This window comes from Pseudocercospora fijiensis (assembly GCF_000340215.1).
Source record: "Pseudocercospora fijiensis CIRAD86 unplaced genomic scaffold MYCFIscaffold_2, whole genome shotgun sequence".
NCBI classification, from domain to species: Eukaryota; Fungi; Ascomycota; class Dothideomycetes; order Mycosphaerellales; family Mycosphaerellaceae; genus Pseudocercospora; species Pseudocercospora fijiensis.
The window spans coordinates 5,932,725-6,202,503 of NW_006921533.1; the positions used below are offsets into that span (position 1 = coordinate 5,932,725).

The 269,779-nt window shown below is 47.6% G+C and overlaps 66 protein-coding genes across 66 annotated transcripts in view; 34 read left to right on the forward strand and 32 right to left on the reverse strand.

Moving 5' to 3' along the window:
- Positions 1-20,698: 20,698 nt before the first annotated feature.
- On the forward strand, positions 20,699-21,620 carry MYCFIDRAFT_132691 (uncharacterized protein; the record flags this gene model as incomplete). The annotated part of the gene is made up of 3 exons (XM_007925623.1): positions 20,699-21,043; positions 21,087-21,461; positions 21,525-21,620. 3 exons carry the CDS (start codon positions 20,699-20,701, stop codon positions 21,618-21,620), a joined length of 816 nt encoding a protein of 271 aa, XP_007923814.1.
- Positions 21,621-23,814: 2,194 nt separating this feature from the next.
- Positions 23,815-25,818, reverse strand: MYCFIDRAFT_116214 (uncharacterized protein; the record flags this gene model as incomplete). Its single annotated transcript, XM_007925624.1, has 3 exons — positions 23,815-24,096; positions 24,163-25,241; positions 25,662-25,818. Coding segments are annotated over 3 exons (1,518 nt in total), but the record flags the coding sequence as incomplete, so codon positions are not given.
- A 1,105-nt stretch (positions 25,819-26,923) lies between these two features.
- Positions 26,924-28,606, reverse strand: MYCFIDRAFT_97087 (uncharacterized protein; the record flags this gene model as incomplete). The annotated part of the gene is made up of 2 exons (XM_007925625.1): positions 26,924-27,434; positions 27,507-28,606. Coding segments are annotated over 2 exons (1,611 nt in total), but the record flags the coding sequence as incomplete, so codon positions are not given.
- Positions 28,607-29,033: 427 nt separating this feature from the next.
- On the reverse strand, positions 29,034-30,466 carry MYCFIDRAFT_172320 (uncharacterized protein; the record flags this gene model as incomplete). The annotated part of the gene is made up of 4 exons (XM_007925626.1): positions 29,034-29,135; positions 29,162-29,594; positions 29,632-29,672; positions 29,723-30,466. The coding sequence occupies 4 exons, from the start codon at positions 30,464-30,466 to the stop codon at positions 29,034-29,036; spliced, it is 1,320 nt and encodes a 439-aa protein (XP_007923817.1).
- Positions 30,467-30,926: 460 nt separating this feature from the next.
- MYCFIDRAFT_130604 (uncharacterized protein) lies at positions 30,927-31,704 on the reverse strand (the record flags this gene model as incomplete). The annotated part of the gene is made up of 2 exons (XM_007925627.1): positions 30,927-31,423; positions 31,542-31,704. The coding sequence occupies 2 exons, from the start codon at positions 31,702-31,704 to the stop codon at positions 30,927-30,929; spliced, it is 660 nt and encodes a 219-aa protein (XP_007923818.1).
- A 1,042-nt stretch (positions 31,705-32,746) lies between these two features.
- MYCFIDRAFT_194612 (uncharacterized protein) lies at positions 32,747-33,940 on the forward strand (the record flags this gene model as incomplete). Its single annotated transcript, XM_007925628.1, has 1 exon — positions 32,747-33,940. The coding sequence occupies one exon, from the start codon at positions 32,747-32,749 to the stop codon at positions 33,938-33,940; it is 1,194 nt and encodes a 397-aa protein (XP_007923819.1).
- Positions 33,941-35,022: 1,082 nt separating this feature from the next.
- On the forward strand, positions 35,023-37,994 carry MYCFIDRAFT_86649 (uncharacterized protein). The gene is made up of 3 exons (XM_007925629.1): positions 35,023-36,066; positions 36,181-36,222; positions 36,276-37,994. Exons 1-3 carry the CDS (start codon positions 35,153-35,155, stop codon positions 37,564-37,566), a joined length of 2,247 nt encoding a protein of 748 aa, XP_007923820.1. The 5' UTR covers positions 35,023-35,152; the 3' UTR covers positions 37,567-37,994.
- A 547-nt stretch (positions 37,995-38,541) lies between these two features.
- On the reverse strand, positions 38,542-39,860 carry MYCFIDRAFT_162202 (uncharacterized protein). The gene has a single exon (XM_007925630.1). The coding sequence runs from the start codon at positions 39,699-39,701 to the stop codon at positions 38,688-38,690; it is 1,014 nt and encodes a 337-aa protein (XP_007923821.1). The 5' UTR covers positions 39,702-39,860; the 3' UTR covers positions 38,542-38,687.
- A 242-nt stretch (positions 39,861-40,102) lies between these two features.
- Positions 40,103-41,319, forward strand: MYCFIDRAFT_210552 (uncharacterized protein). Its single transcript, XM_007925631.1, has one exon. It carries the CDS (start codon positions 40,122-40,124, stop codon positions 40,824-40,826), a length of 705 nt encoding a protein of 234 aa, XP_007923822.1. The 5' UTR covers positions 40,103-40,121; the 3' UTR covers positions 40,827-41,319.
- A 667-nt stretch (positions 41,320-41,986) lies between these two features.
- On the forward strand, positions 41,987-43,716 carry MYCFIDRAFT_49571 (uncharacterized protein). Its single transcript, XM_007924358.1, has 6 exons — positions 41,987-42,340; positions 42,402-42,434; positions 42,491-42,549; positions 42,605-42,785; positions 42,842-43,074; positions 43,132-43,716. Exons 1-6 carry the CDS (start codon positions 42,311-42,313, stop codon positions 43,190-43,192), a joined length of 597 nt encoding a protein of 198 aa, XP_007922549.1. The 5' UTR covers positions 41,987-42,310; the 3' UTR covers positions 43,193-43,716.
- Positions 43,717-43,899: 183 nt separating this feature from the next.
- Positions 43,900-44,683, forward strand: MYCFIDRAFT_56385 (uncharacterized protein). The gene is made up of 2 exons (XM_007924421.1): positions 43,900-44,055; positions 44,119-44,683. The coding sequence occupies exons 1-2, from the start codon at positions 43,966-43,968 to the stop codon at positions 44,500-44,502; spliced, it is 474 nt and encodes a 157-aa protein (XP_007922612.1). The 5' UTR covers positions 43,900-43,965; the 3' UTR covers positions 44,503-44,683.
- A 1,842-nt stretch (positions 44,684-46,525) lies between these two features.
- Positions 46,526-47,917, reverse strand: MYCFIDRAFT_29460 (uncharacterized protein; the record flags this gene model as incomplete). Its single annotated transcript, XM_007924145.1, has 1 exon — positions 46,526-47,917. A coding segment is annotated over one exon (1,392 nt), but the record flags the coding sequence as incomplete, so codon positions are not given.
- An 802-nt stretch (positions 47,918-48,719) lies between these two features.
- Positions 48,720-48,907, forward strand: MYCFIDRAFT_172328 (uncharacterized protein; the record flags this gene model as incomplete). The annotated part of the gene is made up of 2 exons (XM_007925632.1): positions 48,720-48,787; positions 48,814-48,907. 2 exons carry the CDS (start codon positions 48,720-48,722, stop codon positions 48,905-48,907), a joined length of 162 nt encoding a protein of 53 aa, XP_007923823.1.
- Positions 48,908-48,954: 47 nt separating this feature from the next.
- Positions 48,955-50,007, reverse strand: MYCFIDRAFT_206873 (uncharacterized protein; the record flags this gene model as incomplete). Its single annotated transcript, XM_007925633.1, has 3 exons — positions 49,115-50,007; positions 49,012-49,074; positions 48,955-48,984 (listed from the first exon to the last, which is right to left on the reverse strand). The coding sequence occupies exons 1-3, from the start codon at positions 49,883-49,885 to the stop codon at positions 48,955-48,957; spliced, it is 864 nt and encodes a 287-aa protein (XP_007923824.1). The 5' UTR covers positions 49,886-50,007.
- Positions 49,921-50,726, forward strand: MYCFIDRAFT_172330 (uncharacterized protein; the record flags this gene model as incomplete). Its single annotated transcript, XM_007925634.1, has 9 exons — positions 49,921-49,926; positions 49,961-50,012; positions 50,037-50,045; positions 50,095-50,170; positions 50,205-50,230; positions 50,293-50,371; positions 50,408-50,458; positions 50,506-50,589; positions 50,633-50,726. The coding sequence occupies 9 exons, from the start codon at positions 49,921-49,923 to the stop codon at positions 50,724-50,726; spliced, it is 477 nt and encodes a 158-aa protein (XP_007923825.1).
- Positions 50,250-52,692, forward strand: MYCFIDRAFT_71635 (uncharacterized protein). The gene is made up of 2 exons (XM_007924532.1): positions 50,250-50,771; positions 50,838-52,692. The coding sequence occupies exons 1-2, from the start codon at positions 50,753-50,755 to the stop codon at positions 52,544-52,546; spliced, it is 1,728 nt and encodes a 575-aa protein (XP_007922723.1). The 5' UTR covers positions 50,250-50,752; the 3' UTR covers positions 52,547-52,692.
- Positions 52,693-53,082: 390 nt separating this feature from the next.
- MYCFIDRAFT_210555 (uncharacterized protein) lies at positions 53,083-54,985 on the reverse strand. The gene has a single exon (XM_007925635.1). The coding sequence runs from the start codon at positions 54,881-54,883 to the stop codon at positions 53,156-53,158; it is 1,728 nt and encodes a 575-aa protein (XP_007923826.1). The 5' UTR covers positions 54,884-54,985; the 3' UTR covers positions 53,083-53,155.
- Positions 54,986-55,242: 257 nt separating this feature from the next.
- On the reverse strand, positions 55,243-56,268 carry MYCFIDRAFT_202574 (uncharacterized protein; the record flags this gene model as incomplete). The annotated part of the gene is made up of 1 exon (XM_007925636.1): positions 55,243-56,268. Exon 1 carries the CDS (start codon positions 56,200-56,202, stop codon positions 55,243-55,245), a length of 960 nt encoding a protein of 319 aa, XP_007923827.1. The 5' UTR covers positions 56,203-56,268.
- Positions 56,269-57,175: 907 nt separating this feature from the next.
- On the forward strand, positions 57,176-57,975 carry MYCFIDRAFT_131999 (uncharacterized protein; the record flags this gene model as incomplete). Its single annotated transcript, XM_007925637.1, has 2 exons — positions 57,176-57,651; positions 57,705-57,975. Coding segments are annotated over 2 exons (747 nt in total), but the record flags the coding sequence as incomplete, so codon positions are not given.
- Positions 57,976-59,431: 1,456 nt separating this feature from the next.
- MYCFIDRAFT_214314 (uncharacterized protein) lies at positions 59,432-61,101 on the reverse strand. Its single transcript, XM_007925638.1, has one exon. It carries the CDS (start codon positions 60,694-60,696, stop codon positions 59,560-59,562), a length of 1,137 nt encoding a protein of 378 aa, XP_007923829.1. The 5' UTR covers positions 60,697-61,101; the 3' UTR covers positions 59,432-59,559.
- Positions 61,102-61,310: 209 nt separating this feature from the next.
- MYCFIDRAFT_214315 (uncharacterized protein) lies at positions 61,311-63,304 on the forward strand. The gene has a single exon (XM_007925640.1). It carries the CDS (start codon positions 61,537-61,539, stop codon positions 62,626-62,628), a length of 1,092 nt encoding a protein of 363 aa, XP_007923831.1. The 5' UTR covers positions 61,311-61,536; the 3' UTR covers positions 62,629-63,304.
- On the forward strand, positions 62,423-65,322 carry MYCFIDRAFT_56374 (uncharacterized protein). Its single transcript, XM_007924420.1, has 3 exons — positions 62,423-63,308; positions 63,362-63,998; positions 64,055-65,322. Exons 1-3 carry the CDS (start codon positions 63,171-63,173, stop codon positions 65,149-65,151), a joined length of 1,872 nt encoding a protein of 623 aa, XP_007922611.1. The 5' UTR covers positions 62,423-63,170; the 3' UTR covers positions 65,152-65,322.
- On the reverse strand, positions 64,626-66,623 carry MYCFIDRAFT_206880 (uncharacterized protein; the record flags this gene model as incomplete). Its single annotated transcript, XM_007925641.1, has 12 exons — positions 64,626-65,161; positions 65,191-65,276; positions 65,303-65,513; positions 65,562-65,581; positions 65,624-65,648; positions 65,679-65,767; positions 65,797-65,837; positions 65,872-65,892; positions 65,937-65,948; positions 66,408-66,468; positions 66,498-66,524; positions 66,557-66,623. The coding sequence occupies 12 exons, from the start codon at positions 66,621-66,623 to the stop codon at positions 65,141-65,143; spliced, it is 681 nt and encodes a 226-aa protein (XP_007923832.1). The 3' UTR covers positions 64,626-65,140.
- A 323-nt stretch (positions 66,624-66,946) lies between these two features.
- Positions 66,947-67,741, forward strand: MYCFIDRAFT_210559 (uncharacterized protein). The gene has a single exon (XM_007925642.1). It carries the CDS (start codon positions 67,017-67,019, stop codon positions 67,590-67,592), a length of 576 nt encoding a protein of 191 aa, XP_007923833.1. The 5' UTR covers positions 66,947-67,016; the 3' UTR covers positions 67,593-67,741.
- Positions 67,742-68,681: 940 nt separating this feature from the next.
- Positions 68,682-69,956, forward strand: MYCFIDRAFT_206881 (uncharacterized protein; the record flags this gene model as incomplete). The annotated part of the gene is made up of 8 exons (XM_007925643.1): positions 68,682-68,694; positions 68,733-68,763; positions 68,802-68,823; positions 68,884-68,930; positions 68,958-68,998; positions 69,043-69,264; positions 69,288-69,363; positions 69,387-69,956. The coding sequence occupies 8 exons, from the start codon at positions 68,682-68,684 to the stop codon at positions 69,454-69,456; spliced, it is 522 nt and encodes a 173-aa protein (XP_007923834.1). The 3' UTR covers positions 69,457-69,956.
- Positions 69,232-69,956, reverse strand: MYCFIDRAFT_210560 (uncharacterized protein). The gene has a single exon (XM_007925644.1). It carries the CDS (start codon positions 69,829-69,831, stop codon positions 69,493-69,495), a length of 339 nt encoding a protein of 112 aa, XP_007923835.1. The 5' UTR covers positions 69,832-69,956; the 3' UTR covers positions 69,232-69,492.
- A 1,402-nt stretch (positions 69,957-71,358) lies between these two features.
- MYCFIDRAFT_29700 (uncharacterized protein) lies at positions 71,359-73,684 on the reverse strand (the record flags this gene model as incomplete). The annotated part of the gene is made up of 5 exons (XM_007924158.1): positions 71,359-71,682; positions 71,782-71,961; positions 72,016-72,872; positions 73,116-73,300; positions 73,353-73,684. Coding segments are annotated over 5 exons (1,878 nt in total), but the record flags the coding sequence as incomplete, so codon positions are not given.
- A 1,439-nt stretch (positions 73,685-75,123) lies between these two features.
- On the reverse strand, positions 75,124-76,638 carry MYCFIDRAFT_214319 (uncharacterized protein; the record flags this gene model as incomplete). The annotated part of the gene is made up of 1 exon (XM_007925645.1): positions 75,124-76,638. The coding sequence occupies exon 1, from the start codon at positions 76,570-76,572 to the stop codon at positions 75,124-75,126; it is 1,449 nt and encodes a 482-aa protein (XP_007923836.1). The 5' UTR covers positions 76,573-76,638.
- A 335-nt stretch (positions 76,639-76,973) lies between these two features.
- Positions 76,974-78,560, forward strand: MYCFIDRAFT_186763 (uncharacterized protein; the record flags this gene model as incomplete). Its single annotated transcript, XM_007925646.1, has 2 exons — positions 76,974-77,694; positions 77,797-78,560. The coding sequence occupies 2 exons, from the start codon at positions 76,974-76,976 to the stop codon at positions 78,558-78,560; spliced, it is 1,485 nt and encodes a 494-aa protein (XP_007923837.1).
- On the reverse strand, positions 78,094-79,540 carry MYCFIDRAFT_206884 (uncharacterized protein; the record flags this gene model as incomplete). The annotated part of the gene is made up of 9 exons (XM_007925648.1): positions 78,094-78,667; positions 78,701-78,829; positions 78,856-78,914; positions 78,944-79,009; positions 79,048-79,082; positions 79,106-79,116; positions 79,174-79,269; positions 79,294-79,491; positions 79,515-79,540. 9 exons carry the CDS (start codon positions 79,538-79,540, stop codon positions 78,658-78,660), a joined length of 630 nt encoding a protein of 209 aa, XP_007923839.1. The 3' UTR covers positions 78,094-78,657.
- Positions 79,541-79,605: 65 nt separating this feature from the next.
- Positions 79,606-85,038, forward strand: MYCFIDRAFT_172343 (uncharacterized protein; the record flags this gene model as incomplete). Its single annotated transcript, XM_007925649.1, has 7 exons — positions 79,606-79,627; positions 79,662-79,687; positions 79,711-79,794; positions 79,830-79,880; positions 79,922-80,042; positions 80,071-80,269; positions 80,361-85,038. The coding sequence occupies 7 exons, from the start codon at positions 79,606-79,608 to the stop codon at positions 85,036-85,038; spliced, it is 5,181 nt and encodes a 1,726-aa protein (XP_007923840.1).
- A 33-nt stretch (positions 85,039-85,071) lies between these two features.
- Positions 85,072-86,848, reverse strand: MYCFIDRAFT_130880 (uncharacterized protein; the record flags this gene model as incomplete). Its single annotated transcript, XM_007925651.1, has 3 exons — positions 85,072-85,294; positions 85,345-86,431; positions 86,530-86,848. The coding sequence occupies 3 exons, from the start codon at positions 86,846-86,848 to the stop codon at positions 85,072-85,074; spliced, it is 1,629 nt and encodes a 542-aa protein (XP_007923842.1).
- A 1,142-nt stretch (positions 86,849-87,990) lies between these two features.
- MYCFIDRAFT_16043 (uncharacterized protein) lies at positions 87,991-88,686 on the reverse strand (the record flags this gene model as incomplete). Its single annotated transcript, XM_007924123.1, has 1 exon — positions 87,991-88,686. A coding segment is annotated over one exon (696 nt), but the record flags the coding sequence as incomplete, so codon positions are not given.
- Positions 88,687-89,516: 830 nt separating this feature from the next.
- MYCFIDRAFT_70555 (uncharacterized protein) lies at positions 89,517-91,176 on the reverse strand. The gene is made up of 4 exons (XM_007924519.1): positions 91,067-91,176; positions 90,078-90,992; positions 89,852-90,014; positions 89,517-89,786 (listed from the first exon to the last, which is right to left on the reverse strand). Exons 1-4 carry the CDS (start codon positions 91,161-91,163, stop codon positions 89,690-89,692), a joined length of 1,272 nt encoding a protein of 423 aa, XP_007922710.1. The 5' UTR covers positions 91,164-91,176; the 3' UTR covers positions 89,517-89,689.
- A 441-nt stretch (positions 91,177-91,617) lies between these two features.
- MYCFIDRAFT_130687 (uncharacterized protein) lies at positions 91,618-93,787 on the reverse strand (the record flags this gene model as incomplete). Its single annotated transcript, XM_007925652.1, has 2 exons — positions 91,618-91,994; positions 92,041-93,787. Coding segments are annotated over 2 exons (2,124 nt in total), but the record flags the coding sequence as incomplete, so codon positions are not given.
- An 890-nt stretch (positions 93,788-94,677) lies between these two features.
- On the reverse strand, positions 94,678-95,922 carry MYCFIDRAFT_210562 (uncharacterized protein). The gene has a single exon (XM_007925653.1). The coding sequence runs from the start codon at positions 95,873-95,875 to the stop codon at positions 94,877-94,879; it is 999 nt and encodes a 332-aa protein (XP_007923844.1). The 5' UTR covers positions 95,876-95,922; the 3' UTR covers positions 94,678-94,876.
- A 266-nt stretch (positions 95,923-96,188) lies between these two features.
- On the forward strand, positions 96,189-97,206 carry MYCFIDRAFT_77530 (uncharacterized protein; the record flags this gene model as incomplete). Its single annotated transcript, XM_007924601.1, has 3 exons — positions 96,189-96,281; positions 96,332-96,568; positions 96,625-97,206. The coding sequence occupies 3 exons, from the start codon at positions 96,189-96,191 to the stop codon at positions 97,204-97,206; spliced, it is 912 nt and encodes a 303-aa protein (XP_007922792.1).
- A 159-nt stretch (positions 97,207-97,365) lies between these two features.
- Positions 97,366-98,442, forward strand: MYCFIDRAFT_172348 (uncharacterized protein; the record flags this gene model as incomplete). The annotated part of the gene is made up of 5 exons (XM_007925654.1): positions 97,366-97,378; positions 97,466-97,913; positions 97,952-97,972; positions 98,000-98,126; positions 98,161-98,442. The coding sequence occupies 5 exons, from the start codon at positions 97,366-97,368 to the stop codon at positions 98,440-98,442; spliced, it is 891 nt and encodes a 296-aa protein (XP_007923845.1).
- Positions 98,412-100,407, reverse strand: MYCFIDRAFT_151665 (uncharacterized protein). The gene has a single exon (XM_007925655.1). It carries the CDS (start codon positions 100,278-100,280, stop codon positions 98,469-98,471), a length of 1,812 nt encoding a protein of 603 aa, XP_007923846.1. The 5' UTR covers positions 100,281-100,407; the 3' UTR covers positions 98,412-98,468.
- Positions 100,408-100,597: 190 nt separating this feature from the next.
- Positions 100,598-103,714, reverse strand: MYCFIDRAFT_49545 (uncharacterized protein). Its single transcript, XM_007924357.1, has 3 exons — positions 103,491-103,714; positions 102,722-103,431; positions 100,598-102,667 (listed from the first exon to the last, which is right to left on the reverse strand). Exons 1-3 carry the CDS (start codon positions 103,516-103,518, stop codon positions 100,886-100,888), a joined length of 2,520 nt encoding a protein of 839 aa, XP_007922548.1. The 5' UTR covers positions 103,519-103,714; the 3' UTR covers positions 100,598-100,885.
- Positions 103,715-104,216: 502 nt separating this feature from the next.
- On the reverse strand, positions 104,217-114,008 carry MYCFIDRAFT_113885 (uncharacterized protein; the record flags this gene model as incomplete). Its single annotated transcript, XM_007925656.1, has 3 exons — positions 104,217-109,598; positions 109,656-110,048; positions 110,631-114,008. Coding segments are annotated over 3 exons (9,153 nt in total), but the record flags the coding sequence as incomplete, so codon positions are not given.
- Positions 114,009-114,361: 353 nt separating this feature from the next.
- Positions 114,362-116,344, forward strand: MYCFIDRAFT_77525 (uncharacterized protein; the record flags this gene model as incomplete). Its single annotated transcript, XM_007924600.1, has 1 exon — positions 114,362-116,344. One exon carries the CDS (start codon positions 114,362-114,364, stop codon positions 116,342-116,344), a length of 1,983 nt encoding a protein of 660 aa, XP_007922791.1.
- A 1,063-nt stretch (positions 116,345-117,407) lies between these two features.
- Positions 117,408-118,610, forward strand: MYCFIDRAFT_194639 (uncharacterized protein; the record flags this gene model as incomplete). The annotated part of the gene is made up of 1 exon (XM_007925657.1): positions 117,408-118,610. One exon carries the CDS (start codon positions 117,408-117,410, stop codon positions 118,608-118,610), a length of 1,203 nt encoding a protein of 400 aa, XP_007923848.1.
- Positions 118,611-119,392: 782 nt separating this feature from the next.
- Positions 119,393-120,028, forward strand: MYCFIDRAFT_77523 (uncharacterized protein; the record flags this gene model as incomplete). Its single annotated transcript, XM_007924599.1, has 1 exon — positions 119,393-120,028. The coding sequence occupies one exon, from the start codon at positions 119,393-119,395 to the stop codon at positions 120,026-120,028; it is 636 nt and encodes a 211-aa protein (XP_007922790.1).
- Positions 120,029-121,533: 1,505 nt separating this feature from the next.
- On the forward strand, positions 121,534-122,091 carry MYCFIDRAFT_77522 (uncharacterized protein; the record flags this gene model as incomplete). Its single annotated transcript, XM_007924598.1, has 2 exons — positions 121,534-121,870; positions 121,922-122,091. 2 exons carry the CDS (start codon positions 121,534-121,536, stop codon positions 122,089-122,091), a joined length of 507 nt encoding a protein of 168 aa, XP_007922789.1.
- A 724-nt stretch (positions 122,092-122,815) lies between these two features.
- On the reverse strand, positions 122,816-123,731 carry MYCFIDRAFT_120329 (uncharacterized protein; the record flags this gene model as incomplete). The annotated part of the gene is made up of 2 exons (XM_007925658.1): positions 122,816-123,106; positions 123,171-123,731. Coding segments are annotated over 2 exons (852 nt in total), but the record flags the coding sequence as incomplete, so codon positions are not given.
- Positions 123,732-126,126: 2,395 nt separating this feature from the next.
- Positions 126,127-127,648, reverse strand: MYCFIDRAFT_210564 (uncharacterized protein). Its single transcript, XM_007925660.1, has one exon. It carries the CDS (start codon positions 127,620-127,622, stop codon positions 127,101-127,103), a length of 522 nt encoding a protein of 173 aa, XP_007923851.1. The 5' UTR covers positions 127,623-127,648; the 3' UTR covers positions 126,127-127,100.
- Positions 126,127-127,648, forward strand: MYCFIDRAFT_206888 (uncharacterized protein). Its single transcript, XM_007925659.1, has 5 exons — positions 126,127-126,392; positions 126,427-126,559; positions 126,590-126,852; positions 126,881-126,989; positions 127,018-127,648. Exons 1-5 carry the CDS (start codon positions 126,363-126,365, stop codon positions 127,044-127,046), a joined length of 564 nt encoding a protein of 187 aa, XP_007923850.1. The 5' UTR covers positions 126,127-126,362; the 3' UTR covers positions 127,047-127,648.
- A 4,193-nt stretch (positions 127,649-131,841) lies between these two features.
- MYCFIDRAFT_86628 (uncharacterized protein) lies at positions 131,842-134,351 on the reverse strand. The gene is made up of 2 exons (XM_007925650.1): positions 133,858-134,351; positions 131,842-133,805 (listed from the first exon to the last, which is right to left on the reverse strand). Exons 1-2 carry the CDS (start codon positions 134,239-134,241, stop codon positions 132,276-132,278), a joined length of 1,914 nt encoding a protein of 637 aa, XP_007923841.1. The 5' UTR covers positions 134,242-134,351; the 3' UTR covers positions 131,842-132,275.
- Positions 134,352-134,770: 419 nt separating this feature from the next.
- Positions 134,771-136,311, forward strand: MYCFIDRAFT_98106 (uncharacterized protein; the record flags this gene model as incomplete). Its single annotated transcript, XM_007925661.1, has 2 exons — positions 134,771-134,947; positions 135,010-136,311. Coding segments are annotated over 2 exons (1,479 nt in total), but the record flags the coding sequence as incomplete, so codon positions are not given.
- Positions 136,312-137,008: 697 nt separating this feature from the next.
- On the forward strand, positions 137,009-138,943 carry MYCFIDRAFT_130445 (uncharacterized protein; the record flags this gene model as incomplete). Its single annotated transcript, XM_007925662.1, has 3 exons — positions 137,009-137,689; positions 137,753-138,766; positions 138,884-138,943. 3 exons carry the CDS (start codon positions 137,009-137,011, stop codon positions 138,941-138,943), a joined length of 1,755 nt encoding a protein of 584 aa, XP_007923853.1.
- An 88-nt stretch (positions 138,944-139,031) lies between these two features.
- MYCFIDRAFT_108962 (glycoside hydrolase family 13 protein) lies at positions 139,032-140,864 on the reverse strand (the record flags this gene model as incomplete). The annotated part of the gene is made up of 3 exons (XM_007925663.2): positions 139,032-139,410; positions 139,456-140,169; positions 140,284-140,864. Coding segments are annotated over 3 exons (1,674 nt in total), but the record flags the coding sequence as incomplete, so codon positions are not given.
- A 550-nt stretch (positions 140,865-141,414) lies between these two features.
- On the reverse strand, positions 141,415-143,095 carry MYCFIDRAFT_86626 (uncharacterized protein). Its single transcript, XM_007925647.1, has 4 exons — positions 142,785-143,095; positions 142,198-142,617; positions 141,824-142,140; positions 141,415-141,769 (listed from the first exon to the last, which is right to left on the reverse strand). The coding sequence occupies exons 1-4, from the start codon at positions 142,967-142,969 to the stop codon at positions 141,696-141,698; spliced, it is 996 nt and encodes a 331-aa protein (XP_007923838.1). The 5' UTR covers positions 142,970-143,095; the 3' UTR covers positions 141,415-141,695.
- A 57,765-nt stretch (positions 143,096-200,860) lies between these two features.
- MYCFIDRAFT_71626 (uncharacterized protein) lies at positions 200,861-203,109 on the forward strand. The gene is made up of 5 exons (XM_007924531.1): positions 200,861-201,236; positions 201,860-201,936; positions 201,993-202,094; positions 202,143-202,853; positions 202,904-203,109. Exons 1-5 carry the CDS (start codon positions 201,231-201,233, stop codon positions 203,016-203,018), a joined length of 1,011 nt encoding a protein of 336 aa, XP_007922722.1. The 5' UTR covers positions 200,861-201,230; the 3' UTR covers positions 203,019-203,109.
- A 327-nt stretch (positions 203,110-203,436) lies between these two features.
- MYCFIDRAFT_49534 (uncharacterized protein) lies at positions 203,437-206,273 on the forward strand. Its single transcript, XM_007924356.1, has 5 exons — positions 203,437-203,772; positions 203,827-205,175; positions 205,226-205,337; positions 205,387-205,513; positions 205,616-206,273. Exons 1-5 carry the CDS (start codon positions 203,624-203,626, stop codon positions 205,715-205,717), a joined length of 1,839 nt encoding a protein of 612 aa, XP_007922547.1. The 5' UTR covers positions 203,437-203,623; the 3' UTR covers positions 205,718-206,273.
- MYCFIDRAFT_206894 (uncharacterized protein) lies at positions 205,631-211,604 on the reverse strand (the record flags this gene model as incomplete). Its single annotated transcript, XM_007925664.1, has 20 exons — positions 205,631-205,839; positions 205,873-205,908; positions 205,941-206,022; positions 206,057-206,161; positions 206,191-206,305; positions 206,334-206,632; positions 206,664-206,744; positions 206,783-206,825; positions 206,875-206,916; positions 206,946-207,295; positions 207,324-207,329; positions 207,356-207,440; positions 207,495-207,517; positions 210,686-210,758; positions 210,796-210,924; positions 210,965-210,980; positions 211,008-211,165; positions 211,201-211,213; positions 211,240-211,539; positions 211,570-211,604. 20 exons carry the CDS (start codon positions 211,602-211,604, stop codon positions 205,800-205,802), a joined length of 2,031 nt encoding a protein of 676 aa, XP_007923855.1. The 3' UTR covers positions 205,631-205,799.
- A 58-nt stretch (positions 211,605-211,662) lies between these two features.
- Positions 211,663-214,848, forward strand: MYCFIDRAFT_210570 (uncharacterized protein). The gene is made up of 6 exons (XM_007925665.1): positions 211,663-211,998; positions 212,053-212,293; positions 212,346-212,450; positions 212,513-213,445; positions 213,499-213,937; positions 213,989-214,848. Exons 1-6 carry the CDS (start codon positions 211,667-211,669, stop codon positions 214,186-214,188), a joined length of 2,250 nt encoding a protein of 749 aa, XP_007923856.1. The 5' UTR covers positions 211,663-211,666; the 3' UTR covers positions 214,189-214,848.
- A 16-nt stretch (positions 214,849-214,864) lies between these two features.
- Positions 214,865-216,418, reverse strand: MYCFIDRAFT_56345 (uncharacterized protein). Its single transcript, XM_007924419.1, has 5 exons — positions 216,281-216,418; positions 216,110-216,207; positions 215,890-216,062; positions 215,274-215,828; positions 214,865-215,205 (listed from the first exon to the last, which is right to left on the reverse strand). Exons 1-5 carry the CDS (start codon positions 216,290-216,292, stop codon positions 215,087-215,089), a joined length of 957 nt encoding a protein of 318 aa, XP_007922610.1. The 5' UTR covers positions 216,293-216,418; the 3' UTR covers positions 214,865-215,086.
- Positions 216,419-216,702: 284 nt separating this feature from the next.
- MYCFIDRAFT_30484 (uncharacterized protein) lies at positions 216,703-217,713 on the forward strand (the record flags this gene model as incomplete). Its single annotated transcript, XM_007924191.1, has 1 exon — positions 216,703-217,713. One exon carries the CDS (start codon positions 216,703-216,705, stop codon positions 217,711-217,713), a length of 1,011 nt encoding a protein of 336 aa, XP_007922382.1.
- MYCFIDRAFT_210572 (uncharacterized protein) lies at positions 217,666-220,231 on the reverse strand. Its single transcript, XM_007925666.1, has 2 exons — positions 219,029-220,231; positions 217,666-218,973 (listed from the first exon to the last, which is right to left on the reverse strand). The coding sequence occupies exons 1-2, from the start codon at positions 220,006-220,008 to the stop codon at positions 218,772-218,774; spliced, it is 1,182 nt and encodes a 393-aa protein (XP_007923857.1). The 5' UTR covers positions 220,009-220,231; the 3' UTR covers positions 217,666-218,771.
- MYCFIDRAFT_206899 (uncharacterized protein) lies at positions 217,666-228,755 on the forward strand. The gene is made up of 4 exons (XM_007925667.1): positions 217,666-220,102; positions 220,134-220,209; positions 220,250-220,421; positions 228,741-228,755. Exon 1 carries the CDS (start codon positions 217,800-217,802, stop codon positions 218,247-218,249), a length of 450 nt encoding a protein of 149 aa, XP_007923858.1. The 5' UTR covers positions 217,666-217,799; the 3' UTR covers positions 218,250-220,102; positions 220,134-220,209; positions 220,250-220,421; positions 228,741-228,755.
- MYCFIDRAFT_172366 (uncharacterized protein) lies at positions 220,039-228,755 on the forward strand (the record flags this gene model as incomplete). The annotated part of the gene is made up of 4 exons (XM_007925668.1): positions 220,039-220,102; positions 220,134-220,209; positions 220,250-220,421; positions 228,741-228,755. The coding sequence occupies 4 exons, from the start codon at positions 220,039-220,041 to the stop codon at positions 228,753-228,755; spliced, it is 327 nt and encodes a 108-aa protein (XP_007923859.1).
- Positions 228,756-236,907: 8,152 nt separating this feature from the next.
- On the forward strand, positions 236,908-238,189 carry MYCFIDRAFT_86617 (uncharacterized protein). Its single transcript, XM_007925639.1, has 2 exons — positions 236,908-237,375; positions 237,441-238,189. Exons 1-2 carry the CDS (start codon positions 236,936-236,938, stop codon positions 237,901-237,903), a joined length of 903 nt encoding a protein of 300 aa, XP_007923830.1. The 5' UTR covers positions 236,908-236,935; the 3' UTR covers positions 237,904-238,189.
- Positions 238,190-238,605: 416 nt separating this feature from the next.
- On the reverse strand, positions 238,606-245,563 carry MYCFIDRAFT_49517 (glycosyltransferase family 2 protein; the record flags this gene model as incomplete). The annotated part of the gene is made up of 2 exons (XM_007924355.1): positions 238,606-245,220; positions 245,283-245,563. The coding sequence occupies 2 exons, from the start codon at positions 245,561-245,563 to the stop codon at positions 239,934-239,936; spliced, it is 5,568 nt and encodes a 1,855-aa protein (XP_007922546.1). The 3' UTR covers positions 238,606-239,933.
- On the forward strand, positions 238,645-239,561 carry MYCFIDRAFT_131935 (uncharacterized protein; the record flags this gene model as incomplete). Its single annotated transcript, XM_007925669.1, has 2 exons — positions 238,645-238,941; positions 239,040-239,561. The coding sequence occupies 2 exons, from the start codon at positions 238,645-238,647 to the stop codon at positions 239,559-239,561; spliced, it is 819 nt and encodes a 272-aa protein (XP_007923860.1).
- An 18,938-nt stretch (positions 245,564-264,501) lies between the features above and the next one.
- Positions 264,502-269,779, forward strand: part of MYCFIDRAFT_56332 (glycosyltransferase family 2 protein) — a 6,123-nt gene continuing 845 nt past the window's right edge. The window contains exons 1-3 of the mRNA XM_007924418.1: positions 264,502-265,108; positions 265,183-268,812; positions 268,873-269,779. The exon at positions 268,873-269,779 is cut by the window's right edge and continues 845 nt beyond it. Coding sequence (XP_007922609.1) covers positions 264,807-265,108; positions 265,183-268,812; positions 268,873-269,779 — 4,839 coding nt within the window. The 5' untranslated portion in view covers positions 264,502-264,806. The remainder of the gene's footprint in view (positions 265,109-265,182; positions 268,813-268,872) is intronic.

Below are 269,779 nucleotides of genomic sequence, written 5' to 3' on the forward strand. Positions count from 1 at the left end.
CTTAATGCAAAAGCACTACAGCGAGTTAGGGAGGTCCTTAATACTAGTATACTAAAGGATATACTACTAGTCTACTAGGTCTCCGATCCTAACTACCCTAAGGCCCCTTTAGTTAACGTCTACGCTATACGGAAGATCTATTCTAACTTAGATAGCAAGTGCTAGATGTGCGGCGGTTTTAAATATGTTTAATTAGACTACCCTATCTAGAAGGAGCTTCTTAAGAGGAAGCTCGTTATACAAGTAAATAGTCGGTTCTACTATACCGACACCGGCGACAAGATTGACTTCGAGTAGGATCGTAGAGCTCCGAAGCTGCCTCAACTTAGGAGTCTTCTAGAGAAGAAGTATAGTAGCAAGATCGAGTTTAAGGATACTAGGAATAGTACCCTCGCCGCTATTACTAAACGAGAAACTTAGAAGGTTAGGGCAAAACAGGTTAAGGAGCGGAGCAGTAATAGTACTACTAAGCCTATTAAAGTCAACTTTGTGTCTTAGGACCCGGACGCAGTTACTAATGTTTACGCGGTTACTAAGAATAGCGTAGATGTCTACGCTACTACAAGGTCCTAAACTTAGTCGTCCTAAACCTAGTCCTAGGGCAAGGGTAAGAGCCCGTAGAACCCTACCCGCCCTAGTACGGCAGCCCCTACTAGGATACTTAAGAAGCAGGCAGCTAACAAGGCTAAGAAACAGCGAGAATTAGTCGCTAAGACTAAAACACTCTAGATAGCTAAAGACCGTGCAACCCGAGCTAGTATAGCTACTCCGGAGGTCCTAGAGACTCCGGATATCGATATAGAGGATGCTACTACCGACCTTAGTAGTATCCTAGGCCTAGCTAACCCGCCGGCCTACAAACGGAAGTTAGCCGACCTAAAGAGCTTTCGCTTTAATAGGTATATAAAGAAGTATAGTGCCGAGCCTACTAACTCTTACGATACAAAGGCAAATGCTCTCTTCTAGGCTTTATAGTTCCTAGACCTTAAGTCTAACGTATCTATAGGGGAGCTTCTAGTATACGGTTTGCCTACTAACCTGTTCTAGAGCCGGATTCCTAACGATGCTACCTTTATAAAAGACCTTATAGCCCTCCGATATAAATAGGGGCGGGAGGACTATATCGACGTCTCTTCCCTATAGTTCCTTCCTAAATTTTTAGGGGCCTAGGAGTTAGCAGAAGGCGAATTAGTAACCTACGAGAGCTAGGAGACTATCGATAATGCTAACGAAGAGGGGATTAAGGAGATAGGCCGAGGGGATAATAATAATACCGACCCTGCTTCGGTTTTAGTTTCTATTAAGGCTATCCGATTTACTAGCTAACAAATCGGTCGAGTAGGACCTCCTCGGCCTAAGGAACTTTACTCTATCCCTAATAATATAGACCTTTCCGCAGTTACCCGTTCCTTTGCCGTCGTTCCCGCTATTTATATTTAAGTTACTATCGGAAGCTATAGTTAGCAGTTGCTAGCAATACTTGATAATAGTTTAGAGTTACTTATTATAAGTAAGCGCTAGGCTAAACAGCTCCGACTGCTAATAAACAGAGATATTTCCCTTAGTATATAGGGAGTAAATAGGGAGGTTGCGCTAGTAGGTGCCTGCTATAATGTTATAGTAGACGCTTTCGGCATATGCTTTTCCTTTACCTTCTAGATTGCCGCTAACCCGAATACGCTAATTATTCTAGGTCGACTATAGTCTCGTATAACCCGGGGGGTCTAGCGCAACTGCGACGATAGCTCCTAGGAAGGAACTATCGCTAACTAGAAGGGCAACCGAGTCGTGTTTACTAGTTATATCGGAAACACTAGCTACAAGTCCTACGAGGATATCCTTACTACTTCTAAGCGCTCTTCGGGAAACGCTATAGCGCGGTTATAAGACCGGCAATCTGCGCTATAAGTTAATATAGCTTAAATAGGTTATATCTAGAGGTGCGCCGCTCCGTACGATAAGGCTAGTTTCTAGGCTCTATACTAAGGAGACGAATGCTCGAAGCGATAGCGAGTATAACAGTGCAACGACTACCTAGTATACGAATCTCGGTAATAATGCTATCGTAGGCATCGCCGCCGGAAGCGGATCTACCCGAATCCGAACTAACTAATTAGAACGCCGAGCTAATGCTACCCCGGGGGTGTTATTAGGAATCTAACGTTTTCGCCGGAATTATAAATTAGGATTACTAGCTGTATACCTACCGACTAAAGGAGACTTCTAATAAAGTTTACGCGCTGTTCTATTGCGCTAATCTCCGGGCCTAACGTTAAAGAGAGAGAGCTCGGGTATTACGAGCGGTTAGTGTGTATACCCTATACAAGAGGGTAGCTAACAAGATTAAGCCCGTAAAAGGCAGCGTATATATAACCGATAGGTCTAATCCTAGCGGAAATCCTAACTAGCGACAAAAGTGCCTTAACCGCGAAGCGATGTTAACACCTAGGGATAGTCTATACGACTAGAGGTACATTACTAAAAAGTTCTCCGCTATTCCTAGGGGATCGAGGCTAACGCCGGAGAGACTAGCGAACATTAAACCTAGTATCGAGCTTTCGGATCTTAAACTAGATTTGCTATACGAGCTTCTATACAACCGCGAAGCCGTATTAGTATATAACTTTACGCATCTAGGCAGGATTAACCCGGAGGTTGCCCCTCTATAGAGGATCCGAACGATCGAGTATAAGCCTTAGGCTTACCTAGGGTTTAAGTTAAACCTAAGCCTAAGAGGTATAGTTAAGGACATAATACGGCAGCGTATAAAGGCTAGCACCTTAGAGCCTTCCTATGCCTCGTATCGCAATCTATACTTCCTAGTTTAGAAGAAGACAGCTCCTAGGGAGCTAAAGAAGTATCGGCTAATTAACGTTATATAAAAGTTTAACGTAGTTACGATTAGAGATGCTAATCTTCCTCCGGAGACTAATAGGTTCTTAGAAGCCTTTGCTAACTGTATAGTAGCCTCGCTAGTTAATATGTTCTCGGGCTACGACTAGATACCTCTCTACCCTAATAGCCGGGACCTTACTAGTTTCGAGACACCTCTTAGGCTATATAGACAAACTACCCTTCCCTAAGGGGCAACTAACTCCGTAGCCTAGTTCGTTCGCATTATAAACTAAGTCCTCGCGGCCTATATCTCCTATATAGCGATGCCTTTCCTTAACGACATCGGCATTAAGGGCCCTAAAACTAGGTACGATAATAAAGAAGTAGAGCCTAGTATCCGTAGGTTCTTTCTCGAACACATTTAGAACCTCGATAGTGTCCTCTACGACCTAGAGCGAGCTAACCTAACGGTATATAGAGAGAAGCTTCAGCTCCTATACAAACGAATAAACATTGTCGGGTTTGTAACTAATAAGAACGGCCGCTATCCTAACAATGTACGGGTCCTAAAGATTGTGTCCTAGCCCGACCCTACCTACTAGAAAGATGTCCGGATCTAGCTTAGAGTAGTCTCCTACTTCCGTATCTAGGTCGAAAACTTTGCGTTAGTATATAAGCCTCTATACGCCTTACTTAAGAAGGATATAGAGTTTGAATAGACCTCCGTTTACTAAGCCGCTAAGGACAAGGTTACTAAGGCACTTGTTAGCGCGCCTACGCTTACCTCTATTAACTACTCGGAAGGCGTAGGTCTACTAATTGTTACTATCGACTCGAGCGGGGAAGGCTACGGCGAGATACTAATATAGTGTAATCGTAAGGAGCCCTCCTTACGTTACCCTATCCGGTACGAGTCCGGTCTATAGAAACCTATCGAGGCCCGATACGATACTAGCAAGCGAGAGTGCCTTAGTGTCTATAAGGCTCTTAAGAAGTTCCGACCTTGGCTCTTTAGAGTGTTCTTTCGCCTAGAAGTCGACGCTTAGACGCTAGTCTATTAACTTAACCGTATAGCCTCCGACTTGCCTAACTCTACGATAGCTCGGTAGGTTGCCTAGATCTATTTGTTTGATTTCGACGTCTTCTATATTCCTAGCAAGAAGCACACTAGACCGGATAGCCTTTCTAGAAGGCCTACTATAGAGGAAGACATCGCCGAGATAATAGAAGAAGAGGATATCGACGCGGTTATTAACCGCACCTTCTTTACTATCTTCTGTATTAATGCTATACTAGTAATTACTAGGTCTACTGCCGACGACTAACCTAGTAACTAGCCTAACGACGACCCTACTGCTAACGGCGAGAACTAGGACGATACTAAGGCGGGCGAACTAGGCAGGGATAATATCCTTAATAGGGTCTACTCCGACGACTCCTATAATATCGCCTACTTCCTTACCTATACGAAGAGAGCTCCTAGTCTGTTAAGAAGTTAATACCGTCGTATTATTCGCTATTCTCGGAGGTTCCTTGTTAAAGATCGCATCCTTTAGCGATAGGCTATAATCAATACACCGCTCTAGCGTATTATTAACGATCTAGCAGCTCGATAAGAAATCCTTCGCTCCGTTTACGATAAGCTCGGCTACCGGGCGGCGGAGGGCACCTTCGATGTCCTTCGTCGACGCTACTAGTAGGACGGCGTATAGGCTAATGTCTCCCGCTACTATAAGAGCTGTCCTAAGTACAACTTTAGGAACAGCTACCGGCGTCTAGGAGAGCTACGTATCCCTGCTGCCTAGTTAGTTAGGGAGCGGTAGTATAGCGATAGGGTCTATCTTAGCCGTAATAATAGCCTATATGTTATTCGAGAGAGTCTTTCTCGATAGCCGGAGGCCTATTATTTCTACAAAGGTTGCGGTACTATTAATGCCCGTAATATAGCTACCTTCCTATTTAAGGATCTGTTTTACCGCTAGGGAACACCTTACGAGGTTATCTTAGACAACGCTACGAACAATATAGCTAAGGAGGTTTAAGCGCTACTTGTTTCGTACGGGGCTAAGAACGTTCGCATCTCCCCGTACTATCCCTAGTCGAATGCTATTATTGAGCGCGGCTATCGGTCGTTAATTAATGCCCTATCTAAGATAACTAATAGTAGCGACAGGTCCGTTCCTATCTCTACCCGCGTTCTAGCCCTTCTCTAGGTAGATCGAACTACTATTGTCGATACGACTAGACTTACGCTAGTAGAGCTTATAATTAGAAGGGACGCCGTTCTTCCGATTAAGTTGTCCTACCGTACGTATAGCGTTTACGACTAGGGGTCTGTTCGTACTAGAGTAGATCTCCTTGCCCTACGCGCTAAGGCTCTTAAGGATATAACTACTACTTCTTAGGAGGGACTTGCTCGATAACGTCGCCTTCGTAAGGAGGCTAAGCAGTATTTCGACGACTATAATACTGTTAACTAGGAGCCTCTAAAGGTTAGCGATATAGTCCTTCTATACCGGTCCGAACTAGAATACAGTTACTCCTATAAGCTAGCCTTTAAGTAGAAGGGTCCTTACAGAGTAAAGGAGGTACTTTACTCGGGTTCCGTATACCTTCTTTAGGAGCTAGATAGTGCTACCTTGAAGCACTCTTACCCTCGGGCTAATCTAAAGAAGATCGTTAAGTTACGCGAACCTACCTGCCCTCCGCCGACCGAGGAGGAAGTTAGTGCCTCTACGGACCCTCTACCGTCCTTAGATGCCTATCGGGAGGAGGATCCTGCCGCTATTATAGATCCTGTTCTGCCTAAGAACTATACCTATCCCTAGATTCGTCTTAGTAAGCTATTAGGAATAACTTAAGAATAAAGGGAGGGTTATATACGGATTAACTATATATAGAGCGTTTCCGATATTAATTCCGATTCTAATAGTAAACTAGACTTCTAGCTATCTAACTCTAACTCCGAGGAACCTAACTAGTCTAGCGATAAAGACCGCCTAGAATTATAGCTAGACGACCCCGAGACTAAATAATTGCTTGCTCTTCCTTGCCTCTGTCTGCCTCTACTACGTTACTTCCTTGCCCTTGTTAATCGTTCTCCGCGCTGTTAATATAGCGCCGCCCTGTACCTTTAGTCCTTACCTATTATCTGTTCCTACTAATGTTTATACTCTCGTTTGTTACTTTCGGTTTATCCTATTATTGTCTTTTGCTTTTGCCTTTACCTTCGATTAATGTTGCTATAACTTTATTCCTTCGCTCTTGTTTCCTTAGATAGAACTATACGAGGCGTGTTTTCCTAATAATACCCCGGGGGTAGCATTAGGAAGATAGCCGAACCTAACCCTCCGCCCTTCTAGGACTACTTCCCTCTAGTTTCCTAGTCTCTAGCAACCGCCCTTAAGTAATAACGACAACAAGATACTCTACTAGAGGATGTTCCTGCCCTAATTAGCACTAGCTACGTAGGATACTAAGAAAGGGAGGATCCCTCTCCCTTCCTAGCTCTTAGATAGATATAGCAACCTAGGCCTATAGCCTCTAAGAATAGGGACCTTAGGCCGCTAAGCTTAGTGTCTAGAAGAAAGAAGAACGTACGGGCTACGTTTATATGCCTGCTGCTATAAAAGGTGATGCTACATCTATAACGATAGTGCTATAGGCTAATACAAGCTGCGCCGGGCCTAGGCGATTTACTCCTAGTTACCGAGCATCTCTAGGGAAAAGCTAATGCTACCCCGGGGGTATTATTAGTCCCGCTAGCCTTACTACTATAGATTACTACTAGGTACTCGAACTAACTAGTTACATTTCGAGTGCGCGGGAATCTACGAAAGCTAGAGGTTAATAAAGGCGCGTAGTCGCTACTAGCAATTAGCTAGATCGATTATTAAACTTTAGCCGCCCTACTAATAAAAGAGTCTTGTATATAGCTTCACTTTTTAGGGTCTATATATAATCGTTATCTGTTTGCTTTACCGGAACATACGGACTACGCTACCTTCGCACTCTATTTAAGGCGAGCCTTCTAAGCTCTTTCTTCTACTCGAGCACTAACTAACTTACTACCGCCTACCCCCCCCCTCCTTCTATCTAAACCCTTTAATTATTATTAACAAGCTACGAACGTTTTTGCAAACTCGTTACTAACTCCTTTCCGCTCCGATCGACTAAGATGTCTTCTAGCGCCCCGAATCCGCTAGGCGCTAGCAGCAGTAGCAACCTACTAGCCCTAAACCTAGGCGTATTAGTCCCGATCGAAGCCCCCTCCGATAGCGCCTTAGCTACTATAACCAGCCTCGAGCACTGCTTCTAGATCGTTACCGCCCTTAAAGACCCTTAAGAGAAGATCTAGAACGCTCGCACCCTACTACGCGTTATTAATAGGAACATTAAGAAGGCTACTATCTTAGTTGCATACGGTATAAATAACTTGCGTTAGTCTATCGGTAAGCGTATCTTTAAGCGCGAGGTCCTTAACGATATAGATATCGAATAAGCCTTTCCTATCGTTTATAGCCTCGAGACGGCCGGCACCTAGATTCGTTTGCGCTTTAAGACCCTCGACTAGGCCTTCGAATATTAGGGAAGACTAAGCAGTCTTCCTAAGAGCCTTATTAACTTCGCCTACGGTAGATAAGAGCGTACAAAGTAGGTCTCTTCGTTCGTTAATAAGTACAAGGTCCGTCGTTAAGGCGCTAAGTACCTTTCCTATACTATAATCTATCGTATATCTACCGCTAGTAAGAAGGTAGGCAAGTAGTTACTTAACTTGTCCTTTACGCTTAACGACTTTACGACATCCTACTAGAAGCGGTACTACGATACAATTATCTAGATCGATCTTAATATATAGACAACTAAGGATCTACTAAAAGAGAAGGGCTATCGCATTAATAGTATAGGTTTTATTATTAAAGGTTAAGAGGCTCCTATCGTTAATGTCCTTAAACGTAAGGCTCTTTGCCTAGAAACAGAGGCCGATACGGCTACTAGTCTCGCGCTCGCTGCGGAGATGTAGGCTTAAGACCGTCGCTCGACCCGTAACCGTAAGGTCCCTTAGGAAGTTAAGGACGAGCGCGCTAAGGCCGAAGCAGCGCGTAAGAAGGTATTATATACTCGCTAGGCCCTCCGCAAGGCTACTAAGAAGTATAGCGCCCCTTCTAGGACTAACTATAGTACTAACTATAGTAACTCGGATGTTAATATACTAGATGCACTACTAGAAGATGTCTCCTCCGAAGGCTCCTTTAGCGAGCGTAGAGATAGAGGGCTCTCGCCGATCCTATTAACTAAGAATATCTATAGTTCTTATAAGGGCGACTCTATTGCGCACCTTATTACTAAGATCGATATAGTTCCTAAAGCTAATATAGGCAAGGCTCCTACCGCCCTATCTATCTATTAATAGCTCGACGACCTTAGCAAGCTAGGAGAAGAGCCGTTCTCTATATATGCTAACTATATTAAGAAGGCCGCTAAGGTCTATAGTCTCTATACTAGTACTAAGGCGAGTGTCTTCGTCGGTCGCCTATTAAAGATTAGTCGCGAGGTTCCTAATTAAGACGCCTTCGCTGCCCTTAAGGCTAATTAGGCCTATGCTAACTAGTTTCCTAGACGCCCTATTGCCGCCCCGACATCTCTAGGACTCTACGCGTTTAACCCTACTAGTACTATTACTCGCGCCCTTACGCTAACGGATCGCTAGAGCAAGTTCGTTACCGGCATCCTTAGCTAAGGCACTTCCTTCGACCGCTTTCGCTAGACTAGTAATACTATCTTCCCTTAAGTCTTTAGCTAGTTATAAGAGCCTCGTAGAGCATATCTTCCTTTCCTTATCGACCTAATATAAGAGGAGTTTGAAATATACCTTTAGTATATGCGTACGATGCCTAAGTCTAAGTAGGAAGGCCGCAATGCCCTTTAAACTTATAGTATAAGCAACCAAATCGTCCGCTAGTACCCTGCCCTATAGCTCTTAGCTGTCGCCCTTCGACCTAATTACGTATACGAGCTTATCTCTATCCCTAAGCCTACTAAGTTCTTTAAGGTTAGCGGTACTTATAAAAACTATCCTTCTAAGGAGTCTGCTCGTCTCGGATAAGATATAGTTAAGCTTGTAGCTAGCGAGGGTGCTAGTTACCTGCGTATTAAGGTCTGTCTTATGTCTAAGGATAAGACTAGCTGCTCTACTATTGTCGAAGGTATGTATTAGCCCGAGGTCTTTGCGAACTAGGTTAAGAAGCTTAAGGCTCGTAGCCTAGTCCCGCTAAGCAAGATCGGTAAGCTTACTAACAAGCACCTTACCGACGACGACCTCGACTATATGTTCGATAGTTAGCCTAATAGTAAGGGGCGTAAGGCGGAGTAGATCCTTAACCCTCTAAAGGAGTACGAAGTCTCTATTTAGATACTATACCTGCTATATAGTAATCTAAAGACTAAGAGCAACCGTATATCAATTAACCTAGGCTACTCTCGCGTTATCGACGGCACTAAGATTAAGGGTTACAATAACTTAACCGTCGCCGAGGTTGCTAAGGCGCACCGCAATCTAACCGCCCTTCTAGGTTCGAATACCTTCGTACCGTTCCCCTTCCCTACCGCTATCTTAGTCGAAAGCCTTAGTTGCATCTCCGACGCCCTAGTTAGTAGGATTCCTTAGTTAAGTTACGTTATTTAGAACGAAGTTGAACAGATCCTCTAGCTTAATAACGAGGGACTTAAGGAATATCTATACGATTAGGAGAATGCTACGAAGGAAAAGGCTGCTAACCTCCTCGTTAATTAAGCTTTCTACGAGGGATAGTACTTCGGTGCTAACAGCTTTAACGCATACGGAGGAGATTTCGAGAACCGACTAGTAGATAAGGTTATTACTAGTAAGGATTACGGCGCGTTAAAGCAACAGTAGGTCTGTATAGTATTACTTAGGAAGTTGTTTTTATATAATTATAGTATCTAGGATTAATACTACCCTAGGGGTGTTATTACGGAGTTCTAAAAATAGCCTTAGCTAAGAACGCTAAGGATGCATACATGTTTGTTTTAAGCGCGCAATGTAAAGCGTATCTAGTTAGACACGAAGAAAGGGAGGGATATTAGCTAGTAACCGGCCCTATACCTATAGGCCAGTTTTGAGCCTATATAAGAGGCCTCCTTCTGCATTGTAGATAGAGCATTAACCTCGTATAGCACATTGTTTATATTACACTTCTACAATGCCTATATTACAGGGCTCTAGTTATTAGCCTAAGCGACAGTCTCGTTATCCTATCTTGCTAAACATAGCTGCCTATATTGCTATAGGTTATATTACCCTCGGTAACCTATACTATTGCTATAAGTAGTAGTAGTAGTATTGGTTTCCGTCCTTTACTATATTAACATTATTACTATACTACTGCTGCTAAGTAACCTCTTGCTAAGTAAGCTCTTGCTAAGTAAGCTCTTACTAAGTAAGCTCTTACTAAGTAAGCTCTTGCTAAGTAACCTCTTGCTTAGTAACCTATATGTCCGTTATATCTACGTCCTACGACGCTATTGCTTCCTAAGTGCCTATCGCATCGTGCTGTTTTTGCTAATTGTTATATACTATAGCCTCTTACGTTGTTATACCCTCGTATGCTATTTCCTCCTAAGTATAACGATCCTCCTAACGAACAAAGACTTTAGTACTACGACGAAAGTATAAACTAACTCCTAGTGCTAAAGCTAAGCCATTTCCGAAGTCCTAATTAAGTTAATACTATAGGTGTCGGTCTAAGAAACGACGGGCTAGCTAAGCAATATTAAGGATATCGCCTAGCTAAAATAGGGCATATATACTACGCGAGACATAATCCTAGGGAGCGATCGGGTTTGCTTGCCGTAGCGCTTCTTGCTAATGCCGCAACTGTCGTATAAGACGTACTTGCTAACGGTTTGCCGCTACTCGCTAGAAGAAGTCGATATTTAAGAGATTAGTAGGCGGTAGCTGCGTTATAGTAGGACTATATACTAGATAGTCGGCGCCTATAGGCTGCTAGTCTTGCTAGTCTCGCCGATCGTCCTATTATTAAGACATATATAGAGGCGCGAACTAGGGGTAGCGCTACTTAAAGGCATTAACTAAGCCTTCTACTAATTGTGCATTAATAGTGCCTAGTTAGAGCGGCTAACGATAGTTATATAGTTCAGGCGGTATATGCGTAAAGTTCCGAGCAAGGCGATTTAGATCGAATAGTAACTATAGGTTCTACTAAAGGATTTGCTATATCTACTTAGTACGGGCAATAGCGCAAAGGTCCTTCTTTAGTAGATTACGCTTATAATCTCGTCGCTATCGATCTTGTTCCTCTTGCTAGCGACCGAGCTGCTCTTAGCGCTTCTTCTAAGCGTCTCTACGATTAGCAAGGTTATCTCGTAAGGGCTGCTAGGCCGGGTTAGGTGCTTCTAATAAGAGATTGTAATTAGGCGGCAAAATTCGCTAAGGCCGACGACGTAGATAGTTAGCATATCGAGTAATTACCGATTGCTATACCTTGCCTTGCTTAAAGCGCTTATAAAAGTCAAACATCTCCTTAAACATTAGGTTAGCGAGATTGCGTGCCCTAGAAACAGCAATATATAACAGGCTAGGTATAAAGTCCTTCTTCGAGATGTCTAATACAACCTTATTAAGCGTTATGCCCTAAGACTTGTGTACTATTATAGCGTAGGCGATAGTCGTAGGGAATTAAGTACGTATATATCGTGCATCCTGTCGCTAATTATATAACTACTTACGACGGATAGGAACGATAGGGACGACACCTAAGGGCAGCTCGTACTTATTCTCCGGATTATACTAGGCGTTAAGGGTAGGACTAGAGTACTTATCGAGTTATACGAGAAGCATAGTAGGAAGGCGTTAGAGAATCTTAGTATAATTATTGCTATTGTCCTCCTAGACGATATTACGTATAGTGCTAATACTGCTATTAACAACACCTCCCTCGACCTATAGATTCTAGGTTACTATAACGCGGGCCCTAAGATAGAGAGGCAGACGTAGATGTAAATTGCCGCTAGTCTCGTAAGAGGCCGATACTGCATATGCACTTCTATAGTGCTTAGTAGAGGCAATAACGATCGGGGTATTGTTGTCTCGTATAGCATCCTAGTTGTAGGTATTAACCTGCTTTTTGTAGTAATAGAGTCGTAATGCATCCTTAAACAAGCCTTGTTCGGTAGCTAGAAGGTTATACTTAAGTCGCCTAACTAACGTATCCTAATAATCGATAGTAATACTACCGGGGGCATTGCGGAGACTATTAATAGCCTTACGGAAGGCATGCGCTATAGCATTAGTACCTTGCTACCGCTAGATAACATTAAGCTAAATAGTCTAATCGAATATCTAATAGAGACTATATCTAGCGATATCCTCCGTTGTTCGTAGATCTTCTAACTTTGAAAACAAAGGTCGTCTACTAATAGGAAGGAGCTAATTGAAGTTACCGGCGATAATAATTAAGCGACCTCCGAATAGCATCTCGTCTCTATCTTTGTTAAGAATGCTAGCTTGTCGGAGGCGCTAATTAATCTAGAATAGGATTGTTAAATCTATTATCGACTTCTTATTAATAATAATATATACTACATTATTAACTACTAATCGGAACTAATCTAGTGCTTGTCCGTTAAGTAGAATATACTCCTTTATCGTTAATAGCAACCTAAAGAAGGAGTGTAGAGTGCGTCCCTTAATACTATTAGTAGCAGATCTAGTTAGGGCTAGGCGTACAATTGGAATTAGTACATTAATTACCTAAGCGCTATACTCGACCTGTTTAGTTTAATTGTACTAGTTAGTAATCCGCTCGACTTCGGATAACAGTGTGTTAATTACAAATGATTTTCTAATATCCGCTTTCCTATCGACGTTAAGCAAAAAGGGTCGGTAGCCTAGATTAGCAAGCGACTCGTTCTAGTAATCGACAACATAGTTAAACAATAGCTTCTAAGCTAGGGCTAGGCTAGCAATACGTTAAGGGAGGTCGGTAGGAACTCTAATACGCTAGGCTCTATCTATACTACGAAGGTTCTTCTAAAAGTCCTTAATATCTAAAGCTCGGAGGCTATATCGTCCGATATAAGAGGTCTAATCGTATTCGTAATCAATCTGTCGGTTCCTAAGATTATTCAAGTCTTTAATTTATTTACCTAGTCGACGCCCGGGTAAAGTAGCAGCGAGCAATGCCTTATTAGTACGCTCTACTTCTAGATCGTAGTATTTATCTTCGAAGAGGTTAGGCGTTAGTTCTAGTAGGCTAGCACCTATATAATTATCCGGATGCTCGTAGTTGTTCTTGCACTATTCGTACGCGCTAGACTATATAGTATACGTAGTAGGAGGACTGTCGGCATCTCTAGTATTATCGGCAAACACGTATCTATTTTCAAGAGAGGGATATATACTATTAAACGGATAATGCAAAGCGATCTTAGTACGGCACTAATCCTTATACGTACTATCTTTACTATTAGGAACAGCACTGTACTTTAGATACTAGCTAATTACCCGCGGCTTCGCTCTTAGGCGCTTCTTATATATACGGAATTCCTACTTAGTAAGAAACTCGAAGAGGGTTAGGTTAGGTCGACTAAGGAGGTCTAACTAAGCGAATTTAGCCTTAGGGATGCTATACCGCTCGATATACTTAAGCAATAGCGATTTCCCCTAAGTAACAACCTCCCTAACCTCCTTATTATATCGCTTCGGTCGAGATTGATCCTTAGGCTTACGACAATCAAACTTCTAGACCTAACGAGAGCCTTATGCTAGTAGAAGATTTAAAAGGAGGTATATCTCTTCTTAGGCGGAAATATTACGCTCTCCGATAAGTTTGTTAAGCATCTTAGCGAAGAATAAGACTATCGGTCGTACGCTAGCCGTATTAATCTTAGGGATAACCTTACGACCAATCTTAAGAAAGGACTTACTTCTCTTCTCTTACTTAGTGTAGTATTTCCTAAGGTAATTAACCGTAGTACCCTTGTTAGTATAGACAGCTATATTATTATTACTAAGCTAAGCAGCTTAGATAGTACGATTATAGCTATTTATGCGAGTGTCGTTCCGAGGGCTATCGTAGATCCAATACCGAGGATTAAGGTTCTTCGTTATAATACCCTACTCGTATAGGTCGCGAGGGAAATAGAAACGATAGGTAACTATACTAGTGTCCTTGTTCTTGCGCTAACAATACTCGTAACCGCAGGTATAACGCTACACTCGATTAACGTTAAGCATTAGCTAGTATTGGCTTCCGTTAACCTCGCTAGTCTTTATTTGCAGAATAGCGGGCTCTCTAGCTACTAGTCCGGTACGAGTAGGATTAGGGTTAAGCGTAGTAACGTACTTTAACTAGAACTAAGCAAGGGCCGATCGATCTGCTTTAGTAAAGGACTATAGAAGTAGTAATCCTTTACGATGCTTAAGCTATACTAGGCTATAGTTATAAGAGCTCCTACGAGCCTAAAACTTATACCGATTCTAGTAGTCTACGACACTAAACTTCTTCTATATTAGATCTATAATGAATTAATAACGGCGGTAGAAGTAATACGTAGCGATCGTAGGATTCTGTCTAAGGTTCGCGCGTATAGTCTTAATACGCTCGTATTCCGTACCGGTTAGAATAATCGGCATATGCTTTTGCTAATACTACTAGTATAGGTCGGCTATACTAAATATAAGGAAGAGGTGCGGACAACTAAGAGCCTTAATATAGTTCTCGAGCTTACCCGTCTTTGCAATCTAGTATACGCGTATACCTCGTAAAGTATTGCTATAACGGACAACGGTAGATAGCAATCGCTTAGCTTCATTATTATCGTTATTAATAGCATTCCGAAGGTTATTAAGTGTAATTTCCTCAAACTCTAGGTTCTGCTATATAATGTAATCGGCCTTCTTACGGGTCTGCTTCCTTATAAGCGTATTAAGTACTATATAGCGGAATCGAGAATAACTCGCAAAGCGGTATCGGACAGGTCTAGTTCTATTATCCTACTTAATTATATGCTTAATCTAATCGTCGTAAGAAAGCTCGTATAGGCGAGCCTCTATATAATCGCCTATGCCCTAAGGCATTAAGGTAGGAAAGGCGCGAGCGTAGAGCTTATAAGTATTGTTAAACTTATCGATCGGAACGGGATTAAAATCGGGCATTATAAGCTAGTATTGCTATAGAGGTACTTTAGAAGATGCATCTATCTATATAGTACTAAGATCGTTGTTTGCCGTATCTTCCCGTACTTGCCTCTACTACTCCTACTCCTCGAGGATACCCTTAATAGTATCTCTCGCTTCTTTAGGAATGTATACCTACGGAAGAGCGGCCTCGAACGGGTAGTCGGCTAAGCTGTCGAGCTCTTACTACGTACCTAGGCGACTATTAGGCTAAGTACCTATATAAGGGTTTGTATATATACTAGCATAATCTAGCTAGTCTTAGTTTAACTCGGTCTACGGGCTTAAAGCTTCCTTATTATACTCCTTAAGAGTATTAAGCCTATACAAAACTAACTCTCTATCTTCGCTATCCGGCAATTAAGATAAACGTTCTTCGCTTATAGCGACATTAGCGTACTTAGGGTTGTTAGCTACTAGATAATTAAGCTAAGCTTTAATAGCCTATCTTCGTACCTTGAAATCGGTTACGAATATACGGTTAGTAGTCTTATTACTATTCGCCGGACGTAGAACGACCGTTTCTAAGTGCTTAGGCATAAGAGGAAGTTCCTTCTATACCTTGCCTATATCGCGGAGGAAGTTAACTACGTTGTTCTTATATCGGTATTACGCGCCCTTAATTAAGCGGACCTCTACGTAGATATAAACATAGGCAATAAGTATCTCCTTAGTCGCTATTAAGGCAGGCAAAGGCTTACTATCGAGGGTTGTAGGCTAGGCGCTAGGGTCTATGCGATTAGTAGCCGATATAAGATTAGGTAAGCCCCTAGGCTTGTTTTAATCTCTCGAAATATAGTAGCGCTTGCAGTTGTTAAAGGTTGGCGAGTCTATATTCGTATCTAACTACATATTAAACTAGCGTTCCTTATACCCCTTCTATATATCCTTATTCTAGCAGTACTCGATAGTCTCGTTATTAAGTTTACTAAAAAACTCATTAACTAGCTCTAGATCGATCTTATTTAATATAGGCGTATATAGGTTCTCTCGGTTAAATATAAGCTCCGGATCCTAACTATTAATAAAATAGTCGTTATATTTCTTATATTAATCGGCCTAAGCGCGAGTGCCTTAACCTGCGCGGCGACGATGCTATAGCTACGATACATACTATAATATTCGATATGTTCGATAGTTGTACTTATATTCTATCTCTTTATCGTTCTCGTAGAAGAACGATACTCGCTCCGTCTTATGAATTCCTAGTTAACACTACTTTATCTGTGTCTCTCGTTCGAAATTAGTAGCGGCGCAGTATATACAAGTATATACGTGCGGTATAGTAACTCGAGCAATAGCGCGTAGAATATTACAAATTTCGCATTAAAACTATAGCCGCTTATCTAGCCGCTCGTCTGCATTAGGATTACTACCGCTAGCGCTAAATAACGTATCTAGTAGGTTAAAGTTACTGCCGAAATTGTCGCTTAAAGGTAGGTCTTATAATAGCTTCTATACGCGCTTAGTATTGCTAGTAAGGATATCGCTAATACTTAGTGTCTACGAAACGTTATTATCTCCGGCACGACGACGCTAACGATAAGAGCGCGAGATATCGTACTATATAGTACGTGCGGTAGCAGTACGTGCATCGTTACTACTATACTAACCGTATCGATAACGACTAGCGGTACCTATCGACGACTATAAAGACTACGACGGCTATAAAGACTACGAAGGCTATAAAGACTACGAAGGCTATAAAGACTACGAAGGCTATAAAGGCTATAAAGGCTACAAGGGTCGAGGAGGTAGCGGCATCGACGACTAGTATATACTAAGCGGATAGTTCTTCTATAGGTTACCGGTACGGCTAGCGGTAGATATAGAGCTAGGACCTACGCTAGGAATAAGCGACGATAATAACGGAGCTAGTATAGACTAGATTGCGATAGGTGTATTCGGAATAGAAGGAGTCGACGAAAGCCGACTACTACTAATATAGCTACCTCCTCGCTTTAAAGGCGTCTCGGTACTGCTAGTATTAGCTAACTTTCTCTTCTTACTAGAAGCAGAAACAGAAGAGCGGCACTTGTTATATATTGCTAGCTTCTTCTTGCCCTTAAGGAAGCAGCGCTACTTCTTTTATCGGCGGTAGTTAGTATACGTAGCCTTCTACCCGATGTAATCGTCGTCGGCCTTACTATTACTATTTTTACTAGGATTAGGGCGGTCGACTAGAACGTTCTTCTTCGGAGGTCCGCCGCTAGGAGGTCCGCCGCTAGGAGGTCTAGATCCTATCGCGGCAGATCGAGCGCGAGTTATTATTCGTATAGTATAGATCTAGTTAAGATTAGCGTAGGTGTCCGTAAGAGAAGAGATAAGCCGGTTATATGCCTGCTCGTCGCTAAGGTTAACGGTCTAAATCTAGCCCTTAAGGTTATTTAACTTGCTAATTAACTGCGACTCCGGCTTATTAAGTATAGAATTTATACTACGTCGGAGGTTCTGTCCGATAAACCTATTACAACTATATAGATTATATTAATCTTAGATAGTCTATCGAGCCTAGCCTCGAGTAGATAGCTTACGGTTGCGGTTAGAATAACTATAAAGCGTATAAGCGCGATTATCCGGCGAAGGCGCCTTAAGTAATATCTTTAACTATAACGATAAAGCTAAGAAAGGCGCGCTAGTATAGTCGGGTAGGGTCGAGTTTTAGCCGTATAGGAAGGCGGTGTTATAAAAGGCAAGGGAGGCGGCGTTACGAAAGGCGAGGAAGGCGGAGGGGCGTTACGGAAGGTAGAGTAGCGGCAAGGAAGGCGGAGTAGCGAAAGCAAAGAAGGAGTCGTCCGTTTGCTTCTAGAAGCTGTAGCTATATAAGTAGCGGCTTCTTATATATAAATGTACGGACTCTAGTAAACTACTATACGTATCCGCTTACTATATACCTAATCGTGTCTTTGCAAGCGCCGCCGCTTAGAGGCTAGGGGGATAGTCCTCGTAAGCTCCTCCTAAACCCCCCGAAGCCTTACCGCTTTAGTATCTATATTACTTCTACTAACGTTGCGTTCCGGATAGGCTAAGCGCTCGCTAAGGCTCGACTAAACCTGCCCTCTACTTTAGTACCCTCCTTCTTAACGTTAGCGTTCCGGACAAGTTTGAACACTCGCTAAGGCTCGGTATTAACTTGCCCTCTACTTTAGTACCCTCCTTCCTAACGTTAGCGTTCCGGACAAGTTTAAACACTCGCTAAGGCTCGGTATTCACTTGCCCTCTACTTTAGTACCCTCCTTCCTAACGTTAGCGTTCCGGACAAGTTTAAACACTCGCTAAGGCTCGGTATTAACTTGCCCTCTACTTTAGTATCCTCCTTCCTAACGTTAGCGTTCCGGACAAGTTTAAACACTCGCTAAGGCTCGGTGTTAACTTGCTCTCTACTTTAGTGCCCTTATTCGGCTTAGTAAGGGGTATATTAACCGCAAGTCGTTTATAGATTAGGGGTTGCCTAAGGCATCCGTCGTTATTATATTAATTACTTTTGCTAGCGTAGTTTTACTAGAAATACGCTTAATCGACTTAACTTAGTCGGCTTCGGAGGGGCGAGTTTAGGTAACATTTTAGTACGAACCTAGCAATATCAATGTCGATACTAACTTAATAGTAATAATATAGCTTCTAGATATAGAATTGAACCCTTAAGTAGTATAGTGTTTAAACCTTACCTACCTACCTGCCTACCTTCCCTTTCTAACTAAGCTATTACCCTAGGCAGTAGCAATAAGGGTATATAATAGCACTACAATTCACGACGTTTAACTAATAATAATCGACTAAAACGAAGCGACGCCTAGCTATAACTAGGTAAGGAGTTATAGTAATCCTTTGCGCCTAGTTATTAAGTTACGTAGGGAACCTAAGGGATTTAGGCTATTTAATAGTCTTTTCTAAGGCAGCTAGCAGCCTAATAAACTAGTAGAGGTAACTGCCTATTGTCTAACCCTAAAGAAATTAGTTCTCCGGGACAGGTTTTCTATAGCGGCGTTTCTTCGGAAGCGTATAAGGTCGAAGTCTAGTAGTTATATTTACTTACTCGATTTGTAACGTGTCTTAAAGGGTTAATAAGCTCGAGGTCTATATCGTATCCGTAAGAGTAACTCTAGGTATTGCCCGTCTATAGTTTTTTTGCCTCTAGTCTATCTGTTTTTTTTAGAGCCGTAGGTACGGTGTACGGTATATACTGTCCTTGTTCCTTCTGTCTTTTTTACTAGTGCAATACTAGCCTTAGATACGGCGCGGGGAATAGACCGTCTTTTAACTAGTTTAATACTAGTCTTAGATACGGTATATATTGTCCTTCTTCCTTTATATACATTTAGGTTTGTCTATTCTTTTGCTCTTACTCTTACTTTGAAGTCGCCCGCTACCTTTGCGTAGATATTATAGCGTAGAATGTAATATATAGGGTCGGCGAATTGTCGCATAGTCTCGTAGTCGTATAGTCGTATTGTCGGCGGGGGTTCTTATATAGTTACATAGTCGCGTTGTTCTTAGTAGTGTTATCGCATTAGTAGGACTAGCAAGCCTAAGGTTAGGTATACGTAATTTATGTTTTTTAATTTCTACTAATTAGAGCGCTAGATTTAGTTTATATAAGAGCGCCTTTCTTATAATTTAACCTTCGTAACGCGCACCTTCTATATATATATATAGGCTCTTTAAGCCTTCGTACCTGCTGATTCTAATTATTATTTCGCGCTCGCATTAGGCTAAAAACAGACACCTTCTATAACCTTCGTCGCAAGCTCCTTAAGTTACTCTAAGTGCCTGTTTTTTTAGCCTTCTACTTCGCTAGAAAAATAGAAGGGTAGTTAGGAAGGACCTTATTAAATCCCAATTCTAGTGCTAATTCTAGTGCTAATTCTAGCGCTATTTTACTACTAATTCTAGCGCTAGCTCTTATAGAAGTAGCTTAACTAGGTATACTCTCGTAGAATATTATATATACTACTACTATAGTGTAACTACGGAGATCTAAGGTATAGAGCTGCTATAACTATAAGCTGCTATCGGATACTTCTAGCCGGCCGTAGTCTACTACTACGAGCGAGTTCTATAGGCTACGAAGTAGGCGGCGATAGTCTAGATTTCGCATTATATTAGCTATATACTAACAAATAAGAGATTGCTGCTTCTATCCCGCGCGACGGTGTATAGTATAGTTATCGGAATTAGAGGCATTATATATACATTTGGGGTAGGAGGCACCGAGGAGAAGGACTCGGGAGACCACTCGGGCAAAAAGCAGGTCGAACAAAGACGCCCATCAAACTTTGATTAGAGAAACAGGTAGGCTGATCCTTGTCACCCACCCGGCGCTAGGGTCTAGCTCCAAAATTTCTGGGAAAGAGCGAACCGAGCTTGCTTTTGAAGATGTGCCATCCGATTCTGCAGGATGCAGCAGCTCTCGAAGCGGGGTGAGCTTTTGGTAGGAGCAGCAGCAGGAGTAGTAAGTGTGCAGCAAGCAAACGAAAATTCGAAAGAGCTGATCATGCTATTCTAGGGCAGTGCGTGATCCCCGTGCTTGTAGAAAGTAGCTCTCCGACCTCATCACATCACATCTGAATACCCACATCTACCTCACTCACTTTATAGTTCCAGCCCGAAGAACATCCTTGTCTACCACGGAACCGTCCCAAAATGGCACAAGCACCTCCACCAACCCATCCAGGCCGCCTCACCAACAAAGTTGCCATAATCACAGGCGGCGGCATGGGTTTGGGAGAAGGCATAGTCCGCAAATTCGTCCACGAAGGATGTCGCGTCGTGATCTTCGAACTCGACCCTTCTGCGGGCACAAAAGTCGCAGCCTCTCTCCCTCTAGATCGAATTCATTTATTCACAGGAAACGTCACGAATGAAACGCATTGGAAAGAAGCTTTTCAGTGTGCGATTGAAGCTTTTGGCAAACTCGATATTGTCGTTAACAATGCGGGGGTTGTTCATAATGCTCAGGCAAGTGAAATGGACAACAAGAATGGATGTGTGGGAGAGAGGACAGGGTGCTGATGTTGTTGTGAACATCTAGCCGAGTCCGAGCGTTCCAAGAAGTGAATACGACAGAATCATGGAAGTCAACGTTTCACCCTTATACCTCAGCTCAAAAGTCATCGGCCCATACTTCCAATCTCAAAAATCGGGATGTTTCGTCAACATCTCTTCCATATCCGCACCCCGACCACGTCCAAATCTAGTCTGGTATGCGGGGTCCAAAGGTGCCGTGACGGCTATAACGAAAGGGCTTGCGGCAGAGTTTGCGAAGGATGGGATCAGGTGTAATGCGATCTGTCCTGTTGCGGCTGATACGGGGATGATGGCGAGTGTGCTTGGTGGGGTGGATTCGCCTGAAGGGAGAGCTGTTGTTGTGAAGGGCATCCCGATGGGGAGGGTTGCGACGCCAGAGGTAAGTATATTGAATAGTGCATACCAAACGACACTTGCTAACCTCCGTAACTTTCGCTTTTAGGATGTTGCGAATGCGGCTTGTTTCTTGGCTAGTGATGAGGCGAGTTTCATTACTGGAGTGGATTTGCCGGTTGATGGTGGCAGGGCGTTGATGTAGGAGATCTTGGAGACGAGTTGCGGATGGAAATTGTGTTTTGAAAGGTACGCGTCTTTGCATCCACGAAGCCAGACAATGTTGCTGACCTAGCATAGGTCTGAGTCTACCAGCGGCAGCTTTTGTGTTACACAGCTTGAACTTGCAGTAGGGGGCTGGGCAGTAAAATGCCCGGCTCATCTTCGAACGTGTCTCCAGCCTTTCTTTGCAACACACAATCAGTCATCCCTGTGTCGCCGCTGTTGTTCTAGAGCCTTCATCTTGGCTGTGAGAGTCGCAGAAGAGTTCAACGATATCGCTTCATAGCTTCTTCAATCCGCAGCCGCCTTGACACATCTACCAGTCATTCAGCTGGCTATAAACGAGGAGCTTCAAAACAGTGCAGCCATAATTGAAGGCTTTGGACGACATTTTGCATACTGGCAGACAGCTGCCTTTTCCTCGCTATGAAAGTGCCTCAATGTTGCAGCTGGTTATCAGCATCTGGAATGGAAACGACAGTCGCAGCGTATGGTCGCTATCTTCTCTGCTGCCGTCGGAAGGGAATCGCATCAGTCCTGAATCCGACATGTCAGCAGCCTTGGGCCAACCTTGCCATGACCTAAAGGCCTCCCAGACGAGAATAATCGATACAAATCGATTGTACCAGAGCTCGCGGTGAGCAAGCCCTCGTCTACCTGCAGATATATGTGTTGAGCTTCTCTCAGATCGAATACTCCTACCGGTCACATAAGCTATACTGAATAGCACATCTCTGGACAAGCTACCCAGGGAGCACCTTGGTATCGCATACACACATCCGTCTTCACGGCACGATTCGATCACAGAGATTCCACATGTCGAGGCACAAAGCGGCGACTTCGAAAAAGCTACACCTGAGATTTGTAAATCTCGCCATTCATGCCGTTACCTACGCCACTGGCCACTCGGCTCTAAAGTCTTTGTTCCTCGCCAGGATTTTGGGAGGTATCACTGAAGCGAGCAGCTGCTGGTTGGGACGTGCAGTTACGCAGCTATCCTCGTGCGCCCAGCGGTGCGCCTATCTTCACCCTTGTCGAGCACAGTGACTTCATTCGCGAGCAGAAGATGTTCACGCTAGGCATGGCAACGTGTTTCGATCGATCGCCCCACCCCTTTAGTAGTATGCCTATGGTCTGTCCTCATCTGCTCATCGCTCGTCGTGGGATGTAGCTGACGTGAACAAGATTGCCGCTGAGAGAGACCCTGCCTTTGTTCGAAAATGTCGGATCTCATTCGACGGCCTACCCCAAAAGAGACTCGATTGGAAGACCTGAAGGTAGATCTCATCCACCTCCATCAAATCGTGCTCTACCTACTACAATTCCGGAAGTATTCGATCGACCAAGCAAACGATCAAGCACTAACTACAATAGATCGGGTGCAGAGCATCTGCTGGATTTGGCATGGAAGAACGGATGTAATTAAATTCACACTCTGAGGCAAACATTCTGCCGCGGCGCGCAGCAAATGGCAAACCGTCAAGACATCACATGGGCTCACACCTCGTCCCCAGACTGCTGAGAGCCGGAGACGATTGGGAGGCCTTGGTCGAGTTCGTTCGTTCGTAATTTCCATCAAGCAGGCGCAAACCTGCACGGCTGCCATATCGAGCGATTGCGCCAGCTCGGCAGGTCTTCAACTCCCTCGATGAATTGGATGTGTTGTGTGGAAGCCGGAAGATCAAGAATGCTTTCGCAAGCAGGTGCAGAGACCAGGATTTGGAAAGAATTCGGCTGTAGGCCCGTGGACGACAATTTAGAGCATTGACTTACGTTCCAGTATGGTTGGTTCATCAAGCAACCAACCAGCGGAAGCTTTGCAGCTCCAGGCTTGTGGCCACAGCAGGAGCTTCAATGACCTGCTGGAACCCCCGCCCCCCCCCCCCCCCCCACAAATTCTCGAGACGAAGAAGAGCAATGTTAGCAGAAGGTCGATACTTGGACTGGGAAAATCCTCACTTTTTCAACGTGCCCAATGGTCCTAGTACGATCTAGTGGCTTTGGCGAGCGATGCATTATATATATCCATAATCTTCCCCTCGACACTTTCCAATTTTTTAATTTTTTTTTTTTCAAAATTTCATCCGACCTTAACAACTCGTCGACAAATTTAGCTCCAGTACCTACACCATCCGATCCACATTGCACCATCTCTCTCATAGATCTCACCTCTGCTTCGTATCACAAAGCTCACACATAAACTCACAAAAATCTCCCTTCGTAGCCTCTTCGATGGCATCCTCCAAAGTGATTCTATACTTCTCATAATACTCCCTCTTCACCCTAGCCATGTGTGACTTATCCCAATGCACTCTGACCAACCGGGAAATCAAAAGCTCATATCTCAATTCATCGTCACGATTCTTCTCCGCGATGTCTCTGATCGCGTGTTGTAGAAGTAAAGAGTCTCGTGCTGGTTTGTTAATCACACCGTTTAGGATGTGTGCTATGACTTCGCCCTGCAAAGGGAAGAAATTGTCAGTAATGGACCAGGGAGATGAGTCGGTAGTGAGCGGATAACTTACCACTAGGTTATTACTTCGTTTCAATGCAACTCGCGCGAAATTCTCGTTAAAAGTTCGCTCGTAAGCTCGAAGCACTTCTTTCAGATGCGTGTCACTCCTCCGAATGATGATTTCGAGCATGGCACTCTCTCCGCCTTTCTCCGCCTTGACAGAGCGATACAGCGTGTCAACATCGCGATGAACGTACTCAGCAGGATACATATCCTGTTCCTCCTGCCGTCGCTCTTCCAACACCATTAGTACCGCAGTTCTAAATTTGTCCATTTTCAATTCCTTCTCCATGCACTTCTTCAGATCGTCCGAGTATCGTTTGTCTTTGAATTCGTCTTTGATCATGCGGATTTCTGCATTCGTTTTACCCATGAGTGCTTCAATCAGGAGTTCTCGTCGGCTTCCGTGGGACTGATAGAAGAAGTTGGCCCAGTAGCCTTCGCTCTCGTAGCGACCGAGCGCAGTCACATAGACAGCCTTGCCAAAGTTTCCGGAGAGCTTCATGTTGATGTGTTTGGACAGGTTCACGCCCTTCCCTTGGACCTTGACTTGCTTCTTGTATTCTTTCCGGACCTCCATGATCTGATCGTGAGACAGGCCGGGGAGAACATCACAAATGGCATCTCCGTCGGGCTTGTGATGCTTCAAGGCATCGGCAATGGCTTTTGCATCTTCTTCAGGGTCGTAGAGCTTGACACGCTTCTTATCCTTCTTCGCGAGGTCTAGCGCTAGTCTATCGTTGTTGTCGTACGTCCTCGATACCGCAGGAGACAAAGGTGGAAGATCCTGAAAGTCAAGGTCATCGTCAGGTCTGATAGCAAGTGGCATGGGGGAGATCGATTGGTATGTGCCATGGTAGGCCTCAAGCATAGGACTGGGAGGTGGCATGTTTCCACCAAGTGCGTGAATATCTGGTCGATTGCCACTGACTGAGAGTCGATCCATTCGTGGTCCCAGGCCAGGAGACCGAGGCGCCATGAGAGTAGTCGATGTGGATGTGTCAATGGCAGACAGTCTTTGCACTTTACCACCAGAGTCGTGGCGATCGAGTGGGATCCTATCCCGTGAGGCACGGCCTGGAGTGATGTCTACGACTTGTGCACCTCCGTTATATGGATCATGAGCGTCACGTTCAAACATGTTCATGGGCGCACCACTCAACGAGTCCGGCTTTGAATAAGGATCATGTGCATCTCGCCCATACATGTCCTTTTTGGAGTTACTCTGCGAATATGTCCTTGGGAGCTCACCACGATACTGGCCTGCTGGAGTGGCGGAATACTGGACCTGAGGCTGATACTGGCCATGAGGGGTGGATGAGTAGTTCACAGAAGATTGCTGGTTGGGGGACTGCGTTGGCCGGGCAGTGTAGGTCACCTTATCCGGGGCTGGAGCATATTGGTACTGTTGTGAATTCCTCTGGTCTTCTGTAGCACCAGGCGCGTACCGATAGGCAGCGTTGGAGGGATACGAAGAGCCACGGGAGGGTTCTCGACCTCCGCGTCCACGGCGTCCAGAGTCTCCAGACGAATCAGATCCATACGCCAATTCATTCTCATCGCTATGCGCCCTCGGTGGCGGTGCTGGTGGGGTCGGAGGCACATATGCTGCATTGGGATTGTAGCCAGGACGCTCATGGGGTGGAAGGTCCGCGTAAGCGCCCATGGTGAAGCCTTCATCGTCTGCCGGATATGGAACACTGGAAGCTGGAGGGGCATATTGGGAGCGTGCATTCGAAGTTGGGAAGTATGGATTCTGCGTCGAAGATGCGGTCCTCGCGTGGTAAGCTGGAGATGTAATTCCATTGCTGTATGAGCCCGGAGGACCGGAGGAAGAAGGGGCGGAAGGATAGGTGTAGGAGGTGCGCGGTGCTTCTGGGGCCTCTGGGGCCTCTGGGGCGCGTACATTATTATTGCTGCGAGACCTCGATCTTTCCCTCCCCGACGTCGATGAAGATCTTCCCCGGGCGGAACGATGGTCTGCCTTCAGAAACGACATCATTGCCGTCTACCCCGCGCTCGCTCGCTGTGAGGGGCAGCGACAACCAACACAAAACACAAGAGAGGCAGGACACGATCAGGCGCGCCACATGTATACGACGACGACGACGACGACTTCGAGGCGCTCAGCCGCAGCGGCAAGAAAACGGCAACGTGCAGTGTTGGGCGAAGAGGGTCCAATCAGAATTGTGGCGGGGCGCCTCGTCTATTTCTCCCCAGGTGCATACAGTGAAAGCAGAATACCGAGACATCTAATCCTCTTCACCGGAACATACTGTATGGTCAGGATAGTACGATCGTACGTGCCAAGGGGATAGCTTGGCAACTCATCACGCCATGCCACTGTATACATGACGGCGCTGTGCTCAAAGCCGTGAGATACATGGATCCCAAGATTGACCATCATTCCAACCACGAGCGCACCATCAGACCTGATAGCTAGAATCTGTCCTCTTCCAGCTCTCGCCCTTCAACATCTGAGCCAGTCGCGAAGACGGTGTCTTTGGTGGAGCCGTGCCACCGGCATCTCCTTCGTCAGAATGGCCACGGTCCGAAAGCTGTCGATTTGATCTCCTCGGCGTTGGCATCATCGATCCTCTGTGGGTTCGGCTTGCCGCTGGCGCTTTCGGCCTTTCTTCAGCATCCTGCTGTTCGCCTTCGCATTTTGCACCTGCCAGGTCTGCTTTCTTGCGAAAGAGTCGTCCGAGAAAGCTGAAAAGCTTCAAGAAGCTCATTGATATTGCCGTGCCTTTGCTTAGCCAGAAGTTCATGCCTCGATTTGTGTTGAGAGAGCCAATCAGGATAAAGAAAGGCACACAGATGGCAGCCATCACCACGCCAAAAAGCCAGTAGCTCTCCTGTGTTGGCATGTTGGTCATGCCAAAGACGCTCGTAACAAACTGCGATGGCAAGAAGAAGATCGACACCAATGTCAAAAGCTTGACATTGTGGCCTTGCTGCACCGTCGTCTCGGTCATCTCAACGGACTTGCGGCTCTCGTGGATGCTGGTGCCGACGTATAACTCCTCTCGCAGACCTCGAATCTCAGTGCGACGCTCTTCATTGCCCTGGATCAATGCTCGAAAGCTACGCATCTGAGCGTCGAATTTGTGTTTCAACGTAGCCAGTCGCTTCTTGTAGAATGCATTGCGAGCACTGTTTTCGTCATCTAAAGGCCAAAGCAATTTTGCCTTGCCATCAAATAGCTCTTCGGGAAAATCGTGCTCGAATGCGTCGATGATCGCCCGTATGCTTTCGTTCATGATTCCCAGCGTCTGATATCTGTGCACCACCAAAGTCAGCTGTCAGCAATCGCGCATTGAATTACATGTGAGAAATCCCAGCCTGACTTACGCCCAAAAATACCGTCTCACATATGTAAAATGCTGATCTTCAAACAGTAAATCGTCTCGTAGTTTTGCATCAAACATGAATGACGAAGGTGGAGTAACGAGCTTCGTGATGGCTCGATTAATGTCCTCGAATCTGCACTGAGCATCACGAAATTCGCCGAGCAGGGTGATCAGGAAGGCCTCTGGGCCATTGACATAGTGTTTGGTGGTGTCATGCACATCTGTCGATGACTTGAGATCGGGAAAGCACTGCAAATTGAGCAGATGCCACGATGAGAATGGATCATAAATGTTTCCGTAATCGTTCTGATTCTTGGCTCGGCGCGACGGATTTCGGACCTTGCGTACTGGATCGCTGGTCATTGCAAGAGCTATGACAGCATTGCATCTTGTGATCCGAATATGTCGAGGATTCTTGTCAATCTCTTTGTCCGACAACTGCCAATGCAAGGGGACACAATCTTCGCCGATGATGGTGAAATATTCAAATGCAAATATTTTGCTGCATTGTCGGCGAGAATCGAGCTCGAATGCGCGGTGAACATGCGATGAGGTCGAATCGGCTGTCACAAGTAGTTGAAAGATCTCGTCCATGTCGAACGTGTTGTTCAGAACATAGTGTAGGGCACCGAAGAGTATCGGAGTAAGCTCTCGCATGATCGTAATTCTCCCTACAGCTTTTCGTTGCCGCGAAGGAGGATTGATCTCTTTGATAGTGTTCCAGATCGCCATGGCTCGAGAGGTGTCATGTTCCGAGTAATCTACCGCAAGAGGTGCGCCATCAGAGGCCACATCCCAAACTTGGAAGCCGCTCAGGTGGCTACGGTCTTCGACAGGGCCGCTCTGAGTAGGTAAAAGCGAAGGTTGCTTTAGAAACTCTGCATCGTGAACAACGTCCCTTAAGATCTCTACGCCAAACTCGTTCCACGGATAGTCGATAAGATGCGACCTCAATCCTTCCATCTCATGCACTTCGCAACGAAGCTCCTGCTGCGCATAAAGTTTCTCGTCGGAAGCATTCTCATCGTCAGACTCTTCACCGGTGCCGCGTGACAAAATGCTGGGAGAGCCAGTCCAATTTCTGGGAGAGCCTCTGCCGATGCCAGTGTCATCTTGATTCGAGCGGGCTGGCGCAGCGCCAGAGTGCTGCGAATACGATACACGTCTAAATGAGTCTGAGGGAGATGCTATATTCTGTGAGAGTACGTCCTGAATCTGCTGCGCTATGTCATGGTAAGCTTCCTTTCGAGCTTCAAGGCGCCCTGAGCGATCCATAATTCAACATGAGAAGAGGAGACTCGAAGAGCGCAGGTACAATTATGAGGCACCGCATTATCTATGAAATCCAGTGACCATTGGAGTTCTTGCACACCATGATGAAGGCGGCGAATATTGAGTCGCAATACTTCTTGGGCGGCGTGCCGATCGTGCTCGCAGCTGCGCAATACATTCGTGGCTTTGGGCTGGCCGTTCCGAGCAGAGATGACCACGGCATACTTGGCATCAGACTAGATAAGTAGATGCTCATTCAGGCTTGTATCGATGTATGATTGCTGATGCTGATGCTGATGAAGTTGGTGTGGTGACATGAAGCGTGGAAGGAGAAGGTTTTCAGCACAGACCCGACCTGCTTACATCACCGTTCCAACCTTGGACGTGACTTTCACACACTATCTCCTCTCTCTCTCTTGTTCTGTCAGTGACAATGCTTCCGTATGCTTTGCGAAGATCGACAGCTCGTGGTGCCACAGCATTAGTTGCCCGAACTGCATCGACAACCACGAAGCCGCCTAGGCGTAAGAAGATTATTGACGAGACAACTATGGGTGGAGCACAGCATAAAGTCTCGCTATCTGGCCCATCATTAGGACATCTCATATCTGAGCTCAGCGCCACACGTCCTGGCATGGAAGCTATTCGAAATGGCAGAGCCATGTCCGAGGAACACCGCACCCAAGCCCGCACTGTGGTCAAGTACATCGTGGGCATTCCTGTGGTGCTCGGCACAGTCATTGTTGGATACAACTTCGCTTTGAAGCGGAAACGAGTGGAAAGATGATCGATCTCTCTGTCAAGGTTGTAAAACTGCCTTATCCGCATCCGGAATCTCTATGAAAGCGCCCGACCAAGCATCTGCACATTCTCTCCTCGGAGCTCTTCCAATCAACTTGAGCAGGTTGGGCATCCGATCTAGTCCAAGCTTGCCTTTCCGGGCACTCTCCATCGCTTGGCCGTCTTCTCCAAGACCTCCTTGATAAAAGCCTTACTACTTCTCACAGGAAGACTGGACTTCCACGAGGACGAGAAGGGACTGCTATTTTTCCGCTTCTCCCTCTCTTTTGGAGCCGCCATCCACAGCTCTAGCACCGAGTTCGCTTTCTCCACCTCAGTCGTCACTCGCGCCACAATCGCCGCCTGCATTTCAGGCGATAAGACTTCCTTCTCCCTAGCCGCTGGGAAGAGAGCATAAATGTCCTGATCAAGAACTCGGAACCACTGCGCCATAGCACAACGGCACTCCACCTTGTACGGACCAGCCTTTTCATTCTTCGACAACATTTTCGATGCTAGAGTGATTCCCTTCGGTCGCTTGCCTTGCTCACCGAGGACCTGGCTCTCGTCGGACTTCCGCTTGGCTTCTCTGAGGTGTTCCTCTCGAAATTCGTCGGTGATATCTGCAGCGGTGGGCTCTTGCGCGATCATACACAACAGGCTTGACATTCGAGCCAGAGCCATGCTGGTTGGAATGAGATCTGTAGGGCTAACTTCTTGTCTGAAGATCTTGCAGTTCATCTTGTCAGAGAGCTCCAGAGCAGCATCTTCAAGTTGATCCTGGGTTGATTTTGGTAATTGTTCGAAGAGGCTGAGGTCGGCGACTGATGTCTCAATCGTGGTGGCGCTGTCTGTGTCGATGACTGATACTGTAGGCTGAGCCTTGCTTTGATCGATAGAAGGAGCCATCATTGTCAGAGCGTTACCACGAGCGGTATGTCAGTTGCGAGCGAAAAGGTTGCGAGCGAAAAGGCAGGGCAGGCCAAGAGACGTGGCAGGAGTTCAAAAGTTGAAAATTGGCTCTTGGGTCAGGCTGAGCTTAGTCGCCTCAGCCTTCTGCCCAGCCATGGAAAGCTCATCATGAAACTTAGATTGGACCGAGTTGTCACGCAGCAACGGATGCAATGCAGAATAACGCCGCCCTGCACCTGGCTTGTGGATAGCAGCAACAATCATCACCTCTCACCAAATCCCATGCCCTGGCACGATCAAAGAACGGCCAGGTATCGCGTAACCCTATACTTCAAATCCTCCTTCCGTAAACTCTCCTGTTGGTGCTCGCTTCAGTGGCGCAGCGCTCGAAATTGAGGACTTTTTTCGACTGCAGATGAACAGGTCAGCCAGAGCGTCGTTGGTCTAAGCAGTATACTTACCTTTTCACCTCGCTAGTTCTTCTTTTCCCCTCACTCGGCCTCCTGCCGCTTCCCTCAGCTTGACTTGGTCTCCTCCCGCTACTCGGACCATCTACCTCCCTCCCTTTTCTCGAAGATGAACTCCCACTCCCCATCGTCTCTCTCTGTACAGGCTTAACCGGCACACCTGCCTCCGCATCTCGATTACTCCTCCACATGCCGCCATCCTCGAACCACTCCTCCTTCCAAATTTCGACCTTCTTCTTCACTTCTTCCAGGCACTCTTCTCCAGCTTTCCACGCTGCCTGACGGTGGGGTGACGAAACTGCGATCAGAATGCTTTCTTCTCCAATTTGCACAGGTCCAAGGCGGTGGGTGATAGCGATAGAGGTCAGGGAGTGCTTTTGGAGTAGAGTGCGAGCTATGTGAGATAAGGTCTTGAGGGCAAGAGGAGTGTAGGCACAGTAGGAAAGATGGGTTACGGGCTTTGCGTCGAACGAGTCGCGGGTAGTACCTGTTGGCGAAAGTGATTGTTCAGCTCAGCCTACCTTGGTCTATCCATGATGTCGCGTGAGGCACCTCTAGATATGTATTTCCGCCTCTCCTTGCACAACCAAAGAGGATCGACGTACCTGCAAACAAGACGACCGCTCCTGCCTTGGCACTCTTGACTCTAGCCATCTGCGCCGTTGCGTCGAGCGCATCATACGTCAAGCTCACATATGCATTTGGCTCGTCCTGTCTGCTCAGCTCGCGCGCAAAGGCAGTGGCCGACTCCCTCTCGAACAACGGCATCTCGGTCGCTTCGTCTTCGTCTGCAGTCTCGAGTGGCTTTGCGGCAGTGGAAGTGGAACTGCTGGGACCGACGGGTGACACATCTTGAGCGCCCATTCTGGTGTTCTCATTTGTGTTATTGCTGCGGTCTCTGGCAGGGCAGGCAAAGCGCTATTTTCATGCCTGCCAACGAAGCCGGGCTAAATAACCCTCGCAGGGACAGAGACAGCATCATCGCGGGGACATGGGCTTCGGGGATGCGTTGCGTTGCGTTGACTTTCTGGCTGGCTGTGCGCAGCGGATGTGGCTTGAGCGAATTAGAATACTGGGGCACTGGGCACTAGGCACTGGAGGAGCTGGAGCTTCCTCCTCAGCTGTCCGAGTCCCTTCTCCTTAGACCGCGGGGACACGCTCACACTCACGCTCACGCGCGCTTGTTCGCGTCTTGACTCCCATTCATCAACAACACCAACACGTGGTGAGTTGGGGACAAACGGCCACTGCCACCCGCGTCGCATGCACTGACAAACACAGATCTGAACGTCGACCTGCGCGCACTTCGCACATCGAGCTGCTGCTTACCTCCACCACACTCGACAAGGAGCTGCTGGCACGGGAGAGACGGACAGCGACAACGAGACATTGCATTGCTGAGGCGTATCATCAACCATTTGTAACTGCATGCGAATGCTGCATTGACATTGTGCTCGCGCTATACTGGCAAGGAGAAGGGAAGACTGTACTTATTCTACACCCCTGCTGTATCTTGGCTGTCTGCCTGCTGTACTTGGGAAGCAAAGTGTACGTATGTCTGTCATATCTGGGAGGGCGAGCGATGCAAATTTGGGCCGTTGGACCACAGACGCCATCTCTGTTGACGAACATGCTGATTCTGACTGTACCATACTCAGACCTGACCCCAGCGGACATCTTGTACATAACGCAAGAAAGCAGCCTACTTACCCAACCCCTACACTTGACCACAAGTTCTAGAGACCCATTCTGCCACAGCCATTGAGCTTCAGAGACATTTTCAGCAGCAATTCACGACACTGTAGTCACCATGTCGGGTGAAGACGATACCGAATTCGATATCGACATCTATGGCGACGAAGCGCAAGCTCAGGAGAACCGCAACCAGAACACGCAAGAGGATCATCCAGAAGACCGCATAGACTTTGGCGACGATGACTACGACAACGCACAGCACTCCTACGATGGCGCAGGCGATGACCAGCAATACCAAAACACGTCTCACACAGCTACACCTCAAGACCAACAGCCTCAAACAGGCACGAAGCGCAAAGCAGATGAATACGAGAATGACGATCACAACTCACATAAACATCAGCAGCCCCCTCAAAGTGCGCCCGCCGGTCCAGCCTCCCACTCGCGAACCTCATCCCAAGCTCCAAACTCCAGTCACGGCCCAGTCGAGCACAACGCGACGGCAGCCCTCAAACTTCACGAACTTCACTGGTGGACCAACGAAGAAGACCTGCGTCACTTTGCATCCCGCGCTGGCGTAGAAGATCAACTCAAAGACCTGGCCTTCGGGGAACACAAAATCAACGGAAAGTCTCGGGGCGAAGCATACCTCGAATTCTCCACACCAGCAGCCGCATCCACCACCAAGAAGATTGTCGAAGAACGCGAGCCTCCCAAAGAGGGCGAGACCGAAGGTCGAAGGAGGAATGTATTTCAAGTCTGGTTCTGTGCCGTGGGCAATCCGTTTAAGGGCAGAGACAGTGGAGCTGTTTCAAAGAAAGATGCCCAGGGAGCATACAATGCACCACCACAGCGAGGAGGCTTCAACCGCGGTGGCGGCTTTCAAGGGCGCGGAGGATTCCAGGGGAGAGGTGGTGGCTTCCAAGGCGGCCGAGGTGGCGGCTATCAGAACCAGAACCAGGGGGCGTGGAACATGAACAACGGCATGGGTGGTGGAATGGGGAATCCTATGATGGGCGGCATGGGAAGAGGTGGGTTTGCTGGTATGGGTGGCATGATGGGTAATATGGGTGGCATGATGGGTGGTATGGGAAACATGATGGGGAATATGATGGGAGGCGGTTTCAGAGGCAATATGATGGGCGGTGGTGGCTTTCAGGGCAGAGGCGGATTTCAAGGTGGGAGAGGGAATTTTGGGGGTGGAGGATTTCAGCAGGGCGGTGGCATGCAGCAACAGCAAGGATATGGTGGAGGAGGATATGGCCAAGGTGCTCAGGGTGGACCTGCTAAGAGGATGAGGAACGAGTAGGAGGCATCTTCAAGCAGACCGGCGAAAGTCAGGAGGAAGAGGAAGCGCATCAAACCTCGTCATGAGCAAGTCGACAGCAGTGAGAAGCTCTGCGACAGTCTGCGACGATTGAAGCTAGACGAAAATGCCATCGGCTGGGTGAAAGACCATGATCGCGCGGCGACACCCAATGGCTGTATGCATGCGGTCATGGGCGAGAATGCCGGGCTGCAGCACTTTGCGCAGTCGAACAGCTCTCCAAGTTCGTGATCCAGCTGGAGATCGGTCGCCGGCAAAGGAGCAGTTGGCATGAGGGAAATCATCGCAGCAATTGGAGAAATGCAGTCGAAAATGTACTTTACTCACCACCTGCAAAGATCATGTAGCATCTTCGAACCAGGAGCATTATCAAGACTGGAGCTCACGCATTCACTGACCTCCATTCTCGCGTAGTCCTAGGTCAAACAACGGGAGCTGGTTGAGCGAGAAGTTAGAATCACTGACGACCGAGACATTTGGGTCGTCATGGTGCAGCGCATCGTCGTCAGCATAGCATTGGCGTCGTACAGCGCAGCATCCGCTTTCAAGCATGTGTGAACAGTGTGAAGTCCGGTTGACTTTCAAGATGCCGAATGCCGGCAGCCGAAGCATGATCTTCTGTGGGCGCACGCACGTGAGACGACGGGAGGTGCAGAAGGATGCACATGCACTTGTTACAGTATTAGACTTCAATCTCCGCCCGCCGCGGCGCCGTGACCCTGACTAGCGTAGTGGTATGGTATTCCTGGTGAGGCAGTTCATCATCAGCCATCCCGGACGTCTCCTCATCAGAGCGATCTCAGACACCTCATTCGCTCGAAGCCTCCCGGCGCAGCAAGATCGAGCGCACAGAAAGTAAGATGGCGAAGTTCCATGTAAGGGCGCGCATTTTATTATTCTTCCCTTGAATCTGCCGCGAATGCGATGCTACGCCACGCCACGCTGCGACCAAACACCCGGGCTGTTCTTGTATTGCTGTTTCCTCGTATGACGCCGCAAGCGTAGTATAACAGAACAGTCCCTTACCCATCTGACCGCGCGGATCGCCCTGCGCGCACCCCTTTTGCCTGCTCAGTGCTCGCCGTCCCTTGCCAGTGAAAAGGACTGGACGATTGATTGTGGCCGGGGCGCTTACGGGCAGGTTGTGCAATGAGAACTGCTGGCTGCACGCCTAACCCTTGAAACGTTAGAACTATGGCGGCAGGGTTGACATCGGCAGACTACCTGCAGGACGGCGTTGACTGGGCAAAACCACATCGCGTACCACCTCCACCCCCTCAGACATCACCGCCGCGAGCTGCCGTTCCCTACCCCAACGCCAACACCACTGGCGGCTTCTTCGGGCGCGCCTTGGGAGCTGTCAGCCTCGAGAGCCTGAAGGGCGCGGGACGTTCACGCGCCTGCTCTGAAACGCATCCCGCTTCGCGAGCTGGTCCTGCCACGCGAGAGGAGGTCAACGGCGGCATCGCCACGAGACAAAGTGAAGACGGCAGACCCCCATCGTCGCAGAGAGCGCGGCGCGGGAGCTTCAGCTTTCTGCGGAGGACTCGAACCGACGAGCAGCACAACAGCTTGAAAGCCACCATCACCTCACCTGCACCGGCCGCATACTATACGGATGCCACGCCCTTGCCCTTGCCGTCATCCCCGCAACAGCGCAACTACCCATCCTTGATTGCACAGGCGACCGAGAGACAGAGCGAAGACAGGAAAGAGAGAGCGATGTTGCGCAAGAGCTCCCGCATCAAAAAGGAGGAGGCCGAAAGGGCCAAGGCTGCCGCTGCCGCTGCCGCTGCTGTTCCCAAAGAACCGCCGCAAATCAACCCATTGACCTCACTCAACCACATCGCATCCTTTGGCGTGGACGAGTCGAGGCCCGACAGCGTCGCCATCTTCAACCACGCCTACACAACCGCCGCAACCTCTGGCTCTCCGCCATCGCAACCTCGCTCGTTCGGCACCAACTTTTCCAGACCAGGCCACATGGCGCCCTCGTCCAACTTCGCCAACAGCTCCTCGCCAGCCTACACTTCTCGATATGGCCCTCCAGCCTCTTCGTCTCCGCCCGAGCACAAGTCGAGGCTCAATGGTGGCGGCGGTAGCGGAGAGTACGTAGCTTTACATGATCCCCACATCACTGCCCGCGCCGACAGCAGCATGACCAACCGCGGTCGCTTCTCGTATGCTTCCACTAGCACAACGAACGTTAACACCGTCAATAGTCCTCGTAGAGTGCGGAGGCGCAAGGACCCCACTCCGTTCAAGTGAGTATCATCGATTCATGCCGCCTTCTTTTCACACACTGATGTGTCGATAGCATTCTGGTCATCGGCGCCAAGAACAGCGGCAAGACCTCCTTCATCTCGTTTCTGAAGCATTCGCTGGCACTTCCCGCACACAAGCAGCCGTCAACTCACTCACCATCTTCCGAGGCGGCCGGCAATCACTCGCCTTTCGCTTCCACCTATCTTGAGACCGAGATCGAGTCTGAGCGCATTGGGGTCACTCTGTGGGATTCTGCTGGTCTCGAGAAGAATGTCGTCGATCTGCAGCTTCGGGAGATGACCGCGTTTGTGGAGTCCAAGTTCGAGGAGACTTTCGCTGAAGAGCAGAAGGTGATGCGCACACCTGGAGCGAAGGATACTCATATCCATTGCGTCTTCCTCATTCTGGATCCTGTCCGCCTCGACTCTACCATCGCCGAGTCGACAGCACAGCAGAGGAAGGGACTGCAGACTGGCTCCCTTGATGACGATCTCGATCTCCAGGTCATGCGGGCCCTCTGGGGCAAAACCACCGTCATTCCCATCATCTCGAAAGCCGACACTCTCACCGTGGGCCATATGTCATTCCTCAAGCGTCGCGTTTGGGAGTCCCTGAAAGGTGCCAGACTGGATCCGCTAGAAGCACTCGAGCTGGAAGAAGATCTTGAGGAGGAAGACGAAGAGGACATTGATGTTGACTCTGCCGAAGACTCCGACTCTTCCTTACCACTCCCGAAAAGTCGCAAGAGCCACAAGCGCCAATCGTCCCTTTCGGCGATCGCTGGCGTTCTCGACGATGATGAAACGCCCTACATCCCAATGTCGATCATTTCGCCTGATCCATACGATCTTCCACCATATTTGTCGAAAGCTCGAGCACAAGACCGCGTGGGTCGTCGATTCCCTTGGGGCTTCGCAGACCCGTACGATGCTAATCATTGCGACTTTGGCCGGCTTAAAGATTCCATATTCAGCGAGTGGCGTACTGATCTGAGGGAGCTCAGTCGTTCTCGCTGGTATGAGAATTGGCGCACTAGCCGTCTCAAGAACTTTCCAGGATCGAGACAGCGAGTGAAGGGTGGTGTGACGCCTGTCGCGGCTGTCCCTAAGGAGGGCAGAATTGCATCACAGACGTCGCAAAACTACTCGCATCCCCAGACTGCGAATATGGCAGTGCCGAGAAGTGTCAGTAATCTCAGCAGCTCTGCGGCCGGCGTCGGCATGTCGACTCCAACTCCTGCAGCCACCAACGGCGGTCGCAGAGTGGCGTCGGGCGCCAGCGAAGGCGGAAGTGTGAGAAATGCCACAATGACCAGTAACACTTCAAAACGCTTCCCATCCTAGGAGGTTTTGGACACCTTTCGTCGAGCATCGATTAGCTCAGCATCGGCTCACGCAACACCAGCGCAGCGCCGTGGAGTCACTCCACGAACTAGATGCATGTCAAGCTGAGCTAAAGAGAGAGAGAGAGAGCATCACTAGAAAAACCAGGAAGCAAGAAAGCAGGCTTATCTCGAGATTAATGAGGATCGAGACGAAAGCCAAGCAAGGAGAGGACGGTGCTGGAATGCGCATTGCACTTTGGCTGGAAGGATGCGACTACTGAAAAAACTGGATGGAGCTCTGTTTTTCTGTTTCTTGCTCTGTGAGCGTTGCATGATGAGTGCGGTTGTTTTGTTTTGTACCTTTTTTTTTGTTTGTTTGTATTTGTGTTGTAGATATACCCCCTTTTCGATCGATGTCTGAGAGAATGTGATAACTTTGCACCTTAGAGGGAGCTTTTTCAAGTTTCATGAATTCGGGTGTCGATCATGTTGGGAGACGGAGACAGAGAGGGCTAGGATTGACGTGAGAGGCGTCGGTTGACACTTACATGGACATTTGGTTTTTCATGTGGATGCTGACCATACAGTAGTGCCCAAAGCCTCCGCGCAGCCCGCCTCTTTGTCTATGATATTGGTAGTTAAGGAAGCTTTCCACTTCTCAGCATACCAGTATATAGTCATCTTGCACTTGACCTCGGAGAGAACTTCAACCGCTGACCAACACTGGAGTGTCCCTTTAACAATGCTTCGATGTTCTGTGATGCTTGAGAGGTGGAGGTGAGACCAGGAGATATTCATACCTATATCTAGCCTAGCCTCTCCTTCGATCGTTGGCTAGGGCTCTTTGTGTCTACATACCCGACGCCTTAGCTATCTCATCGTAAATTTCTCGACATATCTGCATCGCCGCTTCGTTCATGGTGATTGCCTTCAGACACCTGGCAGGGCTTGCTACCGAACCAGCTTCGATCCTCGCCAGGGCGCAAGGGGGTATGAGAAACTGCACGTTGATTGCCTTTGTACATCTATACATATCTTGTGCTTGTGCTGCACATCTCAATGCGCCTCGCTATGCATGATTGAAGCGCTACCTTTCGCAGCCCTATCCCGTGTACGCCGTACCGATTGCCTAGACTGTATCTACGCAATCTTCATGTCCCCGAACTTCTCTACATCTGCGCTCAGCAGCGTATTTCTCTTTGCTCTCTTCTTCAGCACGTTCTCGATGAATGCCTCTCCTGCCTTGTAACTGCTTCGCACCAGAGGCCCAGAAGCAACGTACAAGAAGCCTAGATCCAATGCTCTCTGCCGCCATAGTTCGAACGTGTCCGGCGTCACGTACTCATGCACCTTCATATGGCGCTTCGTGGGTCGCATGTATTGTCCAAAGGTCACCACATCCACTTCTGCTTCTCTGAGTGCTTTAAGCGTCCGCCAAAGCTGGTCTTCCGTCTCGCCGAGACCAAGCATGATCGAAGTCTTTGTGATCAGATTCGGCTTGGCTTCTTTCGCAGCCTTGAGCACTGCCAGCGATTGTCTGAATTTCGCCCTTCGATCTCGAACCATTGGTGTCAGCTCTTCTGTTGTCTCAACGTTGTGCGCGTAAACGTCAAGCCCGCTTTGCGCAACGAGCTTGACCATGTCCAGATCTCCCGCGTAATCCCCCGTCAATGCCTCCACAAGGATATGCGACGCCTTTTGCTTAATCTTAATGATGGTTTCTGCAAAGTGTCGCGCGCCCCCATCAGCAAGATCGTCTCGATCTACGGATGTAAGGACTACATATCCCAGACCCCACCTCTTCAATGCCTCCGCAGTATTCTCCGGCTCGTGAGGGTCGAGTGGCGGCGGTTTATTGCTTGTCTTCACTGAACAGAATCTACAGCCTCGCGTGCATGTATCGCCCATAAGCATGATTGTGGCAGTCGCAGCAGATTTGTTGCTTCCACCCCAGCAATCGCTAATGTTCGGACATCGTGCCTCTTCGCATACCGTGTGCAAGTTCAGTCCTCGCAGATCGTTCTTTATCCGCTTGTAGTTATCATTGGCCGGAATCGGGGTCTTCAACCATTCTGGAAGCCTGGTGTGTGTTCGTTTCCGGCCTGCAGGGCCAACCTCTACTGTGCGGAGTTCATACAGATCCTCCTTGGCCATAGGCTCTTCTGGCTTGCCGCCCACAAAGTCGCCAAATGAGGGACCGGCATTGAGGCGATCGGTGAATGATGTTGCTGTCCGAGGGGTAGTATCCGTGGTTTGAGGCGGCGGTGGTTCAGATACTGTTGTGGCAAAGGCTCGTTTCTGTGGTACGAGCAGCGATTGTTGTAGCAGACGGCGAGCTGGAGCGCGTATGGAAGCCATGGCGGTGTCGCTCCAGTAGAGAGGTGTGTGACAACGAGGTGTCGAGGGGTGTGGCGTGAATTGAAGGTGGGTGGCTATGCCGCCTTTGTGAGAGATTCTTAGTCAAGTCAATATGCAGGGTTGATCGCGAATCCCGATTTTCGGTCCGACGATCTTCTTTGGGCAATTCCTGTGAGCTTCTACATTTGCGTTCGACATGTATAGCTGACAGCGCGAATGTCGTCTTGGTGGGACAAGTACCTGGCGCCAGGTGACATTCGTCAATATCATCAACCATCTAGCAAGCATGCGCCGATAGAACAACCAGTCCATGCATCGCCAGACCCGTCGCAACGAAACACTCCCGTAAAGCGAGTCGACGCCGCAACCCGAGCACGAAGACAAAATGGATTATTATTAGGTGGAGTCGCGTTCACATGTCTATCAGCATTCGTCACGAGGAGAGCGCTGGCGAAGAAGCATCTTGCGGCATATCCCAAATTTGTCAAGGCAGTGCCAGGCCAGGGACAGAAGATGGATGTCCCAACGTTTGCACCGTCAAATACGCAGCCCAAGGCTGAAGGCGGTCTCGATGCAGCGGAGGCGCTGTTTCTTGCTACCTTGAACGTCGCATCAGTCTTCATGCTGGGAACTGGAGCGTTCATGAAGTACAACGACATTGCGGATGTGGAAGACATGAGAAATTGGGTCAGAGAGGGTGTCGGGTACGATGTGTACGCAGGCGACTCAGAAGCAGATAAAGAGATTGAAACTTGGATGGCTGATGTGTTGAGCCGTAAAGATGGTGTAGGAGATCTGAAGACCTCCATCGTTGAGAAGATGGCAGAGCTGGCAGAGCTTGGCAAGAAGAAGTCGGTCAGTCAGGAGCTTGCAGAGCTTGAGAAAAAGAAGAAAGCATTGGAGGCGCGCGAAAGGGCTTGATGATGCTCAACCAAGATCTTTTCGCTCTTCGATTTCGCTGGAAGGTCGGCGGTGGAAGGTTTATGGGAAACAGCGTCTTATGAGCGCCATGAATCCCTCGCACATCATCCTGTGGCCTCCCCAGATTTGTGGCGAAGTATACGAAATGCCTTCCATACCACCGACGCGACGTGTCCGTTGCGTTGGAGTCCTGGGAGCCAGGCTTGAGCAACTTCTCGCTGCTTTCAGCTCAAGGCGCATGAGGAGTGTCCTCTCTCTTCTGTGAATAGCAGCTCCGCTATGTGATAGAGGCACAGCTAGTGCATGGGTGATAGACGGCACAATTCTGGACCCACGCTGAGCCCAGGACCAACGAACAATGTTATTGTTCGAGGCAATGTGATCCATTCGCGATCAAGTCATGGAAAGGTCTCCTGGGAGTACAGAAATGGTGAGAGGTAACGATCAATTTGTAACAAATCTGTAGTATAACTGTGGCCACCATGCCCTGCACAAATTGCCATTTCTGTCATTCCTGGCATGCCATGCCACGTTTGGCAGGACCCACGTCGGCCTAATGGTCGAAGTCTGGAGAATACCTTCATGTTTTGGCAGATCTGGCGTGACGAGAGGCTGAACTACTAGACGCCGCGTCTAGCCATTCCCATTAATCTTTCCGGGAAGCTATCACAAAGACAGCTTCGAATCAGGATGTTGTGATGTGTTGGTTGGACGAGAAGTAGAGCAGGGAAAAGCCGAAGACGTCTCGGCCTCTCCACAACGAGTGCTGTGACGGCGCTGGTTGGTTTGGCATTGTGCATCAGCAGCCCCGTCCGTCAGTGCTCTCGCCTGAGAGGGTGGAGTATGGCAGAACTTCACCGCATACCGGAAACTGCGCTCGTCATTCCAGCCCTCACTCTTGCATTTTCTGCTCAGAGCACTGTACGACGGTGAAGGCCGATTGTTCGTGTTTGTGCTGCGAAGGCACCATTCACAACTCACAATCATTCAAATTCAAATCGTTCTCGAGAGTTCGGGAAGAACGGGCCGTGGCTCGCGCTCTCAACGAGTCCAATCGCTCGCAAGCCCGCCGGCGTCGTCCAGCACCAGAGCACCAGCACCCGCATCCGCACCAGAACCCTTGCGACACAAGCAACATCCGAGAAACCAACACCCAGCAACCTGGATATAAACAGAGCATCAGACGTTGCCCAAGCTTGGTAGAGCCTGGTTTGCTGCCGAGGCCAGTGACTGCGCACTAGCTGGACCACAACGAACAATCTCCGAGCATTTGCATCTGCGGAGCTTGACCCGCGCGAGCGAGCGATCGCCTGGCCCACGGGACGCTTGACGTTGGACATCAGGAGCTACGGAAGACAATCCACAGCACGCACGAAACGAGGCTGCTCCGCTGACGCTGATTGACACGCCTGCCGTGCGACGCGTGCTACAGAACTGCAAAGAAGGAGCGCGGATTCTGTGAAGGGAGCCGCGGTGTTGCATTCATGGCAGCTCCGGCGACGCAGTCATTGAAGGTGGGTTAGAACTATGGAAACATCGCGATTATGCAGGATACAACGCTGATGCCGGATACAGTGCGTGGTGACGGGCGACGGTGCAGTCGGAAAGGTACTATCTGGGCTCCACGATCACACAACAGGAGCTCTCCGGCTGACGTATGCCAGACATGTCTGCTGATATCCTACACTACGAATGCCTTCCCAGGCGAGTACATACCCACAGTGTATGCCGAACACGAAGCAGAAATTGAAGCGAACCTCATGCTAAAACATGCACAGTTTCGACAACTACTCAGCGAGCGTGATGGTCGATAACAAGCCGATAAGTCTAGGGCTTTGGGATACTGCAGGTCAAGAGGACTACGACCGACTGAGACCGCTCTCATACCCACAGACAGACGTATTTCTGATCTGCTTCTCCATCGTCAGCCCCTCATCATTTGACAACGTCAAGGCAAAGGTGCGCTCACCCTGGGACATGATTCACGACATGCTTGGCTGACGATCGATCTGCAGTGGTACCCTGAAATCGAGCACCACGCACCTGGGGTCCCAATCATCCTTGTAGGCACAAAACTCGACCTAAGAGACGACCCCGAAGTGCGAGAGCAGCTGCGACAAAGGAAGATGGCGCCGATTCAGTACGAGCAGGCTGTGCAGGTCGCCAAGGACATCAAGGCAGTGAAATACTTAGAATGCTCCGCATTGACGCAGAGGAATTTGAAGAGTGTATTTGATGAGGCAATTAAGTATGAAGCGATCAGACAAGCGCTATCAAGACACGTTGTGGCTAACATGTCGCGCAGAGCCGTCATCAGCCCAAAACCACCAGCAAAGATCAAGAGGTCGAAGTGCAGGATCTTATGAGCACCACCCGCGAATAGCAGCATTCTGCAGATCGACAAGCTATACACACACCTCCCCGATAAGCACTTCGACAGTCTCCCGCCTCCTTCTGAACTATCCTTGACACGAAACGCACGAAATCGAAGCCCACAACAATCACGACCAACGAGCAGCGAAGCACAGCTGATAGCAGTAAAGGTACTCCATAGAGCATGGCATGATCGCGAGATTCTTCTCGATCCTTGTGCCACCACCACAATACGGCGTTTTCTATAATGGGCAGGCGTTCAATTGTTCATGCAGGTTCTCTAGGCTCTTGTCTACCGTCTCTCTTTTCAGCAGGCTGAGCAGCATTGTTTTGATACCACTTGGAGCTTCGCTGGAGTTCTGCAGAGGGGTATAAATCTTTAAGATGCGAGATCATGCTCTGGAGATCTCTTGTTACGAGTCTGGGAGCCTGCAATGAGGAACGCTGACCGTCTTGCTAGGGTTGTCTACAAATGGTTGTTTGTAGATATGCGAATTTTGTTCCTGATCTAGTCGTGACATCACTGTGCCATCTCCCTTTCCCATTTTATCATGTCAGTCAGCGTAATGATTGTATGGGAGTAAACTTCGGCACCGCCTCATCAAACAGCCAATCAAAGTTCAGCTTACGGCCCACGAGCTCCGAGATGCCGACGCGAAAGAGCAGCTTCTAGTACACTCTTTGCTTCATTCTTCCTGCTAACGACACCACAAGTCATCAACCAGACTCCTGAACGAGACACAGACACAACAGAATCTACATCAAAATGCCTCGTCAATCCCGTGGTCCAGCCCCGGCACCAAAGCGTCCAGTCGCCGCTCCAGCGCGACCTGCTCCTCCGCAACAGCAGCGCCCAGTACGTTCTTCATAAGAAACATCTGACCAGAACGCAAGCATCATACTAACGCCCGAATTTCAGGCCTCAACATCCGCATACCCACCTCAACAACAAAATGCCGCACCACCACCAGCCGCGCAACCACAAGCCTCTGGCGGCTCAGGACTTTTCGGCCAAATGGCATCCACGGCAGCCGGTGTAGCAGTCGGCTCTTCCATCGGCCACGCAGTTGGCGGGTGGTTTAGCGGTGGAAGCTCAACACCAGCTGCTCCAGCCGATGCTACACCAGCTCAGCAGGAACAGTACGTGCAAGCTCAGGGTGCTGTGCAAAACGCCCCAAGAGTTTGCGCGACTGAGGTCGAGGGATTCAAGAGGTGTATGGATGATAACCAGGGCAACCTCACGATTTGCGGCTGGTATTTGGATCAGTTGAAGGCTTGTCAGGCCGCGAGCAGTCAGTACTAGAAAGAAGTGATGGGAGGGGAGATGATGGTGGCCACGCTGGTGGCGCTGTAAATATATCTGATCACCCCCTTTACGATGCATTGCATTGCGGCTTGATAAGAATAAAAAGATGCATGGGAGGCAAGGAAGATGCTATTAGATGAGATAGAATCGCTGTATGGAATCGGACGTCTCTCCTCTAGCCCTCCACAATGTTGGCATCTATCTGGTTGCCTTGCGCAGACGTTTTGCCCGTCATGTCCGGACCCGGAACCGAGTAGGCATCCTGATCCTGATGGTTCGCGTCACGACGCTTTGATTACCGCCAGCATTGGTGTTGACAGTACTGAAGTTGGAATTGAAGCCGTGAGCTGGGTCCATGGCTAAAGCAAGCAGAATCTCTCGTACAGAGCATTCGCCTTGCCTTGCCTTGCCACTAATATTCTCAATTTTGATTCCTCCAACACGTAGCCATCCAACACATATCGCTCGCATTCTGATTACTTCTTGTATTTTATGGTCTCGCTTGCTGAATTGTGCCATTGCCATTGATTTGTGTGCCGTCGGAGTTGACGATGAAGGATTGTCTGCTGTTGAACGGGGAGGAGGAGGACATGTTGTGTGTGTGTGTGTGTGTGTGTGTGTGTGTGTGTGTGTGTGTGTGTGTGTGTGTGTGTGTGTGTGTGTGTGTGGGAGAAAAGCTGGCGTACTCTGCGAATGAATAGGCTGGATCTGTGGTGTTGTAAGGTTTGCTATAGGTTTCTTGAAAGGCTGTGGTGACTGAGTTTGGAGGTGCTAAGTTCTTCTGTGGATTATATATGTGATGTGAAGCCGCGGATGGCAGTCACTATGGCGTCGAGCCTCGTCTTTTCGATGATCGGAGTGTTAGACTCGAGCGTTTCGTGTTGGCATGAACCGCTTGGCTCTTCTCTGTTGAGTCTACTGCTCGAGGCAATTGATGTCTCGGAGTGACAATGCTCGTGTCTCTGATCAGAGTCAAACAGTGCCGCATAGCGTGTGAGGTTCTGGGTCATCTTCACCAGACGGCACAAACATCCCTCCAATAAGCCGTAGACGGTGAGAAAGGGCAGAGAGAGAATGGTTCTCAGTGATCTCACTGACATTATGCATTACCCATATCGATATCACCTTCCATGCGACGCGTACGCCGGCATCTTCTTATCTATCCTAATGTCTTTCTTCTTCAACGACATCTCGATGTCTCGCTCTTCATCACTCGTGCTGCGAGCTGCTCGATGCTCTTGGTATGTATGCAGCGCATCGTGGTCTCGCAAACTCGTGGACTATGCGAGGAAAGCGCCTGCCCATGTCGAAAAGGAAATCCAAATCCCTGGCCACGTATCTTACAATGCTTTTTCGTACAAATACATCCACACAATTCGTTTCGCATCGATCAGTTACCCGCCTCCATTTCTCGGACTCTAGCCAAGACGGAGGAGTTCTTGCCTTCGTGAGTCGATGACTTCTCGACGTCCAAAGATTTTCGTGTCGGCGAAGGACTTCTTGGTACACGCAGAGAAGGTGCCTGAAGTAAGTTTCGGGGAGTGGCTTCCTTCGCCGGCGCAGGTTCTGCACTTGTTGTGCTGTTCGGATCTGTAACAGCTGGCTTTTCTTCTTTCTCTTCTGGATCCGCTGCCGGAGTGACAGGCAGATCTCTGTGCTCGCTGGCATCCTCAAAAGGCGTTGAAGGCTCAACATCTTCAGCGCCATTGCCGGCTTGTGTATCGAGTTCAGTCTGAAGCTGTTCTGACGGCTCCTTCTCGTCACCAGAAGCATCTTCTGACTTGTGTTGCTGCAAGCTGGGCATAGCTTGGGACGCAGCACCAGTCGACATGCCAAGAATGGCAGTTGCAATGCTTCCTGGCCTTTCTCGAACCTCGAGCTGCTGTAAAGGCTCCTCGGCCTCTTCATCGGACCTCTGCACGTCCTTCGCTCGACCTTCGGGAATGCTGTCGAGGCTCTGCCGACGGCTCTTGAGACCTGCAGCCGAGCTCGGGGTCTGAGGAGCAGTCTTCTGAGAAGATTGATGGATGCATGGAATTACGCCTCCACCAACCCTCGACCAGAACATTTTCTCACGTAGTCTGACGCTCTCTTCCCAAGCAGACTTTTGGTCCTCTTCGGATTCACACTTCCAATGTCCATCTTTGACCATTCGTAAGAAGCCTACGAAATCGCAGCTCGCCCGCAGCCTAGACACACAAAAGTCGCAGATTGGCTTGGAGACATTGTCCTCCTCCGAGGTCCTGAATCGGTACTTTCGTACGTACGGCTCGCTCCTTCTGCTCTCGCCACAAAGCGTGCAAGCAAAGTAGTGCTTGTTCTGCGGGTAAGGCTCGACAGCTAGAGTGCCTTGCAGAAGTGCGCCGAGCACAGTCCTCCTGCTCAGGAAGGATAGTCCAGGTGCCAGGTCTAACCTCAGAGTCGGCTCAATATCCTCGGTGAGCACACGCTTATAGAATTTGCTATCCTTGAGAGGAGGAATGTTCGAAGCGCTGTTATATGCTGATGTCGGGCTTGAAGTCGCAAAGGAGAAGGAGCCAGGCAAATTCGGTGACGGTGAAGACATGTTAGTGTTTGGCTGTGCATTGTACGCAACCTGACTGGCTTGGCTGCTGTTGCTCCTGGAATGCACTCCAAGTCGCCTGGCAAGCAACAAGAGGTCCTGGAAGTCGTTGAAAGCAGCAATGTCACTTCTCAGCACTGGCGATATCAGGTGTGAGAAGTGAAGTGGATGCTCCGGGAACTGTTCCAGGTCTGCGCCATTTGGAGAAGCTTGCAAAGCATCGAACATGGTGTGGTTGGTGGTGATCGGCGTTGATGGTATGCTCGGGTCATTTGGTCGTATGGATGGTGACTGCTCTTGAAGCTTTTCCATCGTGCCTTTGAGATCCTGCAATTGCTCCTGCTGTGAAGACATGAGCATCTCGGTGTCTTGCAACTGTGCCTTCAGCTGGGCATTTCTCTTCTCCACAGCTTCGGTGTCCCTCCGCGCTGCCGCCACCATACTGTTCGCCTCCTCAAAAAGTGCGCTGGTCAAATTCTCCAGCTCACCTTCAACCTGCTTCTTAGCCTTCTCCGCTGCTTCCCGGGCCGATTTCTCTCTGGACAGCTCTGCCCTGAGTCTGGCGATGGTCTTATCAACATCAGCCTTTTTCACAAGCACGCCGCCCGTCACCATCTCGTCCATGCGTTGCTTCTCCGCCGTGAGAGTCGCAATTTCCTGCCGCGCCTGCTCCAACTCATGTCGCGTCTGCTGCAGCGAGTCGTCCAAGTTTGTCTGGTAATTTATGGCATTCACGAGCTTCGTGCTGAGCAAGGCCACTTCCGCGCTCAAATCCGGCTTGTAATTCGGATCGCCATTGCTCTCGTTGGACATGATCTTCGGCGCAGGCGAAGGCGTGCGCGTGTCCATGACATGGTCGTCGCGCATAGCTGGGATGGGCGGGGGCGGCGAAGCGACAGCTGCCATGCCTCTATTAATGTTCGGTGAGGAGGTCGACTTGTACAGTCTCGGGAGGCCGAAGCGTGACTTCTGCTGCGTCGCGGGCTGTGGCGTGACGCTCCGTGTCAACTGAGCCGCTCTCGTGGTCGTACTGTTGGGGGCTAGCTGTCCATGGTCGGCATGGCTCGCGAAGCCGGACGTGAGCAGAAAGCTGAGAGACTATTAGAATGGCCGTCTGCTTGCCTGCGCATCGTGGAAAGGGGAATTCCGCTTACTCCGCCAGCTTGTCGGGTGGGCGTGTTGTCGTAAGTTATTAACGTTGGTGGTAGCCGCCCTACCTAGACTGTTCGACTGCGCCGTTTGTCGTGTGACCAGGGGTTGCACGGACGCTGGCTGGGCTGGCATAAAGGATATTGTCCGATTGTTGCACGCCCAGCCTCGTCCCATACAGTTCGGTATAACACTATCTCTCGATGGCCTAGAGGCAGTAGTAGCGAAATTGGCTGAGCTGTGGCGTTGGACGGTTTGGAGAGACGCGAGGGCGTTGGTAGAGCGTCTGATTTTACACTTTGGAGGCGACGCCCGCCCCCAGTCCCAAGGTTCCCTCTGCCGAGCCGCTCAGCCTCGACGTCAGCCAGCGACCATTGCCATTGCCTCTTGTTTTCTCGGGCATGAACCTGGGTGTAACACGAACTGCATGCCGATGCTTCTTTTCTGCTTCCCATTACCAACGAGCATGATCCAGGAGGTGCGCTATAAAGAGAAGCACATCATGCCAGTATTCGCCTTGTATGTTGCAACAATGTCGCCACGAACGTATCCCTACCAAACACTGAAAAGGTGGTCCACTTAGAATAGCAGCAAAGACGTAACGCCGATGTAACGGACACGGCGGCTGTCGCAATCAATCGCGATCAATCTCTGGCAAAGAGATCGAGCACCGGAAAGATGAGCCAATAGCCTTATATCGCTAATCTAGGCAAAGAAAAGCCAGGAGCCTCATATTGCTAATCAGGAAGAGGTAGATCAGTATACGGCTTGAGTCAAGCGTGAACGACTTTCACCATGTTGTTGTTGTTAGGCAGAGAATGGAGATGTGGCACATGCTGCAATGCCAGATACGTTGTCTCGGGCAAGAAAATAACTCTATCTCTTCAAGCGATCAACGTTGATCCTCCGTTTAATTCTCCTGTGCCCATGGTCATGCCCATTGCCAGCGGCCTTCTCTCTCTTCTCAATACCATACTTCCTCACCAGATCATAAAGCGGTTGAGGGTCTCGACATGTCCGACGATCATAGACTCCTTCGGCAATATCACCCTTCAGATTCCCATAGATATCTCTCGCCAGCTCAAAAGTATCATCGGCCTGGCAAAGGATTGACATGCGCAGATAATGGAGACAATGTGGCCAATGCGGATCATCATGAGCATCCTTGCCAATGTTTTCGCCTGCGGATGCTCTTTGCAACGCCTTCCGAATGCCAGCGAGACAGTGTAGTGAATGAAACATTCCGATACTGCCTTCGTCGTGCTTTTGGTCGAGGCTATAGCCGGAAGCATTGAAGGGCGGGAAAGCAATATTTCCATGGTCTTCGGCGAGTTCGATCTCCCACAAGTAATCCCATTTGTGGTCTATTGACATGTAATTCTCATCGTGTCCGAAAATGGGATGTTGGTTCAATGGACCTGATGATACGCGGCGGTCTGTGCCAGTATCGGAAGATGAGACCTTGCCGCCGAACATGGAATACACGTTGAGGCCGAGTAATAGAATCAGGATGAACTCGACAGTGTATCGAATGATTTGTAAAGATCGCCTTCGCTGGCTCGTCGTCTCTGGGAAGTTTTGAAGGATTCGGTGCACTAGGGCGTCTTCCTCGTGGTCTGCATAACTCCCGCTGGGGCTAGTCAATGGTTTGTACTCGTCGTTTGCCATGGCAGGAGGTATTCGCCAGGTAAGTGGCGCTGCGCATGGTGGTTCTTAGCATTTCTTGCGGATTAGCTGTGCAAGATGGCAAGCGATGCCGCGATTGAACAAAGGAGTCCGTTTCCTAGAATTGGGGGTCAATAGGCATGAATTACGACAGATGACACTGGTGTCTTGCAGGTTTATTAGCAAGACATACATGATGCTGTGTCGCGGAGCCCTAGGCATTCGTAATGCGGCGTCATGGTCTGTCGATGAAGGTGGGAATAGCGTCGCGGCGCGGTTTGATCGAGGGTGAAAATACCTCACGCTGTGACGTCTGGCACAGATTTATTAATATCTGCGGTTATGAGTGTGCGGTCGGGCGTCCGCGCGGCCCCGACGACTACCTAGTACGCAACAGGAACGAAATCAAGGCAAGGACAATAATCGCAAGTCGAACACTCGTTTCTTCACAAAGGATGGATGGCTTGGCTTGATGACGAGCACGATGGCGTTATCTTCGCACGACTGACGACAGAATGCCGCCAGGATTCTGGCTGATTTGAAAAGATGCAATCAGCGACAAACAAACACCATCCCGTTGACCATCAAAACCCGCTCATTCTGCGGCAGACGCTAAAGCGCAGGCTATTACTGATACCTGGCCGTGGGCCTTGGCAGGGCATACTGTCGATCAGGTTCGATTCCTCAAAAGCGCTTGCCGTGACTCTGTGCGAGCTAGCACCACCTTCACTTCCAATTCCAACTTCAAAGCCTACGTTTAACCGCCGCTCAAATCACGTTGGCCAACGAACTACTTCCTGACGGAGCCGAAGGCCGTACGCACGTTCAGCCTTGGAATTACTAGCGCTGTCAAAGTCTATATAATACGACATGGCAAACCCACCACACGGTAAGGAAGCGCACACCTCGTTCTTCCACATCCAAGTTGCTGCATATGCTGACACTGCGGCCTCAGGCGGCGTCCTCAAGGACCTGATTTCCCGCGATGCCCCTCGCCGAGCCCAGCTTTTTGCTGAGGCCGAAACCCTCCCAGCCATCGTTCTCCGAGACCGCCAGCTCTGTGATTTAGAATTGATCCTCAATGGAGGCTTCTCACCTCTTGAGGGTTTCATGAACGAGAAGGACTACAATGGCGTTGTGGAGAACAACCGTCTTGCTGACGGCAACCTCTTCTCCATACCAATCTGCTTGGACCTGAACAAGAAGGAAATTGAAGAATTGGGAGTCAAGCCGGGTGCGCGCCTTACACTGCGCGATTCTCGTGATGACCGCAACCTCGGCATAATCACTGTGGACGACGTCTACACACCTGACAAGCAGAAGGAAGCCAAGGAAGTCTTTGGTGGTGACCCAGAGCACCCTGCAGTCAAGTTCCTGTTTGACCAGACTGCCGACTTTTACGTGGGCGGCAAGATCGAGGCCATCGATCGTCTTCAGCACTACGACTACGTCGGCCTCCGTTACACGCCTGCTGAGCTCCGCCAGCACTTCGACAAGCTCGGCTGGTCCAGAGTCGTCGCATTTCAGACCCGAAACCCCATGCACCGTGCTCACCGCGAGCTCACTGTTCGCGCTGCTCGTGCTCGTCAAGCCAATGTTCTTATCCACCCAGTCGTTGGTATGACCAAGCCAGGTGACATCGACCACTTCACTCGTGTGCGTGTCTACCAGGCCTTGCTCCCACGTTACCCCAATGGTATGGCCGTCCTCGGTCTCCTCCCTCTCGCTATGCGTATGGGTGGTCCTCGCGAGGCTATCTGGCACGCCATCATCCGCAAGAACCATGGTGCCACTCACTTCATCGTCGGTCGTGATCACGCTGGTCCAGGCAAGAACAGCAAGGGCGAAGAGTTCTATGGGCCGTACGATGCTCAATATGCCGTTGAGAAGTACAGGGATGAGCTTGGAATCGAGGTAGTGCCATTCCAGCAGATGACCTACCTTCCAGACACAGATGAATACAAGCCCAAGGATGAGGTTCCAAAGGAGGTCAAGACACTCGACATCTCAGGCACAGAACTTCGTCGTCGTCTGCGAACTGGTGGTGATATTCCTGAGTGGTTCTCGTACCCAGAGGTCGTCAAGGTCCTTCGGGAATCTCACCCACCACGCAACAAGCAAGGTTTCACCATCTTCCTTACCGGATACACAAACTCTGGTAAGGATGCCATCGCTCGTGCGCTGAATGTTACTCTCAACCAGCAGGGAGGCCGATCTGTCTCCCTCTTGCTCGGTGAGACTGTTCGCTCGGAGCTCTCCTCCGAGCTTGGATTTTCTCGCGAGGACCGCGACAAGAACATCCAACGCATTGGTTTCGTGGCATCTGAGCTCACTCGTGCTGGTGCGGCAGTCATTGCTGCCCCAATTGCACCATTCGCACAATCGCGAAAGGCTGCTCGCGAGATCGTTGAGAAGCACGGCTCATTCTACCTGGTGCACGTCGCCACCCCTCTCGAGTACGCAGAGAAGACCGACAAGCGTGGTGTGTACGCCAAGGCTCGCCGTGGCGAGATCAAGGGTTTTACCGGCGTTGACGACCCATATGAGGAGCCAAAGGACAAGGAGGCCGATCTCACTGTTGACCTTACTAAAGTCAATGTGAGAACTGCCGTGCACCAGATCGTGCTCCTGCTTGAGGCTGAGGGTCTGCTTGATCAATTGTAGAATAACGGTTTGGCACTGCACCTACTTGTATTGCATTGTGGACTAGACTTTGAGAGCGCAGTCCGGTGGAAAAAAAGGATACGAAGGATAGATATCAGGTCTCATAGACAGAGGCGCATGGGAATGAAGCATTTACTGGCACCCTGTATGCTCTACTCGATACAACGCTCACCCACTTCTGACTGAGAATTCTTCAGTACTTACCGAGGAACTTCATGCTTGGGCCGCCTTTGCGAGGCTGCACGTCGCTCCTGCTCTACAGCGTTGTCTCGCCAGCAGTAACCCATTTGAGCGTATGCCGCGCTACATTGAGATGGCTGTCTGTACTGACTGTATGTATGGAAGTCATGTGCCCTGGAGGTTGAGCCTGGAGTTATGGAAACGGCAGCCCATCCACACTGCTGTGTACGAAGATGTTTGCTTTGTACCTAGGCTCGTATATTTCCTTCGCGGCTAGTAGACGAGGACGCGTTGCACTGTCGATCACTGACGAAGGTGGAAAATTGGGTGTGAAGTAGACTTCTGGTCGTCAAAAGCATCAGGAAACAGTGTCATGTGACAACTCTTGATTAACATGATAATAATAATCTTGTTTGGACGAGTTGTGGATCAAAGCGTAACAGGCGCTGCGAGTGTTTTCTCACGCTCACTCTCCACACCAGGTGTGCCAGGCATGGAGACCAAAGCCTCTCGCAATCCATCTAGACTGCCCGCAGCTTCTCCCATTCCATCCAGCACGTCTAATCCTTGGAAACCATCCTCGACAATCCACTTCTGCGCGGGCTTTTGAAGCACTTCGCAAGAATTGCCCACAACAAGTAGTCCAGGCGGCCTCGAGCCTTCTTCCTCAACCGCCGTGCACACATGTTCCAGTGTTGTCCGGATGACACGCTGATCGGGGCAAGAAGCACGCTCGATCACTGCACAAGGTGTCGTTGGCGGGTAAGGAATAATCTTGTGGTCGAGCAGGCTGGTGATTAGGTCCTGCAGTCTATGCAATGCCATCAGGAACACCACAGTCTGGTTCGAGAGATAGGCAGGTGGATTTGGCGAGGCGCCTTTGCGACCAGTCCCTGTGCAGACCAGCACCTGGTCGCTGACGCTACGATGCGTTACAGGTATCTGTGCAAACAGCGGGCCACTGAGCGACGACGTAACGCCAGGCAACACCACTGCTTCATAGCCATGCTCGCGGAAGAAAGCCACTTCTTCAGCGCCGCGGCCGTAGAGATACGGATCTCCTTGCTTCAGCCGTAATACTGTCTTTCCTTGCTGGATTGCTTCCAGCGCCATGCTGTGCAATTCATCCTGGGCCTGATCAGCGTTTCCAGGAAACTTGCGAGCAATCTTGATGGGAGTTCTTCTGGGAACAAGCTCTAACACCGGTGCCGGCACCAGCTTGTCTGCTAGGATGAGGTCTGCGCTCCGAATCGCCTTCAGCGTCGCCGCTGTGAGGAGATCAGGATGGCCGGGTCCAGATCCAGCAAGTATGATGCGCCCAGAATTGCGACGTGCATCGATTGCGGCGATACTGATTGGAGGCTTCTCTTCACCCAATTGTGAAGACGCCGCTTCTTGCTTATACGCTCGGAGAATCTGCTCCACGTCTTCATCTGTAATTGCTGCTAGGCGGCGCAAAGGCCAGTACTCGCAAATCTGCGCCAACCACCTCATCCTACGCGCCTTTGCTGCCTCGGCGTCGGTGGGAAGCACGAGCTTGTTAAATGCAGCATTTTGACCTGACTCTTCATCTTCTACTGCTGGATCTGCGCTGCCATCATTGGCGTGATCTTGCTCCCAGATCTTTCTCCGTACAGTGCCTAGACGTTCTACAGCAGGACCCAAATCGTGAGGAAGAGCAGCAGCGATTTCTCTTCGTATCCTGGAGGCTAGTTTACAACCTCTACCGCTTGTCGTCACACCAATCTGCAACGGACCAGAGCTGTGGGTGCTCAGCAAGGTGAATGTGCACAAATTCGGTGCATCTGCGACATTGATTGGTATTCGCAGTCTTCTACAAATTGTGCTTATTTTTGTGGCAAGCTCGCTCTTTCCCCCCGAGGTTACGAAGACTGCATCCACGACATGGTCGACCTCTTCCCGCCCAAGCGCTGTGAGATGGCCCTCCTCAAATTCCTTCTGCACCCACTGCACGGCTTTTTCTTCGATCCGTTTTGCGAGGCCGTAATGTATGGTCGCATTCTCGGGCGCTATGAGAATCGGTTTCGCACCAACTTCGATCGATCTCGCGCATCGTGCCCCAGCTAGAGGGTTTGATCCAATTATGAGGTGCACATGGGCAGTCGAGTCTACCGCAGTGAGTAATGCGGGCGCCATTGTAAAATTGTTCGAGGACAATGGGAATGGCTGTCACTCTTTGCTAATTGAGAGAAGACCAGCAATGCAGTAAAGATAGCAACGCCTTGATCCTGGGGACGTAGCAGTATCTCCTAGGCACACATCGTGGCAAAGCAAATAGGTTGATAAGTTCGTGCATTGATAAGTCAGAGATCGGCGCCAAGTCAAGCATGCAAGCCCTCCAAATCCCGAGAACGGAGCGGGAGCTGCAGCCGCGGAGAAGCGTGGCGCAAGTTCACAAACAAAGAGCACTTTGTGCCTGGAACTGTTCTCCGGCGGGCTGCCAGTGCCGCAATAATTTGCATCAAATGCTACGCAGCACTGCCGCCGTTGTCACATCAGCCCTCCTCATGCTCTTGACCCATGACCACGCCCAGAGCACGTCGCGAAAGAGCCACAGTGCGCTCGAGTGCAGCCAGCTTCGCCATGGCAGCCATTAGACTTGGGTCTTGCGACTCAACTCTGACCTTCTCTCTCACGCGAACTTCCTGCCCTTTGTATGTGAAGACCTCATGCGCTTCGTCGTGGAATGCCTTCACGCCGCCTCCAAGTACGGCTCCCAAGCGCTCGCGCAACGAGAATCCGCTGTAAGATGCTCCACCGGACGGCGTACTTAGCGATAATGGTGTGTTCGTGCCTGTGTTCGGGTAGGCAAGTTCGAGCGTGCGAACAAACAGTAGGACTGCGGCTTCGGAGACAGAAATATGGAGCGAGACGTTCGCAGGCAGCGGTGGATTGAAGGCATTCTCATCGATCGGCTCCTCGTGCCATGATTTCTGATTCTGTGTCCATCCCTTCAGGGCAGACTTCGCTTCCTGTATGTTGTCATGGAGCAGACGTAGTTGGCCTGAGATGAAATTGGCATTCTTGCTGTCGCCTGTCCATTGCGTCGCGTCCACCACATCCAGACAGGCGTTGATTAGCGTGCGCGTCGTGGTAAGCTGTGAGAGAACGATAGTGGCGGCGGTAGGTAGACTGGACACGGACAGCTTGTAGTTGCTGTGCCCCTTGGGCGGAGGCAGCGATGGCAGTCGGAGCTGGATGTCACCCTTCACGATCCTGGCGCCCACTCTGGTGATGAAGCCTTTGAGGTTTTCCGAGCGCAGCGACGACAGCACCAATGTCGAGCCAGGCTCTTTGGGGGCAAGCAGCTCGGCACACTCCTCCAGACCATGCTTCAAGCTGCGGAGGGTGTCTTGCAAGGAGGCGAGCAGGCATTCGAGCTCACGCGTCAGTGTGGCTTCTTCTTCTTTGACCAGGTTTTCCGGCGTGATGGCTGGCCACAGCACAGTGGTCATGTTGCAGACGAGTCCCGAGGTGGTCGAGGTGCGATGGAGCTTCCCGGCCGAGGAGGAGCACTCGCAGCACCACCCAGCAATCAATTCACGCAGCGATTCAGTTCCAACTTCCAGGTTGCACAGCCAAGGCAAGGCAAGCCACATGTGATCTGATCGTATCGTGATCCCAGTCCAGATGTACCGCCCGGCTCGCGTTGCCATGTGACATGACTTCATTGACAAAGGCTGTTGGAATGCCCACGCAGCGCAGCAAAGCAATCATTGTTCCGAGTTCGACCTCCAGCGCACGCTTCCAGCTCATGTCACATGTGCACCATCTGCATGCGTTCCCACCACCACCACCACCGCCACCACCACCGCCGCCGCCTCTACACGCACTTCTTCAATCAATCCAAGCGAAGAATCCTCCGGTGCGGTGGGCATCCCCGTCACCCCGTCACCCCGGCAGCGGCAGCGGCAGCGATTGACTTCGCAGCAACGTCATTTGCCTCGTAGCTTTGGCGCCAGCAAGCTTTCTGCTGCTGCTTCTGCGAGATCACATCACGCACCGCCAAAGCGCGACCTGATCATCGACCACGTCACATCCCAAGCAGCAACCACAGCTGCCATACTGCTCACCTAAGTTACGTAGAAGAATCACCTGCGCCTCGCCTTCTGCATCCTTGCCCCCACCTGCGAACATTCTTGTTTGATAAAACACTCCCAAACCTGAGAGCCAGCGTCCCAGCGGCCGAGCCGTTTCAAGGAGCGCGTGTTTTGTTGCCCCTATTCCACTCCCTAGGGAACAAAATCATCCAACCACACCAGATCTGACACAGCTCTTGTAACGAGCATCTCCCCTGTCCGCTGCTCGCTGCCGAACGACCACCGTCGCAGACGCCAGACACCATGCTACTTTCACGTGAGTACTCCAGCTTCAACCCGGATCGACGAGATATACGACGCCTACTAACACGAATGATTAGGCGCAACCCTGGCGTTCACCGCCGTGCTCCTCGTCGCAGGAGGCATCGTCATGGAATTCTTGGTCATCCTGTCAGGCCTAAACAGTTCGCCATTGAACCGCGTCTACTTCCTGCAAGCAGACACCACGGGTATCACAGGCGGGAACGACCACTTCCGAAACCCTGCACGATGGACCTACCTGGCCATCTGCGGTGTTGACAATGGCCGCAACGCGAACTGCAACCCGAGGGGCGCCGCGATTCCATTCAGCCCAGTGAGGAACTTTGGAACTACGACTGGAGTGCCAGAGCAATTCATCGGTACCAACTCTTACTACTATCTCAGCCGTGTCGCCTGGGCATTCTACCTGGTCGCACTGTTCTTCTCGGTCTGCACATTTTTCACCAGCATTGCCGCATACTTTGCGCGTCTCGGTGCCTATATGACCGGCTTCTTCGCCTTCCTGGCATTCCTCTTCCAGGCTCTGTGCTCCTCGCTCATGACGTGAGTATATCTCTACGCGTGTCACGTCGGAGAAAACTAATGTATGTCAACAGCGCATGGACCGTCAAGGCACGCAACGCCTTCCGCAGCAACAACCAATCTGCTTCCCTCGGCGTCAAGGCATATGCTTTCTCCTGGGCATCGACTGCTTGCTTCCTCTTCGCAGCACTTCTCTTCTGTGTCGGTGGCAGTGTTGGCAAGAGCAAGAACATCAAGTCCAAGGGCTACTTCGGCCGCAAGAAGAGCACTCGAAGCAACCACACCCGAGGAAGCTTCATCGACAGCAACGAGCGGGGCATCAAGGATGAGTATGTAAAATCCTAATTGCAAGTTCAGGTAAGCAGCTATTTGGCTGACAGATCGACTAACAGGTACAAATAGTCACTCCTTCGAGCGATCGTCCTTCGATCGCGCAACATAGAAGTAGCGCAGCAACGCCTCTTCACAACGCGACTACGATGGGCTGAGTTTGAATGACAGCACTGCCGGCAGGAGCAGCAACAGAGCTGATACGGAGAAGATCTCGTAACGTGTCTATGCTTTCACGATTGTACGCACGCAAACTGGTGTCCAGGTTTTGAATAACAAATACCCAGTAGGAAACAAGTATGTAATGTGTTGTCCTTGTAATTAGGAGAGAAATTTATGATAATGTATCAAGACAGTATATTTCTATCTAGCGACTTCTACTCCTACACCCAGCCAATTTGAGTTAGGCAGTGACTGCTGATTGTGGAACCCTGCTAACAGGTTGACTACGCATATGCATTGACGCCGACGTAGCGAGTGAAACAATCCTCGTCGGTCTCTGAGTCAGTCTCGCTCTGGATCCGCGACACTTCCAAGCTCGACCTACTGCCCCCCTAGTCCGGTAGCGCTACACACCACTCTGGTTGCAATCGCGCTACACAATAATTCCAGAAGAGAACTCATCAGTATCGACAAGTTCACCCCAACGCGTCACTCCCTCAGATTGCTCTCACAATTCCTGGACTTGGAGAACATGATGACTATTTACGACACGCTGGATCTGCATCAACCGTGTTTCTACAAATATGACTGGGCATTTCGCGTCGTGGGGGATGGACCGAACGGCAATCACTCATCATTCGACGAAGAGACAGACAGCCTCGTCGCCAGAGCCCCAAGCACCCCAGTGAATATGGACGCGGTCGAGAACCATCTGCTCTGGCAGCCTCGCCCCAGCCCCTTCATGTCCGTCTACACTCTCTGGCGCAAAGCCCTGCACAGAGCTCAATGGCTCTGCGACCGCGGAGCTCAGAACGTCCGAATCTATGTCATCGACATGGAGGAAGTCGCCATCACCTCTCCGGGCCTCATCGCTTTCGACGCCACATCTCTGGCTACAAAACTCGGCTTCCGTGCCCTCACTCCATGGCAGAAACGCAACAGATCCCATTTGCCTCAGTGGCTCAATCGACAGAATCTCGATAACCATGAATCCGAACTGCTGATTTACCGTGCAATCCCAGATGTCAGCATCACGGTCCTCGCGGTTATTCCTTCTGATGGGCCGACGCTACGCTTTCCTGTACACCTTGGAGTCATGGAAGTTCCGACCAAATTCGTCGAATGGAGACAAGTCGCTGCCCAGTCTGGGGTTTTTCGACAGCGTGATACAATCGACGCTATTGAGAATTTGGAACAGGATATCTGCTCCGATGACAGCCCGGCTAGGAAAGTCTACGATATTGTTTTCCAGGCTATAGATGGCCAACTGCAATACGGCCCTCGATGGAGTACAGATACAATTCTTTTTGCTATGCAGGCGATGTTGATTGAAGACTGGTCCTACGTATAATATTATCATCATCATCATCTATTTCTAAAATCCACAAAATCCGACTGATACGAACGACATCTTCTTCTCCTGTCTCAATATCCTTTCTAAATCGCAGAAACACTCGAACACCTCGTCCCCATCCGTTGCTGCACCTCAACCCTCCCATATATCTTCCCCTTCACCTCACTCATCCCCGCAACCACCTGCAACAATTTCCCCTCATCTAACCATCCCCGACATCGAAAAATCTCAAGAAAAAACCAACTCAACACCGAATCCAATTTCCTCACATCTTCCGCTTTTTCTTCTTCTTCTTCTTCCTCTTCCATCCCATTGCGTCGAAACGCACTCGAATAATACATCTCCGGACTCTCCCTCTTCACATCCTCCTCCTCATGCTCCGCATAAAATTCAATTTCGTCCCAAAGTTCCTGCGGCAGGGAAATCGTTCCGAAATAGGTCGTGAGGGAACGAGAGATGCCTCCGGCTGGGATTTCGAATAATTGTCCGATTCCCAGATCGAGGGTGTTGGAATATACCAGAATTTCTGAAGCGAAGGTGCGGGTTCGGAGGGTTCGGCCGAGCTTTCTTCGGTGGAGTTCTTCGATTAGGAGGGGTGAGGAGTAGATTGGGGTGTAGTAGGATAGGAGGTCGAGGTCTAGGGCTTGGATGGAGATGTTGGAGGAGGAGGAGGGGTTGTGGCGTTGGAGCCAGCGGGATTGGCCTAGGGCTCGGTCCCAGGATGTGTAGAGGATTTGGAGACCGGTGTTGGGGTCTTTTGGGTTGTTGAGGATGGTGTGGGCGGAGGAGAGGGTTGGAAAGAGTGAGATTTTGCCGGTGAAGGTTGTACTGGCTGTACTGCTGCTGGTGGCGGTGGTGTTGGTCAGGCTTGTATCGGTACTCTTGGTTGATGTGACTGAGATAGGTTCATCTTCCTTGATGTCTTTGACGCTGTGATCTGAGATTTGGAGTTTTGCTAAGGCTTTGGTGAGAGATGGTGGCTCGGGACTGTCGGGGATATCTTCTGTCGTCTCGTCTTCTGGGATAGGTACAATGGAGTTTTTTCTGTCGATCTCGCTTGGACTGTTATCTATTACTCTGAAAGCGATGCCTCTAGAGAAGAGAGGATACGCTGTGATGTTGTATTGGCAGTAGTCCGGTATGGGGACATCGGGAACTCTTTTCGGTTTGGATGCCTTCTTCGGCTGCGTACTCTTGGAGTTGCGAGGATTTGGAGTCATTTTGCTATTCCTTCAGTAGGAAGCAGTTCGTTCGAGTGAGAGAGATCCTAATGTCGTGAGCATCGTAGTCTCATGCCAGGATACATCGGATATATGTATAGCTGGAACTGTTGCAAGGATAGCCAGTGTTGCTCCACGACTTCGCAAAGTTTGAGATAGTGAGCGAAAGTTGCGTGACGCAGCAAGATCTGTGTCGATATGCGAAATTGCAGTATCGATCTCTTGCTTATCGGATTAGTTCTCCTCCTCATCATCACTTGCACAGCTGGGCCGCAAAGCATAGCAGCACCCGAGTAAATGCTTATATCGCCGAACAGCGGTACTTTGGGGAATTTCTCATCCTGCTATCACGATCGATAGTAAGTAGTGATACGACGAGGAAGTTGGGACGGTTGTGCTGCCAAATTCAAAGCCAGTGGCCGCGATTCTCGGTGCAACCCAGTAGCCTGTAGTGGTGGTGTTGGCTTGGCAATCGGTTCCACTTGCTCCCGCTGACAGGCATCGCAGTTGGATCATCACGTCGGCTCGCTGCCGACCGCCTGGTTGGCCTACTACGGAGCCAGGCCAAGCCGTGACGACACTCCACATCGAAGGATCGCATCGCATCGCAAACACGATGATGATCTGCGGCGTGTCGCTGCACCAAATCTTCCCAGTTTCAGCTCACGTTCCAATGATACCATGGCATGGCTAACACGCTGGGCCAAGGACATGGCGTTCCAGGAACCGCATAAACACGCGAGACGTGAAAGAGCATAATGTTCCGATGCCCTTTGCACTTGAGCCTTCACCTCCTCAGTCGTGCAAGCCCTTCTACCTTGAACCGTTACTACTAAGAAAATGCCCATCCTTCACGCAGCCGCCGCTCTGGGCGCGATATCTGCAGCAGATAAGTTCAGCTCGCGGCAGGGGAAGAGAGTGCTAAATGCAGAAGAAGCCTTAGCGTCCAGGGCGAGCACAAGTTCGGACACGAACGAGCGCATACAACCTGACGGTCCCGTCGTCACTGCTGTCAGACCAGCCCGAACATCGTCGAATGTCACCAGCTCTTCGAAATCGCTCAGGTCTCCCACAAGTGTACCATCTTCAGCGACCAGCAGCGACGCACAAGCTCCGCCATCTGTGCGAGTGCACACGAAAGGCCCGACCTTAGGGAGCGGTTTCCCCTATCACCCTGCTCTCTTCGATCTTCGCGTGCATCCAATCAAATGGGAGCAATTCACAGAATCGATTGTCGAGACTACAAAGCTTTCGACCAAGGAACGCATGAAAGTATGGGCGTTCGGTGCAGGAGTTGTGGCCGGAATTGGTACGCCAGACTCTGTCCACATCGCTCGCAATAAGAGTCGGCGGTATCAAGAAGACAAGATCAAAGCTGGTGTTGCAGAAGAATCGGAGTCTAGTCTTGGGGAGCTTCTTCGTCAGTGGAACGAGAAGTACTTCGCCGAGCGCGGTCTTCTCGCGAGGCTGGAGCTCAGCGAGTCCGCTTTAAAGTCTCCAAATCAGCAAAGCAAGCTGTTCCAGCGAGAAGCGCATTGGTATGGTAACAAGGAGGACCGTGAGCGCAAGCGTGAGGAGCGCAAGTTCGCAATCGTGATTACGCAGCTTTACACGCCGGACGAGCTAGGTGATGCAATGCACGAGCTCGACGCTGGCTCTTCTATTGAAGAGGCCCCGGATTCTACAGACGCCAGAGTCTATCATGTTGAGGCTCCAACTGCGAACAAGGACCTGCCCGAACTACCAAGCGGCGCTGACTGGGAGAAAGACGTTTCGGAACTGCCGGACAAAAAGGTGCATCTGCTTGCAGAATTGCCGTCGGCAACACAATACGCTGAGCTTGAAGGCGACAGCCACCCTGTGCCTCAGTCATGCAATACGATGAGCGCTGCTACTCACGCCAAAGTGCATCAGAACATAAGCCATGTGTGATCTATGCGATGCGAATGGTAGCAGACTTGCGGTGAGAGGAGAGCACAGGAGAGGACAAGTGATGGGTGGTGCTTGCATAACACACACACTTGTGAGGATGTTAGGGTAGGGTAGGGTGGGGTGGGGTGGGGTGGGTGCGGTGCGGTGCGGTGCGCAGTTGCACGATCGAAGCGTGGCGTGGCAAGAATGACACCCAAAGCGGACTGCCGATCGATTGAGCTAGTCGGTCTTATCGCCGCCGACAACGTCACTATGTACATCACCATCCCCGCATGATCCAGCCCTCGATGCAACATTGCGCACGCGCTAGTGGGCTGGGGTCGAGTCGCACCGCAACACTACCTGGTCTGGTCGCCATGGCATGCGATGAAAAAGAAGGCATTGGATCCGGTGCGCATCCAGAAGAAGCAGGCAGTCGCCGCTCCGGTAGCGTCCATCGGATTGATAACGAGCACTGACGATCGTTTATAATCTCGTCTTCAGAATGCCCGTGTCCGCAGTGCTCAATCAATGTTCTTTGCCTTCACATTGCGTCAACAACAATGATCTTCGACCGAACTTTTGCTGCCGCTGCCGCTGCGTGCCTGCTCTCGACAGCTTCGTTGGCATCAGCGTCACTGGGTCCGAGATTTCATCTTCACCCCAAGCAGGAGCATGGCAAGCGACAATATTATCCCAAGGTATATCTACGAGCACATTGTCGAAGAATCACAATTTGGCTGATAGCACGTAGGAAGCAAGCAATGTCACAACCATCACCACGCCCACGGGAGTCAAAATTCGATACAAGGAGCCTGGCAATGACGGCGTCTGCGAGACTACACCAGGCGTGAACAGCTATTCTGGTTATGTCGACGTAGCACCAAATATCCACGTCTTCTTCTGGTTCTTTGAAAGCCGACGCGATCCAGCTGCCGACGACTTCACTCTGTGGCTGAATGGAGGACCGGGTTCTGATTCCTTAATCGGACTTTTTGAAGAGCTCGGACCTTGTAGGATTTCAGACAACCTCACCAGCTATCTCAATCCATACAGCTGGAACGAAGTCAGCAATATGCTCTTCCTCAGTCAGCCAGTCGGCGTGGGATTCAGCAATCAGAAAGAAGGGGAGGGCACTTACACCAATTACACAGGAAGCTATCTTGATGCTTCTCAGGCTGCACAGGCAGGATACACCACAGATGATCTAGCCCGCTTGCCGCTTCTGGATCCTCTTTATAAAGGCGAGATTGATACCACAGAATTGGCCGCCGCTGCAGCATGGCAGGTCTTCCAGGGCTTCCTGTCTGGACTGCCACAACTTGGAGGAAACGAGGCCACTAGCCCGAAGAAATTCAACTTGTGGACAGAGAGCTATGGAGGCCATTACGGTACGTATCATTATTCCACTCCAATTTGAGGCGCGCCGCTGACCGTTTCATCTTAGGTCCTGCTTTCTTCGACTACTTCTACAACCAGAACGAGCACATCAAGAATGGCAGCATTTCGGGCTATGAATTCGATTTCAACAACCTTGGCATAATCAACGGTATCATCGACGAGCGTATACAAGCAGAGTATTATCCAGAGTTTGCGGTCAACAATACCTACGGCATCAAGCTGTACAACGACACGGTGTACAACTACGCTCATTTTGCTACATTCATGCCCAATGGATGCTATGATCAGATCGACACCTGCGTGGCAGCCGCACAAGATGTACTTGGCGGCTTCGAGAATGGACTCATTACCAATGCTGCACTCAAATTCCCAGCAGTTTCGGGGCTATGTACCAGCGCTGGCAACATGTGCCGAGACAACGTTGAAGGTCTTTACTACTCATTCGGCGATCGTGGCATCTACGACATTCGCCACCCAAGGGACGACCCTACGCCAGAAGAATATTTCGCCGACTACCTTAATCAAGCCGAGGTTCAAGACGCCATCGGAGTCGATCTCAACTACACCACTTCAAACGGGGATATCTACTACAATTTCCAGGACACTGGAGACTTCATCTTTCCAAATTTCATGCGACACCTCGAAAATATCCTTGCTAGTGGTGTGAGAGTGACTCTGGCATATGGAGACGCAGACTACATCTGCAACTGGTTTGGAGGGCAAGCTATCTCTCTAGCCGTCAACTACACCCACAGCAAAGAGTTCCGCGCTGCAGGGTACGCTCCATTCCTGTGGTCTGATGCCAACTTTCAGGCTGGTGAAGTTCGCGAATATGGTAACTTCAGCTTTGTTCGTTTGTACGACGCTGGACATGAGATTCCTTATTACCAGCCAGGACCTTCACTCGCCATCTTCAACCGCTCAATCAGCGGTCTAGGTATCGCTGATGGCAAGGAGAAGGTGACGGCAAACTATACGACCACCGGCAATGCCAACACCACCCACACGCACAGCCTCATTCCGCTCCCACCAACGGAAACTGCGGCCTCTGCTTCTTGGAGTGCGAGCGTCATTGCAAGCTACTCAATTTACGACCAGGCTCCTGAGCCTACTGCCCCTTCTACGAAGCGATTCATAGCGTGATTGAGAAATCCTCCGCGAGGCATGACAGCATGAATGAACGAAATTGCATATCAGCAGGAGCAGGAGCATTGGCTGAACAGGAAGCAGGCTCATGATATCAAAATATGACAGTACCAACGACAAGACTTATGACATTGGACAGAATCAAAACTGAAGAGAATCCCATTGGCGCTGGAGCAGTCGCGCTGCACATGTTTCAATGAAAACGCATCTTGGTCGGTCTTCTGTGTTCCCGGATGAGCTCCCGGGGAGCTGGTGTCGAAACGTGAAGTTCTCCGCTTGGCTCTGACGTTGCGGGACAACGGCGCATCGACGACTTGTGGTGATCGTATTGGCAAAGAAATGTGAACATTATTGCGCATCTATCTCAATAATAATAATGCGCGAGAAGTTCAGGCAAAGATAAGCACCAAAACCAGCCCGAAAATAGCTCGGGCCGGCAGAACCGAGAGAGCCAAGAATTTCTATTTACAGCTGGCTTTCCTGCCAGAGGTGGTCTGCACTCTGCCACTCAGATCTCAAGTGACATGAGCCTCGTCAACATGGGTGCCGATGTCCAAAATACCATCCGAGAAGAACCGAACCTGCTTCCCAATTCGGTCTTGACTATAAGCCGCTCCACAACAATAGACACACAAGTCGCACCTTCTGTCCTTGGCGCTTCTTCGACTGGGGTATTCGAGACTCTGTGTGTGGCAACGCCAATTGGCTGTCTCAAACTCTTCCGAAAGCGGGTGGCCTCTGCTACCATTGTGCTAGGATACTTATTACATCCTCGACATTACTGCATCGTAAGCCTGCAGTGATGTCCAAACCTTAGTAATTACTAAAATAGTAATTACTATAGGGACAGAGTAATTACTAAAATAGTAATTACTATTACTACGAGATTTAAGAAATAGTAATATAGATAGTAATTACTAAATACTATATTACTATTATATTACTGTTTCCTATTAATAGAAAAGTTCTTTTAGAATAAGAGATTTTTAATAGCTTTTTATAGATATAGTACTATTATAAATATTTTCTAAAGATTATATAATATATCTATAAAAATAAAGTACTTCTCTATATATAAATAGTATATAGTAATTACTATATTACTATATAGTTACAAGTAATTACTAAATAGTAATTACTATTACTACGTCTCGAAATTTCTATAGTAATTACTATAGGGATAGTAATTACTACTTACTAAGGTTTAGACATTACTATCGTAAGGCTCGTATTAACGTATAGCGTCGGTGCACTTCCGAGTAAACGCACTCGATTGCTCGTCCTGGACTTCATAAATTGCAACGAACCAAGGGGCTGAATTTCGCACACCGAAGGCATCGCACCCGCTTCCGCTCCTGTTTGTGAAGAGGCTGCATGCATTCCGTGGTCATGCTCATGTCACCAAATTTGTCAATGAATGCAGGGAAGCCCTGTTGAATCGATCCATCGCGGATCTGCGGCCACGACATTGTACCTAGACCAATACAAGCTTATACGATAAGTCTACCTGCGAGATGCCGGGCTCCACAGGAGGTTTTGGGCAATGAGCTTCGCGGAGACCTTGTCGCTCGTATTTGGGCCCGGTGGCTCGTCCTCTTCGGGGAAACTTCGTCATCATCACGAAAAGCCTCGTATGTCCAGGATCAGCCTTGGCAAAGACGTGGGAGTCTGGTCAACACGAGATCTATCACCGGAGGACGGAGGCGCAGGTTGAGCCCGGGCCATGTAGCACGAGAACATTGGTATAAGTATTGCATCCTTCTCCAATCTCCTTGAAGGCATCAATCAGCTACACACTCATAGCCTCAACATCAACTCCACTTCCCAAAAAAAAGCAATCGCTGTAACGCCATATCATCATTATGTCCACCAAGACTCTCGCCCTCCTAGCATTGGCCAGCACTTCAATCCTCGCAACACCCTTTCCGCTGGCACAATCTGACGTGCCCTCCTTCGGGGACAAAATAGGCATCGAGGCTACAGGCACCAACATCGCAAAGGTCGACCTTAGGGCAAAGCAAGGCCAAATCTTCGTCGGAGGATCCCAAGATGCCGTATGCGATGGGGGCCAAACACAAGACGTCGCTACATTCGTTCTATACTCCGATGGCACGCTCTTCTTGTACAAGCTCTCCAATCCTCCTCAGCAGCTCTGGGTCGATAATGGTGGAAATGGAGGCGGAGTCACCGGTTACACGAGTGGTAGTGAGCCACTATCCAAGAGCGCGTCAAGGAGCAAGTTCGCCTTGGACGGTGATGGAAACTTGACGTTTGAGGGTACGGGAGCCAAGGCTTGTCCTACCAAGGATGCAGACACGTACACTGTCTGGTTCACGAGCAGCGCGAAGCCTGGGAACCAGGATGGCTGCGTCGACATTAAGCTGAAGGCTTACAAGGCACCGGCAAGAGTCGCTTGTGAGTATAGTCATAGCCCGTGAGGGGACTGAGTGAGCGAAGCTAGATAGTTGTATTGTAATTCTTGCTTTTTGGAATTGGGGGAATTTCAGTATAGCGATTGTTTCACGACATGTACGGTAAAAGTAACTACACATACTGTATGGATGGCCTGCACCGAATTTGAGCCGTGATGAACCGTGACGAACGTCATTTCAGGTACACTTCGATCAATGAAGATTGCAGACTGGGCTATCCCTCGCCTTGCAGCCGGCAGCCTACCAGATTGGGCACTCTCTGATCTTCTTCGCCAAGCCTAGAGACTGCCTACCTGCCTATCATAGGTAGGGCAACACGGAGGATACCGAGACAGCTTGCAATTCCAGTTCTACCTGTTCAGATCTAGCGTGCTGGGATAGGCTGGCCTTGTTGACTTGCCTAATGCCAGCCGGAAGGCAAAGCGCAGCCTTGCAGTCAAGCTTTGCAGGGGAGAACCAGTAACGTCCAAACCTTAGCAATTGCTAGAATAGTAATTGCTGCAGGGACAGAGTAATTGCTAAAAGTAAATGCTATAGCAATAGTAATTACTATTACTACGAGATTTAAGAAATAGCAATATAGATAGTAAACTATATTACTATTATATTACTATTTTTTATTAATAGAAAATCTCTATTAGAATAGGAGATTCTTAATAGCTTTTTATAGATATAGTACTATTATATACATTTTCTAAAGATTATATAATATATCTATAAAAATAAAGTACTTCTCGATATATATATAGTATATAGTAATTACTATATTACTATATACTAACAAGCAATTACTACCGCTATAGGATTCTAAAAAAATAGTAATAGTAATTACTATTACTACGTCTCGGAATTTCTATAGTAATTACTATTGGGATAGCAATTGCTGCTTACTAAGGTTTGGACATCACTGGGGAGAACCTTCAACTCTCATTACACCCTAGATGACCACATTGACCGTTCGCTGGCGTGCTTGGATCCTCGTCCGATCTTTTCCCCTGGGCAGATCAGATGACTTCCGGGTCCGGGCTTGTTAAATTCCCCCGGGATTCGGGAACTTCTCTTCGACCACATGTCGTCGCCTTAATGAACTTGTTGATGAGAAGAAGCAGTGTCCTTTAAGTTTGGTGAGAGTCAATGCAATCTGAGCCTTTGCTCAACGGAACGCATCTTGCGGTCCGTGTGCTTCTCGCTAGAACTTGCAGAATGATGTTTGAGGTCTAGCAAAAGCTGTCAGCCTGTCGCCGACTCTTCGAATACGATAATAAAGGACCGTCTGTACAGGCAGGTGCTGCCTGAGGGTGGCCCAGGGAAGGTATTAGGCCAATACTTCTTTTTTTTTGGTACGTGATTTCGTTTGTTTTTTCCAATCAGAGGCCTAGCAGGAATCAGGATTGGTATGAAACATTTTGCACGTGATAGTATTGAGTATACAAATTCTGACTGTTCTTCCACTTAGCTCGTAAACGGACAACACCTTCGCATCCTCGTCGCAAGCTCCTCGAATGCTCCGGCTTATGCCTGTTTACTTCGCTTCGCTCAGATTATGGATTGCAAAGCTTCAAGAAAGACGGTCCAGCCGTGTCTCCAGAATCCTTGTTGGATTTTTGTCAGGGTCGTGCCTGTCTACGTTTTTGTGAAAAACCATGGATCTTCCAATCTTCATTGATTTTGTTCATCTGTCTTCTGCGTCTTCTCTTAAAGCCATACTCAGGCGATGGGTAAGTAGCGGGGAGCGATCACCGGTCATTATCTACAAAGAAGAAGTTCCCTATCATTCGTGAAATAAGCCATCATCATCAGCTCTGCTGCGGCTGATGAGCGACCTTGCCCTTCTCATGCCAAAAAGTCCGTTCAGCAATGCTTCCATTAGAGGCCTCTCTGACCATCGAGCCGATTTTTCATCGTGCTAATTATACCTCCAAGTTTCATGCCCTCCCATTTGCGGTAACATCGGGCCATAACCGGCACCTGGCGGGCCTCCCGGTTGTGGCCGATGGTTCATACCGTTATGGTTTAGAGGATTGGGTAGTGGTCCACTCTGCTGTTGCGGTAGAGCGCCCCATGGACCGGACGCTGTTGGTGTCGTGCCTCTCCCATAGCCGGGGGTATTTGGATCCGAAAGTGGACTTGGTGTGGGAGCTTGAGGACTATTCCACATTCTCGAATTGTCGTACGCATTGCCAAAGCTGTTTCTTGGGTAAGGATTATAGCTGGAATAATTGTTGTATCCTTGATCGCGTAACATTCTAGCTTGGGCTCCTTCTCGGCTTGCTGTGCTGGCCAGACCTCCTTGTTGAATCTGGCGCTGGAAGTCCTGAGGTGTTGAATGCTGAACCGGGACATATTGCCTTGGAGGTGGTCCTGGCTGGTAGAGAGGATTCTGTGGAAGCGGAGGCGGCGTCTGCTGCTTGTCCTGCAACCCTGCCGCAGACCAGACCTGAGACGGCGGAGTCCATTGTGAGCTAGGTCGTCGCTCGTTCAAGGTGGTGATGGAGTTGCTCGGTGTGTGCATAGAGCGAGGTCTCCTATCGCCAGCTCCACCATTCTGCGATGCCTCTAGCGCTTTGGCAGAAACCCCTCCACCGATCAAGTAAGGTGATTCATACACCTTGGGCCGACGACAGAAGCTGTTCAGCAGGTATGGATACTTCTGCAAACTCTGCAAGTATGCCTGATCTGCATGTGATCCATCTGTCTTCGACAATGAGGAAGTGGTTGTCGCCGGCGTGAGCAGCTGCCCTACCGACGGGGAGTGATGGCTCATCGCTGACGACGAAGGTCTGCTATTCGAGACAGGGGCGTAAGGCCCTGTATACGGATTCGGAGGGATCGGCGACCCTGACGAAGGGCCTTGCTTGAGAAGTGTCTTCTGGTGAGACACCGATTGGTAGTTGGGCACGTAACCGGCTGCCTCAAAGTTAGGCCGCTGCATGGTCTGCGCGCCTTGCGACTCGCGTCTGAATTTCGAATACTCGCCTTGATACGCCGCTGGCAATGTCTTGGAGGAATAGTATTGCTCGGATGGGAAAGCGCGAATCGGCGTAGCTGTGCGAGAAGCATCGCCTCCTTGATAATTGTATTGCGGAGCTGGCGGCTGTTCCATTGGTGGCGGCGGCGATTGCTGGTTGTAGACTGAAGATTGTTGATTACCTTCTGCCAGGAAGGAGCGCTGGTTTGCCAAAGCTTGGTAGTCGACGGCGCACAGGACGTTCGGTTTCACCGTCTCCTTAGGCTTGTATTGGTAAGGTTTCTCGTTTCGAGCTCCAGCTGCGGTATTCATATGGGCGGTGGGGTTGGGGAATGATTGCGAACGCCATGTCGGCTGTGCTGGTGCAAGAGTCTGCTTGACCGCTGCATATTGAATGCTGTGCTTAGGCTGTACGCGATCCATGAAGTTGCCCTTGGGTGCAATCTCCTTGCTTCCAGGCTTGTCAGTGAAGAATACCTTAGCATCCGTGGAGACCTCGGGCAGGTAGTAATAAAGCTGGTCTGGTGCATTGACATCGACTTTCAATTTGAGTGGCGCCTTGTACGGCACGGTCAGGAATCCTGGTGGAGGCGTGTGGTAATTGTAGAAATCGTGCCACTTGTACGCTGAATCGGTGTTGAACGTGTCGTCCTGTGATGGAACGCCATCTTGCCTGTTCTCGAGAGAAAACTTGTTCTTGTTGATGTTTTCCGGCATAGGCAGGGCTGCGGCTGATGGCTTTGGCCGCACAGAATCGTCAGGGTCCAAGACACATATCCACCGCCACTCGATCTCAACGCGATCGCCGTCCGGAAGCACGTCGACGATGACTGTGCGTTCTTGCGGCCGATTCTCGACGACCAGACCTCCGAAGACTTCTCCACCAACGAAGCGGGCTTGCACTGTGTCGTTGGGTTTTAGCTGCTTGGCGTGGTCCAAAATCAGCTTGTTGACCTCGAAAGCCTCCGTGTCAGGATTCTTGCCCATCTTTGGTCGGTGATAACGGCATCGGAAATCAAAGCCTTCTTCGAAGTATTCCGTGCCGTCTTCGCTGAATGTAGGCACCAGGCCAGAGTCGACAAGTACACCAGCTGCAACCGCGCAGGTAGCGTGGAACGCACGAGTGCACTTCTTCGAGGAGCACTGAAAACAAGCACCTTTCTTAGAGCGACAGAAATTGCACTTGAGATCCAAGCGAGCCTTGTCAATATTCGCAACACCGTACACCTTGTCTTTGCCGTCCTCGGTGACGATGTAGGTCTCTGGGGTGTAGAGCGCGCAAGATTTGTGCGCTTGCTTGCCAGTGTCGGTGGGTAGGAGCTCATCCCACTTATTCTCGTTCGGACACATGCAACACGGCTCTCTCGTTGGCAGACGAATTCTAATCCTGATCTTCTTCTTCTTCTTCTTCGGCTCTTCCTTCCTGGCCTCTCGCTTGCGTTTCTTGCCCTTGCCTTTGACACTGGCAGGAGGAGTGGGCAATTTACTGTCCTCGATATCCTCATCTTCGCCCTCGCTGTCAGTTTCCTCGTAGTATTCCGGAGTCGGCTCGCCTCTCAGCTTGCGTTCGATTTCGCCGACATCAACCCAAACATTGTCGGCTTCGCAATTGCACTTCTTTGCAATGCGACCAAACTCCAGCCACGACTCGGTCGCGAAGTTCACTGATTCTGCACAGTTGTAACCAAGGTTGTATCCAGAGTGGTAGCCATATGGATACGTGATCACGAATTCGCCTTCGTAATGCACGAGCTTGTTGACCTTGACACCATACTGCTTCTGGAGCACATCTGGCGAAATCAGGTAGGTCTTGTGCCGCAAGAATTGATCGCAATTCTTGGCGTCAACAGGCCAGGCCTGCTTCATCGCGCGCTCGAACTTTCGAGCATCTTCCTGTGAAATGCTGTACCACTGCTTTGGAGCACCAAAATGGATGTAATTGATACTGTAGAGGTCGACGTCCTCGAGATGCCAAGCGAAGGTTGCTTTCCACATTCCCATGTAAAGATAAGCGGTGTTGACACCAGGCACTTTCGTACCGAGAACGTCCAGCAGATTGGGCAGCTTTGCCACATTCCAGCTCGTGACCGTGTCGTCGAACAAAGATCCTGGCATATCGGCGGCATACATGGGTTGATTGAAACCCATTGTCTTCCAGTACATACTCTCCAGCTCTGCACAACGCTCCGGCGTGAACTCATCGAGATTTTCCAGGTGATAGTCGAAGTTCTTGAAAGCCTTCTCATCGATATGGTCGACAGTCTCGGCAGTGTTGTTCAGTCTGCGAGACGTGACTGACTTGGTGCCTCCGCTCTTGGCTTGGCGACCGGGTTTCTTCTTCGCAGGTGGCTCTGCTGGAGGGGTCGCTGGTGCTCGCTTTCGGCTGCTCACTGATTCGTCATCAGATGCTTCATCTGCAGGAGTTGCGTTCCGTCGTGGTCGACCAGGCTTGCGCTTGGCTTTTGGAGTGCCATCGTCTTCTTCCTTGATAGCTGCAGCACGTCCTCGTAAACTGCCCCCTCCTCGGATGACTTCTTTCTGTCCTCGTCTTCGTTCTCCACGCTTGGCCGGAGGTTGATGGCTGGTCTCCTCCGTGAGAGCTTTCCATTCCGGGAGATTGTAGGAGCGCTGCTTCTCGACGTTTTGCTGTGTGTAAGTGCCGAAAGTGCCGTTAAATTCCTGTGTGATGGGATTCTTTATCTTGACGCGCTTTACATATTCGTGCAGCTCGGGAAGAGACTCGCGCCTGCAGGGATGGTCAGTGCCCGCTGATCACGCTCCGGCGCGTGCGTACTTACCATTCTTGCGGAGGAACAACTTTTACAATACCAGATTTCATGCCATACTTGTCGATCTGCCCAATGAATTTCTGGAAGTCTGCAAATTGGGCCATGGTTGGCTTGAAGACGGGTATTCGGCCTCCATGCTCTCCGTCCCAGTAGTGATCCGGGAATATCTCCTCTTCCTCTTCCTCCAAATCAAGGTCGCTCAGTTCTGACTCGTCTCCATCGTGCTTGCGCTCATGGTCCTCTGATGTTGGTGGCGTCAAGACGGTCGCGGTCTGCTCTGTGGTCGGCTTGATATCGTGCGCATCGTGAGATTCGGGCGACAAGGCGCCCGCGGTTGCCATGATGGATTGTGTCCACCACTTCCGCGGTGGGCGCGTGGGTGTTGGTGTACTGCAGCGCGGTGTAGTGCGGCCGGCGTGTTGAAGGTCGAGATGCGAGGTGCGAGGGTGCGCTTCGAGGCGGGGCGGGCCGCCTCAAGCGACGTCGGCGGAGACAGGCAGCCTGCGCACACACACACTGCTGCAGTGCGCTCGACGCAGCGTTCAAAGGTTGAGAATCAGGAATGAATGCTCGCTGCGGGTTGAGCAAAAAGCACCAGACAGCTCGTGGAAAGAGAAGATGTGTGTGTCGCGGAGTGAAGGTACAAGAAATAGATACATGACGCTCTCGCCCTGGCAAGGGAACGAGCACTAGCCTTCAAGAACGCGCTAGCGCGACTTATCAGGCCACTAGCCCACCGAAACTCGTGAACAGGCTTCGTCTGGAAAAACGCTTATAGGAGAGGTTCATCGCTTGAAATAGTTTGTCAATGAGCAGCGAACATGAGTGATGCTTGATGGCCAAGAATCGGGACTTGGACACTATTTCATATCATTGCAATACAGGGGAAAGTCACGTGAGCGTCGCTGGACTGTTGGGAGGCATTCATGGAGTGTGTAAATGCATGCTATGAACATGCGTTGCAACAGCGGTTGGGCTATAGTCTTGTGTAGCTGTCTGGGAATGGTGATATAGCACGATCTGGTGGAGCTAGGGTCTCGAGCTTGGATGGCTTCACGCGCCGGAGCACAGCCGGACCTCAAATCAATCGCATTGCGAACACACAGGCTTCTAATCATTCCCAACCACCTTGATGAGTGTTGCGTGATGGGACCTACCTTCCCCCATCTTATTTCATCGTGCTCTGACTACTGGGAGTTGCGCAATGTGGATGTCGCGGTACCTTGCATCGATGCGCTAGATCCTGCAAGACATCTTTAATTCTCCGCCACAACCCCCGGGATCCACTCGCGTGGTAGACAAGCTCTGTGCATCAGCCAGGTACCGTTTCCCGAGCGTCAGGCCAGTGGCCGATTTGACGGCGCTACAAGCCTCGAGAACTTCTTGTGAGGACTACTGTTTATCGTCGAGGGGCCTTTGGTCAGATGACATGCACCGCGGAGTCCTCGGGAATGTCTCGTACTCACTTGTGCAATCCCTTCGGCGAGCTGACAGAGTGCATTGTATCAAGCGAGAATAATCGGTGCGAAACCTGAGAGCTCTGTCGTAGCGATGGCTTTGATGGAAAGTAGGATGGGACTTGCCTGATGCATTGCGGTGTGTTTCTAGGGCACGCTTCATCCAGCTGCCAGCAGCTTCGAGCTTGGCCCATCGCCGCGGGGAAACATCTCGTCACCCAACGCGTACGGACATCGGGTACATGTAATTGTGAGCTCGGTATGCTCGTCATTGCGTGTTCACATCTGTCATGGTCTTCATGTAGTATTCATAGCATTTTTCTTCAGGTCGGACGCTTCGCTCGTGGTGTTGAAGTCCAGGCATCCTTCGTCCTCGCACTGCCAAACATACCGCCACTTCGCGGAGTAGAAAGTCTGTCAGCAAGTGACCTTGCCGCAGGTGTCATGCCGCCGCTTTTAATGTTTGCACCGCTCGCAAATTTAGGTGTAGGCGTCCGTCCAGGAGTGATGCCCAGCTTTCGGAGTTGCTCTAATCTTCCACCGTCTTTTCTCCTGCTAGCATCTGCCTTTTCCACGAGCTTGTGGTGCAGCTCTTCCCGCTTGCTGCGTTCTTTGATGTTGAAAGGACTGATTCCATGTTCATCTAGCTTTGGTAGGAATTGTTTTGCAGCTTCCTGCTCAGCAGCATCTGCCTCTTCATCTGTGACAGGCACTCCCATCTCGCCGGGTGTGGGTTCTGCATCTACAAAGGCATAGCCGTTAACGCGAGGTGTTTCTGCACCCGAATAGCCATTTTCAGACTCCGTAGCCCTTGCTCTGCCCGCAATCGCAGCATCGATGGCGCTCATAGAAGGGCTTGGCGGCACAGCGGTGTCTGCAGCCGGGCGATTATCTGGGAATCTAGTCCCAGGATAATTTACACTTTTCGGCGGGGCATTCGAGACCAGCTCGGCTTTTTGCGCCCTTGTCACTACAAGATCTTCTACGCCCTCTGGACCAAACATGAAATGATTTCGTGGACCCTGCCGGCTGGGAAAGCTGTCCACAGAAGCAGGCCTCGCATCTAGATCCTGAGAGGGTCTCGCTGTGACTACTTGCATCGATGTATCATCGGACCCGGTTGTTCTGATCAAAGCTGTGGACGAGCTCTCGCCATTGTCGATCCGCTTTTTCTCCTTCTCACGCCAGGCGATTTGTCGCGCAGTGGGTATCTTGTTACCATGATGGAAGAATCCGTACTTGGCAGCCCGCTTCTCGTTCTGCCGGTCCAGCAGCGCGTTAAAGCTTTCGTTGTCCTCTGACGTGTACTTTGCTTGGAAAGCTGCCAGCGACATGTTCACGTCCACGTCTGGCCTCTCTTCTTCAGGCGCGAAGTGATCTGTATCAAGTGGTGTTCGTCCCGGGGTCTCTCCGACGAAATTTCTCGGGGTATCGCCCACTGCTGTCGTTCTTTGCGGAGTGAAACTTGTTCCTCTCCCTGCTCGCCTCCTGCTGTCTGGTCCAGGCGTCATCACTGTGGTCAGGTTCCTGCCAGCTTCTCGAATCCAGTCCTTGTTATGGCTATCGAGTGCATCCATATACTCTTTCTGCGCCTCGGTCTCCAATAAACCTGGAAAGAAATCTCGTGCGATGATGTGCGATACCGCTTCGGCGTACACATCTTCGTCCAACAACTTCGCCGGCCGCTTCTGTCTTTTTGGAGGGGGCGGTGGAGGCATCAGCGCCGAGTCGGAGTTGCGCTTCGCGAGCGCCTGGCTGTTCGAGCTTGCCATGGCGTGTAAGTGGAGCGGTAGAAGCACATGAAGTCCAAGATAGGTCGTGATCAGGCTGGAGGAGCGTCAGGGTGTATTCCACGCATGTGCAAGATAGCGGCGGCGTGCTTCAAGAAGTGCAGCCATCAGATTAGATGAGGTGAGAATGAGCTCGCAGAGCTTATATAAGGAGTATTAGTCCGGCTGTTGCTACCCGCACCCGTAAACAGCTCAGTCTGGAATTCACAGTGCTGCACTTTCCTCATTTATCACGCAACGCAATTCGCTGACAGAATCTCGTGTTTCTACTTTGGATCAACTCTCGCCCTTCAGAACTGCCATCACCACCGTCTCAAATCCACATACGAGACCGAGACCCGCCGCGGAGCAACAAAATGGCAGCTGCCGCAGTCGAGAACCCCATGCCCGTGACCGACTCCAAGTCTGCACGCAAGAAGAAGGCAAAGGCTGAGGCTACTACTGCTACCAATGGGTCCGTAAGTGGCGCTGCGGTCACACCTCAAGCAGTCTCCAAGGACGAGTCTGCGGCAGCTGAGGATGTGTCTGGAGAGCACGCATACATCAAAGAGCTGCAGAAGCAAATCCGCAACACCACCAAAAAGCTGAGCAGTCTGGCAAAGGTTGACGCCATTTTGTCAGAGAACCCAGGCGTGTCGCTTGACGACCTTGTTGCTCAGCGCAAGATCAACAACGACCAGAGAGCGGCTGCCCAGAAGAAGCCTCAACTGCAGGCTCAACTGGTCGATCTTGAGGAGCGCATAGAACATTACCGCAAGTTGGACCAAGACTATCAGGCCAAGTTCACAAAGCAGCGCGACGAGCTCGCGTCGCAACATGAGCAGACCACCGCCAAGCTGAGGAAGGAGCTGAGCCAAGACGCCTTCGAGACCGCGCAGAAGCTCCTGCGCCAGAAGCTGTTGACATTTTCCCAGTTCCTTCGCTGTGCAGCTGCTAAGCGCAATGCTGAAGAGGCCGTGGACGACGATGAGAGCAGGGCGTTTGAGGGAGCACTTTTATTGGTCTATGGAGGCGATCAGAAGGCCGTGGATACCGCCATGAACCTCATCGATGGCAGCAACGAGACCGTGCCCAACATCGACGGCGAGCCATTGCAATTCACGTGTGAGTATAGTCCCGCCCTCTTATGATCAACACGTGCTCATCGTTCATACCATCACGTGCTGAATTTCCTGCTTTGTACATCGACGCTAACGTGGATCACAGTCGCACAAGTCAAGGAGGTCTCGTTGAAGTACACGCCATTCGCTAATGAAGAGACCTGGGTTGACCAGGTCGCCGATGCGACCAGCGGTGAAGCCCCGCAGCCACCCTCCGACAGTGCTGCAGCCACATCCGATCCCACAATCGTAAATGCAGGCCTCACCGAGCTGGAGGCATCGACCGTGCCGAATGGTCACGTCGAGCCTACATCTGCTCCTCTATCTGGTGAAGCAGCAGGCAACGTTGCTGGAGAGCGCTGGGATGCGGACGCCGCTGGAACCTCTGCAGGTGCCCAGCAAGGCAGTCTCCAGGAGAGCTACGAGATTGTCCCTCGCCCTTCCGAAGAGGTGGAGATTCCAGCTGAGACTCCCGCTCCGACACAACAACAAGGTACAAGCTGGGCTGAAGAGTCACACGAGGCTGCGACTGGCAACCAAGCTGGAGAATCATGGCACACCAAAGCTCCAGGAGAGCAAGACAATAGCTGGGGCGACAGCGCTGCGGACACTCTAGCTCCAACGACGGATGCAGATGGCTTCAGCGAGGTTCCTGGCCGTACTCGTGGGCGCGGTGGCTTCCGTGGCAGAGGTGATGATGAGTTCCGTGGGCGCGGCGGACGTCGTGGCAACTTCCGCGGTCGTGGAGATGGCGAGTTCAGAGGCGGCCGAGGCGGCGGTCGAGGCCGTGGCGAGGGAGGCGAGTTCAGGGGCCGTGGCCGTGGACGCGGTGGTCCCCGCGGTGGTGCAGCGGCTCCGGCAGCATCTTAAGGAGATGCTGAATGGTAGACCATGCCACCTAGGCAAGATCACGATGATGCACGAAGCACGATCGAGGACTCCGCAAGTCGAAAGAGGACGATTGATCTCAATAAATGCTATAGCGTTCTAGCACCGCATGAATAGGTCACAGGAAGGTCGGAATGGGAACATGAATGTACAACACAAAAGCCATCTGCACTGCCAGATGAAGCTTCATGGGCGGCGGCGCCTTGGAGTGCGTTTGTATAGATAACATACCAAGCTGAAAACTCCTGAAACTACCTATGATGGTATGCAGACACACTGTGACGTCTCAAATGTCCATGATGTGCCCGCGTCAAATGATCTTCGAATCCTGAAGCTCTAGATCAAATACTTGACCATCTCCCCACCACTCGACGGCCTCCCATGCTGCAAAGTCTGATCTCCCATAGCATCAACATACCAAAACCAAACTTCTGCAACATTCCACAAGCATCCTTCGTCCAACTCACACAATTCTATCCCTCCTCAGGCAAAAGTACTTCATCCCTCAACAAACCCTCAATCTCAACATCTTTCAACACTTTTGTAATGCCAACAGCACCTAGAGATTGAATTTCGGTTGTGATACGGTATCTACTGGGCTTCGAACGCGGAACGGAATTCCCAGGCTCTGGTGATTGTGCTGGAGTCTGCGGCGTCGTAGAATGCACTTTCTGAGCATTTATCAAGCACGCTAGTAGAGTCAGCCAAATGTCACTCTGAGGTCCATTGCATCTTCCACTCCTCCAGAAGTCCACCGATGTAGCATCCCGAGAGTTTGATGATACCGTGATCCGACATCCCAAGCAAGATGATCATCTTCCTCGCATTTTGCCAAAATGCGTCGCTTGCGAGACGAGGGAAGATCGGTATGCCATATGTCAGACATAGTATTCCAAGACCAAGCAGAGCGCACCTTGACGGTCCGACACTCTTCACTCATATCCAGCCGGGTTATCTCTCATCTCGCCGGTCTTTCGCCTTCGCAGACAACAGCCTGCTTCAATAGCAGAGCATAAATTGCGTAAACATGAACGGAATCGTTGAAGGAAGTTGGTCAGCTTAGTCCGCAATATTGAGTTAAAGGGACTGGTTTTGACATGGAGAATAGGGTTGGGAATCGGGCTTTTTGTAGAAGTGTGCGAATGCTGATGAAGAGAGGAGGCTGAGGAGGTTACATGACCTGCTTGCCGACACCATAGGCTTGAATATCTTGAAGGTGTCATTACTTGCTGATCCTTGGTGTTTTTCTAGCTTGAGAATAGAAATCTGGCCTCAGAATTCTTGCTTCCTCCATGGGGCGTCGTGAAAGCTTCAAGATAGGCAACTGGAATTCATGACCACAGACCTTGAGGCTCCGTCGTCACTCGCAAATGCAAGCCTTGTCTTACATATGCTCACAACTGTACGATTGTGGACATGCTCTTTCTGTGATCGCGAACTGTCGGCTGCGTACACTGCCCTTTCGTGTTCTACGCCTCGCCCGCTGGACTAGAGACTGAAGCCTTGGGCAAGTATTGTGGGATATTCACGCCGATGGTGATCAAGCAAATGATAGCAGTTCTCGGCAGGCACAAAGGTGATGCACTGCCGATCCAGACACTTCAGGAGGAAGTCGATGAGGCTCTCGGCAAGGCTGAGATAGAGGGGCGCCACTTTCGATTCTATATGTGGTTCGGGCAGAAAAACACGATGTGAGTTTTTGGTAGGACTGAGAATGAGATGAAAATGAAGATACTCTCCATTGAATTATTGAAGCCTGTCGCATAGTTCTGAAGAGTGAAGTGATAGAATATATGCTGCCGCGCCGCGCCGCGCCTACGCGCCCCACTTCACTTCAACTTCGCGCAACACTCGCGTTGGTCGCGACATTGGCTTTCACCCACACCGCACCTTCACACTTGACTTTGACTCAATTGCACAGCGTGGAAATGGTCTGCTGTCAACTACTAACAGCTTTCACTTAGAACGCTGTACGGCTTTTCACGGCGATGCTCCTCACCGCAACCACTGCACGACCTCGTGGGCGCCGATGATGGAGATCATCGACCTGACCTCCGATGCAGAAGACGAGTCACCTTCCAAGGTCCTGAAATCATTCAAGCCACGGAAAGATACCCGTAAAGAGCAAGGACGGTTGAAAGAGCGCAACGTGAATGGGCAAATTACACCTCACAGTACGGGTTTGGCAACGAAGTCGCTCGATGTCTCGCATGGTCAGCAAAGTGGAAGTGACCTTGGCCGTGCCTCGGAAGTGCGCAGACCCTCGTCATCCATAAACGGCGCAACTTCAACTTCAGTGCGGCCTACACCAGCTCCCAGAAATGGACCGACAAGTGGATCCCGTACTGCTCAGAAAGATGTGGCTTCGCAAAGAGGCTTTTTGTCCAAGGCACATGAAGCCGCGCTTGGCACGCCTGCCAGGAGACTGAGTATGGAGCTCAAGGACATCGATCAGAACCTACAGAAATCGATGCGGCAATCTGAGGCTGAGAGACAGGAAAGACTTACAAAGGCGAACATGTTCCAAGAGCGCCGCGTGTCAGCCAACACTTCGTCAAACCCTTTGACAGCTGTAACGGCAGCCATTGCAGCGAAGAGCAGAGATTCGGGCAGTGCAGGGCGGACCAAGGCCCACGGTGACTTCTTCAGCCTGTATAAGAATGGACAGAACGCCCCATCGAACGTGGACAGGATCAAGCCCCCGACCTTCTTTGAGAACGCAAGAGTAGCTCCGAATGAGCAGCGACATACGGGACCAGTGCTATCCGGTCCCGGCATTGCTATTAGCAGATTGACTCACACGCAGCCGCAGACAGACTCACCCTCAACGAAGAATGGGTTCAAACGTCCTTACTCGGACGATTCTCCTAAAATCGCCCAAAAGCCTGTCACTAAGCGGCCTCGCACTGCAGAGACAGACGTCAGTCTGAGCGAGCTGTTGCAGCATGCCAACAGCCAGACAAAAACAGCGCAGCAGACTAGCGAACCCTCGCAACGGAAAGCACCTGCAAGTAAGCGCCAAAGTGTATTGAACGATGTTACCGACAGGAACTTCGAGCGCATTTCGTACAGTGACGAGCCAGAGCCAGAGCCAGCTCCACTAAGCACGTCTCGGCCGCACAAATTAGATCTGATACAGTCGATACTCTCAAAGCTTCCGGACTTGCCGCCGAACAAGCCAACATCACAGCGTACTGGCAAAGACTTGGGAAACAAATTCGGACAGGAGTACACCGCTGAGGAAGACATTCTTCTAAAGCGACTCAAGGAAGTCGACCAGGTGACATGGCATGACATGCCCAAGCATTTTGAGGGCCGAACAGCGGCCTCTCTGCAGACTCGATACTCAAATAAGCTGAAAGGTAAACTTTTCCCAGCGAGCAGTCCCTCTCCGGCCGTCGACAAAGAGCCTGCGCCAGAATCCGCTGCAGTTTCGTCGCAATTGCAGCCGAGGCCGCGGCGTCCTTCGCCTGCCGAGCAGCATCAGAAGGCATCTAAACCCACCGTCATCGCATCAACTCCAGGACCTAAGAAGCCGGGGGGAAGGTATTCTGACGAGGATGATGCCTTGATACGCACCCTCAAGGAAGTCAACAAATTGAGCTTCGAAGAGATGCTGCGATATTTCCCGGAACGTGCTGCCGGATCGCTCGCTGTACGCTACTACACGAAAAGCAAATTCGTTGCGCTTCTGCCAAACGATCATCCTCGCATGGTTCCTCTGGAAAGAGCAGATTCGCAGGAATATGCTGAGCAGCCCAAAGTCAAGCGCCAGAGACGGAGCGCACCTGCGGCGACTGAGGGCGTTGTGTCCTGGAATACTGCTCGGTCCATTATGAGGAATGATACTCCAGCGAGCGAAAGCGTCGATATATACGCAAAGACTGCGCCTGATTCTAGCGCCTTTCTCAATCAAGACATTGCGTTTCCAAAGTCTGTAACTCAAATCCTGCGCCAGCGAGAGACTGGCAGCACAGGGGGCCGCCGTTCGTGGACTTCGTCTAGGTGCTCCGTACCTGAGGAGCTTAAAAACCATGCCTTGGATGACTACACCTTGCAAAAGTTCTATCACGGCACCTCAGGCGACGTCGTGGGCCTATCTTGGTCCGAGTCTGGAAAGTACTTCGCTGCTGGATCCATTGCGATTACCGATGCCCAATCTCAACAGTACAATATGAGTCGTAACCTGCTGGTCGGCGACAATGAGCGCGGTGAGCTACAAGAGTTGTCAGATCACCATGTGCCGCGCCCAGTCATCAGTGAAGCCAACAATGTCAACGCGCTGCGTTCAATGCAACAATCACAAGATTCTCGATTGTTCATGACTGTCACAAGCACGGCTTTCTCTCAAGTACAAGATCGCGAGCCTTGGTTGTTTACAGCTGGAACCGACAGGATGCTAAGAAAGTACACCATCAAGGACTGTTCGTCAGGCGAGCGAAGCGGTATCAGAGAGACCAAAGCGAGCTATGCTGTCGAGCACTGTGCTTCAGTAGATCTTCTGGCCATGCATCCAGACGGCCTAGTTGCTACAGGATGCCATGCAGCAGGCGACAGCATTAAGGTCTTTGATTGTGAACGCGACGACTATGGCTGTAAGTTTACCGGCTCTCCGAATCGTAGTGACCTTCAGACCTCAGCCGCTATATATCCCTCGGCCTTGAAATGGGGAGAGCACCCTGTCCATCGGCGCTTTCTCCTTGCCGGATTTTCAGGAGATGAAGACAAGCAGCTAGCGGGAGAGACTGCTTTATGGGATGTCGAATATGGTCGACGAGAAGAGATGATTGGCACAACGCGCAACGTATTTGACGTTGCCTGGAACCCCTGTCCTAGTGCGGCTTCTGTAGCATTTGGCGTGGCGTCCAACCCGAGTTCCATCAACCTTGGTAGAGGTATGCGCACTGCTATACAGTGTTTTGCTCCGCTCGATACTGGAATCAGAAGAGTCATCACTTGGGAGTGCCCAGCCTTGGACATCAATGATCTTGTCTTCTGCCCTCACGATGACAACCTAGTCGCTGCGGGCGCTACCAATGGCAAAGTCTACATTTGGGACAAACGCTGGGCTGGACAGCATCAAAAGCCGTGGCACATACTGTCTCATGGCGAGTCGTTGAACGTACTCCCTCACGATCGTGCTCGAGAAGAGACAGATACTGGCGTCCGTTTCCTCTCTTGGGGTGCAACGAAGAGTCGTCTCTATTCAGGCTCATCAGACGGCATTGTAAAGGTTTGGAACCCGTATCGAGCTGAGAATTGTGCCCACATATCCGACATAGATGTGCCGCGCCAGCATCGTTCAGCTGTGATGTCAGGCGCATTTAGCCCAGATCATCGCGAGCTGCTCATCGGTACGGAGAACGGGCGAATAAATGCGTTCATGATTGGAGGAGGTGCTGTGCACAAGGCAAAACAGTTCAAGCTTCACACTGCTCCTGCGCCACAGCAAGAGAACGAGAGCTTGCACGATCTGGCAAGCGCTCTGGCCGAGTCCGACACTATCGTCTTCCGCCCTTGCGGCGCCATGCCAATCATTCAGGCAGTGCAAGGACACAATTATCAAGGCCCGTTCCTTGCTCCCTCTGCAGAGCAATTGGGCCAGGCAGAGCAGAAACTTCGGCAAGCGCAGGACGAGCAGAACGATATCGAGACACAATTGGCAGAACAAGGCCTCAGTAACTTCGAGACCGACAGCTTGATGAAAGCGCAGACGCGCGTCAAAGAGGCTCAGACTGCAATTGAAGATCTTCGAGATCGTCTGGATTTTGCTGAAACCTCGCGTCCCAAAGCTAGGGCATTCCAAAAATCTTTAGTAAAAGCAGAGAGGGAGCGTAACGCTTTGCAGGAAAAAGCAAACGAGCTCTTTGGCAGAGACGTCGAGCGATGCACATTGCCTTGCGCTCACCTACCTACCTCAGAAGAGCTTGATGATAATGGTCGTTCGAAGCTTCGCGTTCCTGGCCTCCTATCATCCATAAGCAATCAAGGACTCGCGAGAACGCGCCTCGACGCTGAGGATAAAGCAGAGACGTGCACCTTCTGCGAGCCGCAGAATGCCAAGCTTACACGCGGGAAACGTACCAAGTGTCTAACATGCATGCTAAAGCATCTCGGTTTAAGTACAGAGTGTGTACGATGTTCTGCGCCGGCGCGCGTCGAGGTACAGAGCGGGAAAGCGCCACTATGCGAGCGCTGCAACTTCACTTGCTTCAGATGCTCGCAGCCCGTCAGCTTCTCTAGGGACACCTATTCGATCACGTGCGAAGCTTGTAGCATTTCTTGGGAAGCTGGTGTTTTAGGTTACGAAGTTGTGAACTTCCCAAGACGCGAAAGCTCAACTCAGAACAAAGTCGCGCAGGACGACTCTTACGACGATGACGACTTTGGTCGCTTGGAAATAGAGCGGTTGGCATCGAGATTCGAAGTTCAAGAGGAAGACTCATACAATGCATATTGAGAGCATAGATACCCAACAAGTAATCTAACAAGATCATGATTCTTTCATGGCCAGCTTAGTTTCCGTCTCCACCCCTAACTCTCCATCTTCATCAATCGGATGCGGCTTACCCTCGAGCGTAGGATCCGCATCTTGCACGACGGGAGGACCAGTGAAGTTCTTTCGGCCGTGGATGATGTACCAAGCAAAACTCATTGCTGCGAATCCAACAAAGACAACGCTAGCGTAGTTCATTGATCCAGCGGTGACTGGGAGACTGCGAGCAGGTTAGTATACTGAATATCAAACATGTCGTGATGAACTGACCTGACTGGCATGCAGAAAAGTGCAATGGCCAAAGCAATCCAGCAAAGACACAAAATGTTAATGGCAAAACCGAACTTTCCCAGAGGGAAGGACGAGTACTTTACCATTTTCCTTCCTCGTAGCACAGATACCAGGATGGGTAGGCCGTATCCGCATGACAGACAGATGGTGGCTACACCAGTGAAGCTGTTGAATGCAGCTGTCGAGCCAAAGTAGATCAGACCTAGCAGACAGTCGACAATAGTCGACAAAACCAGGCCCCAAAGTGGAATATCGAGAGTCTTGTTCGTTGTGCCCAGCCATTTGTATCCAGGAATGGCACCATCTCTCGCAAACGCATACGTGCATCGACTCGACGCCGTGAGAGCGCCAACACCAGCAAAGAACAAGATGCCCAAGATCAAAAACAACAGCCCAAAACCTCCTGCGGCCGAACCAGTGACAATCTTGAAAAGTGTCCCAATAGGCTGTCCGCTCGCCACATCCAACAGCGTCTGAATGTCCGGCAAAACAAACAGAAGTGGGATCAAATAAATGATCCCCGTAACGCCCGCCGCGGCAACGGACAATACCATAGCTTTAGGAACCTCTCTCGCAGGATTCTGTACTTCCTCACACATCGACGCCACCAATCCATATCCCGTCAACGTATACGCCGCCTGCAGCAATCCGACGAAAAACGCCCAACCATCCGGCCACCCGCTGGCACTCGCATCATAATGCGCAAAAACAAACTCCCCGCTGCGATAGTTATCGCTCATCGCCAGCAACGTCACGATAATTATCAGCACGCTCGCCGCCGTCCAGGAAATACAAACCTTATTGATCAAGTCCAGGTATTTGCTCCCGAAGGCGTTGACGGCGAAACATACTCCCATCCATGCCCAGAACATGAGCACTGTTTGCCAGGAATTCGCACTCCAGTCTTCTCGCCACAATCCTATGGCCGAGAGAATCAGTTGTGCTCCCGAGAAGTTGATGGAGAGGGTCACGGTCCAGTTTCCCACGAGGTTGAACCAGCCCGTGATCCAGGAAGCGATAGGGGCGTATTTTCGTGTCGACATCATTGCGGACCAGTAGTATACACCTTCATCAAACACACATCCAAAAAAAATCAGCCTCATTCATTCATTCATCCATTCAAAAAAAAAACCCCCTCAACATTTGTTTTTTTCTTCTACTTACCCCCAGCCGTAGGATACACCGCACAAATCTCCGCCAAACTCGCCGCAATGCTCAAACTTATCAGCGACACCAACACCCATCCCCAGATTATCGTGACGGATTGGCCGTCGGTTAAGGTGATGTAGAGGGTGGTGGAGAGGCCGAAGGGCACGGCCATGATGGCGAAAGATAGGCCTAGAATGCTTAACATGCTGAGAGAGCGTGGGAGGTCGGATGTGTAGCCCATTTTCGCGAGGTCGGCGTCTGCATTTTGGGCTTGGAGGGAGGATTGTCTTTGCGCTCGGCCGGTGGAGGAGAGGCGGCGTTTTATGGTGTGCATGATTTGTGAGGGGAGTGAGTGTCTTTGGAAGTAGAATTCGAAGGGAAGGTTTGAGGAGTGTAGAATAGTATGAGATTATAATTCTCGGCTCGTGTCGCGGAGTCCGTGGTATCTTTGCTATCAGTGGAGATGATGCGGTGCCCAGTCACGCCCTGTCGCGTCTACGGCTCGAGGTCGGAAGTATTGTAGAGATACTAGGTAGAATCAGGAATCGGTCAAGCCGTCGGTTAACGTTACCGCGTGGTCGTCGCGTGGGCCCTTTTAGTCTTTGCATTACGTTCGATAGAGATGTAGACTCACGGTGTATTTAATTTCCGGGCTTATGAACACGGTGTTCACTATATGAACATATACGAGACACAGATTGGTTAGCAAGTGGATCTAGTTATTATAGCGTATCCTATACAAAGTAGAACAATGAAGGAAATAAGACATGTAGAAGGTATATAGTGACAATCTTAGTATAGACAACAGCCCTACTGGCTGTTACTGTCGGCAGTGAGGTCGACAGCGTTGTTGCCGCTATCTTCGTCTATATTATCGCCGCCATTGATACTAACACGAAAGAACGCGAACAAACACGCCCTCGAGGTAGTACGGACCGGGGCATAAAAAAATCTCTGCAGCGCCAGTGCTTCGAGAACCCGGCTAGGGCGGCAAACCAGCCATTCTAGCCATTCTAGCTACTTATCTAAGTGATTATTACTAATCTTATATTCACCTACGTGTTCATAAGACACGCGCTAAGGTGGTCTGTGTTCACCGTGTAATAACGGTGATGTTCACGGCTGTGCCATTGTGTACAACATCTCTAACGTTCGATGCTCTAGCGCCTTTTGAGCAGGTCTTAGCGTGGTTCTACAAAAAGGAAGAGTAAGTACGAATTGGGTTTAGATGAGGCTTGCCAAGAAATCGTTATCAATGGGTCTAGGCTGTGTGAGATAGGGTTGTGTAGAATAGCAGAAGGTCATAATGATATACAACTAGCCTGGCAAGATATATACAACAGAAGTAGCACCATTATCTACAGAAAAACCCATGCTAGGCCGTGAAAGATCTTCAATCCATCCCAATCAGTTTTGTTCGTTGTTCGTATGCGATCAGTGTCGACAACATTTCATGTCGTTGGCTCTCTTTTAAAACCCACTCCGATAAGTATTCCACAACGTCTGGATCCTCGAAACCTGTCCAGGCGTGAAGTTCGTGTAGCAAGAATCAGAAGAGTAATCCATGTAATTATGAATTGGATCAACACCCGTGGCTGAGGGACAACTATCCTTCGCCGGCTTCGTGGGACAACCGTCCGTACTGGTAGATTGCATGGGAGTATCTGCAATCATATCGCCATCGCCGGTACAAGAGTAACCCTCAAAGGTATGCAGCAGACCAAGCCAGTGACCAGTTTCGTGAACTGCAGTCATGCCCAGATTGTAGCCAGTCATGGAACCGCCGGGCATGGTGTTGGCGTTGATGTTGCAGCCATCGGTGTAGTATTGGCTTGGTAGGGTCTGCGCCGTCACTTGTGAAGGTAGAGTGCATGTGCCAAGGATACCGCCTGTAAGATCGGAGTGGAAATAGAGGTTGAGGTCTTTGTACGTGCCGACACGGAGGGCTTTCTTGGCATCGTCCATTGCAGTGCCATCGCCTACAGACCATGCATCATTGGGTGTGAATGACGTATTGACCAGGTTGAAAGACACTCCGATCGGGTTGTAGGCTTTGTTCAGAGCAGCTGCTTGTTGCGTAGCCATGTCTTGGGTGATCTGGCCAGACTTGGCAGTGGTTGTGAGAACATGAAAGTATGTTTGGATTGTAATGGCTGGGCTGACGGTCTGTCTTCTCGAAATCGCTTGGAGGCCATTTGGTCTTCTGCTGTTTCGAAGCAGAAACTTGGTTGTGTCGTTGAAATGTGCCGAAGCCTTGCCCCGGTTGACATCGCAGTCGAAATGGCGGATGGTTATATTCGTTGCAGGATCCACGAATGTCGAGATCTTAGCTGACGCCACTGCAATGCAGGCTGCCAAGGCGGTGATCGTAAAGGTCTTCATCTTTCCGTACTGTGACTTCCGCGTTCAGCGAAAGGCGGATCGGGGTCAGAAGTTATCGGCAGATCCGAGGAATGTATGCTGTACACGTGGTCGTCTAGCCGACTTTGAAGAATGTGCAAGTAATTTATGTACAAGAATGATCGATCACCACGTCGTTGTACAAGTGTACATCTGTTTCTTGGCGGGTAGAAGAGTTCTCGCTGATATTTATCCAGATCGCCATTGCGTTCTAGGTTTCCAGCACCAGGCCGCGACCTTCAACGGGGTCGACGTTTGCGGCTACATTTGACATGAAACCAAGACGTCGGATACTCAACAAAGGTGCTACCAGTTCTGTGGGTTGCCACATGCACAGGGATTCTCCAGTTGAAACAGCAAATCTAGACCGGCGAGAGGAATCGGCGACGGCAACTAAACTATTAGCAGACATGTGTAGCTGTTCCAGTCGGTTGTGCGGCTCCGCTTTACTGTGTACTGGTACCACGCTATCCGAGCAAAGAACTGGAAATGCTCGGATGGCTGCAATGGGACAATCTCACAAAAGAGCTGGGTCGCCCGAATGAAAGAAGGGTTCAGCAATGGTGTGGAGGAAAGACGTAGGGACGACGTAGCAGATGCGTGAGATCTGGATCGTGACGAGTAGATTTCGAGCCAACATACAAGGCACTTGTAGGCATCGGTGCCACCGGCAAAGCGTGTGGGTAGTAAGCCGACTGTACCCCAGTAAACGCCTTGAGCCCCGAACTCCTGATCCGACCGCGTATCTCTAACAATGAATAATGGACGTCTCGGTTCATGCTGCTTCGTTAGTTCTGGGCGCTCTCCCGGTTGTAGTTGCCGTTGAGGGCTGGTCTGTGTTCCAAGTAAGGTAACTATGGTCTCCAAGTTTTCTATTGAAACATTCGAATTAGCTGCCGCAGTCTGGAGGCTCTGATGGTCAGACGTGAAGACTTACCTTGGTTTGATTAATTGGGTCACGGTGAATAGGCCGCCAAGCAGGATGCAGAGCCCTCCCACGACAATGTATGCGATGCCAAGGAACGGATTCCTGCCGCCCATCACTGTTCTTGTGGAGATTAAAATGGACTTTGTGCCGTCGTAGACCGTGACGGGAAAGTCTGCAAGGGACAAACGTTAGCAGCCAACCTGAAGCGTGAATCTTGCCAAGACTTCGCACTTACAATCATGTATTCTAATCTCGTATCTGCCGATCGCCATGCTCTCATTGTCATTTCTAAGGGCCAACTTGCTGAACGTGGGAAGACCGGCGGTACGCATCCAGACATGGAATTCCTCCCACGTCTTGAGATTTGGCTGTGGGAAGCTGGCGTTGTATTCTGGATATCTCTCTCGCCAGTTTGGAGGTGGGACGACCTGATCATCTGTATAAGGTGATTTGCCATAGAGGTCACGATCTGAAGACCAAGCAATACCGTCATTGGTCATGTTATAGGTAATATTGCTTGAGCTCTCGCCTTGTGGGTTGAGCAAGACAGGTGCAAAGAAGGTGTCGTTGAACATGGAGTTTGCGATCAGTCCGCACGGATAGTATGGCTTTTCCGCGCCGTCGGTATCCCTTCCTTGTCGGAGAGGATCGCAGTCGCTGCCTGATATCGAGCTGTTATCCCGGAATGTGCCCTTCAGTTGATCTTGATCGAACGATTGCACATATCGACGGTGGTTCTGGTAGAAGTTCGTGAGCTGATAGTACAGCAGCACAGGCGGCCCAATCTTGTCCGGCATGGAGAATTGTACTCGGCATTGGGTGGTGGGAAGGCTGATCTCATTGTTTTGGCCATAGTTGACCTTGACCGTCTCCTTGCACCACGTCGGAGCGTCTCCGGCATCTGTGCTGTTCTTGAAATGGGCAGTGATGGCGCCACGGGGCATAGTCTTGAAGCCGGCGCTGCACAATGGCGCGGTGGCATTGCATTTCGAGTAGTCGATGGTGATCTCCTGGACGGTCGAGCTGGCCCACAACAGAAGAGCGCCAATGGGCGCAAAGATGATGCCGACGGCGAAGAACAGCGGCAAGACGGTCTTGGGGGTGAGGATGGGTTGCCACGCCTTCAGTCGCTGTTGTCGAAACGCATTATCTGTCCGAGGCCATCAGCTTCTCGATGTCCTCCGTACTGCCTGCTAGCCCGTGTCTCCAGGCTGCGCATCTTACTGGGTGGCCTCCTGCTCTTCTGCTGCTCCTTCTTCTGTTCCTCCTCGCTCTCGCGCGCGCTGTTGTTGTCCGTCTGCAACTCCATGGTTTGCGACATGCTGTTAGGGCGGCGAAAGGGACATCGGGAATGTAGAGTCGCATACAACAACAGTATTGCTTACGAGGTGCTGCACTCAGCCATCGGAGCCGCGCTGCACCGGCTTTAGCGCCTTGCACGTTGCAGGGTCTGGCTGTCGCTGTTCGTCAACTGCACGTGAGGCCTGAGCCTGAGCCGCATGGTCAGCGGCCGAACAATTCATGATGGATGATGCATATTCAGTCGTGAGACGTCCAATCACAATAATCGTGGTATCCTGTGCTATACTCTATAGTGATATGCTTGATATGCTTCCGTCCGCGTATGTGATGCATCAATCGCACTCCGGCCCTTCTCCTCTGCTCGCTCCATCGATCCGACAGTGATCCGAGCTGGTATGGTATGGCACATCTCTATAATCTCGCCTGAACGCTCACATTGCTAAAGCACGGCACAGCATGTAATGCAACTTCTCTCACTGATCGTCGTCTTGGCCGATTCGCTTGTATTTCCCACTTCCACTGCCGTTCGCATCACCTCCGCCGCTCTTCATGCGATCTGCCATATTGCTGATCCAGCCGGCGACACCTTCGCCTCTTTCGCCTTGCTTGATGATTGGCTTGCCATCTTGCACCTCGACTTCCGGAGGCTGTAGGTCCATATTGGGAATCTGGCCACCTGTTTGATCGTCGCCGAGTCGGAAAGAGGGCACAGGAGAGCGGTTGCCGCTGAAAAGAGACTCTACTTCGGCCAATGTTTCTGGAGTGGGGGCGATTGTGGTGGCATCTCCAAAAATGGAATTCATATCTTCGAGACGAATGTTCGCTGTTTCTGGGTAGATGAACCATACTGCTCCCTGTCAGTAATGCATTTGAACCATCACTGCAACTCGACTTACCAACTACGAAACTAACAGCGCAGAAGAATGCGTGTAGTAAGTAAAGTCTCCACTTGATGGCTTGCTGCAAAATAGGAGTCATCTCACCAACAAGCCAGTTGAAGGCCCAATTGGTCGCAGTCGACAGACTCGCGCCCTTGGCTCTGATGCTGAGCGGCAGGATTTCCGGAGGATATAGCCATGGGATCGGACCCCATGAATATCCAAAAGCTGCGTTGTAAATCATCACAAAGATGACGACCAAAGTCGGCGTCAGATGGATGTCCACGTAAATGAAGTACGAGATTGCTGAGAGAGATATCACCATGGCGATGGCACCGGAAAGCAGGATGAACCTGCGTCCGAGCCGGTCCACCACGTACCACGGAGGCACGGTCGATGCCAGGTAGGTGATTCCGTTGATTCCAGTCATGAGAATGGCGTCTCGTCCAACCCAACCGGCCTGCTCGAACACCAGCGGAGCATAATATGAGATGACATTAATGCCATTCAATTGAGCGAGAGCTTGCGCAGACATGGCAATGAAGACGCGCTTGTAGTAGCGCTTGAACATGTCCCTGTAGGACCGCTCGCCTTCTTGGCGTTGCAGCAAAACGTTCATCTTGATCTCGCGGTACTCATCGCGAGCCTTCTGGTTGTGGATATCGCCCTTTCCGTAAAGGTTCGCGATTACGACAATGCCCTCCTCATCATGGTCATTGTCTAGTAGCCATCTCGGCGATTCAACGATCAAGAAGCTACCCACTGCGAGCAGACCTCCCATGACTACCTGCATGAGCAGAGGTAGACGCCAAGCCCAGTGTCCTTCAATGAAACTGCAGAAGTAATCCACCCAGACACTGCACATGTAGCCGAAAATGTTTCCAGAGAACTCGATGCATGCCAGCTTTCCACGGTTGTGGGGCGGGCTGATTTCGCTCTGGTAGACAGGCACAATCGTGCTTAACGCTCCAACACCCAACCCTGCAATGATTCTGCCCAGCATCATCATGGGCATGCCTGTTGCGAAAGTCTGGATGGCTCCTCCGACTACGAATATTAATGCGCCGTATAGGATAGTCTTTCTTCGTCCAAGGAGGTCACCAATTCGGCCAACAGAGAGGGAAGATATGAACGCTCCAATCTCCAGGATAGCTACCATGGTTCCTATCTCTGCTGCCGAGGGCTGATTGAAGTAGTCCTTGAAGTACGGACCCGTGATAATGCCCGACATCACGCCCTGGTCATAACCGAATAAGAACACTCCTAATGACACGAATATAGACAAGAAGTAGATGAGCTTCTTGCCATGCAGGCCGTGCATGCGTGCATGGTCATCGCTGGGTGCCATTGTTCTAGCTAGAAGTCGCTGTCCCCACCCAATGCGCCTGGGCGGTGGACTAGGTATTCTTATATCCTCCTTCCTCTTAACGACGCCAGGTTGGCGCGGCTTCTCGTCGTGTGAGCCGTTGGAGGCGTATCGTACACGCTTAGAGCGTCGGTTACGACCTCGTCGTGGCTGAGCCTCGAGACTCTCCCGTAAACGGGCAGCGAGAGGGTCTTCGTCGTCAGCAAGCTGATCGACGAGATCCCCAGTATCGCTCCAAAGTGAGAAATCAGAGGCGGCGTCGTCGTCAGAGTCAAAAGATCCGGAGCGCCGCCCGGGGCGTTGACGGTCTTCCTTCTCGTCGTACGACTCGCTACTCTGCCGTCTGCCAGAGGAGGACGAAAGGGTATGGAGAGGGATGTTGGCGGGTCTGCGATTCGAATTGCTGGCGAAGTTGAGCGGAATGATGAGTGCTACCGGGCTGTCTTCGCGCAGCCAGGCGAAGAAATTTAGTTGGCTGCTAAAATTCGAGCAGAAGCCAGGTGCTCTGGAATGTGTGTGCTGCAGAGCAGTGCTGTCTCATGCAGCTCGACGTATGATCACGTATCCTGGTAGGTCAACAGACTTCCAGCCGGGTGCTCATAGCAATGGCGGGAATGGAGACACGTGATGTTCCGATGGGCGAGGGGGAGGCATGTAACGAGCGGCGGTGCTGGCGGAGGAGGAGAAGGGTGGTGAAAGCGAGACTCGAGGCTTGTGCTGACGTTGAACAGAACTACGGAAAGATGTTATTCGTTCTATCCAACAGAATCGACACAAACTACGCCTGGCGATCGTCGCTTAGAATAGATCCCGAAAAGGGGGGGGTGCACGCCCAGTCCGACGTATTCGCGCCTGCATCTCACTATTATTTCCTTGCGCCCTCCTGCACATAGCGTTGAAAGGTCGTCACGGTGCACAAGGACGCTGCGCTGCGTGACCATCGAAGACTTCACGTCGTGACCGGTACACAGTACAACTACAACTACGCCAAGAAACACCGTCAGACGCTTCGTAAGCCAAATTCACCAGCCTGTCCTGATACCGAAGGAGTAGTTCTGGGAGTCTGAGTACAAGCAGAACCAGCGAAGCATCCAACTCAAATTACGACGCGTCTCTTGCGTCTCAAGCTGGAACGGGCGTCGAGGTCATTTGCATGTGAAGTGCTCGACGGCGGTAGAACAAATACCGCCATAGGAGCACCGCTGATGCTCAAGCATTCACCACGCATCTTCGATGTCGGAAATGAGCTCAGACGGGATTCCGTAGAACGAAAGGTTGCAATGGGTACTCCTCAACGTAATCTCCATTCGCATCTACGTGATGTGCCGCAAGTTCATCAGTCGTATATCTGTACATTCAGTGGAGGGTGTGCGAACACGTATCCAATCAATGCAAAACTCCCAGCAGATGCATAAGTATCTTCTCGCCCGCGCTTTTCAACACCTCCCATTCCAACGCCCGGGTATCATCGCAAAGTCGTAATGTACATTAGAATCGAGTTCGCCTATCGACCAACCTGATCGAGCCACAGTTGGGTCTCTCTTCGCAGAGCGCAAGCGCAGGCTCGTCCTTCCTCTTCCCATTGAACTGCCCCAGTAGCCAGTCTGTCACAGACACTACTCGAGTCATCTTGTCACAATGTCCACCTTCGTCTGTATGTTCAATAGTGTGTTTCTGAATGCGTCCTTGTTCATCGAACTCGAAAATGAAAACTCCACAAAACTCTTCGGCGTCCTCTTCACTCTTGTGTTTTGAGCCATCATTTCTGGTCCCGGAGATGAAGTCCTTGATCTTATCGACTGGATCCCTCGCTGCAGCCAGGCCCATGCCGCGGTATATACCTCCGGTGCCATCGCGCTGTGTAGTCTTCTTGCCACATGTCTTCCACTTGACTATCAGCTTTTCATCCCGATTTTGATGCTCCACACTACTGCCGCCATTGCGAACCATGCGCTCTGACAGGATGACGAGCTTGACGTTGCCGAATAGAGGCATTCGACCCCATGCCACAGGAGCCGTCCACAATGCAGCAACGTAGGCGATTCGTCCTGAAACTCGAGGGAGGTGTGGATGTGTCGAAGGGAAGAGATGTAGTGAAATATTCGGAGACAGAATGTCGGAGGGCAGCGGCTCTTTCAAAAGAGTTGGCAGGCGCTCGTGTAAAGTTCTAACTGTCTTGCCTAGTTGGAGCGTTCGTTCGTCGGGCGGCGAGTGGTCTCCATTTCCATCAAGGCCAGGAGGCACATACCGAGGCGCTGAGCTGGTGAACCAGATATCTCTGTTCCATTGTTCGGTATCGTTGACCTGTGCAAAGGATCTTTGCGCGAGGCAATTACAGTTTCGAAGGCATGAGTGCGGATCGCGACAGGGTCGGGAGCTTGAGGCCGCAGCGACAAATATCGTTCGCGTCGATGCGGTGGTTATCGAAGTACGATTGGGGAGGAAACACAATGGCGGACGCGGGCGCATCAGCCTAGACGGCGTCATCTGATATCACGCGCAAGATTTCGGTCCATTGATTGAGCGAAAGATTGAGCAGATGAGAGTGGCACGTCGGTGTAGCTCTCAGACAACGTAGAAATGACATGGATAATATGCGAAGCTTTCACGTGTCGAAGCTTAAAAAAAGCATGGACCTGTTCTGACATCACCCCAAAAGAGGAAGGAGATAGACAAGGACAGGACCTAGCACATTCAGGCTCTTTAATCAGCCGCCAAGGTGAGGAGTTTGTTCAACCTCTTCACAAGCATCTAAATATCTTCCATCTTCCAGCAGACCAGAAAGTTCTCATCTTCAACCATGGCGACAGGAGGCAAGCGTATCGTATTCACCGGCGGCTCTGGCAAGGCTGGACGCCACGTAATTCCATACCTGTTGAATCAGGGCCACAAAGTGAGTAAATCTCCACCCGAGTAGGAGCCAGTCTAACATGTCTAATACAGATCCTCAACCTCGACCTCGTGGACTTCCCAGATCCAAAGGCCGACGTCGTCACATTGAAATGTGATCTCACACAGAGCGGACAAGTCTTCAACGCACTTACTACCCATTACAGCATGGCGGGCTACGAAGATGGCGCTCCCGAACCACCTCCAGATGTAGTCATCCATTTCGGAGCATACGCAAGGAACATGATCGTGCCCGACAACGAGACATTCAAAGCGAACGTCGTTTCGACCGTGAGGCCTCGCCCCCATCCCAGCAGATCCATTCCCTAACCTTTCCATCTTCGCAGTACAACGTAATCGAAGCCGCCTCAAAGCTCGGCGTGAAAAAAATCATCATCGCCTCCAGCGAAACCACGTATGGCGTCTGCTTCGCCGAAGGCGACACCGACTACCACAGTTTCCCCTTGGAAGAAGACTACGACAACGACCCCATGGACTCCTACGCGCTATCAAAACTCTGCAACGAACGCACAGCACGCACCTTTGCGCGTCGCTACAACTCCGACATCTACGCCCTGCGCATGGGAAACGTCTTCGAACCGCACGAATACAACGAAAATTTCAAGAACTTCGTCGAGAACCCCATGCGCCGGAAACGTAATGCGTGGTCGTACATCGATGCTCGGGATTTGGGACAGATTTGTAATCTCTGTATCGAGAAGGATGGGCTTGGATATCAAGTTTTCAATGCGACGAATACGACCATCACGACGAAAATTCCTACGGAAACGTTTTTGAAGCAGGTTTGTCCGAATGTGCCGATTACGAGGAAGATGGATGAGTGGGAGGCGCCGTTGAGTAATCGGAAGATTCGAGAGGTGCTGGGGTTTGTGGAGGAGCATGATTGGAGGAAGTATGTCAAGGTTTGATGTGAGGACAACGATGTCCTCGTCGTATTTGTAGTTGCTGTGATGTTCGCACATGTCCTCAGTAAATGCTACATTACATCCCTCTGGTCGTCCATAGGCTGGTGGGCTGAAACATCGACTGGCCTCGACCCATAAACACGCGCTCCACTGGCAGAGCTCATGAAGCACATGAGTAAAGCGACCTGAGGACAAGGAAATATATAAAATATACCAAAGCGTCTCTTTCTTGCCGAATATATTCCAACCAAGTTCACCGTAGAGATCAGATTGTGCAATCAAGGCCGAAACTCCAAGCACAGCGACAAGATGGGCTTGAAATACTTTCCCGAAATCGATGATGAGCCACAATGGCAGCGAACGCCAAAAAGAAGCAAGTTCGCGTACCTTTCAGACTGGGACTGGGATGACGAGGAGCCTGTAACCTCCACAAACCCAGGAAGTAGCGGCCAGAAATCAACGCACGCTCGCTCGATCGTGAAATCTGCAATCAGTTTCGCCAAGAAAGGTCTAGAATTCCTGAAGCCAACAACCTCCATGAAAGCCGACGTGGGAAACGACAATGGTGGCATGGCCATGGGCGGGAAGGACGTAGGTGCTCAACAGGACTCATGCAAAAAACGCAGGGCGGCGTCTTTGGATGAAAAGCGTGCGAAGAGGGAGCGCGAGCACCAGTACATGGGTCGGCAGACGATTGTGACGGTGTGGCCGTGAAGGGTGGAGTGATGGTGTGTTGGGAAGTGTGTAGATTATTAGATTGGGATGCGGTGTGAGGAGGTGTTGTGGCGTGTGTCAGGCTGGGAAGTACCGAAGGTGTCATGCAGAAGAGCTGCTGGGTACTGAAGGCAAAGGCAAGAATGGCTCGCGACTCAGTAGCGTCATCTCGTCGAGCAGGTCGTCCATGGCTTTCGCGCGGCTTAGCAGTTGTCCTTACGGTAAATCTTGAAACCTCCAAAGTCCCAGACGCCAGCAGTAATTCCAGTGCTTCATCCTGTATGGAAAAAAAAAATGCAAATCCACCCTGAGCCAGCGTCTGACGATCTAGAGCAGTCCCCTCATGATTCCAACCACGCCAGAGGCACGCGTCGCCGAAGCACAGGAGAAGCGGCAGTCCAGAATCCCAGCATGTCCGAGAGAAATGGTGGTCTCATGTTAGGAGATCCCTGCGCTAGAGATGGAAAAGGTGTACGCCAGAGGAAGGGCGGCCTGAAATATACAAAATTCATTCAAAAGCTATAGAAGAGAGAAACTCTCCAGAGTCTCGTTCACTTCCGTCTCCACCTCTTCCAAAACCTCCACCCCTCACCTTCCTCCCCTCTCCTCCCACTTTTCCGCCGTCGACTCCCCACCCGCCACCAATACAGCGGCACACCGACCGCCAGAAACCCCAGCACAATCAACGCCTGCCAAGGCTTCGCAAACACAGCTCTGCTCAGCAAGAACAAGCTGACACAGCAAAAAATAACGGGCGTCGTAATCCAACATTTATAAGGTCTTTCCAATTCCGGTTCTTTGACTCTCAACACGATCAAGCCGACGACGACCGCGAAGTAGAAGAGGTAAGAAGCTACGCCGTAGAACGTCGTGAGCGTCGTGAAATCTCCGATGATGATGTAGAGGATTGTGAGGATGGCGTTGAGGGTCATGGCGTAGATGGGTGTGTAGAAGAAGCCTTGTTCATCGGCGAGGAAATGGGCGAGTTTTTTGCCTCCTCGACGTGGGAGACGCATGCGTCGTGAGGTGTCGGAGAAGCCGATTGTGGCGAAAAGTTCGGGGATGTAGCCTTCTTTTCCTGCGGAGTAGACGAGGCGGCCTGATGTGAAGGTTGTTGCGTTTAGGGCGCCGAAGCAAGAGCCTGCGACTGCGAGGGCGAGAAGGAGAGAACCGAGGGGCCCGAGGACGGTTGAGCCGAAGGATACTGCGATTGTGTTGCTTTTGTTGATGATGTCTGTTGGGAGGACGAAGATGTAGGCTAGGTTGGCGAGGAGGTAGGATAGTATGACCACGGGTAGGGCTGTGTGAATGACTCTTGGGAGGTCGCGGCTGGCGTGGACCATTTCGCCCGTGACATAGTTGGTGTTGTCCCATCCATCGTAAGCCCAGAGTCCGGCATAGAGTGCGACAGCCCATTCGGAGGACGACAAGGAGGTACCAGAAAACCAAGACGTATTTTTCCACTTCTGCGACAGCTCGTCCTTGTGATACGCCAAACCCGTAGTCGCCACGATCACCCCGGCTACCGTAACAGCTAGGAGTGCTGCAAATTTGAAAAACATGAAGAAATCCGCAGATCTTGTCCCCAGTTTCGTGCTCACACAATTGAGTCCCGTAACAATCAGCAGCCCTGCCAACGCAACGCCTTTATTTATCCAAGCACTCGCCTCCCCCGCCTCAGCGCCAATGATTGCGCGGACAACATACTCCCCAAATATAATCGCGATGATCGCCGCACTCCCAGGTTTGAGTACTACAACCGCACACCACGTAAACAAAAACCCAGCCCACTCCCCGAAAATTTTACTCAAATATATCTGCGCCCCTCCATTCAGCGGTATCGCACCTCCCAGCTCTGCATAACTCGCCGCGCCCGTCCATGCCAGAACACCCGAAATGATCCATACCGACAGCGCAGCAGCAGGACTCCCAGCGTTGAGGTTTACAGAAGCTGGAGAGCTGAAGATCCCACTCCCGATTATAAGACCCACAACCAGTGACAGTCCGTTTAAATATGTCAAACTCTTATTCCTTTCCAGACTCCCACCAGCTTCGGTAGAGAAGTGTGGAGTTGCGGGTGTTCCGAGACTTGTATATGCGCCGACTCCTCCTGCGGTAGCTGATAGAGGGAAGAGTGAGGAATTGAAATCAAAAGCACTGCTGACGGAATAACTTCTCCCATGAAAAGCTCTTCCAGATCCATTCATCGGTGTTGCCGGGTTCGAGAAGCTGAGTTTACGACTACTCGGCGGTCCGCCAGAGCTGCTGTCGAGGGAGTCGCGGCGGTCATGGTTGTTGGAAGAGGATGCGAGGGAGGCGAGTTCGAGGGAGTCGCGTGATGGGCGGAGAGGTTGATGCTGCATCTGTGGCAGAAGGACGATTCGATATGCGCGGATGTCGGGGATCAATGTTGCATACTACGGCGGTTATAGGCATGCGCGTGGACGGTTTGTGATCGTTGAGCGAAGAGCCATCGGTGCAGAAGAAAACAGCGGCCCGCACTGCCCATTGGGAGACGCGAACTGAGAAAAGTAGTGATGGGAGCAGATCATCGCACTCTGTCGGACTTGCCGCATGCCAAGATATCGTCCGCATTTGGTAACAATGACCTGGTCACACTCAACACTCAACCCTCATCCAACAACACCAACGTTGACGAGATGCTCGTGCAATCAGAACTGGAAAGTAATTTGAAACCGCTTTTTGGCTATCCGCTTTCTCTAGACAACCAAATGCATCGGGAAAAACAAATGAAAAGTTTCATGCCATAACCTCCTCAAGTACTTTCTCGTTTCATCACTGAAGTCCGTCGTGCAGGAGCATATGTTGCCTGCGCTGATCTAGTCGTGCTTTTCCATGACAGCATACCTGTATCAGCCACTGCAAAAGACGCCCGCAAATGCTCGACATCCTCCTCTGGGTATCCCAAGCACCTTCCATCTCATCAGCATTCTCATCGGCGCGCTGTTTAGAGCTTGTCGTAGTAGTTCTCGTAGCCTGGAACGTCTGGCTTGATACCCTTGCGCTTTCGCATCTCCTCGACGATCTTTCCTGGGTTGGTGGTCTTGTCGAGTGGTGAACCACCTGGAAGGATCTGCCAGTGGTCAAAAACTGACTGTGGGAAAGCCTGACCGGATGTATTGGATCGGAGATCTGCGTTGAATCCGAAAGACTCGTTGACGGGCAGGTATGCCTTGATGTTGAAGAGTGGAGTACCTGGACGCTGGACCTCCTCGAAAACGTGACCTCTTCGGCGGGTAAGCACACCGTAGATACCACCCATAGCCTGTTCTGGAACCTGGATCTCGACCAAGAAGACGGGCTCGAGAAGACCCGGGTCGGCAAGAAGAGTGGCGGCGTAGAGCACACGACGCGCAGTTGGAATGATCTGCCCACCACCACGGTGAATGGCATCAGTGTGGAGGGTAACATCCATGATGTTGAAGCGCACTGATCGCATTGGCTCCTCAGCAACTGGACCTTCCTTGGTCGCCCACTGGAAACCAGAGACGAAAGAATCCTTGATTTCGTTGAGGTACTGCACGGCCTTGGTCTGGTCGACGAGCAAGTTGGCGCCGTTGGTGTCTGGTCCGAAACACCAGATCTTACGGGCATCAGTCACGTCCCATCCGTGCTCGTCAGCAAGGATACGGGCACGGGCCTTGAAATCGTCGCGTGGTCCAATCTTGCCAGCCTCAATGTCCTTGCTCACTTCCTCAGCAAGAGGACAGGCAGTGACGTAGAGACGGTTGTGCTTGTTGGGTGATTTGGAAAGGGCCTGCATGCTGGACTCAGCACCGACGGTCTCACGGTACTGGACGACTGGGTCGGAAATGCGGAGTGGGACACCAGCGTGGTCCTCCTCGAGATCCTTCAAGCAAATTTCGAGATGGAGCTCACCGGCACCAGCAACGACGTGCTCACCAGACTCGTTGATGAGAGTAAGAACGCAAGGATCCGACTTGGACAGACGCTTGAGACCTTCGACAAGCTTGGGCAAATCGTTGGCGTTCTTGACTTCGACGGATCGCTGCACGACGGGCGAGACGGAGAACTTCATGACCTTGAGGTTGTGCGAGCTCTCCTCGGTGGTGAGGGTACCGGACTTGAGCAAGAACTGGTCAATACCGACCAGACCAAGAATGTTACCGGCTGGCACATCCTCAATTGGCTCGGTGTAGCGACCCATCATGAGAATGGTACGCTGGATAGACTTGACGAACAAGTCCTCCTTCTTGCCTGGAACGTAGTTTGGTCCCTGGATACGGACCTTGAGACCAGAGCGGGCGGTACCAGAGAAGACACGACCGAAAGCGTAGAAACGTCCCTTATCGGAAGTCGGCACCATCTTGGAGACGTACAACATGAGGGGACCCTTTGGATCACAGTCACGGATACCAATGGCAGAGATGTCGTCTGGAGGACCCTCGTACAGAGTCTCCATACGGTACTTCTGGGCAGTAGCTGGAGATGGAAGATGGAGAATCATCATCTCCATGAGGGCATCTGCGGCGGGCAAGAACTTGCGCATGACGACCTTGAGGAGTTGCTTGCCCTCAAGATCCTTCTCGTCACCGACAAGCTTGATCTCGAGCTTCTCGAGGAGCTTTGGAATCTCCTCCTTCTTGAAATTCATGATGGTGTCGAAAATGCGGAAAATTGGGTCCAAACAGAACTGGTTGAAGGCACGCTCAGCGCCCTCTGCAGACTTGGTCCACTTCTTGGTCTTGGCGTTGAAGTACGACTCGCCCTGCGAAAGGATCAGAACATGCGTTCAGCGGCAAGATTGGTGCAGAGAACTTACCCAAAGACGCTGCATCATCTTGGTCTTGTCGACACCAAACTTCTTGGAGTACTTGGCGGCGAACTGGCGGACGGTGAAAGCCCAGCCGTGGAGACCGGAACCGAAGGCGACGGTACCCTTCTCCGGGTAGACCTGGACATCACCAAGAGCCTTGTCGTAGTAGGTGGAGATGACGACGTTGACGGACTCGATGACACGAGAGAAGTTCTGGTACAGATCTTCCTTGGAAAGCTGGAGTTCGAGAAGAGCACGGTCGACCTTGTTGATGATGACGACTGGCTTGATACGCTCACCAAGGGCCTGTCGGAGCACAGTCTCGGTCTGCACGCACACACCTTCAATGGTGTCGACGACGACCAGGGCACCGTCAGTGACACGGAGAGCAGCAGTGACCTCAGACGAGAAGTCAACGTGACCTGGCGAGTCAATCAGGTTGACCAAGAAGTCGTTCTTCTCCGTCTTGACGGGGATATCCTTCAGGTCCTCTGGGTCGATGAGGGTGCCGTAGAGGGAGATGGCGGTCGACTTGATGGTGACACCTCGCTCTTGTTCATCGGCACGAGTGTCTGTAAAGCGCGCAGTACCGGCGTTCTTGGCTGAGATGATACCAGCTCGCTGGACGAGGGAGTCGGTGAGGGTGGACTTTCCGTGATCGACGTGGGCAATGACGGACATGTTACGGATGTTGATTGGGTTGTCCATGAGCTGGCCTGCCAACAGTCAGTGTCCGCCATCTTCCACGGCCGCCCCATGCATCACGCCGACTTACGGAGCTCCTCGACGGTGAACTGCACCATCTTGGCGGTGTTGTGCGGGTGTTGTTTCGAGGGGAAGAAGAGGAGGGTTTGGTATGCGTTGGGATGCCCCGCTTCGAGCGCTCTGTCAACGCGACCTCGAAGTAATTGTCGTGCCTATAGTTGATGTCAGAGGCAGGCAGCGACGAGGCGGACGGTGGATATTTGTACCTGTCAAAGGCTGGTGCTTGGGGTAGAGCGGTGATGGGCAGAGGCAAAGATTGGAAGAAGTGCTTGAAAATCAGCAAGGTGGGAAGGTGGGGTCCCTGCCGGCACTAGTCCCAATGAGGATCCCCGCTATAACGGTGAACGGTGTCATCGATGGCAGCGCCTCCGCCTCGAGCACTTCCATTTTCACATTTTCACGCGTGCAGGCCACAGCCGACTCAGCTTCCGGCCAACCAGACGTTTACGATGCTCGTTTCCATTGTGGCAGTGGCACTACAACCGAGCACAAATGTGAGTCACACCGATCTGAGCCAACACACACCAAAGTGATGGCCGGGCTGGATTTCGAAATTCGAATGTGCGCCCCGCGAAAACATTTCTCCGACTCCGAAACCATATTTTCTGCTGACATTTCTTGTGCGTGCTGTCTATGTGCCGCTCTCATCCTGTACAGGCCTCAATGCACGGTAAAAGACACATTATTCCCCCTCGACTCCGCGAGCATCTTCTTCTCAAGATGCCGCCTCCCTAACCGCTCCCCCCAGAATCTTCCCGTACGCATCCTCGACTTCTTTACACACTTCCAAAAGGGTCACAATGATGATCTGATGCGTGACATTCGGCAAGCGATCTCGGTGCAAGCCGACCCATTCGAGCGGTGGCGTTGCCTCTCCCATGTCTCGCAGTTGCGGCGTTTCGATGACTGCTGGCTCCAGAGCATGATACTCGTATCGACTCTGCGGCAGATTGATCTCAGCCGTAATCTTCTCCTGCGGCTGCGGCTGCGGCTGTGGCGCCGAGTCCCTGTCGCCACTGCTCGAAGGAGGCGAGGGAGAATCGGCAGCAGGTCCCTCAGCTTTGATCTTGACCGCTGATTCTGGGAGAGACTTGTCCAGCCGCGAGGCCAATGCCCGATAACCGGATTCCCACATGCCCTTGATGAAGTTGATGCGCGACAGGTTCCAGCCAACGTCAATCTTGCCATCGAAGAGTGACTTGAAGATGTAGTCCACTTCACATCCTTTCGGTGCCTGCCACGTCTGCATGCTCGCCACCACTTGAGGCACGCGTAAAATGATGCCTCCCTTTGCGTTCAGAGCACTGTTGATGACTTCATCCGCCGTCATCTCCAAAGCCTTGGGCACGGCAGTCATTCGGCGCACAGACGAAAGCGCGACCTGTAGCTGGCCAAGAGTCATGCCCAGTGCACATGTTATCCTTCCGCCTTCGAGGCCAACGGCAAATCGAGCTTGGATGTTGCTGGCCTCGAGCTTGAGCATTTGACTGTCGAAGAATGTGCTTGGGTACACTCCAAAACATATGCCACCCATCGTGACCACCACGTCGGTATGGAGTGAAATCGGGCTCTTCTCCGCTCTTTTCTCTGCCACCGGAGAGTCTGGAATTTGGGGTCCAAATCTCGTCGGCACCACCGTGCTTTCTCGGCGCAAGTGCTTCTCAATCTCCTTGAGGGACTGCATGTATGCAGATTGCTTTTCGTGGATGAGCCGATCGAAAGCTTGGTACAACGCTACAGCTTGCGAAGGACTGCTGGATGTGCAAAACACGTGTGCCTTTCCGCAATCCAATACTGCAACGAGTCGATCGCCCGTTCCATGCTGCTCGCGAACATTGTACATCAGGAAGTCGAAGTTGCCAATGTCGCCGAAAGCAAATGCTTGGTAGTCAAACGCCGCTTTGGCCTTGAGTTCTTTGACTCCGATCGATGCCTGGATGAGCGGAGTCTTGCGCAGTGTCGCCTGGGTCGACTCCTCTGGCCATTTGATGGACGTTCTGACTCCGAGCTTGCCCAAATGAATGAAGCCGCTCATTCTGCCAGTGCTATCGACACCCATCTCGTCCAGCCCTATGCACAGATTCTGTTCCCAATTCGAAGACTTCTGCTGACTTGCCCAAAGATTTATGATTCGGAAAGACGACTTGCCGATACTCTGTCCGAGATCGACGTCGACAGCCAGTTCAGTTATGTTGACAGTGGCGTTCCATGGAAATGCAGCGGCCGCAGCAAAAGTTTGGTATTTCTGAACCACGAACTCATCAGGTCTTTGGACTGTAATGGCTGGTGCAGCTCCTTGTGCAGGGGAAGCAGCGCTCGGCTTGCGAATTTCAGGTGGTAGCCAGATTTCTCTGAACAACAGCAAGTCTTGAAACTGCTTGCCATTGATTGCAATCTTGGTCGGGTTAATATTCAAGATTGCGGAGATTCCAGCGCTCCCGCTCAAATGCTTGTTGTTCATTGCCGATAGCACGATTGAATCCATCTCATAGCTGAACGTTGGTTCGCGAGAGTACATGTGCTTCACCTGCGCGCCAAGCTTCGTCATGACCGCAGACATGGCAAAGAAATGCCCATGTTCGTCCGAGTCAATGGTGTTCATGGTGAGATAGAAGCCCTCCAGTGAGGCCTTTGCATCGACTCGTGCAATGGGCTGACAGCTTAGCCCAAACTCTTGCTTCGCAATGCGGAAGCCTAGGTCCACCTTCGTCTTGCCAAAGATCTTAGCTGGGGTAGTTGCAACGATGTTGTCATCCTCGAAGAACTGCTTGGCTCTCGATTGATCGGGGCTGGGCCTCTGATCTTCCGCGGTGTCCGGTTTAGGTGGTGTCTGAGGCTTTGTCTTCTCGTCCTGGCTTCGCACGACTTCCTTGACGCTATTTGAGATCTCCAGTACCAAAGGCACCACATTCGGCGCCAGCATGTTGGTAGAGGCATCGATCATCAGCTCGCCGTTCAGTCGTGGCTGTACATCATCCCGGTTGTACTCCATCTTGAGCGAGATTCCAGGAGCAGTCAAAGTTGTTTGCATGAGAGCACCATCAGCAGCGAACTGACCGTATCTGCCGTGCTGAGTACCGTGCTGCTGAGATGCTGCAGCGATTGATGCTAGACTATTGCTTCGGGGTCCAGAGCCTTGTATGTATACCTGCGCGCCCGCGAAGTCGGCCTCCACGAGAACCGAGCTCAGCCTCTTGGTATCGAAAGAAGGCGTCCTCGGCGCGCCAGAAGTCGTTGGCATACTCTGCCAAGTTGCAGTGCCGGTCTTGAATTTGTCCCGGGCAAGCTCAATAGACTTCTGCACTGCGGAGACTGGGAACATGAACTTCGACTCAAGACGCAGGTCAAGCGGCTTTCCTGTTGCCTTCAAGGCAAGCTTCACGTTCTTGCCCTTCTCTGACCAGTAGGCCACGCTGAAGCCGACTTCAGGCAGAAGCGCAGAATTCAGCGCGCGATACTGCTTGCTTTCCTTCCTTTTCACGAGCTGCAACTGGATATTCTGAATGTTGAGACGCGCCTCATGCCCACCTCTCGTCTTGAACTCAATACTCTGTATGGAGAACACAAGATCGTCGACCTGTGCACCACGTCGTGCAGCAAAGGAAGAATCCACCAACCATGTAGCTTGAATTTCCGTCAGCTCAATCGTCGTCGTGATCGAAAGCAGGTCTTCCGGCGAGAAAGGCATTTCATCATCGTCAGGCCAGCCTTCATCGCCCTTGATACGCTTGATGACAGTATGTCTGCGCTCATCTCGAAGCTTTCGAAGATACTCGACTTCTTTCGATAGGTCTAGACGCTTGATTCGATCCTCCAGGTGATTGATGACATCTACGACAGTCGATGCTGTTTCTGGGTTTGCATTGATCTCGATTCCATCACTGCGAACCTTCAACTCACGGTGCACAACACCGTTTTCGCCTACGATGTTGTTAAAGTGTAGGCGAATGCTCATGGTAGCGTTGCCACAAGGTCGAATCTTGCCTCGCTCCTTGATGCGTAGTGCGGCGCCGATGTCTTGTATATGGGCTCGGACTTCTGGGATGAGTGGGTTGGCGTCCTTGGATGTCTCCCTGTTTGATGCTGTGGCGTGCAGAGGTCCTGTGCCTAACTCCACTTCGGCCATGGCTCTGTAGCGATGGGCGTCTTTCGCTGTTGGCGTATGTGCAGAAATTCTGATACCGAGTAGTGCAAGCCGAGCATCAAAAAGAATGCGCTGCTCTTTGACAGGCTTCGGCTTCTCAAGTTCATTCTTTGGGAAGACATATTCAACATGGTGTTGAATGTCTTCCACTCCAGCTTTGATTGACTTGAACACGTCTTGAACCTCGGGTTGATTCATAACCCCAATCACTCCTTGCATAGCACCGGCGTCAACCTCCACCCTTTCAATCGTTGTTGCGACCGACACAGAAGTCTCGTCGTTTCCAAGCTCGAGACCAACGTGACCATTGATTGGCGGTACGTCAAGGAGGCCTTGTATGTGCCGCTCCTCTTCAGACGTGTTGACAAACGCATGCTTCTGCTTGCCAACATCGAAATCGATGCTGAAAACCTTGTCCTTGGTCAATCTCGGGGCCACTCTAACGCTGGCAGCAACACCTTCAAGCATGTAGCCCAGATTCTGCAGTAACGAAACTTCGAGGTGAATATTGCCTGCAAGGACAGCCACGTGGAGCTTCGGCGGCACTGATCCGAAAGTGGTTTCCGATGCTTGGGTCGTCTTTGTTTTCTGCTCCCTCACAGCAGGTGATGCTGTTGCTGAAGACGACGGACGCGGCTGCACGATTTCAGCAAGTTTTTGGCACTTGGCAACCTCATCCAGAATGATTAGATCGATGAGATGTAGAATTCCGGGCACCTGTTCGGTGATCCTGATCTGGAGGTCCTCGTACGCCAAGGCGAGTGTTATCGTTGCCGGACCATCAGCTCCAGGCGCTGGCTGCAGGCAATCGATGTAGAGACTTGGTGAGATAAGCAGCGTCTGCCAGATCCGAGTATTGGTGCCGCAGAGTTCAGTGATGGCACGATCAACATTGATGATGGCACTGGCGCACTGACCAAACTGCTCGCTTGCCTGTGTCGTGCCAATGACTGAAACCTTGAGACCTTCAGCCTGCGAGACATGTCGCACATTTATGGTCTGAAGCGTAATACTACCGGTATCGGTGGATAGCACAATATGGACGTCGTGCCTAGCGAGTCCGTCGTCGATAGCTTGCCTCGTAGTCCTCTTTCCACCAGCTTGCAGCTTGGATGAAACCTGCTGGATCTTGTCATTCAAGGAGATGACATCTTCAGCAATCTTGAGCAGCTCCCAGTCAAGATTGAGGGCGAAGATGCCCATGTGGAGCTGTATCAAAGTCTTGGTGCGCATGTTTTCGTCTACGAGCATCAAACCCTCCGGCCTAGTAGGCGGGATGTTTTCCATTCCCAGCGAAGTCTCCTCTATAACGATCTCGCTGCTGGTCTTCTCGCTCTCCAGGGCGATGCGTAAGGACTCTGATCTGAATGTAACAGTCAAAGGCGGTTTATCCGGCGAAGACTCTTGGTTGAGCTCGTCTGGTCGCCAGATCATTTTAAAAGCCATTGTCTGATTCACATATGGCACGTCCCAGTTCCGCCACTGTGTCCAACTTTCAAGTGTCCTTTCAGGAGCACCTGCCGGGAAGGCGAGTCGGTTCTCTCTGCAATGTGCCTCGAGCTCGTCCGCCTTCTCCTTTGGAAGATGCATGAGGATATTGCGGAAGCGGGAAAGTATTTTCCACGAGTCTGTATTTCTGAAATGTCCCGGAAATGCGCGCAGGATATAGAGCATGCGAGCCATGAAAGGTGGATCGCTCACAATCTCGCCATTTTGTGTCAGCACGTATGTCAGCCATTGCAAACGCCGTGTATCGTTGGTGAAAATGTCATCAAACCGTTCCATAATGCCAGTGATAAGTGGAACCAGCTTGAGGGCCAATTCAGTGAGATAAGTGGTCTGGGGGCTGTTAACAGAGACCACGGCCTCCCTCAAGGAGACATGGAATGCATGCGTTGATGTCAACGCTAGCCACACCAGGGCATCGTCGACGTGAAGAGAGACAGCCGGCTTCATCAGCTCTCTGCCATTCCTCTGGCTTAGAGAAAAATCCAGATTTCCAAGAAGCGTATGTAGGGCCAAGTATTGCACAGCGCCATTGTCCCGAGGATGAGTCCTGACCCTGACGGCCAGCTCGAGCAAGCTCATTGTTATGTCGATCTGGTCGGCAATTTCATCCTTGTGTTCCTCCAAGGCCACTACCCGCATATGAGCTGCGGGAAGCGAGGCACTGATCTCCAGGATGTTTGTAGGACCGATACGCTCAGAATTGCGGCTCGATATCGCCCCCATGACGCTCATGTGGAAAGAGTCCATCACCTCCTCCGGGTTGTTCGGTAAGACTCTCTCTATCAATTTCGAGACCGTAACAGCCAGATGCGGCTCTACATAGACTCGTATTCCAGGCACGACTTTGATCAGAACGCTGACGTGCTCGGCATTTTGGTCAGTTCCTGGATCGTGAATGACCTGCGAGATTGTCGACTTGACTGAACTGTCATCTTGATCGACGTGTTTCGGGAACTCTGGGACATTCGTCTCATCGGGTGCTGTCATCTCGAGTGGGAAGTATGGCTCGGAGTATGGGCTTGAGAATGCCATAGTGGATGCCGGAAGCCCCACCTTGGCACGCTCAGCATCGTTCGGAAGTCTGTCATCCCCGCGATGGAACGACTCAACGGAAGATGATCGACTGCTCGCTCCGGCTGAATGAAATGACGTTGATGGTCGGCTCCCAGACATTTCTGTGGACACTCGCAGAAGCTCTGGACGCGGCGCTGCCGTCGACAACGGGCGGCCCTTGCGTATCGATCCCGAGATTGAGGTATTCGAGGATTTGGACCGTCCACTGCTGCTAATACTTCTGGAAGACTTGACAGAATGTGGCCGATTCCTATCGTAGACCAGTGGCTCAGGCATTGGCGGATAGGGCATCGCGGGCGGTTCGTAGAGAAGTTCGTCCTCTGGCTTGATTGGCGCGTCAATGTCTGGCCTTATCAAGAATGGAAACCTGCCAGTCCTTTGATCATGTAGTCTGAAATGAGCCTGCTGCTTTTTGGTCTCGACTTCGAAGTGAAGCTTCCTGCCCACTACATCGATCGACACGCCTGTTTGAAGAAAGGCGTACGTCCGGACCGGTCTCTTCTTGACGAATGGAGAGCGATGTCGAGACGCACTGCGGCCGTTAACGCAGGCAAATGTGATCAAGGGTACGAGTACATTGACCCGCTGGGAGAACAAGCTGCTCGCCCAACCGTTGACATCTACAGCGACGGGATTCAGATCAATGAGGAGAGCATCTCCTCCGACATGCATCCAGAGGCGTACGGTGTCTGTCCGCACTTGGACAAAACTGGCATCCAAGGCGACCGCGGGAGAACTCACGGGCAGAGCGTTCTCAGCATCCTGGATACTGAAAGCAAATGCTCTTCCGGCTAAAGCCAGATCTCTGACGAACTTACTAGACATCTCGCCTGATATTTTGCCAATGTCAATGTCCCACTGACTCACGTAAGCGTCTTCGTTCGGTGGTAGGCCGAAAGCACGATGTCCGTTGAGGTCCACATGTGCTACCCAGAACTGGGTGCTAGATTGCCTATCGACTGGATCGTCATCGTCCTCATCCTTCGTCGCCGAGACACCAGTCAAGAAGCTGATGGGTGAGAGTTGAAGGCCCATGTCCAAATAGTAGCTCACGATCCGGAGGTCAAGATCCGCCCGAGGAAGTTCTGCTCGCACGAACTCCTTGCATGAGTACAGATTTGTCGGGAACATGACGGTTGCCTCCTCTGCTACTATGCACAAGATGACGTCCAGCTCGTTGATTGAAGTGGGCTTTGGAAAGCTAGCAGTCTTGGCATTGGCTTCCTCGAGGTCATCGCTCGCGGCTTGGAATTCCTCGAGCGTCTTGAAATGCATGTAGTCACCGAAGTAATTCTCCTTTATGCTGACGAGTTGGCGCACGTAGAACCCGAAAGCTTTGAGTGACAAGCCAGTACCAACAATATCCATCCGCAAGACATCGACATTGCCGACCTTGGCTTCCTGATTTGCTGTGTATGAGCCGTTCAAGGTGAGTTTCGGTAAGGTAGCCATGGTCCTGTCCTCTACGTACACGCTGAATGTGCTTTTGGGCGGGCTGTATTGTCGCATGCTGAGGTTCTGAGCTAGCACGTCGAAAGTGATCTTATTACTTTTCGGCCGGTAGTTCTCCATTGGAATGCCGAGTACGGCGTGCAGTTTTCCTTCGATGGTCAAGAAGTCATTCCGGTCGAAGTCCGCCGGGTCGTTGATGATATTAGCGTCATTAACATTGAGATACATTACAAAGTTCTTGAAGGTCATTTCAAGCTGGTAGTTGTAGGGCACAAAAGTCCAGAAGTCTGAAGGTGCTCCGGACGACCAATCATTGACAAGATCAATAATAAGGAAAAGATGATCGCGGAGAATGAAAAGCTCCATGTCGTTGATGACAATGTCGAAGGGCCACTTTCGTAGAGTATTCCACTCGATAGGCTGCGATATATCGGCCTGCACGCTTACCGGCCCAGACCGCCAAAGTAAGCCGTGGTTGACACTACTTTGCATCTCTACACCTTTGACATCGAGGTCGAGGTTGTTGCGATATCCGGCTGGTCTGGGAAACATATCCATGATGTAATTGACGACGGAATCTTTCTTGACCGTTATGTCGAGCCAGCCGAAAGGTCGAGCATCAATTGCTGCCTGCGTTTGCTTGCTTTTCCGCTTGTGCTTTCGCCAGTGTCGACTGCCTTTTCCAGCCGTGGCGCCCGAGCTGGCCGCTGGCTGCGCCTTGTCCGCGCGACCTTTCCATTTCGAATCCTTAGATTCTTCTCGAGCTGGAACACGGAGCACGACATCCTCTTCCACGATCACCTTGATTTTGAAGACCGTACAGACCCGAAGTTCACCAGACTTAAGAGGCTTGGCAGGGACTGCGTCGACATAAGGCGCCGGGAAGAAGATCTGCTGGAGATTGATCCGCTGCCGATCGGCCCACGGACCATATTGTACTACTCCCCCGTAGACCCCCAAATCCATGCCATATTCCGGAGGCGCCATGCCATTGATATCATCCTCGTATTTGGACCCGAGGAGTGTGTCACTGTCGAGCGTACCATCCGAGACTGGGCCAGACATGTCCCAGTAGAAACGCATAGTCACCCTGTCACAATCGACCAGATCGGAGACTTTAGCGTATTCAACCGTTTGCCATTCTTCGTGTTCATTGAGCTCACGGTCCTCAAGATACCGAGTCAGCCCGTGCCATTGACTTTGTCCAGCCAATTGCTCCTTTGGCGGCTGATGGCCAACCATGCCCGACTTCATGGAAGCAGTCCGAAGTGATTCCGCGCTACCATGACGGTGAAAGAGGTAGCGTAGCCGATTCCAGATCCCTCGTGTCCTTTGCATAGCCTCCTTGACCGCCTTTTTCTCAGGTTCGGGTGTTGCCAGCTCTCTCTCTCGCAGAAGGCGTTGGCCAGCATCAAGTTGAAATTCTTTAAAGTCCTTGTTAGGTCTCATGGCGACCTTGACCTTCTCAATTGAAAAGCTGAAGATTAGCTTCCACAAATCTAGAGGTCCAGCATGGCCAGCGTCAACAGTTCCCACAGCTCTTTCCGCTTTCGCTGTCAATACGTTGGTTGTATTCTCGTTTCCGAGAGCTGCAGCAGCGCGCTTGCATTCGACCTTGATGGGAAAGATACGCAAGAAAGCAGGTATCTGAGGCTTCTCCGGGGCAGTTGCGCTGGCGACTGTGGTACGTGTGTGGACCTTTTGAGGCATATTGGAGGCCTTCGAATCGGACTGACTTTTGCTCCCTTGGCTGGAGGAGGTCTGTGATTTCCCAAGATTCTCTCCACGATTACCACCCTTGGCTGCCTCTTTTGCCTTCTTCATAGTCGCCTCTACCACAGCGTCATAGAGAGGACTGCGGTTGTAGATAAATGCCTCCACGCCTGTGACTTTGACAGAGATGCGACACGGAAGCTCCTTCCTAGGCTTGCCTCCGCCTTTCTCCTCCTTGCCGATACTCCTGCTGCGCGCGCGTGGCTTCTCATCACTACTGCTCTTCTCGTCTCTCTCGCCGGCAGCTGTACTCGAGGAGCGTTGCTTGTTGCGCGGGCCGATCTCTTCCTCTTGGAACACTTCAGCCTCTTGCACGCGAGGCAGCCAGTATCTCCAGGTGACATGGCCTTCGTAGACATAGACGGTGACATTGTGGGCGTGATAGCGTATGCTTTTGAAGAAGACTCGGCCACCTAGCAGGCTGATCTGGAGCGCGGAGATGTCTATGTAGGCCTTGAATTTGTACCAGGTGTATGCGCGAATGCCATAGGAAACCGCAGTGGCAAACAGGCGATTGAAGTAGAACAGGAAGAAGAGCGAGAGTATGCCGATGACCAAGATCCAGATCAGGAAGACCCAGTTGAATTGGCCCAGGTTGCTGAGCGGCTGCGCTTCCAGGCCGCTCGCCATCCTCGCTGCGTATCGATGCTGGCGCGTAGCTCCCTCATGGCGGTCGCATGGCCAGGTTGTCGGTGGAGGAGTATGGAGCACTATCGCGTGCGTGCGAGTGGGTGTGTGAGTGAGCGTGAGAGGTGAGGTGAAGCTGGAGGGACCCTCTCGCTCTCGCTCTCGCTCTCGCTCTCCGCACATGAACGCCAAGGTTGCCAAGTTCGAGCTTGGGCTTCATCTCTGTTTCTGTTGTTTCCGACCCAGCATCATCCTCACAAACACAGCATTCTACCACGCCCGTGTCCGTGCCGCCGCGCGCGATGTTGTTCGACGAGGCAGACTCCGAGCTGCTGAAGACGTGGACCATCAAAAAGCTCGAGGCCATCGACTCCGACGCGGATGCGGACGTCCTCGCCGACTATGTTCTCGCGCTGGTCAAGACAGACGATCCCGTCGGCGTCGCAAAGGCCAACTGCACCGAGAACCTGCGCGATTTTCTGAACGAGAAGGCCGATCGCTTCGTCGACGAGCTCTTCCAGGCACTCACTACCAAATCATACGATCCGTCCCGACCACCACCGAAGCCCACCGCGCCCGCCTACCGACCACCACGCCGAGCCGGCTTCGAGCGCGAGCCTCCGCAGGTACAGACCGCCGGCAAGAAGCGCTCCTACCACGATTGGGATCGCGATGATTCTCAAGGCGGCAGATACATGGGCGGTGACAGACCCGTGAAGCAAGCGCGGAGAGGCGGCAGAGGCGGGCGCCAGCAGTTTGGACAGTACTCTCTGCCGCTGCCTCCAACTCCTCCCCCAGGCATGCCAGCATGGGATCTAAACAATCCCTTTGCGTCGCTCCAAGCTATGTATCAGGCTATGGGCATGGTGCTGCCACCGGAGTCCGCCATGCCTCAGCCGCCCTCGAGAAGCAATAGATGCCGGGACTACGACAAAAAGGGCTTCTGCACGAGAGGCGCAACCTGTCCCTATGAACACGGCGACCATGTCAACATCATTACTGGCGATGAGTATGATCCGACCAATCCAGGCGTTTTGAACGTGCAGCCAGTGCGGACTGGAGTTGTCAGCACCTCTCCCGCCAAGACCAACCGTAGTTCACAAAGTGGACGAGGCAAGAATTGGAGGGCCCCAAAGCGCTCCGAATTCTCTCGCCTGGGCCCGAACTACGACAAGTCGATCATGTCTATCGTTGTAGAGCAGATTCCCGAGGAGAACTTCGATGAGCAGACCGTCCGCGACTTCTTTGGCGACTTCGGTAATATTGAACAAGTTACGCTGCATGCGTACAAGCGAGTTGCCATAGTCAAGTACTACAGCTACGATTCGGCTAGGGCTGCATATGACTCTCCAAAGGTCATCTTTGACAATCGCTTTGTAAAGGTCTATTGGTATAAAGACGAGACTTCTTTGCCGCATTCTACCAAATCTCTCCGGCCTAACGAGCAGAGCGCAGATGAGGATATGAATGAAGACGAGCCGCCACTCGACATGGCGCAAATCGCAAAGCAGCAGGAAGAAGCCCAGCGGAGACATGACGAGAGGAAGCTGAAAGCTGAAGAAGCGCAAAAACAAAAGGATGCTTTCGAGGCGCAAGTAAAAGCTCTCGAGGAGCAGAAGAGGAAGATGCTAGCCAGAGTGGCGAAGAAGGAAGGCAAGCCTATCCCGGAAGAGAGCGAGTACACTAAAGCGCTCAGAGAGCAACTCGCAAAGCTCGAAGCTGAAGCTTTGACATTGGGCATTGACCCCCACGCGGCCACCAATGATCTGCACAACCCCAACGATTATTCTCGAGGCAGAAGTGGCTACAGAGGACGGCCGCGAGGTCGTGGCGGCTATAATGCCAGCTTCCGTGGCGGCTGGGCTGCGGGAAGAGGAGGCGCCGTGAAAAGACTCGATAACAGACCCAAGACAATATGCGTGGCATTCACGGAAGGCACATATGATGAGCATGAAGAGGCTCTCCGCTCGTGGCTTCTTGTTCATGCATCGGAGACGACTGCGATGAGCAAACACCCGAGCAGGCAGGACGCCGCACTGATCGCGTTCGAAGAGCGCTATCTGGGCGAGAACTTCCACGCTTCTGTAGCGTCGCCGAGCTTTCCACTCTCCGGCAAAGTCGAGCTGTCCTGGTATGCGGCGCCCAATGCCTCAATCACTAATGGAACATCAACAGACGTTCAAATGGAGCATGCAAGCGACTCGAACGACATGCATGGTCGAGAGGACGAACAGCATGATGCGCGAGACCTTGATGTTGCAGATGAAGACGACCGCTGGGGATGAGGAAGTCTTTACGCTCCATCGTTCTACACATTGCTCCGCCAACAACGACGATCGTGTTGTATCACACCTGAAGCCGTCAGCTGGAATTGCGGCTCAAAGAGGGCGATCGTTTTTCCGAGGAATTCTGAAGGGTCCAGCCACGATTCACCAATGGGAGATCTCGCTTCAGGTTGTATACCCAAAACCAATAGGTCAACCGCAAGCAGAATGACTTGTGGTGGACAGCCTGTGCCACACTGAAGCTGAATGTAGGTATATAGGTGAGCGAGGAATGTGCATAAAGCTTTGCAACATTCCTACATCATTTCCTTTCTCCACAACTAAATTCGACCCTTAGAGAAGCAGCCGCTCAAAACAACGAGCTTTCAGCTGAGCTGCGCCAGACTGACCATGCCCCGTCATCCTTGAAGCAGAACAAGTCATAGGATTAGGGCGGAGGCTTTTGAGAGGGTTGCCAGTGATGGTGGATTGGGTGATGCGCCACCGAAGTATCAGGCTGCTATACTGGTGGTCAGGTAGAGTGTTGTGGATGTGCATTTGCTTTCTTTCGAGTCAGCCTCCGGCTGTTTCCATGCATGATATGTTCGATGTGCTGAGGATCAGAAGTTGAAAGTGCAGGACTTGATGCGTCATTGTATGAGTGATTCCTGGATCAATCGTCGGAAAGTTTTCTGGATTGACTACTTAGCTCTGTCCAGGGTCTCATGCTATTCTACTGTGTGGCAGCTGCAAAGAACACAGCACAGCACAGCACAGCACAGCACCCTCACCTCGCTCTGCGAAGGATTCACCGGTCTCGAGCTGGGTTTCAGATCCTTCTTCCTACTAACAAGATCTAATAGCACCGGCCTAGCGCTTGTCAAGGGTATAGTGGATCGACTAAGTCGTGGGCCCTTCTGAGGGCTTGGCACAAGCTAGACATGTGCAGGGTAGCTGTAGCTGTGGCTGAGGGCTATGGACCAGGCTGCGCGCCTGAGTATCGATCTTCGCGCAGCCATTGCCATCGACAATGGTGCACTCTGCTTCTTGAGATCACAAGGCTTCGACCAAGACGAAGTCAACAATGCTTGCATACACAATCTCTTGGGCACTTCTATGCCCAACACTCTCGGCTATCTTCTTTGGAATCACATTGCATACTTCGAATCAGAACCGACGGTACTGGTTGTTACTACCTCTCATCATCTTTCCGATCCTCTCACTTAACTCAGCAAGAGATCTCGGACTACCAATAGGCATTCGAACGCTCTGGACTCATGGCGTTCTGTTATACATGCTGCATGCCACATCATTACTATTCATCGAAAAATGGCCGTCACCAATCCCTTCGAATGGATTAAGTTTATGGCATTTCAAAGTCTCTACCACGTTGAGACTATGGACAAATTTCCGCATGATCGAACGTCAAAAGCCCAGCCAGAAAACAATCAAATCTCAAAGCCGACTGGCATTCATTTTGCTCCAAACTCTCAAGCTCACTATATATTACTACCTCCACATAACCCTCATCCCAACCTTCACGCAGGCAACTCTCGGCACGATCGAAAGCAAAGACCTCGCCGTCTCGAAATTTCAACTTTTCAACTTCACAACCCTCACACTCCGAGACTCAGCAATCCGCACCTACTTCTCCCTCTACTGGATCTGGGAATCTTTCATCCATCTCGATTCCTTCCACACGATCTTCTCCATCACATCCGTGGCAACCGGCATCGATCAACCTTCGTCCTGCGCCACCCCTCTCTTCGGACACCCTCACCAAGCAACAAGTATCCGAAACTTCTGGAGCAAATTCTGGCATCGACTCATCGCAAGATCTGGTTCGAATTATGGTCGACTCGTCGCAACAAATATCCTCAAACTCCAGCCTGGCAGTCAGATCCATGACCCCGTTGTGGCTTTCGTCGCGTTTGGAATTTCCGGCCTCATACATTCGTTTGTCGCATGGCAACATCATAGCAAGTCATGGGATCGAGACGTTTGGTGGTTTCTCGTCAACTTTGTTGTTGGAGGTTTGGAGAAGACGGTGATGACTTGTGTGAGAGGTGTGGCGAAGCGATTTGGGGTCTCGAGAGAGCTAAGAAGGCTCGAGGAGAGTTGGTTTGGATGTCTGTTTGGCTATGTATGGGTGCTGGGGTTCTTTTGGTGGAGTGTGCCGTTTTGGCAGTATCCGAGACTTGAAGAGCGGGCTTTGCGGCTTGAGTGGTGGAATGGGTATGCGGAGAGGTTGAGAGCGATTAAGGAGAGGAGGGAAGCTGCTGCTTAGACGGTCTTCGTGACTATTAGTTGCCTATCCGTATGGATGCTCCAGGCAAGAGATGAGACCAAGCGATGGATGGAGAGGCCCTCTTGCATATTCCTCGAGACTATCGACCAGATGCTTGCAAGAGCTGCTCTCAGATTCGTGCGGTTGCTGCACTGCTGAGGCTGTGCCACTATTCACACTTGGACAGAATTCTCGGTCTACTCTGTGCCAGCCGGGATGATTCAAGGCACAGTATGAATCATCTACCATTCATCAAGCTTCCATCTCCTCTCATGCCATTCTATCCGATGTGTTATGGGGCTCAGAGCAGTCCGGCTGGTCATCGGACAGTGTGTCTAGCTGCGGGCTGGAACAGGGGGTTGAAGACATCCTAGTAAAGCCGGTCAGCCGTAAGGCTGAGGTTCCAACGCAAGCTTTACTATGAGCCACTTGTTCTCAACAGCCGAAGCATCGCTTATTACCAACTGGGAGAGCGTTCTATTCTGTCGACTTATTTTAGGTATGACGAATGGCGCTGTTGAGGATCGACAGACCGCAGAAGACCAGTGCTCAAAAGTGGACAGGCTGTGTATGCACTGTTTCGCCAAAGATCTGCCGACCTGCACTACCTAGTTGCCAAGGACGTTGCCTCAGATTCTATCCTAATTTCCATGTGGCTCAGCTGCTTTATAGACCTATTTGCGCAGATGAAGTGCTTCTTGACCCTCGAAGATCCAGGTCAACTTGTATTCTCACGCCTTTCTGGCAACGCACCTTTTCACTTCTCAGAAATACTGCTAAAGATGGCCGACATGCAGGACCACAATCACGCAAGAACACAATCAATACTCCAACCACCGCCTTCGCCACTCACAATCGGAAGCAACCATATTTCCGAAGGCGAACGTATCCTCAACATCATATGTCCCGCCAGATACTTCACCTCATCAACATGTACCATCACCGACGAACACGGCGAACTCCTCTTCAAACTCGAGATCCCAGCAGCCTTTAAATCCTACAGCGTACGACGCACATTGAAAGATACCTCAGACCGAACACTCCTGGTACTTCGTCATCCAAATTCAAAAATCCACACTCTGGCCGTAGAAACCGAGACTGGGACGCAACTCTGTCTTATCAAGGATCATGGCCAGCATGTCAGAGACCAGACTGCGCAGATACATTTTGGAGAATGTTATGCGACGATCGATATTCGAGATGTGAATGCGATTGGGACGAAGACTTTGTATCAATTCCAAGGACAGCCTGTCGCGGAATTGGAGATGGTTGTTGATCATGAGCTTGGGCTTTTGACGAGCAAAAGTGATTCCGTCAGGACGGCGTGGAGGCTGAGAATTGCGCCTGGGGTTGATATGGCACTTTTCGTCGCGTTGGCATTTGCTCGGATAGAAATTTCGCAGTCCTGGCGTCGCTGAGAGGCGAGCCATTGAGATGTGAGAGTTGAAGGCAGTATCTCACGTCGATTCGTCGATGGAGCGTTGTGCTTATCTGAGAAGCAGCTGGATAATGGCTTACCGTTGTTCACAACAAACAAGGTAGACCAGACTTCGCGAACCTGAATCTCGGTGGCTGAAATTGTAGTCCTTTGCTATTGATCACAGACGCTATCTGCTCGCAAGAAGTCGAGAGCCACAATGAAGCTGGACGTAGCCTTGCTGTATTAGTCCACTCCCAGTAGGCCTCCGCTTGTGCAGTGGTTGGCCGCAAGTTCTTCCTCAAGTAAGACCAAGCTGAAGATATCACTGCTCTCAAACGACATTCTGATAAATCCTTCCGAAAACCGATAGCCTTGTTGCTGTTTTCGTTTCTTCATGTTAGAGGCCGAACCCTGTCTGCACTATAATGGACATTCTCCACAGGCGCTTACGGCACTTCACCGGCATTGCGGCGCTACATCTAGTGTGCTTCAGCAGACTAGCCGGTGCTATTAGGTCGGGTCCTAGCGGCACCTATAGTGGACGATGGATGCGTGTCTGTTCGAATCTTGCTCTGCCACAATGAGCTGCTCTTGGAAGCACACACAGCGAGATACTATGCGTCGTAGCCGTCACGCTATGGATTCTGGTCTGCAAGAGTTTGTTCGTTCGTAGTAGACACCTTCCCAAGACAATAACAGCGGGTCGTGGGAGCGAGTTGCTGTCCGGATCTGGGAAGCCATGTCGGTCGCGTCAATCTGAATGCAGAGGATCCATTGATTACGACGCGGATCAGGAGACCACCAGCGTTGCCAAATTGCTGTACCGGCTGTCGAGCATCAGTATCGTGATCAGGCTGAGAAAGTGTCGTTTTCGCTGAGGCGTCGAATTGAATAGCACATGGGGATGAATCCATCGCAAGGCTGAGGTGTGTCCAGAGCCTGGGACGCCAGCGTGACTTGATGAAGAAAGTGGATCGCGCTGTAAGCTAGGGTAGCATGCCCTTGCCAAGGATAGCATCGATCCTGTTGATACAATTACAGATGTCTACAAGCCGACCATGGTGGATCCAAGAAGATCCATGTGTTGGTTTTCGCCGATGCGGAAATAGGATTCGAGCCGTGTCCATGATCTCTTTGCTCCGAGCCTCCAGTCAGGATTGATGCGCAATGCCAGAATAACGAAGGAAGTAGCGCGTCTCGTACACTCTCCATACAACACAGCTGGTTGTTGGTTTTATCGACCGCAGCAACGACGGTTTCGTCACCGGTATGGTTCAGGAAGGAGTGGCATGGGCCACAATGATATCAGCTCTTCGCTCCGACAAAGATATATAACAGTCCTCTGCACACCTACAATCTCGTTCATCATCAGCATCAACATCATAACAATCTCCAGCATACAAGCCCACTCAGCTTCACTACCGCTTCCAACATCATCAACTTCAGCCTCGTCACTATCCAAGACAACCCAAACCTCACCAAATCCTAAACAACAACTTCAAAATGGTTTCCGCAAAGCAGGTCGCCGTCGCCGGTGTCGCAGCCGTGGGCATGGTTCAGTTCTGCCCAGCTCCATTCCTCGCAGCATTGACAGCAGTCGAGGTGATGACCACCGTGTCCGGTGTCGTCGGCGCCATCGGCGGTCTCGCCGGTGGAGCAGCCGCAGTTGCCAGCGCTGTTTCGGACGCCAAGGGCAAGAGAAAGCGATCTGAGGGCGAGGTTGACTTCTTCAGCCGCATCAACAAGCGTCAGGAAATGAATGCAGCGGCCATCGAGTCTTGCCACCAGCAACTTGGATCAGCCACCGTCGGATTTCAATCTCAGGGGACCGGAACTGGCAGTGAGTGACACCTTGACCAATCATCATGCTTTGCAAGCTGACTTGTTACAGACGTCCTTGTCACCGGAATTCCATCCAGCTGCATGACGCTCCTGACTGTCATTACTGGCAAGTACAACGAGGGCAACCCAATTCCTATGGGCAGCGATTCTGCTGTATTCCAGAACCTGAGCGACGAGTCTCTCCAGGAGCTTATCGACGCTCTCAGCGCTCACGCTTAGAGAATTTCGACCATCGCCAGCATTTCGGGGTAGTTTCATGGGAGCAGGAGTAGATCGGGAGTAGCTTAGATTTCGTAGCACCACAATCGTTATATCCAATTCGAAAATTAGCTTCCAGAGTCTTGTTGCTTTCGGCTTTGTGGAAGAATCTGAGCAAAGAATCTTGACGTGACGTTTCACAGAAGGACGCGAAGCTTTCGGCAGGAAGAACGGTGAAACGAAACCCCTGTTGTCATTGCACCTAGCCGTTGCTGTTACTGTCTCCCTCATTAGCCATAACATTATATCGTACCTTTCTGGGTTCCCCGTAGCAAGCTCCAACGGATGTCAGCCGGATCTAAGTAGCAGTCGTCCAAGTCCTGCTGGGCTAACACATACTTGAAGTCCAATTCATCTGCATTGCAACACTATCTTCAAGCTTCGAATATTACGCCCAAATGTCATTCTCTGCATCAAAATATGCCGCATCTGAATACGGGAGCATACGCCAGAATCTCCCAGCAGACTATAATCCTTATTAGGCTATGTTTTTGCCACATGAGCGATGTCGATACTTACATGGCAGGGGCGTGCTGACCGGCCCAGTCGCTGTTGATGTTCTGCTGGTTGGAGAAGCCGTTGAAGAAGAGGATGACGTCGAAAAGACTGGCGATGTGCCGTTGCCCCAAGTCCTGGTCTGATCGTAGAAAAAGTTCATAAACTCCGTAGATGCATCGACCTGCTGCGGACTGGTGTTTGCCCAACAGTGGTTGCAAGAATTATCAGTTATGGTGATTTGCGTGATGATACCAGTGTTGTCTGCATTTCCAAATCCGTATCGAATGTAAGAAGGGCCCGTGGCCATGGTGGTGTTGGTACGGCTGTATCCCTGGCGAGCTGCCCATTCGGTAGCCCAATGTGGAATCTCGGGAAGCACTCGGTTTCGTCTGAATCCACCATAATAGTTAATGGTGGCATCATTCACTCCATGCACCTCCATGTAGGCGACATTGTTTCTCGAAGGTGAACAGATAGCCTGGAATAATTAGCAAACTTCGCTGGGATCAGAATGTCACCCTTACCTGAACAGGTGTGTTGACTGGGTCGACGGTGCGAGGATCTTGAGCCGAGTTGGTATTATTTGTGTACATGGCAGCAGACATACCAGTGAACACAGATATAGTAGAGCTCATGACTGGGTCGCATGCCAGCACCTGGACAAGACCACCGCCATTACTGTAGCCCGTGACCCAGATGCGACCAGTGTCAATGCAGAAACTCCCTAGTAGAAAAGCAATCAGAGATCTCACGAAGCTGATGTCGTCCAAGTTCTTGTACTGAGAGCCTGTTGGGCCGTAGTCGGGATTCGAAATGAAAGCGTTGCCAATACCAGTGACATACACAGCAATTCCAAAAGGATTCCGTGTCCCGTCATTGAACTTTGAGTCGCTCTGGATCGAATACGCATCTCCTCCAGTACCATGGAAGCCCAGAATAAGCGGGGACGCCCTATTATTGTAATAGTAACGAGGAATGTGGACAAGATACTGTCTGGTGTAGCCATCGGAGCCGGTGTAGCTGTAGTTAACGCTCGCCCCGTTCGGCACTAAGCCTGGCCAGAGGGCCTGTCCACAGCCTGTTGATGCATTGGCTGTGCCCGCCAGAGGAGGGATTGCATAGTTGGGATTGGGTGGAATACTTCGGACAATAACACTCAGCCCGCTGTTCGCCGTAAGAGCAGTGAAGCCCGTCTTCATGTAGCAAGTAGTGCCCTGTAAAGTGGCGGATTGACATCCTGTATATGCGTCACATGCAGCCATACAGCCAGCAAGGTCTGAGACTGTCTGTTGCGACACGGATGACGGAGAGTTATCAAATCCGCAGTAAACCGTATAGACACTGCCGCAAGGCGAGGTATACTGGGTTTGATTGGCGCCGGGGCAAGCAGGGGACGACGGTGAGACTGCGCCAGAAGTGGTGCACACGCCAGTAAAGCCGGATGGGTATGGCCCTGTGGCTGTAGCTGTTGCAGTCTGCATCTCATCAGTATTGCTCCAAAGCAGCTCTCGTGTTATGCACTGTTCATGAAGATCGTGTCCACGATGAATTGACATGTATACTCACCGGAGTGGAAGCAGCGCCTGATGTAGCTGCAGAGGTAACCTACATTTAGTTAGCAATGGCAATCAACAGGAAATGTGATGAATAGCCTACCGTTGCAGAAATTGAAGCTGGCGTTGAAGAACTCTGTTGAAATTAGCACTGCTAACTGCTTGGCTGTCTCGACGAAGTCGACCCACAGACGAGGTTGATGTTAGTGTCGTAGACCTGACTGTAATTCGGGTCGCGAAGTCTTCGGTGGCGAAGAAGGTAATGCTCTCCTGAGGTACGTCCGCGTAGTCCTTCATGTAGCACACACCACCATTTCCACCGGTTATACCTGACGGCTCTGCATTGTCATAGCTGAATTCGAAGCTGGTGCACTCCTCCTCGGCATTGCAGATGGCAAAACAGGAAGCCATATCGGCCGCATTGACTTGACCTATTGTGACGGCGCCGTTTGCGTTTCTTTGGCAATAGATCTGTTTGTCAGTCAATTAGAGCTCGAGATTTTGTCGTTCAAGTGACGACGCACAGCCCAGAGATTGCCCGCGGAATCTTGCCAAGTAGAGCCATTGTAGTATGGGCAAGGCTGTTGCGCAGAAGCTCTTATCATGTGAGCACCGCCATAGAATGATCCCCATTGATTGTTGGGTGTCGTGCCAGCGTCCAAAACATAGTTTGAGAGCTCTCGGTTCTGGTAGTAGCAAAGGCCGGAGCCACTTGTGGCACCTGTAGACTGTCAGAATCACGACGTCCTTGAGCATCATCGCGTTTTCTTACTGTTTACCGATCCGACAAAGTAGAAGCCTACGCAACCGGGACGTTTGTCACAGCCTCGAAAGCAAGCCGAGACTCCTCGTCCGTTCGTGCCACCATTGTTATTGTAGTATGTCTTCCTGTTTCGCTGGCCGCAATTCATCTGCCATAGAGCGCCGAAGCTATCTGTGAATGTTCCGTTGGCATCTCCGTTGTTGAACGGGGTCAGACCTGCAGTACACGTCGGAGCGAAGGTCCACGCTTGCGTAGCTGTTGGTTGGAAGAGGTCTGCATTTGGCGACTGCTGTGCGATTGCGGGCTGTGTTAGCACTTGAAAAAGCAAGATACCGATGATATTGGCAGATATGGACGGAAACCCCATGGCCATTGGACTCTCGGTGTGAGCGCGCGAATCAAGATGTACGAGAGTTAGGAGATAGAATGAGAATGCTGGAACGGACGTCTCTGGCGAGAATGTGGGTCGCCTAAGCAGTGACCTCCATGAGAGCGCCACAGCAATGCTGGCCTGTAGTCCTGGCCCTGTGCTGGCCGGCTCTTTATCGATTCACCTCTCTGGCTAATAATAACGGTAGAGGACTGTGTTGACTGTCTGCCCACCGAGCTGGAGAGCTCCTGTCCTACCCCCCTTTTGCATCGAGATTGATGTCCAAGGCATGCAGTTCTTGGGTTGCCGTCGGTAAGTGTGCATTCCTCTCAAGGCGCGGCACGTGTGACCGCACAAGCTTTGGAATTTGTGTTCTCCCTCCACAACTGTCCATTGGGAACGGTGTTTTCCAATTCAGCCACGAGGCTAGTCTTGTGAATGTTGGGTCTCTCGAATCTCGATGCTAAGCTAAATGGAGCGCTTGACTTGGGTTGGAGTTTTCTACGCTGTAATCGCTATCGCTCGCGGAATGCATCTTCGATGTGCTTCTGGTTTGAATCAACGATGATCAACGCGATTGTGGTCTGAGACTGGTTTGTTGGGAGGATTGTGGTGGATGCCAGTAGAGTCGTGAAGCTGCAGCGTCGACCATCAGACCAAGCGGGCTTGGCGCCAAGGCCTGCATGCTCGCACTGCCAGCGGTTCCTCGATAACAGACAGGCTGACTCAGAAATGAGCACTAACCGTCTACGGTCCTATAGAGTACACGTCCGGACTTCACGGCTCTACTGTTCACATCACAGGGTTATCATCGACACACTCTGCTATGAGCACGAATCACGCAGAATGCGCGCCATCTCGTTCAGATGATGCAGCCGAAACGCAGGGAAAATATGTGAAGAACCGCATCACGATCGCCATGCTAGCAAACACAGCAAGGCCCTCACTCTGGGCATATGCTGAATCAAAAGACTCAACCGGCGAGAACAAAGGGTAGCAATCAAGCCGTGGCATACTGAGTCGGTGATAATGTGGCTTATTTCTGCCTATGAACGCTCAAGCATTTCAAGCCGACGATGTCGAGCAGGGCATCTCAGCTGCGGACAGAAAAGCCCGGATTCTCCTACACCACTCTCTCCGCACATGGAGTATTCAGCGCCAACGATCGAGACTACCTCAAGCTGTTCCACAACGGGATCGTGTGCGATGGCAAGCGCTGTCGCACGAGCAAACCCCATATAGCAGGTCCAAGATACACGTGTTCTGAATGCGAAGACTTCGATCTGTGCCTCTCCTGCGCTCGGGACAAGGGAAATGGCCATAATGCTTCACATGAGTTCTTCAGGTGTGTGGTTCCTCCAAAAATTGCGGATCCCATCGTAGCAGAGCGGAAATCTCGAGATAGTGATCCAGCGTCTATCATTCAAAAGGGCGACCGGTGTGTCGACACGAAGACTGGCGAGCGCAAGGAAGCTGGGGAATTGCTTGAAGATATGATCTCAGCTCGCGATGGAAGCCATCAGGAAACTACTCATGAAGTACAGAGCAACCTACCGGAAGAAGCAGACCGGAGACAGCAGCGATTGGCATTCGACGAGACGAAAAACCTGGACATCAAGCACGATCACAACAGTCAAGCCGCAAGCCAAAGGCAAGGCGAGGAAAAGCATAGAAAGTGCCTTGTCGATTGAAACCGAACATAGCTGCTAAGGCGAATGGTAACACGGAGTAAGTTGTCCATCGGACAGAGACGATAAATCAGAGCGTCGCAACGCCATCGATAAACCTAGACAAAAATCTTAATAGCCTCTTCAAAGTCCCCATCAATCATCTTCATCACTTCCTCGCCACCAGGCCGCTCACTCTCCGGCGCCTTGGCCACCAACGCTTTCCCAAGCTCATTCGTCAACTTCCTCAAATCCCCCATATCGCCAGACACAGTACTCTGCAAACCCGCCGCCGCCAACTTCTCCTTCTTCTCCTTGAGGCTCGCCATGCAAGCCGCGATATTCGGCTCCAAGATATCTCGAACGTAAGCCGTGATATTCCTGGCCTCTTCCTCGCTCACAACTTCGCTGGCATTGGCGTCGCAAATGGTATTCTTAATGTCTCGTCCGAGTTTGGCTTCGTCGCTGGAGATGCTTGCTGCTGCCAGGAGACCTCCTGAGTAGGCTTTCAGAGTGGCCGTGAGTTTTTGGACCGAGGCATTGATGGTTTCGAGATTGTGTTGTGATGAGGCTGCATCGCGGGGCGTGAGTGCTGCTTTGGCGGAAGCTGCGAGCTGGCTGAACTTGGAGAGTCTCAACATCGTGGCTTGAAGTACGACTTGGAGCGTCTGGTTCGCTTTCTCTTTGGCTTCTGTTTCTGCCTGTATATCGTACCGCAGATCCATGCCAACCTCCGAGGCATTGTGAGTAGCTAGCTACTGAAGTGACCGAAATATCACCAAGCGAACCTACCAATCTCCGGGGTTTGATGCAGTCTAGTGGCACAGCTGTCAGGCAGTGAAATACCAGAACGCCTCCTATTGCGAGCTGGACATCGAGCTGGGGCCGAGGCTTCGCGAGCCATTGGAAGTGTCACATGGAAGATCTGGAGTTGTGGCATGCGTGCGTGCGACACAGATATTATCACGGTGCCTAGGTCCACATAAGATGTCTAGAAGGGCTGTGTACAAGGCTCCAGAATCCTCGTCATGATCGTTGGTGGTGTGTGAGTAGAAGTGTAAGCGTCATCGTTGGTCGTTGGAAGTCGCAGGCATTTTCTCGGCCGAGTGATCGGCATCACCTTCTCCATCCACCTCGTCAACACTCCAATAATCTGTACTGCGCCATACCCAGTACTCTCTACATCACGAGTCAGCGGACAATTCCAACCTTGAGACGCGATCAGTAGGGGTGCTGTTAGTAACCACTTGTCGGTGGAAAGCAACGTTAGTAACAAAACAACGTTAATAACCAGTTAGTATCAATATTCATGCCTTAGGTGTCTATATAGACCTCACCTCTTTATAGTATAGAATAGACTAAGCCTATAGCAATAGCATAGTGCCTTCGTAACTATCTCGGTACTAATGTCCTTTATAGATCCGTCTCTTCCGACTTAGCTAAGCTCAATTTAGTATAGATTAGTATAGAGATTGCTTATATAGCTCTTCCGAGTAGTAGTTGCTTAGGCGACTACTTAGCAGAGGGTTACCTAGCAACTATACTACTAGGGTTAGTAGAATAGTAGGTTTACTAATATTGTCTAAATAGCCTAAAACTAGATAGTTCGAGAGGTATTATTAAGAGAGAATTGCCTACTGTTTTTCTACCTGTTTCGACTACCTAATCCTCCGATTTTCGCATTTCTAGCAATTCTACGAATCTTATAATTCCGACTTTTTTAAAATGCCTCGTTTAAAGGACCTAGTTAACCTTAACTTCTCCTAAGTCGATACCGCTAATATAGGCAAATTTGTAAGGTATATCTAGTACGATAGCGGGAAAGGAACGATAGTAGAAGGAAGCCTATTACGGAAGAAGGCGCACCTAGCGAAATGTTAGAAGTATTTAGACTATAAGAGGGCTTACTATTCTAACGATAAAGAGGCGCCGCCGCGCAAGCAACGTACGCTGCTATTTAGTGTCGCTAAGTCTAAGAAGGTACGTAATTTAGCTATTACGAGGGCGATATTATATAGCGGAAGGCTATTTAATCTCGTAGACGCGAGATTCTATCCTAAATAGCGCGAGGCCTTCTATACCTTCGATACTAATTATAACCCTCTAAGTCGCGATAAGGTAGTAGATTGTATCGATACGGTGCGAGCAGAGGTCGAGAAGGACGTTAAGGCGGTGTTTAATGCGCTTTGAGACCTTAACTTTAGCGCTAATAAGAGTAAGAGCCGCGGTAGTACTCGTTTCTACAACCTGTTAGCTAATATAGTGTCTAGCTCGTTCTTCTATAACCTACTAGACATAAAGAACTCTAACGCTAACGCTATTACCCTCGCGCGGTAGGTAACTAAGCAGGTAGCGCCCTTTATTAATAGTAACCTTAAACGATAGAATAGCCTATAAACCGATACCTACGCGATAATAAGATTACTCTAGGACCGACTCGCCGAGAATCTACTTACTAAGCATATAATTTGCGTCTTCTACGACTCGTATAGTATATAGCTATATATTAGCGACTAGGGTAACTATTAGAAGGACTCGTACCTGCCGTTCTATAGCGACACGCTCCGAGAGGCTTTATACGTACTTGCCTTATTTAAGAGGTCGAAGAAGGCTTAGAATATCCTAAAGGCCTTTACTAAGGACAACGAGGCTATTTTAAGGGCATTTGCTATCGCCTGTCTTACTCGCTAGAGGTTATACTATGCTATAATACATAGCCTGTTTATAGTAATAACAACCCTTTAAGACTGCTCGAGGGTTATAGCTTATAGGCTATTCTAAGGCTCGAATAGTCGCCTCGCAAAGGGCGCCTCTACTGCCTTTAAGACTATTAACTCGCCTCTATTCTAGAGCCGCCTATAGAGCCTTTATACACTCCTTTAGCTAATTAACGAAGTACGGCTAGTTAGTAAGAGCGACACCTCTAAGGTTAGCGATATAGTGCCTCGCTAGTAGCAACTGCGTTGCTCGATTAAGTAGGCGCGCCTGCCTTATTAGAAGGACCTATTATCGCTCTTCGACCTCCGGTTTATTAAGTAAACACAACCCGTCTACTAGGTAGCGTACTCGTTATATATTAACAATCTATTAGTTTCTCGAGAATTTAGTAACCGCGAAGAAGAATGCTGCATTGCCTTCTTTAAGCGCTATTTTGCCTACGAAGACTACGATCCTTCTATATTCGAGCGCTATCTACGATTTAACGACGAATTTATCGAATTCCGAGACTCTACGTAACGCTTCTTCGCTATTAGCAACTACTACGAGCTTAGTCGGCACCGAGAGCGCGGCAATATTACTGCTTATTAGGACTTCCTTACTCGTAAAGCGCCTCTTATAGCGGAAGTCGCCCTCCGCCTATATAGAACACCTACTAACTTAGTGCCTTCCGAGCGAGCCTTTAGCGCTATAAATTTTATATAGAACGACTATCGCTCGAAGCTATCTGCTACGCGCACCGACGACTATACCTATATCTATATAAATAGCCGCGCCTTACGTAGGCGACTAGTAGAAGAGATAGTAAGACGGTAACGATAAGCTAAGTTACGAGAGATATAGTAGCGACAGTTAGTAACTAAGAAAGAGATTAGGAAGGCGGAATTAGACGCATTGCTTGCCTTTAAAGAAGCTATAATAAATAACTACTGCTTGCTACTAAGCGACCCTCGCTATCTCTATATACCTAACCTTAAACAGCTATTTAATCTATATAGTCTATCTTACTACTAAGAAGATAACGACTTCGAAGACGAGCCTATTAATTATAAAGCGCTCTTCGAGGCGATAACGAGCAGTTAACTACTATAGTACTTACTATTCTTTAAGCTAGTTAATAGCTAGGCTTCTACTAAATACGACCCTCTAGTTAGCTATACGCTATTTAGTTAGTCGCTCTTATAAGACAATAATACTAATAACAGCTAGCAATAGCTAGAGATATATAGTAACTATACTAGTACGGAAGCGCTTAAACAACAAGCGCTCTAACAACGGCCGCATTATTAAGCTTAAGAAGTAGTCTATTCTATAGTAAGAAGTGGTCTATATAGTAGTCTTAATCTATAGCAAGAAGTAGTCTTATTCTATAGCTATATTACCTTTAATATAGTATTACCTTCTACCTCTAGTTAGCCCTAGTTAGCCTTATATTACTAATAACTTAGTAGACAAGAGCAACGTTATTAATATAGTTAGCAACGTTAGTAACGTTGCTAACAATTAATAACCTAGCACCTCTAGCGATTAGAAGGGAGGCATATTTAATACCGCACGACTAGCGTTCCTAAACCGGATATTTGTTTATAGTTTGTTTACTTCTCGGTATATATATATATATCTTCCGGTCGCGTTCTTTCTCCCTTCTATATTAACCTCGCTATCGTAAGTACCGTCCCTCCCTCTATCTACCGCTAATTTTAACGCGTAGGACGATATATATCGTAGACGCGGTATATATATCTCGCGTAGGGGTCCCTTTCCGGCATTTTAGCCGGGAAATTTGACCTCGCTGTCGCCCCCCCCCTCTTCGGAATCCCGCTCCGCCCCGGGGCAAAGAATAGTAGGGGCCCCCGCTAGCCGAGACCGTCGGACGGCGGGGTCCCTCCGTAGGGAGGTACGACCGTAGGAAGGGGGGACCCGTCCGTAAGGTATGCTCGAGGCGCAGGGGTGCTATTCTGCGCGAGACACTGCCCCTTCCGCCGGAGGCCATTAGCATCTTTGTTTTCAAAAACGTCGCGAATGTGTGTCAAAAGTGACGTATATGTCGTAAATCCTGTAGCAGGTTGCCCTCGCAACGAGCGTGGGGGTCAAATGTCTGTGCATGCGGTATTAAATTTGGGCCCATCAGGAGTCTTCCTTGGTCCCTGCACAATCGTAAAATATACTATCAACACCATGTATGCTACAATCACGATACGCTACGACGCACGACCGTCTCTTGCACCCAACCCGTCCGTCATCAATCGATCAACTTTTCGCCGCTCAACGCCAAATGCCAATGTCCTGTGTTTCCCAGCCTGTCACCACTATCCCTGTCACGAGTCGCAAAATACCGCTAGGGTTTCGTTCGCTCAACAGGCGAAGCTTACTCGTGCCAAGTTGGTTCTTCATATTGGGGAAATGATTCGATTTCGCGAGCATCGTAAGAGCGCCTTAGGCGTCATCAGTACCACCAGCGTCAATGTCGGGGCAACACGATTCGGTGCGGCTGGTACACGCTGACTGCGGACTGGTACGTCTAGTCCATATTTTCTGCTTCGACTCTGAGGGCGATTTTTGGGGTGGAGAATGGCCTACCATCCGCCCCTCCCTTCCTCAGCAATCTTGCCTGACGCCTCCCGTCGACCTCTCAGACCAGTCTGCTGCTCTGAAGCATAGAGATTGGCATCAGCGATGTCAGCACCAGTTCGCGAGATAACGCGTGTTTGCTGGTGTTTTGGTGGACTAGGCGATCTTGAGTTCTGTGGTGTCGGATAGCCGTACATTCCTCGTACTGCGCTGCCGTCGAAATTTGGAAGATTGCCAGGGCTGTTACCGCGAATGCCACTGGTCGCCGAAGCAAGATCGCCATATTGCTTGCGCTTTGGACTGGCACTCATCGTTGTCTTCAGCGATGGTGCGGATTCCGAGTAGACGGACGAGGTTGCAGTCGCATGGGATTGAACAGTCGCAGTCCGAGCGACACCAGTCTCGATCAGCTGGTAGTCGGAATGCGTGTCCGGGCCGGCTAAGTCGTGAACTGAAGTGGTTGGTGTCGGAGGATTCATCTTCAACGGCTGCGGTTGTGCGTGGGCATCCGTGACGAACGAGTCATGCTTCTGCAGAGGAGGAAGTTTGACATTTGGGAGTGTTGGCTCGCGGTTATGGCCACGGTTGTTCTTGCGGCGTGGTGCTCCTAGGTCTGATGTACTGTCCTCCTCCAACACATACCAATTGTCGTTCAGCAAGCTGTCCTTCTGCTGAGACTTGACCAGATCCTTCGATGGAGCTGATGCATGGCGGTCGGGATTTCCTTGACGACTCATCGGCTGAGTGGAGAACCTGGGGACGGCGGGGATATTGCCATAGTCGACAACTTTCCCGTGGTCACCATCGTTTACGAGCGTACCAGCACGTGAGCGAGCGCCACCGGGGACATCCACACGAGAGCTCCTAGCTGAGTATGGTCCTTGGTTGATCGAGAACTCGTCGTACTGTTGGCGCGAAAGACGTGCCGAGTTTGGATTATGCGGTGAGTACGTGTTGTCGGAGTCCGTCCTGGTGTGACCCCAAGGAATTGTCCTCGAATCCGGCTCCTTCGCAGTGAACGGTCTTGAGTCACTGACATTAAGCGTGCTTCCACTCAAGTATCCTGCCTTCTTCTCCGACATATCCGTGGACACTGATGACAGAGTTGCCTCAGAGTTCTTGTACTTGTGCTTCTGAGATCTGCTGCGGTTACTGCCAGTCAAGTTATCCTCGAGAGGATTCATATCAGGCGGCAGATGTGAGATCTTTCTGAACATCACGATCAGATACAAGTCCAGGCCAACGCTGACCAGGTGCAAGGCTCCGACGGCAATGCTTGCAATGAATGTCACATATATGACTGTTGTCGTGGCGTATTCGGTGCTGAAGAAGCTCGTCCACCGGTCATCCGTGCCTGGTTGGAGGTTGTAATTCTGATTCGCGTACAGGGCGATGAAGACGTAGAATGGTGTCAAGCTGGTGTCCGTGAACAAGGCGAAAAAGTGATAGCTTGCACTGCTATTCGGGGTCCGGCCGTTGGCAGGTCTCAGGAGGTGGTAAATGGCATACATGGTGATGACAGAGTCCCATGCTGGCTGATGACTTTGTCAGTAAACCGTTTCATCAAGTCGACCTACGCATGCTTACCGCGACGCGAATCATCCAGCCTGGGCCATCGTTCGCCATCTTCAAGCAAATGACGCAGACCAATATTCCGAGCGCTCCTATCTCTTGGTGGCACCTGAGCACGAACTGTAGCCACCTCGCCCAGATGACCTTCTTCTTGGTACTCGGTGGCATCGGCTCGTGGGTGATTTGGGGTTGGCCAACAATCATGTAGCTGTCCGGATGTTGGTTGAAGTTGATCAAAGGCTTCCCCTGTTGCTGTGCCTTGCGCTTCTGGCGCTCCGCCCGCTCTTGCAATGCAGCATAGTGGGCTTGTGTTGCTGCCCTGGGATTGAAGTCGGAGGATGGATAAGCGAGCGACTGCCTGGCCTCGATTCGATCGTAGAGGTATGGTTGCTCAGGCATAGTCTCTCAGTGAGGACCGCCTGGGGCGTCTCGGGTCGCGAGCTGTGACCGATGGTCGTGGTAACGACAGTGTAGATGTCTGGTGACAGTGCGAGGGACTGCTCGCCAGTTCAAACTCTTCTAAGGATGGTAGAAGCTCGATAGTCTCTGGAATGTAAGGCTCAAGATCTTGGCCCTAGTGGGATCGAATGCTGGCAGAGCTGGCTGGAGAGAGTGGTGCTGCGGTAGCACAGCAGGGATGGGATGGGATGGTCGATGTGCATCATGCATGGTTGTGTTTGTTCTCGGCGTCACGTGCGTAGCCACGGCAACAATCTTATCAATCGGCCGCATCTACGACTCCGACTCCGACTCCGCAATCGCAGTGCTTTCTTCCTGTCACTCTTCTCCCGTTTCAGTCTTTCAAGATTCACCCAGCGAGGCCATGCTTGGGAGGACTGCGGCGTATGTCTGCCGTCGCTGTCGAATCGCCGCAAGGGGCAATGCTGCCGTCCAGCGGAGGAGGAAGAGGGTCGACTACAGCACCGTCGCCTCACGCAACAGGCCCCTGCAACTCGCCATCATCGGCTCCGGACCGGCTGGCTTCTATTCTGCATACAGATTGCTCAAGCAGCTCCCGGATGCACGAGTGGACATGTATGAGGGCCTGCCTTCGCCGTATGGACTGGTTCGGTTCGGCATTGCGCCCGATCATCCCGAAGCAAAAGTAGGATCCAGCGGCGCGAGAGAGAAAATACAGCACGATGGCTGATCGATGTATGTAAGTAGAAGTGCGCAGAGACGCTGCCGGACGTCGCGAAATACCCTGGCTTTAGCTACGTAGGCAATGTGCCGGTTGGTGACGCTCCACTGCACTTGCCGCTCTCATCAATAGCACCACACTACGACGCTGTGCTTTTCGCGTATGGAGCCTCGAAAGACAAGAAGCTGGGCGTGCCAGGCGAGCATCTACAAGGAGTACATTCTGCACGAGCGTTCGTGGGATGGTACAATGGCCTGCCTCAGTATGCACATCTGAACCCAGACCTGCAATCCGGCGATACTGCCATAGTGCTTGGCCAGGGCAATGTCGCCTTAGACCTTACGCGAATCCTTCTCATGCCCCTGGAAGAGCTTAGGAAAACGGATATCTCAGAGCATGCCGTAGAGGTACTCAGTAAGAGCAAGATTAGAGACGTTAAGATCATCGGGCGAAGGGGGCCACTCCAGGCACCTTACACAATCAAGGAGCTTCGTGAGCTCACGAAACTACAAGACGTTGGGTTCGTCCCCCCTCCAGAGGGCTGGGACGAGCTCATCCAGATTGAGCGTAAGAAGCTGCCTCGTCAGCTGAGGCGCATCGTGGAGGTGCTTGAGAAGGGCAGTCAGACGCCAATCGAAAAGGCATCCAAGGCATGGCAGTTGGGCTATTTACGCTTCCCGGTAGAATTCATGGCGAACAAGAAAAATGGCCCAGATCTCGCAGCCGTAGGCTTCGAGCAGATGGAATACGTTCGGCCACTGAATGAATATTTGACAGGCGATCCTCAGCAGTCACTGTATGCACTTCGCGCAGCGAAAGTCAAAGCAACAGGCCAAAAGTCCATGATCACAGGCACGCTGGCCTTTAGATCTATTGGATACGAATCCGAAGCTTTGCCTGGAATGGATGCCATTGGTGTTCCATTCGACACCAAAAAGGGCATCATACCGAACGATCGCTATGGACGCATCTTGTCACCGGATCGTGGCCCCGGTGATCTGACCGCAGGCCATGTCCCAGGGATGTACTGTGCTGGCTGGGTGAAGCGTGGTCCCACTGGGGTTATCGCTAGCACATTAGACGATGCATTCACGACTGCAGATGTCATTGTGAAGGACTGGAAAGACGGGGTGCCTTTCAACGAAGGCGGTGACTGGTCGCGAAAGGCTGGCTTAGAAGAAGTGAAGAAGACCATTGCGGAAAGGGGGATTCGTTCTGTCAGCTGGCAGGACTGGGAGAGGATCGATGCAGAAGAACTTAGACGTGGCAAGGAGAAGGGCAAGGAGCGAGAGAAGTGCAGAAGTGTACAGGACATGTTGCAGATACTCGACGGCTGATCTCTGAAATAGAGCTTGGGCGACTAGATCATATTGACATATCCTGTGCGTCAGTCCTTTCGAGCCAACGCCAACCATGCCTTGAGGGCGTCATTATGTTGGACTGCCAAACTCGCACTTCTTCGGGGAAATGCCGGTCTATGCCCTTCCAGGTCAGACTTCCAAGGACGCCATACGGGGAAAGATTCTGCAGACCCCAGATAAGTTATTGTATGAGCAGTGACACGCTTGAAGCCTTTAACTAATGGCACAAAATTCTCAGGAACTGCAAAAAAAAAACGCGCCCAAGAGCACAGAGGATCATTGCATCGAACGTCTTTATCGGCTACGGCGAAGAGGTCGGCATACAAAGCATTTTCGCATTGGAGCGAGCATCTCCTCACCTCATCTCCACCTGGGGTACATATTGCCGTGTTCCGACGGAGCGAAGGACTCTACTGGAGTGGCTGCAAAGTACCGATCACCCCGGATACCATTTTGCGGCTTGCCGAGCCAAGCCAAGGTGAGGTCGATGAAGGAACGAGGTCATTCGCTACACATGGCCGGTCTCAATCTGACAGGACTTTTTACAAAAGAAGTGAATTCCTTTGTGGCGAGGTTGTTGTAGGCTAGCATTTCACAGCTAGGACATTGTTCAACCTAGTGAGTGTTACATTACTCTAGACACTCCTTCGTTACTAGCTCTACAATGTCACCTTCTACTCGGCGGCCAGTGCGCATTGGCGGTGCGAGCGGCGGCTTCACCGACCGCGTTCGAGCCATCAACTCTCTCGCCAGCAATGAAGATGTGGATGTCATAGTCGGCGACTGGCTCTCAGAAATGACCAGGACAATCCACGGCTCCGGCAAACAACGCACGATCAAAGACCTATCCACAAAATCTCAGACCTTCAACGAGCTATCTTTCGAACAGCAGCTGGAAACAGCATATTTCGCCGAAAACTTCATGGACTGTTTCGAACCGGCTATCGACAGTCTGGCCAAGAATGGCGTCAAGTTAGCCGTCAACGCTGGAGCATCCGATACCGAGGTTTTGGCCAAACTTGTTCAACAGACGGTGAAAGCAAAGGGATATGATCTTAAGGTTGCTTGGATTTCTGGTGATGAGCAGACTGAGAATGTCCGGGAGCTGATTTCTCGGGGTGAGACTTTTGAATCGCTTATGCATGGACGCAAGATTCAGGATTGGGAGCAAGAGATTGTGTGCGCGCAGTGTTACCTCGGAGGGCTTGGGATCGCAGAGGCACTGAGAGCGGGAGCTGATATCGTCATCGCTGGTCGTGTGGCCGACGCTGCTCCAACGATTGGTGCTGCTGCTTGGTGGCATGAATGGTCTCGAGATCAGCTGGATGAGCTTGCCGGAAGTCTTGTGGCAGGCCATCTGATCGAGTGCTCGGCGTACGTTACAGGAGGTTATATGTCTTCTTTCAAGGATTTGCTGAAAACTGGCAAGCATGTCAATGTTGGCTTCCCGATCGCTGCTGTTGACTACAGAGGAAACTGCACAATCACAAAAGAGAAGAACACTGGCGGTTGTGTGACCGTCGACTCTGTTACCAGCCAGCTCCTTTACGAAATACAAGGTCCCCTGTACTACAACTCTGATGTCGTGGCTCATCTGGAAGGAGTCAAGATCGAGCAGCTTGGCGAAGATGAAGTCTTCGTCTCTGGAGTCAAGGGGCTGCCACCTCCAGATACAACAAAAGTCGGAATCTCCGGCTTCGCAGGCTGGCAGGCTGAGTACCACATCTACCTCTGTGGTCTCGACATCGACGAGAAATGCAAGTTCGCCGAAGACCAGATCAAATATGAACTTGGAGAGGAGAGGCTGAATAAGTTCTCCTGTCTAAAGTTCACGCGAAACGGCGATTCACCCATCGATGCAAGAAATCAGGACATCGCCACAGTAGACTTCCGCATCTTCGCCCAATCGAAAGATCGTCAACTCCTCAGCATGAGAAATCCCGAAGGCTTCTTTCGAATCTCCATGGTCAACTTCCTCATGTCATGTCCCGGCGCCACTTTGAGCAACGATATGCGACAAGCCGAAGGAAAGCCTTTCTACGAATACTGGCCGGCACTTCTCCCTCAAACCTGGGTGAAGCATCAAGCACATCTCCTTTTCGAGCCCGAAGCTGGGAAACAAAAAGTCATAGATATTCCACCTCCTACTCTGACCGAGAAGCACAAGCGTCAACAGCCATCCTACGAAACTTCTAATCCCGCAAAGCTTTCTGCCCTTGGCGAGACCGTGCGTGCCCCTCTGGGTACTATTGTTCTCGGTCGAAGCGGTGACAAAGCCAGTGATTGCAATGTCGGCTTCTTCGTGCGCCCGTCACCAAACGATGAGCTTTGGGAGTGGTTGCGCACAATTCTCACTGTTGAGAAGATCAAGGAGTTACTTGGTCCAGAGGAGATTCACAAATTTGGCAAGGCGGAATTGAGGGTAGATCGTTTCGAGATACCAAATGTCCGCGCTGTGCACTTCTTGTTGCACGATCATTTGGATCGTGGGTATGACAGCTGCTCGACGTACGATACGCTCGGGAAGAATTGTTGCGAGTACTTGAGGGCGAAGACTGTGGATATCCCGAAGAAGTTCTTGGAGTATGCCAGAATCTGAACGTTGGAGACGGAGGAGACGCCAGATTTGGGTTCAAAGTGTTGTCCTCTTGTCATTCAGCTCAGCCTCTGCGGAGAATTTCGCAATCTCATTGACTGTACACATCGTGATTGAATAAGACAGGGAATTTTCCAGCCTCGCAATCTCCTCTCACGTATACGCTGACAGTTCTACCCTTGACAGCGAAGATTCCCTCGCCTTTCTCGTCAATGACGACTTCAGGTCGTGCTTCTCTTTCACTGAGCACATCGACCCATCTCTCTCCTGGTCTTCCAGCAGTCATTCTCTTGATCGTCCACTTATCTGGCTTGCCAATGCTCATGATCACCACACATCCCGGGCGATCATGGGTTCCAGACCGAGTCCAGCCGATGCAAGACATGGAGTCAAAGTAATCTCTCTGCTCACCATACGCACATATTTTGCGAGCGATCATGAGACTTGGCAGAAGACAGCGTGTCGATGTGCTTTGGTCGCATGTGTTGGCTCCAGAGGTGCTTGCGACTGGTAACCGACACGCTGGTCCTTCTGGCCTGGTCTTTTTGTCACCCAAAGTTCCGTACAGATCGCCCCAAAATACGCAGGGCCTTCCTTCGCGTCTGAGCAAAATGAAAGCATAGAACAAGCTCTTCAGGCCCTGATCCATAGGCGTGTAGCTGCTTTGATTCGTCTGCGTGTCATGATTCGTAACAAACGTGAAAGCCTGACATGGTCGTATGGATACCAATGAAGCCTTGTCAGGATCTCCAGGTCCAGACAAGAGTGTTCTGAGATCAGCATTCTTGCTGCCTTTGCGAACATCTTCACTGATCCGACTGAAACTGTAGAAAAGTGGTGCGTCAAATGCCCAAGCTTGGGAGTGACCGCAACCAGCAGGCGTGACGAAATCCAGCCATCGAAGGATTCTACCCACTTCGCCAGATAAGACTTCGCCGAGAATGAAAGCATCCTTCCCATACTTCCTCCGACTTGCTTGATGTACGTTGCTGATCCACTCGCGAGTGAAGCTCCATGAGAAGTGCTGTGCTGCGTCTAGACGGAATCCATTTACGCCGGTCTCCTCGATCATCCACTGACCCCATCGTAGCACGTCTTGTCTGACCTCTGGGTGGGCGTAGTAGATGTTCGAGAAGAGGAGGTAGTCATAGTTGCCAAATGTCTTGTCGACGTCCTCCATCCAGCCCTTTCCTGGTCGAGTAGCTGGCGCATACTGTGCCTTTATAATGCTCTTTGCATCACGTGCAAATCGCTGCAGTCGATTGAATCCATTCATAGGTCTGCTGGGCATCGGCATCTGGTTCTCGTTCGGCTTCGGATAGGTCGCGGGATCATCTATCAACTTGTAAATCGCATTCTTTTGCGACCTCTGATCCCAATCCGTGCCGCTAAAGTGCTCCGCACGCCATTTCAGAGGACTGTACTTCATGCCTTCTCTTTCTCGTCCGGGAAAGTCATATTTCAGCCAAGCCTGGACCTTCTTCGGATCACATATCTCTATTCTGCGATCTTGATGGTCCACTTCAACAGCCCACGTCTCATCTATAGCATCTCCAGCGGTCTTATGGTTGAGAACCGCATCCCATATCAGTTCCACACCTCGATTCCCACACTGTTTGGCCGTTTCGACCAAATCGCGTAGCTCTTCCCGGCTTCCCCATTTGGTACTCCTCGTCCATTTTTGATCAAACTCACCAAGATCCCAAAGGTCATAGCAGTCGTAGCCGTTGCCCTGCGGATTGTTGGCTTTGCAGCCTGGTGGAAGCCAAAGAGACGTCACTCCCAACTCTGCTAGCGAAGGCAGGATACGTGCAAGTCTTCCCCAGTGCGAATTCCCACTATGCGTCTCGTGCGGCTTAGGCGGTTCTGATCTCGTGTGCCATTCGAATGCTTGGAAGGAGAGCTCGTTTTCAGGCGTCTGCTGCGGGTACGGCGAATCATTCGTCGATGGTGCGCCGAAGGTCGTCGGGCGATCTGGAATCGGGGGTGGTATCTGTTGTGTGCTCTGCTGTGCCTGCTGACTGTCTGCTGTCGACAGTGCTTCGAGCTCGTCTTGCAGCTTGTTTATGCTGCGTTTCAGCCACGACATGCTGTGCTTGCGAGAGGAGGGAAAGAGTAAATCAACGCGAACCTACGACAACATCGATACTCAGCTCGAGATGTTGAGACCTCGCATGTCTACTCCCGAAAAGTCACCGTCGTTTGGAGCGTCGTCTCAAGACAGGACCCACTCGCGGAGGTGAGGATCAGAGATGACAGGCTCACAAAGCCTTTCAGCTATGTGGATCACTGGCACAGCGGAGACCATTCTCGTTGCTTGATTCCGCGAAGGCCCCAAAAGTCTTTGAATCAATGGAATGGTGTGTTAAAAAAGAAAGTCGGGCCACCAAAGTTGTGGAAAAAGACTTCGTTCCTCAGATAGGTCTACATCCTCGGCTGCTAGAAAAGCTTACTACCCCCGAATCATCGTCTGGTAGACCAAAATTGAAAGTATCATTGCAAGACGCCGTCCCTATGCTGTCTACTACTGTACATAAGGTCGGTACGAGAAAGCTGTGATGCACCGCCCTCTCTATCATCTATGCCAGCCAGATATTAGGTATGTTGTGGAGGAACCAGCTCGGAGCACCATCCAACGCTTGCTCTCAAGCACTGGAAATGCCGTGAACTGCCCTCAACTTGTCCTACTAGCCTGCCTTGTCGCATCTTGAACCAACACTAGCACATGCGCCTGTCTCTGTAGGCTGCGAAACGTTTACTTGGCAGCAATCTCGACACCTCCAACGGCACCGATGGCCTTCTTGATGTCACCATAGATGGCGAATTGACCTGCAAAGAATGTCAGCAATGTTTCCAACGCGCTTCACAGTATCCACCACATACCGGCAGTCAAAGTTCCAACCATGAAGAGACGAGCACCAATACCGCTGTATGAGCCACGGAGACCGAGCTCCTTGGCAATCTTGATCAGACGGCTGGTGGTGCCCTCACCGGGGAGACCCTTGGTCTTGTTGATCTTTGAAAGCATAGTGTCGGCTGGCTGAGAAACGATGGCGGCGGCGAAACCGGCGATCAAACCAGACCCAAGGTTGATGACGGTCTGCATACCAGCGCTGGTGTTGCTCTTGTCGAAGAACTTGGAGTATGCGAGTTCCGAGACCTTCTCATAAACGACAAACTTGGCCATTGTGTATGGAACCCTGCATGTAGGTTAAGATATGTTCATGTCAATCCCAATCATACCGTATGAAACCTACTGCTTGAACAGAATTGGGCCGAATCCAGAGTAGAAAGCACCAAGGCCTTCTTGGCTCGCAATCTTGCTCATACCGCTGACGAGACCCTTGGCGAAAGTTGGCTCGGACACCAATCGGATACGGGTAGCTTCGAGAGGGCAGAGGGCAATGTCGGCGAAGAACTCGGCGCAGGCAGACGATGCGAGGTAGACAGCAGTGCGGTTGTTCGAGGCAGTCTCGTAGCCGAGCATGTTGATGGATTGCTGCTTGAAGAACTCATATCCACCGAACTTGAAGGCACCCTGCAGGAAGTAACCAGCAAAGGTTGGGCCAGCACCAGTCAAGAGAGCGCTAGCGCCCTCCTTCGCGATGACCTGACGGAAACCGCCAATCATACCACGGTTGTAGGTAGCTGGGTCGAGCTGGATACGGGTCTTGACGCTGATCAATGGCCTCCGTTAGTGGTGTTTCTTAAATTTGTTATAAACCCCTACTCATAGCTCTGGTTCTTGTTCCTCCTCAATTCCGACAGTGCGTGACCGCCATATCGCACGATTGCGCCTCACAGTGCCAATGACTGTGTCCTGTTGTATTGAAGGTTGACTTACACATCGACAGGTGTGAGACCGCCGTGGGTGACGGAACAGCAGACAGCGCCGGCGAATGCGAATCGCGCGTAGAGGCCAAAACCAGACAGCTTCTCGGGCTCGACAGCGGCCTCAGCATTCTGCTTGAGGGAGTCGAGCTTGAGGCTGCCCGTCGATTGCGGTGGTTGTGTCGCGGTGCCGCTCATTGTGCCGGTGGTGTGTTGTGAAAGGGATTCGGGGTGTCGATAAAGCGTGTCCGGTAGGGACGGTAATGCGCGGTTCGACTAAGATGGAGTGGAGTGATGGAGCGACTGTGCGCGCAGATGGCTGTTGGTTGGCGATACGACAAAGGTCGAATTGATGGACGGAGAAGGAGGTCTTCAACTTTTGCCAATCGCCAGAACTCGGAAGGAACTCTATAGCTCTTTCCGCTTGTTGGGAAGCCCAGCCAATGGACATCGCCCGCCGTACCCACGTTGTGTGACGCAATTAGAAGCAGCCTCAATGCATTTCACTTCACTTGTTTATCGCAACGAGCCTCTTCTACGTCCCTTTGAACAAGCATGGCACACGATCACCTAGATTTCGTCAACATGCTTGCGCAGGTGCTGCGATCCGTTATCCGCCATGTCGATGCGACAGTCTCTCCGGCCTCTGTGAAGTTCCCCCTGGACGACCGTTGTGAGTCTAAGGAACAGTGAGAAAGGCCAGTTCGCAAGCTCATGCAGACAATTGATCATGCTTGGGCGCTGACGGGAACGAGGACGCTTCTTCTTGTCGGGATACTCGGACGGGTCCCGTCAGCATTCTTGAGGGGACTTCCACAGTGCTCGGCTTGCCTCAGTTCGGCCTTTCTCTTCTTGCTCGCACTAGCTTTGCACCGAATATATGGCATGCAGGCAGACTAATAAAACCGCAGATAGGCACAGAATCAAGTCCTCCCCAGGCTTTCGAAGGCATCACCGAAACACAACTACGAGCCTCCAAGTATGTGGTCTATTCAGTCTCGATCTAAGCAATCGCATACCCCTGGTGTCTAATTCATGTTACCGGAGCTTAAAGGCTTGGGTGCATCAGACAAGACTGGCTGGCTGCTCCAGCAGTGCGCGGCAGGTCAAACACAGTCTCTCGAAGTGTGTCTTGAACATCTGTCACCCGTGTATGGTGCAGTTCAATCGATCTGCCGTACCACCGCAGATTGACCGTAGTAAGATCAAGGCTGTGTGACCGAAGTATGGATCTGACAGCAGTGTCGATCTGACTCGATCACCACAGCCCCTAACGATGGCACTCTGGACATGAATCTGTCCGAGCGGCGAAGGTTTTCTCTAGGTTATTCCACGAAACCTGCTCTTGCTATGTGTCATGCGATGAACAGATCTTCTTTGGCGGCATAAGTACGATCTATGCATCAGCTGGAGGTCATCATCATCCACCAGAAGGACATGTGTGAACTTTGGAAGAGGCATGCAATCTCCAAGTCCAAGTACCATTGATCTGACGTGTAACAATCCGCTGAGGCATGAGGTCCTTTTCAAGTCTGCATGGTTAGTAGAGCGTAGTGCTGCTAGATCGGGGTTTAGACCGCTCTGGCGTTCTCCTCGGGAGCCTTTGTTAGTCTCGTTCGACTCCTCGCAGTCAGTGTGACCTGGTGATGACTATACAGTATAGGCAGGGATACTGGAACACGGAGGCCGCGTGGGATGAACAACCCGCAGCCTGACCTGGCGCTCGTGCACTTGGAGTGTGTGTGTGTGTATCACGTGCATGATGCCTAAGGCCAACTGTACACACTTTATCTTTGGGCTTTCTGTAAATAGCCCTTCTTCTAAATACAATACAGTTTTGCATCAAGTAGTTATAAGCCCCCTGCGTTTCTAACGTATATAACACGTATTCTAATAGTTAATCCGATAGCTGCGTAGCTAGCGCTTGTTACTAATAATTGCGCCGATATTAATATTGTCGCCGCTACCCTTACTACTACCCTCGAGTGTTCTAGTAGGTACTAGCCTAACTCGAGTCGGTTATATAACAATAGTGTCGGCTGTCCGCTATACTAATATAATATAGGCGCGCCTATTAGCGGCCTCGTTATATTCTTAAGACAAGTCTATAGTCTCTTTCTATATCGCCGTTACTATCCGTAATAGCTCCCCCTATAACGTCTAGCGCTTATATAAGCAATATCCCTAAGCTAAAGAATAAAGAGAACTACCCGTTATAGTTATATACCGCTAAAGGCGCCCTTAAAGATATATCGGTCTAGCGCTATATATAAGGTACCCGCTAGCGACCCCTTACTAAGGCATCTAGTAAGACTTCTAAAGAGTTTAAAGACCGCTAAGATAAATGGGACTCTAAAGATTAAACGGCGCGTACCTAGATCTTTACTAATTGTATTAGTAATATTTAATAATTACTACTTAGTCTATCTATATTCTAGGAAGTATAGGACTTCCTTAAGAAGAAATATACTAGTAACGGTAGATCTACTAAATTTATACTCTTCTAGGACTATATTACCCTTCGCTACGATAGTTAGGACGTCGAGAAGTTCTATAACGAATATAAGAAGAAGCTCGGTGCCTTAAAGGACACTAAATTAGCTATTAGCTAATATTAGGCTGTCTATATATTTATTATACAAATCGCGCTATTCTACGAGGCATTCGTATAGATGCGCCGTAAGCAAATGCGCGCCTTAGAATATACTATTAATAAAAGCACCCTTAACAATATTATTAGCGCGTTACTTAATAAGAATATAGCTTAATTAAACTAGGCCTAGTATAATAGCTTCTTCGGTCTTTAGCGCTAGCACTAACTACAAGGTAGCAATAGCAATAGTCGAGGTAACTCGAACCGTAGCGGTCGTAGTAGCCGCAGAAACAATAGAAATAATAATAGTCGAGGGCGCGGTAGAAATAACTAGAATAGTTACTAGTCTAACCGTAAGAAATGCGTCTATTGTTAGGGATCGCATCCTTCTAACCGCTACTATAATAAGTACCCTTATCTAAAGGAAGAAGACTAACTGCGCCGTAAGTAGCAGAAGGCTTAGAAGAAGAGGGTATAATATTAGTAATAGCAATAGTAGCAGCGTAGACTAACTATATAGCAATAACAGCATTAGCAACCCTAGCCTAGTATATAAGGCTTGTTTGCTAAGAATATACCGCCCTTATTCTATAACAATCTACGTCCGGATTTAGCAGCGCCTAGTTTAGGTAGCAACTACGCCTTTAATGCGATTACTATTAGTAACGCAGCGTCTATAGCGCTTACTATAGCGACTCGTACGACTAACTAGGTTATAGACTCTAGTACTAGCATGTATATAGTTAATAACCCTACCCTGCTTCTTAAGTATAAAGGCTATTATATTCCTATTCGGTTTAGTAGTAATACGAAGTACGTAACAATAGTAGGCGTTACTTAGACAGAGGTAGTTAACGAGTATAGTATTAGCAATATAAAGTTGTTAGAGACACTGTATATGCTAGGTCTAGCAGCTAATCTCCTATCTACTAAGAAGCTAGCCGATAAGGGCTGTTTCTATCGGAATAACAAGCGTATACTGTTTACTATTGTTAACGGCTCTAAGGTTACCGTTGCTTAGATATACCGAAAGAATAGTCTCCCCTATCTGTATATACTAACCTCTAGTCCTAAGGGTTAGGTTATTGCTCTTCTATCGAAGAAGGGGGTACTAATAGGTATAATAGAAGAATAGCATCTACGATATAGCTATATCTATTACCGTAAGCTATTACGAATAGAAGCTAAGGGTTAGATTGTTATTACTAGAAACAAGACCGACTTCCGAAACTGCATTGCTTGTCGTATAGCAACGTTATATAAGGAATACAATCGACTACTATGCCTATAACTATCTACTATCTACTATATTATCTATATAGATATAGTTACTATTACTAACCCTAGTCTACTATAAGAGCGCTACTTTATATTGTTTATATGCGCTAAGTTAGCCTATCGACACGAATATGCTAGCTTACTAAAGTTAGGGGCTATAGTAGCTATTAAGGATTATCGTATATACGTCCGTATATAAACTAGCTATTTAATCCTAATCTACCGCCTCGATAGAGAGAGTAAATACAGCGGAAATTAGCTATTAAGCTAGGCTCGTAATTAGGGCATTGTACTATAGGTTATAGTACCTTATTCTTCTACTTAGAATAGCCTAGCTAAGGTTAGCAACTATATCGTATATACGACCTATAAGAAAATAGGTATATAGCAACGTATAGAACACCCTCTACTAATCTTAGTAGTAGATAGTAGAACTAAACCGTACCTTTTTCAGAACAGGGCAGAGCGTTTACTATTAACTAGGCTACGTACGGATAGCATATATACCGAGCCGGTAACCGAGTATGTCCGTACAAGCGACCGAGCTTTTCCGCGTATACGCTAAGTAGGCTTTACGCTAGCGAGACAGTACCGTAGTATATGTAATAACATTACATAATTGTTATATAGGCTTGCTAAGGCAGGACAGAAGACTTTACTTAATTAGGTTCTTATAATTATCTCCTTCCCCTAGTATAGCTATCCTAGCTATAAGGCAATATAGTAAATTATACTATTTCTTATACTCTACGCTACACTTGCGCGTCTTATACGCACCTATCGCTAGGCTATAGTTGCTAGGCACGTTATAATTTGCCTCGTAGTTACTTGTTTGTTTATAGATTTAAAGCGCGGCTGCTTCTAGTACTAACTAGAGGTTGCCTAAATTTCTAAGAACGCGGTAGCTACGCGAGAACGTAAGCTATCCGAAAGCGAAGCGAGTATTTAAAGCATTCGAAGCCCGCTTAAAAACTTCTTCTTTTTCTAAGCGCTCCGAACACTACCCGCCTACGCCCTATCTACTCTGCCCTCGCGCCCCCCTAGTATTACTTAAAGATTTTTCTTTTTAAACATTTATCTAAAAAAAACATTACTAGTATATCTACCCCTACGCGTACCGTAGGCAAGCGCGCCGTAGGCGCTAGCCCTACGATACCTACTACGCCTACCTAGCGCCTACTAAAAGTCCTAGAGGGCTATACCTGTTACTTTAGGCATATAACGGCTAACGGTACGTTTTCTCGCCCCTTGCTACGTATATATACTTCGCAACTAACTCGCTTTAGTAGACCTATCTAAGCTCTATATAGGCGGCAATATAGACCCTACTACTAAGCGCAACTATAATCGCTGCTATAGTAGCTATTATACCTATACTCCTATTGCGGTACGCGCGCTCGTAGCGCTACTAGCGCGTATTCGCGCCGCGCGCGCTGTACGCGACCTTTGCGATCTAGACGGCTACGACTCCCTCGAGGAGTCTAACGAGGCTTTAGAGGCTCTTTAGGCTAACCTAGACGCTATAGTCGTACGTAGGTTTCTTGTATACTCCGCTTACGCTTCGTATACTAACCTCGTTATTAGTTATCCTATCTACGCTCGATGCCTTTTATATTAATAAGAATAAGGTAACTCTAGGCGGCAAAGCCCTAGCCTATAAGGGGGCCGCTAGCGGGTCCCTTACAAACGTTAACTTGCTTAGTGCCCTCGAGTATATCGGTACTAACCTAGCTAGTTTAGTAGAGATTAGTCGTTAGGTATAGTTTTTTCCTATAGCCTCGTCTTACTTGCGCTTCGTATACTAACTATACTAGAACCTCGCCTAGCGCGTCGGCGCTAAGGCCGTCGCTACTATCGATACCGCTATAGGTATCGAGGCTAAGAAGGACGAGGAGGAGGAGTCTAAGGATAAGTAGAGTAGACGGCCCGCCGTCGCTACGCTTACGCGGCGCTACCTTTATATATACTAGGCCGATAGGCCTTTTTTAATAGCGAAACGAGTACGTATCTACTATTTTTTCTTAAGTTTTATTTTCTTTTGTTTTAATTACTACCTACGCTTACGCTTCGCTTAAGCTTCGAACTCGTCTAACGCTATAGAATCTTTAATATAAATAGCTAGCTCCTAAGTATTATATTCTTTAGGCTAACCTCGCTACTTAATAAGGTAGTACGCCTTCCGCTTTTTTATCTTCTTAGCTACGATTGTTTCTACCTGCTACTCGTTACCTTTAGCGATAGGTACACTTATCTTATACTCCTCGCTATTGCGCCTATACTAAGGCTCGAGGAGGGAAATACAGAAAACATTATAGATCTTCGTACTTAATAGTAGTGCTAGGCAGTACGCTTATGCTCCGACTACGTCGATAATACGAAAAGGCCCTATATACTTTAGGCTAAGTTTCTTCTTTAGGACATCTAAGCTAATATTCTTTATCGATAGCAAGACTAGGTCGCCTATACTATATATCTTAGTAGTATAGCATATATTGTATTGCTTAGCCTAGTATTCTACTGCTTTCTACTAGCGTTCTATAAGCGTTTTATACGCTTTCCGTAGGCGCTCTATAGCGTCGATAGCTGCTAGTGCCCTTCCCTTAGTTAGCTCGTCCCGAGCTAGTAGTTTATTCGCTCTTAGTATTAGATTAGGATCGAAGCTATAGAGTATCCTAAAGGGGCTTATACGTAACGTAGGATAAACGCTATTGTTATAGGCAAACTCTGCCTAAGGTAACAATTTAGCCTAATTATCCTAGTTCTTAGAGTAATAGTATCGTAGGTATTACTCTAGGGTCTAGTTCGCGCGTTCGGTTTACCTATTAGTCTAAGGATAGAAGGCTATACTAAGCCTACGCTTTATATACGCTTCGAAGTAGAAGTCGCTCTAAAACTAGCTAGTAAAAAGCGATCTACGATCGCTAATAATGCCTAATAGCACTCTAAAATGCCTAATTACCTCCCTTTAAAAGATATCCGCGAGTTCTACTACTATATACTTCTTCGTCGTTAGGATAAAGAGGCTTATCTTCGTATAGCGGTCGACTATTACGAGGATCGTAGTATATACGTAGGTACTAAGCTTGCTCGGCGGGAGATCGGTAATAAAGTCTATCGTTAACTCTTGCTAAGGTCGGGTCGGTATAGGTAGAGTAGCGAGCTCGCTATATAGGCGATAGCGCTTCGCCTTCGACTATTAACAAATTCTATAGATATAGATATAGGCCGTAATATCCTTAGCTATCTTCGGCTAGAAGTGCTTTCGGCGTATTAGGTCTATAGTCTTAGCTATACTAAAGTGTCTAGCTAAAGGGTCGTCGTAGTATATACGTATTAGTTACGTACGTAAGGCGTAGTCCTTAGGGATATATAGCGCATCGCCGTAGTAAATAAGGTTACTACGACGAGAATAGCTAGGCAGGAGGTTAGAACTACTTAACGAGGCTAAGCTACCCGATAGTAAGCTTGTCTCGTATAAGCCTCCTCCTCTCGCTTACTCTAGCTATTATAGAGTATATACGAAACTAAGGATTATATTAGGTATCTCGTAGTAGGGCCTATTATTTCTAATAATAGTAGCCGCTACTCTTACGGGACTGCTAATAAAACTCTTACGTTCCGCTAGCGCTGTACTAGCGTCTCGTATCCCTATATATATAATAGAGATGCGTTTTATAATCGGCTCGATATCCTTAGGCAGATTTAACTATAGAGCTAGTTTCGACTGCAATATAGGGAGAAGGTTGTTCGCCGCCTACGACTCGCTCTCGTAGTCGCTATATCGCGAAGATATATCGGCTAGATTTCGTTTACTAGCCCGATGTTTAATAGTAAAGTTAAAAGGTATAAGAAAGGTCGCCTATCTTACCTACCTTCCGACGAGCTACTTTATCTTTATAAAGCCCTTAAGATTAGCGTAGTCGACAACTACGCGGATCGTATACTAGGCGCTATCGAGGTACGGGCGCTAATATTTAAAGGACTCGACAACCGCTAGGAGCTCCTAGTTATAGGTCTTATAGTTAATCTTCGTAGGGATTATTTTTCGTAACTAGAAGGCTATAGGGTACTAGTTCCTATCTTTACTTTATTATAATATAATCCCTACTAAGGCGAACGTAGAGGTATTAGTTTCGATACGTAGAGGCTTCGTAGGATTATAGTATCGTAATATCGAGGCCGAGCTAAAAGTAGCCTTTAGCTAGCGGAACGCTTGCTCCTCGCTTTTACCCTACGGGACCTGCCCTAGCTTTCGGCTATTTACGGCTCCTTTCGATAGGGCGGTTAGTAGTATAACGATCCGGGAGTAATTAGGGATAAACCTCCGGTAGAAGTTATAGAATCCGAGGAAGGATTAAACCTCCTTTAGCGTTAATAGGCGAGGCTATTCGGTAATAGCGTTTACCCTACGCTAATCTATCGATACGCCTTCGGTACTAACGATAAACCCTAGGAATTCGACTTCTTTCTTCTAGAAGGAACATTTCTTCTTGTTTACGTATAGCGCAAACTTTCTAAGCCGCGTAAGGATAGCGCGTACGTCTCGTACGTAGTCCTCTCGCGTTTTGCTATAGATAAGAATATCGTTAAGGTAGACGATATAGCAAATATTAACTAGGCTAGCTAACGCCCTATTAATATATCCTTAAAACGTAGTAGGAGTATTAGTAAGCCTAAAAGGTATTACCTTGTACTCGAAGTGCCTATACCGCGTACGGAACGCAGTCTTCTACTCGTCGCCTCGCTTAATATAGATACGGTAATATATATCCTAAAGGTCTAAGGACGTATACTATTCGGCGTCCTTAAGCCTATTAAGCGTTTCGCTAATAAGAGGTAGGGGGTAACGATTTTTAATAGTAATCTCGTTTAGCCCTCTATAATCGACGTAGGGTCTTAGGCTACTATCCTTCTTTAGTACAAATAGGATCGGCGTGCCTGCCTCGCTTATGCTAAGCTAGATCTAATCGTTGTCTAAGGCTAAGCTTAGGTAATTACAAAGGTCGCTAAGCTCTCTTCCTAAAGAATAGTAGAGAGGTTTATATAGCGGCTTCGTTCTAGGGATTAGGTCGATCGTATACTCTACGTCTTCGGGGAGCTTACGTCGCGCTTTAGGCGTTATAGTAAAGACGTCTTCGAAGTCTTTAAATTCTTCTAGTAAGGAGGAACCCTTAGCGATATCGCGGAGCTAGCGAACGCTAATCGCGTATACGTATAGAGCGTTACGTATATCCTTCTAGAATTCCTATAGTTCCCGTACGCGTATCGTACGCGCTACGGTTTCGTTCCTATAGGTCTAGGTATCTATTAAGCTGTCGACGATTACCTTTTAATCGCGCCTCTAAGGCCTACTATAAGAAGGGTTATATTAGCAGGTAGATAGGGTGGTAGTAGGTACAGGTAGTATTCGATAGAGATCTAAGAGGAGAGGGAGGAAGGTAGGCTAGTTAGCCTAACGCTAAGCGCTAAGCCCTGCCTAAGGCATTAAGACCCTAGCTTTACTCGAGCCTAGTTATATACCAATTACGTATAACCTCTTTAGTCCTAATATACGCTTCCCTTCTAAAGGCCGCGCCCTCGTAGCCGGTCTATATTCTATTCTCAACCTCTATCGCTGCTAACTTAGTAGGTCCGGCAAGCTTCTTAGTCCGCGCTAAATTGAACACTTAACTACCTAATTATATAACTATATCAAACCTCACTTTCTAACACAACGTCTAACTCTAACTACGCTATCCTTATATATAATAAAGTAAAGGGATATAAAGCTATAAGAATTGAGGGCTATCGACTAATTATAATACGAGCGCGTCTTCCCTGCTATAATAGGTAGACGTACGAGGTATTGCAGCCCTGCCTCCGCTCTAAGTGATATCGTACCGAGTTCTTTGCGTCTACTCTTAAAAGACCTAGAAATGTCCGCTCTAAGGGTTTGTTCTTATTGTTACGAGGGCTATTATTGTTCGTGGTTTCGCTAGCCCTAATTGGTTAGGTTTAGCAGCCTTTAAGTGTTAATCTTATCTTATCTTTTCAAAAAACATAGCTCGTCTAGTTTCTATAGGTAAAGGCTATTATAAGTATAGTAGTAGAGGTTCGCCTCGCTTAAAGGGTTAGATAGATCGAGGAGTAACCTATTGTCCGCAAGATCGACCCCGGCTAGCTTAGCTCTATAGTTTTGCCCTTAGTTAGCTAGTCTATTAGTCGCTCAATCCTTTAAGCGGCTTAAAGTTTTAATCAAAGTTTTAATCAAAGTTTGATCAAGGTGCCTTAGGCTCGTAGTGTAGGTAAGGTTGTATCTATAGGCGTAGCGACAATAGCAAGTAATATTAATAATAGCGGCGCTAGTCGCCTTAGCGCCAACTTTACCTTACTTTCGATTTCCTTCTTCGGTTAACAATACACTCCGCAACACCGTTACTAATATAGCCGCGCCGGCCGCGCCGTCCTCGCCGATTGCTTAGGCCTCGAGGCCTCGATAGAATAAGGGAACAAGAGGGGGGACCTAAACACTAGGAGAAGGGCCTTATAGGGCGCGTTAGTAGAGAGGCAGTTTCCTAAAAGAGCAGTAGATAGTTAACGCGTTATAGCGCGCTTATTAACACTCGGCGCGCGTTTACTATAGTAGTGTAGTCTTATTGTCCTAGTTTGCCGGCCTCTGATTAGTTAGCTAATAGCACCCCGGGGGTAGTATTATTCCTAGGCGACATTATAGGCCCTTAGCCTTCTTCTTGTTCTTTATACTAGTCCAATACTCATCTAACAACTCGGTTATGTCTTTAAAGGAACCTTTAGCTTCCTACGAGTCCTATTTAGGTAGATAGCCTTGATATCTTAGTAGGTACTCCTTCTTGCCTTGCCTAGTCCGGTGCTATAAGATACGTTCTATAGACTATAGCTCTTTACCGTCCGCTAGTATGTCTTCGTATTCTATAGAGGCTTTATCCCCTTCGCGCAGGTAGTACGGCTTAAGGAGGGATACATAGAAGGTGTCGTAGATAGTATAATAAGGTGGAAGCTATAACTAATAGGCCTAGCTACTACCCTTCGGTTCTCGGATGCGAAATAGGCTAATATATCTTAGTGCGAGCTTAGGCCTTGTTTTACTATTAGGTTATAGGTGTTTGCGGATGCGGAGGTTCTTAGTGCTTAGCATAACTATGTCGCCTTGTTTAAAGGTTATTAGCGTATAGTGCTTATCGTAGTAGGTCTTTTAGTACTCTTAAGCCTTTGTCAACTTCTCGGCTATCTTAGTATAGATTTCTCGTATCTTCTAAACCCTCTTAATAGCCGCTAGTGTTTCGGGTACTTAACGCGCTTCCCTTTCCTTGCGCTCGGCCTCGAGCGAGGTAAATAGATCTTATAGTAAGGCGGCGTTCTAGCCTATTATAGCTATATATAGTAAAACCTTAGTAGATAAGTGTACACTATTGTTGTACACGAATTCTGTAGGCTATAGGAGGTTGACCTAGTCGCTAGGGTTCTCGTTAATGTAACTGCGTAGGTACTACTATAGGGTAGCATTCTACCTCTCTGTTTAACCGTTAGTCTATAGATGGAAGGCTATTAATAGCCGATGCTTCAGTCTTAGCTATAGGTATATCTCGCTCTAATAATAGGATGTGAATATCGTGCCCCGGTTAGAGACTATCCCCTTAGGGGTTCCCTAATAGGTATAGAAGATGTTGCTCTATAGAGCCTCTGCTATGTTAATAGCAGTCTAGTCCTTCCGTGCCGGGATATATCGAGCGCCTTTAGTAAACCGATCTACTATAACAAGGATAGCATCGAAGATGTCCTTGCTACCCCTGCGTTTAGTAGGTAGAAGGCCTATAATAAAGTCCATTATAAGCTCTACAAATGGCTTCTTTAGAATAGGGAGTAAAGATAACTCGCTAAATAGTAAGTGCTTTAGTGCTTTAACTCGTTAATACACGGCATACGTGTTTACGTAGTCCTTTATATCCCGCTTACTATTTAGCTAGTAGTATGTGCGCGATAGTAGCTCGTACGACCTCTCTATACTATAGTAACCGGTAAGCTTACTATTATAGTATCGCTTGAGAAGCTCTTATCGGATCGAATATTCAGCGGGGACATAGTATCTACCCTTAAACCTTAAGTAACCTTTATTGTCGATCGACTAATTACTCTTACTAGATCGAGTCTTTCGCCTACTTACAAGCTTGTCTATACGTTTAGTAGCAAAGGCGTCCCTCTACTAAGCCCGTAACAGCTTATCTATAAACGATTGACTATCCCTATTTGTAAGGTTATTTAATAGCACCCTCGCTATTGAACGAGGTACGCATTGTATATATCTAATAGCACTAGCAGCCGGATTAACTATATTAGTGCTATCGCTGTTACTATATATTGCGATGTCGACTAGGGAGTTATTATAACTTCTCCTGTCTATATCCTTAGCTCTTGCCTTAATATGCACTGTTAATATAGCAAGAGTATTAACATGCTTTAAGCCGTCGCGGAGTCCGGTAAGCCGCTTATCCTACGCTTGCTTATTGACAATACGGGCTATAGCAATCTTATACTATAGGGTTGGAAACAAAGAATTAATATATTAGGTCTCGCTATCGTAATTAGGTCGCCTCGATAGGCTATCGGTAGGGTTACTTACGCCTAGCCGGTATAATATATTAAAATCAAACCCGGCGAGGTAGACGGCCTATTTAGCCTGTCGACCTATAACCCTAGTAACCTTAGTAATGCCACGGAGGTTGTTATAGTCTGTGTAGACCTATATTGTATATTAAGCCCTATCGAGGTAGTGCCTCTAGTACTTAAAGGCTTCGACAATAGCTAGGAGCTCTTGCTCGTAGGTCTCGTAGCGACGCTTAGCGTTAATTATCTTCCTCGAGAAGAAGGCAATCGGGTGCTAGTAATTGTTATTAGCCTGTTGTAACATAATAGCTAATACAGCAAACTGTAAAGCGTTAGTCTTAATACGGATCTGCTTGCTTAGTACAAAATAGTACAACAAGGGGACCTTAGTGAAGCGCTACTTCAGACCGTTAAAAGCGGCTTGTGCTCTATTAGTCTATTTAAACTCTCTAGTCGGGTTGGCCTTAGTTTTAGTAAGCTCAGTTAGTAGCATTACATACCTCGAATAGCCCTTAATAAATCGGCGATAGAAGTTAGTAAAACCGAGGAACGACTACAGCTCCTTAATTAACGTAGGAACAGGCCATTTAGTAATAGTTTTGATCCGATTAGGATTAGCCTTAACACCCTCGGTTAATACGAGGAAGCTAAGGAAGGATACCTCTTTAGTAGCAAAGGTACATTTAGAGGGTTTGCAGTACAAGCTATAGGCCCTTAGGCGATCGAGTACCTTACGGACTGCAGCCTAGTATTCCGCAATGTTAGGAGAGTGTATATAAACTAGGATGTTATCTAGGTAAACTACACAAAGGTAATCTAATAGGCCCGAAAGGGCCCGATTAATATAGGACTAGAACGTTGTAGGGGCATTAGCTAAGCCGAATAGCATAACTAAGTACTCGAAATGCCTATAACGAGTGCGAAAGGCTGTCTTCTATTCATCGCCCTTGCGAATACGGATGCGGTAATAGGCGTCCTTAATGTCTAATATAGTGTAGTAATAGGCACTAGAAAGGCGATCGAGGGTCTTATTAATAAGAGGAAGTGGACAGCGATCTTTAATAGTAACAGCGTTAAGCCTACGATAATCGATACAGAGGCGTAGGCTACTATCCTTCTTTAGTACAAAGAGGATAGGTGTACTAGCAGGGCTGTTACTATATCGAATGCGACTATTAGCTAGGTTTTCCTCTAGGTACTTACGCAATATAGCAAGCTCTCGTTTACTAAGGTTGTAGAGGGGACTAAAAGGAACCTCTTTGCCCTCTATAATATTAATCTTATAATCCGTCTCTTTAAATATAGGCAATATCGATGCTAAGTAGTGTTTGAACATATTAATATAGGTCTCTCGGATAGGCTCTAGTATGCGAGCAAGCTGATTAGGATCATTAGGGGGTATAGGTTTATCGTTATTACTACCGAGCAGGTCGGCCGTCGGATCGGCTAGGGTTAGGTTGCTAATAAATAGGACCCTAATATTATTAGGGCACTCGCTAATATTAATGTGTTTAATGTCCTCTTTCCTAGCGATTCTAAATCGCTATTGTTGACTGCCTAAGTCTATAACTACAGCATAGTACTTAAGAACAGGGTTGCTAATAACAATCTTAGATAGGAGGCTGTCTATGTCTACCGCGTAGGTAGTAAAGTTTAGTAGGCGCTTATTGCCGAGGTCGTCCTTTAGGGCTATATAGACATAGTAGGCCCTATAGGTCAAGTGCCGAGCGTCATTAAACTAAGTAAGGGTTAGCAGGTTAGTCCTAGGCAGTTGTCGAAGGTCTAATTGCTTAGCTAGGCGATGGCTAATAAGGGTACTAACTGAATTTCCGGGGTCTAGTATAACCTTTGCCTTATAGTTAGTGTCGGGCCTAGATATAAGACAGGTACGTGTAATAGCTAGCACAATGTCGATAGTCTTACGCTACACGAGGCTAACAGTTAGTGCGGCGCTTACTCTTTTTTCGAAGGTTAGCCTATAGGGGTAGCGTTAGCTGCTAAAAGGTGCTTTCGGTATTTAGCGGTAGTACGGTCGATTCGGGCCTAGTCCTTAGGTTTATCGCATTAGCCTAGTAGATAGCTAGTGCTATTACAATTGAAGCACTTTAGTCCGGTTAGGGGATTGCTATAGCTGTTACCGCTGTTGTTAGCCGAGCGATTAGTACTATAGGGATACGAGCCCCTTCTACGGCCCCTATTACGGCCTCCTCTGTATAGCCGCCGGCTACGGCTTCTGCTACGGTCGTTGTTACTATTCCTATTGTTAGCATTGTTGTCTTAGTAGGAACCTTAGTTTCCTCCGCGGCTACGGTTGCTACGGTTGTTAGTAGGTCGGATCCTTAATTCTAGTCGTTACTAGAGCTAGACAGCTCGTTTAGCAGTTTCGACTTCGACTATAAATTGAATGCGTGTAAGATTAGTCTGTTCGAACACGCGATGGCGGTCCAATTTAAGGACCAATTCCTATCGCAATTTAGGGCGTAATTCGGAAATCTAGATAGAGTCGGTCTTAGCTAGCAAATCGTCTTCGAGGGTCTTTAAATAGGCCTTAAATGAACGGGCTAATTGATTAGTCTTTTGCTTAACCCGAAGGTACTAGTCCTAAGCGTATTATTGCCTTAGTATAGGGTTTCTAAGGGTGTCTAGTATAATGGTTTTGTAGGTTTGCTACTAAACAGCGGTCTAATTAGTAAGGGAGTTAAAGTAGTTATCCTAGGTACGCTTTAGGTCTCTATTAATGTATTGTATAGTATAGACGACTAGCGAATAGTCGTCTAGTAGGGCCCTTAGTGCATTTCGTTAGTTAAGCTTACAGTTACGGATATGGTCGTTGTATTATTTCCGACTAGAGCTATTAAATACGGTATAGTCCTTAAGTTTAGCATCCTTCTTTTAGACTAAAACAGATAGAGAGGAAGGCCCTACTATTAGTTTAGTATTAGTTGCTAGGGCTTCTTGTAGGCGACGAATTTCGAGGAGATTATCCTTTAGCTGTTGTTCTCGGCGCAAGGTAGTAAGCCTGTTTTAGGTAGCTTCTTAAAGTCTCGCCACTAGCTAGGGCCTAAAAGGCTAGCTAGCTATATCGTCGATTAACAATATTATTAAGAATGTCGTTAACAGGCAATTCTAGATCGTTACCTGGAATTACAGGTTCTTCTTTAGTAGGCTTAGCAGTAGGCCCTTTAGTAGGAGGCACTTCAGCAGGAACCTTAGTAGGCACTTTAGTAGGCGCTGTGCTACTAGCGTTATCGTTGCTAGCGCTGCTAGCGGCAGCACGGTTGTTGTTTCGTAATAAACCGGCTATTGTAATAGGGGGTAACACTAATAATATATTATTAGCCCCTAAGATACGGATATAGCGGAATTAGTAGATATCGGTCTAGTACGATTGACTTAGTATAGTAGGCCGTGTAGAAGGCCTTGCTTAATAATTGGTACGGTTGCTTCGATAGAGTAGTATGTATAGGTCCCGTTCTTCGGGCGCAATATAGTTAGATTAGTCTTATTCGTAGCTACACCGCTAAAAGCTTAAAATAAGGACTATCTAGCTGCTGCCCTTAAAGGGTAGATCGAATACTATATAAGAAGGATTATATTAGCAGGTAGATAGGGTGGTAGTGGGTACAGGTAGTATTCGATAGAGATCTAAGAGGAGAGGGAGGAAGGCAGGCTAGTTAGCCTAACGCTAAGCGCCAAGCCCTGCCTAAGGCATTAAGACCCTAGCTTCACTCGAGCCTAGTTACATGCCAATCACGTGTAACCTCTTTAGTCCTAACACCTACTAAGAATAATATTAGGGAGGGGCATTTCGAAAGCATAGAACACTCCGGTAGTAATACGTTCTTAGCCTATAGAGTCGGCGATCCGTAAGCGTAGATAATACGCTCCGTAGTAGTAGCCTCGGTTACCCTAGAAACTGTCGGTACTAGGCAGTACGGCATTAACAATCCGCTAAGGCTAGTATCGTAGAACGAATTCTTAAGATACTACGTTAATATTAGCGGTATTATCTAGTAAGTATTCGACGGCAACTTCCTCTTCTTACGTAACAATTGCTCCGCGTACGCGTCCCGTAAGTACTACTACTACTAAGCTACTTAGTTGAGATTCCGTACCTATCCCTAGCTCTTAGGAGGTGCCTTATCTTTTCCCTTAGCCTTCGGGTCGTTCTTCTTTTCCTTAGCGTTAGCGGCGACCTTACGTACTATAGGGTTGTCGTCTTTCTAGAGATAGCAGTTAGGGTATACGTTCTTATAATAGCCTTTCTAGCGATAGCTATAATATTCGACCTTGCTAATGTCGTACCCGCCTTACGAGTTATCGTTCTTCGAATGCTTTCCGCCTACTCCGCGGTCGCGATTTAACTATAGCTTATAGGCGTAACTATTAGATCGACGCTTCTTGCCTTTACTACCTTCGGTTTTATCGTAGTTACGATCCTTGCGTTTGCTAGACGGCTTATTAGGGGTCTCGATACGCGTCGTAAGCTCTACGAGTTCGTAACGCGTCGTTAGTACTATATAGTATTTAATAATCGCGCTGCGAATCGCCGGCTAGAGTTTAACGAAGAGATAGCGGATCCTATACTCCTCGCTATAGTCGCTAAGTTAGTCTTTAAGCACTACGAGCTTAAGGGCAAAGCTTTAGACTAACTGTCCCTTACGCTAACGAGCTGCCTTATACTCGAGGGTTACGTCTAGTATACGGTTTATAGGGTCCCTAACGTAGTCCCGATAGAAGGTTTTAAAGTCCTAGTAGGTATAATTCTATAGGTCCTTAAGGCTGTTTTCGTTATGCTATCGCTCCTACGTATCGCCTACGAGGTATATAATACTATAAAGCACCTTGCTTTCGTCCGTATAATAAGTAGCTCCGGATAGCGCAAAGGTAATAGAAAGTTCCCGAAGGAATCGCCTCGATTCCTTAATCGTATCGCTCTTAAAGGGCTTAGGTTCCTTTAGGCGAGGCTTAATAGCCGCAAGACTAGCGACTACGTAGCTTATACTAGGTATAGTAGCTACGCTTAGCGCACTTCTAGAAAGAGGTAGTCGATATAAGAGGGATTTAGCTCTTTAGGATTTAGGCCTCTAAATCAACTCGTTCGCTAACTCTACCTCGTCCTTACTATCGTCGTCGTTGCCTAAGGGAGAGGTTATCGTAGGACCTCCGCCGGTAGTGCCGCTACTCGGAGCCGGTATATTGCCTACGTCCCTAAGGGTACGAAAACGCGCATTTTCTCGCTTAGCTTCTTAAGCCTATACTTCTAGCCTAAGCACTTCTTACTTAGCTAGAAATCGTTCGAGCTATAGGCGGGTCGCTTCCCGGCGCGCCTAATATTTAGCCTCGTATTGTTATATCGCCGCGTTGTTTTCTAATACTACTAACGCTCCTAGTATATTGTTTTACGCGGTTTCCGCGCCCGGCGCATTTAGATCGCTTACGTCTATCTTTCGGGGTTCTATAGGCCGCTATAAAGGGTAGACGGTTTAGAACTATAAGAAAATAGGTATATAGCAACGTATAGAATACCCTCTACTAATCTTAGTAGTAGATAGTAGAACTAAACCGTGCCTTTTTTAGAATAGGGCAGAGCGTTTACTATTAACTAGGCTACGTACGGATAGTATATATACCGAGCCGGCAACCGAGTATATCTATACGAGCGACCGAGCTTTTCCGCGTATACGCTAAGCAGGCTTTACGCTAGCGAGATAGTACTGCAGTATACGTAATAACATTATATAATTGTTACATAGGCTTGCTAAGGCAGGACAGAAGACTTTACTTAATTAGGTTCTTATACGACCGCTCGGAAGATAATGCTCTATACGAATTTGCTAAAGGCCCTATAGCCGTATATAGTTACTACTGCTATATAGGTCCTTAATATTACTCCTAGAACCTTAGAAGGTCTTAGCCCCTATACTATTATAGCTAGGGAGCTTAATTAGTCTCGAAAGCAACTACGCCTTTAACACCTTCGTACCTATAGCTATACTGCTATTATATATAATTACGGAGTAGCTCGTAGAAAGAAGATAGATAGTAGAGGCCTTATTAGCAAGCTAGTTAGCTATGCTAAGGACTTAGTAGACTTAGGAAAATATATAATTTACCTTCCTAACTAGTATAAGGTTATTCTATTAAAGGATGTCCGGTTTATTAAGATAGCTAGTAAGCTGTTGCTTCTAGAGGGTATAGATCTATACGCCAATCCTAATAACCTAGCTAAGAACGAGTTTGTTACACTCGAGTCTATTATACCGGCTCTGTTTAATTCTATAAGCAACGAGGCACCGCTACCTTAGGAAGCTACTAGCGTTGTTTAGCACATTCTAGCTTAATAAGAAGATGCTCTAGAAGAACTAGCTTAGGAGGTAGCTAATAAGGTTACTAATCTATTGCCGCTCGAGGATAACCTACTAGCTGTTTAACCTCCTTTAAGTAATAAGGATAATTTCTAATTAGCTAAGGAACAACTAGAATAATATAATCTATAGGCTAAGAAAGGTAAGCCTAGTTAGTTGCCTAAGTTCGAGCGACTAACCGAGACTAGTAGTCGTTCTATACGTAAGATACGAAGTAATAAGAGCGCTCGTAAACTGCTACGTAGTTATCTAGCCGATATAGGCGCTCTCTGTCGGAAAGAGCGCCGCACCCTTACTAATATACTAATAGCCTATATAAAGGGCTTTATAGCCGCCTACTATATTGCTAAATAGAAGCCTAACGATACTATTCTAATTCCGAAGAGCTTTAAGGCCGCTAAGGAGTCGTAGTACTAGCTATAATAGAAGGAGGCCTATAAGGCTAAATATAAGTTATTAATAGACAACTATATATAGATATACGTTTCTCGGATAGAAGTACCTAGAGGTTGCAAGGTTGTCCGTAGCCGACAGGTATTCACTATTAAGCGCAACGCTAATAGCAAGGTAAGCCGGTTTAAGGCTCGATAGGTTGTCCGTAGCTTTATATAGGTTAAAGGATAGGACTATAATGAAACCTATGCGGCTGTCGCTAAGCTATCTACGCTGCGAGCACTGTTTGGCCTAATTGCTTATTACGACCTAGAGGCTAAGCAATATAATATCCTAATAGCCTTCCTTAATGCGCTTATCGGTAATAAGTATAAGATCTACGTCGAGCAGCCGTATAGCTTTAAAGACCGTAGTAGCAAGACTATAGTTTGTCTGTTGCTAAAGGCACTATATAGTCTAAAGCAGTTACTAATGCTATAGTACGAAGAGCTTCGAAAGTACCTAAAGAGCCTAGACTTCGTGCTAATAGTAGCTAATATATATGTGTTTAAACACATTGTTAGCGGCTCTATTATTGTTATCTACGTAGATAATATAATTATTATCGCCTATACTCTATTAGTACTAGAGGTAGTAGCTTAGTTGCTAAAAGACCGTTTTAATATACGAGAGCTAGGCGACCTATACTACTATCTTAGTATACGGATTATTCGTAACCGCGATTAGCTGTAAGAAGGGTTATGTTAGCAGGTAGATAGGGTAGTAGTAGGTACAAGTAGTATTCGATAAGGAGCTAGGAGGAGAGGGAGGAAGGTAGGCAAGTTAGCCTATTGCTAAGCGCTAAGCCCTGCCTAAGGCATTAAGACCCTAGCTTTACTCGAGCCCGGTTATATGCTAATTACGTATAACCTCTTTAGTCCTAATATACGCTTCCCTTCTAAAGGCCGCGCCCTCGTAGCTAGTCTTTGTTCTAGTCTCAACCTCTATTACTACTAACTTAGTAGGTCTAATAGGCCGCTTAGTCCGCGCTAAATTAAACGCACAACTACCGATTATGTAACTATATTAAACCTTACCTCTAATATAGCACAATGTCTAACTCTAACTGCGCTATCCCTATATATAATAAACTATAAAGTAATATGTATCTATAAGAATTAAGGGCCTTCGACTAATTACAATACGAGCGCGTCTTCCCTACTATAATAGGTAGACGTACGAGGTATTGTAGCCCTACCTCCGCTCTAAGTAATATTGTACCGAGTTCTTTGCGTCTACTCTTAAAAGACCTAGCAATGTCCGCTTCCGAGGGTTATTCTTGTTGTTACGAGGGCTATTATTTACTATCGTAGTTTCGCTAGCCCTAATTAGCTAGGTTTAGTAGCCTTTAATTGTTAATCTTATCTTATCTTTTAAAAAACACAGCTCGTCTAGTTTCTATAAGTAAAGGCTATTATAAGTGTAGTAGTAGAGGTTCGCCTCGCTTAAAGGGTTAGATAGATCGAGGAGTAACCTATTGTCCGTAAGATCGACCCCGGCTAGCTTAGCTCTATAGTTTTGCCCTTAGTTAGTCTATTAACTTAATCTTTTAAACCTTAATATTTTAACTTAGCCTTAAAGTTTTGATTAAACCTTTAATATAGCTATTCTTTTGACTTAATTAGTGTAGCGCGCTTCCGGCCTTAGGCCGTAGTATAGGTAAGGTTGTCTTCGCAAGTATAGCGACAATAGCAAGTAATATTAATAATAGCGGCGCTAGTCGTCTTAGCGCTAACTTTACCTCGCTTCCAATCTTCTTCTTTAACTAATAATACACTCCGCAACACCGTTACTAATATAGCCGCGCCGGCCGCGCCGATTGCCTAGGCCTCGAGGCCTCGATAGAATAAAGGAATAAGAGGGGGCCTATAGGGTACGTTAGTAAAGAGGTAGAGTCCTTAAAAGAGTAGGCGATTAGTTAACGCATTATAGCGCGTTTGTTAATGCTCGGTACGCGTTTACTATAGTAGTGTAGTCTTATTGTCCTAGTTTGCCGGCCTCTAATTAGTTAGCTAATAGTACCCCGGGGGTAGCATTAGTTCTAGGCCTTAGTAACATTACGAGCTTTTGGCCTTCTTCTTGTTCTTTACGCTAGTCTAATACTTATCTAACAACTTAGTTATGTCTTTAAAAGAGGCTTCAGCTTCCTATAAGTCCTATTTAGGTAAATAGCCTTACTATCTTAATAGGTACTCCTTCTTGCCCTACCTAGTCCGATACTTTAGGATACGTTCTATAGACTATAGCTCTTTACTATTAGCTAAGACTTCTTCTAACTTAGCAGGCGCTTTATCGCCTTCGCGCTAGTAGTATAGTTTAAGGAGGGAGATATAGAAGGTGTTATAGATAGTGTAATAGGGTAGAAGCTATAACTAGTAGGCCTAGCTATTGCCCTTCGGTTCTCGGATACGAAATAGGCTAATGTATCTTAGTGCGAGCTTAGGCCTTGTTTTACTATTAGGCGATAGGTGTTTGCGGATGCGGAGGTTCTTAGTACTAAGCATAACTATATCGCCTTGTTTAAAGGTTGTTAGTGTGTAACGCTTATCGTAGTAGGCCTTTTAGTATTCTTAAGCCTTTATTAACTTCTTAGCTATCTTAGTATAGATTTCTCGTATCTTCTAGACACGTTCTATTGCCGCTAGTGTCTCTAGTACTTAACGCGCTTCCCTTTCCTTACGCTCGGCCTCGAGCGAGGTAAATGGATCTTATAGCAACGCGGCGTTTTAACCTATTATAGCTATATATAGTAAAACCTTGGTTAATAAGTGTATACTATTGTTATATACGAATTCTGTAGGCTATAGGAGATTAACCCAATCCTTAGGATTCTCGTTAATGTAACTGCGTAGGTACTGCTGCAGGGTAGCATTCTGTCTCTCTATTTAACCGTTAGTCTACGGATAGAAGGCTATTAATAGCCGATGCTTTAGTCTTAGCTATAGGCATATTTCGCTCTAATAGTGCGATATAAATATCGAGACCCTATCGGAGACTATCCCCTTAGGGGTTCCCTAATAGGTATAGAAGATGTTAGTCTATAGCGCCTCTACTATATTAATAGTAGTCTAATCCTTACGCGCCGGGATATATCGAGCGCCTTTAGTAAATCGATCTACTATAACAAGGATAGTATTATATACGTCCTTACTGCCCCTACGCTTAGTAGGCGGAAGTCCTATAATAAAGTCTATTATAAGCTCTATAAATAGCTTCTTTAGAACAGGGAGTAAAGACAACTCGCCGAATAGCAAGTGCTTCGGTACTTTAACTCGTTAATATACGGCATACGTATCTACGTAGTCCTTTATGTCCCGTTTACTATTTAGCTAGTAGTATATACGCGATAGTAGCTCGTACGACCTCTCTATACTATAGTAACCGGCAAGCTTACTATTATAGTGTCGCTTAAGAAGTTCTTATCTGATCGAATGTTTAGCGGGGATATAGTATCTATCCTTAAACTTCAAATAACCTTTATTATCGATCGACTAATTATTACTCTTACTAAATCGAGTCTTTCGCCTACTTATAAGCCTATCGATACGTTTAGTAGTAAAGGCGTCCCTCTGCTAAGTACGTAACAGCTCGTCTATAAACGATTAGCTATCCCTATTTGCAAGGTCATTTAATAGCACCCTCGCTATTAAACGAGGTACGCATTATATGTATCTAATAGTACTAGTAGCCGGATTAACTGTATTAGTGCTTTAATCGCTATTACTATATATAGCGATATCGACTAGAGAGTTATTATAACTTCTCCTATCTATATCCTTAGCCCTTGCCTTAATACGCACTATTAATATAGCAAGAGCATTAATATACTTTAAGCCGTCGCGGAGTCCGGTAAGCCGCTTATCCTACGCGTACTTATTAACAATACAGGCTATAGCAATCTTATACTGCAGGGTTAGAAACAAAGAATTAATAGATTGCTAAGTCTCGCTATTATAATTAGGTCGCCTCGATAGGCTATTAGTAGGGTTACTTACGCCTAGCCGATATAATATATTAAAATCGAACCCGGCGAGATAGACGGCCTATCTAGCCTATCGACCTATAACCCTAGTAACCTTAGTAATGCTACGGAGGTTATTATAGTCTATATAGACCTAAATAGTGTGCTATACACTATCGAGATAGTGCCTCTAATGCTTAAAGGCCTCGATAATAGCTAGGAGCTCTTACTCGTAGGTCTCGTACCGACGTTCTATATCGATTATCTTCCGTAAAAAGAAGGCAATTAGGTGCTAGTAGTAGTTACTGTCTAACTGCTAAGACATTATAGCTAATATAGCGAACTGTAAAGCGTTAGTCCTAATACGGATTAGTTTGCTCGGTACGAAGTAGTATAATAAGGGGACTTTAGTAAAGCGCTACTTTAAACCGTTAAAAGCGGCTTATACTCTATTAGTCTATTTAAACTCTCTAGTTAGGTTGGCTTTGGTTTTAGTAAGCTTAGTTAGTAGCATTACATGCCTCGAATAGCTCTTAATAAACCGACGGTAGAAGTTAGTAAAACCTAGGAATAATTAAAGCTCCTTAATAGACGTAGGAATAGGCTATTTAGTAATTGTTTTAATCTGGTTAGGATTAGCCTTAACACCCTCGGTTGAAATAAGGAAGCTAAGGAATAACACCTCTTTAGTAGCAAAGGTGTATTTAGAAGGTTTGTAATATAGTCTATAGGTTCGTAAGCGATCGAGCACCTTACGGACTATAGCCTAGTGCTCCGCAATATTAGGTAAGTATATATAAACTAGGATGTTATCTAGGTAAACTATACAGAGGTGATCTAATAGGCCTAATAGGGCCCGATTAATATAGGACTAGAATGTAGTAGGGGCATTAGCTAGCCTAAATAGCATAACTAAGTACTTAAAATGACTATAACGAGTGCGGAAGGCTGTCTTCTATTTATCGCCCTTGCGAATACAGATGCGGTAATAGGCGTCCTTAATGTCTAATATAGTATAGTAGTAGGTACTAGAAAGGCGATCGAGAGTCTTATTAATAAGCGGAAGTAGATAGCGGTCTTTAATAGTAACAGCATTAAGTCTACGGTAATTAATATATAGGCGTAGGCTACTATCCTTCTTTAGTACGAATAGGATAGGGGCGCTAGTAGGGCTGTTACTATACCGTATCCGGCTATTAGCTAGGTTTTCCTCTAGATACTTACGTAATATAGCAAGCTCGCGCTTACTAAGGTTATAGAGTAGTCTAAAAGGAACCTCTTTGCCCTCTATAATGTCAATCTTATAATCTATCTCCTTAAATATAGGTAATATCGATACTAGGTAGTGTTTAAATACGTTAATATAGGTTTCTCGAATAGGCTCTAGTATACGAGCGAGCTAGTTAGGGTCTATACTATTAGGAGGCATAGGTTTATCGTTATTACTACTAAGCAGGTCGGCCGTCGGATTAGCTAGGGTTAGGTTGCTAATAAATAGGACCCTAATATTATTAGGGCACTCGCTAATATTAATGTGTTTAATATCCTCTTTCCTAGCGATTCTAAATCGCTATTATTAACTGCCTAAGTCTATAGTTATAGCGTAGTGTTAGAGCTAAAGAGGCTATACGTAATTGGCATGTAATTAGGCCGAGTGAAGCTAGGGTCTTAGTGCCTTAGGCAGGGCTTAGCGCTTAGCGTTAGGCTAACTAGCCTGCCTTCCTCCCTCTCCTCTTAGATCTCTATCGAATACTACCTATACCTACTACTACCCTATCTACCTGCTAATATAACCCTTCTTATATAGTATTCGATCTACCCTTTAAGGGCAGTAGCTAGATAGTCCTTATTTTAAGCTTTTAGCGGTATAGCTATAAATAAGACTAATCTAACTATATTACGCCCGAAGAACGGGACCTATACGTACTATTCTATCGAAACAACCGTACCAATTATTAAGCAAGGCCTTCTATACGGCCTATTACACTAAGTTAATCGCACTAAGCCGATATCTACTAATTCCGCTATATCTGTATCTTAGGGGCCGACAATACATTATTAGTATTACCCCCTATTATAATAGCCGGTTTATTACGAAACAACAACCGTGCTACCGCTAGCAGCGCTAGCAATAACAACACTAGTAGCATAGTGCCTACTAAAGTGCCTACTAAAGCACCTACTAAAGTGCCTCCTACCGAAGAGCCTACTATAGGACCTACTAAAGAAGAACCTGTAATTCTAGGTAACGACCTAGAATTGCCTATTAACGATATTCTTAACAATATTGTTAATCGACGATATAGCTAACTAGCCTTTAGCCCCTAACTAGTAGCGAGACTTTAAGAAGCTACCTAAAACAGGCTTACTACCTTGCGTTAAGAACAATAGCTAAAGGATAATCTCCTCGAGATTCGTCGCCTATAGGAAGCCTTAACAACTACTACTAGACTAGAACTAGTAGCAGGACCTTCTATTTAAAAGAAGGATGCTAAACTTAAGGACTGTACTGTGTTTAATAGCTCTAGTCGAAAGCAATATAACGACTATATTCGTAACTGTAAGCTTAACTAGCGAAACGCACCGAGGGCCCTTCTAGACGATTATTTGTTAGTCGTCTATGCTATATAGTACATTAACGGTAACCCTAAGCGTATATAGGATAACTATTTTGATTCCCTTTACGACTAGACCGCTATTTAATAGCAGGATTATAAGACTATTATGCTAAACACCCTTAGCAACCCTATATTGCGCTAGTAGTATACCTAAGACTAATACCTACGTACTAAACAAAAGGCCGACTAAACCTCTCGATCCTTCGAGGCCTATCTAAAGACCCTTAAGGACGACTTGCTACCTAAGACCGACTCTATCTAGATATCTAAGATACGACCTAAACTAAGATAGGAACTAGTCCTTAAATTGGACCGCCGCTATGTATTCGAACAGGCTAATCTTATACGCATTTAATTTATAGTCGAAGTAGAAATAGCCGAACGAGCTGTCTAGCTCTAGTAACGACTAGAATCGAGAATCCGACTAACTAGTACTAACCGTAGCTACCGTAGCCGCGGAAGAAACCAAGGTTCCTACTATAATAACAATGCTAACAATAGGAATAGTAACGACCGTAGAAGAGGCCGTAGCCGACGGCTATATAGAGGAGGCTATAATAGGGGCCGTAGAAAGGGCTCGTATCCCTATAATACTAACCGCTCGACTAATAATAGTAGCAATAGCGGCTATAGCAACCCTCCGACCGGATTGAAGTGCTTTAACTATAATAGTACTAGCTATCTACTAGGCTAATGCGACAAACCTAAGGACTAGGCCCGAATCGACCGTACTACCGCCGAGTACCGTAAGCACCTTTTAGCCGCTAATGCTACCCCTATCGGTCCTTCGAAAAAAGAGTAAGCGCCGCACTAACTGTTAGCCTTATGCGGCGTAAGACTATCGACATTATGCTAGCTATTATACGTACCTGTCTTATAGGGGATATATATAGCAATAATTATAAAACTAAGGTTACTCTAGATCTAGGAAATTCAGTTAGTGCCCTTATTAGCTATCGCCTAGCTAAGCAATTAGACCTTCGACAACTGCCTAGGACTAACCTACTAACCCTTGCTTAGTTTAATAACGCTCGGCACTTGACCTACGGAGCCTACTATATCTATATAGCCCTAAGAGACGACCTCGGCAATAAGCGCCTACTAAACTTTACTGCCTACGTAGTAGACATAGACAGCCTCCTATCTAACATTGTTATTAGCAACCCTATTCTTAAGTACTATGCTATAGTTATAGACTTAGGCAGTCAATAATAGCGATTTAGAATCGCTAGGAAAGAGGATATTAAATACATCGACATTAGCGAGTGTCCTAATAATATTAGGGTCCTGTTTATTAGTAACCTAATACTAGCCTCCGCCTTAGCTAATCCAACTGCCGACCTGCTCGGTAGTAATAACGATGAACCTATGCCCCCTAATAGTATAGACCCTAAACAGCTTAAGCGTATACCGGAGCCTATTCGAGAGACCTACATTAATATATTCAAACACTACCTAGCATCGACGTTGCCTATGTTTAAAGAGACGGATTATAAGATTAATATTATAGAGGGCAAGGAGGTTCCTTTTAGCCCCCTCTATAACCTTAGTAAACGAGAGCTTGCTATATTGCGTAAGTATCTAGAGGAAAACCTAGCTAATAGCCGGATACGATATAGCAACAGCCCTACTAGTATACCTATCCTATTCGTGCCAAAGAAGGATAGCGGCCTGCGTTTATATGTTAATTATAGAGGGCTTAATGCTGTTACTATTAAAGACCGCTGTCTACTCCCGCTTATTAATAAGACCCTCGACCGCCTTTCTAGTGCCTACTACTACACTATATTAGACATTAAGGACGCCTGCTACCGTATCTGTATTCGCAAGGGCGATAAATAGAAGATAGCCTTCCGCACTCGCTATAGCTATTTCGAGTACTTAGTTATACTATTTAGGCTAGCTAATGCCCCTACTACATTCTAGTCCTATATTAATCGGGCCCTATCCGGCCTACTAGACTACCTTTATGTAGTTTACCTAGATAATATCCTAGTTTATATACACTCCCCTAACATCGCGGAGTACTAGGCTATAGTCCGTAAGGTACTCGATCGCTTGCGAGCCTATAGACTATATTACAAGCCTTCTAAATGTACCTTCGCCGCTAAGGAGGTAGCCTTCCTTAGCTTTATCGTATCAACTAATAGTATTAAGGCTAATCCTAATCGGATTAAGACTATTACTAAATAGCCTGTTCCTACGTCTATTAAGGAGCTTTAATTATTCTTAGGTTTTGCTAACTTCTACCGTCGGTTTATTAAGGGTTATTCGAGGCATATAATGCGACTAACTAAGCTTACTAAAACTAAGGCTAACCCTACTAGAGAATTCAAATAGACTAACAGAGTATAAGCCGCTTTTAACGGTCTAAAGCAACGCTTTACTAAAGTCCCCTTATTGCACTATTTCGTACTAAGCAAACAGATCCGAATTAAGACTAACGCTTTATAGTTCGCTATATTAGCTATTATGTTATAGCAGGCTAATAACACCTACTAGTACCCGATTGCCTTCTTCTCGAGGAAGATAATTAATACTAAACGTCGCTACGAGACCTACGAGCAAGAGCTCCTAGCTATTATCGAGGCCTTTAAGTATTAGAGGCACTACCTCGATAGGGCTTAATATACAATATAGGTCTATATAGACTATAACAACCTCCGTAGAATTACGAAGGTTACTAGGGTTATAGGTCGATAGGCTAGATAGGCCGTCTATCTCTATAAAAAGGGTTATGTTAGCAGGTAGATAGGGTAGTAGTAGGTACAAGTAGTATTCGATAAGGAGCTAGGAGGAGAGGGAGGAAGGCAGGCAAGTTAGCCTATTACTAAGCGCCAAGCCCTGCCTAAGGCATTAAGACCCTAGCTTTACTCGAGCCCGGTTATATACTAATTACGTATAACCTCTTTAGTCCTAATATACGCTTCCCTTCTAAAGGCTGCGCCCTCGTAGCCGGTCTCTATTCTAGTCTTAACCTCTATTGCTACTAACTTAGCAGGTTTAAGGAGCCGCTTAGTCCGCGCTAAATTAAACGTATAACTACCGATTATATAACTATATCAAACCTTACCTCTAAACAATACAATATATAACTCTAACTACGCTATCCTTATATATAATAAAGTAATATATAACTATAAGAATTAAGGACTATCGACTAATTATAATACGAGCGTACCTTCCCTGCTACAATAGGTAGGTATACGGGGTATTGTAGCACTACCCCCGTTCTGCGTAATGTCGTACCGAGTTCTTTGCGTCTACTCTAAAAGACCTAGCTATGTCCGCTTCCGAGGGTTGTTCTTATTATTACGAGGGCTATTATTGTTCGTAGTTTCGCTAGCCCTAATTAGTTAGGTTTGGCAGCCTTTAATTGTTAATCTTATCTTATCTTTCTAGAAAAAACACAGCCCGTCTAGTTTCTATAGGTAAAGGCTATTATAAGTGTAGTAGTAGAGGTTCGCCTCGCTTAAAGGGTTAGATAGATCGAGGAGTAACCTATTGTCCGCAAGATCGACCCCGGCTAGCTTAGCTCTATAGTTTTGCCCTTAGTTAGTCTATTAGTCGCTTAATCTTTTAGGCGGCTTAAAGTTTTAACTTAGCCTTAAAGTTTTAATTAGAGTTTTAATTAAGGTGCCTTAGGCTCGTAGTGCAGGTAAGGTTGTATCTATAGGCGCGGTAATAATAGCAAGTAATGTCGATAATAGCGGCGCTAGTCGTCTTAGCGCTAACTTTACCTTGCTTTCGATTTCCTTCTTCGACTAACAATAACTCGGCAACACCGTTACTAATATAGCGGTGTCCTTCCTTTCTTAAATAGTAATACACTCCGCAATACCGTTACTAACATAGCCGCGCTAGCTATCTTCTAATATACCGTTATTCGTACGCGCGCGCGCGTATTCTCGTCGATTGCCTAGGCCTCGAGGCCTCGGTAGAATAAAGGAACAAGAGGTAGAGTCTTTAAAAGAGCAGTAACTAATTAACGCGTCGTAGCGCGCTTGTTAACACTCGGTACGCGTTTACTATAGTAGTATAGTCTTATTGTCTCTTATTGCTAACAATTGCTTGCCTCTAATTAGTTAGCTAATAGCACCCTAGGGGTAGCATTAATCCTAGGCCTTAATAGTAACATTATAAGCTTTTAGCCTTCTTCTTGTTCTTTACGCTAGTCTAATACTTATCTAACAACTCGGTTATATCCTTAAAGGAACCTTTAGCTTCCTATAAGTCCTATTTAGGTAAATAGCCTTGCTATCTTAATAGGTACTCCTTCTTACCTTTCCTAGTCCGGTGCTATAGGATACGTTCTATAGACTATAGCTCTTCCTTATCCGCTAGTATGTCTTCGTGTTTAGTAGGTACTTTATCCCCCTCGCGTAGGTAATATAGCTTAAGGAGGGATATATAGAAGATATTATAGATAGTATAATAGGGAGGAAGCTACAACTAATAGGCCTATACGGAGGAGCTCTTAACTTCTCGAATGCGGAATAGGCTAATATATCTTAGTGCGAGCTTGGGCCTTGTTTTGCCGTTAGGTAATAGGTGCTTGCGGATACGGAGGTTCTTAGCACTTAGCATAACTATATCGCCTTATTTGAAGGTTATCGGCGTATAGTGCTTGTCGTAGTAGGTCTTTTAGTACTCTTAAGCCTTTGTTAACTTCTCGGCTATCTTAGTATAGATTTCTCGCATCTTCTAAACCCTCTTAATAGCCGCTAGTGTTTCGGGTACTTAACGCGCTTCCCTTTCCTTACGCTTAGCCTCGAGCGAGATAAATAGGTCTTATAGTAAGGCAGCGTTCTAGCCTATTATAGCAAAATAAGGAGAGACCTTAGTAGATGAGTAGATACTATTATTATATACGAATTCAGCTAGTTATAGGAGGTTAACCTAGTCCTCGGGGTTCTTATTAATGTAACTACGCAGGTACTGCTATAGGGTAGCATTCTGCCTCTCTGTTTAACCGTTAGTCTATAGATAGAAGGCTGTTAATAGCCGATGCTTTAGTCTTAGCTGCAAGCAAATCTCGCTCTAATAGTAAGATGTTAGTGTCGATCTACGATCGGATACGATCCCCTTAGGGGTTCCCTAATAGGTATAGAAGATGTTAGTCTATAGCGCCTCTGCTATATTAATAGCAGTCTAATCCTTGCGAGTAGGAATGTAGCGAGCACCCTTAGTGAATCGGTCTATAACGACTAATATAGCGTTAAAGACGTCTTTGCTTCCTCTTCGCTTAGTAGGGGGAAGACCTATAATAAAGTCTATTATAAGCTCTATAAAAGGCTTCTTTAGAACAGGGAGTGAAGACAACTCGCTAAATAGTAAGTGCTTTAGTGCTTTAACTCGCTAGCATACTATATAGGTCTATATATACTCCTTTATATACCGCTTACTATTTGGCTAGTAGTATATACGCGATAGTAACTCGTACGACCTCTCTATGCTATAGTAACTAGCGAGCTTACTATTATAGTGCCTCTTTAAAAGCTCTTATCTAATCGATTGTTTAGCGGGGACATAGTATCTGCCCTTAAACTTTAAGTAACCTTTGTCGTCGATCGACTAACTATTACTCTTGCTAGATCGAGTCGCCCGTCTACTTATAAGCCTATTAATACGCTCGACAGCAAAGGCGTCCCTCTACTAAGTACGCAACAGCTTATCTATAAACGATTAACTATCCCTATTTGCAAGGTTATTTAATAGCACCCTCGCTATTAAACGAGGTACGTATTATATATATCTAATAGTACTACTAGCCGGAACTACTATAACCTCTTCTATAGTGCTATCGCTATATAGGCTATTACTATAGATAGCAATGTCTTTAATCGAGTTATTATAGCTCGAGCGATCTACGTCCTTTCTTTTAACGTATACTAGAAGAACGACAACTCCGCTATAGTATTTGTTACCGCCGCGGGGTCCGGAAGTCCGCTTATCCTACGCTTGCTTATTAACAATGCAGGCTATAGCAATCTTACACTACAGGGTTAGAAACAAAGAATTAATGTGTTAGGTCTCGCTATCGTAATTAGGTCGCCTCGATAGGCTATTAGCAGGGTTGCTTACGCCTAGCCGATATAATATATTAAAATCAAACCCGGCGAGGTAGACGGCCTATCTAGCCTGTCGACCTATAACCCTAGTAACCTTAGTAATGCTACGGAGGTTATTATAGTCTGTATAGACCTAAATGGTGTACTATATACTATCGAGATAGTGCCTCTAATGCTTAAAGGTCTTAATAATAGCTAGGAGCTCTTGCTCGTAGGTCTCGTAGCGACGCTCTATATCGATTATCTTTCGTAAAAAGAAGGCAATTAGGTGCTAGTAATAGTTATTATCTAATTGCTATAACATAATACCCGATATAGCGAACTGTAAAGCGTTAGTCTCAATTCGGATCTGCTTGCTTAGTACGAAATAGTATAACAAGGGGACATTAGTAAAGCGTTACTTTAGGCCGTTAAAAGCGGCTTGTGCTCTGTTAGTCTATTTGAACTCTCTAGTTAGGTTAGCCTTAGTTTTAGTAAGCTTAGTTAGGGGCATTATATACCGTAAATAGCCCTTAATAAAGCGGCGGCAGAAATTAGCGAAGCTAAGGAACGATTAAAGTTCCTTAATAGACGTAGGAATAGGCTATTTAGTAATAGTTTTAATCCGATTAGGATTAGCCTTAACACCCTTAGTTAACACGAGGAAGCTAAGGAATAACACCTCTTTAGTAGCAAAGGTGTATTTAGAAGGCTTGCAATATAAGCTATAGGCTCGTAGGCGATCGAGTACCTTACGGACTATAGCCTAGTACTCCGCAATGTTAGGTAAGTATATATAAACTAGGATATTATCTAGGTAAACTATATAGAGGTAGTCTAGTAGGCCTAATAGGGCCCGATTAATGTAGGACTAGAATGTAGCAGGGGCATTAGCTAGCCTAAATAGCATAACTAAGTACTCGAAATAGCTATAGCGAGTACGAAAGGCTATCTTCTATTTATCGCCCTTGCGAATACAAATACGGTAATAGGCGTCCTTAATGTCTAATGTAGTATAGTAGTAGGCACTAGAAAGGCGATCGAGGGTCTTATTAATAAGCGGAAGTAGACAGCGGTCTTTAATAGTAATAGCATTAAGCCCGCGGTAATTAATATATAGACGTAGGCTACTATCCTTCTTTAGTACGAATAGGATAGGTACACTAGCAGGGCTGTTACTATATCGTATCCGGCTATTAGCTAGGTTTTCCTCTAGATACTTACGCAATATAGCAAGCTCTCGTTTACTAAGGTTGTAGAGGGGGCTAAAAGGAACCTCCTTGCCCTCTATAATGTTAATCTTATAATCCGTCTCTTTAAATATAGGCAGTATCGACGCTAGGTAGTGTTTAAACACATTAATATAGGTCTCTCGGATAGGCTCTAGTATACGAGCAAGCTAATTAGGGTCTATGCTATCTAGGGGCACAGGTTTATCGTTATTACTACCGAGCAGGTCGGTAGTCGGATTAGCTAAGGCAGGTATTAGGTTGCTAATAAATAGGACCCTAATATCGTTAGGGCACTCGCTAATATTAATGTGTTTAATGTCCTCTTTCCTAGCGATTCTAAATCGCTACTTCTAGAGGCCTAGGTCTATAGCTATAGCGTAGTACTTAAGAATAGGGTTACTAATAACAATATCGGATAGGAGGCTGTCTATGTCTACTACGTAGGTAGTGAAGTCTAGTAGGCGCTTATTTCCGAGGTCGTCCTTTAGAGCTATAGGAATATAGTAGGCCCTATAGGTTAAGTGCCGAGCGTTATTAAACCAAGTAAGGGTTAGCAGGTTAGTCTTCGGTAGTTGTCGAAGGTCTAATTGCTTAGCTAGGCGATAGCTAATAAGGGCACTAACTGAATTTCCTAGATCTAGTATAACCTTAGTTTAATAGGTAGTGCCCTTCGTGTCCTATACAAGGCAGGAGCGTATTATAGCTAGTACAATGTCGATAGTCTTACGCCGTACGAGGCTAATAGTTAGTGCGGCGCTTACTCTTTTTTCGAAGGTTGGCCTATAGGGGTAGCGTTAGCCGCTAAGAGGTGCTTTCGGTATTTAGCGGAAGTACGATTAATTCGGGCCTAGTCCTTAGGTTTGTCGCATTAGCCTAGTAGATAGCTAGTACTATTACAATTAAAGCACCTTAATCCGGTTAGTAGACTACCGTAGCTATTATTGCTATTGTTAGCCGAGCGGTTAGTATTGTAGGGATACGAGCCCCTTCTACGGCCCCTATCGCGGCCTCCTTTATATAGCCGCCGGCTACGGCCTCTTCTACGATCGTTACTGTTCCTATTGTTAGCATTGTTGTCCTAGTAGGAACCTTAGTTTCCTCCGCGGCTACTACGGTTACTACGGTTAGTACTAGCTAGTCGGATTCTTAATTCTAGTCGCTATTAGAGCTAAACAGCCCGTTCGGCTGTTTCTACTTCGACTATAAATTAAATGCGTGTTAGATTAGCTTATTCGAATACGCGGCGACGGTCTAATTCGAGGATAAGCTCCTATCTAAGTTTTAGGCGTATCTCGGAGATCTATATAGAATTAGTCTTAGGCGGAAGGTGTTACGAAGCTAGGAGGGAAGGGACACCTAGGCGGAGGGAAGGGACACCTAGGCGGCTGCCACTAGCCGCCTTATAGGCATACTTCCTCCGTAGCTAGATAGACATAACATAAATTAACACACTTAAAAAACCACGTTTCGAACTATAACAAAATGGTAGCTTCGCCGCAAGCACTAGCGTAAGAAAAACGCACTAACCGTTACTAAACAGACTATCCGAACTACGGTTTACTATCCCCCTCCTCCTCCTAAGGCGAAAGGTCCTCCGCACCTAGGAGGAATCCTAACGACCTACTCTAACGCCATTTTCCGCACTATCGACGAAAGCAGCAGTTAGACTATACTAAGCGAAAGAGTTGAGAAATTACTAGCGATAAGTCGACGCGGCTATAGGCGATAGACTAAGCATACCGCCGTCGCCGGCACCCCGCCGCCTTCACTTTTCTATTGTTTATACCCTTATTTGTAGAAGGTAGGTCCGCCCGATACTAGGTTAGCGGGGACTGCAATTTAGGAAGGTTTAGAACAACTAAACGGCGACTGCTACGTACGCTACTACGCTTAACATTCTAATTACGCTCGTGCTTAACACTCGAGCACCGAAGCCGCGTAGCCCTTAACTAGCCTAACTAACGGCCTGTTGTTCTAAGTCTATAGTACCGAAGAACTAAGGGGAACCTTCCGTTAAGTTATAGCCTACCGCCTAGGAAGATTGTACTCTTCCCGAATTAGCTAAGGACAGATACTACCTTATCTATACGGCTTTTACCCTCCTAGCTTTTTCTAAGCTAAGACAGTGCCTAGCAAAACTTCTAGAGGGAGACCTGAAATTCCGCGTTATCGCTATAACCGAGTAGCTAGAGGATCCTAAAGAAGCGGACCCTCCTCGTAGATTGAGATCTATATTAAGGGAGAACGCTAAGTCTACCGATAGGGATACTACGCCTAAGCCTCCTACTCGCTCTAAAATTATTAGCAACTAGGTTGATAACAACTCTCTATCTCATTCCGCGGTATAACAGGTCGACCGTTTAATAGCTTACTAGCTAAAGAGTAAGCATTTCGCCTAGTAGAAGACCGAGAACTTTAGGTCTACCGCTAAAGAGCCTCTAGAGAACGAACATCGTCCTCGTCGTAGGAAAACTCAGATACCTCTAAAGCTAGAGAAGTAAGCGGTTTAACCTTCGGTAGAAGACGATATAGGAGCGGCCCCTAAGCCGGATAGACGCAAGGTTCCCTTTACAATCAATCCGCCTAAGGGCGACGCCTTTAAGAACTTCGGCTCTTTTCGTAAAGAGCCCCCGCTAGCGCCTCGAGAAAGCTCCCTTATCTCCGTATCTACTACTTTACCTCTTAGCTCTCTCGCCGACTTAGATCTAGAGTAAGAAATATTAGGTAAGGCTAACGGAGCCGTAGCCCCTACTAACGGTAATGCTATATAGCAAATAAAAGAATAGTTTACTTAATAAATGCGAGAAGAACGCGAGAGAGCGGGAATACAGCGTAAGAACGACTAGGCTCGTCTTAATCGCGCCCTCGTAGAGCAACGAGAGGTCTACGAGCTCGAGATCTAAGAAAAATTGTAAGAGGCTTTCGAGCAGGGCCGCTAGGAAGCCGTAAGAGCTAAGAATAAAGCGGCCGCTAAAGAGAATAGCGAGGGTAGAGCTCCGCAGCCGTCGGAGCAACCTAACTACCGTATTAATACGGGCAAGCTATTTACGTCGGGACAGCGAGGAAACGCTAAGTCTACTAGAAGACCGAGGGAAGCGAACTCTCGGAATAATACCGGCAATAACGAAGATAGCAATAACAACGCCGAGAATACTAGAATTAGTAGGTTAGAAACGCTTATAGGGAAATTAGTACAGGCGATAGGGAATAATAGCTAGGTAGGCTATATAGCTCCGTAGAATAAGGACTATCTAGGAGCGACCGGGCCGCCGCGATATATAGGTCTTTACCCGATACGCAACCGAGTAGGCTACGGCCTAACGAGAGCAGATTAGCAAGCTAATCGGAATCGAGATACTCGCCCTTATACTAGACCTAAGATTAACGCCGAGCGTTTCGCGGCCTTAGCCTAGGGAGTCCCGGTCGCTAGAGAGCTACCTGCGGGCAACCTTAGGTCTATATAGAACCGTAGGGATCGAGGAAACTACATTGACCCTAGATATAACGGTATATACGCATATGCTCCCCTATACACTCCTTAGTCAGATTTTAGCTAGGAAATCGCCCCCTATAAGTTCAAGCCCGAGCAAATCGGGTATTTTAACAAGGACCTGCCGGAGAGCAAGGGCAAAGGCCCGGTAGTGTATTTCGGGAATACTATATACTACCGAGATGTTTTCGCCTTTATTACGCGCCTAGACGTCGCTATTTAGGCTAGCGAATACCTAGCTCCTACCCTTCGTCTATTACTATACCGATGCCTTTAGGGTTCCGCTTTACAATAGTACCTGTACGCGCTTACTAATAATCGACGTACGCTCCTATAGACCGGCCCGGGGATCGAGCGGTAGAAGGAGGCGTTGCGCGAATAGTTCCGATTAGACCCTTTAGTCGCCGCGCGCGAGATAGAGATAGAGCAATACCGTATTAAGGATGTCGCGGCCCGTAGGAGCGTAAGCGAGTACGTTATTAACGTTATGCGTCTCGCTTAGTAGAGCGGTACGGAATCACTCGCTAGGCAGATTAATTATACCTTCCGCAAGATCGCGCTAGAGCTTAGAGGTAATCTTGATATACCTATAGTATTGTAGATATATTAAACCCTTATCGATATAATATAGGCCTACTACGCTACGTAGGTAGAGCTATATCTACCCGGCAGCACAACTGCTAGCTACTATAGTAGTAAGTATAACCTTCGGCGTAGCGATTTAGTATAGGGTAGGTTCGTAGACCTAAGGTTCTAGCCTAGGTCTCGTTTTAACGCTAGACGCGCGCCTTTTCTCGGAAATAACAATCCGTACAATCGATAGCAACCTAACGCCTTCTAACAGCGCCGTTAGCCTAGACCTTAAGTCTATAGCCGCTAACGACTATAAGCCGCAAACGCAAGCGTAAACGAGAAGATAGCAGACGCGCGCGGTCTCCCGTAGTATCCGAATCCTTAGAGATAGCAGACGATGCCCGGAAATGTAAGAGGATAAGGCATTCCCGCGAATTACGGAGGCCTCGCCGAGCCCGCCTTTTTCTACGACCCGATAGACCGAGAGTAGGGCGATAAGTACGACGAATCTAGACTTAGTTAGTAGGACTAGTTCGACGCCTAAGAAGAGCTAGGAGATTAGTACGAGGTAGAAGAAGACGCTAGCTACGCCGGCGGATAAGAGGACTAGGTTTTCCCTTCTATAAACCCGTTCGTATCTCTAGTCTACTATGCTTAGACCTAGAGCCGTAGACCCGAGGTCTCGAGCTAGCCTTCCCGGGAGAAGAACCGACAGGACGGCCGACCTATACGCTACAATATATACGGGGAGGTTTTCCGCTCCGCTAACGAGTTTTTCACTACCTACCTAGACTAAGCCTATCTAAAAGACGCCTCCGGTAAACGCACCAACGTGCTCCTTAAATAGGCTTCGGGAAACTCCGCGAGCTAGAAGTGAAACTAGTTACTCCTAGCTCGTAGCGCTTGACCCTAAGTCTATCGGAAACTCTAGAATACCTAGTAGCTATAGGAATTTTCGAGCGCCTCAAATTACTAGGTTGCTTACTACTAGATAAGCAAGATGCCTTACGTCTATTAATAGAGGCCTAAGGGAAAGCATACGATTTAGTATCTTATAGAACTAGCTCTCTCTAGAATATCGAAACGTATCTCACTATAGACAAGCATTAAGAAGATTCATTATAGCTAGCTAAGCGAAAATTTAACGACATTAATAGCCTAAAGCTTTAGGTCTACTACGTTTAAGAGCAACTATAGATTATTCTATATACGGCTAAGCTCCCGCCGGGAGACCTAGCTTATACGTTCCGATATTACGACATAGTCGAGGCTAACTGCGCTCTTACTCCGGGAGGAGAATTTAAACGTATATGCCTCGACACTAGTATAAAAGCATCGATAATAGACTAGAAGTGGCTAGTCGCCTAGCTAGGTCGAGAAAACATCTAGTATCTAAAGCAGCCTCTCGAATTTCGTAGTTTAGCCGGAAGTACAAAGTGCGAGCAATGGATTAATTTGTCGATATACTTCCCTATATTCGCGAAGTCTAGAAAGCCTACCCTCGCCTATATCGAATAGCTAGTAAGAGTTATGCCTAATTTACCGCACAATATACTCCTCGGGATAGACGTTATAACCCCCGCCGGCTTTACACTCTATACCGGAGCCGGATACGTCGTTATAATAGAAAACGACTGCGCCGTAATGCCTATAGCCTATACACCTAAAACTAAGACTCTAATGCGGGCTAATATTAGGGCTATCGACTAAATTAGGCTGCCGCTACGCACGGCGGTAATGATTCTAGTACGACATAATAGAGCAACGGCTTTTAAGGGCATAGACTAAGACCTCCTCTTTGTTCCCGGCGAATCTGAATTCCCGGGCACGGCGGCGATATGCGCCTATATTACCGGACCCGAACTTCCTAGGGTCTAAGTTAGGAATCTTAGCTACGACGACGACCTAGTAATACTACGCAACAGAAAACTAGGTAAACTGTAGCAATTGCAGATAGACGACATCTAGCAAATCGATAAGTTTGATACGGACCCTCGGTCTATAGAGCGAAAATTAGGAGGTACCTCGCTCGCGATAGACCTATAAGTGCAGGCTCTTTTAACTCGCGAATTCCGAGTATCCTTAAGAACGAGAAAAGCCGTAGTAGAACCTATTTATAGAGTTACGTAAGCTTAAGCGCTTGAGACCCGATAGTCTTAGGCACCGACAAATAGACTTAGCGAAAATGAGACGATTAGGCTAATAGACTGAGAGTCTCCTCGCCCTTCCGGCCGAACTCTCGCTAGCGCGTTTTAGTCTAATTCAAGCCTAGCCGGTAACTTAGCGAATTCGGATTAGACTATAGTACGCCCGCAACTCCCGCGGATGTCTAAATCTTAGCTACCGATCCGTAAACTTAACGAAAATAAGGAAGCGGACCTAATAGACCTCAACTTGCCGCCCGATACCGCTAAAATTTCAATTAACGCTAGGATAGCTAGTCTTAAAACTTCGGCCGGCGTAACAGTTTGCGCGGCTAACCCGGATTCTAACGCGGCGGTAGACCTTTAGTCTATCGCCGATAAATTCCTATAGTTATAGACGGATAGGGGCACGACGATTAACCTACTAAAGGACGAGTAGTTAGAACTTCCCCTTAAGTCGGGATAGGAAGATAAAAAGTTTAGTAGTAAGGTTTATCGAATATCGGCGAAGGACAATACGGAAGTCGATAAACAGTTCGATAAACTCTACTCCTAAGGTAAGATAGCTTTTAGCGAAAAACCCTTACTATTAGCTTAGCCGGTTTTCGTCGTCTAGAGGACGCTATTCCGCGACGATAGCTTAGCTTACCGCAAGCTACGCGTAGTTATCGACATTAGAGGCCTTAATAGTATATCGTAGAAGGATACCTACTCTCTTCCCCTCTAGGACGACATTATCGCTAAGCTACGTAGCTATATATATATCTCGGTAATAGACGCAAGGTCTATGTTCTATTAATTCGCGGTAGCCGAGAAAGATCGCTAGAAATTTATAGTAAACACTGCCCGCGGATAGGAATACTTAAAGGTCGCGGCGATAGGATATTGCAATAGCGTTTAATACGTATAAAGGCTACTCGACCGCACTCTACGGGAATTCGGGGACGCGGCGAACGGGTACATCGATAATATAGTCCTAGGGTCGGTAGACCTAGAGTCTTATCGTGCCCTACTCGAACGCGTATTTAAAAAGATAGACGACTTGCGATTTAGCCTAGAACCCGGGAAGGCGTACCTAGGTTTCCCCTCCGTTTAAATTCTTAGGAGAACGGTAGACGGGAAGGGATTCGTAACTTAGGTAGACAGACTCGCAGCGCTGCGGGAACTAGAAAAGCCTATTAACGCCGAATAGCTAGAACACTATCTCGGTCTAGTCGGCTACCTCAGGTCTACTGTTCTATATTTCGGTAGAATTATACTGCCCTTATAGCAAGCTAAAATCGCCGCAATAAAGGAACACTAGGCTACCTAAACGAAGGGCGGAAGGCGCCGCGCCTAAATGCGGGGAGTAAAGCTATACTAGACCCGCGAAATAGACATTGCCTAGGACACTATACAATCTATATAGTCCGAAGACAGGAAGGGATTTCTCTAGCACTTCGACCCTACGTCTACCTTATATATCGACGTAGACGCCTCTAAGGAGTTTAGGATAGGCGTAATATACTACTAAGTCGACGGAGACTTAGAAATAGAATACGAGGAACCCGCCCCCGTAACGCGGAAAGATAATATAGTCTCCGATTTCGTCGATAGCACTACCTAGCTAAAGCGGTCTAAGCAGTTTCCCCGAGATAGACTAAAGATCTTAGGTTTCGCTAGTTATATACTTACGGGTGCCGAAGCACGCTACTAGCTAACCGAGCTCGAATTGTTCGGAGTCGTCTAGGCAATTAAAAGGGCGTCTTATATAGTAGACGTAGCACTAAGGACTATCGTAGTTACCGATTATAGCGCGGTAACGGCGATAGCGAAAAAGACCTAGATCGCTACGACGGTATCTACGGCCGGATTAAACCGGAGAATAATCTAGGCCGCTATCTATATTTCCCAATTCGCGAGCTTAGAAATTGTCTATAGACTAGGACGTAATTATATCGCCCCCGATATACTCTCCCGATTATAGGGCGTACTCTCCCCCTAACGGGACGACGTTAACGCTAGCGGCTTAGACGAGATTCCTATAATATTAACAATGCCGTACGACCTTAAGCCTGCCTTCGAAGGCGACGGCGCGTACGATATAAAAATCTCGAGCTAATCGCCGGACCCTACGTCTACCGCTACTACGCGCATACGTAGCCTTAACCTCCTAAATTTCAAAATGAATATCCCTACTCTTCTACCTTCGGCCCTAGTAAATGTCCTCTCCCTATCCGGGATCGACTATAGCGAATGTTTCTTTTCGCGAACTAATAGATAGGAATACTACCGTCGCGACGAAATATCCGCCTTTTTCTATAGCATTTAAAAGGAACCTACTCTCTACGTAGAAACGGTAATGTCCCTCTCCGACGAGTTTAAGGCAAGACTTAGGAAAGTATACTAAGACGACCGACCGTAGCGGAGATTGCTAGCAGTCCTTAAGTCTATCGAAGTCGCATATGCCTAGGACTAAGCAGCATAACCCGAGTAGATATCGAATCGCTAAGTACGGAGGAGGCAGAGGCGTAAGCGCGACCGTAAAGCTAGACGGAAGAAGGCATACTCTAAGACCTAGGCAAAAGCCGCCCTAGAGACGGGTAGGGCACCTTCGGTCTACCCGGATTAGCCTCTAGCGTATCTCCCGAAGCTAGCCTCTTTACGCTCTTCGGAAGACACCGCTATACGTAGTATATAGTATATACTCGAAAAACCCGACGACGTCCCGATAGACCTAAAGTGCCTAGATAGGATTAGATTTTTTCGGGAAGATGGCTTAGTTTACTATATTAACCCGACCTTATACTATTCCTGTCTATACATTCCTTTTAGCCTTACTTACGAGATCTTTAAGATAGCCTATAACCTTCGGCATTACGCGGGTTTTTAGCGCACCCTCGATCGCGTTAACGCGAGTTTCTATATCCGGCACTGTCGCCGACATTTAGAACGCTATATCGACTAGTGCTATGTATACAAGACGAATTAGCTAACGCGATATAAGCCCTACGGGTAACTCAATCCGATAGACGCGAAGTATAGGCTCTCTATAGACGTCTAAACAGCAGACTAGATTGTAGGACTCCTACCTACTAACGAAGGTTTTAATACGCTCCTTATAGTAACCTATAAGAAGTCTAAACGGGTTTTGCTCCTCCCCGGCAAATACTAGTAGACTGTAGAAACCTAGGCAGCCTAGTACCTTACGGCTATCTAAGAGCGATCTTAGCGAGTCGCTAAAGTCTTTATCTGCGATCGAGACCCTAAATAGCTATCTAAATTCTTCACTATAATAATAAAGCTGCTAGGCGCATTAATCCTCGCCTCTATAGCTTACTATCTATAGATAGACGGCTAGTCCGAGCGCATAAATTAGACCGTTAAGATCGCTATACGGTATTTTGTTACGGCAAATCTAGATGCATAGTAGATAGACGTCCTTCCCTCCCTTATATCCTATCTCGGGAGTGTTAAGAATGCGAGTACCGGCGTCTCGCCCGATAAAATGCTTTTCGGGTTTGATTTAAATACCGACGCCTTTGTCGGGCTCCGAGAACTATAGCTAAAGGATTACGCAACGCTGCGACAGCAATTTCGGGATACAGCCGAGGAATCTATAGCCTTCGTAGCGGTAGATATAAAGCACCGCTACGATGCTAAGCATTAGTATATATTCTTCGAGCCGGGAGACTATGCTATACTTAGGCTATATTACGGGTATTGCGTACATAGTTAGAGCTATCGCAAATATAGCAATTAGGCTATAGGCCCTTTTAAGATTAAGAGAAGAATAGGCAAATTGGCCTATAAATTAGAGCTGCCTAAGTTAGTTAAGTTCTATCCGGTAATATCGATCGCGTAGCTCGAGCCCGTACTAAATCTAGCGAAGGACCCCTTCTCGAGACCTTATCCCCGCGTTCTAGCCCCGATAGACCTATAGTCTGAACAACCTGCAATAACTCCTAAACGCGTTTTAGCTAAACGCAGCTTAAAGGGAAAGACTAAATATCTAGTAAAGTAGAAGGACGAGCAACTAATAATAAATAAATAGGTTAGAGAAGACGAAATGCGAGAAGGCAACGAACACCTAATTAAAAGATTCGAAGACTCGCAGGTTACGGATAGACAAGTAAATCAAATAACGCCGTCTGTAACGTAGAGGGAGCCGAGATATATCGCTACGAGATCGATACGACCTAGTTAAGATAGTAGCAGCGGTAACAACGTCGACGGGAACGTTAATAGACAGGTACAGCCTATACGACGCTAGCTACCGAGAGGGCAGAAGAAACTAGTGTATATTAAAGAAAGCGACGATAAGTCTATCGGCGGCCCCTCTAGGGAGCAGTAGACCGATCCGTCTCTACTAAATACAACCTTAAGCGAGTAGAACCCGACTATAGGCAATAAAGCGCTGCGACCGGAATTAACTAGCTCCGACACATATCGCTACTAGATAACTCGCGACGTAGCCCCTAGCAGTACGCTAAGGGAAGGCCTAACCCTAGGTCTATCTAACGTGTCTAACTAGAAAGCAGGGGAGATAAAGAAGAGGACCCTAATTCCGACGATACGACGTCTTACTAAGGATGAAATTTAGCGATAGCGCGATACCCCCGCGCCTCTAAATACCTAGGTAGGAGCCTATCGAAGAATTCTACTATCCTTGTTTACGACGCTACAATTCCCGCTTATTACGGCGAATCGGTACCTTAACCCCCGGCTATAGGTTTTCCCTCCTATAGAGGAAATCTAATAGTGTTTCCGCTAGCATTACCTCTACAGATTTAGATATAGGTTTCGAATACCGATAGACGTAGACTTCCGGGCCACCTTAGCGGAACTAATAAATTCTAGAAGTCGTTTTCCTCGCTTATCGCTTTACTTCGAAAGTTTGTTTTAAGGTTCGCGTATATGCGCTACCGTTAGTCGCGTAAAAGCGCGCGGAAGCTCGGACCCTACCGCGAGGTAACCTTTTTCCGTCTTTCTTCGCGTAACAATTACTCTATATACAATAATATACTATAAGTCGGCGGTGTGCCGTTGCTACTATAAGCATCTTAGTAACATCCGCACTCGATATCGACTACGCCCTACCGGCTTACCGCGCTATCTATAGTAAGCGATCCTAACCTCCTACGCTAGCGTAAGTAGAGCGGCATATTCGAGATATTACCGTCGCCGCGCGACGACGACAACCCTAGCGAAGGCTAAGGACAGCCGCGTCCTATATCTACTAATAGTAAAGAATAGTAGCCTATTGCTAAGGATAATAGAGAACAGCAGCCTATTGCTAAGGAGGATAAAGAATAGCAGCCTATTACTAAGGATAATAGAGAATAGCAGCCTATTGCTAAGGAGGATAAAGAATAGCAGCCTATTGCTAAAAATAGTAAAGAATAGTAGCCTATTGCTAAGGAGGATGAAGAACAGCAGCCTATTGCTAAAAATAATAAGGAATAGTAGCCTATTGCTAAAAATAGTAAAGAATAGCAGCCTGTTACTAAGGAAGATAAAGAATAGTAGCCTATTACTAAAAATAGTAAAGAACAGCAGCCTATTACTAAGAAGAATAAAGGAGAACAGCCTAGTACTAAGAATAGAGAAGAACGACAGTCTATAATCGGAAATGCTAAGGAACAAGAACAGCCCGCAGAGGCTAGGGAGTAAGAGTAGGATACCTACGCGGACTTAGGAAGCAAGTCTAAGTCTACTAGTGCGCTCTAAGACGTCGGCGACCTAATAGAAGACGTCGTTTAGTCGACTAAAGACGATAATTATACTAGCGAAGACGACGGAGACGTCGGCGATCCGATAGAAGACGTCGTTTAGTCGATTAAAGACGATAACTACGCTAACGAAGAGGTCGACGAAGTCGTCGATAAAAAAGAAGCCGCTAAGCGAGCGCGTAAGAAGAAGAGAGACGAGAAAATGAAGAACGCCGTACTACCGCCTAGGAAAGGCGAACTTCTAAGAATCCCCTACCCGGATATAAAGCCTAATTTCTCCGATATGTTTCCCTATATCGACAGAGCCGGCCTGCCCCTTAACGCTATCTTAGATATTCCGACAGCGATAGCGCGCACCCTAAATAATATAGTCGGCCGCAATAGCTCGCTCCTCTACGAAATCGCTATAGATAAGAGGCTATACGGCGTAGAGCCCTTCTTACCCGACGCCCCGGTCTACGTATCGCGCTAGATAGCCTTTAGCGTACGGAGGAGCGAGTATACTCTTACCGGACAATTCTAGGACTTGATCGGCGCCTAAGGAGCCTACCTCTACGACACCTAATAGTACGGTTAGGATAAGTCCGCCGAGCTATTCTATAAGACCTATAACCGTTTCGGCCGGGAGAAACTCGACGTCCTAGAACAAAAGCTTATAAAGGAGGGCGAAGTTAACCGCAAAGCCTTAGTCTATCGCAAGCAGGCTAAAGAAGAGGGTTAGAAGGTAAAGCTACCCGTTAAGGCTCTATAGATTAAAACCGAGACCGACGACTAGAAGGCCGCCCGCCTTAACTAGGTTAAGAAGGCTTAGACTAAGTAAGCAAAGTAGCATAAGAGAAAATTCAAAGGCCGCAATAAGGAGCTAGGGCTCGATATCTACAACTACTACGAGTAGGCAGATTTAAAGAACTTCGTCGATAAGTATAATTTCGACGCCGACGAAGACAAGCCTATAGACGCCTAGAAGAACGCTATTTTAGGCGCTCGCGCTACGATGCGAACGTCCGACAGCTAAAGTATCTTACCTAAAGGATTGCGCCGATACCTTGCGTCTATCTAGCCTTATTATTTCGACCTGCTCCTATATAAAAACGCGCTCGTCGACTCCGATAACGCGTACGGATCTGTTAAGTATACTAACTAGAAGCATATCCCGGCCGGAGAGCCGCCTAAAGCAATCTATAAGAAGACCGGCGAGCTCTATTCTTTATAATAGATACAGAATTACGAAGAAGGCCTAGCGAACCCGAAGTTTAGCGTAGATGCCCGTTCGTAGGAGTAGGCTATAGCGGGCGAACCTCTCGTCTATAATATTAAATACGATACTTTTAGTAGCGACGACTCTATCCTATACGAGGTACGTAAGCCGGAGGATATCGCGATGCCTACGTACAAGGTTCTATTCTATAGCTAAAACGCGAAATACGCCGACCTCTTTAAGGAGCTCTATTAGGAGAAAATATCCGAAACGGCGCTAGCCTACGTCGCCCTAGTATACTAGACAACCGAAGGCTAGACCTGCCTTAAGACATACAAGGAGGCTAAAAACTACTTTATCGGACTTTTCTCCGATAGCATTAGCCTACTACTAAACGCCGAAAGCGAGCCTAGTAGGATCGCGGAGCACCTTAAGGCTATCTTCGATATAACCGGCAAGGAGTGCCCCGATACCCTAGACTAGTCGAAGCCCGCCGTACTTAAGGGTAAGCTCCTATTAATATAGCGATCTACGTATATATAGCTAATCGCCGAACTCGCTAAGAATTAGATATAGCAGTTAGCCTAGGGCGATATCGAACAAGATTTCCGCCGCATAATCTAAAATTTCTAGCTACAGCTAGGACGGTTCCCTCTAGGCCTACGCGCGTTGCTAATAGACTTAATGTTTAGTCTCGTATCGGCTACTAAGGGCCTTATCTTCTAGGACATTCCCGTAAGCTACTATACGCTAAAATCCCGAGAGGTAACAACCGATAGAGGCGTGCGGCTAGAGACACTACCCTTCCCTTTATATATAAAGGAAAAGGAGAAGCTTAAAGCTAAAGTGTTAAAGAAATTAGACGCAATCGAGTAGAAGCACCGCGAGGAGAAGAAAGCTAGCGAGGCCGCCGTAAAGGCCGCTAAAGTAGAAGCAAAAGCGGCTAAGCGCAAACTACTAGCGGCTGCTACTAAGAAGCGTAAAGCACCTACCGCCGACGAGGCGCCGACTCTAAAGAAGCCAAAATCTATAATAGTAACTACGACTATAGTAGCTGAATCTCCGTACGCGAAGGCAAAGCGGATTGCCGCCGCTAAAGACGAGGCTACGCAGACTACTACGTAGGACCCTTCGTCTACCTAGCTAGAATAGTTAGGTACTAGCAAAGCCTCTAGTAAGGGGAAATTAGCTAAGAAGGCTAAGACAAGCAGCGCGGATCCTCCGATCGACGCGCGCGACCGGGATCCTTCGTCTACCTAGCTAGAATAGTTAGGTGCTAGTAAAGCCTCTAGTAAGCGAAAATCAGCTAGGAAGGCTAAGATAAGCACCGCGGATCCTCCGATCGACGCGCGCGACCCGCCTACGCTAGGAGATAGCGGTATTGCTCTAAGGGGCCTCTTTATAGACCTAACGTTCCGGCTTCTATTCGGGCGCTATAGATTTGTACGCCTGTTCGACGTTTTATATAAGGCTTATAGCGGCCGAACCCTCTACGGCGACGGTCTACGTCTATCTAAGACCTAGGAAATGGATTTCGTTCGTCGCGTAGCGAGTATAACGGAACTTATAATAGAGGCAGGATACGTAATTATCGCAATATTCCCTAACTAAGAGTAGTAATAGCATCTAAACTATATCGCGGAGATAGCGAGGAAGTTCAACTATAACTACTTTAACGCCTACTTCGATACTACGGAGCTAGCTAAGAAGATACGATCGTTTATAGCGGGATTGAAGAACGACGAAGTCTTTCCCTAGGAGGAATATCTTCGGGATATTCCCGCATCCGAGAAAGCCGTAGATATAAAGATTTTCGGCGACTAGTCGGTATATATGCTTAGCCATTCCCTATAATAGATTAAGGAAGCAGTCGAAGGCGGTTAGACCGACCTCCTAGCCCCGATAGACGATTTCCTAATAGCGGCAGTTCCTATACTGCTAAAGGCGGCGGTATTGCAGTACTAGATGCAGGTAGTTATTCTCCTACGTATTAACGACAAGACTAGAAAAATCCTTTACGTCGGATACTATAAGTACGACAAGTAAGCTAAGTAGTTGATCCGCTTCCTAGGTAGGGAACTTAAGGACAACGCCGGTTAGGTAGGCGTCTCTAATAGGCGCGGCTATGTTGTGTCTACTAAGGAGATACCCGCTATGCCTCAATCCGACCCCCGCAAGATAGCGAGTATAAGAATCTTAGCAGGACTAGACAGCTTAGACGGAGGCAAAGCGGGCACCCCTAGCGCTACTATAGTCGTTATCCCTACAGCTAGCACCCCTAGCGCTGCTATAGTCGCTAACCCTGTAGCTACCGCCGCTACCTCCGGCGCCGCCGATAACGATATCGCTATTGCTACTAACCCTATATCTATCGCTAATATAGATAAGAGCAAATCCTAACTCCCTATCGACATCCTTCGCGATAAAGGCTAGAGTAGCTTATTCGTCTAGATCGCCCTAGCAGAGCTTACTAGGAAATAGTAGCTAGGAAGCGAGCCGGAAGAGTTGCAAATATTCGTAGGAGTCCTCGCCTATACAGTCGCAGCGGCAATAAAGGAATAGAATTACGTTAAGGACGGGGAGTCTCGCGAGTAGTTATTAGAAGACGAGAGAGCCTTATACGACTACGCTATGTCTATCGCAAAGAAATTCCTCTAAGCCTATAACGTCCTTCCCGAGGAAATTCGCGACGACATTGTAGCCTATACTAAAGACAATATCGACTAGGATAACGAGAATTTAGAAGAATAGAACGGAAAGCTTACCGATACGGAGGACGTTGTTAACTACGTACTAGAACTCTCCTATTTCTAGAATACGGACGGTACGGTTAAGGAAGACGTAGAATAGTCTACCCTTCGTCTACTATAGGCGATAGACGCGATCTAACGCTCTAATACTAAAGCCAATTCCGAGAAAGCCGCGATTCGGGCGATGCAGGAATTGCTATAGGACTAGGCTACTAGACTCACCTACGACTCCCTTACGGACATTATAGCCGAGCTCGCTAGATTAATCTAGTTAGGAAAAGAGGAAGACCGCGCCCGTATCGGTACATTTATCGCTACCGCCTTTAACGCCCTATACGTTATATATAGGAAGAATGCTATTAGATTCCTAGAGCGCTAGGCAGCGGCTAAAGGCTTAGAATTAGTAACCTAAAACTACTCGATTATAGCCGAGTAGGCGACGCGCAACGCGCAAGTTATTAAAACCTAGACGGAGACTCTATAGTAGACGACGGTTAGTCTATCAAGTATAGTTAGTATACCTATACGAGAATACGATAGCATTGTGAGTCTATCACAGGTATAGTCTACGTAGTCGCGGACATTTCGCGACCGGGGGATTTTGTTACGAAGCTAGGAGGGAAGGGACACCTAGGCGGAGGGAAGGGACACCTAGGCGGCTGCTACTAGCCGCCTTATAGGCATACTTCCTCCGTAGCTAGATAGATATAACATGAATTAACACACTTAAAAAACCACGTTTCGAACCATAATAGAAGGTCGTCTTTAAGGGTTTTTAAATAGGCCTCGAATAAGCGGGCCGATTAGTTAGTCTTTTGCTTAGCTCGAAGGTACTAGTCCTAAGTATATTGTTGCCTTAGTATAGGGTTTCTAAGGGTGTCTAGCATAATAGTTTTGTAGGTTTGCTACTAAACAGCAGTCTAGTTATTAAGGGAGTCGAAATAGTTATCCTATATACGCTTTAGGTCGCTATTAATGTACTATATAGCGTGTACGACTAAGGAATAGTCGTCTAGTAGCGCTCTTAGTGCGTTGCGCTAGTTAAGTTTACAGTTACGAATGTAGTCGTTATACTGCTTCCGACTAGAGCTATTAAATACGATATAGTCCTTGAGTTTAGCATCCTTCTTTTAGATAGGTAGTAAAGAAGGTCCTACTGTTAGCTTAGTAGTAGTTGTTAGAGATTCCTAGAGGCGGCGAATCTCGAGAAGATTATCCTTTAGCTATTGTTCTTAACGCAAGGCAGTAAGCCTGTTTTAGGTAGCTTCTTAAAGTCTCGCTACTAGTTAGGGACTAAAGGCTAGCTAGCTATATCGACGGTTGATAATATTGTTAAGAATATCGTCGATAGGCAATTCTAGGTCGTTACCTAGAATTGCAGGTTCTTCTTTAGTAGGTCCTATAGTAGGCTCTTCGGTAGGAGGCACTTTAGTAGGTGCTTTAGTAGGCACTTTAGTAGTAGGTACTGTACTACTAGCGTTGTTATTGCTAGCGCTGCTAGCGGTAGTACGGTTGTTATTATTTCGTAATAAGCCGGCTATTATAATAGGGGGTAATACTAATAATGTATTATTAGCCCCTAAGATGCGGATATAGCGGAATTAGTAGATATTAGTCTAGTACGATTAACTTAGTGTAATAGGCCGTATAGAAGGCCTTGCTTAACGATTGGTACGGTTGTTTCGATAGAATAGTACGTATAGGTCCTATTCTTCGGGCGTAATATAGTTAGATTAGTCTTGTTCGTAGCTATATCGCTAAAAGCTTGAAATAAGGACTATCTAGCTACTGCCCTTAAAGGGTGGATCGAATACTATATAAAAAGGGTTATATCAGCAGGTAGATAGGGTAGTAGTAGGTATAAGTAGTATTCGATAAGGAGCTAGAAGGAGAGGGAGGAAGGCAGGCAAGTTAGCCTATTACTAAGCGCCAAGCCCTGCCTAAGGCATTAAGACCCTAGCTTTACTCGAGCCCGGTTATATGCTAATTACGTGTAAACTCTTTAGTCCTAACAATCTCGCTAGGTTTGATTTTAATATATTATATCGGCTAGGCGTAAGCAACCCTACTAATAGCCTATCGAGGCGACCTAATTACGATAGCGGGACTTAGCAATCTATTAATTTATTGTTTCTAACCCTATAGTATAAGATTGCTATAGCCCGTATTATTAATAAGCAATCGTAGGATAAGCGGCTTACCGGACTCCGCGACGGCTTAAAGTATATTAATGCTCTTACTATATTAATAGTGCGTATTAAGGCAAGGGCTAAAGACATAGACAGGAGAAGTTATAATAACTCCCTAGTCGATATCGTAATATATAGTAATAGCGATAGCACTACTATAGTTAATCCGGCTGCTAGTGCTATTAGATATATATAATACGTACCTCGTTTAATAGCGAGGGTGCTATTAAATAACCTTATAAATAGGGATAGTTAACCGTTTATAGACGAGCTGTTACGTACTTAGCAGAGGGACGCCTTTGCTACTAAACGTATCGATAGGCTTGTAAGTAGACGAAAGACTCGATCTAGTAAGAGTAATAATTAGTCGATCGATAACAAAGGTTATTTAAAGTTTAAAGGCAGATACTATATCCCCGCTAAACATTCGATCCGATAAGAACTTCTTAAGCGACACTATAATAGTAAGCTTGCCGGTTACTATAGTATAGAGAGGTCGTACGAGCTACTATCGCGCATATACTACTAGCTAAATAGTAAGCGGGATATAAAGGAATACGTTAATACGTATACCGTGTGCTAACGTATTAAGGCACTAAAGCATTAGCCTTTTAGCGAGTTGTCCTCCTTACTAATCCCTTATAAGCTATTTGTAGAGCTTATAATAGATTTTATTATAGGTCTTCCCCCTGCTAAGCGAAAAGGAAGCAAAGACATCTTTAACGCTATCCTAGTCGTTATAGACTAGTTTACTAAGGGCGCTCGATATATCCCGGCGCGGAAAGATTAGACTACTATTAATATAGCAGAAGCGCTATAGAACAACATCTTCTATACCTATTAGGGGACCCCTAAAGGGATAGTCTCTAACCGAGGCTCGATATTTATATCTTACTATTAGAGTAAGATATGCCTATAGCTAAGACTTAAGCATCGCCTGTCTATAGCGTTCTATCTATAAACAGATAGCTAGACCGAGAGGCAAAATGCTACGCTATAGCAGTACCTGCGCAGCTACATTAATAAGAACCCTAACGACTAGGTTAACCTCCTATAACTAGCGGAATTCGTATATAACAATAGTGTCTACTTATCTACTAAGGTTTTACCTTATTTCGCTATAATAGGCTAGAACGCTGCTATGCTATAAGACCCCCTATCGCTCGAGGCCGAGCGTAAGGAAAGGGAAGCGGGTTAACCTAAGACACTAGCGGCTATTAAGAGGGTTTAAAAGATGCGAGAAATTCACGCTAAGATAGCTAACAAACTAGCAAAGGCCTAGGCCTATTAGAAGGCCTACTATAATAAACACTACCTTCTAATAACCTTCAAGTAAGGCGACCTAGTTATACTTAGTACGAAGAACCTCCGTATCCGCAAACACCCCTCGCCTAATAGCAAAACAAGGCCTAAACTCGCACTAAGGTACATTAGCCCTTTCCGTATCCGAGAACCTAGGGGTACCTAGGCCTATTAGTTATAGCTTCTACCTTATTATACTATCTATAACACCTTCTATGTATCCCTCCTTAAGCTATACTACCTACGCGAAGGGGATGAAGCACCTACTAAATCCGAGGACATACTAGCTAATAGTAAAGAACTGTAGTCTATAGAACGTATTCTAAAGCACCGGACTAGGCAAGGCAAAAAGGAGTACCTCCTAAGATAGTAAGGCTATTCGCCTAAATAGGACTCGTAGGAAGATAAAGCCTCTTTTAAAGATATAACTAAGTTATTAGATAAGTATTAGACTAGCGTAAAGGACAAGAAGAAGGCTAAAAGCTTATAATGTCCCTATTAAGGCCTAGGACAATACTACCCCCAGGGTGTTATTAGCTAACTAATTAGAGGCCGGTAAACTAGGACAATAAGACTATACTACTATAGTAAACGCGCACCGAGTGTTAACAAGCGCGCTATAACGCGTTAACTATTCGCTGCTCTTTTAGGAAACTACCTCTCTACTAACGCGCCCTACGAGGCCCTTCTCCTAGTACTTAAGTCCTCCTCTTATTCCTTTATTCTATCGAGGCCTAGGCAATCGGCGCGGCCGGCGCGGCTATGTTAGTAACAGTGTTACGGAGTGTGTTGCTGTTTAAGAAAGGAAGGACACAGCTATGTTAGTAACGGTGTTGCCGAGTTGTTATTAGTTAAAGAAGGAAACTAGAAGAAGGTAAAGTTAGCGCTAAGACGACTAGCGCCGCTATTATTAACATTACTTGCTATTGTCGCTGCGCCTGCAGACACAACCTTACCTATACTACGAGCTAGAGCGTACCCTACCGGCTAAGTTAAAAGAATAGCTATATTAAAGGTTTAATCAAAACTTTAATTAAAACTTTAAGCCGCTTAAAAGATTAAGCAACTAATAGACTAGCTAACTAAGGGCAAAACTATAGAGCTAAGTTAGCCGGGGTCGATCTTGCGGACAATAGGTTACTCCTCGATCTATCTAACCCTTTAAGCGAGGCGAACCTTAACTACTATACTTATAATAGCCTTTACCTATAGAAACCGGAGAACTGTGTTTTTTAAAAAGATAAGATAAGATTAACACTTAAAGGCTACTAAACCTAACTAATTAGGGCTAGTAAAACTACGATAGTAAATAACGGCCCTCGTAACAATAAGAATAATAACCCTCGGAAGCGGACAAACCCTCGGAAGCGGATATTGCTAGGTCTTTTAGAGTAGACGCAAAGAACTCGGAACGACATTACTTAGAGCGGAGGCAGTGCTACAATACCCCGTATACCTACCTATTATAGTAGGGAAGGTGCGCTCGTATTGTAATTAGTCGATAGTCCTTAATTCTTATAGCCTTATATCCCTTTACCTTATTATATATAAGGATAGCGTAGTTAGAGTTAGACATTATATTGTATTAGAGGTAAGGTTTAATATAGTTATATAATCGGTAGTTATACGTTTAATTTAGCGCGGACTAAGCGGCTTATTAGACCTACTAAGTTAGTAGCAATAGAGATCGAGGTTAGAATATAGACAGGCTACGAGGGCGCGGCCTTTAGAAGGGAAGCGTGTATTAGAGCTAAAGAGGCTATACGTAATTAGTATGTAATTAGGCCGAGTAAAGCTAGGGTCTTAGTGCCTTAGGCAGGGCTTAGCGCTTAGCGTTAGGCTAACTAGCCTACCTTCCTCCCTCTCCTCTTAGATCTCTATCGAATACTACCTATACCTACTACTACCCTATCTACCTGCTAATATAACCCTTCTTATATATAGTACTTAAGAATAGGGTTGCTAATAACAATGTCGGATAGGAGGCTGTTTATATCTACTGCGTAGGCAGTAAAGTTTAGTAGGCGTTTATTTCCGAGGTCGTCTTTTAGAACTATAGGAATATAGTAGGCCCTATAGGTTAAGTGCCGAGCGTTATTAAACTAAGCAAGGACTAGCATGTTAGTCCTAGGCAATTGTCGGAGGTCTAATTGCTTAGCTAAGCGATAGTTAATAAGGGCGCTAACTAAATTTCCGGGGTCTAGTATAACCTTTACTTTATAGTTAGTATCGTGCCTAGATATAAGATAGGTACGTATAATAGCTAGCACAATGTCGATAGTCTTACGCTATACAAGGCTAATAGTTAGTACGGCGCTTACTCTTTTTTCGAAGGTTAGCCTATAGAGGTAGCGTTAGCTGCTAAGAGGTGCTTTTAGTACTTAGCGGTAGTACGGTCGACTCGGGCCTAGTCTCGAGGTCTATTATATTAGCCTAGTAAATAAGTAGTGCTATTATAGTTAAAGCACTTCAACCTAGTTAGGAGATTGTTGCTATATCTACTCGGATTAGCGCTAGAACTAGAGGAACGATTAGGGGTATATAGAAATAAACCTCTTCCTTGCCCTCTTCCTTGCTAGGGGTTTCTACCGTAGTATCGGCCCCTGCCTCTTCTACGTTAGTCGTTACTGTTTCTATTATTAGCAGTATTAGTTTAGGGAGTGCTTCCTTAGTTTCTACCGCGGCTACTACGGTTGGTAGGTAGTCGTATCTTAGATTCTAACCGTTGCTATAGCTATACTATACGCTCTATAGTTTCGACTTTAACTATAAATTGAATACATATAAGATTGGCCTGTTTAAACACACGGCGGCGGTCTAATTTAAGGACTAATTCCTATCTCAATTTAGGGCGTATTTCGGAGATCTAGATAGAATTAGTTTTAGTCGGGAGGTCGTCTTCGAGGGTCTTTAAATAGGCCTTAAATAAGCGAGCCGATTGATTAGTCTTTTGTTTAGCTCGAAGGTACTAGTCCTAGGCGTGTTATTGCCTTAGTATAGGGTTTCTAAGGGTGTTTAGTATAATAGTCTTGTAGTCTTGCTATTAAATAGCGGTCTAGTCGTAAAGGGAATTAAAATAGTTATCCTATATACGCTTAGGGTCGCTATTAATGTACTGTATAGCGTATACGACTAAGGAGTAGTCGTCTAGTAGCGCTCTTAGTACGTTGCGCTAGTTAAGCTTACAGTTACGAATGTAGTCGTTATACTGCTTCCGGCTAGAGCTATTAAATACGGTGCAGTCCTTAAGTTTTGCATCCTTCTTTTAAATAGAAGGTCCTACTACTAGTTCTAGTCTAGCAGTAGTTGTTAGGGCTTCCTATAGGCGGCGAATCTCGAGGAGATTATCCTTTAGCTATTATTCTTAACGTAGAGCAGCGAGCCTGTTTTAGGTAGCTTCTTAAAGTCTCGCTACTAGCTAGGGGCTAAAGGCTAGTTAGCTATATCAACGGTTAACAATATTGCTAAGAATGTCGTTAATAGGCAATTCTAGATTATTACCTAGGACTATAGGTTCTTCGGTAGGCCTAGTAGTAGGCTCTTTAGTAGCAGGCTCTCTAGCAGTAGGCTCTTTAGTAGGTGCTTTAGTAGGCACTTTAGTAGGCACTGTGCTACTAGCGTTGTCGTTACTAGCGCTACTAGCGGCAGCACGGTTGTTGTTTCGTAATAAACCGGCTATTATAAGGGGCGATACTAATAATATATTGTTAGCCCTTAAGGTACGGATATAGCGGAATTAGTAGATATCGGCCTAGTATGCTTAACTTAGTATAATAGGCCGTATAGGAGGCCTTGCTTAATAATTAGTACGGTTGTTTCGATAGAATAGTACGTGTAGGTCCCGTTCTTTAGGCGTAATATAGTTAAATCGATAGTTTTCGTAGCTATACCGCTAAAAGCTTGAAATAAGGACTATCTAGCTACTGCCCTTAAAGGGTAGATCGAATACTATATAAGAAGGGTTATGTTAGTAGGTAGATAGGGTAGTAGTAGGTACAAGTAGTATTCGATAAGAAGCTAGAAGGAGAGGGAGGAAGGTAGGCAAGTTAGCCTATTACTAAGCGCTAAGCCCTGCCTAAGGCATTAAGACCCTAGCTTTACTCGAGCCCGGTTACATACTAATTACGTATAACCTCTTTAGTCCTAATATTAGCGGCGTACTATTTACGTTGTTTAAGATGCCTATTTAAATAGGCTAAGTAAGAAGTATAGTATATAGGGCCGAGTAGCTCCTACTATACTAATAGTACCTCGATACGTTAAGACATCGATTTAGCGTATACCTAAGGGCTATACTACTAGCGCTGCCTTTAAGACTTAGTATTAAGAAGGTATTAGTAAAGCACTATAGCTAGCTATAATTATACGACCTAATGCTTACTATACTATAGGCCTACTATTACGATATATTTCTAACCCGACTAAGGAGCACTATACCGCGCTTCTTTAGCTTATTAAGTACCTAGTTAGTACTCTTAGCCGTAGCTTATACTTCCGAGGAATATAGAATAACGAGCTCAATTTTGTTAGGTACTATAACGCTTCCTAGGCTAATAATCCGATTACTCGTCGCTCTATAGAAGGCTTCTACTTTACTATTGCTAGCGGACCTCTATTATATAAGTCTAGCCGCTAGACGCTTATTACACTATCGTCTATAGAAGCCGAGTATGTTTAGTTAACTACTAGTACGAAGGAGGCTATTATACTAGCTCGGTTGTTAGAGGAAATTAGTTATAAGGGCACTATTAAGCCTATTACGCTATATAAGGATAATTAGTTAGTAATCGCTATTACTTAGTCGACGAGTATCGATAGCTATACTAAGTATATAGACGCTAGAGTCTACTATATCCGCGAGAAGATCGCTAATAGTACTATCGCGGTTACCTAAATTAGTACGTACGACTAGATCGCTAATAGCTTTACTAAGCCGCTTAATAAGCTTAAGCATAGTCGCTTTATTTAATAGTTGAACTTAGTAGATTGTAAGGCTGCGATTAAGAGCGCCGCTTAGCCTGCTACTAAGTACTAAATAGATAGTTTACTAATAATACCCTAGGAGTAGTATTAGTCCTAGGTCGGCGATATATTATTTGTTTGTTTAATTAGCCTAAAAGTAGTCTAGTTGTTTCTACACCTAATACCCCTTTGCTTTAGCGGTTTCTTTGGTATGCACGCGATAAGGGGGTGACTTGGAGTGTGTGTGTGTGTGTATCACGTGCATGATGCCTAAGGCCAACTGTGCACACTTCATCTTTGGGCTTTCTGTAAATAGCCCTTCTTCTGAATACAACACAGTTTTGCATCAAGTCGTGCATCCCGCGCGAATTGCGATTTCGCCCTCGTAAACCATATCTTGTATCTTCATAATGCGAGATTGTACCTGATCACGTGTGGTGAAACAATAATGGCCCTTGTAGTCGAGATGCAGTATTGTGCTGCAGTATTGGTGTCAGGTTGCCGAAATTCTCGCCGGATCGGCTCTGCAGCTGGTGACAATGACACACAATGCAGCCACTTCCCTGCTTTCCATATCGTCACGATCGCGGAACACTCGACTTCACATATCAGCGTCACACCAAGGATTTCTCATCCCTCCCATGCTCCCGACTGCGTTATCATCCCCGGTGGAGGCGGCCTGAAGTGCCTGGGTTGCATAACGCACACCCACGCCTTTCCCGCAATTTCGGTACAGAGACGCGCTCGACGCTGTGGTATCCCAAGAACCGTTCACGAAAAGCGACCGGCATCTTGACTCGCACTACCGGCAGGTCGGCATCGCGTGGCCATCAACCGCGACTTCATCTCACTGGTCCGCGGCGAATCTTGCAGCCCAAACATCTGGCGGTGAATGGTTAGCTTGCTGGGCCGATCAGCCGCTGCCGGCAGCAAGGAGGAGCCCTGATATCAGAAGTAGCCGTGGCGGTATGTGACTTGAGCTTGCGATCATGGAGGTGAGGCTATCCCGTTCGTCTGTTCAAAAAGGAAGCGTCGTCCTTGCTGGCATCGTGGTCTCCAATGCTGCATCGCGAAAATGACCCTTACCTTTCGTAACACACTCCAAGCGCGGGTCCGGCCATTACACACTGAGATGTGATCTATCAGACGGATCTTGTGCGGCTGCCTACCTCCGTCAACACTGTGTAAGTCCCTCAAACTTCGTTTCCACAAGACGGTGATACGATTCATGTTCACCGTCTCAAATCATGATCATAAACATGGGGCAGCAAAAAAGCTACCTTATACCACAATCATTTGCAAAAACCATCTCGCAATCTGCAAAAGGACACTCTTCTGATCAGGTTTGGGCCAATTCTGACGTGTTACTTCTACAGTTCTCGTCATGCGCACACTCTTCTCTCACAACATTCTCAGTCCGCAGCCCACACCCGTGCCTAGCAACAAACCGAATCCATTTGAACTTTCTTTCCATCAGTCGAGCTATGCGACAAGCTCAACTGCATCAACGGCGGCTTCGAATGTCTCATCGCAGAGCACGTCGCCTAGGCAGAATGATAATCTGACACAACGAGACGCCATTCAGCAAGACTATGCTGATGATGTGTATCCACGGCAGAGCCTGGACGCGGTTACTAGATATGGCCACACTCGACGGAAAGGCAACCCTAAGGTTCTTTTCATGGGCATGAGAAGGTTGGTCGATTGGCTGCCTCATTACGATTACGCAATGGTTGACCGGCGGTTTCAAGGAGTGGGAAGTCCTCAATTCAGAAAGTCTTGTTCGAAAAGCTATCTCCTGCCGACACGCTCTTTCTAGAGCCGACAAGCAAGATTGAATCGGCTGCAATGGAGTACGTTCGTGTGCCGGTGCATGCATGATGGTGCTGACCTTGCTGTAGTTCATTCATGAGGCTGGAAAGCTCGGAGCTACCAACTAACATCTCTTATGTATCGCCCGATTTCGATCGTGAGGCAGTGTTTGGCTCAGTCGGCGCTGTGGTGTGGGTAATCGATATTCAAGATGAGTATTTCAACAGTATCAGCCATCTGATACAGACGGCCACCTTCCTCTTAGACCATTATCCCCGCATCAACTTCGAAGTCTTCATCCACAAGATCGATGGGCTGTCCGAAGAGTACAAATACGACACTTATCGAGATGTACGACAACGAGTCCAGGACGAGTTGTCAGATGCCGGCTATGCTGGACGAGGAGTGGCATTCTACCAGACCAGCATCTTCGATCATTCAATCTATGAGGCCATGAGTAAGGTTGTGCAAAAGCTGCTTCCGCAATTGCCTGCCATGGAAGCTTTGCTTAACAAGCTTTGCGCAAGCTGTCGAATTCAAAAGGCATACCTGTTTGATACGACAAGCAAGATCTACCTTGCGACCGATGCTAGCCCCACCTTTCTGAAAGACTATGAAGTCTGCTCTGACTATGTCGATGTAATTGTCGACATCAAGCAGATATACGGCTGGGAGCCAAAGAGCCGTGACGGAGAATCGACAGCGAACAGTGATGATGGTCATGGAAGCGCGCCGAGCGAGAGCTTGATCACCTATGACAAGAGCGGCAACACTTATATCTACGCCAGAGAAATCAACGAGTAAGTGAAGCAGTCCGTAGCTCTGTACTCCTGCTAACGAGGCTTTGCAGATACCTTTCACTGATATGTGTGATGGGACAAGGTAGCACGGCGGATAAAAGAGTGTTGATCGATTACAATGTCAGCATCTTGAATGATGCTTTGCAAAAGATGTTCAAGTTGTGATGAACTGTACTTGTAGCTCAGCTGAGGATGCGTGTATCGATACGCAAAGCACGTGTACATAAGCACGAAAGAAAACGCTTTCTGTCGTTCGAATCAGTCTTTCATCTGACTCCATTGGAGCCATGTCCAAGATGATGAGCATTTTGAACCGAACTTCAGGTGTCGGCATATCATGCTGCATCTCGGGTCCTGTGAGTATGCGTCCTCTCCTCTCCTCTCGAGGCAGACTCCACGTGCCGTGCGTATTGCCCTCATGGTGACGGGATGGTTGTTGATGTGATCGCCAGTCTGTGCTTCACCCACGCGATCGGAGCTCGGCCCGAAGCGGCAGAAGTGCACTAGCGGCCGCGAGCTCAACGCGGCGATTCAAAACCGTTTCTGCGCCTGCCATCTGCAAAATAACATTGTCGTCGGTGAGCCCATTCTCTGCATCCTCCGGGCAGGTAAAGGGCGTCGCATTGATATCCTAACGCGACACTGGGATTCGCGCGCGCCCTCCGCTGCCCGCACCACCTCTACCCCCGAGTTGGCCCCCCGATGAAGCACGAGGAGCGCGACACTCGACCACCTCTCCGTCCTTCCAACATCTCTAACGCGTTAGCAACATGTCCGAGTCCAATGGAGCGCAGTTTGGAGTCTCGTCGCCGCTGTCGACTGCGCCGCCCTCTAGGCAAGACACAGAGCTCGGCGAAACACTCTTGACTGAATTGAAAGCACAGAACAACTTCGAGTCGCCGGAGGAGACTGCAAAGAGGTAGGTCAATTGTACATTCCGATTCTCGTCAGAATGAAACCTCACGCTTGACAGGAACTCTGTGTTGCAGAAACTACAGAAGCTGCTGCAAAAGCTGGTCCAGGATGTGGGGAAGAAGAAAGGCATGAGTCCCGAACTACTAAAAGAGGCGGGTGGGAAGATCTTCACATACGGCAGTTATCGCCTCGGCGTCTACGGGCCGGGATCTGATATCGATTCTCTCATGGTCGCGCCGAAGCATGTCTCTCGTGACGACTTCTTTGAGCGCATGCCGGGCATGATTCGCGCTACATTCAAGCCGGAGGAGATCACAGAAATGGTGGTGGTTGCTGCGGCGGCTGTGCCCATCATCAAGACGAAGCTCATGGGGGTCGATATTGACCTGATCTTTGCCAATTTACAGCGCGACTCTATCCCGACCAACCTGGATCTGGGCGACACGAATTTGCTTCGTGGATTGGACGACACGGATCTGAAGTGTGTCAACGGCACTCGAGTGACCGACCGTATCTTGACACTCGTACCGCAAACTCGTATTTTCCGCATCGCATTGCGAGCCGTGAAGCTGTGGGCACAAAAGAGGGCAGTGTACGGCGCGATTGCTTGCTACCCAGGTGGAGTTGCATATGGCATGATAGTGGCACGAGTTTGCCAGCTGTACCCAAACGCCGCCGCCCCCAAGATCGTCCAAAAGTTCTTCTGGCTGCTTCATACTTGGGCGTGGCCTTCACCAATCTACTTACAGGCAAGAGAGAAGGGTCCGCTGGGAAAGACTGAGTGGGACCCAACCACCAATCCTGGAGACAAACGCCATTTGATGCCAGTCATTACCCCCGCATACCCGTGCATGAATTCCACGCATACGATCACGCCATCTACAATGGCTGTGCTGAAGAAGGAATCCGATCGTGGGGAGAAAATCATGAATGAAATTTACGAGGGAAAGCGACCGTGGAAGGACTTGTTCGCCAAGCACACTTTTTTCAGCGATGCCTATCAACATTACATCTGCATCATTACAGCTGCTCGGACGAAAGATGCACAGCAAGCCTGGTCTGGCCTGGTACAGTCGAGGGTCAAACGTTTGTTGGCGGGCATCGAGCAATCTGATGCAGACAGCGTGAAGCTGGTTCAGCCTTTTAACAAGGGTATCGCACGCCGACATGAGTGCAAGAGCGAGGCCGACATCGAGAAGACTCTAGCGGGAGGCCTTGAGTGTCAGGTCGGCGAGTCCAAAACTGCTGACCAATCCGCAGAGGTCAAGGCACAAGTTGCAGCGCATGAGGAGGACGATGGATCTACGCTCGCAAACGCAGCTGCTGATGGAACGACCATCGAGAAGAAGGACAACATCACCGAGATCTGGACGACAACCTTCTACCTCGGAATAGAGCTGATCAAAGGTCCGCTGCCGTCTCTACTAACACCTCCGCTAGGCTGACTGTGATCGCAGGCGCGAAGAATCTCGACATCTCCTGGCCGATTCAGGACTTCAAACGACAAGTGATAGATTGGGATGGCTATGACAGTAAAATGCACTCGGTACAGATCAAGCACGTTCGCGAGTACGTGATATTTCCTCTGAGAGATGCTGCACATGCTAACGTGTAGCAGCTACCAACTACCTGATGACCTCTTCACGGAAGGCGAGAAGCGACCAGTCAAGAAAAAGAAGCCGAAGAAGACAGATACAGCTGCCGAGAACGACAAGAAGCGAAGCTTTACCAATACTGGCCTGGACGTGAGTATGGAAGATGCCGGGAGGGAGCTACTGCGACCATCGACTATCTGGCATTTCGTTCATCGTTCCGGACTGCACAAATCGCTGACTTTTGTGATACAGGAGAATCTGGACCCTGCTAAGCGCCGACAGTCTGGCAACGTCCCAGGCATGACCGCCGCCAAAGCAAATGGGTCTGCTACGCCGAATGGCTCAGCCGGCTGAGCAGTCATTGCTATAATCCATTATCCCATCAAGAAATTTTGGCTCGGGCGACAGCCCGTACTTGTAAAACCTAACATCAATATCAGTTTTCGGTGACGCAGGATGCAATTATAGCAGATGCACTGGTCGAATCGAGCTATTACGCGGACGACCACGATCGACCGACGTGTGGCGCGATATGCCTTGAAAAGCTTCGATCCGATTCGATTCACACGCGCGCCACATCGCCGATATACCGGCCACCAACATCTCTTCCCAAAATCCGAAAGCAAATGAAGAAGATGCCGAGCGAGGTAGGTAGGTACCTCAAATGCGATTCATGGAATACAGGCGATCCACCGAGGGGGAAAAACAAGAAAAAGACCGGGAAGAGAAATTGGGTGATCTTGAACTTCATTCGGCGAGGAAGGCGGATGAAGAGGACGAACGGTACGTGAGCAGCGGCTGTTCTATATTGATTGCGGATGCTAGACGAGATGTGGAGGGAGGCTGTAGCTTCACTCTCTTACACCTTGAGCTTATGTAGCTGCTAAATGACATATGTTTCTTGAGGTTCACGGACCTCGTATTAAAATCAACGCACAATGGCTGTTTCATCATGGCAGATGTCGATGACATAAGCCATACGTGGTCTTGTACGAAAACTGGTTCGAATTATTCTAGAAGCCATTATTGCCGGAAGTTGTTGGAAATGCGGCAGTGCAGAGGCATGGATGGCGCAAGGCGTCCAGTGTTCCTTCTGAACTCCACAAAGCCTCTCAACTTTTGACCGCATTTTCTTGTCGCTCATCCAAGCATGCCTGGCGAGAGCTTGATAGATCAGACCAACAGTTCCTTCCAAAGCTTGCTTGCTATGGACGTGTATTATTCCTGCAGGAGGTGAACGATCATGATGCAACGATGCGTTGTACAGAACTCGCCTCGCGTGACATGTTCTAACTTGCACGTTGGGCATTGTTCTGGAGCGCCCGCTGCAAGACATGATCATCATCAATGGTCCCACCTGACCGGTGAAGAACGGCTTGGGCTGGCCGGCCGGCTGCAATGGTCTCGCTTAGACTGCACGTGTCTTTTTCAAAGAAGCGTTGATTATTGTCTCGGTACGCCACTAGCCGAGCAGGAATCAATTTTCCTTGTCGGGAAAGAAGAAAGTGTACTTCTTTTGTGAGCTGGAAAGGACTGCCAGGTGCATGCTGCGCCTTGCTATTGGCGGATTTCAGATGCGCACTAGCCGCTTTCTGCTTATGCGGCAGATGCGAAGTCGACCGGGATTTTGTTGTCTGGGAAGGACGAGAGGATCGTGTTGGAGGTGAGCGCTACTCCTTACTTGCTCGTAGACGGCGATGTTGGTGGTAAGGGCGAATTTGTTCGATGATAGTGGAAGGACATTATCATACAGAAGCATTTCCCTAAGCCCTTGGAGCAAGAACCGCGGCAGTGGATGCTCAAATCTCAACGACAGATTGGGTCGGGCGGGCCGGCCGGGCATCATATTATTCATGTGCGGATGATTCACAGCGATGTGGCGGTGACCACTGACCAGGGTCTGTTGTGTGAGGATGTTTGAAACGCTAGGTCCTTGTGATGTCGGGTTTGCCTTTTCCACTTTGGACTGGATGAGACAATGGCCGAGTGCACTGACTTGGTCACGCCAAGGCGCAGTTGCCAGTAGGTCCGCGGTGCCAGACAGGATTACTTCCTTGGCCACTTCCCCGAGCCCCAGCTAGCTGCCCGAGCCCCAGTAGATTATAGGATTACGAAATCAGCTGTTCCTTACAAAATCGCGTGTAGAAGCGATTTCTGGATCCCTGCGGCTACTGCCGACCGGGCAACTATACTGCTATTAACTATAAAGCTAAAGATTGTTAGCAAAACAGTAGTATAGCAAAATTCGAGGTGTTGTTAATAGTTATAGTAGTAGTAATAGTTCTATCTACTCGTTTCTAAGCGGGTTGCGGCCTACGGCCTTGTAACTACGCGAGGCTATATATACTAGCTTATACTAGTCTCTTAGCTACTAGCTAGATTGCTATTGCTATTATATTTAGTACTAGTAGTGTTAGTAGTATTGTTGCTGTCGATATTGCTGCTATATATAATACTGTTAGTGTTGTTACTATAGAACGCTATAGTGCAGTAGTACCTACCGTACTAGCTATGTTAGTAAATACTAATATTATTGCTATTGCTATCGCTATTGCTATTTAAACAATGCCGCCTGCTGTCGGCTATAGTTAATCTGTTACTAAGTGCGCTGTTCTTTACGCGCTCGAAGGTTATTAACCTCTTACCGTAGAAGGTCTAGCTTAGAAGGAGGTTATAGTTTAACTAGAAGTGCTTCTTACTATAGATTATAATAGTCGAAGCCTATAGAGTAATAGGCAGGTCTATAGGTACGGTTAGCCTTCTAGTAAGGGCATAACTAAGTACGGCATTGGCTCTTAACGCACTTACAGTAAGCAATAGTAGTCCTTAATTAAGTAAGAGATACGCCTAGCTCTAATATAAAGTCTACGGTCCTTACTATTACTGTCTTCTGCTTCTTAGCGACCGCTATAGTATTTAAATCGTCTAATTCTCGAGCCGTTGCTATACGCTTAGTACTATACAAAGTAGCTCCGCTAGTTATAGGTTTACGGTTGCTAAATACAACCTTCGGCTCTCGTAGGCGTAGCGGTCGTTTACTAAAGTCGACTAACTAGTACTCGTAGAAGTAACAAGGCAATAGTACTATATAGCTTCCTTCTGTCTTAACTATCTTTATAATCTCGTAGAGGTACGGATAACTATAGGTTTTAGTTAAGTAGTCGTTGCAGCGGTACTGTATATAGCTATACGAGAAGGCTAAATACTTAATCTCGTTGCTATTATCGTTAGTCGTAGTTCTTAGAAGGGCGATAGCACGTCTATATAGCTTAGCTACTTCGAGAAGGTAGTAATTACTAATAACTCGAGAGATACTAGCGTAGAAGGGTCTAGTTAGTAGTTTACTATACCTCTTTAGGTTGTCCGCTATAGCGGTATAGCGGCGGTCGTAACCTTCTTACTACTAATTAAGAAGCGACTCGAAGAGCGTAAAGATATCGTATCGGCTGCTATAGTTAAGCTAGAGCTTAATACGTCTATAGCAGGACTCGACTCGTAAGGTTGTCTTACAGCCGAAGTAAAGCACTTAGTTAGTCTAGAAGTTAACTATTCTCGTCTTATAGTGCTACTAGTTCTTATAGAGATAGGCCTTAAATATAGGATAGACGTTATCTAGCTTTGCAGCGTTGCTATTAAATTCTTCTTCGGTCTTACTATATATAGTATAAGTAAACAGCTTTATAAACTTATTAGTAGATAGACTGTCTATCTAGCAACCGTCGGCCTTAATCTATATAAAGTCGCCTCTCTCCTTCCTTACTCGAGTAAGTATATCCTAGTTTAAATGCTACTCGCAGACGATGTTCGTAGCTTCCGGAAACACTATATTAATAGCTAGCATTAAGGCTTCTTCTCGATTAGTTGCTATTACAATTAGTATAGCATAGTCGGCTTCTTCGAGGCCCTTTCGAATAGACCGTAATAACTAGACGAAGTTAGCTTAGTCTAGCTTCGGACGGATAAGGCTAATACCGAGCTTAATAGTGTCGTTTATCGGTCTAGCGGCGACTATATCTAGTAGCTCGAGGTTATACAAATTAGTAGAATATATAGTGTCGAGAATTAGCTAGTACGGCGTCTCCTTAAAGGCTTCGAGCGAGGTTAGATATAGAGCTACTATTAACTAAATTAAGCCGTCCTTAGAAGGGTAGATATCGTAGAAGATACTATTACTATCTAGCAAGTTAACTATACGTTAAGCCTAGTTAGCCTCGCGGCGCTAATTAAGAGTCCGGTTCTAGGCAATATTATATATATTATAAGGCTTTAAGATTACTCTACGGTAGCGGAAATAGGCTATTATCTTCGACGTTAGTATACGAGCTTACTATAGCCGTTCTAATTGCTCGAGGAATTTAGCCGTTCTCGAGCGCTTCCGAAGGGTAGTAAGCGCTATAATATCGTCCTTTTAATAGTTATAGCAGCAGTATCCTTCCTTAGTAGAATAGCGGATCTGCTACTCGCCTTCTAGCTCGAGAGGGTAGATAGTAATAGCGTAGAAGTAGAACTTATAGTCTATCTTCTTTGTCTTCTTCTACGTCTTATTAGTTATATTCTAGGTCCGCTTATCTAGTAGACTAAAGCAGCTATATATATACAAATAGCGATATTTAATGCTATTCTTGTTCTTCTTAGGCTTCTACTCCTTAAACTCGTACCCCTTCGATATACTAAATTTGTAGATATACTACTCGAGGGCGCGTTTTAAAGGGAACGTCGACTCGCGCGGTATTAGACCTCGCGGCGGTAAGGTCGCTTCTTCTAGCGGTTTAACGACAAACTCGTATTTCTAAGGGCGCGGCAATACTAATCGATATTTAGGTAGAGATATACGCTCTCGAGGCAGGTTAAGTAAGCGACTACGCCCTCGAATACACGTTTCTAAGACTAATTCGACTTCTTCCTATAACTTAATATCTACTACCTCCCCTTCTACTACCTCCGCCGCGCCGCCGATATCGTTTTTAGCGAGGAAATCGTCTATATAGGCCTTATACGATAGAGATTAAGCTATTATATTAAGAAAGATAATAGAAATACGTATTCTAATAGAAATAATAGAAATGCGATATTTAGTGCGCGTACCTAGGCGCGACTGTTAATAACACTAACTAAGAACAGCTATATCTAAAAACAGGTAGAAATAGTACGTAATCGACGACAAGGCGATTCTATATTAGTACTAGGTCTATATCTACTAGGGCTCGGGCAGCTAGCTAGGGCTCGGGGAAGTGGCTAAGGGATTACTTCTAATTTCGATAGAGGGCGCGCGGGAGATCAAAGTGCGAAGATAGGCAATCGGGAACGCACCAGCCTACCCACCGTAGTGACTACTAAGCCTAGATGTGAGGCTGATTGTTGCCGCCAAGCGTGGGATGCCTTGGCGGACTCCATCCTACCAGCGGAAGTGCCATCGTACGTTCACGGTTCACACAGCTCCAGCATTTCTTTCCAGCGCCACCGCCCTCGTCCTCGTTTGTGCCAGCTGCGTTGTCGGCCAATTTGCGCAGCGGCAGTAGTGCTTGCTTTCGTGCTTGCTGGTAGTGATGTGGTCCACCAACCTGTGGATGGTGTACACGCTCTGTAATACACTATATACACGACCCTTTGAGGCGAGCTCGTTGTATATTGATATCCCGCCTACATCCCGCTAAGCTGCTTCATATTGCTCGGATATCCTGGCATTCGGGCATACCCGATGTGTATCCATGCGTGTATACTACAATACTTGCTGGAGTTCATGTTGGTCCAGGTTGTTTCGCCGCCGTGCCGTGCCGTGCCGCGCCGCGCTTCGTTCGCGGTCTCATCAGTCAGCAACATTATTCTACTGTATGTACAGTGCCTGTATCACTATCAGTTGCATTCGTCGCCGTCACCCGTCCCGACCCGCCAGTTCTTGTGGCTCTGCGCCTATGCTGCAGTGAGAAACTGATGCCTGACCGCTGCCGCTGCCGTTGCTGCTGCCTGACCGATACCGATCCCGACTGAATCCATCCCTCCCAACTCCCACTAAGCTGCGTGGCTCAGTCCGCAATCCGCCTGAAGCTGCCTTGCCTTGCCTTGCCTGCCCCAGCCAGCCAGCCCAGCCCAGCCCAGCCAGCATTGCACCTGCTCGCTCTGCTTTCCGGCCCTTGGAACTCCTGCGCACTGGACAAGCCGTGGACTGCATCGCACTGCTGCACTGCACTGCCGCTGCCGTCGGACACGGAGCTTGCCATTGCCTGCACACTGCCCTACTCATCGTCTGACACTTGCCGTTGCTTGTTGCTTGCTCTCCCAGAGAGCCTTCAGGTGCGAGCCTCTATGAACCAGCGATTCCGGAAGATTATTGGCTCGACCCGTCGATCGAGCAGCAACAACAGCGTCGCCACCTCCCGCAGCTCCAACTCGACCACCAACCTCGCTCCCACCGCCGCCTCACCGCCCGCAGCCCGTGAGCGATTGAGCGCTGCGAGCACGAACGGCACCCTCCCGCCCTCCTCGTCCGCCGGCAGCACCACTGCCCCCAGCACCGCGCCGACCTCTCAGAGCAGCACTGCGCCAGCAGTAGGCAATCCCAACGCCTCCTCCACCTCGCTGCCCGCCATGAATCCCAGTCAGCAGCAGGCGCCGCTTGGCAGGCCTCCGTCATATCAGTACGCAAATGCTGGCAATAATTTAGGTGCTCCGGGGCATCCTAACGCAGGCAGACCCTCGAGCCCAATGCCTCCGCCGCCCATCAACACGGGCGGTGGACATGCGTACGCTCCACAGCACGCGCAACAGCTGTACAACCAGCCCGCTCCGCCCGGCTACCCAATGCAAGGCCAGCAGCCTTATGGCTACGGCCAGCACCCACAAGGACCGCACTCATACGCTGGCCCACGACCAGTGGGCGAGATGGAGGGCAGCCAACGAAGCAAAGCACAGCTGATCGTTGGCATTGACTTTGTGCGGAAACATGCAATTCGGTTCTCTTGGCGTGTACTAACATGCTGACTAGGGTACCACATTCTCTGGTGTCGCTTTCGCCTTTGCGACCAACACTGAAGCCAAAGAGGATATCATCGTCGAATGGCCAGGCGCAGGCACGCAAACGAAGCAAAAGGTGGGCACATCGCCATGCCAAGCTTGCCCTGCAGCCTTACGCTGACTGATCGTCATCAACAGATTCCTACTGTATTGTACTATGACCAGCACCAACAGGTCGTCGGATGGGGTCCAGATATCGCTGAGGCCCTCGCGCCAACAGGCTACCCAAAACCAGGCGTGCAAAAGGTGGAGTGGTTCAAGCTTCAGCTGATGCTTTCCGGAAACACTTACATCGACCCAATCAACCTGCCACCGCTTCCACCGGGCAAGTCCGAGATCGATGTCGCCGCAGACTACCTCTTCAAGCTCCGACAAGCCATGAGAAATCAGTTGCAGAAGACACTGGGAGAGGTGTTCAACCGAGAAGAGCGCAACATTAGGTACTTTTTGACAGTGCCTGCCATTTGGAATGATGCCGGAAAGGCTGCAACGAGAGCGGCTGCTATCCAAGCTGGCTTCCTCCGCGACGAAAATGATAACCGTTTGACTCTGATATCCGAACCTGAAGCGGCAGCCATGTTCTGCTCCAAGACCGGTCTCTTAAATCTCAAGGTGCACGACGCCGTCCTGATTGTTGACTGCGGTGGTGGTACAGTTGATTTGATTGCCTATGAGGTTGAGGAAGAGTCACCTTTCACGGTGGCAGAATGTACAGCTGGTTCGGGTGACTCGTGTGGTTCCACAGCTCTCAACCGCAATTTCTCCAACATTTTGCGGGCGAAGATCAGGAAAATGAAGCTGCCCGATGGCTCCAAGACCGCAGGTAAGGTCTACGCCAAATGTATCATGGACTTCGAGAACCGAATAAAGGCCGACTTCCGTAACAACGGCCAGAAGTGGGCTGTGGATGTTGGCATTGAAGCGGAATTCCCAGACGCCGGCATCGAGGAAGGTTACATGACGTTCACGAACGAGGAGATCTTGCAGTGCTTCGAGCCTGTGGTCAACCGCATCTTGGAACTCGTCAGGAATCAAATCATTGCTATTCAAGCACAGAATCGATCGTTGCAGGTGAGCTTGAATCATTACTGTGACTTATGACGGTCGATACTAACGAGTCGCAGAATGTGCTCGTCGTTGGAGGTTTCGGTGCCTCCGAATACCTTTTCCAGCAGATCAAGCTGCACGTGCCGCCACAGTTCCAGAACAAGGTGGTCCGACCTATGGATTCCGTGGCCGCGATTGTTAAGGGAGCTGTCACCGCTGGTATTACCGAACGTGTCATCACATCACGTGTCGCAAGAAGGCACTACCTCATGGCGACTCTGCAGCCGTTCAAAGAGGGTCATCATCCCGAGCAGTACCGGGTGCCATCCCTCGACGGCAAGGATCGCTGCAAATACACGCGTCAAATCTTCGTGCAAAAGGGCCAAAGAGTCAAGATCGGCGAGCCGGTCAAGGTTTCATTCTTCCGACAGGTCGCACCTGGCGCCACGCTCATGTACGAAGATGTTTTGTACGCTTGCGACGAGGACGTGTGCCCAGAATATACCAAGGATCCACGTAAGTTAGCTCGTATAGATTGCGCGTCCTTAATACTGACACTCGATACAGGAATCAAGGAAGTCGTTACCCTTACCTCTGATCTGAGCCGAAAGAACTTGGAAAAGGACTTTGAACGCATGGACACTCCTCAAGGCACTTTCTACCGAGTCTACTTCGACATTTACCTCACCCTTGATGGGTCCGAATTCAGTGCAGAGCTTGTTTGCCAAGGCGAAGTCATGGGTCGTTGCTCCGCCAGATTCAGATAACCGTCCAGCACCTCAAACCACAGCACGGCGTTCGGGTCCAGCAAATGAGAAAAGTAATTATGGTCAATGACTAGTGATGCGGCCGGATATCACGGCGACGGCGTCAATAGAGTTGTTGGATAGAAGGCAGGACGACGACGGCAGTACGAGCTATGCGTCCCGACCTGGACCTTCGATTGTTGCACATACGGCCGACACAGCAGAATTTGAAGATGAGATGCAATGTATACCCCCATTGGAGCGACCGCCATGTTTCGTGAGCATCTTGGTATTGGTTGCGCAACGCATCTGGACGAACACTTGCACAGCACCCCCGACCCGCGCGCACACAGTCACGTATACAGCGCGGCTCCGATACTGAACGACCTTGCCGACCCTAGCAGGACTTGGCGTCGGACCACAGCTATGACCAGTCTTAACATTGGGCATTGACGTAGTGTTGGGTTCAATGGTAATGGTTCTGGTAGTCACCGCATTTGACGGAGTTGGTGGACTGGACTACTGCTGGTGTGCGGTGGATAATGTAGCAGTTGCGAGCTTCGTTGATCAGCTTTTGTCGTTGAATGTCGCCTTCCCTTTCTCGCACTTTACGTAGCCTTTTCATCTCACTTTTTTTTGGTAGCTCGTGGATACTTATAATCGAAGCACTCGACATATAAGAAATTTACGTGCGTGTATGGTCAGACAACGCCGGGGTACTGCTGTTTCGATTTCCTAGTCTATCAAGATGGTACAACAGAGAGTTTGAATGTGTAAATGCTAGGGTAGATCCTCCTAGATGGTCCTCGGCGCCAAATCATCGCCCCTCCATAGTCATCATCTCGCTTGCCTTCCCTCACAAGCAAGCACTGCTTCATGGCTGATCTTTCACTCCGATCGCGATCGTCTTGGGTATCATTTATGCCTTCTTCTGAGTCAAGGTCTTGCGAGCCTTGACGGTGGCATTGTAAAGTGCATCTTTGAATGCAAACAGGAAGGCGGCAGTGATGACCGACTGTGTGACCTTTGGTCCAATACCTTGATTAAGCATCGTCAGCAGTGGTCTTGCACGAAATTATCATTGGCATAAGAAGAGTCTATCTTACCTCCGTAGAGACCGCCAACACCCTCCTCGGTGTAGATCCTCTTGAGGGTCGCAGTCATGCCCTCCTTCTTGCTATCCTTGCTCGCAACATGCGCGCGCGACTTGACCGTGATATAAGGGTATGTGATGGAAGTCGCGGCAAGTTTACCCAGAGCTCCAAGCATGAAGCTGTCGGTTGGACCGACCTTTCGTCGTTTCTCAACCATTTGCTTCAATTGCTCGAAAATCGTGTATTGAAGGATTGGGTTGATGACCAGCACTAGAGCTGGCAGGACACCCGCAAAGAGTCGGGTGAAGCCATCCTCACGGATTATCTTGAGGAGGGTCGAGATTGTGCCCGGAGTCCGGGCCTTTCGTGGCTTCTCGCCCTCCTTGGTCGGGAGAGTGTCTGTGGACTCGTTCTCACGAGCTGTCATGCGGGTGTTCACGACCCAGATCGGGTTTGTGAGCATTACAGTCGCCGAACCGGCCAGAGCACCCGCTGCCATGGACTCCAGTGTGCTGAGGTTCTTCTTCCCGCTGGACTTCTGGAAGAATGCTCGAGAGAACTCATACCCTTGGGCATGCTGTCAGCAAAAGACTGTTCAAGTCGTGAGTGGTATCGTGTGCGTCCTCACAATAGTAATATACGAAGTTCGTGACTGTAATGCCGAATAGAGCGCTGTCTAAGCCAGCATATAGACCGATTATGCCCTCACGATCCACGATGCGCTTGGCTGCAGCCAGAGTCCCGGATGAAGCCTTCTTTTTCTCAACTTGTGCTCTTGTCGATAGCGTGATCAAAGGATATCTGTATTGCTCAGCGTCGCGGTCATCTTCTACGCTGTCCGAACTAACGTCAAGGCCATTGAAAGCAAGCCTCCGCCCGCTCCTGCGAGTGCATGGACCACATTGTCGCTCTGCTGCTCGGCGGTGCTCTGCTGAGCTGCGCTTTCCTGTGTGTATGTCTTAGCGGCCGTGTTGCATGTACGACTGTCTGGTGGTGGGCGCGGTGCGGCGCATTCGTACTTTCTCTGACATTTTGGCGGTCTTTGGAGGAGGTCGCGTGCAAGTTCGGGTCGACGGGCGAAAAGAAAGAGGAGTTGCAGTTGTGACAAGGATAGAAGTGGTAAGAAACAGTGTCGATGCCTACACGCGCGATATCCCGGGTACTTGAGGTACTCCTATTGCTCGTCGACTTCGCAGCTTGTGATGCCGACCACAATACCCAATACCGAGGTCCTGCTACCGATGACGCTGTCCTACTTCCACTACAGTAAGGTTCCCGCTTCCCGTGCCCGCCAAGGCTTATGCGACGGAGTCACGGAGGACTTTCAAAGGCGTGAGGGAAGGTACAGGCCACCGTCGCGCGCTTCTACACGCGGCGCGTCTTCCAGACTCGAGCACTGCCAACACCATTTCAGAAGTCTCACGTCAACATGAACCAGCCCATGGACGAAGTAATTGAAGATGCTCCAGACACGCAAGATGTGGCTCTGGAGACTCCTGCCGCCCACGTTTTCATCCCCCCTTCAATACACAACCCAAAAGTAGTGTCAGGAGACAGCTATACCCACCATTCCGCCATTCCGCCAACCATCAAGAATGATATGACCACGGAATGCGTGCTGGGTGTAGACGAAGCAGGCCGTGGTCCTGTACTCGGCCCAATGGTCTACGCACTATACTATCTGCCAACAACTCTGCATAGATCGTTGCTAGCCGATACGCACAAGTTCGACGACTCCAAAGTCCTTACCCCGGCAGTGCGCTCGGAGCTTATGGAAAAGATATGTACATCAGACACAGATCTATATCGGAACTGCGGGTGGGCGACCAGATCATTATCCGCCAAGGACATCTCTTCTGCTATGCTCAGGCCACATGGAGTCTACAACCTCAACAATCAAGCCATGGATGCGACGATCGACCTCATTCAGCAGGTCCTGGATTCTGGCGTCAATATCCGAGAAGTCTACATCGACACGATCGGCAAGCCGGAGGTCTACCAGAAGAAGCTGGAGAAAATCTTTCCAGCTCTCAACATCACGGTTGCGAAGAAAGCTGACAGTTTGTATCCTTGTGTCTCTGCGGCTTCGGTCTGCGCCAAGGTCACCAGAGACGCTGCGCTCGAGGTCTTGTATACAGCATTCGCAGGCGATGGCGCCACGACTGAAATGGAATGGGGTTCTGGCTATCCTTCTGACGCACGATGCTCGAATTGGCTGAAGGCGAATATGGATCCCGTCTTTGGTTGGGGTAATGAATGTCGTTTTAGCTGGGGCACGGCGAAAGAGATGCTTGAAGCGAAGGGCGCGCCATGCCGTGTTGACTGGCCAGATGCCGGCGATACAGACACCGATAATCTCAAGTTGACAAGTTTCCTTCTCGGGGCACAAGAGGATAAGGAGGATGAGCTTGCCACTTGGTTCGGGCGTCGAGTGACGGAAGAGCTTTTTTGACCTCTGCATTCACGACTTCGACGCAAATAGTCCCAACGCTATAAAACATATGGGTCAAGACAGAACCTCAAAGACGCATCAACTCGATGCTACAAGCCATTACTGCTATGCCTGGCAATCCACTCTACAAATTCACCCGCAAATTCGGCAGAAATTGGGATGCCGAGACGCGACATCTTATCCATCCTCGTGACGACAACTTCTGCTGCATCACATCTGACCATCCATCAAATCAGCCTGTACTCCCTGGCTCAGTAGCCGATTTCACGGACTGCTCTCCTGAGCAAGCTTACTTCCACCATCCTACCCGCTCTCTCAATAATCACACAACTCAAAGACCAGTCTCTGTGCATCATGAACCGAAGAAGACAACAAACACAGCAGAGAATCGAAGTCGTACGGAAAAGTCGAAATCGGCAAGCTACACGGACGCATCTTCAGACCAGTCTAGAAAAGCGAGATCTAGGTCTGCCGATAGCAAAGTGAAAGCTTGGCTGAAAGATGTATCACTATCGCGACGAGAGACATTGATCTAGCGAATATCATCATATAACGGGGTGGAAGGAGGACGGATTTATCGCGACGTGTATGCTTGATTGATCGATCACATTGCTTTGGCAATGTTTGTGCAGAGAGTATGGAATGACATGTTAACGCTGGTGTCGAGCAGCCTCGGAGGCAGAGATGGCGAAGGTAGAGGAATTTACGACAAGTTTCTGCTACCTTCGCCATCTCTACCTCGATATAGAAGTGGAATGTAGGCTGGACACATGAACTCGAAGCTCTTTTGTGCATTACATTACGACACATCGTGCCTAGTCCTCCTACTTGCATTGCAGTTCACTAACTTACAGAACCTTTCCATGCAGCTGCAGCCAAATTCCATCCATCGATTGCCGCTGGTTCAGCAAAATTTCCTGTCGGTTACAAAACTTGCTTGCAAATCTAATCCAAATCTATTCGGCCGTTCAAGATCGAGTCGTAAAGTTCATTACTCCAGTCGCATCTACAACAACCATGCTCCATGTGGTATGACGCGTCCTGTACGGTCAACAATACTATTCGTATCGGTAGCAGAAAGGTCCACTGAAGGTGTCCATGACGTCTTTGAAGACTGGATCGGCAGCAACGAAGCCAAATGGAAGCCTGTCGTCGAGTGTCATCGCTGGACAGTCGGGGACATCGCAACCGAGCGTGGCAGTTCCTGAGATTACGTTCTGTCGGCGGTAGATGTCAAGGTTTTGCCATACAGTCCAAACGCTGTGACAGGTCAGGACTCATGTGTGGCACAAAAGCTATCCAAGGCAGAACTTACTTGTCCACCATGCCGTGATGTAAATAGAAAAGGGGATCAGCGGGAGAAGAGTGGAAGTCCATCATGGAACCACCAGTCTGCCAGTGACCGCCACCGTGGACACCAAACTTGTTTGTATCGCTGTTGTAGCCTTGCGCGAGCCACTGGAAATCTTCGACGTAGATCTGGTTCAGGACAAGCTCGGTCACATTCTGATAGGTGTTGTAGCGCCTCGAGAACCACGGGTTGATATCACGCTCGAGGCAGCGTGGATTGTGCTCGAATGAAGAGTTGACATTGCTGGTGTTGGGCAAGTCGAGGGGTCCGAGGTTGACAACATACTTGCTAAACGGTCCCTTCTGCACACAGCCTCCGCCAGTTCCCGGAGGGTATGTGATATCCTGGGCAGCAAGCCATGTATCGGCACGACCAGCCACAAATTTTCCGTTGCTTCCCATGCTATACTCATCACCCGAGAAGAGAGGGCTATCCTGAGGGGCATCAAAGTCTTCTGCCCAATTCCAGTATGGGAGGGTTCCAGTATAGCCACACAGCTTCTTCAGGTCCTGCTCCAGATAGTGAATGAAAGTACGATGCCATGCAAAGAAGTCGGCGGTGTCATGGATGTTCAAGGTATAGTTGATATGCGTGGCAACGTATTCGTCGAAACGAGACTTGACTCCTGGATAGTCGGCAGCTTGAGCGGAAGTCATGACCTGCGGCTTCATTTCTTGCAAACAGATGACAGCGTCTGTGAAGCTCTTTCGAGTTTCGCGTGACAGAGTACGCCACTCTTTTCTCACATTGGCATTGTCGTATGTGCATGCCGCATTTTGTCGAGAGCCAACATTGGAGCGCATAGTCTCATGAGCGATGTCTGAAATGTTCCTCCAGGCGGCACCGCTGGAGAGTTGTGATGTGGTGTATTGCTTAATGCTTGGGGCTTGCGCGGCGGCAAGTGCGGCCAGGGTGGCCAGGGAAGTGAAGGTGTTGAAGCGCATTATGGTGGTCAAAGGAGGGTAAGAATGGCAATGGCAATTGCAATGGCAATGGTCCAAGGTCCAAGAGGAGGTGTTTATTGGAAGGCAAACGAAGGTGCAGTATTAACGAAAGAAGGGAAAGGCAGCAGGCTGGCAGAAGGAGGCCAGGCGCAGTGAAAATGGCGCAGTGAATGGGAGTGGGTTAGAAAGAGGCGACATTGTGTGAAGGAAATGCACTATCGAGATAATAATTGCGAGCAAGGGGCGTATGGAGACGAGTGGCGGACGGAAGTGGAAGTGGCGTTTGGACGCTGGAGGTCGATTGGGTTGTTGGCACGGCTTCCTGCAGCTGCGACAAGGAGTGCAAGGCTAGCCAAGGCCAAGCCACGCCACGCCAAGCTCTTCGAACGCATCTACCGTCGATGTATCTAGGGGTGCCAGGTTGTTAATCACGACTAACGTTAGCAACGTTGCTAACACTATTAATAACGTTAATATAGTCGACTTATTAGATAGTAACCTAGGGCTAAAGGCCGCTAACTAGAGGTTATAAGAAGGGTTATATTAGTAGGTAGATAGAGTAGTAGTAGGTACGAGTAGTATTCGATAAGGAGCTAGGAGGAGAGGGAGGAAGGCAGGCAAGTTAGCCTATTACTAAGCGCTAAGCCCTACCTAAGGCATCGAGACCCTAGCTTTACTCGAGCCCGGTTATATACTAATTACGTAATTATATATAATCTCTTTAGTCCTAATATACGCTTCCCTTCTAAAAGCCGCGCCCTCGTAGCTAGTCTTTGTTCTAGTCTTAACCTCTATTACTACTAACTTAGTAGGTCTAATAAGCCGCTTAGTCCGCGCTAAATTAAATATATAACTACTAATTATATAACTATATTAAACCTTACCTCTAATATAATACAATGTTTAACTCTAACTATACTATCCTTATATATAATAAAGTAAAGAGATATAAGGCTATAAGAATTAAGGGCTATCGACTAATTATAATATAAGCGCGCCTTCCCTACTATAATAGGTAGGCGTACGAGGTATTATAGTACTGCCTCCGTTCTAAGTAATGTCGTTCCGAGTTCTCTACGTCTACTCTAAAAGACCTAGAAATGTCCGCTTCCGAGGGTTTATTCTTATTATTATAAGGGCTATTACTATTCGTAGTTTCGCTAGCCCTAATTAGTTAGGTTTAGTAGCCTTTAATTATTAATCTTATTTTATCTTTTAAAAAACACAGCTCGTCTAGTTTCTATAGGTAAAGGCTATTATAAGTATAGTAGTAGAGGTTCGCCTCGCTTAAAGGGTCGGAAAGATCGAGAAGTAACCTATTATTTATAAAATCGACCCTAGCTAGCTTAGCTCTATAGTTTTTAACCTTAGTTAGTCTATTAGTCGCTTAATCTTTTAGGCGGCTTAAAGTTTTAATTAAAGTTTTAATTAAAGGTGCCTTAGGCTTATAGTATAGGTAAGGTTATATCTATAGGCGTAGTAATAATAGCAAGTAATATTAATAATAGTAGCGCTAGTCGTCTTAGCGCTAACTTTACCTTACTTTCGATTTCCTTCTTCGACTAATAATATACTCTATAATACTATTACTAATATAGTCGCGCCGGCTATATCGCCCTTTAGTATAAGCGTAACGCTATCGTTTTTATTATTATTACTAACACTATTCGCCTACGTGCGCGCGCCGCCTCTACTAACCGCCTAGGCCTTAGGGCTTCGATAGAATATAGAAATAAAAGGGGCGTTAAAAGAAGGGTCTTATAGGGTACGCTAGTAAAGAGGTAGATTTCTTAAAAGAGTAGGCGATAGGTTAATAGTTCTAGCGCGTTTGTTAACGCTCGGTATGTATCTACTATAGTAGTATAGTCTTATTATCCTTCGTTACTAACAATTGCTTGCCTCTAATTAGTTAGCTAATAGTACCCCGAGGGTAGTATTAGTTCTAGGCCCTTCTAGTAATATTATAGGCCCTTAGCCTTCTTCTTATTCTTTACGCTCGTCTAATACTCGTCTAATAACTCGGCTATATCCTCGAAGGAGTCTTTAGCCTCCTACGAGTCCTATTTAGGTAAATAGCCCTACTATCTTAAGAGGTATTCCTTCTTGCCTTATCTAGTCTAGTACTTTAGAATACGTTCTATAGACTATAGCTCTTCGCTATTAGCTAAGACTTCTTCTAACTTAGTAGGCGCTTTATCGCCTTCGCGCTAGTAGTATAGCTTAAGGAGGGATATATAGAAGGTATTATAGATAGTATAATAGGGTAGAAGCTATAACTAATAGGCCTATACGGAGGAGCCCTTAACTTCTCGAATACGGAATAGGCTAATATATCTTAGTACGAGCTTAGGCCTTGTTTTACTATTAGGTAATAGGTGCTTGCGAATATAGAGATTCTTCGTACTAAGTATAACTATATCGCCTTGTTTAAAGGTTATTAGTATATAGCGCTTATCGTAGTAGGTCTTTTAGTACTCTTAAGCCTTTATTAGCTTTTTAACTATCTTAGTATAGATCTCCCGTATCTTCTAGATACGTTCTATTACCGCTAGTATCTCTAGTACTTAACGCGCTTCCCTTTCCTTACGCTCGGCCTCGAGCGATAGGGGGTCTTATAGTATAGCAGCGTTCTAGCCTATTATAGCTATATAGGGTAAGACCTTAGTTAATAAATACACGCTATTATTATATACGAATTCTATAGATTATAGGAGGTTAACCTAATCCTCGGGGTTCTTATTAATATAGCTACGTAGGTACTACTATAGGGTAGTATTCTGCCTCTCTATTTAACTATTAGTCTATAGGTAGAAGGCTATCGATAGCCGATACTTTAGTCTTAGCTATAAGCAAATCTCGCTCTAATAGTAAGATATTAGTATCGATCTACGATTAGATATAATCCCCTTAGGGGTTCCCTAATAGGTATAGAAGATATTAGTCTATAGCGCCTCTACTATATTAATAGTAGTCTAATCTTTCCGTACCGGGATATATCGGGCGCCTTTAGTAAATTATTAAGATATTAATTAAATAGCTATCTAAATTAATAACGAGTTAAGGAAGGAAAGAAGAAGCTCTTCCGTAGAAGGGGCCTTTTATCCGCTCGGCGGAGGCCGCTTAGCGGAGTCCGTAGGCTTTAGATTACGTAACTTGGATTACGTAACCTTAAGTTATATAATCTCGAATTTTATATATAAGTCGCTAAAATCGTAATAGTACTCTTCCCCTTCGTAGGCGACGTCTATAGCGCTATTACTTATTATTCTTAGATCGTTACGATTATAGCGACTAAAAGTAGTACACTTAGTCGCATTAGTACCGCGGAGTTAGTAATACGTAGCGGGCGCGGTTTACGTAGATATCGACGGTAATAGTCCTTTACTACTTCTTATATATTAGTAACGTCCTTAGCGGCTTCCTATATTAGCTTATTATAACCGATCTACTTTACCTTATATTATATATTATCCTTCTTTCCTTTCGAGTCTAATATCTATTCTACCTCCTATTCCTCGTCGCTATCGATAATTAATAGTAGTAGCAGCTCGTATCGCTAACTAGGTATACTCGCTTTAGATACTAGTATAAAGAGCGATATATAAAATACGTCGTATACTCGTATTAAGTTAGGTAGCTTTAGCTAGTACGCGTATAGTAATACGATTTTAATAATCTTATATAGGCTAGAGTTCTTAATATCGAGCTTAGCGTTTAGCTAATCGGTACTTATACCTTTAAGGGATAGGAATACCTTATCGCTAACTTAGTACATAGGGGTAGGTCGACGGTATTAGTTAGTAGAGTCTTCTATACGAGATTGTTAGTATCTTATCTACTCGACGAAGTAGGCTTCGAAGGTCTAAAGATAGTCTATCTAGGCCTAAGCGTCGTAGTTAATTAGTAGGTCCTTTTCCGGTAATATCGAAGGCTCGCTTCTAAGACACGGATTATAGCCGTAACTAGCTTAGAAAGGTAATAACCTAGTAGTCTCGGATAGTACGTTATTTATTATAAATTCGGCGATAGGAAGCTATAGGCTCTAGTCGTCTTACTTATAGTTAATATATAACTAGAGGTATCCCTCGATAACCTCGTTTAATCGCTTAGTCTATCTATTAGTTTAAGAGTAACGAGTAGTCGAAAGGTTACGCTTAATATATAGGCGCTTATATAAGTAGTTCTAGAACTTAGAGATAAACTACGTACCGCGGTCTAAAGTAATAGTATTAGGAAGGCTATAAAGCTTCTAAATATATATAAGATAGGTATTAGCGACTATCTAAGCGCTTAAGTATCTTTCCTTATATATAAATAGGATAAGATATTGTATTTTAGTTAATCGATCGATAATAATAAGGATCGAGTTATAACCGAAGCTATCGGAGAGGCTAGTAACGAAGTCTATTATTACGCTCTTCTATCGAGTAGTTAGTATAAATAGAGGGCGAAGGAGTCTATATTTCGCCTATTACGATAATTTAGTCTAAAAATAGGTATAGTAGGTACTAATATATCGTTTAATATCTTTACGTATTTACGGCTAGTAGTAACTACGGCTAGTAAGATAGAATATTTTTACGATACTAGGGTACCTAGCGGCGGAATAGTTATAGTATATATAGATAATATCGGTATAAAGTAATTTATCTATTTCCTTAGTCTCTAGTATATAAAGGTAATCGCGGTAGAATAGAAGATTATTTTTAATTTTATAATTTAAGGGAAATAGAGAGAGATTATTAAAGGAATCCGATTTACTATAAAAATATCCCTTTACTTATTAGAAGAGGGCGTCCTTAATCGAGGCCTCTCGAATTCGCTTAGTAATATTCTCGGCGTTAATTAAAGTCTCGGCGCCGAGGGATTCTATAGTAAATATAACTATATCGTCGCTAGCGGCGTCGATACGAGCTTTTACAAATTAGGGTTTACCCTAACCCTAACCCTAACCCTAACCCTAAGGGTCGTTACCGTAAAAAACGTAAAAGTCGTTAAATCGTCCGTTTCTTCGAGAACTATAGTTATTTACCTTAGGGTTACGTAACCCTAACCCTAACCCTAACCCTAACCCTAAGGAGAAGATTTTATAGGTAGCGGATCGGAGGTCTACTACTAGGTTATATAGCTTTAGTACGAGTTAGTAGTTATACTTAATACGTAGGTCTTCCGTCGATAAGGATAGATTAGCGGAGCGATATATAAGTAAGTTTAGCTTAGCTTTTTACCTACTAGGGCGGTATATAATCTCGAAATTAAACCTACTAAGGAACTCGCTTTAGCGAGCTTAGCGGCGGTTAAGTTGCTTAGTAGATATATAGAACTATAGATTACGGTAATTAGTAATAATATAGATAGGTCCTTTATTAGACTAATAGCCTTTTAATTCGGATCTCTAAGACTCGAAGGCCTTAATAATAGTAAGAAGCTTTTTATTATAAATCTCGTAATTATATTCGGTAGATATTATCTTCTTTAAGAAGTAAGCGACGGGCTTCTATATACCGTCGGTATATAACTAAGATATAATACTAGTAGTAATATAATTAGAAGTATTAGTCTCGATTATTACTAGTAGGTCTAGATTATAATAGGCTAATATAGATATAAAGGTAAAAGCGGCCTTAAGCTAGTCGAAGGCGTCTTAGTAAGCCGCTATATATACGAAAGGAGTATCCTTATAAGTCGATAGAACTATAGGCTTTACGATTCGCGCGAAGTTATAAATAAAATAGTAGTAGAAGTTTACGAAGCCGAGGAAGGACTATATATCCTTAACGTTAGTAGAAATAGGCTAGTCGCGTATAGCCTCGATTTTCTCGTCGTTTATATAGATACCGTCGGTACTAATAATAAGGCCTAGGTACTTAACTATTATTATCTCGAACTCCGATTTCGATATATTAGCTCGTAATCCGGCCTTTAGGAGCGTATCTATTACTTAGCGTACGTAATAGCGGTATTCTTCGATAGAGTTAGAATAGATAAGTACGTCGTCTAGGTACGTAGTATAGAATATATTAAGGAAGGGCTAGAGGGCATCGTTAATATATTATTAGAAAGTTAATAGCGCGTTATATAGCCCGAACGGTATAACCTTATATTCGAAGAGGCCGTATCGAGTATAGAAGGCTATTTTCTACTCGTAGCCTAGTTCGATATAGAGTTAGTTAAATACTAAGATAATATCGAGTTTAGTATATACTACTACCTTACTTAACCGATCGAGTATCTCTTAAATAAGAGGGATCGGATATCTATTCTTTACTATAATCTCGTTTAGCTTACGATAGTCTATATAGAACCGTAAACCTCTACCGGGTTTCTTAATAAATAGTACTAGCGAAGAGTACTATAAGGTTAATACTTAAATAAACCTCTTATCGAGGTTATCCTTTAAATAGTTATATAGGACTTCTAATTCCTTATATAATATACCGTAGAGCGGGCTATATATCGTTTCCTTACCTTTAATAATATCGATATAGTAGTTTTACCTAGGTTAATATAGCGGTAGCTTCTTCGTATCTTCTTACGAGAATAATATTAACCTACTATAATAGTACTAAGGGACTTTATCGGTAGGATTAATATACTTCTTCTTAGCTATTTCTTTCTTTATATCTTATAGCGATATAGCGAATACGAATAAATCCTTCTTCTTTATTTACTAGTTAAAGACCTATATACTTATAGGAGCTATAGTTATACCGGCGATATAGATAAGCGGCGGTAATAAACGTTTTAGCGCTAGTCGCGGCGATAGATATAGCGGAGGTAAGAGCGGAGATAAGAACTATATCGATACTAACCGGCGCGTCGGATAGTCGCGCTATATATAATGTCTTTATATTAAGTTGATAAGTTTTACTACGTCGGTATCGTCTAATAGGTTATAAGCTAATTACTACTATTAATAGTATTATATTGCTATAGGCTCGGCGTAAGCTAGCGTATCGTTATCTTCGTAATTAGATAGGCTATAGATACGAACGATAGTATATAAGTCGTTATAGTATTCCTTATAATAGTTAGAGTTAAACTATACTCGGTTAAGCTTCTAGTCGATATAAGGGTTATACTTATTAAGCTATAGGCGGCCGAGAATAATAGGATAGTATCCTAGCGTAGTAAGGTAGAAAGCCCTATATTCGATATAGCTATTAATATTAACGGTCGCTCTAGTATACTAAGTAACGTTAGCTACGAAGCTACCGTCGAAGGTAGTTAATCTACGAGGCTCCTTTAGGTTATAGATAGGGAGTTAGTATTAGTATACGTAATATAAGTCGATAAAAGATAAACCGGTATAACCGTAATTAACTATTACTAATAATTAATATTCGATATCCTACCTTATATCTAGTACGCTAGACTAAGGTTTATTACGAGCCGTTAAAGTATAATATAAGACGAGATATTAATTATCGCCCTTAGGTATAATACTTCCTAATAATACTAATAAACTAATCTTTAAATCTTTCTACTATCGATATCTCTTTCTATAATTAGGGTATAGGTCCTTCGGAAATAACGGTATAGGTAACTCTATCGGTATAGGCTCTTAAACGCGACTTTGTTTAAGAGCTATACTTTTCCCTCCTTATCGCTACTATTAGCGTTCTTATTATTAGTAGGAGGTAGATTAGTCGGATCGGCGGCGGTAGTACTAAAGGCGGAGACGTTAGTATTTAAACGATTACTATAGCCTTAAGCGTAGCGGACGAGCTCTAGATAAGTAGTATTAGAGTAGACGTAGTTACTACTATAGAAGCGGTATAAACTCTCGCGGTAGTAGCGATCTCTCTCTTCGATCGTTACGCGGCGACGATTACCCTAACCCTAACCCTAACCCTAACTCTAAGTAGTAGAGAGGTCTATAGTATCTAGATCGCGGATAGTTATAGTCGTAGTCGTAGTAGTACTAGGGTTATTATTATTATTATTCGCCGAGGTAAATTGCCCTTAGTTATTACGTAGAGCGATATATCCTTATAGAGCGTACTAATTATTAGAGCCGCTAGTATTATTATTACTACGGTTAGTATTCGAGCCTTAGTTAGTAGTATTGCTTAATCCTAGCTTAGTATTATCGCGGCTACTTTCTACGCGATACTAGTAGAGCCGATTATCGATAATAGTTAGTCGTCGGTATAATACTAAGAAGTCGGTAGGCTTATTATATATATTACTAAGCGCTACTTTTAATTCGGAAGACAAGCTACGCTTAAGAGCGTTAACCTAAGCTCGGCTTTTATAACTAAATAAGGCGTTAAGTCGATTAAACTCTATAAGATAGTAAGTAAACTCCTTATTTTTCTACTTTAAGTTGTCTAGCTTATAACTAGTAGTAGCGACCTTATTAGGATCGCCGAAGGTATTAACTAATAGGTTATAGAAGTTATCGAGGTCGTCGAAATCTACGATTACGCCTTATTTATCGTAACGGACGTATAGCTAGACTATCGAGCGGGCTTTGCCGGTAGTACGACTATATATATATATATTAACTAGTCTTATAGTATCGGAAAGCGATTATTATTAATTATTAACTTAATCGTAAGCTTAGTAAGGAAGGGCTTTAGCTTTTTACGGTCTCTATCGTATTTCTCGGAGTCTAGATACTTCTCGCTTTTACTATATCTAGTATAGTTATTATTATCGTCGATACTACGGTTAAATCGAGAACGTCGGAGAGGCTTAGGTTAGTCGCAAAAGATAAAGGGATCGAGAGGTCGACGGAATAGAAGTCGGCTATTATCTAATATAGGTCCTCGACCGATTAGATTATATAATAAAGACGCTTTAGCGTCGCGACGAGCGCGAGCGGCTTATTTACTAGCTCGTCGGGCGATATCTTCTATAGAAGACTATTATTATTATAGGCGAGCGACCTACTAAGCTAGGTTATTACGCTACTATTACGTAATAACTAAGGAGTTGCGTACTAAATCGGCGGCTCGACGCTAGTATTCTACTTTAGTCCGAGCCTATACTAGCTCGCTATTAAGATAAGTATTAGTCTTATAATAAGCTTATTATACCTATTCTAATATCTCTACCTCTTACTAGTATTACTAACGAAGTGTAGCTACTAACTAATATAGCTTAGTTATACGCTAGAAGATATATTTAGCGGCCTCCTACTCGTTTACTCTATTAAAGAACTAATAGAAGTCTTAGAGGCTACTAGGTAGCGGCTATTATAGTACGCTATCGATATTAGCGAGACTAGGTCGTAGACCTTACGGTAGTTATAGTAGTTCTAGTATACCGTTTAACGGGGCCCTAGCTATTTCTATATAGTTAGGCGTATTCGTATATTCTAAGCCGCTACCGCGATCGGTAGGCGGTTTTAAAGGATCTATAGCGAATCGGCGGTATTACTATAGTCGGGTAGCTTACTATACCTAATATAGATTAGTATATAGGTCTGTTAGTACTATCGTATAATAGGGAGCGTAGAAGGGCGATAGCGATCGCCGGCGGCGTAATTCCTTATATAAGCGTACGTAATAGTACCTACGACGTTATCGTAGGTAATAAAGGAACTCGTTATTCTATTAAGATATTAATTAAATAGCTATCTAAATTAATAACGAGTTAAGGAAGGAAAGAAGAAGCTCTTCCGTAGAAGGGGCCTTTTATCCGCTTAGTAGAGGCCGCTTAGCGGAGTCCGTAGGCTTCAGATTACGTAACTTAGATTACGTAACCTTAAGTTACGTAATCTCGAATTTTATATACAAGTCGCTAAGATCGTAATATAAATCGATCTACTATAATAAGGATAGTATTATATATATCCTTACTACCCCTACGCTTAGTAGGTAGAAGGCCTATAATAAAGTCTATTATAAGCTCTACGAATAGCTTCCTAGGAATAGGAAGTAAAGACAACTCGCTAAATAGTAGGTACTTTAGTACTTTAATACGCTAGTATACTACGTAGGTCTATACGTATTCTTTTATATACCGTTTACTATTCGGCTAGTAGTATATACGCGATAGTAGCTCGTACGACCTCTCTATACTATAGTAACTAGTAAGCTTACTATTATAGTATCGCTTTAAAAGCTCTTATCTAATCGATTGTTTAGCGGGGATATAGTATCTGCCCTTAAACTTTAAGTAACCTTTATCGTCGATCGACTAATTGTTATTACTCTTACTAGATCGAGTCGCTCGCCTACTTATAAGCCTATTAATACGTTTAATAGTAAAGGCGTCCCTCTACTAAGCCCGTAATAGCTTATCTATAAACGATTAACTATCCCTATTTACAAGGTTATTTAACAGTACCCTTACTATTAAACGAGGTACGTATTATATATATCTAATAGCACTAGTAGCCGGAACTACTATAACCTCTTCTATAGTACTATCGCTATATAGGCTATTACTATAGATAGCAATGTCTTTAAGCGAGTTATTATAGCTCGAGCGATCTATATCCTTTCTAACGCGTACTAGAAGAACGACAACTCCGCTATAGTATTTATTACCGCCGCGGGGTTCGGAAGTCCGCTTATCCTACACTTACTTATTAATAATACGGGCTATAGCAATCTTATACTATAGGGTTAGAAACAATAAATTAATATACTAGGTCTCGCTATCGTAATTAGGTCGTCTCGATAGGCTATTAGTAGGGTTACTTACGCCTAGCCGATATAATATATTAAAATTAAACCTAGCGAGGTAGACGGCCTATCTAGCCTATCGACCTATAACCCTAGTAACCTTAGTAATACTACGGAGGTTGTTATAGTCTATATAGACCTATATTGTATATTAGGCCCTATCGAGGTAGTGCCTCTTATACATAAAGGCCTCGATAAATTATAATAGCTAAGAGCTCTTACTTGTAGGTTTCGTAGCGACGCTTAGCACTAATTATCTTTCTTAAGAAGAAGGCAATCGGGTACTAATAATAGTCTTTATTAGACTGCTAAGATATAATAGCCGAGACAGCAAACTGCGAAGCGTTAGTCTTAATACAAATTAGTTTACTTAGTACGAAATAGTATAGTAAGGGGACTTTAGTAAAGCGTTGCTTTAGACCGTTTAAGCGGCTTATGCTCTATTAGTCTATTTGAACTCTCTAGTTAGGTTAGCCTTCGTTTTAGTAAGCTTAGTTAATAGCATTACATGCCTCGAATAGCCCTTAATAAACCGGCGGTAGAAGTTAGCAAAACCGAGGAATAACTAAAGCTCTTTAATAGACGTAGGAACAGGCTATTTAGTAATTGTTTTAATCCGGTTAGGGTTAGCCTTAATACCCTCGGTTAATACGAGGAAGCTAAGGAAGGCTACTTCCTTAGCAGTAAAGGTGCATTTAGAAGGCTTATAATATAGGCTATAGGCTCGTAGGCGGTCGAGGACCTTACGTACTATAGCCTAGTACTCTACAATATTAGGTAAATAGATATAAACTAGGATGTTATCTAGGTAAACTATATAGAGGTAGTCTAATAGGCCTAATAGGGCCTAATTAATATAGGACTAGAATATAGTAGGGGTATTAGCTAAGCCGAATAGTATAACTAAGTACTCGAAATAGCTATAATAGGTATAGAAGGCTGTTTTCTATTTATCGCCCTTACGAATATAGATACGATAGTACGTATCCTTAATGTCTAATATAGTATAGAAATAGGCGCTAGAAAGGCAATCGAGGGTCTTATTAATAAGCGGAAGTAGATAGCGGTCTTTAATAGTAACAGCGTTAAGCCTACGATAGTTAACGTATAGACGTAGGCTACTATCCTTCTTTAGTACGAATAGGATAGGTACACTAGTAGGGCTATTACTATACTAAATTCGACTATTAGCTAGGTTCTTATCTAGGTACTTACGCAATATAGCAAGCTCTCGCTTACTAAGATTATAGAGGGGCCTAAAGGGGACCTCTTTGCCCTCTATAATATTAATCTTGTAATCCGTCTCTTTAAATATAAGTAATATCGATACTAGGTAGTATTTAAATATATTAATATAGGTCTCTCGAATAGGCTAAGGTATGCGAGCAAGCTAATTAGGATCTATACTATCGGGGGGCATAGGTTTATCGTTATTACTACCGAGTAGGTCGGTAGTCGGATTAGCTAAGGCAGAGACTAGTATTAGGTTACTAATAAATAGGACCCTAATATCGTTAGGACACTCGCTAACGTCGATATACTTAATATCCTCTTTCCTAGCGATTCTAAATCGCTATTATTAACTGCCTAAGTCTATAGCGATAGCATAGTACTTAAGAATAGGGTTGCTAATAATAATAGTAGCTCCCCTATATAGGTTGTCTATATCTACTACGTAGGTAGTAAAGTCTAGTAGGCGCTCGTTACCGAGGTCGTCTCTTAGAACTATATAAATATAGTAGGCTCTATAGGTTAAGTGCCGAGCGTTATTAAACTAAGCAAGGGTTAGTAGGTTAGTCCTAGGCAGTTATCGAAGGTCTAATTACTTAGCTAGGCGATAGCTAATAAGGGTACTAACTGAATTTCCTAGATCTAGTATAACCTTAGTCTTATAATTAGTGCTATACGAGTCCGATACGAGACAGGTGCGTATAATAGCTAGTATAATGTTAATAGTCTTACGCCGTATAAGGCTAATAGTTAGTGCGGCGCTTATTCTTTTTTTAACTAATTAAAAGAGCCGATAGGGGTAGTATTAGCGGCTAAAAGGTACTTCCTATACTTAGCGGAAGTACGGTTAATTCGGGCCTAGTCCTTAGGTTTGTTATATTAGCCTAGTAGGTAGCTAGTGCTATTATAGTTAAAGCATTTGAATCCGGTAGGGGGATTACTATAGCCGCTATTACTACTATTATTAGTTAAGCGATTAGTATTATAGGGATACGAGCCCCTTCTACGGCCCCTATTACGGCCTCCTCTATATAGCCGCTAGCTACGGCCTCTTCTACGGTCGTTACTATTCCTATTATTAGTATTATTGTCCTAGTAGGAACCTTAGTTTCCTCCGTAGCTATAGTTGCTACGATTAGTACTAGTTAGTCGGATCCTCGATTATAGTCGTTACTAGAGCTAGATAGCTCGTTCGGCTGTTTCTACTTCGACTATAAATTAAATGCGTATTAGGTTCGCTTATTCGAATATACGGCGGCGGTCTAATTTAAGGACTAATTCCTATCTTAATTTAGGGCGTATTTCCGAGATCTATATAGAATTAGTCTTAGCCGGAAGGTTATCCTCGAGGGTCTTTAAATAGGCCTTAAATAAGCGAGCCAATTAATTAGTCTTCTATTTAGCTCGAAGATATAGGTCCTAAGTATATTATTGCCTTAGTATAGGGTTTCTAAGGGTATCTAGTATAATAGTTTTGTAGGTCTGCTACTAAATAGCAGTCTAGTTACTAAGGGAGTCGAAATAGTTATCCTATATACGCTTTAGGTCGCTATTAATGTACTATATAGCGTAGACAACTAATAAATAGTCGTCTAGAAGAGCCCTCGGTATATTTCGTTAGTTAAGCTCGCAATTACGTATATAGTTATTATATTGCTTACGACTAGAGCCGTTAAATACGGTATAGTCCTTAAGTTTAGCATCCTTCTTTTAGATAGGTAGTAAAGAAGGTCCTACTATAGGTTTAGTAGTAGTCGTTAGGGCTTCCTAAAGGCGACGGAGCTCGAGGAGGTTATCCTTTAGCTACTATTCTTAACGTAGGGCAGTAAGCCTGTTTTAGGTAGCTTCTTAAAGTCTCCCTAATAGTTAAGGGCTAAAGGCTAGTTAGCTATATCGACGGTTAATAATATTGCTAAGAATATCGTTAATAGGCAACGAGGGGTTATCCCCTTCGATTATAGGTTCTTCGGTAGGCCCTCTAGTAGGCTCTTTAGTAGGAGGCACTTTAGTAGGTGCTTTAGTAGGCACTTTAATAGGCACTTTAGTAGGTACTATACTACTAGCGTTATCGTTACTAGCGCTACTAGCGGTAGTACGGTTATTATTGCTTCGTAATAAACCGGCTATTATAATAAGGGGTAATACTAATAATATATTATAGGCCCCTATAGTACGGACGTAGCGGAATTAGCGAGTATCGGTCTAGTACAATTAACTTAGTATAATAGGCTATATAGAAGGCCTTGCTTAATAATTATTACGGTTGTTTTAGTAGAGTAGTACGTATAGATCCCGTTCTTCGGGCGTAATATAGTTAAATCGATAGTTTTCGTAGCTATACCGCTAAAAGCTTGAAATAAGGACTATCTAGCTACTACCCTTAAAGGGTAGATCGAATACTATATAAGAAGGGTTATATTAGTAGGTAGATAGGGTAGTAGTAGGTACGAGTAGTATTCGATAAGGAGCTAGGAGAAGAGGGAGGAAGGTAGGCAAGTTAGCCTATTACTAAGCGCTAAGCCCTACCTAAGGCATCGAGACCCTAGCTTTACTCGAGCCCGGTTATATACTAATTACGCAATTACGTATAACCTCTTTAGTCCTAACAGAGGTAGAATATTATATACTAAGTTAAACGGCGTAGTTACTATTAGCGAGATACGATATTACTAACCTTTAAGGTATCGCTCTTACTAATAAGTCGTGCTTTGCTAATAAGCTAAAAGAGTATATAAAGGCTCTATAGGCGGCTCTAGAATAGAGGTAAATTAATAGTCTTAAGAGTAGTAGAAGCCCCCTTTATTAGGCGACTATTCGAGCCTCTAAATAGCCCTTAAGCTATAATCCTCGTATAGTCTTAAAGGTAGGCTATTGCTACGAATAGACTATATATTATAGTATAGTATAAACCCTAGTAAGTAAGATAGTATTAGGACTAAAGAGGTTATACGTAATTAGTATATAACTAGGCCGAGTAAAGCTAGGGTCTTAGTGCCTTAGGCAGGGCTTGGCGCTTAGTAATAGGCTAACTTGCCCGCCTTCCTCCCTCTCTTACTAGCTCTTTATCGAATACTACTCGTATCTACTACTACCCTATCTACCTGCTAATATACCCTTCTTATAGATAGGCGAAAGCAAATGCCCTTAAGATAGCCTTAATATTCTTAGCAAAAGCCTTAAGAATATTCTAAGCCTTCTTCGACCTCTTAAATAAGTTAAGTATATATACCGCTTCGTAGAGCGTATCGCTATAGAACGGTAGGTACGAGTCCTTCTAATTATTATCCTAGTCGCTAATATATAGCTATATACCGTACGAGTCGTAGAATATATAGATTATATACTTAGTAAGTAGATTATTAGTAAGTCGGTCGTAGAGCGCTCTTATTATCGCGTAGGTATCGGTTTAGAGAGAATTCTAGCGCTTAAGGTCGCTATTAATAAAGGGCGCTACCTGCTTAGTTATCTGCCTCGCGAGGGCTATAGCGTTAGCGTTAAAGTTCTTTATATCTAGTAGGTTATAGAAGAACGAGCTAGATACTATATTCGCTAATAGATTATAGAAGCTAGTACTACTACGACTTTTACTCTCGTCGGCGCTAAAGTTAAGGTCTTAAAGCATATTAAATACCGCTTATATATTCTTTTTAACTTCCGCTCGCCGGCGTACCTTATTAATATAATCTATTACTTTATCGTAACTCGGAGGGTTATAATTAGCGTCGAAGGTATATAAGGCCTTGCGCTATTCGGGGTAGAATCTCGCGTCTACTTTATTAAATAGTCTCCTACTATATAAAATAGCCTTAATAATAGCTAGGTCGCGTACCTACTTAGGCTTAGCGATACTAAATAGAAGTGTACGTTACTTCTTACGTAGTAGTAGGTCGGCTTTATTATTAGATTAGTAAGACCTTATATAGTCTAAATACTACTAATACTTCTTTAGGTGCTTCTACTTACGCGATAGGCTTCCCTCTAGTACTATTCCTTTCTTACTCTTATACTAGATATAGCGTATAAATTTGCCTATAAAGTCGGTCTTAATATAGGAGAAGTTAAGTTTATCTAAGTACTTTAGTAGAGGCATCTTAAAAGTTAGAATTCTAAGATTCGTAGAATTACTAGAAATACGGAAAACGGAGAATCTAATAGGTAAAATAGGTAGGAAGAACGATAATAATTCTCTCTTAATAATAGCTATCGAACTATCCGGTTTATAGATAGATTAGACTATATTAGTAGCAATACCTCTAACTATAACCCTACGATTGCTAGTTACTAGGCTACCCTAAGCGATATAGTATCTCTAGTAATATTACTATAATAATATCTCGGAAGACCTATATAAGTACCTTCTACGCTAAATTATACTTAATTAAGCTCCTTCTAATCTTAAGAGGTAGATCTATAAAGGAATAGGCCTCTAAAGGCGTAGGAAATACACTATACTAGTATCTAAGGCGTTCGCTTACTTCTAGCTAGTATAAGATAAGGTCTATATAGAGGCCTTAGATATAGATATTATTATAAATAGGTTGCTAACCGTTAGTATAATGCTAACGTTGCTATTGACCGACAAAGTGTTATTAACAGCACCCCTAGATGTATCAGTCTTACGAACCGGCGAACGGGGCTCGGGATAATCATAGCTACTGTACGTAGCCTACGGAGCAAGAATCTGGATAGGCTTGTTTGATAGACATTGGACGTGCGGTGATGCGGAAGGAAAGGCTCACATACAGCCGTTTTCGTGGCAAGCAGACGCAATACTGCACTTACAGGAGGGCGACTTTCACTGCTCACGCTGAAGACTGAAGTTGGCAAGAATGCGGCTCTGGGAAGCATGCCAGAAGCATCTCGAGCTTCCAACTTCCTGGGCGGGCAAAAAAAGGTTGTTCTGCCTTCCTAGCTGCACGTGCTTGGTAGCCAGCCGTTCATTGATAGCCAACATAGACGTACACAAGGCTAATAAAAGCGGCCAGCAACAATGTCGTAGTAAATTCCTGTACATTCTTTTCCGCCCACTGGCATCGCCCTTTCGAGGAAGCATCACTATGCGCCTTTTCCTACTTCCCGTGTCGACGCGGCGCACTCTCATCTATTGCGAGCGCATCCAAGAACACCTCTCGCCCACCAAGCCACCTTTGCAAGAGCGCATAATCAACAAAGCCTCGACCACCTGGGCTGCATGGGAAAGGGCGGACAAGGGTTGGCAGAAGAAGCTCACAGTCTACGGCAACCAAATCTTCAAGCGCATCCCCTTTGAAGAATGGGGCCTCAAAACAATCCCGCCGGCCACCAAGAAGCGTCTGCAAGACGTCGACAATGGCAAATTGAAGGTCGACTGCTACTTCCCAGGCGCATTTCTGAAGGAGAGCAAGGTATTGGCACTCTTGCAAAGACTAGCTACCGAGCGACAGGCTTTGCATAGGAAGCGCATGTGGCAGTGTATAATCTGCGCTCCGTTCACCATTCCATTCGCCCTCGTGCCAGTGTAAGACAGTCGCAGCCACGACAGGACCTTGCCGCTGATGACGAGCACGCTGACATGTGTCTTAGGATACCTAACATTCCATTTTTCTACCTTGTATTCCGTGCTTGGTCGCACTACAAAGCTTTATATGGAGGCAAGATGCTAGAGCACTTGACCGCGCACAATCACATCAACACTGTGGCATCAGCAAAGATGGACGAGATGTACGCCGTCGGACTCATTTCGCCATCGCGAGAAGCTACCCGCGAAGCTACAGTGCCCACCCGCGATGAGATCGAGCAGATTGCGAAGATTGTCGAAACACAAACGGAAGGGGGCAGGGAAGATGCCATGCTTCTTCAGAAATGGAATGGCAAACTGCTTGCAGAAGGCTTCAAACTTCCTGGAATGGAGATTGAGATAGAAAGAGCAGTGGAGCAGGTCGAGAAGGATATAAAATCGAAGCATGAATTGATTGAGGAGAAGCAGGAGCTGCAAGGTGCTTCTGAGAAAATCGCCGATGTGAAGATTCAGGAGACAAAGAGATGATGATGATGATTAACGAGAACACAGCACAAGTGGGCGTTCTTTTTGAAACAGCGCGGCGTTCGCAGAGGTTCGGGTATAGACTTGGATACACCACGCTTATTGAAATGTGTACAGAAGCAGCGGCAGCGGCAGCGATGTTGCATGATGCTTGAACACATCACTGACGCAGCCCCGATCGATGTTGTTCAGCGATGCAGCATCATGGAGGAGTGATCGTACGTGCAGATCGAGGCTCGACAGTATAGCAAGCAGACGCACTATACTGGAGGTCATCGCACCTCACCTCACCTCACCTCACCTCACCGGTATTTGACGAAATCACGTGTGATCGTGGATTATTCTGCCAGCCGTACGCGTCTTGGATAAAAGTTCAGTGTTTGCAGAGTCGCCCGGGGCCGAGGACGAGAGCATCGGAAGCTCGACTTCACCCCACTTCGACTTCCACTTGTGCCGCCTAATACCTGCGACCAACAAGGCACCGTTCGGTTATGGTAGCAATTGCAACGATTGCCGCACCAAAGCAGAATGGTCCCGGGTAGTGAACAAGGAAACTGTAAAGCGGGACCGCATAGCTCCTCGACTCAGGCCATCTCTGTCAGTTGCTGGTGCAGTGCACAAGGTAAAAGTAAGCTATTTTACTTTCTCTTCCTCCTGTCATCTTTAGTATTGCTACACTTCAACATTCCTCTCCATCCAAGCTCAAGAAACAGCAAACATACCTCAGCAAACCAACCCATCACCATGCCCGGCCGCCTCCAAGACCGCATAGCCATCATAACCGGCTCCTCCTCCGGCATAGGCCGAGCAACAGCCTTCGCCATGTCATCCGAAGGCGCAAAAATCGTCTGTTCCGACCTGCAAGAAGGCAGTTGGCGCACCGACTCACCCCCCGAAGACGAAATGAATGGCCCAACACACGAAAGAATCAACTCCCGCGGCGGCAAAGCGATTTTCGTAAAAACAGACGTCACAGATCCCGATCAAATGCAAGCTTTGATCAAAACTGCCGTGCAGGAGTTTGGGAGGTTGGATATCATGGTAAATTCCCCAATCCCAAACACCAAAATCAAGAGATTTATTTATTTTTTTTCTTTCCCTAAACACATATACTAAAAAAAAAACACACACACACACAGGTCAACAACGCCGGCTTCGCCCTCGAATCCCGCACTCCAGCACCCATCTGGGAAACCCCCATCGAAACCTACCAGCAAACAATAAACGCCAACGTCCACGGAGTCTTTTACGGCACGAAATTCGCCTCCGCGCAAATGATCACCCAAACCCCGCTGGCAAGCGGCGATAGAGGCTGGATATTAAACGCCGCGTCAGTCTACGGCCTCGTGGGGACGGCTTCCGCACCGGCATACTGTACATCGAAAGGTGCCGTGGCGAATTTGACGCGAGCGGCGGCGTTGGATTGTGCGCCGTGGAGGGTGCATGTGAATGCGGTGAATCCCGGGTATGTGGCGACGCATATGACGGATGTGATTTTTGGGGATGAGGGGGTGAGGGGGCAGGTGGAGGCTTTGCATCCGTTTCGCGGCATGGGGAGGCCGGAGGATGTTGCGAAGGCGTATGTGTTTTTGGCGAGTGATGATGCGCAGTGGATGACGGGGGTGAATATGCCTGTGGATGGAGGGTTTTTGGCGAGGTGATGAAGGTATTGAAGGAAGAAGCACGGCGATGGAAAAGGCTTTCTTCTGAAGAAAGATTACTACTATTCGTTTGATGATTTTTTGTTTGCTGTACATGACATGACGTCCTCTTCTCACTTTTTTTCCTTTTCCACACACACACACACACACACACACACACACTAACAATAGTAGCCGCAGTTCATCTCTGGTTGATGTAGTCATTTGCATTACTGATGAGCAGTTTTCGTTTGCGCCTTTCAAACCACCTTTCCCCTTCCCATATATCCCACTCCAGTAAATGCGATCATCTCAGATTCCACAAAAGTCAAATCATGCAAGTACGTTCGTGATAAACGCCGCCACTCTTGCTTGCTAGACAAGACAATGCAATTATAGTTGTCCACTGAGAATGGCCTCAGTCGCGCTGCCAATGTACTGGCGTTTGGCATCCATGCTGACACCGAACCTCCTCTCCAATTCTGCCTTGATGCTCTTCTTCGTAACACTCATGAGATCCGCAGTGCTGAGGATCTGTCGGATCTCGGCCAGGATGGCATCATCACTAGGGAGATCCGCCATGTCGATATCAGTTGCAGAGAGCGCCCGTGGCATGCCCTTGCCCATGCCCATGCCATTATCAGAGTATGCCAGCGACATGCGCGATGCATTGGAATACATCTGTGGCACAGTGAGTTGGCTCATATGATGCGTGGCCTGCTGGTAACCATATTCAGACGCAGCAGGATGCCAGCTCTTGGTAGCATAGCTGATGCCAGAGATCTCGGAGCGAGTGTCGTCCCGTTGTGTCTGTGCATCCCATAGCTCGGCCTGGTACTCTTCCCACTTCTTCTTGGGAATGCTGTCTGGGTCGAACTTGCCTTCGTCGCTAACAATGACCTGCTTTCCTTTCTCGCCAGTGACCATACGTGTGTTACCCCAAGAGAAGTCGTCCATGTGCCAGAACGCAATAAGTGGCAGAAAGAAGGAGAAGACTGGGGTAGCAAGCATGTAGATGATCATCCAGCCCACCATTTCCCATTTGCGGCGCAAGATGAAAATGATCGCTTGGAGACCGTAGATGGCACCCAGGAGAATGAAAGCGGTGATCGGAACAGTACTTGGGTTTCTCGCCACCTCCACAATCAGATAGATAATGTAGCCGACGATGACCGGCTGGACAATGGTCGAGAGCAGATCCAGGAAAACGACGAATCTCATACTGAAACAGCAGAAACCGCAGAGTTGTGAGAGCGGGATGACCTCGATCAAGTTGTGCACGGTAGAGTTGATCCATCGTCGACGTTGCGACATGAACACAGCCCAGCTGTCAGGTGCGATCGTCCAGGCATGAGCACGCATGATATACTTCGTCTTGTACTTGGAGTGGTACTTCATAAGCAGAGTCGTCAGATATCTGTCCTCTCCAAGGTGCAGAAGGTTCTTCATGTGGAGTGTGTCGACGCGAACTTCGGAGTAGTCATTCACGATCTCGCGAGAGACGAAGAGTGGCTTTCCAGTTTCCGCAGCACGGATTCGGTACATCGAGAAACAACCTGGCAGACAAGTTACGGATCCGAAGAGAGATTCGAAGGCCTTGGTGAGATTGTGTGAAATGTAGTATTCGTAGACTTGCATCATGGTGATCATGGATGCCTTCGCGTTGGTAAGTGCTGTCTCACCGCAGACAGCGATGAGCTTGGTGTCGTTCACAAACGCCGAGACGAAGCGCGTCGCTGAATCGGGAGCCACGACTGTATCTGCATCGATTTGCAGCAAGAATTCGTAGAAGGTCGGATTCACTCCGATCACGTTCCGAATCTGATGGTGCATCTCCAGCTCGAGCGGCGTCATGGGCATGTTGTAGTGGACACGGTTCAGGAAGCGCATCAGAATCATCTGGGAGTCGCGCTTGCCTCGGTTACCAGGTCTTGATACCTCAGACGGCTTGCCAACCTTGACGATGACAATGAATGGCACGATATGGCCTTGCGCTTCGTAAAGTCCGGAGTAGACCTTGCCCATATTGTGTTGCTTGAGACCCTCTCCAAGAGACTCAAAGCTGAGCGGCTCGGGGTCGATGGTCTCAGGAACGCCCAGAATGTCGAGAACGATGCGAGGTGTGGGGCGGTCGTTGCCCTGACCGATGATCATGCCATCGCAAACGACGAAGAGTAGTTTGCGCTTATCATCGTACCGCATTCGAGCTGCAGAATCTATTGCACGTCGAAGCGAGTCTTCGTCTTCCGTGTAGGCCGGGACCGTGCAGATAATAAACTTGTCGAGGTTTTCGGGCACATTCTTCTTTCCGAATTGCAGGGCAGCCAAAAACTTGAAGCATATCACAGATACCAGTAGCAGCGAAATTGCAAGCAAGATGTACTTGGCGAACTGGCACTGCGGACTGCTTCGAGTGTCCACGTTGCCCACGTAGAAGAGATTATCCATGCACGTCTGCATACGTGCTCGGAGACCCGCATCCAGCTTCAAGGCCTCCCAGTACTTTGTGACGTCTTGTCCGGATCGCTGCTGGAACAGATCGACCACCGTGTCATCCATGAAGTTCGAGTTGGGCGGAGTGCTGGGTCTGTCGACGCCTGGAGGATACTGGGGAGCTCGGCCGCCCGCTATGTAGTCGGTGAAATCATAGACGCGACCATTGATGTGGGCTACGTAGTTCGACTTGTCCGCCAGGGTCTTCAGGTACTGAGGAGAGTAGCCGACATTGCCCTTCCAATAGTGGCCTTGGAGGAAGATCATCTGCTCGATAAACCAAGCCGGTCGAGAATCATTTGTAGCCCATCGGAAGTCATGGTACTGCGCATTGTTGTCCGTGGCACTAATCGCATTTGTGGAACCGCTGTAGTTGTATGTCACGTAGCTTAGCTGCACGGCGGGATCGATACCAGATTCGTTGCGGCCCTGACACATGGCAGATACCTGTACAGGAAAGAGATTGGTCGAATCTGTTCCGGCGTATTTCTTGAGAGCGGAGGCCGGTACGATCGAAGGGTAGTGAGTGGGTATGAAAGCGCTGAGGTCGAAGACAACCCCACGGATAGCAATGTAGGCCGTCTTGCCATTTTTGCCGTTATACGACGAGAGCTCTTCCAGACTGTAGACGTGCTGTGTGGGGCAGATGATCCGAGGAAAGCCAACCATGAAGAAGACCACAAATGCACAAGAGAGCCAAATGATCAGATTGATGGCCAGCTTTTCTCTCCAGGCCATACGGACATCCTTTCTAGGCATACGACCGATATACCTGATAGCGAAATCGGGGACCCACCAAGTGAGAACGTACACGAGGATCAGCCATCTGACACGGCTGCCAGATAGTGGCTTCTCTTCGATCGCGGCAGCCTTGATTTCGTTCCCTTTCTCGAGCATTTGGGACCGGGTTTCGAGGTTGCGGAACATGTCGCCTTCACGGAAAGCTGAAGCACCAGCCTCACTCTTAGCATCGAGGTCTCTGCTTCCAAAATATCCAGCGGCCTTGTCGTCGAGGTATCCCGATCCTGGAGTCTGCAAAAGCTGAACTTTTGAGTCGCCAAATGCTCTCTTCGCATCAATTGGCGTCAGCATACCAGAATTACCGTATCCATCATCGCCGAGTGGAACTGGAATTTCTCCTAGCTCAGGAGCACTTGTGATCTGTCGCCAGCATCGCTCGCTCAGGAACACACCTGTGCTTCCGACCCTGGCTTCATTACTTGGCCAGTTCTTGTCATCCAATATCATCTCGGATTTCTCCCTCTCGGTGCCCACGACAGATACTTCGCCCTCGGCAGTACCGAGGAATTCACCGAAAGGCATAAATATGCTGAAGTCGGCATTCTTGAGTCGCTGGCAAATTTCAGCGATTCCAAGAGTCTGAATCTGGGTGCGGACGCATTTGCTGTCGAATTGGTTTGCGATACGTCTGTCATTCGGCTTCAAACAGAAGAAGAAATACGAGTTGGTGTTGGATGCGGTGAGTGATTTGGTGATGTTCTCCAAGGATGAGAGGAATTGCGCGGCGGCTCCTTGCTGCGCATCGAGGCCAGGTTTGGGGAGACGAGAAAAGCTCTTCGTTCCCTCGTCGCTGCTCTTGTCTGCGTCGTCATCGAAGACACCGCGCTGCGGTCTTTGAGGGCGTCCGCCTTTTCGCTTTGCCATGCTGGGCATGCGAGATGGTTTCGATGCCACTGAAGCCTGGGTTACGGCGTTGCGGTCCCTTGGATGCACGACCTTGTTGAGCGCTTCCTGACCGAAAAGCTCGGCTACGAAGGGACTCGTCGAGGAGTTAACAAGGTTCATCAGGTCGCCCGAGATGACTTCGCCATTCTCCTCGAGAAGGCCTCCGACGGGGTACTCCACTTCACCAGCAAAGTGCTTCACGGTGAAGCCCGCTGAAGCATTGGGGGTTGCGAAGTTGTTGCCAGGCAGGGTAATAGTCGAGCTTCCGACCTCAATGGCTGGGTTCTTCCCTTCGAAACGCTTGCGCAGCGACTCCAGCAGCTGCAGATCTGTCCGACCGCGTCTCATTTGATCATCCAGTATACTGAGCAAACCGTTGCCGGACTTGAGCAGACCCTTGACGGCATCTACATTATCAAAGTAGCTTGTGGCTGGAACTTGCACTTCTTCCGTCTCCAAGAGATCGGCTTTCCGTTCGAAGAAGCTTTGCAGACAGAAGTTGTACAAGGATTCGTTGGCCGCATTGTTGAGCAGCTGATCAAGCACGCTGCCCGTAGAAGAGGTCTGCGCGAAACCTGGGAAGTCCACGATGGCAATCGTGTTGGCAACCGACTCCTCGATCGCGCAGGTCTTCTGGTTTATTTTCTCCATGACAAGAGCAACCAGAAGACTGTACAGCGTTCGGGCAAGCTCGTCGGCGTTTTCGCGGGCGCCCTTCGGATCCAACATGATTGTGACACGTTCGCGGTGAAGAATCTTGGTGCGGTATCCCAGTGACTGTTCAAGCACCTTGTCGCTGACTCCCAAGAAGGCCGCGACTGCAGCCAAAGTTTCCTTGTTCTTGACCACTGTAATCTCCTCGCCACCTTCTGCGCCGTAGCCGCCACTCTCATCGGGAGCTGGTGTGGTTGCCTGAGATGTCATGAACTCGAGCTGACCAATGTGCAAGATGGCGGCCAGAATCTCGCAAAGATGTGCAATCTCCTCCCTAGGGAATTCAAGCTTCCTCAGTGCGGTCTTGAAGTGCTGGAATCCCTCGGCATCATTGATGCCGACCTTCAGCTGGGATGGATGACCCAGATAGCGCCATCGCTTCGCGCTGCTTCCCATGGAGGTTCTGTTGGCCACTCCAGAATGAGATCCCAGCTCTAGGCCGAGGTGCTCCTTCTCTGCTGGCGAAGTACCGGCAAGGAGGTAGTACAGGACGTGGAAATTTCGCTCGCCGGGGGGAACGGAGGCCACACGGCTTCGTTCCAGTCTGTGATCCAGCACTTTGCCGCCAATAAGCGTGGGGTGTAATGAGGACGTGGTGTCATACTGCAGTTCGAAGAACAAGCCAGCCTTTGATGCAGTTGGTGTTGTGACCGACTTGGTAGTGGTGAGGGTGTCGAAGACGAAGGCGGCGAAAGACAGCTTCTTGGATAAGGGAGTGGAGGAATATTGGAGGAGGGACGAGAGCAGGTGGGACCTTATTGTGGTCTTGCCTGTGCCAGACTCGCCACTGCGCGCGCGCGAATCACGTTAGCATTCAAGCGATATTCATGTATACTCGGCGAGACTCACAGGAAGACAGCAGCCTGGTTTTCTTGCCTACTTCCCAGTCTCGTCCACATTCGGCTCGCAAGCTCTTCTGCAGCGCCCATAGCGCTTCCCTCCTTTCCGCCATTTGGACCCTTGGCAGATGATGTGTATGTATTCACGGAGATGTAGCCTTGCGACGATAAGGTGGTAATGGGTAGATGGCTGTGAAAGCGCGATGCAATGTGAGATGTGATATTGGTATCGCTCATGGAATGGGCAGGCAAGCCGGCCAGATTCTGCTGATTAGTGGGCGCGGAGGCCATACTGTGTATTTTAGTCGGCCAGGCGGCCTCCTGGAGCGGTGGGAGCAGCGCAGAGTGCGGGTAGCGAGGATAACGAGGGTCGGGTGGCTCGCGAGGCAGAGGCGTGAAGTGAAGCAGGCAGTGGCAGTGGCAGTCGCGATCGATCGAAATGAAAGCAGGAGTGCGAGTGCGAGAAGTCACGAGGCAAATGGAGAGATTGGACGTTTCGCTAAGCGGTCGAGCGCTGGTACCACGGTTGAGGCGCTCGTGCCGTATTTCCAAGGCAGGCTATTCAGGCAGCGAACGATGGTATAACGACTGACAAAAGGACAAGGTGGAGAAGCAAGAGCGAGAGCAAGAGCAAGAGCAAGAGCAAGAGCAAGAGCAAGAGCAAGAGCAAGAGCAAGAGCAAGAGCAAGACCGGGCAGAATGGCTGGCGGGCGCGGCGCTGGCGTGAAGGCTGAGGTGCAATGCAATCCCTGCACGCGCCACCTGTCTGTACCTGTACCTGACTACCTGTGCCTACTCATTCTTACATCGAAAATGGCGTCTCGCTGGTAATAATAGTGCTTTTATTAGTGCTGGCACACCCAAATTCACTGGGAGCATCTGACATAATGCCGTGTAGACCCAAGCGTCTATCGTACTCGCTCGCGCTTAGGCCCTATCTACTTATAATAGGTTATAGCGTAAACTAAGAGATTATAATAACCTTATAAGCGGCTTAGATTATAGCGACTTATAATCGGTTATCTATAAGACAGTGCTAGGTATTAAGATCTATATAATAAGCCTCCGGCTCGGTAGCTATACTCTACCTCTTTATAGTAGGCTATATAGCTTCTAGTAGTATTTATAATAATATCGATAACGGCGTAGTAGGTAGTAAATCGGCGGGCGAAGGGCAGAGAGGACGAGTGCTTCGGCGAGTATAGTTTATAGTATAGTTACTATATAAATATATAGTTAGTCGAGTAGCTAGTCTCTTAGTTTAAAGCTATTCGAATACTAGCAAATATAGTCTCTTAATCGACGGATTCTTAGCCCTCTTAGGCTTTATTAAAGATACCTTCTTTAAAGGCAAAGGCGACTCGGAAGCGTATAGCGACTATAATACCTATTAATAAAGATAGGTAGCGTAAAGCGCTACAATAGTAGACTTAAGAGCAGACCGAGTACTTCCTCGACTAGTTAAACGAGTTTAAGAAGATTAGCCGTAGCACTAATACTAATAACTTCTAGTTAGGTAACCTCCGAGACCTAGCTACGTTAATAAATAAGAAATATAGTACCGAGCGTACTATAGACTATCTAAATAGTAAAGAATAAGTAGTCGTTAATTAAGAAGGACTAGAGTATATAGATTACTTACCTAAAGTATATAAGTAGCTAGAATAGTATGCCTCTAACCGCCGAGTCGGACGTAGAAGACGCCTATTTCGACGAGAATCTAAGGTATACTTCCTTCTATAATAAATTGCTAGAGTACTTCGATATTATAGACGAATTAATCGGCTTAGAGGTAGCTATAGGCGATTATATAGCGACTAACGAGGCTCTCGGTAAAGAAAGCGAGGATAAGGGTAGTAAGGGTAAAGAATCGGAGGTTAAGGTTATAGCGGAAGGCGCGGCTTCCGCGCCCTTTACGAAAGAGCAATTAATAGTATTACGCGCTACTAAGGCGGCGGAAAAGTATTAAAAGAAGATATAAAAGGAGGCCGATCGGGTTTATAAGAAGGCGGAGGATATAAACGAGAAGAATCTAACTATTATAAAGTCGTTATAGTAGGTCTTATAAGGGTTAGTAGCTAAGTAGTAAGAATGTATACGAAACTTTAAACTAAACTAAAGGGAGCACTAAATTAATATAGCTACTATCTACATAAGACGAACTGCAAAGAAAGGAAGAAGGGTGCCTTAGAGGGAGAGCCCCTTCCTTAGTATTCCGCCCTACAGCCGTCTAGCGCGTCCGACGCGTAAGCGTAAGTACGTATATCCTACTTGTCCGCTATCTCGCAGCGCCTTTGTCTCCTAGCTAACTAGCGTAGCGCGCGTACGCGAACTCGTTTAACCGCTCTTAAGTAAATATGTTTCTCCTAGCTCTTCCCTACCTTCCGGTTCCTTCCTACTACTCGGATCTGTCCTACGACTCTATATATCTCGCTTGCTATCGTCCGTATATACGTGCGCGTAGTTTAGTGCAGTCCCGTCGTTCGTATGTTAATATATAACGTATTGTTCTGCTATATACGGCCTCCGCGGGAGTCCCTAAGATATTACGTTATACGGCTAAGTAGGCGACCTAGGCGTACTAGGCGTACTAGGCGTACTAGGCGTACTAGGCGTACTAGGCGTACTAGGCGTACTAGGCGTACTAGGCGTACTAGGCGACCTAGGCTAACTAGGCGACCTGCTTCGCTAGGGGCCCCTACTACTAAGGCAACTTAAATCCGATATTACTTTATAGTATAGCGGCTAGCTTATAGGACTTGTCGGTGCTTTCTAGGCAGCTACTATAATAGTAGCCCCCCCCTCGTTCTACGCGAAGTTCCTACGACGCTAAAGGAGGTCCGTATATAATAGGTACTAGTATTCTTATCCTAGTTCGGGTCGGAGACCTTAATCTAAATTCTATTCGTACGCTTCTCGGAGAAAATGTTCCGGGATAGCTCCTTCTATTGTCGTATAGTCGGTGTAGTCTTATAGGAATTCCTCGATTGCTTCGCGGGCGAAGATAATATAGCGTAGAGGTTCCTAGGTCGTATCCTCGTCTAAGTACCCCTCCTATTGTACCTCTCCCTACGGCCTAAGAGGGTTGAGATTTCCGAAATTTGTATTACTAAAGCTCTATCCGATAATCGCCCGTACTATACCTAAGGCAGATTCCGGCTCGTCTTCGGCCTAATCGGTAGCCTCGGTAGCTTCCGGTATCGGCGGGATGTCTTCGGAGTCCGCGATTTCTCCGGCGGTTCTTAGATTAACAACGTGTTTAACCGGGTAAATATTGAGATTTTCTAGGAGATCTAGTTCGTATACGTATATGCCGATTTTCTTTATAATTCGGAAGGGTCCTAGATTTTTCTAGTCGAGCTTTTTCGAAGGTCGGTTAGTTCTAATATATCGTAAGTCGAGGTAGATATAATCTCCGACCTAGTAATCTAGCGCGGCGCGTCTACGCTAATTAGCATAGTGCTCGTATACTTCTTAGGCATACCTTATCTCGTCCTAGAGCTCTTAGTAGGTCTAGGCTATTTAAAGAGCGAAGGTATCGGCGTCTCTTTCCGGATCGTTTACCGGGGGCTCTAGTTCGATCTCTATCGGTTCTATACCGGTTCGAGGGTAAAATCTAGTAAAGGCGTAGAACGGCGTAGTCTGAGTTGTAGCCGACTCCCAATTGTTAATAGCAAATTCAATAGAAGGCGTTAATCTTAGCTAGTCGTTTTAGTAGTAATTGTAGAAGCACCTAATAATTTGCTCGATCTGCGCGTTAGCCCGTTCGGTTTACCCGTCGGTCTGCGGGTAGTAAGCCGTTAAAAGGCGCGCTTAAATTTTCAATCGTTCGTAGAGGCGCTTCTAGAAACGGGTAACGAAATTCGGGCCGCGATTAGATACAATTGATTTAGGTAGGCCTATATCTTTCTATACGTCCCGGTAGAAGACTTAAGCTATATTCTTTGCAGTTAGGCTGCGGGCATTTAATACCTTCTTGCGTTTCGTAAGGCGGCAAACTACGACTAGCATATTTTGAAACTAGAGGCCGTTAAAATCGGATCCTTTCGGTAGGCCTATAATAAAATCTATTAAAATATGTTACTATAGTCGTAGAGGGACTTTAAGAGGTTTTAGCAGCCCTTGCGGCTTACGCGTATCTACTTTCGCCCTACGGTATACTACGTAGTTCTTAACGAATCGGTCGATATCTTAGTATAGATTAGGCTAGTAGTACTACTTCCGGAGCTAAGACAATATCTTAGCTCGACCGGGATGTGCTATTCCGAGAGGGTTATAAGCGGAACGCATAATCTAGTCGCGTAAATCTTCGAAGTCCGGGACGTAGAGGGTATTTCTAAATATTATACAGGGTGCTCGCGGTAGAGTTCTACGGAGCTCGTACTCCGAGAGAGAAACGTTCTCGTATAACCGCTCCTCGTTCTATAAAGCTTGAATTAGACCTTTAGTAAAAGCGTCTTCGGCGTATGCTGTCGTAAGCTACTATTCGAGCTAGGTAGGTTCGAGGAGGTCCTATACTTCCTCTTCGCTTTCCTAGTCGCTATCTAAGCTTTCTAAACTCGTATCTTCGTCGTCTGAGCTATCGTCGTCTCTAAGAAAGGCAGGAGCGGCTATTAGTATAAAGGATGCTATAAGAGGCTCTAGGCCGGTAAAGTCGTCTCCGAGGAGCTCGTATAGTTCCTAGCTAAGGTTGTACTCCTTAAGGATAGACTGTTCTTTACGCTACGGACCTCGATCTAAAGGCGAGTCTCCGTTACGCCTCGTAAGTACGTCGGCCTATAAGTTTGCTTTACCGGGCGTATACTAAATAACGAAGTTAAACCGGGAAAGAAACTTACTCTAGCGTACCTACCTACGGCTAAGGATTTTGCTCTTAAGAAAGTAGATAAGGTTCTTGTAATCCGAGCTAACCTAGATCGGTAACTTAGAACCTTCGAGTTCCGGACGCTATTCTTCGAAAGCCTTAACGATTGCGAGGAGCTCCTTATCGTAGATATCGTAATTGTATTCCGCGGAGGATATTTTCTTAGAGAGGTAGGCTATAGGCAGCTACGCATCTTCCGGGGTCGTTCGTTAAAGGAGAACGGCGCTAGTTATACCGTCGGAAGTATTAGTTTCTAGGCGCGTTTCTTTATCGAAGTCGAAGTACTATAGGATCGGTACGGTCGTAAAACTTTGCCGTAATTAGTCGAAGGCTTCTTAATAGGCCGGTAACTATTCAAATTTAACGTCTTTCCGCGTAAGTGCTATAAGTAGACGGGCGATTCCGCTAAAATTCCGTATAAATCTCCGGTAGAAGTTAGCAAAACCGAGGAAGCCCTAGACTTCTTTTACGTTTCGTAGTACTCCCTAGTTTAGAACGGCTTCGATCTTGCCGGGATCTATTCGAATACCTTCTAAAGAGACAATAAGGCCGAGGAATTTCACCTCTTACTTATAGAATTCGCACTTATCGATGTCGATATATAGTCCGGCTTCTACGAGCTTCTTAAGTACCTTTTCGATATATTCGTAGTATTCCGCTTTCGTTTTGCTATAAATTAGGATATTGTCTATATACGCCGAGACGAAGGCGTCTAGGAATTCTTTAAGCGTATCGTTAATATATAATTAGAACGTGCTAGGTCCGTTACAGAGTCCGAACGGCAAGACTAGGTATTTAAAAAGGCCGTAACGGGTTTAGAAGGCTATTAACTATTCGTCTCCCTCGGTAATACAGATCGCGTTAAAGGCGGCGATTACGTCGAGCTTAGTAAACTAGCGAGCCTTCGAAAGGCGTTCGAGCGTTTCGTTTACGAGAGGGATTAGATAGCGGTTCTTTTTCGTTAACGCGTTAAGGCCCCGGTAGTCTATATAGAAACGGAGACCTCCGCCGGGTTTCCGGGCAAATATAACTAGTACGGCTACTTCGGAGGAACTAGGGCGGATAAAGCCCTTTTACAGGTTGTCTTCTAGGTATTTCTTTAGTATAAGGAGCTTATCTCGAGATATCGAGTAGAGAGGGCCGTACGGCGGCGGCTTACCGTCGATTAGCTCGATTTTATAGTCGACACCTAGCCGGTACGGTAGTAGAATATCGGCGTTCTTCTTCGAAAACTAGTAGAGTCGGTGCTAATACTCCTTCGGTAGTTTCGTTCTTAGATCCGTTAGTTCTTCGTCGAACTTTCGGATAGCCTTCTCGATATCCTATATTATTATAGCGAAGATCTAAGTGCGTTTATCGCGGGCAAGACGCGAGAAGGCAGCCGCGCTAATAGCGAATACGGTACGATCTCGGGGAGTATCGGAGGTAGAACTAGATTCGTTAAAGTAGTGCTTAGTGCAATGCTTGCTCGTAAAGGATAGAGATTCGGAGGCCTAGTCGATAACCGGGTTATACTTTTTAAGCTAAGGAAGACTAAGAATAACGGGGTAAGTCTTCGGGAGTTTCGTAAGGAAAAATATAATATATTCGGTATACAGGCCGATAGTAATAGATAAGTAGCAGATCTAGGTCACCTTGCCGGCGGCCGCGGTCGTACCGTTAAACATTTCTAACTCCCGAGCGTACATAAGGTCTTAGAACGTTAAGCCGAGCTCTCTCGTATAGTCGTAATCTATAAACAAGTAGCCGGTTGCGCCGTTATTAATAAGAGCTGCAGTTTTCAATAATTTCTTTTAGTTTCCTATTAACGTTTCTACTACGAAAGGCTAGCAGACTAACTCTTTCTCTATAGCCGAGCTAGAGAAAGGGAAGGTAGTAGCAGATACTCTCAGTTTTAGAACGAATGAACCTTGTAAGCGACTATATATAAGGTTCAAGCTTTTCCCTAGCCGCTCGGAGTAGCGCTAGCCGGTAAAGGCGTATCTAGAGTCGTAACATTCGCGGCGGCGACTCGCTATATCGTTAGCGTATTTAGCCGGCCGACGAGAGATAGGTAGAGGCGAGCAATATATCCTTTTACTCCGTAGTAGATATATTCTCCTACCGTACGGCGACGCTACTTCTCTTCTTCCGAAAGCTTACTATTTACTAGGGGCGCGCGTAGACGGGCGCCGAGCGAGGCAGCGCTTAAATCTATCGGATCGGCGGTAGGCTAGGCGCCTAGCGGTATTAGGGCTATAGCCGGAGCTAGTGCTAAAGCCGGCGTCTAAGCTATCTATAACTTCGACGGTAGCGTAGCGAACGGCGACGTAAAGCGACCGGCATTCGTACGGGCGCCTCCGTAGTTAGCGATAATTTTCGCAAAGTTTCGAGTCGTATTATCGATACGCGTAAGTAAGGCGTATAGTTCGGTAATGTTTAGATTCTCCGTATCCTTATCGCGGACTTATAGCATTATTTCTTCGCTAAGGCCGCGTACTAAGATCTACTTAGCGACGTCCGGGGGGTATTCGGCGTACCTAATCTCGTATTAGAAGGCGGTATAGTACTCTTAGTAGGTCTTATTTGCTTGCTTAAGTTTGTCTAAGTTTAGGCGCGTAGTTTGCTTATAGTCGGGGTCGCCGAAACTAGCGTCGAGGGCCTTCTAGATAGTAGCCGTTATAGTTGTTTCTACATTTTCTAAGAGGCTGCGGTAGGAATCGAGGGCGGAGCTACCGAGTAGAGAAAACATAAATCCGGTCTTTAAAGCTTTAGTCGGATAGTAGTCGGCGTTAGCGAGAAAGCGGATCTTAACCTATATCTTAAATTCTTCGTATACTTTACGCTTGCCGGTAAAGCGTTCGGGGTCGCTTAGCTTCTTACTCTTGTTCGAAGTAGGTATAAATAGATAAGAAGCGGATACCGCGGCGCCTAGGCGAGTAGAGGCGAGCTACGACTAGAGGCGGCCTACCTTATCTTCTTTTTCCGCGATAGAAGCATTCGCGTCGCTAAGAGCCGTACTAAGGCTAGTACGGGAGACTAAGAGGAAACGAGTAGCATCTTTATAAGCCTTAAGCAGGTTAACGAGCAGTTCCGGGTCGGTAGCGTAGGCGTAATCTAGCTATTCGCGCGTAGCGGGGATTTCATTCTATACTAAGCTTGAAAAATCGGGTACGTCGTTAGGTCTTGTGTTTTAAATCTATTCGTCGGGCGTGTCTATCTTAATAGAGGCGTTTTTTTTTTAAGGCAGTTCGTAATGTAAGGGTTAGTAGCTAAGCAGTAAGAATATACACGAAACTTTAAACTAAACTAAAGGGAGCACTAAATTAATATAGCTGCTATCTATATAAGACGAACTGCGAAGAAAGGAAGAAGGGTGCCTTAAAGGGAGAGCCCCTTCCTTAGTATTCCGCCCTACGGCCGTCTAGCGCGTCCGACGCGTAAGCGCAAGTACGTATGTCCTGCTTGTCCGCTATCTCGCAGCGCCTTTGTCTCCTAGCTAACTAGCGTAGCGCGCGTGCGCGAACTCGTTTAACCGCTCTTAAGCAAATATATTTCTCCTAGCTCTTCCCTGCCTTCCGGTTCCTTCCTACTACTCGGATCTATTCTACGACTCTATATATCTCGCTTGCTATCGTCCGTATATACGTACGCGTAGTTTAGTATAGTCCCGTCGTTCGTATATTAATATATAACGTGTTGTTCTACTATATACGGCCTCTGCGGGAGTCCCTAAGATGTTACATTATACGGCTAAGTAGGCGACCTAGGCGTACTAGGCGTACTAGGCGTACTAGGCGTACTAGGTATACTAGGCGTACTAGGCGTACTAGGCGTACTAGGCGTACTAGGCGACCTAGGCTAACTAGGCGACTTGCTTCGCTAGGGGCCCCTACTGCTAAGGCAACTTAAATCCGACATTACTTTATAGCATAGCGGCTAGCTTGTAGGACTTATCGGTGCTTTCTAGGCAGCTACTATAACAGGTCTTCGAGCCGATAGTATTAATAGTCGCAAAGGTAGTAAAGAATAGTAAGGAAGAACGTACTTTAGCGAAGAAACTAGCGGACGAGCAACGCGCTAATACGCTAGCTACTACTAAGGCTAGTTTAGTCGTTAGTAACGTTATAAAGCGGCTACTAGATAAGAAGACGTTTAAGAATATAGACATACCGACGGCTAATCGTATATTATTAGTACGCGAGGTCGCAAAGAAGAACGGGGAATTTAACTATTATAAGGTCGCTTCGAGTATAAACTAGGAGCAGTTTAAGGAGTACTTCCTATCTATATTAACGGACATTAAGTCTAATATCCGTTAGAATACATATCTGCAACAAATAGAAGGTAGATACGTACTATAATAATACTACTATTAGGATATAGGCAATAGGTTGTTATTAATAACAATAATTAGAAATAGTAGAAGAAGTATATATTTAGTACTATTCGATACGAGAATTCGTAGATTAGGATAGAATTTTAGTATAAATGCACGCTAACGGCTATACTATTAATTTGTATAAAGGTATTATTAATTTTTACTAGCAAAATGTAGTTACGTACGGGGTGCTATTATATAAAAAAAAGCTATACCCTATTAACCTAAACTCTAGTATCGTAGAAGTTTGCTAAGAACCTACGAATTCAACCCTACTATAATTTCGACTAGAGAAGAGCCTATCCGCGGAAGAGGCGATAGTAATGTTCCTTAATGTAAGAAGGGTTATGTTAGCAGGTAGATAGGGTAGTAGTAGGTACAGATAGTATTCGATAAGGATCTAGGAGGAGAGGGAGGAAGGCAGGAGAGTTAGCCTAACGCTAAGCGCTAAGCCCTACCTAAGGTACTAAGACCCTAGCTTTACTCGGCCTAATTATATACTAATTACGTATAGCCTCTTTAGCTCTAACATACGCTTCCCTTCTAAAGGCCGCGCTCTCGTAGCCTGTCTATGTTCTACGACCTCTATTACCGCTAACTTAGCAAGTCTAATAAGCTGCTCGGCCCGCGCTAAATTAAATACTTAACTACCTAATTATGTAACTATATTAAACCTCACCTTCTAACACAATGTCTAACTTCTAACTATACTATCCCTATATATAATAAACTATAAAGTGATATATATCTATAAGAATTAAGGGCCTTCGACTAATTACAATACGAGCGCGTCTTCCCTACTGCAATAGATAGACGTACGAGGTATTATAGCACTGCCTCCGTTCTAAGTAATATCGTACGAGTTCTTTGCGTCTACTCTAACAGACCTAGAAATGTCCGCTCCGAGGGTTTGTCCGCTTCCGAGGGTTGTTCTTATTATTACGAGAGCTATTATTTACTATCGTAGTTTTACTAGCCTAAATTAGTTAGGTTTAGCAGCCTTTAAGTATTAACTAATTATATCTTTTTAAAAAAACTTAGTTCTTCTAGTTTCTATAGGTAAAGGCTATTATAAGTGTAGTAGTAGAGGTTCGCCTCGCTTAAAGGGTCGGAAAGATCGAGAAGTAACCTATTATTTGCAAGATCGACCCCGGCTAGCTTAGCTCTATAGTTTTGCCCTTAGTTAGTCTATTAGTCGCCTAATCTTTTAGGCGGCTTAAAGTTTTAATTAAAGTTTTAATTAAAGGTGCCTTAGGTTCGTAGTATAGGTAAGGTTGTGTCTATAGGCGCAGTAATAATAGTAAGTAATGTTAATAATAGCGACGCTAGTCGTCTTAGCGCTAACTTTACCTTGCTTTTCGATTTCCTTCTTCGACTAATAATACACCCCGTAATACTGTTACTAATATAGCCGCGTTAGCCGCCGGCGTACTGCTAGCTCGTAGCGCGATACTATTACCTTTATTACTGTTATTTGTACGCGTATATACGTCGCCCTTGTCGAACGCTTAGGTCTCGAGGCCTCGATAGAATAAAGAACAAAAGGGGGACCTATAGGGCGTATTAGTAAAGAGGTAGAATCCTCGAAAGAGCAGTCGATTAGTTAATAGTTATAGCGCGTTTATTAACGCTCGGTACGCATCCGTTATCGTAGTATAGTCTTATTGTCCTTTGCTAACAATTGCTTGCCTCTAATTAGTTAGCTTAATAGCACCCCGGGGGTAGCATTGTTCCTAGGCCCTAATAGTAACATTATAGCCTCTTAGCCTTCTTCTTGTCCTTTATACTAGTCCAATATTTATCTAACAACTTAGTTATATCTTTAAAAGAGTCTTTAGCTTCCTACGAGTCCTATTTAGGTAAATAGCCTTACTATCTTAGTAGGTACTCCTTCTTGCCTTACCTAGTGCGATGCTATAGAATACGTTCTATAGACTATAGCTCCTTACTATCCGCTAGTATATCTTCGTATTCTATAGGGGCTTTATCCCCTTCGCGTAGGTAGTACGGCTTAAGGAGGGATATATAGAAGGTATTATAGATAGTATAATAAGGTAGGAGCTACAACTAATAGGCCTATATGCCCTTAGCCTCTCGAATGCGGAATAGGCTAATGTATCTTAGTGCGAGCTTAGGCCTTGTTTTGCTATTAGGTAATAGGTGTTTGCGGATGCGGAGGTTCTTTATACTAAGTATAACTATATCGCCTTGCTTAAAGGTTATTAGTGTATAGCGCTTATCGTAGTAGGTCTTTTAGTACTCTTAAGCCTTTATTAACTTCTCGGCTATCTTAGTATAGATTTCTCGCATCTTCTAGACACGTTCTATTACCGCTAGCGTTTCTAGTACTTAACGCGCTTCCCTTTCCTTACGCTCGGCCTCGAGCGATAGTAGGTCTTATAGTATAGTAGCGTTCTAGCCTATTATAGCTATATAGGGCGAGATCTTAGTTAATAAATGTACACTATTGTTATATACGAATTCTATAGGCTATAGGAGGTTAACCCAATCCTCGGGGTTCTTATTAATATAGCTGCGTAGGTACTGCTATAGGGTAGCATTCTGCCTCTCCGTTTGACCGTTAGTCTATAGATAGAAGGCTGTTAATAGCCGATGCTTTAGTCTTAGCTATAAGCAAATCTCGCTCTAATAGTAAGATGTAAATGTCGAGCCCCTATCGGAGACTATCCCCTTAGGGGTTCCCTAATAGGTATAGAAGATATTACTCTATAGCGCCTCTGCTATATTAATAGTAGTCTAGTCTTTCCGCGCCGGGATATATCGAGCGCCTTTAGTAAATCGATCTACTATAACAAGGATAGCATTATATACGTCCTTGCTATCCCTACGCCTAGTAGGTAGAAGGCCTATAATAAAGTCTATTATTAGCTTAGCAAATAGCTTCTTTAGAACAGGGAGCGAAGACAACTCGCCGAACGGCAAGTGCTTCGGTGCTTTAACTCGCTAGTATACTGCATAGGTCTGTATATACTCCTTTATATACCGCTTACTATTTAGCTAGTAGTATATACGCGATAGTAACTCGTGCGACCTCTCTATACTATAGTAACTAGCGAGCTTACTATTATAGTGCCTCTTTAAAAGCTCTTGTCTAATCGATTGTTTAGCGGGGATATAATATCTGCCCTTAAACTTCAAATAACCTTTGTCGTCGATCGACTAATTACTCTTACTAGATCGAGTCGTTCGCCTACTTATAAGCCTATTAATGCGCTCGACAGCAAAGGCGTCCCTCTACTAAGCACGCAACAGCTTATCTATAAACGATTAACTATCCCTATTTGTAAGGTTATTTAATAGCACCCGTACTATCGAACGAGGTACGTATTATATATATCTAATAGTACTAGCAGCCGGAACTACTATAACCTCTTCTATAGTGCTATCGCTATAGATAGTAATATTTTTAATCGAGTTATTATAGCTCGAGCGATCTACGTCCTTCTTAACGTGCACTAGAAGAACGACAACTCCGCTATAGTATTTGTTGCCGCCGCGGGGTCTAGAAGTCCGCTTATCCTACGCTTACTTATTAACAATACGGGCTATAGCAATCTTATACTGTAGGGTTAGAAACAATAAATTGATATACTAAGTCTCGCTATCGTAATTAGGCCGCCTCGATAGGCTATTAGTAGGGTTACTTACGCCTAGCCGATATAATATATTAAAATCGAACCTAGCGAGGTAGACGGCCTATCTAGCCTATCGACCTATAACCCTTGTAACCTTAGTAATGCTACGGAGGTTGTTATAGTCTATATAGACCTAAATTGTATACTAAGCACTATTAAGATAGTAGCGCTAATGCTTAAAAGCTTCTACGATTACTAAGAGCTCTTACTCGTAGGTCTTATATCGACGTTCTATATCGATTATCTTTCGTAAAAAGAAGGCAATCGGGTGCTAGTAATAGTTATTATCTAATTGCTATAATATAATAGCCGATATAGCGAACTATAAAGCGTTAGTCTTAATTCGGATCTGCTTACTTAGTACGAAATAGTATAATAAGGGGACATTAGTAAAGCGTTGCTTTAGGCCGTTAAAAGCGGCTTGTGCTCTATTAGTCTATTTAAACTCTCTAGTTAGGTTAGCCTTAGTTTTAGTAAGCTTAGTTAGGGGCATTACATACCGTAAATAGCTCTTAATAAACCGGCGGTAGAAATTAGCGAAGCCGAGGAACGATTAAAGCTCCTTAATAGACGTAGGAATAGGCTATTTAGTAATTGTTTTAATCCGATTAGGATTAGCCTTAATACCCTCGGTTGAAATAAAGAAGCTAAGGAATAATACCTCTTTAGTAGCAAAGGTGCATTTAGAAGGTTTGTAATATAGTCTATAGGCTCGTAGGCGGTCGAGGACCTTACGTACTACGGCCTAGTATTCTATAATATTAGGTAAATGTATATAAACTAGGATGTTATCTAGGTAAACTATATAGAGATAGTCTAATAGGCCCGAGAGGGCCCGATTAATGTAGGACTAGAATATAGCAGAGGCATTAGCTAGCCTAAATAGCATAACTAAGTACTCGAAATAGCTATAACGAGTGCGAAAGGCTATCTTCTATTTATCGCCCTTACGAATACAGATACGATAGTACGTATCCTTAATGTCTAGTATAGTATAGAAGTAGGCGCTAGAAAGGCGATCGAGGGTCTCGTTAATAAGCGGAAGTAGATAGCGGTCTTTAATAGTAATAGTATTAAGTCCTTAGTAATTAATATATAAACGTAGGCCGCTATCCTTCTTTAGTACGAATAGGATAGGTGCACTAGCAGGGCTATTGCTATATCGGATTCGACTATTAGCTAGGTTTTCCTCTAGGTACTTACGTAGTATAGTAAGCTCTCGTTTACTAAGGCTATAGAGGGGGCTAAAAGGAACCTCCTTGCCCTCTATAATATTAATCTTATAATCCGTCTCTTTAAATATAGGCAATGTCGATGCTAGGTAGTGTTTAAATACATTAATATAGGTTTCTTAAATAGGTACTAGTATACGAGAGAGCTAATTAGGGTCTATACTATTAGGGGGTATAGGTTCATCGTTATCTCTACCGAGAAGATTAGCTATCGGATTAGCTAAGGCAGGTATTAGGTTGCTAATAAACAGGACCCTAATATCGTTAGGGCACTCGCTAACATTAATGTATTTAATGTCCTCTTTCCTAGCGATTCTAAATCGCTACTTCTAGAGGCCTAGGTCTATAGCTATAGCGTAGTACTTAAGAATAGGGTTGCTAATAACAATAGTAGCTCCCCTATATAGGTTGTCTATATCTACTACGTAGGCAGTAAAGTCTAGTAGGCGTTTATTTCCGAGGTCGTCCTTTAGAGCTATAGGAATATAGTAGGCTCTATAGGTTAAGTGCCGGGCGTTATTAAACTAAGCAAGGGTTAGCAGGTCGGTCTTCGGCAGTTATCGAAGGTCTAATTACTTAGCTAGGCGATAGCTAATAAGGGCACTAACTGAATTTCCTAGATCTAGTATAACCTTAGTTTAATAGATAGTGCCCTTCGTATCCTATACAAGGTAGGAGCGTGTTATAGCTAGCATAATATCGATAGTCTTACGCCGTACGAGGCTAATAGTTAGTGCGGCGCTTACTCTTTTTTCGAAGGCTAGCCTATAGGGGTAGCGTTAGCCGCTAAGAGGTGCTTTCGGTGTTTAGCGGAAGCACGGTCAATTCGGGCCTAGTCCTTAGGTTTGTCGTATTAGCCTAGTAGATAGCTAGTACTGTTACAATTAAAGCACTTCAACCTAGTTAGTAGACTACCGTAGCTATTATTGCTATTATTAGCCGAGCGGTTAGTATTATAGGGATACGAGCCCCTTCCGCGGCCCCTATCGCGGCCTCCTCTATATAGCCGCCGGCTACGGCCTCTTCTACGATCGTTACTATTCCTATTGTTAGCATTGTTGTCCTAATAGGAACCTTAGTTTCCTCCGCGGCTACTACGGTTGCTACGGTTAGTACTAGCTAGTCGGATCCTTAATTCTAGTCGTTGCTAAAGCTAGATAGCTCGTTTAGCTGTTTCTACTTTAACTATAAATTAAATACGTATTAGGTTAGCCTATTCGAATATACGACGGCGGTCTAATTCGAGAATAAGCTCCTATCTAAGCTTAGGGCGTATTTCCGAGATCTATATAGAATTAGTCTTAGGCGGAAGGTCGTTTTTAAGGGTTTTTAAATAGGCTTCAAATAAGCGAGCCGATTAATTAGTCTTCTATTTAGCTCGAAGATACAGGTCCTAAGTATATTATTGCCTTAGTATAGGGTTTCTAAGGGTGTCTAGTATAATAGTTTTATAGGTTTGCTACTAAATAGCAGTCTAGTTATTAAGGGAGTCGAAATAGTTATCCTATATACGCTTTAGGTCGCTATTGATGTACTATATAGCGTATACGACTAAGGAATAGTCGTCTAGTAGCGCTCTTAGTGCATTGCGCTAGTTGAGTTTATAGTTACGAATATAGTCGTTATACTGCTTCCGACTAGAGCTATTAAATATAGTATAGTCCTTGAGTTTAGCATCCTTCTTTTAGATAGGTAGTAAAGAAGGTCCCGCTATTAGTTTTGCTATTAGGGCTTCCTAAAGGCGACGGAGCTCGAAGAGATTATCCTTTAGCTATTGTTCTTAACGTAGGGCAGTAAGCCTGTTTTAAGTAGCTTCTTAAAGTCTCCCTAATAGTTAAGGGCTAAAGGCTAGTTAGCTATATCGACGGTTAACAATATTACTAAGAATGTCGTTAATAGGCAACTCTAGGTCGTTACCTAGAATTATAGGTTCTTCGGCAGGCCTAGTAGTAGGCTCCTTAGTAGGAGGCACTTTAGCAGGTGCTTTAGTAGGCACTTTAGTAGGCACTTTAGCAGGCACTGTGCTACTAGCGTTATCGTTGCTAGTGCTACTAGCGGTAGCATAGTTGTTGTTTCGTAATAAGCTAGCTATTATAAGGGGCGACACTAATAATATATTATTAGCCCCTAAGATAAGGATATAGCGGAATTAGTAGATATCGGCTTAGTATGCTTAACTTAGTGTAATAGGCCGTATAGAAGGCCTTGCTTAATAATTAGTACGGTTGTTTCGATAGAATAGTACGTATAGGTTCTGTTCTTCGGGCGCAATATAGTTAAATTAGTCTTATTCGTAGCTATACCGCTAAAAGCTTGAAATAAGGACTATCTAGCTACTGCCCTTAAAGAGTAGATCGAATACTATATAAGAAGGGTTATATTAGTAGGTAGATAGGGTAGTAGTAGGTATAGGTAGTATTCGATAAGGATCTAGGAGGAGAGGGAGGAAGGTAGGAGAGTTAGCCTAACGCTAAGCGCTAAGCCCTGCCTAAGGCACTAAGACCCTAGCTTTACTCGGCCTAATTATATGCTAATTACGTATAGCCTCTTTGGCTCTAACACTTAAATGCACGATTTAAGCCTAGAATTCGAATCTATACTAAGTTTCTTACTAAAAGCTAAACCCTAGCTATTGCCTTTATATTCTATAAGTATCTACTAAACCCTATTACATCCTTCGCCGTACTCTAAGTAGTACCTCCTACTTTTAAGCCCTTATATTAAGTCTAGTTCTTAACTAATTACCGTCGTATTTAGTATATATCTACCTCGCTATTCTATTACGATAATTAGCATAACTTTTATTCTTAACCTTTTCGGCGTAGCGCCTATTATCGACGTAAACCTTAGCCGTTATATCGGCCTCTTAAGCGGCATTTAATTTAGCGTTAGTTAGAAGGAGACCTAGCTCTAAAGACAGCGGTTATCGACTATTAGATAGGATAAAGTTATAGATAATATAATAGGCGACGATAAAGCGACTTTATTAGGTAATCGACTAGCTATTTAGTCCCTTTTTAATAAGCCTAAACCGCCTATTTATAATACTAAATATCCTCTCGACATAGTTACGAAGCCAAGTATAGCGGAGGTTGTAAATCTCTCGATAATTAGTCGGTCGTTCTTCTGCCTCGCTTTACTTATAAAAGTAATATTGTATTTTCTAATATAGTACTAAGAGCCGTAGATCTTTAAAGGAATATCTACTGTCTATAAGATAGAAGTAGCTATCTAGTACGTCGAAGCCTAACTAATAGGCCTTCCTTAATATAGTGCTATCTATTACTAACCTTTCGTATCTAGGTATTATATATAAGAAGCGTAAAGACAAGTTATAGGCGGCTATTATATTCTATATAATATAGCCCTTCCGATAACGCTATAGATTGCTATTAATCTTCGATAGACTAGCTATTAATAAGGTGCCGTCGATAGCGCCTATAATGCCCTTAAAATATAGCTAGAACTTACCTTCGTCGGTATCCTTAGACTATAGCGGTTTATCGTCCTTTTATAGCAATTTAATCTATTCCTTCGCTATACGATATAAACAGCGCGATACGGCATAGATTATCCTTCGTAGTGTCTCTCTTACTATACTAAAGTCGTTAGCAAGGTTACTAAGGCTCCTATTATATCCGACTATAATAAGAAAAAAAATAACTCGTAACTTAATAGAGTATTTGTTTCTATTCTTGCCTTCTAAACTATTCTTCTATAGCTCTTCTACTAACGCGTACAATACCGGTTACTTTAACCTCGTACGCTCGTAATAGTACTTCGGCGGACTATATAGTACTCGAAATGCCTCGCTTTCTATCCTACTATAGTTTACCTAAACTAACCTTCGTCCTAGTAGTCGATATATCGTATAGCGGCGCAATTTAGGTAGTTCTTCGAGCAATAACGGCATCGTACTAGTAATAGCGCTTACCGACAATACGACCGCTAATAATCGCTCTATTATATCTTATTCTTTACCTCCGCTACCCTATATCTTATTAACTACTATATAGCTCCTTTTGTAAGACGTAGAAAGAGGTAGATACTACGGCGCTATACCGGAAGTCTATAGGGCGCATAGATAGGCTTAAAAGCTTCTTAAGAGTTAGTTATACTAATTATACTATATATAGTATAATCTTAGCGAGTTTACGAGCATAGCGATAACTAACGATTTAATAATCGTTGTTATATAAGACAGGTTGGTTATTAGAAGAGTTGTTATAATCTACGGCTAGGTTATGCTATAACCTGTTGCAAGTAGACAGGGCCTCAGCACAACGCACGCCGAGTGTGCTCTCGGTGGCACGCGCACGGTGGCTCGGACCAGGCGTGGATCATTGTGCGCCATGGCCCTGGCATTTCGACAGCCTTTTGCTTCCCGACTTCCCGTGCCTTAGTCACCTTACTGCATCAGCGTCTGCACATTATTATTATTCTCCCCACCACGACGAGCACGGGACGATCGCTGGTGGACCAACAGGCCAGGCCAGCCCAACCCAGGCCAGCCCAGGCCAGCCCATCGCCATTGTCATCACCATCGCCATCGCCATCGCCATCGCATGCAGTGTGGGAATGGGACTACTGCAGTACGGAGACGCGTAATATCGTCTGCGTCTGCGTCTGCATGCACGCAGTTTCATCGAGCTCACCTGCTGCTCTCCGCCTATTTTTGGTCTAGCGTGAGCTATTCGCGACCATGTTGCCGCCACCCGCTTCTCTCGACCACAGAAATTCATTGACCGTCCACGCTGGTGCAGTTGAATACGAGCACTCCGTCACCCGTATGAAGCAGAGGGCCAAACAATCCTTCTCGTATCCATGTTCGAAGCAATGTCATTGCGGTGCAATTATTCATGTGTGTGTCGCGTGTGCAAATCGTAGCTTGGTCAGTCATGCTTACTACTGTACCTACTTTTCGCTGCGACTGAATTGGTCGTTAGAGTTGGTACCATCACTGTTGAACCGGCCCCTTGCTGCACTACCAACGCCCGATTCCCATTCGCTCCTCTTCACGCCCTGCTCCAAGCCAGTGATCCAACTCCTGTCTGCAGCCTCCTCTTCGCATTATTATTGTGCCCTTCTGAACGCAGCCAGCCCTACCAACACTCGCTTGCCGTCCCTGCACCAGTATTATTGCCATTCGCTTCAGCCTTCAGGACGACTGATCAATTCCACATTCGTTGTTGAGAGGAAGTGCTGTCGGCGTCGGCGTCCAGAGAGCAACTGCAATCCAGAAGCCAGCAGAAGCTGAGCACACAGTGAGGACACAGTACCACCACCACCACCGCCGCCGCCGCCGCCGCCGCCGCCACCACCAGCGAACTCTCACGAGAGAACCGGCGGCTCTACTGGGATCGCGCAACACCCAGCATCTGCCCCAAGAGGGCTCTGGCCACCAGCATCTCTACCGCCCAACATGGCATACCGCATGTCTACCTACTCTAATAACTCGTCCGCTCCCCCACCACCGACGAACACGATGCAGCAGAGCACCGCACACGTCAGCACCACCACCCTGCTCAATTCATTGCACAGCGCATTTTCATCCGGTCAGTCGTATGCGCTGGAATCGAGCGCCAGTCTGGTCGTCAACACCTGGGTGACCGGCTCGAGTACTGGTCCAGATGGCAGATATGGGGGCACAATCGACTCAGATCTGGCCCGAAGGACCTGGGAACATGCGCGACGTCGAGCAGAAGACGCTTGCATAATATTGGGGTAAGCAATAGCACACTCTGTGTCTCCTGCTCTGCTGGCAACGTGAAAGCTGACCGTGACCGCGACCACCACAGTTCTCTGCACCACTCAACTCCCTCCCTTTTCGCTCCGTTTGCCTCCGCCCTCCCCCTTTCCGTGCCCGGCACCTTCTACACCGCTCTTAATGCCATACGGCCATTCTTACACTGTCTGACCCCCTTTAATCCCTCCTTGCCTCGCTACTCCGGACTGGCCGCCATTTTCACCCTCGCATTGACTGGAGAGATCACCGGCGCTTCTCTCAGCCTTTCGTCATCCGGCATTGACACTCAAACCGGTTTGCTCAACATTCCCGCAGAATCAGGCTACAGGGCTTTTGATGTCTTCTATTATCTTCTCACCTCACAGAGTGAGCAGGAGAGGGAATTCTTGGGCCTGAAATCACCCAACCAATACGCTCTGCTGAGGAAGTCCGACACGTATAGAGCACCTTCGTATCTTCCAACAGCCGACGACACTGCCGCCGCCGAAGACTTTCGAGAATCGCTCAAGGCTATTGGTATCAAGGGTAAGGCCCTGCGAAATCTGCTCTCCGTCCTTGCCGCCATACTCCGCCTCGGTGATGCGATAGGATTCCTCGTCGACCAGGAAGAGCTAGAGTCAAATTGTGAGCAAGTGGGAGAATTGCTGGATCTCGATCCAGAAGTGCTTCTCAAGAAATGCGCCACGGACGAGCGACAAGTCTTGATGGCGGCAATCTATGAAGCAGTCGTGGACTGGGTCATCATGCAGGCCAACGAGACCATCAGAAATGAGATAAGGAATGGAAGCGCTCTCGCATCGTCCAGTGGCAGTGAAAATGGTGCTGCGACGCCTTCCAGCGGCCACGACGACGTCGATAGCGTCAGCATCACTCTCATTGAGATTCCAAGCCAGACTCTCGGCAAGGCCGTTTGTCTCAAGACAATCTTCGACGACAGCACCGGCATCAACGCCGAGATGAAGGAAGACGGTGTACCGATCGTGCCAGCTGGGTCTTCCGTCATCAGAGAGATGAAGGATTCCGTGTCCCAGGCTGAGGCAGATCTGAACATCCCTGGTGGTCCAGCCGCCAGAGAGCGTGAAATGGAACTGGACCGCAGACAGCGCGTGCTGGAGAAGGTCGGAATCGAGACTGATGACGACAGCTTTTTAAGGCAACTTTTGTACCCAATTGCTGGCCACGGAATCTCACTGGGAAAGACTGGTCGCTTTGAGCTCATGGATGTGCTGGGCAGCAGCCGAGTGTGGTTTCAGCTGTGCTTGCACCCGAGTGACGAGTCGCCTGCGAATCTCGCAAATCACGTACCGGGAAGCTTTCCATGGTCCGCAGGCTCGGTTTCGAGCCAAATCCGTGCTTGGAGACTACCAGAATGGGCAAACTTCAGGAACAAGCAACTCGACTTCACCGCTGATTTTGATGTGGAAGAGTTTGTCGACCGCTATCGCCGCTTGGGATGCATGGACGGCAAGGACGGAGTCGAAAGCTGGATACTTGAGCGTGGTTGGAGCAACGGCGAGGTCATTGTTGGTCACGAGCGCATTTGGATGCGTGAAGCAGCCTACTGGGAAGCCGAGAGCATGCTCGACATGAAACCAGCAGACGATATGGCCGGCTCTGGCATGCTTGGCGGCATGGTAGGTGCTGCTGGCATGGATGGCTACGGCGCCCATTCTCCTCTGGCGGCCGCCACAGAGAATAACTTTGGCGGCTTCGACGATGGCAGTCGCTCAACGCTGGCTCGTAACCCAAGCCACGTTGCTCCAAGTAGGATGGGAGCAAAGAGTCTCGCACCAACCCAGGCTCACACGATCCGTAGTATCAGCGGAGGTGACTACGGTCTCGGCTTCAAGGGCGACGACAAGCGCAACTACATCGGCTTCGAGGGAGAGATTGACGGCGAACTGGCCGAAGGCAAAGAGCTCGAGATCCTCCCTGTCACCAGAGGCCGACGTATGTGGGTGAGCCTTGTTTGGGCCATGACTTTCTGGATACCCTCACCACTTCTCACCCACCTCGGCCGCATGAAGCGTCCCGATGTTCGCATGGCTTGGCGAGAGAAGCTGGCGTTGGTGATACTTATTTTCTTGATGAACGGCATAGTGGTCTTCTATATCATAGGATTTGGCAAGCTCCTTTGCCCCAACCGTGACAAGGTATGGTCTCGCAAGGAAGTCTCTTATCACCAGGGGGAGAACGACTACTATGCATCCTTCCGAGGAGGCGTTTACGATCTTACCAAGTTCTACAAACTCCAGCACTCGGATACTTCGATCGAAACGACGACCACTAACATGGAACCATTTGCGGGAGCTGACGTGACAGAGTATATCGTGCCACCTCTCACGCTTGCTTGTCCTGGCCTGGGCATATCGGACACCATCCAGCTCCAGAGCAATAACACTCTGCTATATCCCAACGCCGAGCACACCTCCGGTCCGCGTTTTCAACCTGACACCACTACAAAGCTGCACAACATCAACTGGTACATCGACGTCTTCTTGCCACGCATGAAGCAGTACTATAAAGGCGAGCTGGTCTATAAGCGATCCACCATTGCGAGCGAAGGACAGAAGTACAGCCGCAAATGGTCCATCATCAACGAGAAGGTCTATGACTTGACGAATTACTTCTACACTCTCGACCTGGAGAATCATCTTCCTGCCTACGATTTCCTCCCAGCTGATGTCGTGACGCTCTTCTCCAACAATCCTGGCGGCGACATCACAGAGCAATGGAACAAGAACCTCAACTTCACAACCCGCACGAACAGTCTGAACTGCTTGAACAACATGTTCTACATCGGTGGTGTCGACTTCCGTCAGTCCGCCAGATGTCAAGTGAACAACTATATTCTACTTGCCTTCACCATCATCTTGTGCGCGGTCATCCTAACGAAGTTCTTGGCCGCTCTCCAGCTTGGTTCCAAACGAAGACCGTCTCAGCAAGACAAATTCGTCATTTGCCAAGTTCCAGCATATACCGAAGGTGAAGACTCCCTCCGAAAAGGTCTAGACTCTCTCACTGCGTTGGCCTACGACAACAAGAGGAAGCTCATTTGCGTTATCTGCGACGGTATGATCGTCGGAGGCGGAAATGATCGACCTACTCCAAAGATCGTCCTGGACATCCTAGGAGTTGACCCGAAGATAGATCCTCCGGCGTTACCATTCAAGTCCGTAGGTGTCGGAGCCGAACAACTGAATTATGGAAAAGTTTATTCTGGCCTCTACGAATACGAGGGAAATGTGGTTCCATACTTGGTCGTGGTCAAGGTCGGCAAGGAGTCGGAACAGCGCAAGTCGAAGCCCGGAAACCGTGGTAAGCGTGACTCTCAAATCATGCTCATGAGTTTCCTCAACCGCGTACACCACCGCTCGGCGATGAACCCTCTGGAATTGGAAATGTTCCACCAGATCAACAATATCATTGGTGTCGATCCGGAGCTGTACGAGTATCTGTTCATGGTTGACGCCGATACGAAGGTCAAGGAGGACTCCCTCAATAGGCTTGTCGCAGCTTGCGCGAACGATGCAAAGATTGCTGGTATATGTGGTGAAACGTCCCTGGAGAACGAGGAGCGCTCTTGGTGGACGATGATCCAGGTGTACGAGTACTACATTTCTCACCACTTGGCGAAGGCATTCGAGAGCTTATTCGGCAGTGTTACTTGCTTGCCCGGATGGTATGTATCTGCACTCACTTTTGGAGAAAAGGCGGCTCATTTGCTAACGACCACTCGCAGTTTCTGCATGTATCGCCTACGCACGGCCGATAAAGGGCGACCTCTCATCATTTCCGACAAGATTTGCAGAGAGTACGCGGACAGCCAGATCGACACTTTGCATAAGAAGAATTTGTTGTCTCTTGGTGAAGATCGTTATCTGACGACTCTGATGTGCAAACACTTCCCGTCCATGTCTTACAAATTCCTTCCGGACGCGTACGCTCTCACGGAAGCACCGGCTCAATGGTCCGTCCTCCTCTCACAACGTCGTCGCTGGATCAATTCGACCATCCACAATCTGGCAGAAATGATGCAAGTCGACCTTTGCGGGTTTTGCTGTTTCTCCATGCGCTTCGTGGTCTTCATTGATCTCTTCGGTACAGTCATCCTGCCAGCGACATGCGCATACTTGGTCTACCTCGTCTACACTGTGGCCTCGGGATCTGGGCAATTTCCGCTGATCTCGATCATCATGCTTGCCGCGGTATACGGTCTCCAAGCCGTCATCTTCACCATCAAGAGGCAGTGGCAGCACATTGGATGGATGATCATTTACATCCTGGCCTATCCAATCTGGTCATTCATCCTTCCAGTGTACTCCTTCTGGAAGCAGGACGATTTCTCCTGGGGTAACACGCGTGTCGTGGTTGGAGAACGTGGTGACAAGAAAGTTGTGGCTGTCGACGACGAAGGATACGATCCACGGAGTATACCTCTACAGAGATGGGATGACTACGCCGTTGCGAACAATCTTCCGGGTCGTCGCGCGTATGGCAACGAGAAGGATACCGGCCTTTACCAAGACGGAGGCTACGAAATGGACGACATGCACTCGGTGTATAGCTCCGCCAAGCCAGCCTCGACTATCCTTACTGGGTTTCCGCAGCACCAATCATTCCGACCGCCACAGTCGCCTGGCCCATTT

What these genes read in the sequence shown, in the direction of transcription:
- MYCFIDRAFT_56385 (XM_007924421.1), top strand. Translation starts at nt 43,966, where the DNA reads ATGCCTCGTCAATCCCGTGGTCCAGCCCCGGCACCAAAGCGTCCAGTC. An exon ending in CTCCGCAACAGCAGCGCCCA is followed by an intron (nt 44,056 to 44,118) that starts GTACGTTCTTCA and finishes CCCGAATTTCAG; the next exon opens with GCCTCAACATCCGCATACCC.
- MYCFIDRAFT_210570 (XM_007925665.1), top strand. Translation starts at nt 211,667, where the DNA reads ATGAACCAGCGATTCCGGAAGATTATTGGCTCGACCCGTCGATCGAGC. An exon ending in TGATCGTTGGCATTGACTTT is followed by an intron (nt 212,294 to 212,345) that starts GTGCGGAAACAT and finishes CATGCTGACTAG; the next exon opens with GGTACCACATTCTCTGGTGT. An exon ending in CACAGAATCGATCGTTGCAG is followed by an intron (nt 213,446 to 213,498) that starts GTGAGCTTGAAT and finishes AACGAGTCGCAG; the next exon opens with AATGTGCTCGTCGTTGGAGG.
- MYCFIDRAFT_206888 (XM_007925659.1), top strand. Translation starts at nt 126,363, where the DNA reads ATGAACGCTCAAGCATTTCAAGCCGACGAT. An exon ending in AAGCATTTCAAGCCGACGAT is followed by an intron (nt 126,393 to 126,426) that starts GTCGAGCAGGGC and finishes CGGACAGAAAAG; the next exon opens with CCCGGATTCTCCTACACCAC. An exon ending in GGCGAGGAAAAGCATAGAAA is followed by an intron (nt 126,990 to 127,017) that starts GTGCCTTGTCGA and finishes AACCGAACATAG; the next exon opens with CTGCTAAGGCGAATGGTAAC.
- MYCFIDRAFT_214315 (XM_007925640.1), top strand. Translation starts at nt 61,537, where the DNA reads ATGCCCATCCTTCACGCAGCCGCCGCTCTGGGCGCGATATCTGCAGCA.
- MYCFIDRAFT_56374 (XM_007924420.1), top strand. Translation starts at nt 63,171, where the DNA reads ATGATCTTCGACCGAACTTTTGCTGCCGCTGCCGCTGCGTGCCTGCTC. An exon ending in AGCGACAATATTATCCCAAG is followed by an intron (nt 63,309 to 63,361) that starts GTATATCTACGA and finishes GATAGCACGTAG; the next exon opens with GAAGCAAGCAATGTCACAAC. An exon ending in GAGCTATGGAGGCCATTACG is followed by an intron (nt 63,999 to 64,054) that starts GTACGTATCATT and finishes GTTTCATCTTAG; the next exon opens with GTCCTGCTTTCTTCGACTAC.
- MYCFIDRAFT_206899 (XM_007925667.1), top strand. Translation starts at nt 217,800, where the DNA reads ATGCTACAAGCCATTACTGCTATGCCTGGCAATCCACTCTACAAATTC.
- MYCFIDRAFT_70555 (XM_007924519.1), bottom strand. Translation starts at nt 91,163, where the DNA reads ATGTCGCAAACCATGGAGTTGCAGACGGACAACAACAGCGCGCGCGAG. An exon ending in GAAGAGCAGGAGGCCACCCA is followed by an intron (nt 90,993 to 91,066) that starts GTAAGATGCGCA and finishes GGCCTCGGACAG; the next exon opens with ATAATGCGTTTCGACAACAG. An exon ending in ACCCAATTAATCAAACCAAG is followed by an intron (nt 89,787 to 89,851) that starts GTAAGTCTTCAC and finishes ATGTTTCAATAG; the next exon opens with AAAACTTGGAGACCATAGTT.
- MYCFIDRAFT_56345 (XM_007924419.1), bottom strand. An exon ending in GAACTTCGTATATTACTATT is followed by an intron (nt 215,829 to 215,889) that starts GTGAGGACGCAC and finishes AGCATGCCCAAG; the next exon opens with GGTATGAGTTCTCTCGAGCA. An exon ending in TGTTGGCGGTCTCTACGGAG is followed by an intron (nt 215,206 to 215,273) that starts GTAAGATAGACT and finishes TGCTTAATCAAG; the next exon opens with GTATTGGACCAAAGGTCACA.
- MYCFIDRAFT_86626 (XM_007925647.1), bottom strand. Translation starts at nt 142,969, where the DNA reads ATGAGCGGCACCGCGACACAACCACCGCAATCGACGGGCAGCCTCAAG. An exon ending in GGTCTCACACCTGTCGATGT is followed by an intron (nt 142,618 to 142,784) that starts GTAAGTCAACCT and finishes GCCATTGATCAG; the next exon opens with CGTCAAGACCCGTATCCAGC. An exon ending in GGCCCAATTCTGTTCAAGCA is followed by an intron (nt 142,141 to 142,197) that starts GTAGGTTTCATA and finishes ACCTACATGCAG; the next exon opens with GGTTCCATACACAATGGCCA.
- MYCFIDRAFT_86628 (XM_007925650.1), bottom strand. Translation starts at nt 134,241, where the DNA reads ATGCCTGAGCAACCATACCTCTACGATCGAATCGAGGCCAGGCAGTCG. An exon ending in GCTGGATGATTCGCGTCGCG is followed by an intron (nt 133,806 to 133,857) that starts GTAAGCATGCGT and finishes CAAAGTCATCAG; the next exon opens with CCAGCATGGGACTCTGTCAT.
- MYCFIDRAFT_210555 (XM_007925635.1), bottom strand. Translation starts at nt 54,883, where the DNA reads ATGGCGCCCGCATTACTCACTGCGGTAGACTCGACTGCCCATGTGCAC.
- MYCFIDRAFT_49534 (XM_007924356.1), top strand. Translation starts at nt 203,624, where the DNA reads ATGTCCGAGTCCAATGGAGCGCAGTTTGGAGTCTCGTCGCCGCTGTCG. An exon ending in CGGAATAGAGCTGATCAAAG is followed by an intron (nt 205,176 to 205,225) that starts GTCCGCTGCCGT and finishes CTGTGATCGCAG; the next exon opens with GCGCGAAGAATCTCGACATC. An exon ending in TTACCAATACTGGCCTGGAC is followed by an intron (nt 205,514 to 205,615) that starts GTGAGTATGGAA and finishes TTTGTGATACAG; the next exon opens with GAGAATCTGGACCCTGCTAA.
- MYCFIDRAFT_214314 (XM_007925638.1), bottom strand. Translation starts at nt 60,696, where the DNA reads ATGACTCCAAATCCTCGCAACTCCAAGAGTACGCAGCCGAAGAAGGCA.
- MYCFIDRAFT_210564 (XM_007925660.1), bottom strand. Translation starts at nt 127,622, where the DNA reads ATGTTGAGACTCTCCAAGTTCAGCCAGCTCGCAGCTTCCGCCAAAGCA.
- MYCFIDRAFT_49545 (XM_007924357.1), bottom strand. Translation starts at nt 103,518, where the DNA reads ATGGTGCAGTTCACCGTCGAGGAGCTCC. An exon ending in GTTCACCGTCGAGGAGCTCC is followed by an intron (nt 103,432 to 103,490) that starts GTAAGTCGGCGT and finishes GACTGTTGGCAG; the next exon opens with GCCAGCTCATGGACAACCCA. An exon ending in AGATGATGCAGCGTCTTTGG is followed by an intron (nt 102,668 to 102,721) that starts GTAAGTTCTCTG and finishes ATCCTTTCGCAG; the next exon opens with GGCGAGTCGTACTTCAACGC.
- MYCFIDRAFT_162202 (XM_007925630.1), bottom strand. Translation starts at nt 39,701, where the DNA reads ATGGCCAAGGAGGATCTGTATGAACTCCGCACAGTAGAGGTTGGCCCT.
- MYCFIDRAFT_210562 (XM_007925653.1), bottom strand. Translation starts at nt 95,875, where the DNA reads ATGACGCCGTCTAGGCTGATGCGCCCGCGTCCGCCATTGTGTTTCCTC.
- MYCFIDRAFT_49571 (XM_007924358.1), top strand. Translation starts at nt 42,311, where the DNA reads ATGGCAGCTCCGGCGACGCAGTCATTGAAG. An exon ending in GCGACGGTGCAGTCGGAAAG is followed by an intron (nt 42,435 to 42,490) that starts GTACTATCTGGG and finishes GACGTATGCCAG; the next exon opens with ACATGTCTGCTGATATCCTA. An exon ending in GGCGAGTACATACCCACAGT is followed by an intron (nt 42,550 to 42,604) that starts GTATGCCGAACA and finishes AAACATGCACAG; the next exon opens with TTTCGACAACTACTCAGCGA.
- MYCFIDRAFT_86617 (XM_007925639.1), top strand. Translation starts at nt 236,936, where the DNA reads ATGCGCCTTTTCCTACTTCCCGTGTCGACGCGGCGCACTCTCATCTAT. An exon ending in CCATTCGCCCTCGTGCCAGT is followed by an intron (nt 237,376 to 237,440) that starts GTAAGACAGTCG and finishes CATGTGTCTTAG; the next exon opens with GATACCTAACATTCCATTTT.
- MYCFIDRAFT_71626 (XM_007924531.1), top strand. An exon ending in CTTTTCATGGGCATGAGAAG is followed by an intron (nt 201,937 to 201,992) that starts GTTGGTCGATTG and finishes GGCGGTTTCAAG; the next exon opens with GAGTGGGAAGTCCTCAATTC. An exon ending in TACGCCAGAGAAATCAACGA is followed by an intron (nt 202,854 to 202,903) that starts GTAAGTGAAGCA and finishes GAGGCTTTGCAG; the next exon opens with ATACCTTTCACTGATATGTG.
- MYCFIDRAFT_210572 (XM_007925666.1), bottom strand. Translation starts at nt 220,008, where the DNA reads ATGCGCTTCAACACCTTCACTTCCCTGGCCACCCTGGCCGCACTTGCC. An exon ending in CATCACGGCATGGTGGACAA is followed by an intron (nt 218,974 to 219,028) that starts GTAAGTTCTGCC and finishes GACCTGTCACAG; the next exon opens with CGTTTGGACTGTATGGCAAA.
- MYCFIDRAFT_210559 (XM_007925642.1), top strand. Translation starts at nt 67,017, where the DNA reads ATGTCCACCAAGACTCTCGCCCTCCTAGCATTGGCCAGCACTTCAATC.
- MYCFIDRAFT_210560 (XM_007925644.1), bottom strand. Translation starts at nt 69,831, where the DNA reads ATGTTACGCGATCAAGGATACAACAATTATTCCAGCTATAATCCTTAC.
- MYCFIDRAFT_210552 (XM_007925631.1), top strand. Translation starts at nt 40,122, where the DNA reads ATGTCGTCTTGGTGGGACAAGTACCTGGCGCCAGGTGACATTCGTCAA.
- MYCFIDRAFT_151665 (XM_007925655.1), bottom strand. Translation starts at nt 100,280, where the DNA reads ATGCAGCATCAACCTCTCCGCCCATCACGCGACTCCCTCGAACTCGCC.
- MYCFIDRAFT_86649 (XM_007925629.1), top strand. Translation starts at nt 35,153, where the DNA reads ATGGCGGCAGGGTTGACATCGGCAGACTACCTGCAGGACGGCGTTGAC. An exon ending in GGTGGCGGCGGTAGCGGAGA is followed by an intron (nt 36,067 to 36,180) that starts GTACGTAGCTTT and finishes CACCGTCAATAG; the next exon opens with TCCTCGTAGAGTGCGGAGGC. An exon ending in AAGGACCCCACTCCGTTCAA is followed by an intron (nt 36,223 to 36,275) that starts GTGAGTATCATC and finishes ATGTGTCGATAG; the next exon opens with CATTCTGGTCATCGGCGCCA.